Source organism: Genypterus blacodes, unplaced genomic scaffold, assembly GCF_046128005.1.
Source record: "Genypterus blacodes isolate CSIRO-AG114 ecotype Tasmania unplaced genomic scaffold, CSIRO-AGI_Gbla_v1 ptg000139l_1, whole genome shotgun sequence".
Lineage (NCBI taxonomy): Eukaryota > Metazoa > Chordata > Actinopteri > Ophidiiformes > Ophidiidae > Genypterus > Genypterus blacodes.
Genome location: NW_027466941.1, coordinates 616259 through 832846, shown reverse-complemented (window position 1 = coordinate 832846; position 216588 = coordinate 616259). Strand labels below are relative to the sequence as shown.

Sequence of the window (216588 nt, the reverse complement as noted above, 5' to 3'; positions counted from 1 at the left end):
TCGACTAGTATATTTAATCTTCCAAGCAGAAAACTGAGGGGAACTCTTGGAAGATTTCAGAGCTTCCAGGTGCCGTGGATGTAATGTTCAGTAGCTGATTCCATCTTAGCATTGTAAAATCTAGACATCAGGAACATTTGCAGTTGTCCACGAAGCAGGACTGAACAGCAGAGTGCCCGTGTCACGTGTTTTTTGCCTGTATTGTACAATTTTAACAGCGTTTCATATTCAAGAGGACATTGTGTTTCTACATGAGCGTTCACTTTTCCATACCCACGTCCATTACGTTGATATACCAAGAGATGTATTGTTGGAATAAATTACGCATTGACCTTATGATGTTGGACGTCTTAAGTGTTTTGTTTATACCCTTGTGTGTTTTGTTTATACCCTTGCGTGTTGTGTTGTGCCATCTGTGTTTCATGGATCCACTTCTCATTAGCTCCCCAAACAGTTGGCCAACTCATCAGCTCAGTTTTTACCATTCTGAGATAACCTGGGTTTTCTATACATGTGGAATTCTGCCTGTAAAGTGTTACTGGTTGTACAGTTGGACTACAATACATCACTGTAGTGCTGCTGTTGTAGTTGTGTGATTGATTTTTGAAGGAGGTATTACAGGGAATACTTGAGCAGGGCAGGGCACCTATTTAAGGCAAAGGTCGGAACTGGCAAAGGTCACAGAGAGGCCACACAGTTTCATTAACACAGGAAGTCATTACTGAGACAATCATTTTTTTCTGAATTAGTCCTGTTTTCTATTTTATTAAATGTGACAGTTGACAATTTTATCACCACAAGCACAACACACTTTGTCACCGTCAAGACTTTTAATGTTCTGTGTTTCAGCAGTTCATTGGGTTGCAGTAAATAGAAGTTATGTTGTAGTGATATAGTGACATGTGCTTCAGGGAAACTGGTTAATACAAACATGACAGCAAGGGGGGAGGGGGGGTGAGACTTCTCAAAACTCACTGAATTCAAACCATAGAAAAATCTGAACACATTTAATCAAACGGCACATTTTCATCAGTGGAAACGAGAAGAACGAAATGGGACAATTGGTCCACTTTACATGGCAGCTTGAGCTTTTTCTTCCACTGAGCATAACTTTCCCTTTCTCTATCGTCTCTCTCTCTGTGTGTCCAGCAACAGGCTCCCCTCCCCGCCCCTCTCCGTCTCTGGACTGTCATAGCCATCAAGCGCCACAGCACGGCGACTGGATCTACTCATGCTTGAAATCTGAGCCCATTATGTCAACAGATGTTAGGAGCAGGGAGGAAAGCGAGTGTGATCATACATACATATATATATATATACAGTATATGTATATTAAATCCAATTGCATTTTTTAACCAATTCATTACAAAAAACAAACAAGCTCTGGGTGCAGTTGTATATTTTACTGAAACACATCAATGGAGCCAACACACCCTGCAAATAGCACCTCTGAAAAGATAGTTAAACCATTTCAATATTTACTAGACTGTCATAGATGAATCATGCGTGAAAGGAGAAGCCAAGTGTAATAGTCATGTATGCGTGCGTGTGTATATGCTAGACAATGCCTCCAAGCTCATGTATAATGATGCACACCTACATGTACGCGTATATGGCTTAAATCTGAATACATGGAAATCAATCAGAGACAAATGTAATGTCAAACAACAATGCACATTCCTTTGAAAATGTCAGAGAAAGTGGCCAAAAGCACACAAGTCTGTCAAAGCCTGTTTAAACAGTTTTACATACAACACCTTCTTGGAAAAACAGACGATATTGTGTGAAAGCACCACAGCACACAGCACATACGCTAAAACAGCTTCTGCTACTAAACAGTTCATCCGGTCAAATACCTTTCGGCTTAGAACTGTGGACAGAAGTGCTTCAGTTCAGTTTGCTCCATGCATGGCCGAGAGCGAATAAGGGTGTTTTCAGTTGGACCCTGGCACAAGTTTTGTAAAGGCTAAAGAATATGTCTAGTTTCATTAGCATGACAACAGGAAATAGTCTCAATGGCAGGCGGTTACCTCATACTGACTGTTGGCCCCTGTCACAATTGCAACTTCACCACTGTCTCTCGGTTGTAGCAATACCAACGTCCCACAAACAATGCTAGATAAGTCCATCAATGTTACTTTATCCATCCACTTCTCCCTCACAAACTGGCCCTGATATTGAATCCTTTCCTTCCCCTTTAAATACATCTCTTTAGATCTCTTTTGTCAACATCCTTCCTTCCTTTCATAGAACCTTGAGCAACAGTTCATAGGTGGCGTTGATGATTCCCCAGGAGAGGAGTGACCGGTGGTAATTGAGGTGGGCTCCTCGGAAGAGCATGGCCAGGCTGCCGCCCCTCTCTCTCCACACTGTGAGCAGCACCTCGCTGCAAGGCCGGAAAGCTCCGCCAACCTGAGACTGAGCCCTGGACTTTGCCACATTCAATGGAAAGAACATGATCCCAAGGCCTGCCCCCAACACCCCTCCACACACAAAATCATTAACCAAGTGACCTGCCCGGTTAGAGGCCTCTGGGAGCTGCTCCTTGATCGGCCCGCGCAGTCCGAAGAAGAGAACATTACTGGGGCCGTTGCGGAGCAGAACAGGGACTAAGCCGCGATAACACTCTCTGATACCATACTCTGTCAAAAGTGTTCGGAAGGTGTGGGCTGTGTTGTTGAAGCGGCCGTGGTGCCGATGATCTTGCAGCAGAGTCTGCACGCGCTCAAACGGCGCCAGAATGGCCTCTGCAGTTCCCGCCAAAGCCGCAGCGAAGCTTCTCGTCACCAGTTCCGGCATGCCGCTGCCACAGGCCTGATCCAGTAAGACTCTGGAGAAATCCTCATACAGGCCAAACATGATGGCTACTGTAGTGCTCTTCTGGACCATCGGGGGCAGGAGACCCCGATAAAGGTTTCGCAGCCCATCCCTTTGGAGCTGCCGCACCGCTTCACTGGCCAAGACGCCGTGCAGCTGTTGGCGGAACAGTACCTTCTGGATCGGAAAGGTTACCAGAATATTGGTAAAGGCTGCGATGGAGCCGCATGCATAGTGTTTCCCTTGAGGCCCCAGCCAGGTGCCCACAGCCCTGAGAGCGAGGAGGGAGCTGCTCCCTTTACTCAGGGAGGACTGAGGCTGCGATGTCCGGGTTGGCTCAGGGTTCATAGTGCTAACTGCCATGGGAGGCAGCCTGTATATCCAGCATTAGAAGCGATTGCCCTGCGAGAAGAAGAGAGTAAAGAAAAGCATAAATTTCTAAATGTCTCTCACTAAATAAACAAACAACTGAATATAGGTTGATATGGTTGAGCAGCTAAACTACACTTACACGTATCAGACCCAACTGCACCCATGGACCACTGATAACAGCTACGTTATGTAACTAAAGTGATAAGTGTCGACTCAGGCATGCAGTGGTAAAGTACAACCAGAGCGGCAGAGGAAACTTGTTTATCTGTACATTTGATGTGTATTAAGTGTACAGAGCAGAATGCTGTGGGCGGTGAGCCTTTCAAGTAGGTGTGTCCATCTGAATGACTGTAGCTATGGCACAATGTATATACAAGACAGTACTCATCCACAGAATGTGTACATGATCCCAAAAACCGAGAAACTAGTTTCAAACCGGTTTTCCTAAATATAGACTAATGGGCGGTGTTGGCAAATCCTGGGGTCACTTGAGGTCGCTATGCCAACCAAAAATACTTCTTTTCCCTTCAGTTAGGCGTTACAAACCATAATACTGTGTCAGGCTGTTATGTTGTATATCAGGATTACGATTATTAAGTCATAAAATCCCTTATACAAGAACGACAAACCCCCGTACGCACACTGTACAACACGGGCGTGTAAAAATTATTTACCATTAGTGAGACCTACTACTTTGACTACATTACATAAATTTGAACACTAATTAAATCAACCGATGTATATTCAATTATTTCAAAAGGACAGGGAGAAGGTTGTCGCAAAAAACAACACAACATAAAAATACGTACCACAACCTACTATGCAGCGCATAATAATTTGATACCATGGTATTTAAACGTTTAAAGCAGACATTTTCTTCTGGTTATCGTGTTTCCACTCCTTTCATGAAGTCGGACCCAGAACCAGAACCAGAATGTACCGTGTAATGATTAGCACAGACAGGCTCTCGGGCCACCATCACGCCCTCTCTGCTCTGTTAGCTCCAGACTAATCTGTACATCCATGTTGCCGTGTCATAGCGGTGACCTGGCGCGCTGCCAGTCACTCGACCGACTCGGACACAGACGCCAGTTACCGTTTCAGGTCGAGTTGGATCAAGGACACACACCCGTGTTGTTATAGTGTGCACAGCTCGCTAACAGCTAAATCATCGCTGGTGTAGTCAAAACATGGCCAAAGCTAAGGTTGTTAGCCATCTTCACGACATTCATTTCTATACTGGTGGTCGTGTTAGAGCGTATTAGAAGGTTTAAATATAAATATGATCTATCCTTGATGGTTATGCGCTGCAGCGGACATAACAATGTCTTCAGGCGACAGCGGAACACTATGGCGAGCATGCTAAGTGGCTAGCATAGCTGAGTCAAAACGGACAAGCGCTTGTGGTTTGTCTGGAGACACACTGGCCAGTTTATACAAGACAAGAGCCACAATGGCGTCTCGAGGTTTGGAGTCTCTGCTGGTTCTCCTTTACCTGGAGTGTGTCCTCCGCCCTCACACTGGCAGGGACGCGGGTTCAGAGGCTCCTGTAGGTCGTGTCCACAGCTCCAGTAGCAGGTGAGGTGACAGCGGCAAGGAAGGTACCTCTGGCGCATGCGCAATACCGCCGATCTACAACTAAAAGGATAGGGCTAAACATCAACTAGTTAATGCCCGGCTCTGACAATTGCAGGCGGATTTGACTGCACGGCGATTCATAGTTCAGTACATATTGTAACAATGTTACATGAAAACACCTCTGTATAATGTATAATATAAAATCTGAAAAGGTGTTTTCAGAGCTGAAGCGTCAAGGAACGTCATATCAACTGCGACGAAGCGTCATCAGCGCGCGCGTGAATGTGACGGTAAATAAAGGATTGCCTTAGCCACAGCTAATCAAAACAACTTTTAATTTGTGTACTACAGTAGAACAATGTCCGGCGAGCAATAAAATCCCACCAAAGATGTTCATATTAATTTAGTCGTATGTATGAATTGATGTAGCTAAATTGCTTAGCTCTACTCGCACGAGCCTCACGTTAGCTCAGTGCTAGCTTCACAGCTTGCGCTTGACATTTGTTCCCCGGCGCTTGGAGGCAGAGCTGTTTGCTTTAACCCTGCGGCTGTAACTGTTCACGCTGGGGGACATTTTCAATTAAATTGAAATGTCAGCGCAAAAAGACTGTGAGTTTTTGGTGAAGAGAGCCCGGGAGCTGGTCTCTGAGGACCCCTGTGCGGCCAAAGCCTGGCTCATCACCGCCCGGACCCTCTACCCGGCAGACTTCAACATACAGGTGAGAAGGGCGAGTCTTCATCTTCTTTGGTTGAATTTCCGGAAGTCAACGCTTGAGTCTTTCCTGCCTTTTTTCTATTGATGATAAATCAGCTCAAATGACTCAATATGTTGCATTTTGTTTATGGGTTACTAATATGTTTACGTTTTTTACAGTATGAAATGTACATCATTGAACGAAATGCTGAGAGGACAGCGTCAGGAGGCAGGCTGCTGTATGACATGTAAGTTAGAATTTACTGTCAGTTTGGACGATACCACTTTAATATAATTGATGCATTAATTGACAATAAACTGTTTCAATAATACAATAATACAATAAAATGTAAAGTAAGTATTGGCCAAAAGTGATGATTTGCTGCTCTAACATTTCCCATCATTTATGTGAATTCCTGAATGTTTTCTTCAGATAAGTCAAAATATGCAAAGATTGTCACTTGAAGCTAGTCATAGGCATTTGCCAGGATCTTTGACAAATGAAAACACAACATATCACCGACATTACGTTTATCTCTTCTAGTATTAATGTGAATACCAGAAAATAAGATTACGGCTGTCAATGTTTTGTCTTTCAGGTTTATAAACTTTCCAGATCAGCCCATTGTGTGGAGGGAAATCAGTGTCATAACAGCTGCTTTACGAAATGATTGTCAGGACAAGCATGCACAGTTCCTACGAGGTGAGAGAAGTGTGCACGTTCATTTGTGCATCATCAGCATTATAGCATTATTACCAGGAAGAGTCTGAGTGTCATATGGTGGATGTCCACAGGAGGAACAGCATTTGTTCTTGTGAATGTCTAAACCTTGCTTCTGTGTGTATTTGTACTCTCCAGGGCTTTTTGAGACTCTGCCTGGCCGTGTGCAGTGTGAGATGTTGCTGAAGGCCACAGAGCAGTGTGCCAACACTCTGGAGAAGGCTGAGATGCTGCTGCTCCTTCTGAAGAGGTTTCCAGAATCTGTGGTCCAACATGGGGTACAAACTACGACCATATCATCCCTGTTTTAGAGCTGACAAGCACATTGCACTAGAAAAATAACTGTTGACTTTCCGTTTTAGGTCAATCTGGGAGAAACATTGTTGGAGGCAGAGGTATCAGAAAATGTGGAGACTCCAGTAAACTGTTTCAGGAAACTTTTTGGTCAGTGAAAAACTTGCTTGAGACCGCTTTTCCTTTTTTTTTGCTGCAGACAACATTTGTATATACAGTTGGCAGCCACTAACTCTCATTCTGTTTCGCTGTTACAGTGTGTGATGTCCTTCCTTTGGTGATAAACAATATGGACATGCGTCTCCCGGCCAGCCTGATGCAGAAATACATGCTCAAAGCAGCTGAATTCTACATTGGCTACGTCACCCGCGGACCCTCAGCTGATGTACAGATACAAGGTAAAGCTGCAGTCTCACGTTTCTGCTCCTGGAGCCAGGTTTCTCTGAACATGTCCCTGTATCCGCTGCTGTTTTGACATATTTCTATTCCCCACGTTTGTTGCCTCAGGTTCTCAAGACGGCGGCCCTCTGAAGTCTCCTGGTTTGTCTCGCGCGTCCCAGCGTTGTGTGATTGATGGCCTTTCAGAAAAGTCGTCTATGGTGACGGAACCGTGGGAGAGGCTGTTAGACATCCTGGCAGTGGTTGGAGCTCGGTGTGAATGGCAGGGAGACAAGGGGCAAAGGTACTTTACCTGTCTGTCTGTCAATTAGACGTCTCAGGATTTAGTAAGTCTTGCGGTGTGTACATACATATTGACATTACAAGTTAATGGAGTTCAACATGTATTATGTGCATTGACTTGTTGGTTCATACTGTAGTAGTCTCAGAGTATCTAATCAGAATATTAAGATGATCAACACACATGTATGATTAAATTAGCATTGGCCTTATTCTGGGAAGTATGAAGGTTGTAAAAACAGCAACTTCTCTTCTTCTCCTGCTTCTGTCCTCAGGGGCTATGTGGACATGCTGCAGAGGGTGAAGGAGTTGTGTCGCTATCTGCCCAGTCTGGAAGGAGACACCAGGTCTCGCTGTTGCAGCCAGGTGGTCATCTGCGCTGCGCTCGTCCTCTTCCGCAGTGCCTTCCTCTACGTCTCCAATGTGCAGCCCGCACTGTTCCAGGGTGAGCAGCCTTCTATCTGTGCATGTGTAATTGCATCTCTCCCTTGAGGGAAATGTGATGATCAAAGAATGTATTTATTTTCGGCAGGTGTGAATGCTTTGAGTTCAGGGCCGTGGATTCTTGTGGAGGATTTGAGCTCGGTGTATAATGATGTGGAGGTGGAGAGATCGGCTGTGAAACACGCACACAAGAAACGCAAACTGGCAGATGGGAGAGAGAAGACAATGGTGAGCAAAGATCAGAAATGAGTTAAACAAAACAAATTTAGTTTTTTTTGTTTGGGGGAGATTGATGTATTCAGGTGTTTGTGTTTACTATAATCCCAGCAGTCTTCGTTTACACTTTTGGATGTGCTGTGTGCATGTGTGTCATCCCAGAGCTCTGATGAGGAGGAGTTGTTAGGAAAAGGCCGCGGTCGACATATTTTTGTAAACAAGACAGAGATGCCCGGCTGGTCGGAGACTCTGGAGAGTTTCCGCACAGCGAGAGAAAGCTGGGACCTCCTTCACTCCCACGATGGCCTGGAGACTGGTAAACACCTCCTCACACACACACACACACACACACACACACACACACACACACACACACACACACACACACACACACACACACACACACACACACACACTTTCTCTCGTCTCTGCATTTATAATTTTGCTTCTCAACACCCACGCAGAGTTCAAGAAAATCTGTGCCTCCTGGAAGACGGACGGCTGGCTGTGGTTCAGGATCTTCCTCACCGACATGATCATGTATCAGGTAAGCAGCAGTGTTTATGTTTCTGTGATCAGACGCAAGCTGCAACTTTATCTGCACTCGCTGTGACTTGAATTGTGTTACCTTCAGGATCAAAGCATTGCAACCTTCTGCTGAATTAGATGAAACTTTAATGATTCCTTTGAGGGTAATTTGGTAACTGGAGCAGCACAGAACAGGTTTTAAATAAATCAAATAAATACTGCAGATATGAAAATCTATATACAACAGCTAAATGGAGCTTATGAATCACAGCTCCAAATTACTGGAACGTATAAAAAAACAGCATATATTTACACCTTAACATAGATGACACTTTCTATTGATGTGTGTGTTGCCTTTGTCTATATTCTGATGCGCGCGCGTGTGTGTGTGTGTGTGTGTGTGTGTGTGTGTGTGTGTGTGTGTGTGTGTGTGTGTGTGTGTGTGTGTGTGTGTGTGTGTGTGTGTGTGTGTGTGTGTGTGTGTGTGTGTGTGTCCGTCCCAGGGGCAGTACCGTAAGGCCCTGTCCAGTCTGCATCAGATGACTGCAGTGCAGCCTCAGTCTGGTCAGCAGAGCCCCTCAGGTCAGGCCAGCCTGGAGCACCACAGGGCCCTCATACAGCAGGCCTCCTGTCACTACGCACTGGGAGAGTACAGGGTAAATACACACACTCAGACATGGATATAAAAACAGGCCTCTCCACTCATGTAACCTGATATACTGTCTTACACTCTCAGTGTGAGTGGTAGTGTCTCTGCTGCTGTCATCGATCACACAAGTTGAGCCGTTTATTGTATATTGCGTGCATTGTGTCTACGTCCTCTGAGGCAGTTCCATCATCTGTCCTGAGGGTGGAGTAAGAGATCAATTTGAGAAGGGAACACCTGCTGCTTGCATATTTGGCAGTAAAGTGTCTGCAAGTATCGGCTATTTATATAAGTGTTTTACAGCCTGACAACAGGTACACATACAGTACACTATGGTCCAATACATAAACTACGACTGACCAATAGGGACTATATTCTATATGTTTACTATAATGGAATAAACTTATAAAACCCATCTGTGTTATGAAAACATGTTCATTATTAACATTATTCATTATTATTGGTGTTATGGTGCACAAATAACTAGAGATGTATGTCTTAATGCTGCAAAATAAACACACATCATGCTTTGGTTTTGTTGCCCTGCTTTCATGTGGCATCAGATGGCCTGTGAGAAGTTGCTGGATGTTGTGAGCGGGCTGGTTCCCCCAAACCAAGAACCAACAAAGACTTCAGAAGACCAGGGTAGAGTCAAGAACAAACCCAGGAAAGGTAAGAAGCTCTTTTGTTATGACAACTATGCCGTACAGTTGATATCTGGGCTTTTAACACAACAGCATCCTAATGAAATACCTCATGAGCACATGATTGACACGATAACTCTGTGCCTCTTTCGTTCATAACTAGGAAATGACCTGAGATTGCTTCCCTGCACCAGCAAAGCAATCTTGCCCTTCTGTCTACAGCTGATGTTGGCCTGCTTCAAGGTGCTTAGACGAGTTCAGTTAGTGTCTGCTCTGTTTAAAGTTTAAAGATTGGACATTGATCATCTAACCTTCATCTCCCTTTTGGACAATCAGCTTCGCGCCTTCACAGACAATCGTGACGACCTTTCCCTCGGCCATGTGGTGGTCCTCCTTCAACATGATTGGCCGCAGGGGGAGATGCTGTTTTTAAAGGCAGTGGACAAGATCTGTCAACAAGGGAGTTTCCAGTACGAGAACTTCTTCAACTATGTCACCAGTATCCTCTCAAACCATCAAAAAAAAAACTATCTGCATATGTGTGTGTGCACGGCTTCATAACATAGCCACAGCTGTTTGTGATTAGAGAATTATTTTATTGAGTTATAACTACATATTAAGTCTGATTACAGAGCAGTGTAATTGCTTTGTCTGTGCTTATCGGTCTTGGACTTTATTACTTTCCATAAACTCATGATTTGTCTCAGACATCGACATGTTGGAGGAGTTTGCATTTCTGCGTACTCCAGACGGAGGGAGGATCCAACTGGAGCTGTTACCCAATCAGGGAATCCTCATCAAGTAAGCCCCTCCCCTTTTAAATGCCTTCATCCTGCATCATGAGGACTCTGCACATGCCCGTTATATCGGTTATGTTTTTATAGAGGATAGTCGTATTGCTTGATGATCTTAAGTAGACATGGCCTGTGGGGAAAAAAATCACTCTGAAGTTAAAATGCTGTTTTTACGGGGGCAGACGTGACAAACGAGTGACGCAGCTTCCTTCCGATTCACTGTTGTAGAAGACACTTGAATGCACCCTCACTGACCGAGAGTTGTTGAATGTTGCTGTCCCTCAGGAACCCTAGTCCCGCCCTGGGGGTGGAGTTAAATACCCTTCTGCTACAAGGGGTGCAGACGATGGACAGGTACCCTAGGCCCCTCCTCCCTCAGCCCCTCATCCCCCCTCCCCCACACCAGTCACCTTTCCTTCATTCCTAGATTTCAAGGCTTTACCACCCCACCAGTTTTGATTTGGGCCTGTCATTTTACATCAAGACGTAGTCGTTCTTTGATTTCCTGTTGGCGTTTGTTTATTTGAGCGATTGCTCATCTTTTTGTGGTCATCACTGTTGATGTTGTCGTCGTTATTGTTGTTGTTATTTGGAGATGACGTTGGTGTTGTTGTACTGTCTTGTTTAGCTGTTCTTTTGCCTTTTCATAACACTTGTTGTCATTTCATTTGTGGACATCTTTCATGTGGTTTTTGATTATCAAAACTTGTGCTCTTGACTGCCTGACACATGTAAAGGAATGATCAAGAAATATTGCACTTTCCATGACTTTGGATCAAAGTCTTCATTGCATTTTGTAGGTCTCAGCCTCTAAAGGTCATTGACTCTAAATGCTTTTACCTTTCCCTTTGCAGACACCACACTGTGACTCGAGGAATCACCAAAGGAGTGAAGGAGGATTTCCGTCTGGCCATGGAGAGACAGGTGTCGCGCTGTGGAGAGAACCTGCTCCTTGTGCTCCACCGCTTCTGCATCAACGAGAAGATCATCATCATCCAGTCTCTGCCTTGATGCTTGGGGTTGTGACTTTTTAACCCTTACAGCTGGTGTTTTACATCCAGTTGTAATGAAAGAAGGACTAAATAGAATCACAGATCCACATAGTGCACACCAATTTTTTTTACATCTCTCGACTTTCCATCCATCATTGAACTCTTAAACAGAATATTCCGGGCCACTCTCCTTGCCTTAAAAGTGCATCTCTTCATTTGGGGAGCGCACTGGTTCTGTCAGAATAATGCAGTTTTGGGTGTAGTGTGTGTGTGTGTCTGTGTGTGTGTGTGTAGTTTTTTGTCTGTGCTGGTACAGACGTGGTGGCTTAACCACAACATTGTAGTTGGTTTCAGCACCTTGAGCTATTTTGAGGAACTGAAAATTGACGAGAACATTCTTGATATTAAATGTTTATTGTTTTTGTTACAGTTTGTATAAATGTTGCCATTAAATGTTCTCTGAATGTTTAAAGAAATCAACCTAGTTCACGATTTATGACTGACACAACCTGTCTAGTTTCTCTTAGACCCATAACACAAAATGTTTTAGCTGATGCTTTAACAGAAAAAGTATGATTATATGTGAAAATAAGCATTTTTTTTACAATCTCTTTTTTGTCTTTCTACGTTCACTCTTCATTTCTCCGTGCATGTGGTAGATCTTCCTGAAGGGCAGCTCTCAGATTAGCCCAGAACAGTCTGTGCTTGGCTCTGTCCTGAGGCCACTCCAAATAAGTGTGCCTGCTCATCATGGCCTTCAGTTGGTAGTACTTTGAAGGAATCAGATACTGGGGCAGAGGCTCCAGCAGCACCAACACCACACTATCTGAACCTCTGGCAAGACGTTGGTGGGTGGCAAAGTAAAGCTCATAATGACACCAGTCACTCTTGACGAAGTGAGCTGAGAGCACGAACAAGGAGCGCCTGCTTTTCTCCACACAGCTTATGATGTTTCCTATGATTGTCTTTCCTGCCATAAAGTTCTTCTCATGATGGCAGATACGGAGCCCTGCAGGGCCTTCAAGGTTGGGAAGGAGGGTATTCTTGATCCACTCAGCATCATGCTGACTATAGGACACAAAAGCATGAAACTCAACCCCCACCAAGTCTTCAGGACGAATTTGACTTGTTCTGGCACGATGTTTGGCCCTTGTCCACTGCCAGATCATGCCTATGTACCATGGAACATCCAAACGGTGGCACAGGGTTACCATGGCAATAATCACAAACACCGCTGGACCCAGGATTGTTGCAGCAAGAAGGCCAACGTTGCAGGAAATCTCTGGGATGCTGATGTCCTTTAAAGTAAAGTTCCTTTTGGCCTCTGGATAGGTGCATATGTAACCCTCTGGCCACCTCAGTAGATCGATTCCTGTGTGATCACTATTACTCTGTTTAGACTTGAGGCTGAGATTTATGAAGCCCCTGACTGTGCAGGTGCAGATAAAGGGGTTGTGACTGGCATCCAGAATTTGCAGGTGGGGGCAACTATCCAGGTTCTTCACAGATGGCGCATGGAGGGAATTTGCCCTGAGCAGAAGCCGATTCAGACCGGGGAAGCCATGGCATACTGGGAGGTCCCGCAGCCGGTTAGCACTGAGATCCAACTCCAAAAGGTAGTTCAATTTCAAGACAAATGATGGCACCATAGATACCTGGTTGTTCTTGAGATCCAGTATCTTTGTTCTATTGGGCAGACATTTAAAAATGGATTCTGTCAGGCCATTAAAGGACAAATTCATATGGGAGACATTGTGTGGCCAAGCACATCCTACCAGACCGTTGTAGGTCAGGGAGTTGAGGCTGAGGTCTAAATGCTGCAGAGACATCATGTATTGTATCCGTATGCTCACTAACTGGAGGTTCTTAAGATTGTTCCCCATCAGAATCAATGTCTTCACGTTAGCCAGATTCTCACATTCCAAGGTATCTTGACCCTCCACTCTGGAGAAGATGGAATCAGCTAGTGCACAATTGGAAAAATCCAGCTGTGCAGTTTGACTTTGCAACTTAGGGCATGTCATGTGTATGATAGAAGTATCCACAATTGCCAAACTCTCCACTGGCATATTGATAAAGAAGTTGTACACAGACTCCTGAGAAAAGAAGAAACTGTTCACTGAAGCCCTTCTCATTAGGAAAGTGTTCAGATTTGTTGTTTGACTCACATCAGTATCATGTCTAGGCAGTTTGGTCATGGCCAGGTCAGTGGCAGCCAGGTTGGTAATAGAAGAACTTAGAACTGCTTTTACATAGTCAGTCAAATCATCCCATTTTATTGATATGTTGCTGATATAGATATGAGAGGTGTGGATTTCCTGTCTCTCTCTCAGTTGCTTGGAAAGGTGAGTGTAGTGATCTGTCAAACCCATCAACTCCAACTCATCGAAGAATGAAAGACCATCAGCGACAATGTTGAGGTCCATTTGATTATTGGTGAAGGCAATCTGAAGCCTTTGAGCAGTAACCTCTTCCAGGCTGCCTACTTCATAACCACCGTCATCCTCCAGGTAAATGGCCAGCGTGCGGAAGTGCACAGCAGAAATGTTCTTGAAATCACCAACGCTGATATTTTTTGCTCCAAGTGATAATTCCTCCAGCTTTGATAGGGAACCGAAGTCCCTTCCCAGTGTCATAGTGGAAAATAGGTTGTAGGCCAAGTTGAGCTTCAGGAGGTTTTTTGTGTAGAACAAGTACTGCTGGTGTAAAAGGTTCTGCATTCTGTTGTGTGACAGGTCCAGATACTCCAGAAGGGGCGTGTCCCGGAACGTCTCTGGATCAATGCTCTCCAACGCATTCCACGACAGATTGAGGAAGCCCAGGTGAGGAGTGTTTTTAAAGTCCCCATGGTGAAGCTGATGTATGTGGTTACACGAGAGGTCTAAAGACTCAACCGTCTCTGGTAGGTCACGAGGGACAGAGGAGAGGTTGCGGTGGGACAGGTCTTTAATAATGATGGATGAGGTGCCGTGTTGTACCATCAACATGGCCGCTGCCCAGAAGACAGCAGATAGAAGCCTCATTGATTGTCTAGAAAAAAGGAAACGGGAGAGCAGACTAGAGTTGTATTTTTACAGAGAGTATGTGACATGTTTTCATCGTCTCCTGGGTTATAATTTATGAGGTGCAACTGTTGGGCTGTATAAGGTTTGAGTATTGAAATGATTGCATTATACAGTGAATACAACTGTGCAACAACATTCCTACTTTGAGTCTACATCCTTATATAATAGTATATAATAGTATATATTAGTTATTAAGTTAAGTATAGGACTAAATGAAACTTCACTTCCTATATTTCCTTTACCGAGACACAACATCAATCAACTTCTGAACGCAATACTCTCAACAGTCTGAGCCTCTTTGTGTTTAGAGAGCAAACTTCAGAAACTATGGGTAGTAGTTTTTTTTTCTTTTTAATTCTAAAATTCAAGACATTCGTAATACAAATCTAGAAATACACAATAGGTTTATCCATTGTGTTTGTATTATCTCTGTTTTATGCTTTTCTCCTCTTTTACCTACTTTAAAAAGATTATAGCCGCTACCAACGAGCCTCCTGGTGAAATCAACGATGTAAAATATAACTGTTATATACATGTACAGCTACAGGACAGAGGACACTTACCTTTACTGTTGCCTTGCTGTGTCTCTAGTTGGTACTAGTCTAGTAGTTGTTCTCATCTGAATCGTCTGACTGGATAGTGGAGGTGGTTGACACGCTGTAAGTCCATAAATAGAAATCCAACCAGTATTTAGATACTAGAAAAGAAGAAGAAGAAGAAAAACATGCTATATAAGGCAAAAAAAAACTTACTTTGCCATTAATAGTGAGACTATCCAAAAAAAGGATGCGACTTCAAACTGATTTGTACTTCTGCAGATGTTATTGTATGTTACAGCACTGAGAATTACAGCAGCTCCGGTATCTGATTTCTGTTCCGCACAGTGCATCCTCCTTTCACTTCCTTTTATTTTATCGTCCATACATGAAGACCTAACACTTAGAGGGCGTTTGTTTAAATAGATTATTTATCATGTACAATACAGCAAATATATGAGGAAAGAAAGAAGCTGTTTCAAAATCAGCATTATATTCCTTGTGGGTTGCGTGGAAGGAAATATTACTGATTACACACATACTACACACACACATCTAATAGGGTAGATAGACCGCCTGCCTCAACAAACCTGAGCCTGGGGTTGCATGTATGTGATGGCTGAAATCGTGAGTCAAAATCGAAAAGTGCGGCTGTGTTTTGGGGGCCACCTTTCCATAGTATCATAGCGACGGCACTGAGGTCACTCCAGGCGGTGGATGACCAACTCAATTTACTTACCCCACTAATGCCTAATGCCTCAAAGCAGTGTGTATCCTGGGCAACTACACTGTGTACTCTAGAGACGTACCCACTGCCTCCAGGAACAATGATGGGAACAGAGGTTTCTTCCCCCGGCTTTGACCTACGTTATCTTCATAGTGAGGCTTAATCAAAGACAAGCATATGTACAAACAGATGGAAGGACACGCAAACACACACTTCCCAGCAGCCTTATTTTCTGACATTGTTCCCCCCCCCCCCCCCCCCCAGGAGGAGTCAAGTGGAGCTAAATTGAATAAGGACATATGAGCTGGTGTCACTATCCTCACCTGCCATGGTTTGATCAAATCTTAGAATTGCACCGAGAGCAAGCTTAGCACAATCTGGCCATAAAAACCACAGAGTACATCTTGTTTTATCTGTATCACTGTCAGTTTATTACGTCAGCCTTGTTTTTATACAACACAAGTGTTAGAAATGTGTCAAAACATGGCAAAAATTATGACATAAAGATTAAATCCCCCAGTTTCATTTCGATATCGATTTGATCTGTACTTTTTTGACACAGGCAATAGGTAGGTGGAAGTGAACAAACATGAATCTCGGGTGTGCGTCCTATCTGCGTGTATGTGTTGGAAATTTATGGGGCCGAGATCAGAGTACAAGCTAATTATTGACAAGTGTCTTTGCAGCAATCAGCAGCCTGTGTGTTTGCGTCCTTGGGGGGAGAGATCAGAATTGGATTCGTCCATCTCTTTAGACAGGGTTTTAATTGAGAGGGAGGATGAGTGTTTTTGTACGGGCAGGTGAGAATAAAATGCTGTTATTCTCACAAGAAGAAGTGTGTGTGATATTGAGTCATGCTGCATGTGTGAACATTATGTGGTAGGGAGGGGCTGAGAGGGAGAGTAAGGACACTAAGGGAGAGATAGAGAAAGTCTAACCAGCTTAGCTTTTCAGGTGGAAAAGCACCTTCACGGAGACTCGGCAAGCTCCATTCCCTTTTTTCCTCAACTCGCTTGTTTTCACTCCATCATCTGCAACCATGGATCACTCGTCTTTCACAACAGGATTTATAGTATTGCACAGAGCATATTCTCTGACTGAGACCACCTCCCCGCCTGAAGTGGATTTCTGAGAAAAGGTAGACTCCTTCAGTATGCTGAACCATCTTTCTCTTCACACACTTCTTTGCATCTGTCTCTTCTTCCCGTTGGTTTGTGGATGGAACAAGTCAGCTGGTTCCCTTGGCGAGGGCGGGAAGCTCTGGCTGAAGTCCAAACCAGACCCCAGCATCCACAGCCAAGCTTTCCTTCAGGACACATTCCCCTCAGGATTCCTCTGGGGTACAGGGACATCTGCCTTCCAGACAGAGGGGGCCTGGGACCGTGACGGCAAGGGTGCCTCCATTTGGGACCACTTCACTCACTCCAATGTCAGTGTTTTAGCAAAGGAGACTGCAGATGTGGCCAGTGACAGCTACGCACGCTGGGAAGAAGATGTGGAGGCACTTGAGTACCTGGGTGTGAGATCATATTCATTCTCACTCTCCTGGCCCAGACTCTTTCCTGATGGGAATGCCGGTGGTCAACCTAATAGTGTCGCTGTGAGGCACTACAGCCGGCTTATAGATAGGCTTCTGGAAAAGAAAATCGAGCCCATCGTTACTCTCTATCATTGGGATCTGCCACAGGTCCTACAGGAGAACTATGGGGGCTGGAAAAATGACACACTCGTGGGACTTTTTGAGAAATATGCTGCTTTCTGTTTCCAAACGTATGGGAATCGTGTAAAGTACTGGCTCACAATGCATAATCCATACCTGGTGGCTTCACAGGGGTATGGGACAGGCATCCATGCCCCTGGAGAAACAGGGGGTCCCTCTGCCGCCCTGACTGTGGCCCACAACCTCATCAGGGTAAGTCAGACAGACTCATTGACAGAGACATGGGCATTGATTGTTATTGTTTAGGAGTCTGCAGAATAATGATCTATAGTTGACTGTGTGAAAGGCTAACTCCATGGAGACTTGCTCCGCTGAGACCTTGTGTAAACTTTGAACTTCTATTTTATCAATTTATGCTGGTCAAAGAATGTTTACATCTCGCAATGATTCTGAGGTCACAAGATAGTGAAGCAACCACAGACAACACCAATACACTGACATTCACTGCAATCAAATGAAATATGTCCATACAATAGATGTCATGTAATATAATACTGCTGCTGTAATTAAAGCCATCTGTGTAACATCAATATTCACTTTAATTACATCTACTTCCTCTCTTTAAATATTAGCAAATATTAATCCTTTTTTATTATAAGTAAATAGGGAGCTTAAAGAGACAGGGTCAAAGTCCTCCACATCACCACTGTTATGCTGGAGACAGTGTGTGACAGGAAGTCCTGACGATACGCCTCATTAGTAAACAGTTACGCTTATGCACTTGAGATTCAAACACATGTTGCATGTTAACAGTGACTCCATTAGCAACACCGCAACCTGAGAGTAACAGAAACATACATTAGTTTAATGATTGCTCCCCTTTGGAAAGGTTTTAAAGGCTTTACTGATTAGACTAAAGTACTGTATATCCTAATAATATGTCTTCTGTCATTTACAGGCACATGCTAAAACATGGCACACCTATAACACCCACTTCCGTCCAACTCAGAAGGGGAAGGTGTCGATTGTTTTGGGTTCTCATTGGATTGAGCCTCAAAAAGGCCAAGCTACAGCTGCCAATGTTGAGCTTTGCCAACAGTCCATAGAAGCTGTGCTCGGCTGGTTTGCCAACCCCATATTTGGGGATGGGGATTACCCCGTCTCTATGAAAATCAAGCACGGGGCTGCACTCCCCTCCTTCACACAGGAGGAGAAGCTCTGGGTTCAGAAAACAGCTGACTTCTTTGCGCTGTCCTTCGGGCCTAACAACCTCCGCCTGGGCCGAAACCTGGTCCATTACGGTCAGGCTGTCACCCCAGACCTGAGGCGTGTCCTGAGCTGGGTAAAGCTGGAGTACGGGGACATGAAGGTGCTGGTGGCTGAGGGAGGCTGGTTCTCTGTAACTCCTGAGGGGCGGGAGGACACGGTGGCTATTTACCTGATGAAGAGATTCATCAACCAGGTCCTACAAGGTGAGCAGCGGAGGAGAAGGAACATGTGCTTGCCAATACATTTTAAAAATGCTTTATAGATGAGGAAAATGTCTTCTATTTCATTTCAGCTGTCAGGTTTGATGGTGTGCAGGTGTTTGGATATACTGCATGGTCGTTGTTGGATGGATATGAGTGGAATTACGGCTATTCTGTTAGGCGGGGCCTCTTCTACATTGATTTCAGTCAACCGGACAGAACCAGGACACCAAAGACCTCGGCTCAGTATTACAGACGCCTTATCACTGACAACGGTTTCCCCAGTGATGAGACCTCCAGAGAGGTCAAAGGCCGCTTCCCCTGTGACTTTCATTGGGGCATCGCTGACTCCACCTTGCAGGTAAGAAGATGAGAAAAGTGATTGATACACATTTTGAGAGCTGAGTTGACTCTATTACTCTATACTATTTGTATTTGTGAAAATGAAAGATTGACGCATTTTTCATTCTTTTTTTGCAGGTCCTCTTCTATCCTTTCTCACCACAGTTCACTGACCCACAATTGTACAGCTGGAACAGGACGGGGGCTGGAACGCTGCGTCCCGTCCCAGGCGTGAAGCTGCCCACCAGAGGAGCCCAGTGCACCGACTATCTGGCTATCCGTGATCATCTCCGCCTGTTTGCTTTAACTGGGGCAACACACTACCGCTTCGCCCTGAACTGGTCTCTGATTTTACCTCGAGGAGACGTCTCTGATGTCAACACTGAAGTACTGAGGTATGACACACACAAGCAGGCACCACCTTTATAATTAGATTGATTTGAATGATTTGATATGATTTAAACGCTGGTCTATTGGCAAGAAACACAAATCTGTTTTGTCATAATAAACAACAATAAGCAAAGTCATAGCCAACAATTGTATTGTAATCAAAGTCAGATAATTCAAAGATGTCTAACCGCCCAAACTCATGTCTAACTCTGACAGATACTACCGCTGTGTCCTGACTGAGCTCAGGAGGCTGGACCTGGAAGCTGTTGTTATTCTCTATTACCCAACACACAAAACTCCAAATCTGGGTTTACCTGTGTCCCTGCAGGCCTCTGGAGGTTGGCTCAACTACAGCACAGTGGAAGCCTTTCAGGAATACGCAGCGCTTTGCTACAAAGAGCTGGGACCTTGGGTTCAATATTGGATCACCATCAATGAGCCGAACAGATTTGTAGATATTTATTCAGATGGGATAGAGCAGCGGCAGGCGGCTCATAACCTTCTTCTGGCTCATGCAAAAGCCTGGAGGCTGTATGAGAAGAAATACTCCAGTGAACAGGGAGCACTGGTATCACTGGCACTGCATGCTGACTGGGCAGAACCTGCCAACCCCTTTCTGGAGTCACATACAGCAGCAGCTCAAAGGCTTCTTCTATTTGAACTTGGCCAATTTTTAGATCCATTACTTGGGACTAGATATGACAGGAAGCGAGGGGACTACCCACAAGAGATGAAGGCATATCTGGAAACGAATGCTGCAGATTTGGGTCTCTCTGAATCCCCGCTTCCCAGCTTTACTGACACAGAGAAGGAGGAGATTAAAGGGGCTTTGGGTTTCATAGCCCTGAACCATTTTACAACCTATTTAGTCACGCCATACCCCCACACAAGTGCCACTACCCAGCAGAAACAACCTCCCTATCATGGCTGTCAAACCCTCTCTGACCCAACTTGGAACTCCTCTAGCATTGGGCAGGCTGTAGTTCCTTGGGGACTGCGGAGGATCTTAGGATGGGTGACCCAGAGATATGGAGCGACCCTGCCTATCATTCTTACAGCCAGTGGGATTGATGATCAGGCTCCTGTGGAGGACAGACTCAGGCAACAGTATCTCAAGAGTTACCTACAAGAGGCACTCAAAGGTGGGCCTTTCATTTCAGGTGTTCTAAGTAATATTCCATTGTCCTCCTGTCAGTCAGTAGGAGAGTTGTTGAGGGATAAGCACAGCTCCACAGGCACTACAGGTTTTTATTATGACTTCCTATTGTAAAATCCAGGCTTTATGAGAGACCTTTGGGATCATAAAAAGAGGGAAGGTGAGGGAGCAGAGAAAAACAGCAGAGGGAAAGGTGTTGATCTGTGTAATGCTTATTCCACATACTTGCTCTTTGCACATGCATTCATTCAATATGGAGAATGATAACATTTCATGATGTCATTTTCTCTTCTCTATACGATTTGCCTCCAGCTCACCATCTAGATGGAGTCAACCTGCAGGGTTTCTATGTGTGGAAGCTGCAAGACCGACATGGTCCCCAGTTTGGTCTTTTCACTTCAACCCACCATCAGTCCAAAGCCAAAGCCTCAGTCTCCATCTACCGTGACATCATCACTCAAGGTGGTTTCCCTGAGGACAACACCGTACAAACCTGCAGGTTCAATCAGCCCCAGGAGTTGTGCACTGTATGTGCGTGGATCTTCAAGAACAAAGCATTGCTGGTCTTTGGAGGGTGTCTCTTAATAACAGCTGTTATGTTGGCAGCACTCATCATTGTTGTCATCTTTTCCACGAGAACACGTACAAGGGACAGGGGGAGGGGGAGGGGAATGAGCAGGATGAGCAGCAGGAGGAGGAGGGAGGGGGTGCCGGTGTGTTCATGTCCACCTGTTGTTATTAAGTGCGCCACGTAGGAGAGGACAACACTGTATTATGTATGACAAGAGTCATTATCTGTGCTCATTGTGGCTGTTCCCATCTAATTGTGATGACTGTTATTTTACTTAGAGGGGTAGTCCGTCTGTGGTTACCTTATTAGTCATTACGCTCAGTTATATGACTGGGCAAATTATTCAGGTCCCAAAGTCAATGCCTATATGTTGTGCAAAAGGTGATAATTATTTAATGTCTGTGTTTTAGCATTCAAGGAGATTCATCAGATGGATTGAAATTAAATGTGATTTTGGTGATATGATGTACATAGTTATATCATAACCCCCCTGAGCTGAGATGCACTCCAAAACAAAGCACTACGAGGCTTTTTCTTTAGTTTCAATGGTATTTATTCAAACCCTCTTACAAGAACAAACCTACGCGATTGTACTTGGAACAATGGCGCCCCCTAGTGTCGCTATGATCGCTGTGATTTAAACCAAAAGTGAAAAGACTTCTTGAGATGAAACCTGTTTGATTGTGAGTGACCATTAAAATAAAATAACATTTCAGATATTATCATCGTTGTTCTCAGAGGCTCAAACTACCATGTCTCTCTCTCTGTGTATAGTTGAGCAATAAAGCATTTAGCAGGCAATTTATAGTAAGTTCTAGCGCATTCACACCACTTCTTCTATATCTTCTCTATTTTATATCTGTGAATAAAGGGTTTAACACTGCTAAACTGCCTATGACCCTATCTGTTATCACTATTGTGATGATTTACACTTTATGGAAACGTTTACTTTCTGAACTGAACTCATCAGATGAAGATCAAGAAGCTCATAATGCTGCGTTCGTGTAACCGTCGGAACTTGCAGCTTCCAACTTTTGACTCGGTAAAAAAGAAAAGAAAACGCCCCTTAATTGGGAAATTCCGGCTTTACACGTCAGGTAAGGTTCCTATGCCAGAGATGAGCGTTGACGTAATTCCATTTTGGCTACTGACGCTGTAAACAAGGAGTGAAGTTCTACCTCCCAACTTGTGAATTCAATTTCTGTAACGTTTCTTCATGGCAAATACATGAATGTTTATACACAGTGACAATAACGTTAGCTGTATTTATCACACAAATTACAAGCAAAACAAACGTTTTCCTTTAGGCTTGTATGTTGTTTCCTCACTTGTATTGCTCCAACAGCATTTCCCTACGTGACGCAATTATGAGCTCGACCCCCCACTCTCTGAGGCATGACGTTATTACCGTACCGTTTAAATTGAGCGTGTTTCTAAACAATCTGATTCTCAATTTGTCTTAAGGCGTGAAAAGGCGTAAATCTCACTCCAATCAAGAACAAAAAAAAAAAAATCACCAAAGCAACGCGAACCCTTGTTGACCCACAACCTAATTTCGGACAGAAGGTGAAGGAAAAACAAATCAATTATTATTATGAATATCTTGTTAATCACTCAGAGGTGAACCAATGGCAGGAGGCTGGCTGGACGACTATGTAGATCACATGACCCTCTCTCCTCCAGACTGCATGCAGTTTGCTATTAAAATGTTTTCAGCACCCCGCAGTCAGTGTATTGCCACAGGATTGAGACGATAAATACATGTGGAGTCATTTTAACATATTGCTTCATTACAGTGACCCCCGGGGCTGACGACGCTTTCGGTCAACGCCGCTGTCTGCTGTGTTCTTTAGCGAGGTTCAAAACAGAAAGTACAGAAACAAGCTAGGTACGCTGAAGAGGCCCCAAACCGGTCCGGAACGACAGGGGAACCATGGCCAACATCGCAGTCCAGAGGATAAAACGGGAGTTTAAAGAGGTTCTCAAAAGCGAAGAGGTAAGTTGTGATGTTTTCCCCTAGTTCTCCTTTTTTTTCTTCTTCCTCCCTTCGAACTGTGTAGCAGAATGTGAACTGACGCGTCGCAGGCTCAGCTGTCAGCCTAGGTAGCCCGTTAGCCACCGAGCTGCTGCTGCTTTAGCGACATTCGTATGTTTTTAAGTTCCTACCGTTCGTTACTCACAGGAGAGTCGTCGCTTGTACTTATGTTAATTGTGTTTAGTGACATAAGGGTGACGTAACTGGCCAACTCACCGTTTGCTTTCATGTTGACAAAGCTAGGGGAGTTAGCCGTAGCATGATAACTGTTTTGGTAGGCTGATCCTGCTTCTTATTGGAATGTCACAGTCCACCTTAAGAGTGACATGTCGCCGCTAACGGGCACTGTTGAGTAACTCCCAAACTTAGTCCACAATAGAAAACATACATAACAGCATTACTGACAATTATAACATTCAGAGGAATACATAAAATGCGTTAAAATATGGAATTAATATTTATTTCAATGTTCTTTATTTTTACATTGAAGTTTGCCAGTTGCACCCACACAAAATTGTCACTGTAGTGTCCTGCTGCCATTTGTTATTATCATCCCAACAAGCTCTTTAGTCACGTGTATTCAGTCAGTGAGCACTGTGATGCTTCTCTTTGCTGCATCCCCCGTAATTAAAAAAAGGTGCAAGAATGTGACAGTTGGATGTAATTGGCAAGGAGTAGTGTTGTGTACAAAGTGTGATTGATAGCAATTGTACTAAGGCATTTAAAAAAAACACCAAAACATTTCTTTGACATGTCGATCAAAGATGGTTTGATTGAACATTGAGTTCAAATTCTATGGCATCGTAGTAATTATTAACTTATGGCCAAACATCTAGCAGCACTATTACACTTACTGCTGTAGTCCAAACTATTATCATTATTAGTCCATGTCAATTTCAATAGGCCATATGAAATAGGTCAGATGAATTTCTTACTCTTCAGAAATTAAAGATTTAGCGGTATTATCACTTTAGACATTGTCAATAATAGTGGCAGTAGTATTGGAAGTAGGCAAAGGGAGCAAGCAATCCTCTTTCTTAGTTATTGGGAGTGTTTAAAACATAATTTTGACTTATAATATATATAATAATTACTACAAAGTTAAGTGTATCCCTTTGTATTGAAAGTGAATCAAGTGTAGTCCTTTCTGCAGGAGTCTGGTTAGAAAATCTCAGCAGTGCCCTCTGGAGGTGATGTGTCTTTTTAAGGTGGACCAGCAAATTCCAATGAAAATCTGGTAAACAAGAGGCCAGAGGTCTTGAGGATCCAGAGCAACACTGGAGATAAACACGCATGTGGTGAATTCCGTGTACATGAAAGAGCTCTGGATAGATTCCTCTGATTCATTTATATGTAGGTCCACATGTTGTGTGCCACAGGTTGAAGCCAACTTTAGCAAATGCTGAGAGGGTGTCACTTTATGCTACATAGGCAGATTTGTCTTTGACAGCAAACTGGTTTAGCACTTTGTTGTCTGCCTGTCTGCCTGCCTGCCTGCTGATGTTGAAGCTGACTCTTACTCATCTTTTCTCCATTTTAGACGAGCAAAAACCAGATAAAGGTGGATCTGGTGGATGAAAACTTCACAGAACTCAAAGGGGAGATAGCAGGACCACCTGACACGCCATATGAAGGTGAGGGGCTCAGGCATTCTGCTGTCTGCTATCTTGTACGCATGGTTGCACCAATCTGTTATATGATCAGCAAGAAAACGCTTAAGAGAAAGATACACCAATGAATTGGTTAAAGAAGCTTTTAAGTTGTAAAATCACTAAAATATTAGCAATAAGAAATATACTGCCTGACTTCCTTTTGTTTCTATGTAATTGTGATGCATCTTTATGTTCCAGGAGGTAGATATCAACTAGAAATTAAAATTCCAGAGACTTATCCATTCAATCCACCTAAGGTAAGGCATTCACAAGTGTCCGCCACAGACAACAAGCAGAAATTCACTTTTACTGCACTAATTAATCAATTCTATTGTTTCCCCTCATCTTCCCGACGCTCCTCAGGTGCGGTTTATGACGAAGATCTGGCATCCTAACATCAGCTCAGTCACAGGTGCAATATGCCTGGACATTCTCAAAGACCAGTGGTGAGTGCCAGCAGCATTCCAGACATCATCATACCTCCATCATGTCTCAGCGCCCTGGTTCTGTACTGCAGTCTTTGCTCGTAAAGTCAAAAGAAATCCTCCATTTAATAGTTTCACAACATCTCAAAACCTTTTTATTAGAGACGGTTGCTCCGCTGTTATTTGAACTGTAAAATGAAACGTTAGAGTGTAGTAAATCCACCCTGGCGAGGGTTTGGGGTTATTTCTTTATTTTGTATTTCAACAAATGTAAACCAATGAGCGAGCAGAAGTGAATCCATCCCTCGCTCTTTGTTGTGACGCGTCTCGCTTCCTCCTCAGCATAGATGTGTCACTTCTTGGCCAAACACTTTATACTGTTTAATTAGGAAAACGTGAAATTACAAGGTCAAACTTCGGGTCAAAGAAATCGTGCTGCTTCCAAACAGTGTCAGATTCTAGAGCTACTTAAAGAAACACTCGTGATCTCATCCAACTAACACACTGATGTCATCCAGTAAACAACGTTACGGCATCGATGTCATCCAAACTAACAGGTTAATTTCCTTATACATTACTAACCAGTTCATCTGTGGCTCTTCCTCTCTTAGTGATGTAGAAGAAATATTGGAATCAGTGTCATGAGTTGCGTCTCTTTCTTTGTGTGAAATAAGATGTTTATCAAGTTAAATGTTTGTTTTAAAGGTCAGGATGGTTTAATTAAAACCCCAGCCCTGACACAAAGTTGTTTACTAAAGCTTGCAAATGTCAGCCCAGGCTGGGAAAGAGGCTGATGTGTGTTAACCCATTCAGTACACATCTGCCTTAACACTGTAAGAGTCGACCAATGAAGGAAACTCACCTTTGCCTTGCTGTTGTATTGACTTGACTCCCTGTTTGTCCCCACAGGGCAGCAGCCATGACACTGAGGACGGTTCTTCTGTCGCTACAAGCCTTACTGGCAGCTGCAGAACCAGATGACCCGCAGGACGCTGTGGTAGCCAATCAGGTGGGTTGTACAACAGTGCCATAGATGTGTAGAGACACTAGATGCAGAGCGAGCAGCCGTTCATCAGTAGCTGTCACTCCACTTCAGACACATTCTCCCAAACTGCTCCCAAATCAGCCACCATACTGACTCTTGGCACTTACTCTTACAAACTAACTCCACCTCTGTTCCACGAGTCCTCAATTCAAAGTCAATCAGTCTTGTTACCTGCTCGCACATGTCTGTATTTGAATGAATGCAGACATGCAGGTACAGACGTCATATAAACAACAGGTTATGTCGGAATGTCCATACAACAGTAAACAGCGTCAGGTTGAACGCTCCTCTCCACAGTATCACAAATATGAAACCGCTGTGAAAATATGTAGCAGCAGGAAGCTTTTTTTTTTGCCCTCTGCCTGCCCGCTAGATTGAAATCTTGGTCACACGCGTCTGAAAATATAACGCCTACATGTAATTATTAGTCCCTATCAACCCACAGCCCAATGAAATTCACATTCAGAACACAACGGTGTGAATTATGAGGAGATTGTTCCTGCAGCAGAGATGCTGCACCAAAACACTGATTTACAATGTGAGCCCTTTAATCTTACATAAGGCTTTACATTGAATCTAAAGCGGGTGGAGGGTTTGGGAGGCAGTTGCACCCTGAAGGCTCGTAGCTGCGATGATGAATCAGTGAGGCGGTGCGTCGGTGCGTAACAATTGAAATCACAGATGCACAGATGGAGCATAAACACTCTGTGATTGGGCTCACAGCCACGCATTTGCAGTTGGACCAGATGATGATTGTTAATGCGGCTATCATGCACTGTTATGAAGAAATGATGGAGTCAAATAGGGAACATGATGAGCGGTCCGTCCTGCTCGCTCTCTGCCCGGTAGGTAAAGAAGAACAAAGAGCCTTTAGTGTCTGAATGAAGTGGAGAACAAACAGGTTCATGTTTTAATTCATTCTTGCTTTGTGTTTGTGGGCATGTTCTGAATGTGAGAGGAGCCGCTCAGAGCCACGCTGCTCCCTCTCGCACAAAACTTATTGTTCTTTTTCTGTGTTTGTTGTTCACAGTACAAGCAGAACCCAGAGATGTTCAAACAGACAGCGAGGCTCTGGTCTCACGTCTATGCAGGCGCTCCCGTCTCCAGTCCAGAGTACACATGCAAAATACACAAACTTTGTTCCATGGGCTTTGAAAGGGTGAGTAGCGCACACACACACACACACACACACACACACACACACACACACACACACACACACACACACACACACACACACACACACACACACACACACACACACACACACACACACACACACACACACACACACACACACACACACACACACACACCCACCCTCCCTTCCTTCTTTGTGTCGTACAGTCAAACTCCTGCAGCAGGAAAGTCTCCAATGGTTTCATGTTCTCTTCTCTCCAGAATGCAGTTATTGTGGCGTTGTCATCGAAATCCTGGGACGTGGAGACGGCGACAGAGCTACTGCTCAGTAACTGAATCGTGACATGCTCTTCATCTCCCTCTCCATCCCCTGTCTCCCCTCCTCACACACACACACACACACACTCACACTCTCTCACACACACAGACACACACACAGACACACACATACGTGCGGTCTCCTCCAGTGACTGTCTAAAGACATCCTTCCCCCTGTCACACCCGCTGTTTCCGCGTGGACCTCCACTCTTCCTCTCTCCATCCCCCCTTTACCCCCTCTGTGTAGCACCCTCTCACCCCTCACCCCTCACCTCCTCACCCCCATCTGTGCCCTCCCCCCCTGGTCTCCTCTGCTCTGTACCACACTCCCAATTAGTTGCTCTGTGAGCTCTTATGGCTGGTTTCTTTATGGTCATTCAACATTCCACTCGGCGCTACTATCAGAACTCCAAACACATTGTTCCCTCCCCCTCCCCCCTCCCCTTTTGAAGCAAATAGCAGACTTCACACTCCCTCCCCATGCCTGTCAGTCGCCCAGCTTACTGGCTGTGTCCAAGAAGGGTTAGTGGCTTATTTTTGCCTATGCAGTGCATTCATTTTCATTTTGTGAGAAACCTTTGCCGGACAGAGTGAAGCCCTTCACGGAGGCTGCGGCGGTCCTGGTCACCATGTTTAATACACACACAGCTTGTCCTAGACGGAGCATGTTTTCAATGGATACACCATTGAAGTTTCATTTATTCTAGGACGACGCTTGTCCACCGTTCTGGAGACGAGCCCTTACGTTTGGTTGAGGTCGTCTTCACATTAAGATCACTGTCAATAACGCCACATCGTCCCCCTGCCCCTCAGTTCTGTCTGTCAGGCCCAAAGCTCCTGCAGCAGTCGACCCCCTTGTTCCCACGCAGCGATTCTTAACACGGATATCTTCAAACTGTCACCCCCCTGCCCCCCCTTCCTTTTTTTTAAGTTCATTTGGTTCTGGCCTTCCAACAGGAATACATTTGTATTCTTGCTTTTAAACTGAGAGATACAAGGAAAAAAGAAAATCCTCTTCACAAACCTGAAATACTTCAAAAAAGAGTTTGAAAACGAATGCATCAACTGAACTTACGCCAACAGATAAAAATGTCAAAATGAGTCATCTGTAAATAAAGATATTAAAGTCTGTGTAAATTAATCCCGTTTCTGTCTATTCTGTTTATTATCTGGAACGATCCGGTTACAGATTATTGGAACTATTATGTCATAATGTTGCCCATAGAGGGAGGTGGTTCATTAATTTTTAGATATTAAAATATCTAATATCAGGCACGAGCTACAGAACCACCTGAAACTGAATACAGGGCAGAGGATTACATCATCAAAATACAGGAAGTTAATTTATTTAAATGCATTAAGATGAGCTGAGGACTGGATTTTTAATTTGTTTGATTTGTAATTTTTCAGGTTTCTTAGTTAAACAAATATTGAAATTTCATCATACCGAGGACAGACGAGGCTGAGATTCTGTACACTGAAAGTATTCAGCCTGTGATGAAATCAACTGCGTGTACAAACAGATGGCTGCTGAGGTTGCATGTTGTGCCAGGGTGAAGCGTTCCAAGAACTCCATATTCACAGGAAACACCCCGGCAATCATCTGAACGCCATACCTCAGCCTGCACACTGGCACCAGGCCTGTGTAGGGCTGAAGGGTGTGTGTGTGTGTGTATGTGAGCTACATGCTGATCCTGCAGGAGGACCTCAGTATGTCACTTTGCATGCTTGGCGATTGTGATGTTCATATGGATATTGTGTGATTATCCTTTGTTTGTATACCAGAACATGAAGTTGATATTTTGAAGAACCCAATAGATGCATGGGTAATTGATTGATCTCCATGCCATGTTGACTGTGTCCTGTATGAGCCCAGCAGCCTCCCACCGGTCTCCCTGCCTGTCTGTCTGCTGCAGGCATTGGATTGACAGGTGAATGGCTCCGTTTGTGGCGCAGCGATGATCCTGTTTCCCTCGGCCTGCCGCTGTCATACGATACCCGGGGTTTAATTCCGAGTGTCGGGCAGCAGACACGCTGTCTCTCCTGCCAAGCAGTAAGCGCTGGCCTGAACGCCACGACGACGGGCGGAAACGGCTCCCTGCTATCAGCAAACTGAGTTCAATTGGGGTCGAACGGGCTTCATGTAGGTCTGATGGCGGATGAAACCCGGGACCGTTAGATTGCTGAGTTCCAAGTTTTCTTCTGTGGGGTTTTTTCCCACACAGACTTGAGATGATCCCATTGTTCTATCTGGCGATGCTGCTGCCTGAAGGTGAGTCAAACACACCTGCAGGGGAGTGGAAGCGCCGCACTCTGTTGAAATTAGATGAACAGATTGTCTTGTCTGTAACATGTGGATGGATCTCTTCCCTCATGTTGTCATTTTGTCTACGCTCCATTTTGCATATGGATTTCAAAAGACTTTCAACTAATCAAGTGGTATAATTGAGTGAATATGAAGAAATTGATGCACATTTACCAATGATTAATGTTTATGTTTGACTCTACACATTCTGTAACCAACCGCACTAATTATTGTCTAGATTTTGTCTATTGAAATGTCATATGTCAAAACATTTAGCCTCAGATGCAGATCAGAGATTAGAAATACTCATACTTCCTCCTTCTTCCTTCCTTCCTTCCTTGCTCCCTGCAGTGGCCCACTCAGCCCAGGGTCACTTCGCCCAGAAGCTCCTGAAGGATCTGATGGAAAATTACTCCAGCGCTCTTCGGCCGGTCGAGGACACGGACAAGGCGCTCAATGTCACCCTGCAGATCACCCTCTCTCAGATCAAAGACATGGTGGGTCGCTCACACACACAACTGCTCTCAATCTCAATTCTAGAAGGCAGATTGTCATAGTTGCTGTGTATTATGTTACGATGTATTGCAAAATTCAGCTCTATTTCACCTCTGATCCCCAGACCCTGAGCATGAAGTCAATGAGACTTAACATCGACTTTAGACTGAATTTCTCCCAGATTTTTATTATTTTATACTGCAGCTTCTATAGTAGCTCCCAATGTACATGAATGACAGCAAGACCTGATACAGTACAGGCCAGGCGTACCGTACGTTACTGAGCCGGGTCAGGTTTCTGCTCTTAGGTTCAGCGGCGTGTCACTGTAAAGTTTAATAGCCTCTCTGTGTTGGTGCGTGTGTGTAAGCGAATGCAAATGTGTGATTGAGGAGATAAGGACACACGTCAGTCAATCCTCAGTCAATTTGAGGTCCAGACACATTCATCCCTGGTGTGTTTGAGAGGACATGAGTGAGAGCCAAGAGAGAGATTAAGTCTGTGTGTGTGTGTTGAGGGGATGTGTGGAGTGTGTGTGTGTGTGTGTGTGTGTGTGTACATGAGTGTCCCATTACTCAAAGCCGTTATGCTTTCCTTGGTTTGGTGCTCCTCTGCCAATGATACTAAGCTCCGCCCACTCACTTCTCATCCACCTGATATTGACTGACAGGTCTGGATTTCATCTGCTTACGTCGTGCGTCACAGAGAGTTAATGAGCAACAGAGGCGTGTTTTCATTCATGTATCGTTGTGTGTGTGTGTGTCGTGTCTGTGTGTAGGATGAGAGGAACCAGGTGCTGATCGCTTACCTGTGGATCAGACAGACGTGGTACGACACTTACCTGAAGTGGGACAAAGAGGACTACGACGGCTTAGAGGTCATCCGCATCCCCAGCAACCTGGTGTGGAGGCCGGATCTGGTGCTCTATAACAAGTACGCCCGTACGTCACACACTCACACACAAGAATATCTCCTCAAACCTTTATCTCAACGGCTCCAGAACACACACACAAACACATACGCACACCTAGTCAACAAAGGAAAATATAAAGTACTGAGAAGAGGAAACAATATGATCCTTTCTCAGTGTGATTCCACTTCCTCTGCTCTTCCTCTGCTCTTCCAGGGCTGATGATGACTTCTCAGGGCCGATGGACACCAACGTGGTGCTGCGTTACAATGGAGAAATAGTCTGGGACGCTCCGGCCATCACTAAGAGCTCTTGCGTGGTGGACGTGTCCTACTTCCCCTTCGACAGCCAGGAATGTAAACTCACCTTTGGTTCCTGGACCTACAACGGCAACCAGGTGTGTCTACTAATCTGCATCCTGTCAATCTTCTCCTGTATCTCCTGGAATGTGACTTGACCAGCTGGTTGTTGTTTAGCTGCAACTTCCTCGCCTCATTTCCTTCGCTGCCCTGGCAGGTGGACATCACTATGGCGGAGAACAGCGGTGACCTGTCAGACCTTGTGGAGAACGTGGAGTGGGTGTGCCTGGAGTTGCTAGCCACCAAGAACGTCATCATGTACGGCTGCTGCTCCGACCCGTACCCGGACATCACCTACACCGTGATGCTGCAGCGCCGCTCCTCCTTCTATATCTTCAACCTCCTCCTGCCTTGCTTCCTCATCTCCTTCCTGGCTCCTCTGGGCTTCTACCTGCCCGCAGACTCTGGGGAGAAGGTTTCCCTCGGAGTGACGGTCTTACTGGCTCTCACTGTGTTCCAGCTGATGGTGGCTGAGAGCATGCCACCCTCAGAGAGCGTGCCTCTTATAGGTAAGTGCTCCTTCGCCATTATTAGTATTGCATTTCTATTTGATCCTTCCTGGTTGACATTTTGTTTATCTTGTGTTACTCCTGACGACAACTTCTCCCATCTGTCACACAGGGAAGTATTATATTGCCACTATGACCATGGTCACAGCCTCCACAGCTCTCACCATCTTCATCATGAACATCCACTTCTGTGGTGCAGAGGCGAAGCCGGTCCCTCACTGGGCCAAAGTTCTCATCATCGATTACATGTCCAAGATTTTCTGTGTTTACGAGGTGGGAGAGAACTGTGCCTCTGCCTCCTCCTCCTCCTCCTCTTCTTCCACCTCTCACTATACCAAGGATGATATCCATCATCACCACCACAGCTCCCGCAACCAGGCAAACGGTAAACCAGGGAGCCACAGCGGCCCCGAAGAGCGGCAGTACCACAGACACCCAAGGCCTCAAACCCCCAAACCCCAGCACCATCCCAGAGTGAAAGCCCAGCACCACATCACCAGGGAGGAGAGGAACCATCTCTCCGGCTCAGCACCTGGGAAGTACGAAGGCTCCAATGGGAAAATCCCTATGGGGGACTGCTGCCCTGAAGACCAAAAGCCCCCACTCACAGGCCCCACTGTGACCTTTGGCCCCTGTGTCTTCTGTACCCACGGCAGCGGCTTGCCTGGCGTTGACGCCAAGCTGGTGCGCAACGTTGAATACATCGCCAACTGTTTCCGAGAGCAGAGAGCTACCTGCGCTAAAGGAGCAGAATGGAAGAAGGTTGCTAAGGTGATGGACAGGTTCTTCATGTGGATCTTCTTCGTCATGGTTTTCCTTATGAGCATCCTCATCATCGGTAAAGCACCGTGACCAAACTTGTTAATTTAAGTGAAGTAATTTGTGTATATGCAAAGAACCTATGCTGACTTATAAGATGAATAATTATTCAATCATTATGTACAACTGATTGTATTTGTTGAACTATTATTTTCAGTGTAATAAAATCCTTGTGTTGAGGAAGATTTATATGGATGTGAAGGCTCAGCACTGTGATTGTGATGTTCTTGTCCGACCCTTTGTGTCTCTGTGGATCTTAATCCCCATCAATCACAGTCATCTGACCTCTAACTACACATGAGGGGATCTTCTGTCAAGTTCAAATATGACCAATGGAGACTACACATGTCTTATTTACTCATGTGAAATCAGACGCCTGGGGCTCAGCGGCACGCCGTCCGTACACACTCCGGAGCCTCAGAATCATTTTTCTGTTCAAAATCATTGTGTGAATAGTTAATGAATAAGCTTTGTTTCTGAAGCACGACTGGGCAATGGAGTTGTAACGTAATATGGAGCATCAATTATGTAGCACAATGAGCAGCAGCAATGCCCCCATCCCCACCCCCGCAACCCTTCCATACCTTGAACTTGGAAAGTCCGGTGAAAGAGTGTGTGTGTGTGTATGTGTGTGTATGTGTGCACACTGGTAGCATTACTTCTTTTATTAGAATTAAGGATATTAATCCAGAGGCCGATTCTAATTAGTAAATGTTCCTGCTTACTGACAATTTCCTACAAAATGTCCCACTTGTAAAAAAAACAAGGTTAATTAACTACAGCATGAAGCATTTATGATATTATTATATTCTCACAGCAAATGGTAAAAGATGCATTGGAAGGAGTGGAACGTGATTCTGTTAACTGCAAAACCAGAATGAGAACAACGAAGCGTCAAAGACTAATAACTATTCCCAATTTGTGCCGCTGCAATGTTTTGATTGTACAGTAGAGGGCGCACTTCTCCGTTTAACCATCCTGGCTGATGTGTGATGCCTCAAAGCTTTCTATGTATTTGAAGCATGGGGCAAAATGGGAATATACCAGGATATAATAGAGATTCATTATTATTTCATCATTCTGGTCACAAGATTCACTACTAAGGAGACCTAGGCATTATATGATAAAGCCAACTGTGTTTCTTTCATTCTTGTCATAATTGAATCTTTAGGCCTGCATATAAAGGCCGGTTAATAAAATAATAAATTCTGTATGATATGAGAGAAGCAGGCAGTACTGCAGCTAATTCCTCTGGGTTTTAGTCTCCCCTTTAGAAATCTGTTAGAATTAGATGGAGTAGTCATGGTTTTGTTTTTGTTAATCCTCCTAGTTCCCAATAGATTGTCATGCTGAGGCACGATGAGATAATAATAGGAGATGATATTTAACATTTGCTGTTTTAGGGGGATGCGAACTGCACTGCATCCCATTATTGCTCAGTGAGCCACATGGGCCACAGCAGGCTCGGGCTCTAATCACCATGGGAGACCAGGAGAAGTGGAAACCATGTAATTTGGACAAGCGTAGCAACTCAGACACCAAGGGGAAGACTGCTGGGGAAATGACCCGGTGGAGAAACATTATCTGTCTCCACTCACACATGTCAGGGGGAAGATTACTCGGATGATACAATGAATTCACCAACGACTACAGTAAGTTTCTGCTTTAATTTCACATGATTGTAAACTTTGTGGAAAGAATGAAATGAAAATCTTTAGGTTTAGTGGATTGGGGGCTTCTGGTCTTTGTAATATTGGCGCTGCACTGGTTGCACTAACATCCTAGCTGAGGATCTATTATCTCAGGCTGCCTCGCTATCTGGTATGACAAACGATTTGTGCAGAGTAGAAAATTGAAGAAAATAATAAAGTGGTGCATGAAAGCAGGATTGTAGCTGAGTAATGCAATCAGAGTAGAGTAAGTGTGTGACTTTGTATTGATCTGTGCAGCCATAGAAGAAGAAAATAAATCCTTTCCTCCAGAAAATGAATCATATCTTCATACCCTTTATTCAACAGATGTTAAATTTGTGCATTCAAAACTTAACTAAAGACAAAGTAATCATGTTTAAAGTCAAATGTATTCAAGTATGAAAACTACTTGAAATTTACTTTGACCTTCTTCCTTGCTGTTGCAGAAGTTTATTTATTTCAGCAGTTAAATGAAATCATCTGATTCTCAATGTAACATCTCAATATGACATATCTGGAAATAAATTGAAGTAAAAAGCTTCATATGTCATCTGAAATGTAAGTTGTAAAGTAAAAGTAGAAATCTCCGAGTTTTTAGATTTTTGTTGTGTAAATCAGGCACGCGAGTATTACAAGCAGATAAGGGCGTGCGGCGTTCAGGGGATTAATTCCTGATCCGTCATGATCCAGGATCTGGAATTAACACACACAGTACAGTAACCATGGTGATGAGACACGCTGATCCATGGTGCTTCTGAGTGCTGACTGACGCTTAGAAAGTTTTGGAGAACATTTCACAATTTCCAAGATTATAAAGACTTTTATAAGAAGTAGTTTGTTTTTGTTTACTAAAAGACGACAGAGGGTGGGAGGTGACGCCAGCCGCCATAACGGAGCCAGATTTACTGCGGCGTGTCAGTAACTTTGCATCAAACGTTGCAACGCTAAACGACACACACACGGACGTGAGACGCAGACGCGACTACGATGATCCCGAGAGAGAAAACGAGACTTTCCTCCCACCAGATAACGAGAACCAGCCAAACTATTCCAAGTTCACATCTGCCAGCAAAAACTAACTAACGCTAACGTGGTAATTAGTAACTTTTAAAGATTTGTGACGGTTAATTTCGCGTATTTAGTAAGTTAAATGATTCGAACTAATGAAAAAGGTGTTTAAAAGGTCACGTTTGAGACCAAATGCATCAGCAGGTCTGTTTAATAACGCAGATGATGGGTTTCATTCCACATAGCTGTTTCATTGTGCCAGCATGCACAGTATTAGCGCTATAAAGCGAGACATAGCTAAATGGAACGCAGCTTCTTAACATCATTACTCAGGCCTGTGCTGTTACTGCTCCTGTCCTGTATATTTTATGATTTCATTTATTTTTCTTTGCATATTTGCTTAATTCAAGTAGCGTTTACAGTTTGTACTAGCCTGCAGATACAAATGATACATTGAACAGTTAAAAAAATCAGATCCTGTCTTATTTAGACTGAAAATGTGTTTGTTTCTTGTTTCAGTTGGTCAAAGTAAGGGGTTCTTTGCTCTGTTTTTAGGTGTTAATAAGAAAGCACAGCTAAGAGAATGGTAAATAAAACCATTAAAAGGCGCCCCAGTCATCCCCCCAAACACAAGGACACTAAAGCTTCCTCCCAGACTGCCTGTGGTGAAGACCTGACAACCGATGATGGCCCAGCAGATGATGACGACAGCCCAGCCCTTCTTCCTCCAGAGGTTCAGACACCAGGCCAGAGCCGCCCAGGCTTCCCAGACAGAGTCTACCTGCTGGCTTCAGTCGTATTCCAGAGCAACCAACTGGAAAAGCCTGCCGCCCACCAGTTGGTGAATTATGGCAAACGGACAGGGGTGCCTTTGCCCAAAGTCAGAGACCAGGAAATGCAGCGAGCAGCTTACGTGCTGGCCTTCAATACGCTTAAATGTAAGTGTGGCTGTGTGAGCGGTGTTCATTCGCTTCTTCCTTCCTTCCTTCCTTCCTTCCTTCCCTGAGACCTGACTTTGAAGGGAGGGCATCAGTGAAGGGTACTCAACAGTCCCTATTTTGATTCATTTCAGGTACATTAAATTGCAAGTAAACCTATTTGATTCCAGGCAAACAAATGGCAGTTTGAAATGAGAATGAATAGCCCTGGAGAAGTTTAATTGACAGCTGGAATTGGATATAGATAGATTGATGAAGGGCAAGTGGAAGGAGGGGGAAAATGCTTGAATGGCCAAGGGGGGATTCTGTGTGATGCTACAAATCAATCTGGCCCCATAATCTGTTATCTGGAACTAGGGTGCGGTCTGTGTGGCCTAACTCACAGGGGTGTGTAATCACCATGGTGATAAGGGAGGGGGGGGGGGGGGCGGGGGGGGGGGTTGTGCCGACTTGTCAGTGCAGGCAGCTGGCTGAAATCGATTTAATGCGTTCCCTGTGGATTGAGAGGTCAGGTAGCAGGAATACCCTTGTAGCCATGAATGATTTTGTTCTGTTGCACGATTCATCCTCCACACCTGGATACGCCCGCGGCCTACACGTCCCACAATTAAGGGACATCACCTCAAAATATCCATCATCACAAGCTCCGGCAGTCGACTGGAGTAACCTCTCATTAGTTTTACAGGTATAGGTCATTGTACTTACATTATATAGAATAACTGACCGGCGTAAGGACGGTCTGGGTAATAAGGGTCGTATATCAGGAACATGCCGATGCTATCTTATCACCAGGAAGCCGTTTTCATCCCTCAACCCTTTTATTTCTTTGTGTAGGAAAGGAAGCCTGTTTGCACTGACTAGGATGAATAATGTGCTGTTTATCCTGGTGAGTAAAACTTAATTTAGCCCGTGCTTGGTCATTACCAGGAGAAAAATGACTCGTGCCAAGAACAATTACAATATTTATGTTGTTCGATTTCATCCCATTTTTTGTTTAGAATCTATTTCCGAGACGGATAGTTCTCTGTGATCCACTGCTGTGTTGGGGGAGTCCATAGCCTGGTCTCCATTAACAGCGCTTGACATTTCTAGAATTAGTTCATTTGTAGAGAGCTTCAGCTGGTGGGAATCCACGACAGAGGAGAGACTGGAGCCACAGGCAGATCATCATCACTTCACTGGATAATCTAAACTAATGTTCTCACTGATCACATCGTTTCTCATTTCTCATCAATCAATATATGAGAAGAAAGAGAAGAAGAAACACTTTTGTCACTGTGTCACAGTTACAATGATTGCTCTCCGTTTTTACTATTTCCTTTTTTTAGGTTATTGTAAATGAATCATTGAGAAATCTACCCGTAGAGAAATACTAACTCTGTACTGTGATTCACTCCTGGGAAATAGTCAAGATTCCTTTTCCAAGAGTTCTTTGGAACATTTCTCTTTAAATTGAATCAAATATTTATAGTCATGATCGAAATACGGGCCATATTTTTAATATACTTACTCACTTCTTATTCCTCCTGTTTCTCTGTATGCTAACACTTCTTCATCCCTTCAAGTATTTGAAGGGATTTCCACTTGACCTCCTCCTCCACCATCCAGGTATAAATTAACAAGAAAAAGCCTGCAGAGAAAAGAACTGGGTGCTTGTTGACCTTTGACCATTATTCATATTGTAAAGACAGGATGGGCGTGTTGCCTCGGTGGTGTATGCTGGTCACAGAGCTCAATTCACTCTCACTTGCTGTGCGGTGAAATTGGGTGCAGATGAAATGACACGGTCGGGAAGCTAATGTTAATCTCTCCTCTTCCTCATACAAACAGGCAGACTTTAGGTGCAGAAATTGATTTGCCGGTGACACGCACACACCCACACACACGTGTACAGGCAGTCACGTACATGCACACACACACACAGACACACACGCCCATACACACGTAGGACACATCCTTTGCGCACTGCCTGGGAATGACTGATCCAGAATTGAGCTGAGGTCAGTTGTTAACCTGAAGAAGAAATGCTTCAGCAGCGAAAAACGTGCAGAGCAAAATGCCAATGAGCGCTGGTATTGATCTTGTGATTATAACTCTTATCTGCTTAAAACAAAAAAGGTGGCTCAGTAAGCTCCGTATCGGTGGCTGGGGACACAGAATCGTCTGTCGCTGCCGTTGTCAGTCAATACTTAAATATGGCCTGGGAGCCGGCGCCGATGTTTGCCCCCTGGTGTCGATTTGACATTTTATAAACAAAGATGAAGCTTAAGTAGTTGTCAGGTTGTTTCTCGTCTTCCCTCCTCTGCCTTTCCTCCTCACGCGCTGGAGTTGTTCTCGTTCTTCTTCTTTAAAAGTTCTTTTTCCAGATGGCGTGACCTCAGCTGTCTGTGGTGTTCGTTTGATCACTGAGCTCAGGTTGTTTATGGAGACGAGGGTTCACATCTTGCTGATTTCTCCTTCACCTGCTCACACCAGCTTCAGTTACGCAGAGTTTGAGTTAGAGAACTTCTTTGCGTAAGTGAAAATCGGTTTAAATTCCGACGGTGACCTTGTCTCCATGTGAGCCCCCTCCTCTTCCTCGCCTCCTTTCATCCTCCCACTTGCTCCTTCTCTCAGTATTACTGCCTTATTGTCTCTTGTCTGTGTCTGAAAACAACACTTGGCTGTGGGCTACATTTACAGCATGAGAGAAAGAGATTATGTCTGTTTTACCCTTGTCCATAATGATGGCAGTTAGCCCCAGCATGCCTCAGTAAATATTCATTTGTGCAGGCACATAATCTGTAGGATGCACCGTATATTGGCCATTTCATGCAGGAATCACTGCAGAACACACATTTGCCTCTTCCTCGGCTGGACCTCTGCTACATCAATGGTAAATTGTGTGCACGGATACAGAACACTGTGAGTTAAAGACCCGAGAAAGGACAAGAGGAGCCTGTATTCAGGTTTGGGCTTTTAAACACAGGATTTATTTGCCCACAGTCACCATCACTCACTGCTCATTGTGTATCACCTGGATGGAAGCCACCAAAAGTTTCTGCTTCCCGCGACGACAAGCGCTTCTTCCTGGTGCTACGAGAACGATCTTATTAGCTGATTCCAGGTTCATTTCTGCATATTAACCACCATGCAGATTCTTTACATTTTGAAAACGCTGACATATCACGAAAGTACAACTCTGAGCCGTGTCGTCCGTGTGAAAATGTCCAACCAAAGTGATTTATAGTTGAATTCTCTCCGTGTTTTATTTAACCTGCTGTGGGTGATTTATAGCATGTGGGAAGAGTGTGACCTCTACAGACCCGACCATGATAGCCCCTCTGTGGCCCTGTGCAGCGCTGTGCGGTTATCTTATAAAGCCTTATCTTTAAAGCCTTCTGCAGTAATGGCCGATATTGTAAAACCCGTTAACCCACACCTCCTATAAAGTAGACCGCTGCTGATGGGATGTTTGTGTCCTCAAATAAAGATAAACTCCTCTGTATGCAAACATTTATGTGTGTGTGTGTCCACCAGTGTGTGTGGCTGTATGTGTGCGTTTGTCCTGTCCTACATGCTCTCTCCCTGGGTGCATCTGGCAGAATCCCAGAGTACAATTTAGTGTGATTTGCAATGTTGTGATAGGTTAACAGCAGTGTGCGTTGTTGCTATGGTATCTCAGTTGATAGGCTGGGTTGTGGGCTTCACCTCCTGGTTGCAGCTTAAAAGGACTCAGGTGTGACGGTCATTTCCAGTTTTTATTCACTCCTCTGCAGTGACACTAGGAGCTACTTTGGAATCACCGCTGCATTTTTTATAGAAAAGCTCCCATTTTTCTTATTTTCAGCATGTAATGTGCAAACGCTACTCCAGGCAAGGTGTTGTTTGATCCTGACAAGCAAAGGTACACAGTGTTGCTGTCGCTTCGCCTCTGTTGAAAAGGAGAGCACATTGTTCCCGGACAGGACAGGAGGGAATGAGTCTGTGTGTGTGTGTGTGTGTGTGTTTGTGTGTCTTTATGTATATTTCAGAGAGTAAACATCACGTTGTGTAGGCAGACAGATGCTGCCTTGATGATATGACAGTCAGAACTCAGGGATAGAAAACGCAGCAAAAACCTCTGAGTCTGATTGACAGCTCTACCTGCATCCGAGTGCAGTTTCTCCTTTTCAGAGAACCGTCCAGATTGGATGAAGTCGTGTCAAGTCGAGTTAGATTTATTCGTTTGTTTGGCCGAAGCTTGTCAAGGAGCTTAACGCCCCATGACCCCATCAACACAGTTCAAAGTACAGACTCACTGTAACCGTAACAGAAAAGCAAGCGGGAGAAACCTTGGAACGATCCTGGAGCCAAAGATGTTACAGAAATAAAAGACAATTGATGCATTTGTAGATTTTTTAAAAAACAGATGAACTGATTTAAAAGGATTCCAGTGACAGTAGAGTATATATGTCTGTACATAAACGTGTCATTAATGTCATCAGTCCTTTGATTTCACACGGCCTCACTGCAGATACTATAAATGACAGAAATTAGACCAATGAAGTATGCTGATTAGGCGTTTAATCAAGGGATATTACAACCGCAATATAATTGAATTAGGTTTTCAAATGAAATCTAAATAATTGGGGTTTGCCTCTAGGAGCCCCTCTTTCTCCATCTGTCTCTCTCTCTTTTCTGGAGACATGCTCTCATCATTAGATATGGATTTGTCCTTCAAGCATGTATATCAGCACTTCATGGATGGGAGTCATTTCTCTCGCCTCGATCACATGCTCCAAATGAAAGTGCCTGGCTTGGTTTCGAGGGATAATTAGACATTAGGATGGAAGATAGCACTAATATGCATCGTTATTGCTCAGACACATAATTAGTAATGGAAATCTCCATTACTACTCCCTCTCTCTCCCCATCCCTCTGTGTAACCTTGGTGCACTTTGTCCCTGCACAGATCAAGAACTCCTGGAGGATATTATGATTGACAGCTTCTTTTGCTTCGCTCGGCCAATGGTAAGTCAGATTCGTAGCGGTAAGGCATAGCCTCTGCACGCACAGTACAGCACATGAAATATAGTTGTTGCTTTACTTTATGCTGTTTCGCCTGAATTCTTTCAATACACTCACAGTTTACACTTCCTCATGTCCTGCTGCTCATTCTGCACAAACTCTTTGTTCTATTCTTTGGTCCAGTAACACTAATATTGATGTATTACACTGATATACACTCCTTTCATCTGCCCACAAAGCACCATGTGTGTGCTATATTCCCTTCCCTAATCAATGACAATCACTCCCTTTGGAGTTCCACAGCTAAAAGCTACTATGTGGCAGAACACGGCTGCCCCTGTCATTTCCTTTAGTGCCTTTCTCAAACAAAACATCCCGTTAATTAGTAATGAAATCAAAATGCCATAACAGCTGTGTGTTTGGATATGGTGCCTGAGTATGTTCTTCACCATGCATGTGAGCTGAATATTAGCGATGCAAAGGCTGATGCCACTGCTGCAGGGTCATAAAGGAAGGAGCAGCCATGGACCTGCGGCTGTGAGATTGTAACTGAACACTGCTGCTAGTCTAAATGAAGAGGTATCCTCTGGAGGAGATTGGTGTTTATTCTGCCCCACTTTTTAACACTCTACATAAAAGAAAAAGGAGGGCGGACGCTTCTCTGACAGCCTGGACGGAGATAAAACACACAGTAGTGACTGGCAGAGGAGAAGAGTAATGAAAGCCAAAGGTGGTGGATGTGTTAAGAGAAAACCAAGTTGTCATGCTGTACTGATTGTAGACATGCAGCGTCTGCCCCAGGGAGGGACACATTAATACACATGAGGGTGTGTTTGCAAAACAACCCCCACATACACACGCAGCCACACACACACTTGCACTGTAGCCTAGTGAAATATGGCCTTGAGTGAAATGAATGGGTCTCCCTATGTGTCGGCGGCAGGTCGTTACTCTGTATCCGTCTAGCGAGACAATAAAGCCCAGACACAATGAGACAGTCTTTAGAACTCACTCTCACCTCATTTTACTCTGCTGGCATCTATAAAGTTCAACCTTGATGGAGAGAGAGAGGGAGGACAGAGAGGTGAGCTGGAAGGGGGGGGGGGGGGTTGGAGGGAGTGAGGCAGGATTGCGAGGGGGAAAGAGAGGGAGAGTGAGAAATGAAGACGTGCTGTAGATAGACACAGGTGCTGCAGGAGCCAGAGGCATGTTTGATCACAATGGGGAGAGAAAATGAAGCCTGAACCCTGCAGATGGAAGCAGCCTGAGTGACGGTGGTTTCAGGCTCCTGGTCGCCGGCACATTTCACTTAAAGGAGACCCCAGCCTCGTGTAAATCACTGCTATGGAAGCTACATCTTAAAAACGACGCGTGTCCTCATCTGAAACGTCATCTGCTCAACAGATCTCACTTGAGTCACAACAACAACACAGCGATAACGTCTGCATTCCATTTAGGTGTGCCGCTGCCCACTGGCAAAGCTAAATGGAACAGAGCCAGGCTACCAGAATTGATAGAAATATTGGATTTTCTGTTCCAGGCACCAAAGACAGATCTGATGTTATTCAGCTCAGGACAGAGGGCAAATGTTAATCTGATCTGGGATTTGAACTCGTGCCATTATGGCCCTGTGTTCTTCCTGCACTGACATTCTGTGCCAATGCTGAGTCAGGTGCCAGTGTTCCATTCAGAAGAAATGAATGTGAAGTAATCTAGATTATGTGAAAACAAGTTTATCCATGCACCTCATCATACAGTCAGACTTGGTTGGATATTAAAACTGCCCAAGGTGATCGTGCACGGATCATTTTGTAACCCACCTGATACTGACCTGAATAAACAAGTTAACTTTTATGTCACAGACCTGCGTCTAAGGTGACTCACAGCCAGCGTGTTTACTTTCAGCTAATTTCCCACCACGGGACGCTGTTGCCAAGCAACTTGATGGGAGGGAATTTCCCCACACCCAGGGGTTTAACCTTGATAGAGGACAAGTAGTGCTTGAGGTAGCGGGAGAGAGAGAGAAAGAGAGTAGAATGCCACAACCTGCCTCTGAAACCGACCTTTCCAAAAAATGAAATTAAAAGCTTCTGGAATGAATAATAAGTGCCACTTAATTCCGTAGCTGGAGCACGAGCCCTTGTAGCGTTCTAGCTTCTTGGCCCATTAGCCCAGTAGTGAGACCGTGGCAAGCTGTTGCTGCTGAGAAACACCATCTGTCACTAATGTGGATGGTGCCCTCACACCCCTCAGGGAAGGAAAGGGGAGAGAGAGAGAGGGAGAGAGGGAGAGAGGGGAGAGTGAGTGAGGGAGAGAGAGAGAGAGAGAGAGTGGTTAGGAAGTTGAAGAGAGATAATTACAGGTGAATAGAGGTGGAGATACATCTGAGGCTCGCCACTGTGACTAATTAAGAGGCAGACGTGGGGTCAGTGCGAGACATGCTGGACCTTGTGTGTGTGTGTGTGTGTGTGTGTGTATGTGTATACAACTCAATCTAGGTAAACAGTATCACAGCACTGAACTCATTAAGTAACCAATCTAGAGCTGTTACTGTAACACTGTTACTGAATGTCACGTTGCCTCGTCCACAATATGTAGCGTCTGAAACACGAGCGTTTGCTTTTATCAATAGTAATCAAAAGTTGTAATTGCATTCAAACTACAAAAGCACACAGCCTCTAACTTTACAAACGCTTCAATTGCTATTTCCTGGTCATTTTTATTCTTCCAGCCTGATGATCAGATGAGTCTTGTCGCCGTCATGCTCTATGACTTCCAGGACAGGAAGTTCCTCCCACGCGGGCGTCGGTGGGAGCAGGAGGTCGTACAGGAGGTCAGACAGGTGGAGAGCTGGCTCCTCGGGTAAGAGAGGAGGGAATGGAAAAAGGGGGGAAAAAAAGCAAGGTAGATAAAACTGGATGGAAGGGTGGTGATTAAAAGTGATAAAGAATGTGGCGATGTGCCTTTGTGTTGAAGGTTGAAGACCAAGCTGGCCGCCTCTCTGGCCCGCTGCAGGATCAAACAGGATCTCCTGACTATCGAGTGTGTTCTGCCAGAGAGTGTGAAGACCAAGCAGGAAAGAACCAGCAGCCTCCCGCTTTACACATGGGTCAACACTCTGAGGAGCAGGTGGGCTCACCGCATACACCGCATACACCCCACACACACACACACATACTCACACACAGGTCACACGCACCTGTGTAGTAATATGCTGGCACACACTGTAAGCATACATACACACATTTTTAGCTTGGGGTGTTGCCCAGTGTTTTATGGGCCAGGTGCCCGTCTGACATCCTATTATAACACCAGACCGTGTTTGTGTGTGTGCGTGTGTGTGTGTGAGAGTGTGTGTGTGTGTGTGTGTGAGTGTGTGTGTGTGTCTTCTGCACACTGTGACAGGCTGATTCAGTGAGGTGTAAATCCTGCTGCTGCAGACAGATCCAATCAGCAGCAACCCTCAGCAAGGCTTGGGACTGTAAAGGTCACCTGTTGGAACTATTAGTGTGTGTGCTGTGTGTGTGCTGGTGTGTGTGTGTGTGTGTGTCTTCATGTGTTTCGATGGATTTTACAGCGCACATTACTATTAAAGTGTTTTAAAAGGCCACATAGCCATTACTTGCACTATTATTATCTATGATGACAGTCTTCCTTTTCTGCCTCCATCATTCCCGTTTCCTTCCTCCCTCCTGCACTAATCTCCTCCTTGCTCTCCGCCTGTCCTTTGCCTCCAGTGTTGATGAGGTGCACAGTGTGCTGAGGAGTGAAGGCTTCTCACAGGTGCAATCGATCGGGCAGCTGGAGGAGCGAACCTTCTGCCAGGATCCCCACTGTAGGGATTTACTAGTTTTCCCGGCTCCGCTCAAAGCCGAGCTGTGCCGCACGGAGCTGCTCAGCGAACACAAACTCATCATTCAGGTAGAAGCTTCACACACTTGAGAGAGAGAGACCAGCCTGCCAACAAGCGATCCTCCTCTCAACACACACACACTCTCTCTCTCAAGCCGCGGAACTCTGAATCCCCTTCTCCCTAATAGAGTTGCTAAAATTGATTATAAGACCGAGACCGATTAAGCCTCAAAGAATGAGTTTCCCCACATACGGGAATATTTCACATTTCACACAAATTCCTCTCTTTTGGACCACATTTCACTTTGAGGCGTGCAGTGCAGCTGGATGGCAGCTTCCCATTTTAATTCCAACACCATTAAAATCAAGCTGCCACGCAAACTAGAAGCAGCTCAATGCGCCACAATGAATTCAGCAACCAAACTCAATTAAATATGCCATTCTCTCTCTCTCTCTCTCTCTCTCTCTCACTCACTCACCTTTCCCGTGCCGCCGTCTCACTTCCTCCTTCCTTTTGTCTCTGGTCTCATCCCTCTTGTCTGTCCTCCTAACAAACCCTGTGATTTAGACACTAACAGCAGAAACTCTGTGGGGCCGCAGGGATGCGTTCAGCTCTCTTTCCAGAGGGCGAGCTATTGATTGAAGGACATTGCTATTGTAATCTGATGGCGGTGTGACTCTAAATCTTTCCCTACTCTTCACTCCCTCCTTCTTTGTATCCACCGCTGCACCAAACTCCCTCTTCATCTCTCATTAACACCTAAAGTCTCAAGGTTTTCTCACACCTACCTTACTTCTATTCTTATACTTAACGTGTTTGTAGGATAAATCCTGCAGCCTCGGTCCGAACGCCGCCTGCGATCTGTTACCGGAGGAAGGAGACGTTCTCGTGGTTGGCCGCTTCTCCGGCCTCACGGTCGCTCACACGGCCTCTCTAATCGCCGCCGGCAACGGCAACAATCAGACCGTAGTCCACGTCTGCGTCGGCGATCGCACCCCGGGCCAGAGGGAGGAGCTACAGCAGACCGTCACCGCCATGGGCTGCAAGAGTAGGTGCAAAAGCGATAAGCTGCACGAGGGTGTTGTCAGCATTTGTTTGTATTGTGTGTATTTGCGAGGTATCTCTGTCCTCACGTTGCTCAGATATGAGGCTGATTCCTGAGGTGTTCCAGTCTTTGGACAGCGGTGATAAGCGGCTTCAGAGGGTGCGCGTCATCCTACTGACACCCAAGTGTTCCCTGTCTGCAATCAGCGACCCCGTTGAGTTCATCCTGCAAGGGAACGGAGGTACATCACCGTATGAAGCCTGACGTACCGGCTGCAGTAAGAGCATTCAGTGGATTTCACATGTAGCCACCATCATATCTCTATATTTAATCCAGTTTGAAAGTTAATCATCGTGGCTCCGCCCACACTACAGACCTCTCATAAGCTATTAGTGCTTATGAACCGATGCAAGTTTACAACCCACGAGCACGCACCCTTAAAGCGTACAGCTGGTAAATTAAAAGGAAACCTGAGGTGTGTGTGTGTGTGTGTGTGTGTATGTGTGTGTGTATGTCAGACACAGACGTGCTGAGAGACCTGTGCCATGGTTCCATAGCCCCGAGCAAACTGGAAGCTCTGGTAGCACAGCAGCAGAAGGACATTGATCACGCCTTGAAGTGTGAGTGTTGAACCGCCCGACTCTCTCTCTCTCTCTCTCTCTCTCTCTCTCTCTCTCACTCCCTCCCTCTGAGCTCAGTCTCACTTGCATCGCCTCGCTCACCTCTCTGACACAATGAAGCTTATACTTTCTAATTATCTAATCTGGTATGCCATTAGAGCGAAGCCCGCGGCGTCCCTGGGAGATCGTCTGAGTCTTAATTAGGAATGCTAATGTTGCTCTGCTGCAGCATTCCTCACATATTTGATTCCTTCTCTCTCCCCTCGCCTCTTCTATCCTATTGACCGTTTGGATTACAGATTCTGCATATGTTAACCGTTCTGTACCGCATCCTGCTTACTCTGTTGGGATTCATTCATCAACCTCCATGTGCTCCACCCACTGGCTCGGCTCCGTGTTGTATTGTCCGCCCGCTTTGCTCTGTGTGTGGTCGGGGCTTTTGTTGTTGGAGCAGGTGGAGTCTTTCTGTCAGAGGCAATGGAGCCCGGCTTCTCTAATCACATTGCCATCGATTGGCCCCTATCAACGTTTTTGCCTGGGTTGATACTTTCTAATGGGGCTCTTAATTAATGGCGTGTGCGTATCGAGCGCCTGAGTCAATGTTCAGAAATGACTCAGACACACACACACACGTGCCAACATGCTGCGGAGGAGGAGGACGCCCCAATGACAAACATCCCTGCCCCTAGTTGTCCCCGTCTCTCTCTTTTCTCGACTCATTTACCGTGAGTCTGGAGCGGCTTTGACACATCTGAGGAGGTTTTACTTATCATTCCAGTGTTAATTGTTCCTGGCTGGCTGTAATTAGCGTGCCAGCGAAAAAAATCAAAGCTCAAATGAAAGAAATCAAATAGCCAACAGCTGCACAAATACACAAACGGGCAGCAGGTGTGTGAGAGGAGAAACGCATTGTGTGGGGGAGAAAATGAACTTGAAGCACCTGTTTCTTCAAAGGAAGCTGTCGGGGCTGGCTTTGAATACTCAAATTGAATTGTCATAAAGCAAGAGATGGCAAGACTTTTCATGCGAGCGAGCCTGTCTGTCTTTCTGTCTGGCCAAATTGTGCATGAAATGAGTTTGTCTTTCATGGGTGTGAATGAATTAGTCTGAGGCATTCCACCAGCTCCATTTGCATGTTTTAACGTTTCATGTCACCGCTCGTCTCGGATGTGCGCTCGTTTAAAGTGCATTTAGCAGCACGGACGTTGAATAAAATTGAAAAATTATTGTATAAAAAGATTTGAAGGAGTCGAGCAGAGAGAACGGTGAAGTCCAAATGTCAACAGGAGAAATGTCAGGGTAGCTGTCAATGAAGACCACAACACATTTGATGAGTGATGTGTGTGTGTATGTCTGTGTCTGTCTGTCTCTGTGTGTGTGTGTAGTCCCCAAGGTTTCAGCAGTGGTGTACTCTACCTGCTCATCACACTCTGAAGAGAACGAGCAGGTGGTGAGCAGAGCCCTGGAGCGAGCCAAGACCCGGACAGAGAAGGAGTGGACCCTCAAATTGCCAAACTTTAGGTCAGCCTGAATCTCTGCACCTCCGAATCTGCTGCACCCGTGTCAGTCACTGTGTCTCTTTGTTTGTCTGTCAGTCAGAGCTGACGTGTGTATGTGTATGAGTGTGTGTGTGTGTGTGTTTGTTTATCTCCCTGCTATTCAGTCTTCTGTCAAAGTCTCAGCACCCCAGGCAGCAGGCGAAGGACGCTCAGTGAAAACAAATTCAAAGTTGCCATTTCATGTCTCTAAATGCTGTGAAAAGGGCAGAGAAAAAGAAAATACTTTCAGACAGACTCGCTTTCAATTGTGGTGTTTTACATATTTCAGTAGTTCTGCTCCTTTATGTGGTTTGGACAACCTAAGACTTGTTGAAGTTCACCATTTCTTTCGACTTGTATCATCTGTGCCTGGCTCCTCTGTGCACAACGCTGACCTGGAGTGCTGGCAACGCCTCAGGCTAGAATAAATATACCCCGTCTGATACTATTCGCATGGATGTGTGTGTGTGTGCGCCGGTGTGTGCGTGCAATTTATTCACAAACACAATTTGGCTGCATCCTTGTGTTAAGTTGTAATTTGAAGTGCCTTCTTCTCTTGCTTTCATGCGTGTCCTTCATCCAGGTTGAGCTCCTCTTCTCTCATCGGCTCGCTCCTTCATGCCGGGGGCCCGGAGGAGACGGAGCCTTTCTTCATGCTGGAGCCCTCAGAGCAGAGTAATGGCTGCTTCCTGGCCATTCTCACCAGAGAGGTGAGCATCAATAAAACATTAAAAACAACTCAACACAGACAAAGCAGGGGCTGAACATACGCGCTGAGCCGGCAGAGTGGGGAGAAGAATGTGTAATATCTGCTCATGTCTGTCTTTATTGTTAGTTTTGTGTTTTATTTCCTACAAAAAACGGTGCAAAGATGTGAAGAAACATATTGGCTGCAGAGTGTGTGTGCAGAATCAGTGATCCCTATTTACACACTTTTATTCGCCCGTGCTGTTATCGAGCAAAAATGTGAGTGAGCTTTAAGATATTCAAGCATCTGATGATCATTTCTACAGGGAGGTTCATGGTTCCTGAAAAGGTCTCAGTGCAAAAGAGCTAATAGTCTTCACACTGCTATAGACTGTCAATCAATTCCACTTAATCCTCCTCCTAAAAAAAAAAAAAAAAACCCCACACCATCATCAATCTGCTGAAGCTGCTCCAGGCGCCGCAGAGCCGCAGAGCTGCTGAGGGAGAGACGGAGTTATACAGTCGCTCATTGAGCATTCAGGCTTGAAAGCGGTTTAGTCTTCATTGACATTCAATTCATTCAATTCAAAGGGCCTCACCGACGACAGCTGAGAAACTCCCTGTGCTTCACCCATTTTACCTCCTTGATTACTGAAGAAGCATCATCTCACACACACACACACACACACACACACACACACACACACACACACACACGCACACGCATACAGCTGCAGACAATTGCTGTAGAGACCAGTTTTGCAAAGTGTGAAATTTGGAAAGTATGAGTTTGATAGGGAGCCTTGAGAGTGTGTGGGGATCAAGAAACCTACACCTGTGAAGTGGAGCATGTTTGTGTTGTGAGTGTGTGAGGCTGTGGGAGAATAGAGGCTCTGTGTGTGTTATTTTTTTGTCAGAGAAGGTGTGAGGAGTGAAAAGAGAAGGAAGGTAAGCAGAAACACCATGAAGTTAGGATCAGGTGAGAATAAGTGTCAGAGTCACGAGACGGAGAAAAGTGCGAGAGGAGAAACTTGGCGATAGCTCGGTGGAGGAAAGGAGAAGAAGCCGGGGCGAAGTCGTCCTCTAATCAGCGAGCAAAGAGAAAGTGAGAGATGTAGGAGGAGAACTTGTCAGGATGAGTGCGAACGAATGTCGAGGTGGGCGAGAGAAATTTTCTGGGTCATCTTTAGAACTGGAAATCAAGCAATTTAAGAGGAGAGGAGAGGATGAACAAAGCAAGAGGAAGAGAGAGAGAGAGAGAGAGAGAGTGGATAGAGAAGAGGAGGAGGAGATGAAGAGGGGATTGAAGGATATCAGAGGAACAAGAGCCAGAACACTCAAATTCAAACTCGAGGGGGTACGTATGTATTATTGTGTGTGTATCAACAGTGTATTCAGTACCTACACGCCTTCAGAACTGTATTTGTACTATACTGTAGTGTATCTTAAAAAATGGAAAGAGCATCTTGTGGGATATTTTGTGGGTAGAATTGAAGGTTTACTATATGCTGTCTTTGGTTATTAAAATGAATCAAATCACCACTAAGACGAACATTAGATTACATTACCACCTTCTATCTAGTGGCCATTAGATTTAGCTTCTGTAGCATTTCACTTACTTGTGTTGCTGAAAACTTTAGTATTGCTTTGGTTGTGACATTATTCAGCAGACACAACCAAAGCAAGTGGACTTTCACAGAGGAGATCAAGCATCAGCCGAGTCTATACAGGTAGGAGGAGGAGGAGGAAGTGCTTCGAAATTATAATCTCAATATAATTATTTGTATGACTTCATCGGAAGAGTGTGTCGTGGGCCGGATCAACCAGAGGTTTCCCACCCCTGCTTCAGAGCCTCCATATACATCGCACGTTGCCAATACTTGAGCAAACATCCACCCAAAGCAAATGTGTGTAAACAACCAGCACCTACAGTATACGGTACAGAGGTTGTGGATTTAGCTGCTTTTTGTTTACGCATTCCAATCAGTGCCAGCTGGAGACACTTACGGCTTCATCAGCAACACACTTGACGCACACAGCCGTTACTCGTACGCATTCCCCGGGGGAGAATTTAGAATCTGGACCCCCACAACTCTATGCCAACTTCATTACCAGGCAAAGTAATGAACCTTTGCAAGACACTACCATACATTCACACCCTCTGAGTCAACAAGTCAAGTTATTTGTTGTTAATTTACAGCATACAGGGTACAGATTCCACAAGGCAAGGGATCTGAGCCTAGGAGGCAAAGCAGGAAAGAAAGAAAATGTGCAATAAGCCCTGCCTGTGTGGAGGGAGCTGGGGTCATTCTGGTTAATGGTTTTGTCTGGTGGACACATGTGGGCAGATGTGCTGTGCTCGCCTCTGCCCCTGTGGTTGAATCAGAGGAAAGTGAATGTGACTCTCCTGCTGTGTGTTTCCAGCGTGCAGTGATGTGCACCGCAGCCAAAGTGGAGTTTGATAAATGTGAAAGAGGATGCAGAGCCGTTCTTATCCCTGACTGATCTCCCATTTTCTCTCGCATCTGTAGACTTGGTAGCAGGGCAGCAGGCTTGAACCCTCGACGAAGGAAGGGGCGACGTGAAAATGTCACTCCTGCACCAGGGGGAGAGACGAGGAGGGAGGAATCCTGTGCTGGGATATTTTGCATCGGAATAGTTCCGTTGTGTAAATATGGCTCCCTCATTGTGAGTCGGTCAGCGGTTATGAAGGTGCTTGACGAGTTGTTTTGTTTGCCCCCCTCCCCTCCCCTCCCCACTGTAGAAAGTTCACTGCTTCCCCAGATAAACTGAATCATCAGATCTCTGGTACCAACTGCGAATTGTTCACAGGAGCAACATTTCCGCAAAGGTCTGATCAGCATGAATTGAGTTGAGAAATGAGATATAGAGAAGATGTAAGCCTCATCTCTTCTCCATCTATCTATTCGCCTTATTGGATACTTTTGTGTGTCCTGTTTGTCTCCAAATGTTTACCTAATGCTACCTCAGTGTCCTCAGAGACTCTATAAGTCCATGTGAAGCATCTGTGTGTTCTATTTTACAGCCTATCTCACTATGTTTACATCTTGGTTTGTTTTTTAGCCTTAATGTGGCTGATAGCCTCCAACATAATCTGATGCTCCAAATGGGTCCCTGCGCTTGAATCTACATATACCCACAACAGCCAAGCTTTGCAATCGCTTCTTATCCTGATCTCAATATTCCCTGCATGTGATTAAGGCAAAAATGCGAGTAAGATGCATTATTAATAAGACTCTGCAGTTTGCTCAATACACTTGATGCGCTGCACAATCACAGCATGAGGAAATACAAACACTCAGACTCCTGCCAAAATAAATCCATATTTGTTTGCATAATTTTGGTCCTTTATGTGCGTTCATGCGGATTTCGTTATGATATATAAATGACATTTTGGAGAAATCGATTTACTCTCTCAATCTCCTGAGACCCAGCGTCCTCATATGTGGACATTACACTCTGAACAGAGAGAGAAGAAGAAATGTGTTATACTCTTTAATCCAGCAGCCAGACTAAGCCTGTCTCCACGTCACTTTGTGTCTCTGCCTTCGTCCCCGTTCCCTCCTGTCCCTCCTTCACATTAATTCTGTGGCTGGATATGAGATGAGACAGTGGAGCAAAGCCTCGACTCATCCTGGGAGCCTCGGTACAACGCTGGTGAGCATCTTCAAATCTGTGTGACCGGTCTTCCTCACGTCCTCCTAATCCAAATCATCGCCACATTTATGACACGCCCTCACATTATGAAATTCTCTCTTACGCTTATGATGCCAGTGTGGGGTTATTAAGCAATCGGAGCCCCTCTGGGCGTGACGGCGCTCTCCTGCACTGCAGCGTCTGTTCCTCTCTGGCCATCCATCATGTTTTATACCTCCGCAGATACGAATGAAAAGATAATCAACCTGCTGTAATGGCGCCTCAAACAGGATTTTTCTTCCTACCTCCAATAAACTCAGCTAATCAAAAGTTATTGTGGCACCCTGAAAAGTGTCATAAAAATAGCAATTATATAAGTGTTTAATGCTGTCTGGCTTACATCGACTGTCACTGTAACACCCTTTATGAGTTTTCCATACGAGAACAGCTGGGAACAATAAAGGAAAGAGGGAGATGTGTTTCAGACCTCATCACATGTGGACTCCCATCTTACGGTCCCCAAATGTGTCCGAGACTTCCTCCCGTTCTTTAGAGGCAATTTGACATATTTAGAAGTTGTTGCCGAGGCGCATTGATCCATAACGATCTCGGACCTGAATGTTTGAGTGCGTTGCCTTTAGGTCAGCTCTGGGGTGATTTGTCCGTGTTTGGCAAGATGTAGAAAGAAATGGGTTTTGTGATATAGTTTGTTATTCGAGATTGAGAAGAAGTGAAATTTACAGGGTGAAGAAGAGGAGGAGGAGAGACGAGGGAGCGGGGCTGCTGAATAATTCAGCGCCCCTTGTCTGTATGAGTTAGCATCAATGAAGTTCAGGGCATCCGCCAAAGACTGCATCACAGCAGCGCTCCTGACGCATGTGTACCTGTGCAAACACACACACACACACACGGGGGGAGAGAGAGAGAGAGAGAGACAGGCACATGCAATCCTTTGGACACGCAGACTGCATGCTCAAGTGAATATGCGGCTTCACAGGATTGCAGACAGTTTTTATAGACATTTGCATTAATGTACAAGCAAGCACATTATAACAAAATACAGACGAGCCCTCACAGGCTGTGTGTCCCTGTGCTGGTGAATAATTCAGGCTCTGAGGAGAGCAGCAGAGGCTTTCTGTGTGGGCTGATGCTGAGACAGCAGGTGACCCGGGAGCCAGCAGCAAGGACACAGGGATCCTCTCCTCTCCTCTCCTCTCCTCTCCTCTCCTCTCCTCTCCTCTCCTCTCCTCCCCTCTCCTCTCTCCAAATTGGCTAGTCTAAAACAAATAAAGCTTTTGTCTCCTTCTTCAGCTTGAGCCGTTGGTCAAAGAGACGCCGCAGGACGTGCTGGCCAAAGCAAACGCCAAAGGCCTACTGGACCGGATTGGTTCCAGCCGGCCGACCACAAAAGCGCCGCATGGGAAGACCAACAGGATGACCAAAGTAATCCATGGTCACGTCTCCCCGTCCCTCCTCTCTGTCAGTGTTCAGTCCAGAATTAATCAGTATCAACACGGCGAGACCAAGTCCAGCAGCTCGCCTCCTTCATGTGGAGATCAGGCACTGACCAACAGGCGACAAGGTGAACAAGAGGCTCAGTACATCAACAGCTCTGTGTCATAACTCCACACCTTTAGGCTACAAGTTATAGCTTTAGCTCAGATTTGCAAGGTTGTTTGCACATCAATCCCTTTTCTTACTGTTTCCATCTTCTGGTCTGAATCCTCGTCTCCCCATCCAACCTTCAGGAAAAGCCAAAGTCAAAAGCATCGTGTCCAGCTGCTCCTCCTCCTCCTGGACACCAGACCAGACCCGACCCAGCAAAGGAATCACCTGTGCGCTCAACAAGACGCCTTCCAGCGCCCAGAATCCCACCCCTTCCTCCGCTCCCCCCGCCATCCCTGTTGGTCTCCCTGTCGCCCGTCACCCAAGAGCTCTCCCGGAGGTGCCCAGGCCCGTGGCGCTGGTCCTGCCTCGCATTCGCTTCCCCAACGTCATCCCGGCCCAGCGCGGCGCTCGCATCACCAGCAGTAAGCGGAGGAGCCCGGCTCAGACTGGGAGCCTCTCCTGTTCCACCGGTGGTTGCCATAGAGATGCAAGAGCCAAACCCCGCCCTTGGTACTGACAGAACTGAACATGAAGGAAATCAGTAGGAAAACTAAAGAAATAGCAAAGTATAACAAAGTATTAAGCAGCTGCCACATCAAACAAGTCTCTCTAAATGCGTCTGACTCCATCAGTCTAATATTGATTACAGTGTCATTCTGTGCCATCATGTTTAGCGTGTGTGTATTCATAGAGCCCTGCCAGCGTTCTTTCAATGTCACTGCATGATGAATATTAGATGGAGGGAAAATGGCAGCAGGATTAAAGTTCCATATTCAAGAAGCTACGGCTTTCTCTTTTGGTAATGCATTTATTGTCACAACAGATTACATTTACATGGTGTTGAGATGAGTGGAGAACAGAATTGGAAATGATTTACAGCATCTTTTCTAGTCGGTTGAGTGTGCGTGTGTGTATGTGTGTGTGTGTTGCAGTGAGATAGGACTGCGTTCACATATTTCATAAGGAGTGCAGGTGGCGGCCCTGGGCCAGAGGAGCAGCGACAGCAGACGCTTTACTGCGGCGGTGTGTATGAGTGTGTGTGTGTGTGTGTGTGTGTGAGAGGGAGGAGCCTGGCTTGATTCACTGAGGAACAGTATGTAGTGTATTTTAACCCTTTTGGCACAGATTTCATCCAAGCAGGGCAAAAGGAAAAATCAAAATAGTGTCAAATACTTTTGTTCACACCACAAAACCTGCAACTGGATTATTATCATTATTATTAATATTTGCTACTGTGTAGATTAGAGCGGGTGTGTATGAAGATTCCTGAGGAATTTTGTGTTATGTGGGATAAAGAAGCGTTGCAACATTTTTTTTTTTTTTTTAAACCCGTTTGCAAAATCACAATGTCAACTAATGAAAGCTTTGGACGCACGATAGAAAGTGTTTCTGTCACGGAGGAGCAGAGGATGGGAACGTATAAAGTGAGGATCCAACGCTGCACCAGGCGGATTCACAGGAACCCGGATCAGAACCCAGACCAGAACCTAGATCAGGACCCGGATCAGAACCCAGATCACTCCTGTGTGTGTGTGAATCCAGCCCAGTTGACTTGTGCTGAGAGTGCTTTTTTTTTTTTCTTCCATTTTTTGTCGTCACCTCTTCTTCCTTGCAAGATCCTTATTAACTCATTGAGATAACACACACACACACCCCCACCCCTCCCCCTCCCCCCGCTGCCACACCCGAGCTAACATGCAATACCAAAAAACCCAGAACTTGCCTCGCATCAAAACCTCGTCTCTCCGCTCATATCTACAAGTCGTGTGGACCTAAATACTTTTCTTCCTACGTACAGTCATTTACACGTCGTCATAGTTACAGGTTGTGTTTTCAGGTTTGTCACACATTGAAAGGAGCAAAACTTTTCTTTTTTTAATTCTTTTTTTCACGGTCTCGGTTACTTCTCGCGTTTAAAGTGTCAGATTCAGACATTAGCTCCGCCCCTTCCTGTCCTGGCTACAGCCCAGACGCTCACAGGTGCTGATGAAGATGGGATTTGATGATCTTCTCCGCTGTTATCCTGCGTCTGGTCGAATGAGATCACGTTAAATAATCCAGGACTCCACACCAGCGAACCCTCAGGCACAGCAGCGCTGAGGGGGGTCAAAGTTCAAACCAGTGACGCCAGTTTGCAGCTTTTCCTCTTGATACAGGTAAACGTCATTAAAAAAAATCATCTTCAGGCAGATCCTTCCTTCCATCTGTTGTGGTGATTTGTTAACACACTGTACAGCGTATGTACATCATTGGTTGTCGTGGCGATAGTGTGAGTGGCGTCCAGTTGTGAGCGGGGTGTGGAGGAGGAGGAGGCGTGGTCACCGGTGGCGGTCATTGCTGGGGAAGCTCTGGCGGCTGCTTCTTGGTTTTCAGAGTGTCTATGATGGACTGGACCCCTCGCTTCACGCTGGTGGTCACCCGGCGCGTCACAGAGTCCGCAGAGGGCGTGGAAGAGGAGGAGGAGGAGGAGCCGGCGCGCTGGGCGGGCGGGCGGGCCACCAGACACTTCTGATAGCGCAGCTGAGGAAGAGGGACAGCTTTATGTGATCATTCTGGACACGGATGTGGGAGGAACAGAAGGAGAACTGTAAGTATGAACTCACGACACACGCCGCCTGCACCGCCTCCGACACGTTTCCAGCGTTGGGGTCGCACCAGAACACGTGGCACTGGAAATGCTGGTTCCCGGTGTCCATGATGAAGGCGAAGGAGTGCACATCTCGCCCCACGCCCATGAAGGACAGGAAGCGGACGCGACACTCCACCAGCACCTCCTCCTCCTCTTCCTCTTCCTGCACACACAACCACATAGAGGGATGGTTACACCTGAAACACCTGACGAGCTCTCTGATCGACGCCATGGCAACAAACCTCCTTCACCTTCTCTTTGATGACGGCCACGGTGGTGTCGGCGATGCTCAGGATGACGGGGGTCCAGTCCTCTTTGCCTGTGGACGCCACCAGGGTGTCTATGGCCCCGTTGATGATGTCCATACCTGAGGGGAGGAGACGCAGACGAGAGTGTGTGTGTGTGTGAGTGCGACGGGGTTTAGAGGGAAGGCCGGAGGAAAGATGTGTGTGCGTGCGTGTGTGTAGTACTTTACTGTGGTTTGAAGTTTTACCTATGGGGCGAGACACAGTGGTCACGCCCAGATACAACACGTGGAACTTCTGCACCAACTCAGTCTTTGGCATGGGAAACTCTACAAACACACACAGACACACACAGATTAATTACCCTCAATAAATTGTTACCTAACTCCCCTTAGAGACGTCCGGGCCTGATAATTGGCCTCAAACTAGATCCATAAACAAACCCGAGTGAATATTTACATATTTGAGAGACGGCGCTGATCTGATTAACACGCAGGAAAAAACATGCAGAATGTCTGAGTTGTGTGTTTTTCTGGATGAGGAAACTCTCCGGCTGCGACTGCTCCACGGCATCGCCATTGCCGAGATAATGAGCGGCGATCAAACACGTTTAATCGCCTGCATCTCAATCAGCAAAGACGTTAACATCTTTTACCCTCGGCGGCGGCTCGCTCGTCACGCATCAATTAGCTCCGTTAACCTGAGATAAATCCTCACGGGAGCTCTCATAAAGGCGTAAAGATGCGTATTATAGGTGGAGACGGCTCGTTAAGAAGTTTAGGGCGAGAAAAAAAAAGTCCTTTATGCCGCCATGTTTTTTTTCTGAGTGTGCAAGAAACGAGCGACGTCGTCCGCATGCTCAAACCGCAGCCGGAGCTCATTTGCACGCCGTCGCTTCCCCGCAGATTCGCAGGCGTTAAACAGTTCATCATGAACTCATCCGCCGCTCTAATGTTCCTCCATCTCCTCCTCTGTGATCGGCGCGGATTGAAGGAGGAGAAATCAATCGGGCCCGTAACGGCTTTTCACCTGGAGTGACCTCATCAGTGTGACCTCATGGAGACACTCGTTGAGCAGTGACGAAGGAGGGAAGTTTGATCCGTTTCCCCCCGCCGACGAGGATGAGGCGCAGCGGCGTCACATCCTGGCTACCTGCTGGTGTTTACAGTGAAGCTACCAAAGATGGGAGTGGATGTTTCTCTGTTAAAAGGCTTTGATGGTGTGTGTTGGCTCTGCTGATCGCCTCTGAGACGCCGCTAATTGGGTTTTAATGAGGTCGACTGAGCCCGCCGCAGTTCTTCTATATTCTGAATGCCAGAGCTCCTTTTCCTTCCACGGCGGCGGCGGCTGAAGCTACAGCAGAGGATGAACTGTGTTTGTTTCCTCCTCTGATCGCTCTGGAGCCAAAGGGAACTTCAGCAAAACGTGCAACGGTGGAGCGGAACTAGCAGGAGGAAGGCGAAGCTCAGCCTGATCTGTGCTACTGAACGCTACAATCATTCCACCATTGCTTCTGAGGCGATACGCTCATTTATATATACGTTAATATACAATAAATATGGTTTCAAAGGTGTAATGTGAAACAACAGGGAAGGGAAGGTAATGTGCAGCAATTCCCAAAAGAGAGAGAGAGAGAAGGAACTACAGAAGAATGAGGCTCAAAGGATGGAAGGATGTGTATGCATGTCTCTCTCTCTGCATGTGTGTGTGTGTGTGTGTGTACCTTGTAGGGGTACATCAGAGCCTGTCTGGGAGGAGCTGCCAGCTGCAGCCTTGGCGCTTTTCCTTTCAGCCATAATCTAGACAAGAAGAGAGGATAAAGCATGAAGAGAGAGAGGGGGGGAGAGAGAGAGAGACAGAGAGAGAGAGGACAAGGTGGGGAGGGAAGAAGAAGAAAGGAAGGAGTGCATGTGGAGGAGGAGGAGAAGAAGAAGAAGAAGAGTACATCACGCACAGAGGATTATTGCGCTGCAGTGCTAATCACGCACACGGGATCGGCCTGGTGTGCAAACAGCCTGGATCCAAAAAGCAAATACAAGCGTTTATATTCGTCTGTTTGAGAAGCGTGGCATTCTTCCTCATCTCTCTCTCTCTCCCTCTCTCTCTTCTTCTTCTGCAGTATCGGTTGTTTAAAGGCAGTAGAGCAGCTTGCCTGGCCTCTGCACCGGGCTGCTGCACTCGCTCGCTCGCTCGCTGGCTTCCTGCTACAGATAGTTGATTAATTGTCTGCGTCATTAATCAAAGTCTGTGGTGAGTCTGCAACTCTGCTGCTGCTCGCGAGGGGGGAACATGCAAGAAGCCCCACACACACACACACACACACACACACACACACACACACACACACACACACACACACACACACACACACACACACACACACACACACACACACACACACACACACACACACACACACACACACACACACACACACACACACACACACACACACACACACAGTCACAGAGAGTGCACTGCACAGCTGCCAGGACTCCAGGTCACCAAGTTTCTCCACTGCAGCAAAGAGAGACACAGTAGGTTCACAATAGGCAGTGTGAAGTGTCTTGTCCCTCTCTCTTGTCACACACACACACACACACACACACACACACACACACACACACACACACACACACACACACACACACACACACACACACACACACACACACACACACACACACACACACACACACACACACACACACACACACACACACACAAGCTTGCGCACACACACTACGTTTAATGTGGAGTAAGAGATGAGAAGACAATAAAGGAAATAGCAGTTCAACTCTAAATGGGTCAGCGTGCCTCAGAGGCCGCTGATCAGTGGCTGCAGGTAATTTCAACCTTTTGCAAAGTCGCTGCCGGCCTCAACACAGCAGATAGCCTGTGTGTGTGTGTGTGTGTGTGTGTGTGTGAGACTTGACTTTACAGCTGAAGCTTGATGGCAGCACCCACCTTGGAGCAGATTTCGTGGAGACTCGTGGCGATGGCTGCTGCGGGCGTATCACAGCGGAACACGTGACATTTCAGCACCCGTGTGTTTTTGTCTCTGGCCACGTAGGCAAAGTCCCTGGAGCGTGAACACAGAACACAAACAACGCATACGTGAATTAATTTCTAATGCAGCCATAAAACACACGTGGCGCTCGCCGCCGTGCACCTTCAAGGTACATCAAGCAGCAAACGTATTTATATGTTAAAAGGGCCGAGAAGTCTGATGGAGCGCCGTGCCGTGCGTGGAAACGTGCCAATGTCGACGTGGAAGTTCAATCGCCAAACTCGTCAATGACAAAACGAATTACAGCGTTAATCACTCTGTAAATCAAAATATGACAACGTGCGGGGTGTTTGGCAGGCGGGCGGGCGAATCATAGAACCTGGTCGGAGGACAGAGAACACACACACACACACACACACACACACACACACACACACACTCTGGACATTTACATACATGTGACAACCTCTTCTGGAATAAGATTCTAGCCACAGGAGTGATTTCAAGATTAAAGTTGTAATATTAACGGAGATATGAAGTCAAACTGTTAGCAAATTAGATATTTTAATGTCCTAATCCTTCCTAATCTGGAGTTAGAGGAGCAGAGTCTCTCTCCTGTTTGCTTGAGGTGAAGCATCATCGTCATCCTCATCCTCATCATCACCCAGTTAGTAGCTGGTTGATCGTTTGTCTTCATGTATGAGTCTGAACCCAACATGGCGGTGACGTTAAGCTCCGCCCCTGTGCTTCAGAGGAGCCTTCACCCACACTGAGGCTCTGCCGCTGCGTTCAGGACTCAGACCTCACTGAGTGATTAGTGCTCAAATTTGTTTTTCTGCTCACTCAGCAGGTTTTTTCCCTCCTTTAATGAACCGAGCACCTGCAGGAGACTGACAGACTGTCCATTAATAAATGCGGCTTTATGTGATTTTCCTCGCCAGGTGCGGAATGTTTAATGCCTCTCAGCCCCCCCATCACACACACACACACACACACACACACTCTGCTCCCGCCATGCTGCAGTACAGCCCCCACACACACACACACACACACACACAGGCTCTCACGCTGTAAGAGACGCAATACGGAACAATCAACGACGTGAACGCCCGCCTGCCTTACAAACTTTCAAAATAAGAAAACGCTGGAGGTTGATCTTCTAAATCCAAAACAAAGGAAGTAGGACGAAGGAAGGAAGGATTTTCTACTTATTCAACAAATTGCAGTTGCTGTGTTGCTCAAACAGAGCGGGGACGTCCCGCCTGAGGCCGCGTCCTTCAGCTTTCCCATCGCTGCAAACGCCGTTAATTGCTTCACCTGCTGCGTCCCCATAGCAACTTCAAAAACACCAGGTGAACACACGTAATTGCGTAGCTGTGTGTGTGTGGGGGAAACCTGCAGGCGAGCCGGAATCAGCTCGTGTGGAGATCTGCTGTTTGATACTCCGACACGTTTGTTGGAAGTTTTGACGTTTTTAGCGGAATGGATTGCGGTCGGTACTCCTGTAAAAAATCGAGACAGGGGAACGACAAGAGAGCCTTGAAAGTGAAGCATGCTGGGCCGGCACTTTGCAGCCACCATCGCTCATCTATTGTTAAAATGTTTTATGATGTGTGTGTGTGTGTGCGTGTGTGTGTGTGTGTGGGTGGGTGTGGACTCCAGGCTGCCGCTCAGACAATCCTGTGCCCATCGACTCAAACGGCCCTTTGACATATAAAAACCTGCCGCTGTTCCATAAATGACAGTTTCCCCCCGAGCAGCTCTTACCTGGAAAAAGGGTTTGTACCACTTTAGTCTACGGTGACGAGCACACACACACACACAGGGACACACACAGGGACACGCACACACATGCATAATGAGAGGCAGACGGGTGTCACAGAGTTTCACTATGTTGCCGACAACAAAGGGAATGAAGAGGAGAGGAGAGAGTGTGCGTGTGTGTGTGTGTGTGAGTGTGAGAGAGAGAGAGAAGTTCAACAGAGCAGGAAACTCGAAGCAGAGAGTGGGCGGGAGATGAAACCCAGCTCCGAGAATAAGCTCCGACGGAAATGGCAGCACACACACACGAACGCACACAAACACACACACACTAGGAATTGTAAACACATTTCATCTTTGTTAACAGCGGAGAGCAAATGTTACGCAGTCGAGTCTCCAGCCGGGAACTGAAACGAACGAGTAAACAGACGGAGGTCGAGAGCGAGGAGCGGGGCGGGATCATGCAGGGAAGCCACCTGGACGCCACTGTCGCCAGATGCGGTTGAACGGCCTCACACACACACATGCACACACACACACACGCTCACACCCCCCCCCCCCCCCAGCAACATAAGGTACACACACTCGAATAACCATACACACAAACACAAATATGGCAAACCCAGGCTGCATTTATCACAGCTGGCTCTCTGTGTTTATGAGTCCATTACCCGCCCTGTCTCCTCTGCTTAATTGTGCGCTCGTACACTTTGGGTCGATAATGCTTCTCGCCTGTGGCCAGGGAGGAGAGCACGATGGGATTTATATGTGTGTGTGTGTGTGTGTGTGTGTGTGTGTGTGTGTGTGTGTGTGTGTGTGTGTGTGTGTGTGTGTGTGTGTGTGTGTGTGCGTGGCAGTAGGTGTGCTTTGTTCTGGGATGTTTGGAGCTGTGTGTCACCGGAGCAGCACGAGTGGCCTTGCCTCACCGCTACAAATGGCTCTTTTATGACGTCTGCTCGCTCTCTATGGGATCAAAACGCTATAAAACGGCGCGCAACTGATAGCTGACAGGAAATAGCCTGTGGCCGCTCCGGCTCGCTGATGATTTAAGAGCAGCGATTGTTTTGCCGCCACCTTTAAAAAGAGCAACAGAGACTCCAGGGGCGAGGCAAAGTGAGCGCTTTGACGCCTGAAGTGAGTGAAGTGAGTGTGTGAGGGGGGGAGGAGAGGGAGGAGAGGGAGTCAGCACAAGCGTCGCACCAGCAGTTACCTTTCTCTGGGTCCCCGAGAGCAGAGGAGGAGGAGGAGAAGGGGGAGGAAGGTTAGAGGGGCAGGGAGGAGGAGCAAAGAGGGGGTGAAGAAGTTAAGGGAGGAATGAAGGAATGGAGGAGAGAAAGAGCAGAAAAGAAGAACGTTAATGCATAAAACTGAGTCAGCCATAAGCCTAGAGAGAGAGCGTGTGTGTGTGTGTGTGTGTGTGTGTGTGTGTGTGTGTGTGTGTGTGCACTGAAGCTTAGTTTTGTGTGCTTTTCATTCCAGCGACACAGCACACCTTCTTGTGAGACATTCAACATGCTCACACACTCACTCACACACACATTGCTCTCTTCTTCACACTCCACCACCTCTATCTCCATCCTCTCCGTCTCTCTTTCATCCCTCTCTTTCTCTCTCTTGCTCTTTAATCTCTGCGTGCACCTCGGCCCTCTAACAATCACTCACACACACCCACTCGCTCACTTCTTGCTCACCTGCTCACACACACACACACACACACACACACACACACAGAAGAAAACAAGCTGCAGCACAGAGCGGCTCGTGCCATCACAGCCTCGCTCGTTTAGTCTGAGGGAGAGTTTTAACAGCAGTGCTACAAAGTGAGCTCAGGCTGCCTTTGATTCTCTCATTACTCACTTAGCAGAGAGCAGCCTGTGTGTGTGTGTGTGTGTGTGTGCGTGCGTGCGTGTGTGTGTGGTAGCAACAGTTCAAACAGGGTCTTCACACTCAGTGCTGTTGCCTCTACTCTCCAGACAGCAGGTGGTCGCCCACACACACACACACACACACACACACACACACACACACACACACACACACACACACACACACACACACACACACACACACACACACACACACACACACACACACACACACACACACACACACACAGTATCAAGATCTCTGTCGCACACTTCACAGCCTATTTATGTTTACTATTCTCCTTCTTCACTCGCATTCACTTTTGGATTCGAGCTTCAAAATTCCAAACAACCCCATTTCCCTAGAAACCCCATCGCCAGAGAGAAGATGAAGAAGAAGAAGAAGAAAAAGAAGAAGAAGGAGAAGAAGAGGGAGAGGGAGAGGAGGGAAAGAGAGTCGGTCTATCTTCAGCAAATGCAGGTGATGAAACTTTACACAGAGCGACAGAGCGAATCAAACACTGACAGACTCGATACACGGAGGAGAAAACCCAACAGGGAGAGAGAAAGAGAGAGAGAAAGAGAGAGAGAGAGAGAGAGAGGAGGCCAGATAGCATTGGAGGAATGGGATGGAGGTGTGTAGGGGCCCGCTGGAGGCAGAGGTAGAGAGAGGAAGAGGGGGTAAAAAGATGAAAGCAATGAAAACACCAAAGAAGAGTGGAGTTCACGCCAAACTCCCACCTCTTCACATCTGTTTTGTTTTTTTTCCTATCCTCCTCTGCTCTACATTCCTACGGAGCCTGAGAAGGAACGACTGAATTACTACGACCCGACCAAGCTTTGATCCGGCACGCCTGTGAGGCGGCGAAGCCCGAAAGGGAAGAATACAACTCGCCAGATTAAATGAGGTCACCGCCACTACAGGATGGATGGATGATGGAGTCGCAGGGAAGAGAATCAGACGGAATTGTAAAACATCCTGGACGGCCCCTTTCAGCGGGAACGGAGCACAGCAGCAGGACTCACATCACTGCCTGCTATGTTAGTGTGGCTGAGACTCAAGGAGGATTCCACCCTTGGTTAGATAGCATCAGTCTGTGATCCTCAGCTGGCTTGGGCTGATAGATTTAGGTTCAGGATTTCTATACTTTGTCAGATTTTAACACATTTTCAAACAATACAAAGCTTCTGCAGATGGTAAGACTTTGTGTCACAGGTGTTGATTTATTTTATTTTATTAGTGTATTTCTTTACATGTTTCATTATTTTATATTATTTTATTTTTTACCTTATTTTTTTAACTTTATTGATTGATTCTTGATTTTATTTATTATTTTTTATTCATTATTTATTTATTTAACCATTTCTTGGCTGTTACTGCCTCTTCCATTTTTCAAATTTATCGATGTAATATCATTTTTTTACTCCAGCCATTTAATTCCATTGTGTTTCAGTTGGTAATAAAAATTTAAAAAACTACCTAAGATATCAGGTTTAATTAAAAATAAATAAATTAGTTCCCCTTCATTTTCAATTCCAGCATCAGCAAGAACTTCAACCAAACCAACATTGTGCTGATATAATTCTGTCTTATTTAAGCTGAACTGAGCGTGTGTGTGTCTCCATAGAGGCTCGTTCCTCTGTGTGTGTGTGTTCAGGTGCAGAGCGATAAAACAACTGTTGCCATAAAGGAGCTTTTTAAGAGGCCATGAAAACAAAAGCAGCCTAACTGCTCTCAGTCTGCTTCCTCCTCATGCAGAGCTTACAGCATCGCTCAGCAGAGACTCGTGTCCTCTACCAACCATCTGTCTCACACGCACACACACACACACACACACACTTCACACAGACTACAATTATCCAAGAGCTTTACAGAGCGCCTCAGTAGCGTAGCCCGCTATGCTAATGTGCTTCTATGTGCTGATGCTAAATGCTAAATGCTGATTAGCGGCCTCTGAGGACGAACTTAGTGTGACTCCGCTGTCAGCAGAAAGTAAAGAGGGAGGCAGGTGTGTGTGTGTGTGTGTGTGTGTGTGTGTGTGTGTGTGTGTGTGTGTGTTTGACCAAAGCAGAGCGACAGGTAACTCCGTCCCAGCTGACTGCGGTGTGTGTGAACCCTTTCATGGCTGGGTAAGGAGAACAACAGAGCACCTGGCAGGTGTGTTTAGCAGATTCAAACCTTAAACAAGTCAACCAGGCACTTATCTCACTGAGCAAACTGACTCATAGAGGCTTTGCTGCAAATTGGTAACAAACGATTTTGGCTGCAGCAGCTCGACACACACACACACACACACACACACACACACACACACACACACACACACACACACACACACACACACACACACACACACAGGACTGTCGCAGAAAGATGAAGAAAGTGTGTGTTTTCTGTTGGACGGCTCCTTATTTTCATTAGTCTAGGCGGGAATAAATGTTGCAATAAACTGCTGCAATTAAGCTGCTGGAGCTTTGGAAGCCCGACTGTCTGCAGCGTCTACTGAATGTAATGTGTGATGTATAGCAGAGTGATTTCAAAACACAAAACAAGAGACGCATAACACAAATACTCACACCCAGAGGACTCGTAAAGTAAAGCAAACAAACGCGCGTGTGTGTGTGTGTTCAATGTTTAGCTTCTGTTTCCACATTACATCGATCCAGTCCTGCTCTGTAAATGAGACGGTGTTGCCATGTTCCTGTCCCCCGCGCTGTGATTAACCCCACGTCTCATCACATCATCAGTGAGGAAACGCAGGCCGAGGAAGCGTCGACGAAGATGATGTGGAGCTTCCGTCCGCGAGCTTTGGCGCCGGATCGCTACAGATGCTGCTCAGGAACCCTGCGTGACAGCCGGGCCGGGTGAAGCCATGTGCTGCTCCCTGAATTAGTCATGTCCAACAGCCATTAGGCCTAATGCTGGATGTCTGCCGTAATTACCTCTCTGCACTGCGAGCGCGTTTACGGCGGCGAGATAAGCGGCGAAAACGAGCGTCCAGAGCCGGAGGGCGAGGTCGAGAGGAGGTAAGGTACAAAAAAACACATCAGAACGCTGAAAGGCAAACCAACACACACACACACACACACACACACACACACACACACACACACACACACACACACACACACACACACACACACACACACACACACAAAGGCAGGCAAGCAGGCAGAGACACATAATCACCGATATTGCCTCAGGCAGCGCAGAAGACAAACTAGGACAAAATAAGAGTGATAATAAAATAAAACTGTTGTTGACGTCGGTGTGGTTTGATGTTTACAGCTGCGGTTTACGCCTCAGCTGGAGTTAGTTTTCAGAAAAATATGCAGGTTTACAAAGCTGACAGTTAGAACGGTACTTTACTAAGAGGGGGAAACCAGCGCGACCCAAGTGTGTGTGTGTGTGTGTGTGTGTGTGTGTGTGTGTGTGTGTGTGTGTGTGTGTGTGTGTGTGTATGTGTGCGGCTTCGTGACCCAATTCCAAGCACCCAGTATGGAGAGAAAAGGGAAGGAGGGGGGGCACACACAGTACCCATGTGTCAACACTTACAGTATTTCATTACATATTTAAGAGCAAAGATAGGTGGGTTAGAAGAGAGAGAGGGGGGGGGGGGGGGGGGGGCGAGGGAGAGGAGAGAGAGCAGGAGAGCAAGAAAGTAGGGATGAGAGAGAGGGGGGAGAGAGAGAGGGAGTGAGGGAGACAGAAGGAGAGAGAGAGCGAGTGAGCAGGAAAGCAAGAAAGTAGGGATGAGAGGGAGAGAGGGAGAATGAGGGAAAGAGAGGGTGTTGAGAGAGCAAGGGAGAGAGAGTGAGGGAGAGAGCGAGAGAGCAAGAAAGTAGGGATGAGAGGGAGAGAGAGAGAGAAAGGGGGACAGTGGGTGGGCGAGAGAGTGAATGTCCTGCTGTTCTCTCGTCTCTTGATCATTTATAAATCACACTGCTCGACACATCACACTGTGTACGCCTGTGTGTGTGTGTGTGTGTGTGTGTGTGTGTGTGTGTGAATGGCAACATTCACATGACTGAGGCTGAGCTTCAGTGAGATGTCATCATTCTAGAGAGAGGGGGGGAGAGGGGGAGATATAAAGGGAGTGTGTGTGTGTGTGTGTGTGTGTGTGTGTGTGTGGGGTGGGGGAGCTGGGGGACTTGGTGTCTCTAGTTATTCCAGATGTACTCACGGTGCAGTTTGCATCGTCCTGTATGACCCTAATTAGCTACACGCACCATAAATCATGTATATGTTTCACACACACTCACACAGTAATGGTGCCGCTTCTCTGACATTCCACTTATATGAGAAACAGCAGAGAGCAAGAGAGAGGAAACACACTCATGGAGACGGTGTGTTATGGGAACTTTCCTCCTCTGTATGAAAGACACTTAATACACACATTAATAACTGTTTGACTTATAGCAGAAACTACCTGAATTTAGCTGATTCTATTCGCCTATCACCATGACGACCGTGACTTTTATACTGACTGTAAAATTTCTTAATGATGTGGACGCTTCAAGAACGCTCTCAAAGTTAATTTGATGAAGTCATAACGTGTGCACCTGATGGGGCTGTGTAAGGTGAGGCTCAGTTTAGGGGCGGGGCTAGTTTACGAGACGTTTTTGTGGCCTGGCGTGGGGCGAAGGCAACAACAACCATGTTTCACTGAGCCGCGTCCAATATTCAAACTGTGTCTCATCCCCGTCCCTGGAATAACAGGACGGGCGATCGACTGAGCCGCTCGTCACGCCGTTGTTCGACTCTGTAGGATCAGCAAACATCAGACTCGCCTCGCTGCGCCGCCACGGCTGAGACCGGCTCGGGTTTATCGGGGAGAGATTTATAGGCTGGCGAGGGGTGAGGAGGGGAGGGGAGGAGGGGAGGGGAGGGGGATCTATAGGAGGAAGAGGGGGAGTAATCCTTCAGGAGGACAGGGATTACAGCAGGTGTGCCAGAGAGGAGAGAGAGACGTAGGATGAGGACTTGCGGGGAAGAAGGGGAATTGCGGGTAAGGAATGTTGTGTAAAGGAATTTTGCGTCCTTGGGTATTTAGATTTCTGTGTGTGTGTGTGTGTGGAGTGGGAGTGATGGATTGTGGAGGAAAGAGAGGGAGAGAGAGAGCGAGAGAGAAGCTGGGAGGGTTCAAATCACAGCAGGAGTGGGAAGGAGAGGCCATCAATCAGCCTGGGCGTCTTATCGAGTGGGTCTCCGTGTCCCCAGCGTCGTCCCAGAGGAACGTTAGAGGGACCGCGCATGATAATTAACGCCGCAGGGGTCGTGACATCAGAAAACGTGCCGGCGCTCTGCTGGGGGCGCCGTGACCGGACTGGTGGAGTGACACAGCCTGCCACGGGAACACACACACACACACACACACACACACACACACACACACACACACACACACACAGCTGTCCACAGAAGGTCAACACTGAGGGAATAAGCAAGCAGATCCCACTAATGAATATGAATGCAATGTTGTACTCAATAACTGTGTGTGTGTTTGCTTTGCTCTGAGGAGAGGCAATCACAGTTCACGTAAAGCACACACACACACACACACACACACACACACACACACACACACACACACACACACACACACACACCCGATCTGGAGCGTTTCAACAATGCCGTCTGGATCCCAGTAAGCGTCAGACGCCAAGGACACAAGGAAACAAGTGGGAGTCGCCCACCTGATGTCGTAAATCATCTCAGGCTTTTTGTTCCTCGTTCAGTGATTTCTTCCTCATTTCTCTTCCTCCTCCTCCTCCTCCTCTGCTCTCTTATAGTAGAGAAAGAGAGAGTGGGGACCGCTGTATACACATCTAAATTTATCATGTGCGCGCCCCACACACACACACACACACACACACACACACACACACACACACACACACACACACACACACACACACACACACACACACACACACACTCAGGTGTGCATCCTCACAAAAAAGCAGCGCATGAAAAATTGTGATTTTGTGGCTCTGCCAACGACACAAACGCACCAAATGCAACATCAAACAGCTCCATAAAACACCATGACACACACACACACACTTTGAAATCCCCGCAACACATCCCATCCCAGACTCCCTCATCCTGCTTTCCTCAATCCCTCTTTTCCTCAGTTACATCTCTCTCTTTCTTTCACTTTCTCACTCTTTCTAATCTCTCTCTCTCTCTCAACTGCTGCCTAGAGCCTGCATCGCTACAACTGATGGGAGAGGAGAGAGAGCGAGGGAGAGAAAGAGGGAGAGAGAGGGCGCACAGCGGAGGAGTCGCACAACAGGAGGAGACGGGAAACGACAAAAGGAAACGCGGCGGATCAAAGTAGGACCGGGAGACGAGAGAGTTTCTGCCTCTCTGCAAACAGAAATTACAAATCCAAACACGCAGAGGAGAGAGATATGGAGGGATGGAGGGATGAAAGAATGAATGGAGGAGGAGAGCTCGAGGAATAAAAGAGCCAGAGACACTGGTACTCACACACGCAGACATCCTGGTCCCGTTACCAACGACTCCGTCCCCCGTCTCCTTAGCTCCGGGGGTTGAATCACTTTCCCGTCTACTCTCTCTCCCTCTTTCTTCTTCTTCTTTTTAATCCTCTGGTGCTCCTTTCACACTTCTCTCTCTTCTTCCTTCCTTCCCCTCCCCCTGATTCTCCTTCTTCTCCTCGTCCTCCCCTCGGTTTGCACCTTCTCTGTGTGTCTCAGTCCACAGTGTGCCTGCTGTGTGTCCGGCGTGGAGGAGAGAGTCCTCCGCTCGCTCCTGCCTCCTGCCTGCTCTGCCTCTTCTCCTCCCTCACTGCCTCTCCCTCTCTCTCTCTCCCTCTCTCCCTCTCTCTCTCTCTCCCTCTCTCTCTCTCTCTCTCTCTCAAAAAAAAGAAGCACCGCCGCCACTCTTTCTGTCTGAAACTCTGTCCCTAGTCTAGAGCATCCCGTCCCCCTTCCTCAGCTGCTATCTTTGTCTGTCCCCTCCCTGGTGTCTGTCTCACAGCCCTCTGAAGTACAAGTGCAACTGCAGGACAAACAAAGAGGAAGAAGAGGCAAAGCTCTGCAGCCAGTGACGCCAGAGAGGGAGGCAGAAAGACAAAGAGCACAAATAGCACAAGAGCATTACAGAGAGAGAGAGGGGCCGCCGATGTGTGCGTGTGCGCGTGTGTGTGATGGCAGGGGAGGGGAGCGCACGCACACACACCCATTCATTCACTTCATACACACACGCACAACACATCGCCGTTACAGATAGAGACCCAACGACTTAATCAATTCAAGCCGATGTGCAGACGCACACGCACGCAAACATGTGAACGCACGCACATACAGACACACACACACACATACACGCGCACAAACGGGCGTGCACACAAGTCAGACTTGCTGAGTGCTCCAGATATAGCTTCATGACTTCATGCATCTAACACGCCGACTCCCCCCTCCCTCCCCCGTCCCGCCCCCACACAAGGGGACTCATTCATATTGAATCAAAAAGGAAGAGGGAGAGAAAGAGAGAAAGATAGAAGAGAGAGAGAGGGAGGGAGAGGGAGAAGAGAGAGGGAAGGAGGGAGGGAGCGAGAGAGAGCAAGAGAGAGAGGTAGAGAGAGAGAAAGGGAAGGAGGGAGGGAGCGAGAGAGAGCAAGAGAGAAAGAGAGAGAGAGAGCGAATAGTTTTACATGTAACATTCTATCTATCCTTTTCTTTTCCACTATTTACCAAATGTGTTTGTCCAACTATTGTGCTTCTCTTCTTTCTCCTTTCTTTCTTTTTACTAAATCCAATCTTCCTCACCCTCCTCACATCGTTACAAAAGGCCAAAAGTCATCCGAGCCTTCCAGGTGTTTCTCAGGTGCATCATATCCACCCTGTGCACGGGCAGACTTTGCTTACAGCGCACTCTAGTGGAGGAACGGAACACTGCACGGCTTCACCTTAAACCACAGAGGGAACTGAGCCATGAGATGAGTGATGAAGATAGAGGAAGATGTCCTGCTGTGATGAGGAAGAGGTGAAGAGCAAATGGAGGAGTGAGAGGAGAGAGAGTGAGGGATGGAGGGAGAGAGAGAGAGAGACTGAGAGCTATCCTTACCTGACCCTCCCCTCTTCCATGCACTACACACTTTATCCATTATCGCTGTGAGGAGGAGGAGGAGGAGGAGGAGGACACTGAAAGTTTTACAATCCTCTGAGACCAAAAAGAGAGGGAGTGGATCTCTCTCTCTCTCTCTCCCTCTCTCTCACTCACAATCTCTCTCTCACTCTCTCTGCCTCACTCTCTCTCTCTCTCATAAGTGGTGGTGGCTTAATACAGGAGGGAGGGAGTGTGTGGGGAAGGCTGTCGTTGTGTGACAGCACTTAGACGATGAAGAGAAACAGACTAAATAGATAGTTTAGAGAAAGAGGCAGACGGGCCAAGAGGGAGGGAAAGAAAACAAGGGAACAAGGCCACACGTTTGGACAGAGTGAGGTAAGAGCAAACCTCCATCTCCTCCCAGTCCCTTCACACCTGATTCCACACATCAGGACCAGATGCTTGTTGGACCGCAGACATCAACACACTTTTACTGCATTTGTAAGACAATTCCAGTGCAGATTCTTTAGATTCTAAGTCTCTCACACACACACACAAACACACACACACACACACACACACACACACACACACACACACACACACACACACACACACACACACACACACACACACACACACACACACACACACACACACACAGGTGTCAGGATGCATCTCTATCTCTCTATCTCTGTATATGTATAGTTAATGCATACGTGGGTGTTCATGCATTCTCAGGGCTCATACATATGTAATCTATGCATATATGTTTATCACATTACCAGTATTTACATGTGGTCATGCGGAGGCTCTGTGGGTGTGTAAGTAGTCGGGGCCTTGTGGGTTTCATGGTAGCCCAGTGGGGCTCAGCATCAATGAGGGCTTAGCGTGTCCCCCTCATTAACACATGTGCTAGCCTCAGCATACTGTCAGATCAATAGTGAAAGGTTAAAACCATGGGACACGGCCAGATGACTGAGGGGCCCTTAGGTGCTCGTGGGCAGAAGGTAACACGGAGAAAAATGAGCGTAATTATCAGGATTTGAATGCAGTTTGCGCACAAATGCACTGAATAATAATGAGGTGGGGTTCAGTCTGCGCTGATTAGATTAAAGTCCTGAATCAGCTTCTTTATAACAGCGACAACATCTGCATTTCACAGTTTAATAAGCGGTGAATGTGCAGGCTTACATGTATGTTTGCAGCATGATTTATGTGTGTGTGTGTGTGTGTGTGTGTGTGTGTGTGTGTGTGTGCATCATTAGTTAAAGAAGCAGCAACACATTCATCATAACTAGAACAGGTAAGATCAGAGCAGCGCTGAAAGCAGCAACAACAAAAAAGGATTGATAGAAGGAGAAAGGTGCTTGTGCAAGTCCAAATACCTGTCGTGGTCCCGGCCTACGCCCCACACCCGGATGCTGCTGATTGGCTGAGAGTGGAGCAGGCTGCGATCGTCGGGGTCGACCAGGGTCAGCATGCGATCCTGCAGCACCAGCAGCATGTCTTTACCCTGTAGGAGCAAAGACAGGGATGCACGTCTGTACAGCTTACGGGCCCATGTGTGTATCCGTCTGTGGGTCTACCTGCACACACCTCTCCCCAGACCCCTGCAGAGTCTTGTATGTCCCTCCTGCAGTAGGACAGCTGTCTGATACAGTGGTGAACGGACACACTGCTCCTCCCCTCACACAGGTCCCTCTCTGCCATCTCCAACCAGCCCAGAGAGCGCACTGGGAATGACTGGGGAGGGGACACACACACACACACACACAGGCACAGGCACAGGCGCACGCACGCACGCACGCACGCACGCACGCACGCGCACACACACACACACACACACACACACACACACACACACACACACACACACACACACACAGCAACATTACATGCAGTTGTTTGTTTGAATCAAAACTAAAATTCTCTCAAACCCAAATTCTTATATTTTGTCATGAAATGTTTCCCTGCTGTTATCTTAACTGTTTCCTGTGCTTCTTCTCTCTCTCTCTCCTTCATGAGCCCGCTGGGTGTCTCTTTCTAACATGTCTTTACGTGTTTGTTCCATAGGGGGGCAGTGAAAGCAAAAAGCAGGCCTGGCTGTAGAGACTTAAAGGCAGATTCATAAACTAACCACTGAGCGGCGCTGCTGCACAGTCAGAAAAAGGGGCAGGGTGTCAGCTGGCAAGATAATTACGTCATTGTCAGCAAAACACGTCTGGGTGTTTTGATATAAACTCAGATCGTTGACTCGCGAATAGAAGATAAAGACAAATAGAGAAATATTGACTGAGCAAACATGAGTATGGAGTGGTGATGGGGATGAGTAACTTGAGACGATCCACAGTGTGAAATAACACACCAACTGAGTGGGTGAGCTTGGCAATAAAACTATTTTTAATATCCAAATATTTCCACTGAAAGAGAAAAAGCAGAAACTCAACAAACCAACCAGCAAAACTCACACTAATAACAAACCTGAACCTGCTTTAATGTGACGCCTCTGATAACTAGTTTAGTCTCTGATCAGCTGATGGAGCACATTGATGATGATTACAAACAAAACATCACTCACACACACACAAGAATCACACACAAATGACACGCAACCCAAAATCAAATACTGAGAGTATAAGAGGGAAAGATCAAATAATACTGTTGAGTTTCACACCTGCTGCTAATCAGCTAATCACCAGCTAATCAGCTAATCAGCTACAAGACTCTGGTCTCTGTGCCACCACAGCTCAAAACAGGAAACAGAATTGTTCCAAGAAATCATACAAATACATGAAATGTTTCTGCAAATATATAAAGCGTACTGTTGCATTTGAAGACCATTTCCATGTGATCTTTCCACAGTGTTTCTTACCATCGCCTCAGGGTCAGAAAACGTATTATTGAGGTCAACTGTCTCAAGCTGGGCTGGAGGACTGCAGGGAAACACGAGACATGACCAGAGACATCACAGTCAAGTCACATTTCACAAACTAATACAAAAACAAATAGTAATGATTGTGTCTTACTTAAGTTTGAGTGATGCGTAGCGGAGGGTGGCCCCTTCGAAGGCCTTCAGACTGGGATCTGGATAGACAGGGTAGTCCTTCAGCTCCTTGAGACACAGACAGACAGACAGACAGACAGACGGACAAAGGGAGACATTGACAACAGACAGGAATAAAGGAGATGAGGAAGAATATCTGGCAGATTCTATCATTCATTCTTCAGTTTTCCTCTCATTTCCTCTCCTTAATATAAGAGATATTCATCTTTTCATCTGTTCTGAAGGTGTCCGTCCTTCACATGCAGGAGATCACACTGAGCTCATTTCACTGTAATAAGTAAACACTGTGAAATGTGCACCACCTCTAATACACACATCTATAACAGAACATATCACAACACACTGTTTCATGTCATCTCTTAGACTGGAGCTTCCATTCTGCAGTTAATATTCAGATTTCACCTAAAATCTAATGTCCTTATAAATATTGATTTGCCATGTATTTGATTTCCCATGTCTGAGGGGATTCGACTATAAATCATGTTTATGTTGATCGTGTTATGATTGCATTGATTTTCCCTGCAACATCTCATCAGGAATGTTTTCTTTCCCCTTGGAGGTGAGAGATCACGGTCATCGACAGCTCCATAGGGCGGCGAAATGGGTTTTGCTCAAGGGCAAGGTCAGCAGAATGGCTCTCTCTCTCTATCTCTCGGACCACTTAGTCTGAACCAGATTAACTTTAAACACACGCAGAGGGCCAAGTCAATGTGGCTTTGTGGCTTAAATGTCTTACATGAGCTATGCAGGGGGTGGAGGTGGTGGTGTTCTTATCCTGTCCAGAGGAGGTGACATCATTGGAGGGGGTGGAAGAGGAGGAGGATGAAGGGGAGGAGGCAGAGGGAGAGGGCACAGGCTCCACAGAGCTGTCAGATAGCAGGCTGCTAGGACGCTGTGGAGAGAGAGAGAGAGAGAGAGAGAGAAAGAGAGAGGGAGGGGAAGGGGGAGGGGGAGAGAGAGAGAGAGAGAGAGAGGGAGAGGGAGAGGGAGAGAGAGAGAGAGAGAGAGAGGGAGAGGGAGAGGGAGAGAGAGAGAGAGAGAGGATGATCAATCACTGGTTGCATCTCTGAGTGTGATGTCACCCAGCCCCTATAAGATGGACGATGCTTCCTGATCACAGACATAAATAAACCTGTAAACGTCTCTGATGTCGTCTGCATTCATCACAGCTTTCATCTTTTCTGCAAGTGCAATAGAATCCTTTCCCCCATGCGTTGGTGCTGTGATGTTGCTGTTCATGGGTTTGATCAAACCCCGTTGAGCTTTCAGTGCTGCTCAGTGTGTCGGATCAACTGTCCAATCCCAAACTGGTTTCCAGTAAAGGGTGTGTGTTCCTGTCTGATGAGTGGTTTTGTGTTTCCTCCTCGCTCACTGCATCCGTTCTTAAAGGTTCTATAACTCTGCTGTTAATGTAAGCGTAATGTGATGAGGATGTGGGCCAAACATCATCTTCATCTTCAGTACAGCCAGTGACAGCAGCCTTCACACACCTGTGCTGCTCCCTGTGTGTGTGCACATCTACAGACTGATTGGTAAACATAAGGACATCTGTTAGTACATCTCACCTCATTGGCTGGCTTGAGGCTGTCCTCTGTTTCCGTTTGTGGGTCACATTCAGTGTCTGGTTCTTGTTGGTTGCCGGTGGCAACAGGTCGATGGTACTGTGTAGTGCCGGTAGGAATGTGCCAGAAATAAATCTCTGATGAATCGGAGATCTCACGCCAGCCTGGAGGCAGATCGCCCTCAGACCACACATCTGCTGAGGGACAGAGGTACGGAGTTATGCACCTGTGCTGAGGGAGGACACGTGTGCCACACCCAAGTATATGTCACACACACACTGTACACACGCAGCATACACACACAGTGGTGACACACAAGCAAGTCATGAAAGCACATGTATGTCATGAAACACACGATCATGTCACATGTGTCTATAAGCCACATAAACACGGAGAAAAAGGGTGGATGGGGAACATTTTCAGTGATGGTCACTCTATCCCTACTTAGTTTCTGTTGTCATAGCAACCCCAGGGCTCATTCCCTGTACTAGGACCAAATAGGCAACAGCCTCACTCCCCTTCCGCTCTCTCCCCCTCTCCCCTGGTGTCTCTTTCCTCTGTCCTCCATGCTCACATTTCTCTCCATGCCCTCATATTCTCTCATTCTTGCTTTGTCATACATTTTTGGCTATCCAGCTCCACTTTTCCCTTTCTCTCCTTTTCCTTTCACACCCTCCTATCTGCTGCATCCTATCCTTCTGTGCATCCTCTTGCCCTGATCAGACTCTGCACCATAAGGTGGCTCACAGGGGCCTTAAAGCTTCCAGCACTATTGCTGCAGTCACTGCTGCTTGCTTAAAGACGGGGGTTTTGGTAAATGTCCAGACCAGACTGTCTGGAGGAGGAGGAGGAGGAGAGAGAAGAGACAGAATGAGAGAATAGAGTCATGGTTAAATGCTGACACAGATATGCTAATGTGCTGGAGAGTGGTCACATGAAGAGATTAGAGTATTTTAATCTAACCTGTCTCCTGTGGCGTCTGAGGAGAGGGGGACTCCTGGGACAGGGTAGTCCAGCTGGAGTCTTCATCTTCTGACGGAGTATCAGGACTCAGATCCATTCTTATGCCCACCTTAGGGAGCCCTGTCTCTGATTCAGGCTCTGGCAGGGCAGGAGGTGCCCGGCTCCTGGTCGGAGTGTTCCTCTCTGCAGCCCGAGTCTGCTTAGGGGAGGATGGAGGGTACTGTTGCAGGAACTGGTTCTCATTGTTGGGGTGCAGCTCCACCTTGATCACCCTGGGCTGTGAGCTCCGCGGGGGCTTTCCCGGACTTCCAAGGCCACGTGGGCTAACCTGAACCTGGACACACAGCTCCTCCCTGCTCTGGGCTGCGGTCTCGCTCTGTAGGTGGTTGTCTGGGTCCCATTCTGGGCTGTCGGCGGAGGAGGAGGAGGAGATGGGGGAGAGGGGGGCCTCCACCACCACCGGCAGCAGGGGCTGTCTTGGGGGTGGTGTTGGTTCCTCTTCCTCTTCCTCCGCTTCTACGAATGCCTCCTCCTTGTCTTCCTGGCAGGCCTGCTTGCTGCTGGGCTTCTCCTCCTTCTGGGTCTCCCTCTCTTTGGCAGGACTGGCCTGCTCCTTCTCCAGGGAGGCCTGCTGCTTCTTTTCTCCCCGCTCCTCCTTGTTGCCCCAGTCTAGATCCCAGCCTTTCCCATGGTACTCCAGGAAGCTCTTGGTCCTTCTACGGAACGGTTGTGAGTTGTCTTTGCCAACTTCCACCCAGTCAGAACCAGGGTTATTGATGAGATCATTATGAACTTTGACCTCTGTGTTGGCTCTGCTCAGTTCCAGCTGCTGGCTCTCGGCCCGTCTCTGCATGTTGGCCCCGTTCTTGGCCAGTTTGGGGTTGGTTGAATTAAAGGGGGAAGAGGAGGAAGAGGAGTAGAGGGCAGAGCTGGAGGAGGATTTAGTGGGGAGACCCCTTCCTCTGTTCAAAGGTTGGTTTTTGAAAATTGAGGCACAGTTGTCACTCAGCCCCATGGCGCTTCTCACGCTGGTCATGGCGTATCTCTGCCGGCTCTTAGGCAAGGTGGCTGAACTCCCGGTGTCCATGCTGATGGACTCTTTAATGACGTCGCGTCCGAGCAGCTGATTGTACGAGGAACGAAGGCTGAGGGAGGTGGGGGGGCCGCTGGAGGGGCCGCTGCGACTGGCCAGACCCACGTTGGAAGGGGAGGAGCCAGAACGGGAGAGGGGAGGGGTTTGAACGGACATAATGGCTGACTGGAGAGAACGAGCTGAGGACAGAAGACACAATGTTCACGTAAGACACAGTCACAAATCTGGCTATTTTGATTCACAATTCAGCTTTATCAGCATTATGTGTGTGTGTGTGTGTGTGTGTGTGTGTGTGTGTGTGTGTACTACAGTATATAATACATTTAGGCCTGTGAATGGATGACACCTCCAGCAGAGTGTCACTCACTTTCACTCCTCTGATCTGTCATCACTGCACATAAAACATCTTTCTACACCGCCTGCAGCCCAACCAGCTACAGGCTTTCAACCACACACACACACACACACACTATGGAGCATGTACACATTCTTTTCAGTAATATGTCCCTTTTGCATCATAAAGGTGCCACAAGTGTTAAAACACACTTTGCGGGTGAGTCAGACTTTCGACGTATTCATCCTGGATTGACATTCAGAGCAGAGAGCCGGTCTGCAGGGAGGAGTGGCACACACACACACACACACACACACACACACACACACACACACACACACACCTGCTACTAACTAGCTGCCTTTTATCTCTGTAGGTGCAGCAGCTCTGTGCCGCTGGGTGCACAAAGGTGGAAAGGAACAGAGACAGAATCACTGTGACGTTAAGACAAGACTGCAGCTCTGTGAAAACTCAAATAAATACTGTAACACACACACACAGGCAGAGATGGAGGTAGAAGAACTTGCTGGGGCATGCAAGCATCGGCATAAACACCCAATCACCCAATCATACGCACTCCAACACACACACACACACACACACACACACACACACACACACACACACACACACACACACACACGTAAAACAATACTGCAGTCATCATCAGTGGCCTTTCTCTGAAACGTGGAAAACACCACAACAGCAGATTTTGAAGTGAGACAAGATCTTGGGAAAAGGGAGTGAAGGGATTTTGGCGTGAACGGAAGCCCTGGGCGCTGCACTTTACTCATGCGGGGCCCCTATGCTCTCTGCTGTCCCTGGGAGGAGGCCATGTTGTCCCTCTGTGACCGAGCCACACAACAACAACAACAACAACAACCTGTTAGTGCTGAATCGCCTCTCAGCCTATACAGCTTTACATAAAGAGTCAGAAATATTGTCAACAGGTCCATCCCCTCATCATCCATCTATCCATGTCACTGTTGCACTTTAATGCGTTCACGTAAGGATAAAACCAACCTCTCTTCAGTCTCTGCTAACCTCTCAAGACACAGTTAGGCCAAATGGCAACATAACTGTGCTGAGGGCCATTGACGCTCAGTATCACAGCAAACATGTCACGTGACTCAGAGGATGAGTTACACGTCCTCAGCAGCAGAGTGGAGCATGTCCGTGCTACTTCTCTGTCTTTTGGAGCTGCAGACAATCTAAACCCCGGAGGTAAAGCGTCCGTCTCTCTCTCCCTGACGTTAATGCACGTTCTCCAATCACTCAAACAACGACAAAGTGGGGCAAGGAGATAAACAAAGGGAGTGGAGGAAGAGAGAGAGAGAGAAAGGGAGAGAGAGAGGTTGTTATTGGAAGGAGAAAGCGAGGAGAATGACACAGCAGTTTCAGCCACAGGACAGTGGGCATACAACAACACACTGTTTCCCCTCAATAAATCTGTTGTACTCTGAACACCAGAGGTCAATCGCCACATACGTGAGATTCTACCAGGGCGGCAGCAAACTATACCCTCCAATAATACTGTCTCATTCAAATCCCTGCTGTTCCTGCTTATTTGCTCATGCATTTCGTTTTAGTTCCACTGTAATTGAGCAAAGAATGAGAAAAAACAAATACTATAAACGAACAGGCAGTCAAATCTCCTTCACAAATCAATCCAAAACTCGACGAGACAGACTGAACCCTCTGGATTTGAGCTGTAAAGTGTTAAACTGGAGCCTGATCTGCTCCGGTTGTTTATGTGATCTGCAGGGTGAGGCTGGTGGCAGAACGTCATTATTTTCCCTGAATTTGGGGCAACAGCCATTTTATTACATTTAGATCTCCATAATATGCTTCAGAATAGCTAAGGGGTCTCCTGTGTTGATTTGAAACCGTGTATATGACAGATACAGGCCGGGATCTGCTTCAGGCCCCCCACCCTGAACTCTGAACCACCGCTGTGTCAAAGCAAAGCAACAGATGAAAGCAGGAGCACACGCTTGGGGGGGGGGGAGAGAAAATCAACTTGAGAAAGTCAATGATGTCATGGGTGGAGTATCGGAGCCGCTCGTTTCTTCCTGCTTCCTGACTAAAAGAACTCCCTCGGTGATCTAACAACAACAACAGCGTTAAATCAGCGCCGAATCCACCTCAAACGCCAAGGACGCAAAGGTGGAGTTGACACTGTTACGGAAGCGAAGCTGTCGATATGTAGGAGAGACGCAGTAAATCTCCCGGCTGTCCCCCATCCATCCATCCCTCCATCCACCCATCCCTCCGTCCCCGCCCGCCGCACAGGGAGGGGAGCGCATCCCACCAAGAGAGAGAGAGAGAGAGAGAGCGTCTATTTACATCCACTCACCGCTTGTCAGCCTCCGGTCTTTGCGCCTCCGCTCCCACGACGTCACCACACTGAGCGCGGCCGAGGTGTCAGCCGCTTTTTAACGGACAATCCGCCCGTAGCTGCTGCAGCCGGCCACCCGTATTGGATCACATCACATCATCCGCCCTCCCAGCCCGGCTCGGTGCGCTGGGTGGCCGAGCTCCGCTTCTCTCTCTCTCTCTCTCGCTTACACACGCGCACACACACACTCTCTCTCTCTGCGCAACCCGATCCCGAAGCGGCGCGGCGCTGTGGAGCTCGCGCCTCCGCCGACCAATCAGAGAGGCGGACGCAGGACGCTGAGCGCGCGGAGGAGACGCAGCCACAGTGAAGCCGCCTGGGTGATTCTGTTACTCAGGTAATGAAATCACACATCATCGAGGCTGACGTCATGCTTTAGTCTCCGCGCACGGGCCTGAGCAGCGGCGGACCTGTTGTCTTCACCAGCTTACATCCGGTCAAACATTCACCTGCTGGTATGATTAACGTTATTTGGTGAGCAGATAGAACACGTGAATGCATCATAACACTGTTTATCCTTATTAATTGCCACTTCTTGCACATTAGTGATGATGGATAATAAGTATAAAATAACAATGGCTTCCACACTCAAGACTTTATTTCTTCCTTACATACTGTAATTCACTTTGCTGTGTGTAAAGCAAACACATTATTGATATATTAACACAATGTTGACACAGACATAATAGAGAATCGGATCATTTGTAATAACTGGCAGCACTGAACCTTCAGAAAAGTTGTGATTAAAGATATTCTTTGAACATGACAGATATCCGGTGCTTTACCAGCCTCGTTATGTCGCGCTTTCATCCACAGACCTCACACTCACCCATTCATACACTGACAGCAGGGGCAGACCATATAAGGAGCCGACCTGCTCATCAGGAGCACTTAGTTCCTCCCGGGTAAACAGGCAAGAAGATACTGCCATCATGTCGTAGAAAAAATAGTAAAAGATTCCATGGCCCATTGTATATAAAATATTGTGCGCTTTGTTGCGACTTTGTAATGAACAGCTTCCACACTTATATAAAGCTTAATAACATTTACACACTGAAACATTTGACCTATTATAAAACCCATGCAGGCAAATCCAGTGAAAGTCCATTCTTCAGTTTGTCCCGAGCTGACTCAGGCTCTATCCTAACCCCACGCTCCACTGGCAGCGCCCTCCCTCGGCGCTGTGGGCTTGGGGGTGGAGGTGCAGAGGCAGTGAGGACAGCGATGGGAAGGTGCACAGGCTGCCCGTGCTCCAGGAGTGAGGCAGGAGGGGGAGGGGGACGTGTGGACTGGTGGAGGGAGGGATGTGACCCGCCAAGGAGGAGAGGGATCGGATGGAACGCAGCAGTGAGTGTTCTGTCAGGAAAGAGAGAGGGAAATATCAACATTACAAAATTTATAAGAAATGACATAAAAACTATATGTGCCATCTCTCCTATGTAGCCTGTGTCCTTGCTCTTACCCTCTGTGCCACTAGGGGGCATCAGTAACGTCTTGGCCTGGGTGTTGCCTGCTTGAGCGGCTCTGTTGTAGAATTCGATTGCCGTCCTGAAATTCTGCTTCACGCCAAAGCCGCTCTCGTAGCACTGAGCCAAGAACAGCAGGGCGGTGCCGTCCTGTGCACACACACACACAACGCAGTCACACACACATTCAGGTCAAAGTAGAGGATGCCTGCTCTATAAGAATGCTTCACTACGAGAGGAGAGTCACTGATGGAAGTATCTAGAAGGGCACTCACTCCTCTCTCTGCTGCCATCTTCAGGTAGTGGACAGACTTCTCCCCATCCATCAACGGATCCTGGGAGCAGACTGAGGCGAGATAGACCTGAGCCTGAACACACCAGAGGATAGAGAGATGAAGCATTCAGGAGCTCAGTATTCCTCTAACACAGCCAGTGTGGCAGCAAGATGAATGTTGATTAAACACAATCCTGCTTTAATTTCACTGCTCACATAATCCATACATTATAAAAGGGATGTGTTTTTTATTCATGATTAAAGATATTTAAAGCCAAACCCTCTTAGGTTCATTCATCTAATTGCATGTTAGACAGTTCAGGGACGTTACAGACACCCAGCAGAGCCTAAACATGACAGGAGGGGGCGTCTTACTTTCACTCTCTGCTTCAGGCCTTACCCAGAAGTTGAAATTACACACACACACACACCTCCTTCAGTGATATCATAGTGTCTCTTCAGTTTACCTCAGTGAGTCCGGCGTCTGCAGCCTGCTGGAGGAGACTGATGGCTGCGTTTAGCTCCTCTGCACTCTGATGCCCCCTGCTGGTCAGAAGCTTCTTGGCGTAGCGGTACTGAGCTTGCCTGTGACCGCCCACAGCTGCCTGCCAGTAGTAATACAGAGCCTGGGAGAGAACACACACACACACACACACACACACACACACACACACACACACACACACACACACACACACACACACACACACACACACACACACACACACACACACACACACACACACACACACACACACACACACACACACACACACACACACACACACACACACACACACACACACACACACACACACACAACAAATGTATGCAGTCAAGATGAAAGGACAATCAACATAAAGCATCTGATTCTGAATGTTTATAGAATAAATGTGTCTAAATGTGTCCGTCTACATTTGACACACTGTCAGGACCTATCAGGTGACAGACAGCTCATTGATTCCGTCTCCTAATCGCCACATTAATACTGGCAGAGAGGGAAGCAGAGTGTGTGTCAGTCGAGCTCTCACCTTCTCCTTGTCCTTGCCGACTCCCCTGCCGGTCTCGTAACACACGGCCGTGTTAAACTGGCCTTTGCTGTAACCGTGCTGGGCTGCAGACAGGAAGCAGGCGAAAGCTGCCTCATAGTTCTCACTCTTGGCATTCTCAAGACCTGTCAAGAGAGGGGAAGGCAGATATTAGATATGTACAGAGAAACAAACAAATGTATACATTAACAAAACAACATCCACATCATCATCCAGTGCAGAACAGAGCAGTGTGCAGGTCGATGGTCGGTAAGTTCTCCATTGTCAGCGACATCAGAATAACTAAAAAAACAATCCTTACCGATGATGTTGAGGACCACAGGCACACTGGCCCCGCCCACATGTATGAGGTTCAGGGCCGCTTCTGCCAGCCGCTCTTCATCAGACAAGATGTCCTGCAGAACACAGAAGAACACTAAATGGATCACATAATAATGATGAGCAGTGTCGTCTGCATGAATGGAGGGAGGGAGATTTCCTTCAATAAAACCAGATGCAATCTAATGGAAAAGGAAGTCACCTTGTAATCTTCTTCTTTTCTCTCTGTCTTGTCACACGTGGCATTGTTCTCTAAAGGACAGGATGCATACAGAGAGGATTCTTCTGTGGGTCAGACAAACACACAGACATTTAGATCATTTCCTCCTCATAATTTTCATAATAAAACTATTAAGATGCTATATTTCAACTACAACTACTAGAGGAGTAAAATAACAAACCAGGAAACTCCTGTCTCAGTTCTGCCGTCTGGTGGTCAGTGACGGAGCCAGCAGCAATCAGGTGGTCCTGCTCACTGCTGCTGTCAGGACCAGCATCACCTCGGCTGCTGCTGCTGCTGCTGCTTTGGCCTGAGGACTGAGCCTGGTTTGGTTCCTGCAGACACAAAACTGTCCTTCCTCTGGGTAGGACATCACGCCGAGACACTAGAGGATCCAGACAGAAGCAGCAAAACAATGTCAGGTTTGGTTCCTTCGGTTGCAAGTTGGAATTCGTCCCTGACTGTTTTTGGACTCACAGATCTTCAGCAGGATGCGATAGCCGCACTTGTGCAGGGTGGAGGGCGTGGCGAGGGCGCCGGGGTTAGGCTCAGTGCTGGAGGAGAACTGGGAGTGGATCTTCCTGCAGATCTGCATGAAGAGAATGGCTGCTGTGCCCTGTGAAGAAACATCAGCTCATCTGTCATCTCTGTTATTGCAGTAATAACAACAGAGCAGCAGCAGGAGCAGCAGAAAGCTATACATGAATGAATGTATAACATGAATGTAAACGCAGGACGTACCCATCCCACTGCATCCAGGGCTGTGTAACGTGGAAGCTCAGCATAGCCAAACTGAGACGTCCTCTGTTTCCTCCTCCTCTCTCCATCCTCCCCTTTCTGAGAGCTGCCATGAGACACAATCTGTCATTATTCACAGTTAAATACATCACAGCAAGAATCTTCAATTTGATACAACAGACGTTGCTCTCATTCCCACTACTGGCACAAAGCAGTTGCCGCTACATGATGCAACCAGATGAAAGGACTGCAGGGTCTAAAGGTTAACTGGTGCTACAATCAAAGTTCAACTCTTCCTTTCTTGGTTCAGTAGTCTGGGTGGTGAGACAGACAGGGCATGAGGATGGAGGATACCTGTTTTCGGAGGAGTGTCGAGAGGTGGAGAGGACTGAGCCGTTGATAAACTCATCTTCCACACGGTGGTTCTGGGACAGTCTGAGTTGGGTGTTGCCATAGCACCGGTTTAATACTGGGAAGCAGTGGAAACACAGCAGAAAATTACAAACAGATGCTGGAGGTTAGGACATTTTTGAATTAATATCTGAAGAATCTGATCCAGAGATAAATCAGAATACGAAATGACAAATTACATTTTACAGGAGAACCTGTCGTGATGAGATCCTGCAGGTTTTCATGTGTGTACTGATTTACTTACGTCTCCATTAGTCTTATGAAATGAGTTGATAAGATGAGGGAATAATCACCACTTCATCTGAATGTTTTACAAATGTGCTGGTTCTCCAGATGTAAAATCTGTTCGATATCAGTGAAATAGTACAACTATGGAATTTGTAACAATAACACAACAACCAACACACACATACATGTAGTTAAGTAAAACAATATGCAACACGCAGAGCCTCGGTTTACGAACTACAGCACTTGAAGTAACTTAAGTCGTGTACTATTTACGGATCAATACACGAACAGGTGCTGCTGACAGACTGACAGACAGTAACTCCAGCTACTGTATGTAAACTACACTATCAGTCACCAAAATAACGCGACTGTCGGTGTTGCAAAGAACATTACAACTTTAAAACAGCTAAATGCACGGCAGTTAAACACGTTGGAGCCGCAGCTAACGTGTAGCTATAAAGTGCTGAACAACTGACGGTGTACATTTATTCAATAAAATGGAGACTCGGGTGGCACAAACAACATGGCACTGACAAACAGAGTCAATGACATGTCCCTCACCTCTTCCAAACAGAGCCTGGACTCTCCACATGGTCCTCGGTTCGTCTCACGGCGGGTACAAGCGCTGGTTTTATGGGGTAAAGTCCATGTTTGGTCCGGTCTGTGGGCCCGTCCGGCCCCGTGAACGTCTCACAGGAGCCCGGTCGCCTTGTATGTGTAACGTTTACGGTCACGGCTCAGCTTAGGTTGTAAATAACTGCGGTCGTCACATGAGCCGCGTCGGAAAACCAAACCGGAAGTGGTTTGTGTGACGCAACAAAAGAGCAACAAGGCCCCTCACAGAGTTGCAGTGCCACCCTGTGGTATAATAAGACATGGCAGCCTCTCAAGACGGCCACGCTGTGTTCAAGGGTTGATTTGTAACATAATTCAAATTAAAGATAATTATTCTTGAAAATTATAAATATTTTTTATATGATAGGTAGATAATAGATAATTATTTAAATAATATATATATATATTTTTTTTTTTATAGGTTACAGGTTATCACATTCCACTTAAACTATCTATCTATCTATCTATCTATCTATCTATCTATCTATCTATCTATCTATCTATCTATCTATCTATCTATCTATCTATCTATGTCTTAAGAAAAGGTGCTTATTCCTTGTTGTCAGGCCTTGATTCATTAAGCCATTCCAGTAATATGTCCACAGCTCATTGTTCCCTTGGTCTTGTCTTTTCTTTGTGCTGCCCTCGGGGTCATACGGTGACGCAGGCCCTGACACTTACTGGAAACACACTCACACACACTCTTTCAGTCAGACGGGGGCAAACAGGAGGGGGGGAGAAGTTGTGAAGTCAGGTTGGATTTGTAATAGTTCACCCCTTGACCAGTAACCATAGTGATGCTCTTCCTCTGAAGTCATCATGCCTGGCACTTAACGTCCTCACCTCCTCTGGCTAAAAGTCTAGTCTGCAGCAGTTTGCAATCTTAGTACCACTGGTAAACATTATTTTGCTGATTTCCCCAAATGGGCCAAATTAGTCTGAGGAAAACAGGAAACAGAATTCAGCCCAGTCGCAGAAAAGTGTCATTTGTTGTTAACCATTTCTTTTCAGTGTGTGCTTGAGATGTCAAATAACAGAAATGTAGGGAAGGGAATATTTTAATTGTATATGTTTATGCAACTTTGTAAAATCAATTTTTTTGAATTGCAACACACACGTCTAAAACTTCAGAGGAAGGATAGCAAGCGCAGAAAATGGGCCGACGTGGAGTGGAACCCTACTGGATCAGCTGTTTATTTGGTTAGCTGCAGTGTTCAGATTGTGTAAGGGGTCTTGAAGGTGGGGGGCTTGGACTGCTTGGTGGTCTGACCATGAGATGAAAGTGGAACAGATCTCATCCTCCCCTGTACTCTACTTTAAGTATTTAAATGATCTTTTATTACTGCTTATGTTTGTTTGGATAGGCGTGTTTTATCCTTCAGAACACTTCAAATTACTCAGTGACTCCGGTTAGACTGTCAGGGTCATGATAACAAACTGAAACGCTGGTGTTTGCCCTTGACTTACTAACTTAGCAGGTGAAATCCAGTCTGCTGCTTTCAGAGTTGACCCTTGCCTTCGTGGGGCCCTAGGAAGGATCTGGAAAATGGGCCCCAGCAACATAATAACCCCTACCAACCCAAACCTTAACCCCAAATAATCACAACCCCGACCCCAACACATGCAAAAACACATTTACATGATATTCAACTGGCTTCACATCTAAGGAATGTGGCGTACAAGAAACTCGCTGACTCTAATTGTGCTAATTTCAAATGTATGTTTGTGTCTTGGAGTGAGTATCTTGTCTCGTCATAAGCCTGGTTGATCTTCCCTCATGACACTCAAATGTTGAACTGAGGCTTGCGGAGGATTTGCGAGAAGCACAGCGAGTCCCAGCCGTATTTACAGATTTTGTGTTTGTGGATCAACTTCACACAGCAAAGACATGGTGGCTGGAGACGCAGCAGAGAAGCCACTATGCTGCTCAAAATGCAAGACTGTGAAGGCATCATCTGTCAGAGACAAAATGGAGGCAGACAGACAGAGAGGTAGATTTGTGTACCAAATTAAGTGAAAGGGGCGGGGGATGTAAAGAAAAGACGTAGGGGGTGTTTCCTCGCCCCTCTATCCCCTTTTCACTCTCTCCCCCTGGTCTCCTTGGTCACACATAGACACACACACATCCACACACACACACACACTGACGAGGGGCTCAGTCCTGCTATGGCCAGCACCAGCGAGCAGAGCTCTCCGGTCCCGGCCAAGACAGCAGTCCAGGAGCCCGACTTGGAACCTAGTTTAGAACCCGGCTCAGCGTCGGAACCTGAGCCCAGCGAGGCCCAAACCGTGTCCAGGCGGCACCACAGAGGGGAGAAAGAAGATGACGAGGAGGAAGAAGAGGAAGCAGAAGAAGGAGGAGGAGGAGGAGAGAGCTCAGGACCCGGGAAGGAGAACGCCAAAGGGCAAAGTTCGGACCCGGAGTGGGTGGAGGAGAGGTTCCGGATTGACAGGAAGAAGCTGGAAAACATGCTGTACGGTGAGTGAATGTTCAACGCACCTGATGTTGATGAGTTATGAATTAGAAACACACATTCTCCACATTCTGCACTATGAGCCGCGTCTCTCTGATCATTAATCTGATGTTTGTCGCTGCCTGTCGCCTCCCTGTGGGCCCTCGGTTATCTCCCTGACCTCCTGAGCGTCCTGTCAGAGCCTGCAGGTGCTGCATCGCGTCGTCACGATCAATATAATAATATAATACAACGGCTGATATACGAGCTGAGACGACTCCTGCATTCACAAACCTATTTGCTCTCTGTGTGCCATTATCATCCTGTCTGCTTGTTAGATATCACTGCTTGCCGGCTTTACGTGTTACTCTCTCTCTCTCTCTCTCTCTCTCTCTCTCTCTCTCTCCCTCTCTCCCTCTCTCTCTCTCGGTGTGGCACTGACTGCAGCTGGTGTTTGTCCTCACACGGCCCTCCATGTGAAGGCGCCTGAGTGGATCCAGCTCTGCTACATGTGGATTGTTTTAATGTGTGTGTGCAGCTGCGACCGTCGGCTCTTTGCTCAGCGTAAATCAGACAGTCAATACTTTATCTCCTGTCCCCCCTTTTTTTTCGGTGATAATCTCCTATCAGGCCCTGATAGAGACGAAGATGTGAGGATGAAGATGTAGGCGAACAATCTTGGGTGTTTTTCTGTTTTCTTTTGTTCTTAATTGTTGTTTTTGCAGTTGTTATTTTATTATTTCGGTCAAGGAGGAGGTATTGACGTCAGCAGATGCCATTGGTGTGATTCTCCGTCTCCAGGCTAATTTGTAGTCGCCCCCCCCGCCAGCCACCACCTTCCCTCTCCACCCCGCACTGTTCTCTTCCCATTCCTCAGCTCTGGCCAGCGTAACCCGTAGCGATCAGGAGGAGGGAGAGGTAGGGAGGGAGGGAGGGAGGGAGGGAGGGAGGGGGGTGTTGAAGGCGTTTCTGCCCCCCCCTCCCTCAGACCCTGTAAATGTCACTGTGGAGCAATGGCCTTTTAAAAATGTTTATGTTCCCGGCAACCTTTTGTTCCACTCACTCTGCAAATTTCAGCCAACGTTCCAGGTCCACACGTTTAAATGTTGACGTAAGCGCAGATGATTGTCGCAACCCAACAAAACACCAACGCCGCCCATAAATCACACTGCTGCAAAAGTGACACGTAAAAAAGGAGTTTTGTGAGTGTGTGTGTGTGTGTGTGTGTGTGTGTGTGAGTGCTCCATAAACGTCTTGTGTGTCTTCCAGCTCCAAATCACGGCGACGGCGTTACAGGCGAAGAGTTTTTTGAGAGAGTAAGTAAGAACACAGATGACACATAAAGACAGAAGATAGAATAATGACATGGAGCTTCTCTCTTCTTCTCTCTCTTCTTCTCTCTCTTCTCTCTCTCTTCTCTTTCTCTTCATCGCTTCTCTGATCCTCTTTGCTCAGTTTAAATCAGTGAGCTCGTGTTACTATCTTCACATTTGTTCCAGGCTCTGAACTCTGTGATTGACTGATTTTATGGAGGTGATAATTGCCGGCCTTGAAATGCAAATGAGCCTTTGTATTCTCATATTGTGGAGATCTTCAGCGTGTCTGAATGTGTGTGTGTGTGTGTGTGTGCCTTTCCGCCCTGACGGCTCTCACAATAAAACACATCTCCTCTCACTGAACCTCTTTGTTTCTCGCTGGCTTATTGTTCTCGCTGCCACAGGTGATGAGAGAAACTGACACTCAGGTGAAATGGCCGTCCAAGCTGAAGATTGGAGCCAAGTCGAAGAAAGGTGAGAGTCACACACACACACACACACCGTATCAAAGCCCAAACTCTTCCTGTCACTCTCCCTGCAGACTGATTGTACCACAGACATGCATTTGCTGAACACTTTTGGGATTTCCCTGTAAAATAGAACTTTCATTTCCTACTAGATCCACACGTGAAGGTGGAAGGGAAGCGAGCAAATGTTCTGGAAGCCAAAAAGAAGATATTAGAAGTGCTGGAAACCAAGGTGAGGGGCCTGAAGGTTACAAACAGAGTATTAGGAAGTTGGTTGAACTGTTTAAAGTGTCTGGAAGTGCATATAGTAACACTGTTTGCTCAAACCAGGTGAACAAAGTGACTCTAAAGATGGACGTGGCGTATACCGAGCACTCTCACGTGATTGGGAAAGGTGGTGGAAACATCAAACGGGTGATGGAGGTCACATCCTGTCACATCCATTTCCCAGACTCCAACCGGCACAGCGCCACAGGAGAGAAAAGCAACCAGGTAACATCCAAACATTCAGCCGGACAGAGTGTGTGTTGATCTGATAATGACCTGAACTCATCACCGCCCTCCGTCTTACGTCAGGTGTCCATTGCTGGCCCGGTTGAAGGAGTCGAAGCGGCCAGGAGGAGAATAAGAGTGAGTGGTTGATGTGTGAGATGACATCGTACTGTACTGCACTCCTATCAAGACACAGAAATCAATAGAATAATAAAAAGAATGTTCCCCTAATAGACATCTCTGCCTTTGCCTCTCATCTCTTCTTTCTCTTTCCTTCCTTCTAATCTCATCACTCATCTCAGGACCTCCAGCCGCTGGCTTTGACCTTCGACCTCCCCGTCAGCCTGGTGCCCCAGCCTCTGCCCGAGGCCGGCTCCCCTCTCATCCAGCAGGTGGTGCAGGCTCTGGGGGTGACGGTGAGCTTCAGGGCTGTGCCTCCTCAGCCTCAGACTCAGCCTCACTTCTATGGAAGCTGCTGCACCGTCTGGGGCCTTCAGGGCAACGCAGCCGCCGTCAAGGTGAAGCAGAGATCATTAATCCACTTTACAGTTTACTGTCAAATCAAACCAGGTGTGGAGGAAAAGCTTCTTATCCCTGCCAGCTGTCACACCGGGCAATTTGATTGTTATTGGGCAATTTTATGCATGTGGAAATTATTATTCTGAGGTAGTTTAGCATTTGTTTACCACTCGATAAGTCAGTCACACACTGTAAATGGCAACACAGTAAAGTCAGACACAGCTGATTTCTATGTTTGTCTGCTGCAATACTAACAAAACATATAACTCACAATCACTCATAAAGCCTACATGCCGTCATGATGAGCTTGAGCACCGTTGATCACGGGGCACAGGGGAGCATTTCAAAAGTTGAATGGAGTTTGTGTTCCATACGGTGGCAGAGTTATAAATGTCTGCGTCATTATACAATAACTTAAAAAGAACAAAATGTGTGATGTGTTGTTTGACAAAGATGATCTCCTTATCGTCCCCTTCAATGTTTCCTCCCCCGTCTCACAGAAGGCCACGTGCATCCTGATGGACCTGCTGCTGGGGTCGGAGGTCGGGGGTCAGGCGTCGTCGGGGGGTCTGGTGAGCAGCCAGCTGGACGTCACCTCCCAGCAGCACCTCTTCCTGCTGGGGCAGAACGGAGCCCACTTCCTGAGCGTCATGCACCAGACCCAGACCCAGATCATCTTGCCGGACCTCAGCGCCCTGCAGAGCCCCCCCTCCCTGCTCATCCAGGGCAGCCCAGACGGAGTGTGTCTGGCCCGGCAGCAGCTCATGGTACAGTGGGGTTACTGGAGGACACTGGAGGAGGGATCTGTGTTTCTGTTGTCTTTAAACCTTGAGAAGCAGCAGAGACGGGGGGACACCACAGCTTGCAAATGTCTTGCGTAACAATTTATTATTGTTTCTCTGCAGTTTGCTGTGTTGTGGCTGTCAATATATTGCGATAACACAATTCCCAGCACAGACCGTTACAGAGTTATGTTTCTATTCGTCTGATTTGATCTTCACCATTCTGTGTGGTGTGTGTGTGTGTACGTGTGTGTCTCCAGGACTGCCTGCCTGTGTGTTTGATGTTTGACATGCGTGAAGACGGGGAGGCGGATCCTTGTAAGCTCGCTCAGATGATGCAAAACCTTGGAGTCTTCATTAGCGTCAAACCCAAAGTGAAACAGACAAGCAAGGTAGGAAACAAAACAAGGCTGCTGCTTGTTGTTGTTGTTGTCTCATTATTTCATTTGACCGTTGCTTTGTTCTGTCACACAAACACACACACAGCTGCGCTAACAGTCTGATTTGGAATTGAAATTGGCAGGTAGATAGACGCCACGGTCGATCCTCAGCCATTCATATAGGCCACGCCCCTTTATGTGTCGGCTATCACGTCCTGAATCGACTCAAGAAATATCATGTGGTTTTGTTTATATTTTCAGATCAGATATGTCAGATCATTTATGTGTGTGTGTGTGTGTGTGTGTGTGTATTCCTTCATACTGATCTTCCTCTGTGTCGGTGTGTGTGTATCAGTCCGTGGTGGTGAAAGGCCTGGAGAGGAACATTTCCTCTCTTTATGAGGCCCGTCGCCTGCTCCTGGGCCTGGATGCCTGTGAGACTGCCAAGGTAACCGAGGTGACCTCTGACCCCGTGCTAACAGGCAGCGGGCTGACCAGCTATTGGCTCAACATGTTACTGCAGCAACTGCGTCTCTCCGAACAGAGTGAGTGTGGACGTGTGTGTTCCTGTGTGTCTGTGTTCACTCAAAAGTCTAAAACCTAAAACTGAAATTTATGTATTGTTTTAAATGTCCTTTTTCTACAAATATGATTTTGTAATTGTTGTGTCATTGGTGTTGACCAGGCCCTGCTCACACTCCAGAGGGGCTGAATGGCTCTCAGATTAAGCCCCGCCCCTTACCTCCACCAGGCCTAGCCCCGCCCACTGATGAAGGGAGGGTGGGACTGAAGGGAACAGAGAGCCGGCCCCTGGAGAAGGTTCATTCAAAACACCAACAACATAAAAACACATTTCACTGAAGAGAACACAAACAGAACCAGTACCTGCATTCTCTGTGTTCCGCTCTTCAGATCCCTGAGAATGAAGACCAGTCCAGCCAATCAGAGGACGAGAGCTCTGGCCTCATGACGTCATCAGAGGCGCGGAACTTATTGAGTGGCATCAGCAGCAGCAGGGCGGGGTTAATGGGTCGGCGGGGGAGTCTGCAGGGTCCTGAGGTCCACAAGGTTTTCACTCAGGGCAGACGACATTCAACAGGGCAGGCCCTCACACACAGGTGAGCACACACACACACACACACACACACGGAATCTGCTTGTATCTACTTATAAAAGGCCTAAAATCTCTCTCAATCTGTTTCAAGCATGTACACACACACCTACATACACACACCCAGCCACCCCCCACACACACCCACACACTCCCACACCCACACACAGCTGCATGTGCTAGATCTGTCTGCACTATAGTAATGTTACAAACAGGAAGTGGAGCTGGAGAAAGCAAAGCTGGTTGTTTCATAATTTGGACTCGGGGCTTTTCTGCTGCTGAGCCTGTTTCTGTGCTTTAATCCTCCAGACACTGCAGGGAAACTTTGCAGAGCTTTGCACCTTTAATGGAGCAGCTCCACCTTAATGTAGTTCATTATGATGTATCATCACCACGCCGTCTCTGACATCCTCCCTCTGCAGACACCACAGCCCAATGTAACCACGTCATCTGCCTGTGTGTGTGTGTGTGTGTGTGTGTGTCCTCAATGTGGCAGATTACTGAATGGAGAGTTTGAGGCGGGGAGGAGTGAGAGGAGGATGGTGCTGAGGAGAGAGAAGATTCTGGATGTGTGCGCTGACTCATCCCAGGCTGAGGTGAGGCTGCAGCTGTGCCCGTCAACCAACAATCAGCATCCAATCAGAGAGCCAGAGACAAATGACGCGACGGAACACTTTCTTGTTCGTCTTTGTTTATTTTGTGTCGAGTCCCTAAAAGCAGCAGCAGCAGAAACAACATTTGTTTCTGTGTTTTGTAACCACGTTGGATTTATACATCCGCTGACCTTGTGAGATTCAATTTGAAGTATCGATTTTGTGTTTGTTTCCTCTCCTCCTGTTATTCCTCACGTCTGCACTCGTAGCTTTACTGCCTGCTGATTAACAAATCCACCGCCATAACCGCAGGAAGTGTTGGTTTGGTGCGAGTGTGTTTGTTCTTGCTGTAAATTAGCTTCCCCTTCCTGTCATCAGGAACCAGATGGGGGGGGGGAGAAGAAAAAAATAGATTCAATTTCATGCATTATTTACCTTCTCCATTTCCTGTTTGTGTTGTGCAGGATTATGACTATGAGAAGAAGAAACTGCAGGCAAACAGAGGTTAGTGTTCCTAAATATGTCGTCTGTCTTCCTGTCTCACCGCAGCCTCAGGAGCTGTACACACACACACACACACACACACCTGTACTAACAATTAGGCCACTGTCTTGCAAGTCCTTTCCTTTGATTGATCTATAGCCACTGTACACCTTATACACACACACACACACGTGAACACACACACTCCGCAGAGGACTTTGGTACAGACTTGTGTTCTTGTTCTCTACTTATTCTCTGATTGAGCTTCTTGTGAAACGCCAGGCTGGCTCATATTCTGGTGAAGAATGTCCCCGCGTCTCGTGATGAGGCAGGGATGAAGTAGCTATTTTAGTTTAGTCAAATAGGCGACGGAGGCGGCGCATTAATATCCAGAGCAGATCCGCCGATTTGATAGAAGGGGCCCATTTTAGTGCCGCACGCTGCCAAGGCAACTGATGAAGGGGACCTGTTTATGGGCCGCACTGTGCCAGAGTTATAATAGAGTAGCACTGGCACTCCCACTTAATACACACGGGGCAGGACAACACACCAAACGCACGCACACACACACACACACAAACACACACACACACACACACACACACACACACACACACACACACGCTACGGACACAACTGTACACACCAACGCCGCCTCATCTATCATCCAGAAGGAGAGATGCAGGGAAGATCTGCAGCCAAATGGCGCTAAATTCCCTCAGTGTTGCTTTATGGGATTATGAATTAGCAGTCTGAATGGGCCATCTGCCTCACAGTCATTAAGAAGCCCATATGTCAGTATATGAGTGGGACATTTATACACACAAACACACACACATACACACACAACATGACAGCCCACCAGCCACAGTCCTGTTGATTTCACACTCTTTGTCGAGTGTTGTTACAGTTTTTATCACACATGGATCTTGTTTGAGTGCCAACAGGGGCGTCAGGTTCACTTGTTTGTCATGTGGGTGTGTGTGTGTGTGTGTCCGCGTGTGTGTGTGTGTTTCTCAGCCTCTACTAAATTAAGTGTTATTAAGTACGCCTCATATCGCCGGCACTGTTTGCAATTCATTATTTAACTCAAGAAAACCAGTTTGTTCTTTTCTGAATAGCAGAGGAGAAGAGGAACATCTGCAATGTAGCTACATGTGTGTGTGTGTGTATTTCAAACCTCTCTCTCTGTGTGTTTATCTTGTTTCAGCCATGCAGAGGAAGCCCGTGGTCACAGAGGTGCAGACGCCCACAGACACCTGGAGCGGCCTGGGCTTCTCCAAGTCCATGCCAGCCGAGGCCGTCAAAGAGCTCCGCAACGTGAGCCGCCGCAGCTACAAGCCGTACCTGAGCTCCAGCAGCAGCCAGCAGCAGGTACCCATGTGACCGAGGAAGCAATACAGAAGTTAGTTTCGGATGTAAACATGTGTCAAACAGGTCAAATTTAACGGCGTCACCATTTTCCTACATCTCCGTCTAGGCGTGGGCTATGCAGGCGGGAAAGGATAGGATGTACAACGGGAGCGACTCGGGGAACTGGAGGGACAGACGTGGATCCACATCCTCGTCCCCGCCCGTCTCCTCCTCCTCTTCCTCCTCCTCCCCCTCCTCGCCGCCCTCCAATTTCTCCTCCTCCTTCTCCTCGTCCACCTCCTCCTTCCCTGCCTTCGTGTCCTCGACACTCCGAGGCCGGAATGACAAAGCCTGTAAGTTTGTCTGTGTCGTGTGTCTTCCGAGCACTATCGTTTACTTTCTTTCGCTTTCTGAACTTGTTTTGATCTTTTCTTCTGACCTTTGATGCCCAGTGGAGAACTTCTCGAGCAGCGGCGGCTACTTTGAGGGCGTGTGTGCGTCCAGGAGGGCGTCGACTTGCAGTCAGCGAAGCCCATCCCCCCAAATCATAGATGATCTACCTGAGCTCCTCAGCCAGCTGGGCTTGGGGAAATATATTGACGTGTTTGAAGAACAAGAGGTAAACACACACACACACACACACACACACACACACACACACACACACACACACACACACAGAGTCACGGGGGAATCATACTCGCTTCCTGTGAGCGCCTGTAAACTTTGAAAGATGCTGCCAGTGTGTCAAATTCCATTTTCACATCATCACAGACACTGAGTTTGTGTTTTGTCGGCTCGCTTGAAGGTCTCTATATTACGTCTGCGGCTGCTGTGCTTTCTCCTCCAGATTGACTATCAGACATTCCTCACTCTGTCTGATGAAGATCTGAAAGAAGTGGGGGTCTCCACCTTCGGGGCCCGCCGCAAGATGTTATTGGCAATCTCAGGTGAGAATCTGACGTTAGGTGGAGATTCAGGAAAGCGTTTCTATCCATCTGGGAGGTGGGAGGTGTTAGGATGGAGCTCTCCTCCCTCTCCCCCCTATTAATAACGTGTCGTCCAACTACTTTATCTTTCCAGACCTGAACAAGAGCAAGAGGAGGCTCTCTGACACACCCATAGTGAAGCCTGGCTACCTGGAGGGCGGGGCTAGTGGGAGGCTTCCACGAATCATGGATCTAGAAGTGGCGGCTCAGAGTAATCGCTGGTGAGAGGTGGCGAGTTTGAGCCTGGAGGAGGAGGAGGAGGAGCAGGAGGAGGAATCCAAACCCTCTGAATGATGGAGGTTATGATGAACAAGCATGAAACTGCAATCTGAGCAACACACAGAATATAAACATGTTTATAGACAGCGACTTCCACCTGCAGCCATGAACCCAAAGCGATCGAGACAAGGAGGTCTTCATTCCTGAACCTCTGATTCTGCAAAGACCACACAGACGTTTATCCTCAGAGTGCCTTTCTTATGCAAATCCTCAATTTTTGAAGCGTTAAAGTCAATTGAAACAATTACACGTATGCAATTGTAAATACATTTTAAATGCTCTTGTGATGTCATAGCGAGGATGAATAAAATCATTTCGAAACAAGACTGCTTCTCCTTCCAAACCTTCTAATGCGAGTTTGCAGGGTTATACCGGCTCACCACTAGAGGGCACTGGTGTCACACAACTGCCTTTAGAACATTCCAGTCACATTTGCTTGACTTTAAAAGTAATGGATTTGTTTCAGAAGGGGAAATACACTGACAATGACATTAGAGCTGCTGGTGGACAAGATGGAATTGGCTCAGGAAATACAGGGCGGCTCAGATAAGGAAATGAATTAGAAAACTTGAATAGGTAAATACATTTACGGGTGTGAAGGCAACATGACACTGCTTTTAATACGGTTTGGTCTCGCCTGACTGCTCTCCTGAAAGTTCCAATTTAATTTATCAACATTGCCAGCTGTGATGCCACTGGAGCTGCTTATAGGGGTTTCTTCTTCTTCTTCTCCTCCTGGTTTAATTTATTGAAAGCAGAGGAGTACTCTGGGTAATTTAGTGGCATCTGAGGGACCTTACACACAAGGTGGTAATGAGAACGCGAGATGCAATTTTCAAATATAAAGAAAAGGGCTGGTGGTTACCACGCCGAAGCGGATGAGCCAGGGGTGTTCAACTGGGGGGGCAGGAAAGGGGGGGGGGGAGTGGGTGGGCCGGCAATGCAGGGGTGGCCAAGCATGAAAGAGAGAGAGAGAGCGAGAGAGGGTGAGTGGAAGAGGTGGACTGTGACAGATTAGGTAGAGATGATCCCTACTTATTACAATGTCTCTGCCAATTACACAGACAGGCTCTTGGCCCGGCGTTCTTCAAATCTGCTCCTTGGACTCTGAGGCTCTGCTGGATTTCCTCTCCGCTCGCTGGTTAATTGCGCTCCCCTGTTGTCCCGGGTCTAAATCGGGGGGGGGGCATTGATCACACGGAATGAAAATTACCTGAGAGCTGGCAGAGAGCAAATCAAGTCCACGGCTCTGGACTCCTTGCCCAGGCAGGTCAGCGTGACTCGTGGCTCGTGGCCCGGTAATTGGCTCGGTGTGCAAAGCGGGGCTGTGAGCTGAATCTCTTCTCCTGCAGGTTTCGTATCCAATCGGACTAAATCAAAGGTCTCCCCCAGTGGCTCCCAGTAATAAATTGATTAGAGATCATGCTGCTCCCTGTCCCTAAATTAACACCAATAACACCCCCCGCTTTCAGCCAATCACTAGTATCCATGGAGACCTTTTGCCCGGTGGGACGCTGCGCCTGACAGGGAGCGGTCCATCTGTAAATAATGAAAGAGCAAATTAGAAAAATGAAACAGGAAAAGAGCGCACGGGGGGATAAACACAATCATGTCTGCCCCTCGCAGAGATGAAGATGGAATTCTCCGCAGGACGCTGAGAGGGAGAAATGATGGAAACGATTCAGACGGAGGAACAGACGTATCTCAAATTAAACAGAAATGCAAATAGGAATCTCTCGCCCTCTTGCATTATGAATGTTCTTTGCCACTCTTTGTCCCCTTGGCTTAAGGATTAGAAAAGATTCCGCTCTAGTTAAGGATCCGGAATTTGGGCCGATAATAAATCCTCTGCGGCTCCTGCTGTAATTTGTTGCACATAGTTAAGTCTATTGTCTATTGAGTCTGACAGAGGGGTTTTCTGATGTGCTGAATCGGCGTTTTCAGGCCAGAAGACTCAGCCTGTCCTTTTAGCCTTCTGCTTGTTGGCACAATGCGTTTTCAACTGCTGAGTGTGCGGTTTCAGGCTAAGGGGAGAGGGGGAAGGGAGGGAGGGTCAGCTGTCCCATTAGGCAGTGATATTACAAAAACACTCATTAAGCTTTTTATGTTCTGTGCACTCGGACACTGTTTGCTTTGTTGATTCCTTATTCCTGGAGCGATATGAGATTTCTCTGCGTGGCCATTCAGTTCTGCGTCTCTAACAGGAGAAGCCGCTCTGTCTGGGAGGTTTGTAAAGGTCACGTCTGATGGAGGGCTTTGTTCTTCTGCAAAGAGACACACACTTCAGAAAAATGAAAACAAAAGAATGAGGAAGTCGTCTAAATAAATGTGTTTCTGTGTGAAATACAATCATCAATCTCTCAGATGAGCTTTGGCTTCAGGAGACGGAACACGGAGAGCAGGACAGACTTATGGACACACGTGTTTGGAAGGTTCAAAAGACACCCAAAGTGCCACTTTACTTAAATTTTCAAAGTTACAAATAAAAGTTCACTTGTTGACATGGTGAAGGTTTCAATTTTAAAATGACTGAACACATCCAATGTTGGGAGGCAGAACAGAGCGTCTTCTCTGCTCCCCGGACGTCATGTGTCCTCCCAGCTCAGGAGCAGCGTCTTCCTCTAGTGTCCATGCACGGTCAAACACCCTCAGCGGCCCTATTGACCCATTAGCAAAGGAATAGCCGGCTGAGACGCTGTAGTTGTGGGGGGCTGGGCTGTAAGGCCTTGTAAGTTCTCTTATCTACACTGCTATTCCTCTGCGATGCAAACTTCTACCTCCTGAGTTTGGGAGAAGAACCGAAAAAAGACACTAGGACAGCATCAACATAGCGACAAAGTATTGTAGCAGCCAAATAGGCATCACGTTCTGTTTTGAGATGCATAGAGCTAGACCTGACCAAGAAGATCTCTCATTTACAGAAACACGATGAGAAACATGCAACAACAACGACAATACATCATAATCTCATTGCTTCCTGGGCGTTCTGGGGGACATTCAAGATCGACAATTAAATAATTTACAATCCTCCCGCGAAATAATAAGAAAGGGAGCGACTCAGAGCCGGGGGCGTGTGGCGGGGAACTGTAGGAACATTGGAGAACATTGATAGGAGCCCGGCGGTGGAAACACAGAGTATGAGAATGAACCTCAGATGGAAGGACAGGGACATAAACCACAATCTGTCCTTTCACAGGAGGAAACATATTTACATCCAATATATCAGCTAATATCTCCGGGCCCCTCGCACATCGACTAGAAGCTCTGACAGGGACAAAGAGAGAGAGAGACGGAGTGACAGAAGGTGTGATAGAGAAAAGAGAGAAGGGAGGGAAGTCCATGGGAAGGAGGGAAAGCAGGGAGTGGAATTCTACCAGGGGGCTGGACAGTTATTGGAGTTGAATTTGAACAGGCTCTGATTTGTGTCCGAGGAAAGAGAGGCGCTTGATAAAGAAGAAGGTTTGGATGAGGGTCGCTCAAGAGAGATCTGGATACGGGACAGGAATCGCAAGAGCAAGTTCAGGAGCCAGAACATAGACTGCTGCCAAGGAGGCTGGAGGAGACACTGGAATGGCTTCAGATCTGTGCTGAGTTTAAACGGAGTTTCCCCGGGTCGGGTCGGGGGGCCGGCGGGCAGAGCGTGAGGGGCGGAGCTACCAAACGTAGCCGATCTCGTCGTCTTTGTCGTCGTCCTCGTCCTCCTCGTCGTCCTCGATGGCGCCCCGGGGGTGGATCCGGCCCCGCCTCTTCTTCTGCCTGCTGCGGCCGCTCTGCGACGGCTCCTCCTCCTGGTCGTCCAGGAGGATGACAGCGCCACCGCTGCCAAAGTCTCCCGATGTCTCCTGGTCCTCATCTGTGCGTGAAAACACACGACATTGATACGAAATGTAAATGTAAACACTATTTTCTGACTCAAACCAGCAAAAACTACTTAAGTATGAGCTTCTACCAGCTCCAGTGGCCTTTAGTGAAGCTATTATAGAGTTATAAAAGGGACCTGCTGCTGCTGTGTGTGTGTGTGTGTGTGTGTTTTGGTGGTACATAGACACCTCATCAATATTAGAAACTGCAATTACTTGCTTTAGCCCCAACTGGCATGGTAGTGAGGCCTACCGTGTGACTGTGAGCCTGTAGATTGATCAGGACGTCTGTCTGGATTCTTCCTTTACTAATTATTGATCTTTTGTTTCTTTCTGGCCACAGTGAAGCTCCACCTACATTGATTTACTGCTGGGAAGTTTTCCCATTACTTTTGTTTTTTGGACATTCTCCCCCCCGGCCTGAGTTTGATGACTCTGAAACAAACTATTCAATCGACTTTGGTTCTATATTCCTCCCCGTAAACACCTTTCTCTCCCCTGTGGCTCTTATTGATAAAGAAGCAAAATATGACACAGAGGCAGAATTAACACACCTCACACACACTTGTTGGATAAAGTTCATAAACACTCCCACATAGATACACACACACAAACACACACACACAAACAGACACAGACAGAGCAAAGTTCTGCCGTTTAAGCAGTTTAAGCAAAAACTCCTCAGGCAATAACACATCACACAGCACTACCATGCATCTGAGGGACAATCTGGCAACAAGGCCAAACTATGTTTGTAAGTAAACGTCTGTGTGTGTGTGTGTGTGTGTGTGTGTGTGTGTGTGTGGTCAGGTTACCACAGTTGGGGTTGCCCTGTTTCCTGGAGCCGGCGATCTCGTTGCCGTATTTGTCCACACACCAACACTGGCCGGTGCTGCCGTGACACTGGGTGGGCTTGAAGTAGCCTTCATCAGTGCAGCGAGGGATGTAAGAGCCTGGAGGAGAGAGGAGGAGGAGGAGGGGAACAGGAAGAAGAGGAGGAAGGTAGGGAGGGAGGAAGGAAGGACAGAGAATAGTAATGAAATGACACAGCAGGGATTTGAATTACAGTGTTGTCTGGTTAATTCGTTAATAAGGAGGTTTTTGAATCCCTGTGTGAAGGTCAAAGGTCATTTAGCTGTGACCAGATTTCTGCTGTACTCACACACTCACAGACCCACAATCAATTTCCTGTGTGGAGGTTGCACAACATCAGCCATACATCCTGCTTAAAGGGGACCAGTCACTTCCAATAACACACACACGTAACCCCCCCCCCCACACACACACACACACACCTATTCCTTCATTTGACCTCGGTCTAAGCCCATTTTTCAAGCAGTGTTCTGTGGTGCCTGGGAGGACTGAAGGATCTGGCCGGTGGGGACACAGCACATGTGTAGAAAATGTCAGTGTGTGTGTGTGTGTGTGTATGTGTGTGTATACGGCTTATGCCACTCATTCGTTTTGCCACCATTCAACTGTATTTAAGATGTTAATCCGGGATAGAAAATGCCATTGCAGTGTGTGTGTGTATGTGTGTGTGTGTATGGTGCCAAACTGACCAATGAGGCTCTTCCTTCGAGTCTGAGTCTGCAGCTTGCTCTTCTCATTCTGACACGGCAGACCTGCGAACCACAGAGAAGACCAAAGAAACAAAATGATGGGAAACGTTTCTTCCTCCAAGTTGGCATCCAAACTTTCCTTTCTTTCCCTTTTCCTTTCCTCTCTCTTCTTCTTCTCCTCCACCCTCACACTCCGTCTTTCCCGACTCGACGCTTCAGCGTAACAATAACCACTTTACGAGGCGACCACAGTTGTGTTTCTGCATGTTGGCACTCATTAACTACAAATCATTTATATTTCATTGCCGCCCAACTCCCAAATTACATCACAACCTTTTAAACTGATTGATTTGCTCGCGGGGTTCCTGCCGTTTGGATTCATTTCACTATGAAATGGAAAAACATGCTTGAAATAATCCATCAGCAAACATTATGTTGCCTTTTACTTTCCTGTCTGGCTGCTGAAGTGAAGTTCATTTACAGGTGCGAGGTGTAAACAAGGAATTAAACACGGACGCGGTGAAGAAGCCGGATCGGACTCCTTGGCAATCACGCTAAAGAACGGTCAATCCTCTCTGGTGGAGTTAATAAAGCCGTTGAAGAAGTGAATCGTGATGGATGATGTCATATTTTCACGCTGTGTCATCGTGAACACAAAGCGGCGCCTGAGTGAGAGCCAATCCATCGACGAATCGATGGAATTGTTTGGAAAGCGTGGAATAAAAGCAGCGTAATTCAGAGAACGTGTGAAAGTGCTTTATGATTTATTTAGCTTCTCTGTCCCTCCGTCCCTCTGTCCCTCCGTCCCTCTGTCTCTCTGTCTCTCTATCCTCACCCTCGGGCTTCTGGAAGCAGTAGCACCACTCGTTGTTGGACAGCTTGCCGTCCTTGAAGGAGTCGCAGGAGTTGAAGAGCGGCTTCATGCACAGCTCGTACTTGTCCAGGTAGATGGCGCTCAGCTCTGATTGGTCCAGCAGGAGGTCGAAGTTGATGTCCAGCTTGTTGAACATCCAGCCCAGCGAATCCTTACATATGGGCAGGATGCTGGTGTCAAAGTCTGGAGGACAGGCAGGCAGAAGAGGAGACGTAATGGACACGTGTATTTGTGTGTGTGTGTGTGTGTGGCAGAGCAGAGCTGTGTTGACAAATGTTGACATTACAGGAAACAGAGCAGGGTCACTGTCAACATCGCCGCCAGCTCTCAAGAGGGCTGAAAAGCATATTGCTGTTCAGCAGAGGAGGGCTGCACAAACACACATACAGACATACACACAGAGACAAACACACACACACACACACACATACACACACGAGCTGAAATGGTGGGGAGTGTACTCACGATCAGTGGTGGAGTCAAAGCTGTCAGAGGATTTGAGATCTCTGTTGGCATCGAGGTGAAGAACTCCAAACCAATCTTTCAGCCTCGCAGCCAGACTGTGGAGCTCTGTGTCAGTGCAGGCTACACACACACACACACACACACACACACACAGAAAGAAGGAGAGAAACACATCAACTTCTCTTCCTCATCTAACTCTTCCTCAGTAAACAACAAGAAAAGTGTGATAACCACTCACACCAAATTGTGAACATCTCTTGGCAGTTACCATAGGAACACCATCGGGCATTTGCAAACGCACACGCACGCACGCACACACACACACACACCTCAACTGTTGTCATATCTGCTTATTAACTCTTTTGGAAGACACACACACACTGGGCAAAGTGTTATTTGAAATCCCAAATGTCTTCTCAATCTCAACTGAATGAAATCCTGCAGCGAGAGCACAAATCAGCCTGTGTGTGTGTGTGTGTGTGTGCGTGTGCGCGTGTGAAGTTTGATCACACACCTACACACTTACCTTTGTGGTTCCAATCATTGCATAGAACAAACAGAATCAATCTGATCTCTAAATTAAACTTCTAATTTGAAGGCGCCTTTCTCACTGCCTGCCTGTCAATCAAACAGACCCCCCCCCCCTCTCTCTGTATATGATTGGCATATTTTCCATACGCTTCGCCTGAGAGCTGGATAATAACCCCGGCAGCGTTTCCGGGGCCTCACGCTGAGCCCGCCGACCCAAACGTCTCAGAAACGTGTCACTTCCTGTCAATCCAGGAAGGGAGGTCGTTAACGCTCTTGCATGGCGTCGCCGCTTCAGATACGGTCCGGTTAGATGTCTCGCGGCTTCACACGTGTCGTGGTGGTGAAATGGAACTAATAAGGCGACACACACACACACACACACACTCACAGTACAGTGTGATAATAGTAATAATAAAGCTACATGCTAAGAGCTAACATGGATGTGACTGGTTTCTCTGGTATCTTCTATATAAATCATACAGTGACATCATGTGTAATGCATGAGGAGGAACAGTATGCTTTGATGTACTAATAACATATGGTAAAGCAGTGATACCGTGGTGGATTCTATTCAGTGTTCCCGTACCTCCTCACACACTCCTCACACACTTAGAAACACACTCAGGTATTTACTGACACCCAGAGAACAGAGCAGATTGGTCCCTGGACCACACTCTGCTGTCAGTGGATAAAGACATCTGCAGCATGACATCAAAGGAGCTGTGGGCCCGCGCTCACACATACATGGGTGGAGAGAATGCATACACACACACACACAGACACACAGACACACACACACGAGTGCACCAGCACCACCAGTGGGAGTATTGAATCGGCTCTTGTGTCGCCCCTCGCTGCAGCTCGTTTCTCTTCCAGGTTTCGTCACTGCATATTTAAAATCCTGCTTGTTGAACCGCGTCCTTAATCCCAAATACACAAAACACACACACACACACACAACACACACACACTTACATCGTTTCAGACTGCCGCTGTTGTAGCTGCAGTAAAACACTGGAGGGCTCACAGTAACAGACTGGCCGGCTATTCAAGTTAACCTTGCTTCTGGGAATGACTAGTTTTATGTGAGTGTGTGTGCATGTGTGTGTGTGTGTGAGGGTGTGTGTTTATGTGAATACCCCTTTTGGCAAGATCAGACGAATAACATCTTTTAAAGTTCTTCCTCCTTTCCTCAGGCAGGAGTGGATTCTGTAGTGTGTTGCTCTTTTCTGAACACAAACCCTGGAGAACAGACGCCTCTTCCTCCCCTCCTGCTCCTCCTCCTCCTTCATCATGTCTGTCCCTCTCACTCGTCTCCTCTGAGGACGTCTCGCTCATTTCTGTCTGTCGCCTCTTCGTTGTCGTCCGTCTCATTTCTGTTTGTGTCAGCTTGAACACAAACCACTTATTCACGCCGCCCTCTCTTCTCTTGGACCAATGTGTGTGTGTGTGTAAGAGTGTGTGTTTCCTTGGCCATGACACGCCCCTCTCTCTAACCTTGATTGACTTGAGTCTCTCATCTCCCCCCTCTCTCAACTCACACACTCCCTAAACACATCCCTGCCGTCCCCTCTCACCTCGTCCACACACACACACACACACACACACACACACACACACGCCTCAGACTGCTGTCTCACTGTCTCGTCCTCGCAAAGTCTCTTGGACAATTAGTCTCTAAGGAACCCTCTTATCGCTTTCAGTGTGTGTGTGACGCAGATTGTTCTGGACAGGTCCGACACCCCCCTTTCTCCCCTGCTCCCCCCCCTAAGTGAGTCCTTCGGTGGAGTGAGTCAGAGAGCATCAACATGCTGAGGGACGCAACACACACAGAGACAAAACAGCCTATTACCCGTGTCTTTCTCATCGCCTCGGCAGGGTCAGGCCGGCTTAGAGGTGTCACACACACACACACACACACACACACACACACAGAGCCGACATCAAAGCTTGTCCAAGGGCAGCAGGGAGGATATTTGGATTACACGGTTGTGGCAGAAACCTATTTTATGTGAAACCCAACAAGTGATGTTGCCGCTGTCAGGAGGAAACCAGGATGGATCAGAATCACCTTAGAGGCGTCAAACTTCAACTTTGAGCCGCGGCGCTAAATGGAACTTTGACTCCAGATGCAGAAATGGTTTAGAAGCTCTAAACGTACTGATTTTCAGATTCAACGCCGCAAAAAGTCATAATCAAGTTAATTCATTGAGTGGAATTAGAAATGGAATTTGGTTAATGTGTGTGTGCTTGATGGACGGAAATATGTGGACAGTCCAGAGCACCAATCAGGGACCCATTAAGACATTAAGTCAATAATTGAAAAATGTGTTTTTATGATTTATAATAAAATCCTGGACAAAATGTTTCATTATGGACGCTTCATTCATTTTGTACCTTTCTATTCATTACTTTGGTTCATCAAATTCACAAAAATGAGCCTGTCAGAGGCAAAACGGATTTTTTGGTGGTGAACTTAACCTAGAAGGAAGTGTTGGTGTGCAGACAGACAGAGAGCGAGACAGAGAGAGAGACAGACAGAGAGAGAGAGACAGACAGGTGGGCGTGTGGCTGTGTGTTTCACAGAGGATCCGAGCTGCAGGTCAGACCTAGAACACTGAGGTATGAGTGGGAATTAACTTCACTTTCTCCCATCTCACATGTGTGTGAACTCTGATCGATCGTCTGGCAGCGGGAAAGCTCAGCGGCGGCCGTCGCGGACAAAAAACGCTTTGAGGGGAAAATGAAACTTTATCAGATGACGGCATCAATGACGGCATCAAATACGACAGCGGGGAGAGTTTGACGCCGATCCTCTTCCCACACAGAGTGACAGCCGCTGAATTATAAATGCTGGACAGGATGATCGGCGGGACAGAAAAGAAATGGAGGACAAAATGCAATCTAGCCGAGAGGAAAAGCTTGCGTAACCCTCTAAGGCTCGGTGTCGGAAAACTAGAGATGTTACGAGACCACCCAGATAAAAAAACGGCTGCAGTGTTTGTGTTCAATCAGGGTTTAGTATCGTCTAGACTTTCCAATATATCAGCAGCAGCCGGGCTTTGAATCTCTCCTTCCTCCTTCTCTTCCTTCCTTTTTCCTTCTTCTCTTTTCATTTACAGTACAAACGATCGACTCGGAAAGGAGCGGCAGGGGGAGGGGGGAGAGACGGGGGGGGGGGGGGCGGCGGGTGGGTGGCGATCACCTTGAGACATGGGTGTGAGTGTGATCTGATCAAGTGGAGATGAAAGGCAGATGGAAGGAGCGAGCGAGGGGGGAGACGGAGGGGGCGGAGCCAGGTGACACATCTTAATGAGGTAACGGAGTGAGGAAGAAATGGGCCCAGACAGCTGGAGAGAGAGAGAGCGCGGGAGAGAGAGAGAGAGTTGTGAGGGAGATAGAGGGTCATATCCCAGAAAGACATACAAAGGGTTTGTTTGATTTGCTTCGCCCCTCAGATTCTCTCGTCTCTCCGGAACAATTTCACCCTGCGGCCGTTTGCAGTCTGGATAACCATCAGAGTGCGGCCGAGCAGAGGAGCAGTATGCGGACCAGGTTTTGAGGGCTCATTCCGCCATTGCTATTGTGAATGAACGGCTGTTTGTGACGCTAGAAGAAGAAGAAGAAGAAGCAGCGACGGGACAAATTTAAAGCCATACAAAACAAACATGCGTCAGACGATAATTGCGTGTTAGCCGTCCGCCACCGGGGCTCGTGTGTGGGCAGTCGAGGGGTTAATCTTACAAATTGAATTACATTATAAAAAGCTTAAGTGTGCGCCAATGAAGGAAGGAGCGGCGATTTACATTAGCAGGATTATAAAGGTTGGTTCACACGGGGCCATTCATTAAGCTAACGTCCTATACACACTCGCCGCTAAACTCCCTAATGGCCGCGCGGGCGTGTGTTCTGAGAGGATAGGAAGTGTGTGTTTGAGTGTGTGTGTGTGTGGGGAGAGGAAGGGAGGAAAACAAGAGAACACCTGTCCTCCTGTGAGCTCTTTGAAAGGCTGAGACGCTGCAGCCAGAAGTGTCTCATTTATCTGGGGAGGATTAAGTCCATTCATCGCATCCACAATCACCTTTGCTTTTGTCAGAGTCTCCATTCAGTCCTGGCTGTGAGGAAAGGAAGCAGGAGGAGGAGGAAGATCCAGCCCCCAATTTGGAAGCTTTCAAAGCCATTTGATGCATTAACTTGGATCACAGTGACATTTTCCCTCAGTCCCAGTCTGCTAATTCCTCTGATTTAACGTTTTTATATGTTGTTTTTTGCCATAATTGACAATTCAGGTCTACATTGTTGTCATCCACATCTGCAAGGGGGAATTTGGAATTCTTCTTTGACACAGCTGTCTGTGTTTGCAGGCTTTGTCTCACCCAGCCGCACCATATTGCCTCACTGATTGGTGCTTAATTGATCTCCCTAACAAACGATGTCATAAGTGCTCCTAATCATACACGGAGGAGCATCTGAGTTATGTGTATTCAATCTGGAAATGTATCATAGCGGCTTGGATGAAGCCCAGATCTCGTCGGGTTGAGTGATTAACGCCGAAATCAGTTGAGGTTTCGTCCGGTTTCTGCCTCCAGCTGTGTTACAGAGCGAAGGAAGCGAGGGATAAAAAGTGTGAAAAAGACAAAAGCAGTTGTTCCGTAGTCTAACCTGAGACGTAACTAAATGATGGATTGCGGGCACCAGGCGGAAATAAAAGAACGGGAAAAGATTGGGAGTGTTGGAGGAAATCTGCCTGACAAAACCTGGAGTGACACCTTGGCTACACGCTCGCAAACACCCGGGGGAGGAGTCAAGGTTAGGGATAAGTCGGGAGGCGAAGACGCTGGAAATGAGAGCCGTCCGCTCGGCTTCGTCAAATGTTCAAATAATGATGGAGCGCCATCCGTCACAATCCAGGGAGTGACAGAGGAGGAGGAGGAGGAGGAAGAGATGGAACGTCGCAGTTTTCATCACTGGTTGATTCACACGAGAACCAAATGTCTGTAGTTTACTAATAACTGGGCGGCAGAGTTTCAGCTGACTTGTTTGTTTGTTGTCATCCTCCAAAATCAAGCGGAGCATGAGAGCCTAAAGGTTAAATGATCTGTGTGTGTGTGTGTGTGTGTGTGTGTGTGTGTGTGTGTGTGTGTGAGATTGTGCCCAAACCATCACTAACGAGTTAAATATTCAAACTTTTCCTGCTGCCAGTTGTACACAAGCTTTCCTGTCCCCATGACAACACTGTGTAGCCTGGCCCTCCGCTCTTCCTGGGGGTGCTGGGATTCAAACCCTGCATGCTGTGTGTGAAGCCGCGGGTGCCAAAGCGGACGACTCAGCATTTTCCCCGTGACCGGACCCTGGTTTAATCTGTCATACACACGGCCTCTGTGTGAAAAGCCAATCTGTAAACACACTCACACACACAAACAGAACTGTTGTCGTCTTTTGACTGTTACCATAGGAACACAATCTGACACACACACACACAGCGTTCTCCTCACCTACTGCCATCTCCATCTGTTTACCATTTAGTGTTGCTTATCTAATGGGAGCTTCGATCAGTTAGGGGGAGATGACACACACACACACACACACACACACACGCGCAACGCTGTTATCTACATCGATGGCTGATGCGAAGATATTTCATCAACTTGAGGCAAACATTTGATATGAACAGAAATCAAAGAGAATCAAAGCAGGAGAACAAACACACACACACACACAGCCGTCCAAAAACGAGACACGCTGTCTCATTCCTCTCCACACACACACACACACACACACAAGTTGCCTCCACTCACTCACTCACTCGCTCGCTCGCCGAAGCCAAGCTCTCTGAAACCCAAACACATAATTAAAGTTTCCAGAGAACAAAGATGGAGAGGAATTAATGAGTGTGTGGTGAAGACGGTAACAGACTTCTCCATTATCTCATCGCCGTTCCCCGCTCCCTCCATCATTCAGCCTTCAACTAATGAGATAAAGAGAGTGCCGTTATTAATTACATCACTCTCTTTCCTTTGTATTAAATGCGGCCGCTGAACTTCGGGGTCCGTATTAAAGGTTCATAATCGGAGAGTGATTAGAAAATGCCATGGGGCGGAGGGGGGGGGGGACGGGGGGGGACGGGACGGGACGCTGAGCTGCGATGGCGTGTGTGTGTGTGTGTGTAAGGCTCATATCCGATATTACACTTCTGTTGCCAGGATAAAACAAAATCAAACGAGATAGATGGACGGATAGATGGAGGCTCAGCTTACAATAACTGCTTATTAATTATTCAATCCATCTTTTCTTTCCCAACACACACACACACACACAGCCGCGCACACACACACACACACACACACACACACACAGTCAAATGCATCCCGATACTGCAGTTGTGAGAGGGGAAGCTGGTAACGATAACAATCCATCCATTCCGTGCAGCCTTCCTTTAGATTGCATTTTTCTTCCAGCAATCTCTCCATCCATCTGCCCAAATCCTATTTTCATGACACACAATAAGACACACACGCTCACTCCATCACTGCTCGCTGTAGCCGCCCGGGGGAGGGCGAGAGAACAACACGGCGGAGGGGGGGGAGAGAGAGGAATGGAGAAGAGAGAGATTATACCTGTGAGAGGTGGAGACGGGCAGAAACGCAAAGAAACTGACCTGTCCAGTATCAAACACACACACACACACACACAAAGCGAGGATTGAGTGAGCGACACAGCGTTCCCAGATGTACTCACCGGGTGTCTTCTCGGCCTTGTGCGGCGGTTTGGGTTTGCTGAGCTCCATGCCGAGCAAACAGGGACAGGGACCCTCACATTTGGCTGAGATGGCCTTCCCGGACAGACAGCCCTGGAACTCCAACTTACACTGGAAAACAAGCAAGGCACCACCGTGTTTACATCAGACTCTGTGAGAATAAAGCTGCAGGTAAACATCTTTGGAGTATTTGAAGGGAGGCCTTTGCTGAGACAGGATGAGACAAACAGACAACATTAGACACAGAGGTGAGAGAAGACCTCCCGGCCCTCCTCCTCTTCCTCCTCCTCCTCGTTTGTCTTTCCTTCTCCTCCGCCACTTGATGGTCTAAGCACGGGCCGCATTCCTGACCTCCTACAAACCACACGCAGGGCCGACCACTCCTGCCCTCAGGCTGCTCCACGGTGCAGGTGTGTGTAGGCTTAAACCTGTGTCCAAACTGCAAACGATGTCGATAATAGCAGCCGGGCGGACGGAGACGCTCGGCTGCTACGTGAACGGGGCAACAGGCGCAGAGCAGCAGCCGCAGCTGAGCTCCTTCTTCCTTCCTCAAACCTTTGCTTTTACTGAGTTTTACCTATTCGGGGTCTTTCATTTCCTCTGTGCGGGCCCCAGATGCGAGACGGTGCGATTCATAAATAACAGGGAGCACGTGTCATCACTGCAGCTGTCTCCAAACAGCCAGCTTGCACTATTTTGTCCCGGACTTTTATTCAGCTGTGCAGGAGACTCAAGAGACATTTTAGCGTCCATTTCTTTGTAGTTTCTCTTTATCAGACTGTGCTTCAAACAAGGAGGAGACCAAGACGATGCACCTATAGGGTTAATAAAAGGACTAAAGGCTTCAATTCTCCTTATTAGCACCTCCTCCTGGTGGGCGGGGCCACCTGCACAGAGCTCACGGTGACGCTTCTCTAGTCTCTGATCCCGACGGCGGCGTTTGAAAGCCGAGTGGAAATTCTAGCAGTCTAGTCTAGCAGAGGGAGATTAAGAGCAAGGCTAAGTGGCTGGAGCTGAGACTGTGTGTCAGAAGAAATGAAAGAGCTTTTCTAAATGAACTGGAGATGATGTGAGCGGCTGGTGGAGACCTCTGGCTGCTCTGCTGAGAGGAGGGAGGGAGGGAGGGAACAGCTCTACAGCCCCGAGCTCCGAGTGCAGCAGACACGGAGGGGAAGAGAGGGAGCGAAAAAGGTGAGGATGCAGGAAAGGAGCAGGAGGAAGAACAGCACACCTCAGCACAAACATTGACAGGTCACAAGCAGCATTGGGAGTTTTTGAAGAACTCTGCGTTTTATGGTTGAAAACAAACGGAATAATTCACGAGTGGAGGAGAGATTTGACGTGAGGGGAGAGATGAGGGACAGAGAGACAAACTCAGAGGGAGAGAGAAGGAGGTAGGGACGGCTCACCTTGGACGAGTAGGTGTGGCCGTCTGATCCGCAAACGGGGCCGGACTGCGGCGCCGAGCAGAGCCTGCATTTCCCAGGAGCCCCGGCCTCGGTCCTGCTGTGCTTGTGACCCAAACTGCCTTTCCTGGGCTTCACACTGATGGGGAGAGAGAGAGAGGGTCACAAAGTCAGAGCTACTTCAGAGAGCTGGAACTTTGGAATGTGATATTTTCTCTCACACACATCCTCTGTTTCTATCTCACCCACCTTCCCACACACACACGAGCGCACACACACAATATCCACAGTGCCAGCAACCCCCACAGGTGCAGCTGACATTTAAATATTCAGCCAGATTCTTCGCAGCGTACATATTGCATTTCAACAGAACGCTACCTTCATCACTGTGTGTGTGTGTGTGGGTGTGTGGGCGTGTGTGTGTGTGAGATAGAGATGTGCATAATAACTTTCTAGGTATAAATATTATCCACAGCGGTGCGATCAGATTTGCACAGGGAGTAAAGTTTTAGAAGTGTTGCTCTTTGCGAGGGTCAGCTGGAGCAGAGAGAGAGTCCTGATTGGTCCGCTGAGGCCTTCTGGGTAATGAGCGTAATTGCATTTACATCCAAATCTCACAGCAATCTCCCCTCTAAGTGCTCTCCCAGAAACACTCCTACCTACTGATCCATCAGCCGCCGCCGGTGTAAGAGCCAGATAACACCGAGTCTTTAGAGGGAGATTAATTTGACAATAGCAAACGGGTGGAAATGAACACAGTGGCTGTCACACACACATCCTCTCTCTCTCTCTCTCTCTCTGTCTCTCTCTCATCCGCGCTCGGTAAAACGGCAGCGCTTAAATCCCACGCAGCATGTCAGCCACCTCCTCGCCTCTTTAGGAATTATCACATACGCCGACGGAGACATTACCATCGCCACGGCAGATTACACATCAAAAAGCGGCGAGTGAGTTGATGTGCGGCGGCGGGGCGAGGCCAAGCGTGAACGAAGCGTCGTGTTTCCTGAAGCGTTCGCCCCCAGACATCCTGACACGTCTCTCTCCTTTCCTCCCGGGAGCGTTTTAAACACATTTGCAAGGGAATTCAAAGCGGGATTTGCAAGTTGGCGCTCATGTAACAAACATCAGATTTGAGAGGGCGAGCAAAGGAGCGAGGAGACGGAAGAGCAGAGACACAAGAGAAAAAGATAAATGGACGGACGGATGATCGATAGACACCTTTTCTTCAAACGGGAAGGAGAAAGCCTCCCCTCCCCTCCCTCCTGCCCCCCCTGCTGGGAGACTCCATGTCACTCTAATCTAAGAGGTCTCTGATGTGTCCGCCGCTACAGTTGCCTCACAGCAGGACGCAAAGTACAGAGGGATTCAATCCTAAAAGGCTCGGTAATAGCGCTTAAATTACAGCTTGATATCCGAGCCTGCAGCCAAACATTATCACAGCAAACTGCAGCAACGTCAACACAAGAGGAAGAAGAGGAGGAAGAAGATGCACTACCCAGGTTTGTTGTGTTGGAGGCTTTTTAGCAATATGAGACAAACAGATTCACATCTCACATCTTCACTTAGAGAGTTTATCTAAACACCTTCCCATTGATTTGCTTCTCCTCTCCGTTTGTTCCATATAATTGATTATTGGACAGTATTTGATTGCTAATGTGTTGAGATTGTCCCTGTGAAAGTCTCCGCGTCTGTGTGATGGAAATGATTACGACTCATTTCACTCCGTCCTGCTACCAAGCTCTCCTGACTGACGCTGTTATAAAATTTCAGGCGAATAATTTGATGTACAAAGCAGCAAATTGGACTTCAGACGGCAACAATAGGGAAAAAGGGGGGGCGAGGGCTTTAAAACTAAATATCATGGGAGCTAATGAGTTGAGAAAATCAATTACACCCCAGACGGCGACGGAGAGGATGTGTTCTGATGTGTTCTGATGTGTTCTGATGTGTTTTAGGCAGAAATGCTTGTTGAACTGAGAAATTAAAAAGGCTGAAAGCTGAGAACAACTGGCAACATGATGAGGCGGAAAAAACACAAATAATTTTGGCTCTGACACGGATCCAATGTTGTCAAAGTGTAAAGTGCACAAATAAGCAGAGTTTGATTCAAATTAATTCACGATGACATCACACAATTTCCCCCCCCTTTTCTCCTCTCTCTCTGTGGTCGCCTCACCTGTGCGTCGGCTGCTTGTGGGCGGTGCAGATGGCCGTCTGGGAGTCGTGGCTCACACACACCTTGTGGGGAGGGCAGCGCACCCGCAGGCAGGGATCCATGGCGGCACCTGTACCTATACGGGGGAGAGACCAAGGACAATCCTCACATCTCTCATAGGTGGAAACAAAAGCAAAAGCAAACGTGGCAAACATCATCAAACATCACGTCGTCTCCGCCTTCCTGCACCCGGAGCCAGCTGCTCTTTTCATTGTCCAGCTGGTGGAGTCTTTTGTTTTACTGCTAAATCAGGCAGCAGACTTAACAGGTTTGACATAAAAGGAATAGAAACGCAGGAAATTAAAAGTTTTCTGCGTTTTCTGCTGCGTAAGGACCGCTGTTCTTTCCCTGGCATCCACCTCATCCCCTTCCGAATCAATGAGCGGCGGTGACATTGCCGTGGCGACGAGGCACAGCTGGCTGGCGTCCCAAGGTGACGGAGATCAAAACAGCTCATTGACTCCGTGCATTGTGTGTCATCTCACACTAGGGCGACGGCATAAGAGCCCCCGCACACAGGTGACAGGAGAAGAAGAAGAAGAAGACGCAGAGGCGACGGAGGAGAGCTTTCAGTCCGGATTAAGCCAGGATGAAAGGGAGGCAGATGTGCTTACGGGGGGGAATCAGTGTGTGGGAGACACAGACGGGAACAAACCACGACCGCAAGCCACGTGTAAGGTATGACATGCAGGGATCAAAGTGCGAAGTATGACCGCAAGGCTGCTCACATCACACGACAGAAGCCATTAGGGGCCTAATGGGTCGTGTTTGAGCCACAGCTGGCGTCTGGTGTGAACATCAGCCGGTTTCTGACCTGATCAGGAGACGCGCCGCTGTTTACACGGTGGAATATTGGTCAGAGACTCAACATGACAGCTCCCTCATTCTTTTGTAAGTGCAGGGATGAATAGGGACGTTCAGTCTGCAGCACAGGAGGGATGTCTTTATGTTTCTGTTATGTGATGGCTATACTTGTAAACACAGACAATAAAGGTACTAAAGCGTTGAATAGTCTGAAGGGACTCGTACCATGCGGGCAAAAAACACACATTTTCTCTCCTTCTCCCACTAAAATGCATATGAGGACGCAAACAAACGCGTCAAACACGCCGGTGACAGTTGATGAAGACGACCCTTTTCTCAGAGTTTGTGTCCATTTGTGCTGCGTTTATGTGGGCTGGTCCTCAACTCAATCTGTCAGCCGGGCAGGGAAGTCATCTAGTTTCCCTTTGCTCGGAAATGAATTTATCACCGTGAGGAAATGAAGGATCGGCTGAGGAGGAGAGAGGGTGACAACGACGTAAAGAGGAGGAGGAGGAGGAGGAGGAGGAAGGCCTGTGGCGTATGGCAAAGGAGGGAGAGCGATTTGGGATGAGTGTTTGTCACCTCGTCTCTCCGGGAGAAGATGGCTACGTGAGAGACAGTTTCACACACACACACACACACACACACACACACACGTCATCACATCACATGGGGACAATTACGCAGATGAAAACGACAGAATGGAGTTCACTTGCAAGCGGGGCGATGATGTTCCGCCTGTGAAATGTGAGGAGGAGGAGGAGGAGGAGAGGACGGGGAAAGAAGTGAAGCACAGAGGCGAGTATAGGCAAGAAGAGCATTTCATCCATCTATTTAAAGCCTGAGAGAGCAGCATTGGCGGTTAAAGCGGCCAATCAATCGTAATGCGGGAGCACTGCAGCACATTCTTGGCACCTCTTTGTCACTTTCCCCAATTCTGCTTCCTCGTGTCTCCCCTCTCTCCCCGTCTGAGTGCGATTCTACATACTTAGCGTTGTGTGAATGAGATGATATCACGACACGCCTCCTCCTCCTCGCCTGTATGGATTCATTCCAAAGCGTTGAAGTGCTTTCATCGCTCCGAATCAATACTTCCCCAAAGTTATGAACGCGTGTGAAAGAATGAGGTCGCCAGGAGAGGATTTGCGAGTGTTAATTGGGAAACGCTGAACCCGGTAAAAGGGGAGAAAATGAAGGATTCAGGGAGGATTAGTGCACCTGTGATAACATTTCCCGAACACCAGGGACGATTATAACACGACCCATTTGTCTAGCCGTTGTCTTTTGCCATATGTAAGCTTGATTGACCACCCACGGCTGCTGTGATCGCAGCCCGTAGAGGGGAGACAGATGGACAAGTTGGCAGAGCCGTGACCGAGGGGAGCGGAGGCGCGACACAATGGGGGTTCACTCACGCAGACGAGACACCGGTGTCCCTGTCAGCGTTCAGTCTGGAGGCAGATTTTTAGTCTCTATGAAGACGTCAAACAGAGGAGAGAGTGGGCGGAAGCGTATAGGATCCATACCCGACAACTCTCAAAAGCTAAATTTGAGTAATGGATCAAATCGAAAGCTACTTTAAACGAGGTTATACGAGTTCTTGCATGTCGGTATTTGTCTTTCTTAGCCCTCAGCTACTGCAGCAGCGTATTCAGTCTTTGTCGTTGACTAAATTTAGAGTTGCGATACATATTCATTAAGTCTACTGTTAAGGCGGTTTCCCCCCAGTGGGATCGTTTAATTTAATAATGTCGTTTGCGATACACGAGGTCGTGATTTTGATCCACACCTTCGCTGGCAAAATGTAAGACCAGGATCTCGGCGCTGGAATCCCTGTTAATTGTATTAGTGTGACAGTGACACAGCGTCTTTGCAGCGTTATTCCTTTAGGCAACCTGCAAATATGACAGTTTGTTGTGTGCAGTGTGCAAATAGAAACCCTTATAAAAAAAAGCCGGTATCATCCAAGCTGGAGCACATCGGCATTAACATTTAATTGCTGCGACGGTTTAAAATGGGTTCCGGGGCAGAGGAGCACTTTGGAGCTTTAAAGTTTTATTTGCAGCCGACGGTAAATCGCTCGAAAAAACCTCAAACTGGACACGTTTCCTTCCTTTCTTCTTCTTCTTCTACCCCAAATGTGTCATCGGAGAGCGAAAAAGGGGTCGAGCAAAATCGAGCGTCTCGTCTGAGCTCTAATGCTGAACGGAAAAGCAGAAGAGGAGCAGTGATTGGATAATAAAGGCGGTCAGAGAAAATGGCAGAAAAAAGGCCAACAAGTAAGTGGGGTGTGTGTGTGTGTGTTTCTATAACAAGCCCCGTGCTCCTTGGCGTGTTGCTCTCCATTGTTTGCTCCTCTCTTGCAATTGTTCCAAACGGCGAATAAATAAGCTTCAAATTAAATAACGCAGCGCTTCAACAAGCTCTCCCGAAGGAAACATCCTGACCGGGGTGAGGCAAAATAAACGTCACTTTCCGGCTTTGATGCACTAATTAAAAAGAAGGTGTTTCCTCTTCATTTCACCTGAGGGGAAGAAGAGAGCGAGAAATGAGACGGGGAAAGAGAGAGAGGGAGAGAGAGAGCGAGAGCGAGAGCTGAAAGACAAAACCGATCAGGAGATAAATCCTCTCTCTCTCTCTCCCCCTCCCTCCCCCCCCCCCCCCCCCCTCTCTCCCCTGGGGTCCAACTGTTTGGCCTGCGAGAGGCACTGGAGCGAGGGATGACGGCGGAGGAGTGATGGAGGGATGAAAAGCGCGGAGAAGGCCTCTGGGATGTTGGGATGATGGAACGGATTCGCCAACCAGAAAATTAATTATTGAAAACACGGGCCAATGATATGATTGTGGATGTAACGGAGGAGAGAGAGAGAGGGGGAAGATAAATAGGCTGTTTCAGTCTGAATGCCAGAGGAGGAGGAGGAGGAGGAGGAGGAGGAGGAGGAACCACAGTGGCTTATAGGGGTGAAATATCTGGACGGAGAGCCGGTTGCATACAAACACACACACACACACACACACACACCGCGGAAGCCCCTGAAGAAACGAAGCCGCCATGTGTTTTTAATTGAAAAAATACTATGAAAGCAAAATCAAAGGAGGCTTCAAAGCAAAAACAGGAGGAGTCGCACTTAAGAGACAACAAATGGATTCAAAGGGAACGCGTTTGTTTGTCTTGTTTGCTTTCATTTCATCTCTTCGACGTTTACGCTTTAAAACTTCAGGTGCAGACTTTTGCAATTGGAGGAAGACAGAAGATGAAAGAAAAGAAGAATTAGACGTATTTGCCATGATGCCCGTCAGCGCCTCAGCAGGGGAACATCAACAGGTTCCACCATTGGTGTTGAACGGGTTTGTACGTTTGGTCGTTAGGAGCTCTTCTGCTCTGCCTTCGTCTGCATCAAACTTTGCCTCTTACTGTTCCCTGTTTTCATATATCCAGTGATGACCCGGCGATGAAATATGCACCATTCTCTCACGCCGGCTGCTTTTCTCTCGACTGCTGTGACATCGTATTGACCCGTTCGCTCACCCGCTGCGTCTCAGCTTTTGTTCGCCGGGCGCTTGGATCCGGGGTTATTGTGGAGGAAGATTTCCATTTTTTTCCCCCTTTGTAAGCTGTCAAGTGGTCTCTGTCCTTCAACTCCCCCGAAGCTCTTAACTGTCTCGCTCTCTCTTTCTCTGTGTGTGTGTGTGTGAAAGTGTGGGTGTGTGTGTGTGTGTGTCTGACAGACAAGGAGTTCATGTCTGCTTGATCTCCAGTTCAGCCTGGAAGGGGTCACACTGAGAGACTGCACACTTGACTTACAAGCTGGTTCCCTGGGCCATTGACAGACTCTCTTCTTTTGTCTATGTCCACACACACATACAGTACACACACACACAGATGCACTATAAATAATGTAATATTCCTGCACTGTCCTACTACTCGGAGGCGTTCAATAATCCGAAGCTCCATTCTCTCTTCCTCCTCCTCCTCCAAACAAGCGTTGGCACACAATGAGACAGAAAAAACGTCTCGGACAAACGGGACCGCTCGGAATCTCGAAATGCTACCCTGGAAGTCTAGACTGTCAGAGCTGAGAGGAGGGAAGAGGTGGAAGTGGGATGATTTCCTAAAGCAGAGGTAGTTACTGGCCTTTTCATTTTGTTTGCTGGCAAATCCGCTCCCATAGAACGACTTAGCAAAGTGGTTTTATATAATCTCATGTAGCCGCGAGTGGCTTTGTCCTCTCTCTCTGTGTGTGTGATTGTCAAGTGCACATTTGCACATTATCGCTACCCTGCTGTGTTCATTTGCCTAATGTGGACTTATTTGGTAAATCCGCCATTCAAAGCCATCAAACAGAAATGAAGGGCTCTTATTCCACTACTCATTTCTCTCCATGTATATAAATACAGAAGCCAGACACACACACACACACACACACACACACACACACACACACACACACACACACACACACACTGGTGTTGAATAAAAAGCTTCATATTCTGCCCTGACCTGATTATTTAGTGATATTGAGGAAGAAGTAGTGAACGTGGCACAATGTTGTTTCAGCAACTTAGTGTATCCGTTTTATCTCCCAGCTTGTGATGGCGACTCGCTTGCATGATGGAAACACGTGTAATGAGTTTTGTAATCACCACGACGCGTCAATTAGCGTTTTCGTTTACAAAGCGCTTCCAGATTCTTCTCCGGCTCTCCGGGGCTCGTCGTGGCAAAACTAATCTACGGCGCGATCTTGGGGAATAACAACACAACACATTGCTGTTGTTGTTGTTGAGCTCCAAGGACACAAAGGTGACAGGATGAGGATGAGGATCAGTTTTTACTAATTAAAAATCAAATATTTGCTATTATAGAGAAATCCAAATATATATAATTTAATATCGTCCAAATTTGTGCCATTCATCATTTGTTCTCCGCTCTTGATGATTCATCTTCCTCAAGTTCTTCAATCTACTTGACTTTATTGTGAATGTGGCATATTAAAGAGGTGGCGCTGGGTCTCAGCAGGCTTTCTACTATAAAGTTGATGAACACAATGTAGCTCTCTCTCCCTCTCTGTGTGTGTGTGTGTGTGTGTGTGTGTGTGTGTGTGTGTGTGTATCCTCTTTATCCTCTTGGGAAGAACCAAGGACAAACCGGAGTGGTGGAGAGCCGGTGAATGAGAAACAGCGCCGGACTGCTGCCTCGTATTTCTCAGCCGGCGTGGACGTTTCTGGAGTGGACGCTGAGGATGAGTGTGAAATATGCAGTGCAAACAGATTACTCGTGCGTCGCATGAAAGGACACCGGGGCGATGAGGATTTATGACACAACTCTTAGATTTAAACCCTTTAAACCTGCATTAATCAATATTTTTGATCCCGTCGTGTGTCAAATTACTCTGTGAAAGCGACTCAGCGGAGTATCCGACCCTTTTCAGCTCCGGCTCCTCGGTTCTAAAGATGCCTTTTTTGGTTGATAATTAAGTCTTGTTTGCTCTCATCAAGCACATTCCCAGCAGTAAAAAAACAGCTTTGCCCAATAATGCAAAAAGCCAAATGTGAACTACTACTTGCGAATGCTCCAGCTCATCTTGTTTTGGGAGTTAATCTGCCGCCAAGTGATGCAGAATCAATTCATTAAGCAGCGACGAATCAAATCAATTAAATAAACACTCTCTTGATTGCTGCAGTAACAGTAAGACGATGCTGTGTAATGGCAGTGAACCGTGATGGTCGCCATGGTTAGGACTCCTCCTCTCCGTGTGCTTATTAGAGCTGCGGTGTTCTATGAAACACACTGAAAGCAGAACATATGGAAAACCATAAAGGGACTTTTTAACAACCCCTAAAATGTCAAACAAGGACCGGACCGAGAGGAAATTAACTGCATCGCTTTCCCTGCTCGGCAAAATTCAATTAAAAGTATCATCTGTTCCTACATTATAGACCCAGAAACAGCTAATTAAGTTAATTCAATATCTCACACACACACACACACACACACACACACACACACACACACACACACACACACACAGTTTGCAGAGGATTTTAGCTCGCTGCTCCTACATAGAAAGTTCCTGCTGAGCTACAAGCGCAAACGGCAAAATAGAGAAGCTAGTGCCCACATGGTAGCTGCTCTGTCAAATCCACACACACACACACACACACACTGATGTTCAGGACTGAAGTGATCCCTGGCTGAGGCTCCGTGTTGGGGAAGAGTCGAGCTTTGATCCTCCTGTGTGAATCAGAGTTGCTTTATCTGGTTCAGATAATGGACACCGGGCTTCATTATCACCTCGACATCTCACCGCACGCCTCTGACGCGGGGCCGGCAGTTCTAAACCCGTCATTATCTCCACCTATCATGGTGCTGGAGACGCTACTGAGACAGTGGAGCGGAGCAGACTCTTAATCTTGGTGTTAAAGGACACGGAGAGGAGAGGTGCTGCATGTTGTGGAGCCAGAGTGCAGGAGGCAAGGAGAGGGAGCCGGGGCAGTTATTAGGAAGGGTTTCCGGTCGGTGGCTGAACAGTTCTCATCCTTCACTGACTTGAGAAATACCTTTCCACCCTGATGAGTTTAATTTTAGCGGCCATACTCACCATCCGGCACTGTCTTCCTGGCAGAGCCGGAGCCAGCTTTGGTTCCCGGGTCTTCGTATCTGACCGGCTGGGCCTCTCGCTCTGAAAAACAAGAGCCAGCAAAAGCAAAAATAATTAGGGAATGTGTGCCAACGGCTGCGTTTGGCTCCAAGTTGGACCCCTCAATGGTTGAAAACCTTCGATCTAGGAGCAGAGTGTATGCTGATGCTTGATGTCTTCAGATATTTTGCAGAGCTGAAGCCAGACTCAGCGGCGCTTCGTGCATGAAAGACATAATTTCTCCTCATCTGAAAGGAATAATCACGACAGCGTCATTACCAAATGACCCAGCGCAAACAAGCAGACACAGCTGAGGGAAAGCATCTCTGTCCAAACACAAAAACACACATCCATCTCCCTCTCTCTCTCTCTCTGTCTGCTGGCTGAGCCTCAGGGTGCAGCACGACAACAACAACAACGATGCAAAGAGCCGCGTTGCCGTGTATGCGTTGTTACAGCTGTACAGGTAAGGAGATGAAGTACAAGCTGGGGAGTCCAACGTGAAGGCTTATTAAACATGGTGCTGCACTGCTTTACGCTCTCTCTCTCTCTCTCTCTCTCTCAGGCACGACTGCACAACAGTCAGAAAGGCACCGTGGCAGCCGAATCCACGTTTGTCAGATAGACGGGAAGTCGCCTCATTACAAACACGCCACACACTGCATTTGCATGTGTGTGATTGCCCGACACATCAGCACCTTTTTTCATTTGATTTATTTATATTTTCCCTGATGGAGTCCTCCATGACAGCACCATCTGCCACGCCGCCACAGTGGTTTTTTGCCGCAGTGCCCGCCGTCGCCGCCGTGAATTAAAGGGCCCTCGGGAGAAGAAGAGGCGGCACGCAGCGGGGCCGACACTTAGGGAGGTGAAAGGAGTTTTTCTGCTCTGTGTGTAAGGCTGTGACATTCACAAGCCCAGATGATGAACGTCCTAATTCGTCCGGCGTTTTTATTTATGAACCCGGCGACCGTCAGACCTCCTTTCTGCTCTTTCCCCCGGAGAATCAGGCGGAAGCACAGGTGATTTATAAGAGGCTGGGTTAGTGACGGGGAAATGGAAGGAGGCCTGTTGAGGCGGGTGAAGAGGTGGAGGGAGGGGTGTGTGTGTGTGTGTGTGAGTCCTACTTTGCCTGTCAGTATTGCCTCTATTGACTATTCTTCCCCTGTCTCTCTCTTTCATCATCATCATAATCATCTCTACAGGTAAATCCACTCCCCTGGACCTGGTTTCTCCCTGGAGAGCCTCCCACACCTCCGGCACGTCACACACACACACATGGCACTTCGCCTGATCCATCGCCCCCTGACTCTCAATCCTCTGTGGTTTACTTATCCAAATTTATGTTGATCATCACTTCCCCTCACTGGCTGGAGTGCAGAGAGGGCGTGATCTAACACGGACGCCGTGTGTCTCCGGGGCGATCTAATGCGTGTGTACCTCTGCTAAAACAGCCTGTTCAGCACGCCTCACAAACTGCAGTCCATTGATTCACTGCTTCATTTTGTTCCCAGCGTGTGTGTGAGTGTGTGTATGTGTGTGAGTGTTTGTTTTTGGCTTTGGCTCTGCAAACTGGAGGTGCAGGACAGAGCCTCAATTCTCCCCGCCGCTCTATCTGCCAACGTTTACCCTCTTTTAATCACTGCTGGTCACCTTCCTGCGGGCCTCCTCTATGTTTCCTCCATAGGATTCATTATTTTCCTTCCTTGTTAAAAAGGAATCAGATGGCTTTTGCTGACTTGATTGGCTTCAGCTGTTTGCTAAATTAACATTAAGCCCCTTTGTGTGACCGCCTATGTGTGTGTGTGTATGTGTGTGTGTGTGTCTCCTTTCTCCATGTGGCAGCAGCACTGTAGGTATTGATTACCATCCATGTGTGTGTGTGTGTGACTAGATAATTCGCCACATGCGCTTGAATCACTGAGGCGGAGTGTTTGTGTGTTTGTGTGTGTGTGTGTGTGTGTGTGTGTGTGTGTGTGTGTGAGGTGATAGCTCCTCGCCCCTCTGAAGGGCGGAGATAAGAGCAGAGCTGAGGATCGTGGGTACTGATGAGTTTTTATAACGCAGCCAACGAGCCATTAAAGTGGGGGCAATAAACAATCTTCAGAGAACGCCTGAAGAGAGAGAGAGAGAGAGAGAGGGAGAGGGTGTGTGTGAGAGCTGTCAGCAAGTGGCCCCCGGATGAAATATTTGTTGTTGTTCTCGCTCGCTCTCTCTGTTTTCTACCTGATGCAGAGCGAAGGTGCTCACTGTTTTTGGTGTTTAATTGTCTCTTTTGTTCTCGGTCTCTAATTCTCTCAGAGATCCTGAAGGCAAAAATCGAATATCGTTAAATGAGACTGGATTGAGAGAGAGAGGGAGAGGAAGAGAGAAGAGTGGACTGATGAGGAATATCTTCACAGCCACTGGTGCTGGGGGGGGGGGGCATCTGAATAGATACAGTAAATAAAGACGGCAAACACGCGATGTCGCCTCTCATCAGCCTGATTGTTGGCAAATTGGAAGCTCCAGATTTTTGTGGGTTTTGTTTGTGGCTGCTGCTTCGGATCCCAACAGAGCGTCCAAAATGATTCCGCTCCTCCTGCCAAACTGGTTACTATAGAAACCGCTGATTTCCGATGTTATCTTACAAGCGGAGCGAGCGCTAAGTTTGCAAATGAACTTATTAATAAACTGTTTTGTTTTGTAACCCTGATAATCTGTATTGTTTTAGCGTCTGTGCCGTCGCCTCCCCTTGGCTCCTCCCACTCCTGGACTGATTGTGATAATGGGGCGCTGGCTGCCATTTGTAATCCTCTCTTTGACTCCCTTCCACTCACACGTTGCAATTACAATCCTGCAAATCGACTGGTCATGCCCATAAACATAAATCCAGAATTAGCCAAACACTGATTTTTAGCATCGGCCTTGCTGAGAGAGAGAGAGAGAGAGAGAGAGAGAGAGAGAAAAGCTATCGTCTGCCGCCTTCCTTTCTCCTCCTTTTTTGCGTTTCTCTATCGCTATAAAAGCTTTTGCTGATGAGCTTTTGACAGATGAGGAAGAACAGAGGAAGAAGCAGAAAACTAGTGGGTAATGACGTAATTCGTCAGTTTGTCTCCGGGAGAAGCTGTGACGGGAGCGGCAGAGGCAACAGCAGGACAAGCCCAGGAGAAGTTTAGAAGGTCACAGCCGGGTTTCAAAAGTAAAACTCTTTTATGTAAATGACAGAATGTGAGATCCAATCATCAGCTTGGCTGGAGTCCACGGCGAGCGAGCGAGCAAGAGAGCGAGCCAGCGAGCGTCGGTTTGTTTGAGTGAGTGTATGAGATTGTAGGAGAGGGAGAGTTTTTGTAAATGGGAAAAGGGAAAGTAAATGTCAGGACACGTCTGATATTTTAATGACTACAAGGCTGCACTCTCGCTTTAGATTGCTGCAGTCAGTCACAGGTGAGGGCGCTCAGAGTGTGTGTGTGTGTGTGTGTGTGTATGTGTGTGTGTTCCTGTATGTTCATGAATGTGTATATCGTACGAAAAAAAAATGGATATTACATGCCTCGGTCCAAATTCTTCTTGATTGGCACTTAGTCTTGAATGCGGTTTGTTCAAGCTTAGACATCACAAGTTTGGGATGAAAATTGAAACCGCAAGCCCAATTTCTGTGAGATTCAAAGCAACGTTCATGTGGCAATGCTGAGGAATATTTAGTTTACCATGTGTTGAGACTGGGATGTAGTTAATATCACACATCAGTGCGATAGAGAAGACGAGAGCTTCAACACTTATTGAACAGTGCTGCTTCACATTCATCTATATTATTAATTCATCTATGTTCCATGTTGGAGTCATTTGAATAATCTGAGAAGCAGAAAAAACCCAGAAATGCATTCAAAGATATCATCACATTATTATTTAAATCCAGCCCCATGCAAATTTGAAAGTTAATTAAATATAATGAATTTACTCCCTATCTCAGCCATGCAGAAATTAAAAGTGTAAAGAAAAGATGACAAGCTATCAAAGACGCTAGTATCCCTCCAAAAAATGGGAGAAATGTGGAAACAGAGCGGCGAGGAAAGAGAAGTTGCTGAGCTCTTTTGTTAGAGATTTCCTGCAGGGCGAAAAAGAAGCAGATGAAAGAAGAGGGAGGAGGGCCGAGAGTACAATTAGTCTAAAAGAATGTGGAAATGACAAGGAGGCCTCTTAAAATATGAATGAAGTGTGTGTGAAAACCAAAACAGATCGTTCTCTGAAGCGTTCTTTGCCCGGCGCTTACGTCACCGCTGGATATCGGTTCGCGTTATTATTATGCATGTTTTCTTGGGTTGGACTCAATGTGTCAGAAATCATTAGAAAAAAGGAGAAAACTTCAAGAAAAAGAAGAATCGAGGGAAAGTCGGATACACGAAGGGGAGAGAGAGTGAGAGCGAGAAAGAGAGTGAAAAAGGGAGTGAGAAAGAGAGACAGGAAGAAAAAGAGAGAGAGCAAGAAAGAGTGAAGCGAGAAAGAGAGAGAGTGAGGGCGAGAAAGAGAGTGAGAAAGAGAGAGAGCAAGAAAGAGTGAAATGAGAAAGAGAGAGTGAGAGCGAGAAAGAGAGAGCGAATGAGAGTGAGAAAGAGAGACGGAGAAAAAGAGAGACAGCAAGAAATAGTCAAACAAGAAACATAGAGACTGAGAGCAAAAAAAAGAGAGAGTAAGAAAGACAGAGAGAGTGGGAGAGCGAGAGAGAAACGCAGAGCAAGAGCAAGACACAGAGAGATGAGTGCAGGTTAAAGGAGCGGAAGGAGGGAGAGATGGAGCAGTGATACAGATTGTGCTACGACGTGTGTGTGTGTGTGTGTGTGTGTGTGCGTGTGCGTGTGCGTGTGCGTGCGTGCGTGCGTGCGTGTGTGCCTCCAATCTTTCTCACGTTGATCTGAAAACTTCCCACGTTTAGTTTGGGCGCATATGGCAGAAAGCTGAAAAACAAAAATTAGAATCTCCATCTCCCACAACAATTATGAAATATTAAATGCTGCATTTTCAGAAGAAGAACCATCGCAAACGCTGTCTAACGTGGCTCAGTGTCAACAAATCGCCCCGCCAAATGCAAAACATTCAGTCATTTCCTAAAAATAATGAGGAAAACAGCGAGCTTGGCCCAGATGATGTCGCACAGACCTAAATACAGCAGAAACACGACCACACAGAGAGCGAGACCACATGGAAATCTTTGGGTACGCAGCAGAAGCCAGATAAGTGTTGAAGGGGTCACAGCTCTGCCATGAGACGGAGCATATGTTCGTTCCCTGCCAGCCAGAACAGAAAAAAGCTTCAACGTGTCCAAAATTAGATTTAAATACAAATCTCAATCAACAAAAAGCTACAAATCAGCCTGCTGGACCGCGGGCAAACACTGATGGATTGGTTAGGCTTTGATGTTCGGTATCAGCGGCTGGGTCACGTGATCTAACATCCTGCCAATTTCCATTGATTAAAACGGTGGAGAGGGAACCGGAATGTTCAGGTCATTAATCAGCGGACTGGAATTTCCCCCCCATCAACCTTCCAGCCGCTGATTAGTCTTCAAGGACGTTAGCTGATTCATTAGTCAAACTGGAGATCGTCGGGCTTGTGATCGATGCTGTAATCCTCTCAGCTGATTTGAGCTTCACACACACATGATGTGCTCACGTGTGAACACAGATGTCACGAGCTCACGCCATCACACAATATTTATTCCTGGGTTTATGTTTCAATCTACACTCTCAGCAAATTCCTCTCCAGGCTCCGGGCACTTGCAGTATCTTTGTGTGTGTTTGAGGTCGCGACGCAAAGGTGAGAAGAAAGATAACGTCTGGAGTCAAAACGTGATCGATGTCGGACCATTTGAATGCAAATGGAGCCGAAGAGAAGCAATTTCAGACAAAAATAACCATCGGGCCTCCCCCCCCCCCCCCCCGCCCCCCCGCCCGTAAACTGACCAGCTTGGCCCGCAGATTCCAGCTGCATTTGTTCCCCCCTTTTGATTTTACGGCACAAAAAACGCAGCGTTTTATGTTTACAGTCTAATTGTTTTGCTGCCGTTCCTCCCAGGTGTGCTGTTCAGTGTGTGAGTGAACGCCACGCACGGTGAGTTCTGCGTTCTCTGCAGTGCGGGGAGCAGAGTCGGCGTGCAGCTGAGGAACATTACTGCGGCAGAATAAGCGCGGCAAAACAGACCAGACGTGGCGCGGGGGGGCGGAGGGGCTCGCCGACTATTCTAGTAGAAGTTTGGAAACCTGAAACTCTCTCGTGGCGGCGGGGAGCAAATGTTTTCCAAATGAACGTAACATCATCCTGGAACACAATCTCCAGCTGCCCTTTACTCTTTACTACCTCAGGATAACTGACGGCTGTTTTAATATCCTGTTTAAGCTCACACACACACACACTCCTGACTCAGCATGTCACAAAGCTGAGTAACGAAGCGGTCGAGGCTGAAATCACGTTTTCCCCAAATATCCCACATTTACTTAACGTTTCACTTTGCAGACTCTTTAACTCGTCTGCTGCTGAGATCGTTTAGCAGAAATGAGCACAAACAAACAAGAATGCTTGTGAGGAATTGTAACTTTCCATTTGCGTTTGTTAAAGGCAAACCGGGCTGCTGATTGTGTTCCTGCCAGCTCAGTAAATGTCTTCCCGCTTCTCTTACGCTCCCCAATCCATTATTTATGGAATCCCTGCTCAGATTGAAGCTCTGTTTACATTTCATCTCCATTCTCCTTAGAGAAACCTGGGAGTGAGACTAGAATGTGATGTGCTGATGTGCCAATTGTTCTTATTCGGCCCTGTGTCCTCCAGGAGCTGGCCCACATAAACCACTACAGCGAGTCTTTCCCTCCAGACTTACAGTTACGGCGCTACAGATGCAGAAACACACCCGGCAAAGAAACTAATAAATGTAAATGTGAAGATTTAAGTTGACGGCGCTCTTCACTGAGCTGCTGCATACTGTCCTGCCTTTCATTTACACAGTGTGCGTGTGTGTGTAGGGGGGGGAGTGTACCACAGAGAGGCTGAGTGAAAGTGAGTGTGAGTGTGAGTGTTTGCAATAATTAAGTTTGGTCAGGAGTTACTGGGGTTCTCAGAGCATTACACAAATGATTGTGATTGATAAAGTGCAATTGGCACGGCTGCCACAGTCGCTCCATACGGCCGGATGATTGAGATTTGGGCATCGGCTCGCTGAACAGGGCAATTAGTCCGAGCTGGACCTAATTTACATGCTGCAAACTGCACCAGGAGCAGAGACGGCCTGCATGCATGAAGCCAGGAGAGAAAACCAGTCGATAAACCTCTCACAAGTTTTTTGCCGAGTCCTTAACTTTCTTTGATCTGCTTCGTTTTCTGCATGTGAAGCAGGTATGAGGACTGGACGGATGGATGGACGGATGGATGGATGGATGCTTTCTGTCTTTCTTGCCAGTTTGAATCACCTGGTCATCCCTCTTACTTCTAAGATGCCGCCCTCATATTGAACCACACACACTCAGAGCGAAGACAGCTGCCATTTAAACACACCACTGTGTAAAGGTTACATTTAAGATAAGCCTCGCGTTGAGGATCAGACTGTCGGCTCTACATCTCCAGAGCGTCTGCTGGTGTCAGCGGGTTGTGACTGACTGGTGAAGATGAGGGCAGAGCAATGATGTAAGCGCAGAGGAGGACGTGTGTTAAGTTTCAAATGGGAAAAAACGCGAAACAGCGGAGAAGCAGAAAGAGAAAGTAAGTAGAGTCTTATTAATGAGCAGCACAGCGTGTGATTGGCAGCATTAGTTCACAGTGACAGATCGGAGCTAAAGCATGAAAGAGAAGTCTCTGCAGGTAATGAAATATTTTGAATTGTATCGGCGTGAATAAAACGGAAGGTGAAAAGTAATTAAATACGTGTGCGTTTGTGGCTCAAGCTGTTTCTTAACGGTCACAATTAACACGTCGGGGAGGAGAAAGCCAAAAGTAAATGTGAGCGAAGCGGCGGAATTCAAATCATTCCTGTTCAGTCATTTAAAGTGCCGTGCTGAGAACTCCTGCTTACATGAGTCCCTGCGGTTTGCTGCGGCTTAAAGGAAATAACTCACTTCTCTTAATGGTGGGCGTGTGGGTTAGAATAAGGCTTAAAAAGCCACTGGGGACTCGTTGATAAGCCCAATGGACGCACTTAATACTCTCATGCAGCATGCAGCGTGCATGAATATAAGCGTACTTAAAAGTCACACACTTACCTTGGTCCAAGGGCTTGGCAGGAGCCCAGGTTTTGAAGTAGTCATCCTGAAGAGAAACACAGAAGAAGAAGAAGAAGAAGAAGAAGAAGAAGAAGAAGAAGAAGGAGAAGGAGAAGAAACTGGGTTATGAAATAATAAATCCACACAGTCGACATCAGTGAATCAATTTGTCGACTACAGAGAGAGAAGGAGGAATAACAGATCTAACAACCCAGAAATGCTGCTTCACTTTTCTGTTATCCTTTTCCTCATCTTCCCAGCTTCATGGTTTTGATTTTAAAAAGGGGGCGTCGGGAAGGAGGATGGATGATATTGATCAGTGCAAGCTCGTTTGGTAAGTTTGGATATAGGACGGAGCAGCGTTAGGCACAGAGCGGCGCCAGGCACAGAGCGGTGCGAGGCTTAGAGTGGAGCTGAACTTGGACAGACGAATTTGAATGTCAAGGTCAGAACGTCTGGGAAAAAGTTTGGGAAAGTGCACAGATTGAATTCGAAGAACCAGATGAAGCAGACTGAAGGGTCGATATGAAAAAAAACTGCTTGGCAGGAGGTCAGCAAGGAGGCAGATGGTGAGCAGGATGCTTCAGCTGGAGGGATTTGACCCAAACACCATCTCTGGTGCGGCCTGTACACCCGTTTAGACGAGCTGACATGATGCTGCATTTATTGTGTTCAGTCATGTTACATGGATGGGTGACACATGGTAACACTGGTCACACTGGTAGCGTGACCGGCTTTGTGATGCTGGCCGAGCACACAGTGTGAACTCCCTATGTATGTGTGTGTGTGTGTGTGTGTGTGTGTGAGAGAGGGAGATAGCTAGAGATGAGCTTCTATGTGTAGTTTTTGATTGCCCCTGGAAGAAGACCAATTGTTTCCGCTACTACATGTGCCACATACACATACACACACACATACACACACACATCAGTAATGGGGTCTACTACTGAAGCGGCACCAACAGAGAGCCATATGTGTGTCAGCGGAAAGCGAGGCCGTGTCACTAACATTATCTGAACTGGGCTGAGGGAACCTGCTGGGCTTCAAAGTCGGATCCCCACCTCTATCATTAGCATCAGTGTGTGTGTGTGTGTGTGTGTGGCAGAGGAAGAGAGAGGCAGAGAGAGAGAGATACAGAGAAAAGGGGGGGGGGGGGAGAGAGAGAGAGAGGGGGAGGCTAAATTAGGCTGTGTTAAATCCGGAGAAAGCGGAGGGTCGACCCGCTCATCCAGTCCGTGTTCTATAAATGACAGCTGCCAACGCCGATGTTATAAATGAGGAGATGGACACTGATGAGTTCCTCCCTCAGGTCTGTTCTCTTCCCTCCTGTTCCCTCGTCTCTCCACCGTCTCCCCTGATGTCTCTCTTATTGAAATTATGGAAATTTGCTCTATAAAAAACAAATCAGTTTGAAACCCAGTGTGAGGCTTTTACAATATGCTGCTACTTCTTCATTTGACTCCAAACATTGGATTGGATTCCTCTCCTGGTGCCAAATGTCCTATTGGAGTGTGTGTAGGTGTAGATGATAAACAACTACTATAACTGCCTACTCCAGATTGGAACAGTCCCTCAGATACTTCCATATATGGTCGGACCTAACCATCTTGATTTAGGCCCCATTGACATCTTGCATTAAAGGATTTATTCAATTTAGCTTGACTGGGAGCTTCAGAACCCAAACCAATTTGCTTGAAAATGCGTTGTTCGGATTGCGATCTTATTACAGCACCTTGATACTCATACTGATACTGCATTCTGATCCACTACAGCACATACTCTACATTTGTGCGATGCCTCATTCATTAAGTTAATTGAATGGGAGTCATGTCTTGATTCACACGTGCATCTCCACCTGGAATGCAGCAGACAACAACACAAAGGTATTTTTAAGACTCATCCAGAGGAATATTGTGCTTTAATTGCGTGACAACATGCATCCAGAGATCTGAATCACACTGCAGGCAGCCTCCAGATAATGAGAAGGCATGTTGATGTTCAATTTTGTAATCAAATGTTTTTTCTTATTTACTTAATGTAGTAAACAGAGCCTCGTTGTGCCAAATCAGCTTCCAAACGTCTGTGCGTCTGTTTAATCAGCAGCACCAACACTCCCACTGTCACAGGCAGTCTGGGGCTTTTCAGGGAAGGTAGCAGCAGCAGTAAGTTTCAAAATATGATCAAAGTTAACACACACACACACACACACACACACACAGTGCATTCACTTACCTCTACTTCCTTTAAATGATTTGCAGAGGAGAGCGAGAGGGAGAGAGAGAGAGAGAGAGAGAGAGAAGAATGGAGGAAGAAGAAGAGAGGAGAGAAAGAAAGGTCAGTGATAATGATATATGTGGTGTTTGTCAGATTTGCTACAATCCTGCGCTTCTCATTCTGAATGCTGAAGACACACACACACACGGCCACAAACACACATACAAACGCTTATAAGATAGGCTTATTTGATGTGGCATGTAATTTGAAACACACCGAGGGCAGATTGAGTGGCCTCAAGACGAGCAGCAACGCAGATAGGGAAGAGAGAGAAGAAAGGAAGATGAGAGGGGGCAAGCTGACGGAATTTTGTGCAGAGATAGGAGAGAGGAGAGAGGAGAGAGGAGAGGACCTTTTTCCTTATAGCATCAGACTATATGTGTCTGTGTGTCAGGGGTCAGGGGTCTTAATGTGGGCTCTTTCCTTCTATGTTATTCAAATACCACGACTCAGCTCCTGCTTATTGAGCCTCCAGACCGCTGATGACATTTCGCCAGGACCCCCCATTAATATTTTACAGCGCTCATCTGGGAGGCATTAAACGGCTGTTGAGCCCACCCGGACTTCCACCCAATGTCATTCAAACTCTTCACAGTGATGATGAGGAACTAAAAAACCCAGACTTTATCATCACATTGTCTTTCCAGTTTGAGTCCGCGGCTGGAATCCTAACGAGCGAGTCGGTTCACGGTTGAAGTTGAAGGTGACGTTTTTGCATCCGGACCGGGTTTGACTTTTAAAACATTCAGCTGGAGGTTTTTTTGCCGGAGAGTGAAAGCGCGGACTGTTTACTTATGCCTGTTTGGGCTTTAATTAAGAATCTGTTTAAAATGTGGTACAACAGCTGCCACCCAAATTGGAATCTGTTTTTTTTTCTTCTTCCTTCTAAACTAGCATTTAATTCAATCACAAATTAGACCCAGTTTATTTAGCCATGCCTCCATCTGACACACTGGAATTAGAATATTTAAGCTCAACTTCATTATATTAGCGATTCATTAGGCAGCGGAAAAGTACAACTAAAGCATGTTTTTCCAAATCTATACAGTTGTGTTTTTACATTTAGTTCTTGAACTGACGAAAAACTGATTGGTCTCGGCTTCTAGATCAATCAGATCAATAAATTGGATGAAGAGCCTCTGCTGTACTCATATTTGGGCTCTAATACGCAGTACATCACAGAGAAGTCCAAACCAGCCAGGGAACGCTGCAGCAGCCAGTCTGACCAGAAATCCGATTGCACAGCCGCTATTGTGTAACATTAACTGGAAGCTTTTTCATTTATGTGGCTAACTTCATCTCTTCTGAGCATTCTGGAGGGTCTCTGCCAGGTCAGCGTATGTATTTATTTATTTATTTTTCCTCGGCAGGCTTTTACATGGATGGGACTTCCGAGATCCGATCGGATAGCAGATCCCCAAGGAATTCGGTGGTGGAAGGGAAATGCAGAGAGGGATTAAAAGAAGTCAGAGTGGAACCAAAGTGGGAATGGCTTAAGCCTTGATTGCCTTGGCTCAGCAGAAATCTGAAGTAATGTGCCCGGCGTGGGTATTTGTGCACAAATATTCACATTAACATAAAATGAGCTGAAGCCCTGCCTGCAGTCCTGAGTGAGGGCGTCATAATGTGGGGACCAGGGTGTAAATCTGCCCTCTCTCTTCAAACTAAACAGCATTAAAAATTCACTGTGTACTTGATTCATTTTATGCATGGATTTGGAACCTTACCAAATTCCTCTCCTCCTTCTCCTCTCCCTCCCTCCCGTCTCTCTCTATCTCCTCCCTAAGGCTACAGGCCGTCACAGAGTCGGGCGCTGGCCTGGAATCAGATGGGCGCCCTACGTGGATGATGTACGAGCTGTGTGTGCGGGTTAGCAGAACAGAGCTGTGGGGGGATTTTTCCGAGAGGCGCTTGCATATTTTACTGAAGAGGGAGCGGAGAATGCTGAGTAAAAGCAATACGCAATTAAAACAAAGCTCTTCAACCACAATATCGCAGTGGGAATACACACACACGCACACGCACACACACGGGCACACACACACAAGCATATTCTTGAGAGACAATCAATACAGAGAAGTTGTTTGTATGGGAATGAGCGTCATATTTGTGATAAAGGCGACATTCATCAAATCTCTGTCTCTGTCTAGCTGAGTATTGTATCGATCACACGTAACAAGCTGTGTAAAGACGGCCCCTCCATCATCTTAAGCCGCAAAGGGAGTGTCTCATCAAACTAATTAAGTGTCGCTTGAGAAATTATTTGGAGGAGTAGGTTTCCGAAGAGACTTTGAGGGCATTAAACATTATGACAAGTAGTTAAAATCCACAACAATACGAGGTCACGGTGGGCACTTTGATAGGGAAGATGTAGAATGGAGATATAGGGTGAGAGAGGAACAGGAAGAGTCCAACCTATGAAAACGTTTGACCTTAAGTTCCACTTCTGAAAAACCCAATACCAACTGGACTGAAGTATTAGAATGTTGGGGGTGATTAATCTATGTGCGAGAACATGAAGGGAGAGGATGAAAGGAAGAAGGGCGGACTGATGGGAAGATGAGAGAAGGAGCAGGGGAGCCGAGAAGAAGAGGGAGGAAGGAGCAGAGGAGGAAGTTTGATTTCTTATAACGAAGCACCGCTGACTTCTGTTCAACTTTCAAACATGCTGTCGACATTGACAAGCGGCCTATCGTGCATAACAGCAGACAGGTACACTGAATATTAAATGTGCTGCATAGTAAATTTGAACACACACACACACACACACACACCGGCTCCTTGCTCCTGCTTTTGAGAATACCCACACAAAGTAGAATTAATAGTTCATTAGACTCTGACGAAACTCTCTCTCTTGATCTCTCCCTTCTTGTCTCTTGCTTGCACACACACACACACACACACACACACACACACAATTAGGAGAAAATCATAAGTGGCACTTTCACCATCCAAACACTCAATTCCATGCAGACACTGGAGTCACGTAAGGATCCGGCCGAAACCAATGGCAACATTTGCATTCACAGCCAATCCGGCATCTCTAAACGGAGACAAATGACTTTTCCTCCGCGTCCGCCTCCCCCCTCCTCCCCCCATGGCCTTCTATTTTTATAGACACCCTCATTCATCAACTCTGTCGCTCTCTCCTTTTTCATTGCGGAATACATCCCTCAACAGATCCAGCGAGTGACAACTGTGGCCGGGTGCCAAACCTCCAGAATATGCTTCCTCTTCATTCTGTCCTGTAACGTTACAGCAACGAAGGGGGAAAACCCTCCATCCCCAAAAAGTGGAACAGTCCCTTCTTTTGCTCTCTCTTCAAATCTGCTCTCTCGTCTTTTATTCCCTCCCATTTCCTCCCACATGCAGCATATAGATGACCAGAGCAGAAGTTTGATAGAAGTCAAGAAAAAGGCCACGGAGATCGGGAACACTGTGTTAGAAGCGGGGAGAAAAAAGGCCAAACAGAAAATGGGAGAGTGGGCGATCTTTGCACTTGTCTCGGTGTGAGCGAATCGAATCGAAAGGAGAAGAGAAAACAAGAGGAGGTCCAGATTGACAGGCAGGGATGGAACATAAATGACAGAAACAATTAGGGCAGAGAGAGGGAGAGTTGACACGCTGGACTTATCAAAATGATTGGCTGTCAGGGCCGTGCAGGGTTATGTTCCCATTCCAGGTGTCAAGGGATTCTTTTCTGAAAACCACAGAAATGCCCCAAAGAATAAATAGTGAGTCAGGTGTGTTTCTATCAGCTGGGGGAGGAGGAAACGTCTGCCTGGGGTGCAGAAATGTAGATTCTATTCAATGTTATGTAGCAGAGAGAAAGCAGCTAATGAAGGAGTGGATCAAGAAGAACATATACAGTGTGAAGACAATCATAGACGCATATATATGTACAGCACAGAAGAACTAACAAAGTAATAGAGAAGAATGAGGAGGATGAGTGCAACATCATTCATTCGCGCTCACTGAGTTAGAAATCCAAGTCTTCTTTATTCAGCAGCACAGACGGATATGAATAACGATATTCGCCGTTGCTTGGAAGAATCAGATATCAGCGCGGAGGAATGTGGGCGCCGGTGCGTGCCCGCCATTGTGTTTGCAAATGAGCGAACAGCTGAGCGACTGTCTGAGGCCGCCATTGAGTCGATAAGTGAGTGGAATGAGAGAAAATGAAAAATGCAAGGCTCTCGAGTTTAAAACGCGGCGGCGGGTGGAAACGCAAAACCTAATGAGGAAGTGCGGAATGTGCAGCGCTGTGCCAATTGATCGGTGTCATTGTCCTGTTGCTTTACAATAGAAAGACGTCAATAATCGATATCGCTGCGTCTCTGTGGATTGCGCGAAAATTGCGATTGATTGATTTGATTGAAGGGATTTAGAAATCATGGGAAGATGACATGAAAGGCTGGAAGTGTATGTTTGTGTTTTCCCTCCGCTCACCTGTAAGATGAGAGTGTGAGAGTGTGTGTGTGTGTGTGTGTGTGTGTGTGTGTGTGTGTGTGTGTGTGTGTGTGTGTGTGTGTGTGTGTGTGTGTGTGTGTAGCCATAAAGAAGATGATGATGAATGGAGTCTGCGGCCTCAGTTCTTGGCTGGGCTGGGCTCTCACACCGTGTTTCCCTCTGGCAGCCGTAATCCCTCCATAACATCTACTCCTTGAGGCAAATCAAAGCTTTCGTCTTTTTTTGCTGTTGTCCTACGCGTCTCTTCCTTCAATTCCTCGGAAGGAGTCGACATTACTGCGCGTCAGGAACGTTACAAGATGGTTTTTGACTCGCAGATGTGGCTCTCCCTCGTCACGGCTCAGCCAGATATAGACTTTCTAAGAGAGGAAGTGTTAACAGCCCGTATGCTTATGTCCAAATTACACTTTCGCTGAAGCATGAAGAGATTTTAGGAGGGAACTCGGGCTACTAAAAAAAGACGAAGTAATTGAATCCATATATTTGCATTGATGAGTCGCGCGGAGGGTTCGGTGGAGAGAAAAGTGCAAAATGAGGGCAAAGGTTCAGTGCAAATGTAATATATTCACGAGTCAGCTGAGTTTCTTCTCCTGGCCGTGTTTCTCTCTGCAGGGTGTTTGTTTCCTATGCAGCGACCCGGTGCGTCTCCGTGTGCAAATGTGTAAAGACGAGGAATATAAGTATTATGAAAGGAATTATGCTAAACAGCGTGAAATGGCCAAACGATAGCAAACACACACACATACACACACGCAGACGCAGAGCCATGATTCTTCACTTTTCTCGAGGTGCAGCGTTCCAACCCGGTGATTTCAGCTGTACAAAGAAACCCTATCTTCAAACAGAGAAACCCGCGGCTCCCCTTCGCATTCTGTGGCGATAATGCAGCCGTGGCAACCGGCCAAGTCTTAAGCCAATCATACGCCGGCTCTGTTATCTGTTTGCTCCTCCAGGGAAACAAGGGGAAGAGGCCCGGGAGGACGGAGAGATGGACGACCTCTGTCTCTACCCTGTTTCAGACGCTCTGCCTCCTTCCCTCAAGTGTACTGCAGTAACCTTCAGAAACTACCCCTATCCAGGACTCATTTTGGAACAGAACTATTGTTCACTGACCAATTTTCAAATCACTCGGGCGCTCAGATGGAAGCTGTCCTCAAGACAACTCAGCCGCCATCTTAAAGTTTGTAGCATTTTAGTGGCATGTTCTGATACCAAAGCGTTGGGTTTGATCTCCTGCATAGACAATAATCTCTACTATGTACTGTAGTTGCATTTACTAAACTTTTAGTATTTACGAAACTTTAGCTGCATTAGTGTCTTAATTTCAAAGACTTTAAACCCTCGATTAGCATAATTAAAGCTGCCTCGGGTGACTGTAAGTGCTTAAGCTTGTCGGATCGCTCTCTTCCTCCAGACTTCCTTCGTTCTGCTTGGAAACTTTCTGTATTTGTTCTTGTTTGTCTGTTTGGGTCACAGAGAAAATGCGACTAGCGAGTTGAAAGAATGCCTGTAGGAAGGCACTCGCTCACCTCACTGTGTGTCTGTGTGTGTGTGTGTGTGTGTGTGTGTGTGTGTGGGGGTTCTTTCAGGGTTTGTCTACTAAATGCAGGTCTTTGCAGAACTCTGAATAAACTTTTCACAAGGTCTTATGTTTATGTATGTCGCATGTGGCCGGAGAAAAGCATTTTTCTAAATGGAAAAAACATTTTTTAAACGTGTGTGTGGGGGTTTTCTGGAGGCATTTCAAACTACATTAATAGTAAAAGCTGAAATCAGCCAAAGTCCACACCAGCATAATAAATAATCCCCCTTAGTGCCGCACGTATAAAGGCAGTGATGTATTTCAGGGGTGAATCTGCCTCATTACCAGCAAATCCTCACTGCAGAGATGAACGCATGAACAAACACGTTGACTCTAAAAATAGAGACAGACAGAGTCAAAGACACACACACACACACACGCCTCAATCATCTGGCTGTGTCTCTTTCTCTTTCTCTGCCTGGTTTCTATAGTTTGGGTCACCTGCCCAAACCCCAATCCTGCCTAGACCCTGGAGTCCCTAGAGTCCCTGGAGTCTCTGGAACCGCTGGAGTCTCTGGAGCTCCTGAAGCCCCGGCCATCTGCCTGATCTGCCCCAGACGCTTGCACCCAGGATGCTCTTATTCCTGGATTTCTCTAGCAGGTCTATTTGCTCTTTTTTGCATTTTTGCCTGATTTTGCATTCAGGCTGACTGGCTGCTCATTATCGCCGTTCTCATCCGTTGGCTGCATTTGAATCCACACTCGATAAACAGAAAACCCTGGCATCCTCAGTGACAGCCGAGCTGGTATGATATGTATACGTAAAAAAGCTTTATTTTCCAAGGCTTCATCAGGCGTGCAGGAACATTGCACATAAAATACAGAAAAGGCATCGGGATCATTATCAACTCAATACCCGAACCGTTTGTGGTTTGATTCTCTACTGAAACTGTTTTCTGATCAACTCATTAAACTGTTACTTTGTGCAAATGTTTGCCCGCATAAATCAAACACTAACTAATGCTTACCGCCTCTCTGCTCCTGCAAATGCCTTCTTGTGTGCTCGGCATGCCGATGCTCACATTTGTTCTGTTTGAAGTTTCTCAGCATACAAATGTCCTCCAATGAAACCAATGGGAGTAAAGTTTGACATGTTGGAATATTAGGAGCATTTGGAGGACACAACCTGAATGTTTAAGTTAGAATAAGCAAGCAGGAACGTTACGGATGCATCGTACGCAAGAGAGCAGTCAAAAGTGCCTGCGGAGGGGACAAGTGGAGATATGATCCTCTGTGAGAAGACTCCATCCCACACACAGGGATGTAAATATGAACATATGGAAAATCATTACACAAAAACAACACTGGCAGGGAATGAAAGAGGATTTGTGGTCGTTATCACTGATCAAAGAAGTAGTGCTGTACTGTAGATAACCATGACGACTCACACCTCTCATCCACCAACCCGCACACACAAACACAAACATCTAAAGACAGAGAGAGAGAGAGAGAGGGGGGGGGGGAGACCAAGAGAGAGAGAGAGAGAGAGAGAGAGAGAGAGAGGTAGCTCTGCCACCCACAGCAGCAGGGAGCTCATTTCACACAATCTTTTAGTTTAAAAGGCTTACTCAGGAACAGACTGGCTGAGGAAAACAAAGAGAGAGAGAGAGGGAGAGAGAGAGAGAAGGAGGGGAAAGGTGCTGAGGCAGGGAAAAAAAGAGGAGGATGAATTGAAAGGGAGAGAGAGGTAAGGGAAGAGATGTAGGAAACAAGGTGGGGGATTTAAGATGGAGCAGACCTTGAGCGCTGTTGCGTACCGTTAGCTACAGCGGAGGGACGGACGTCTTTATCTCCGTAAGCTCACTACAACACAAGTAAAGCCCGGCACATCCACAAACACTGCAGCCTTTATACTTCAGCACATATAGAAGTATATACACACACAATGTAATGCACCCTCTTCCATAGGCTGTGCACTTGCCTCAGCATTATCTCGACAACTCTTGTAACGTTAGGATGACTTTAAAGTGCGTTATCTTCTAAAAAAAAATATGTGACGATGATAACAACACTGCTCCGTCAGAGTTCGCTGCAGAAAACTGAATCAGGGCAGCAAGAGGCGATTGATCTAATCCTCCTGATCCTACCTGCATGTTCACCACAAAAAAGAACGTCCCACACACCCCGTTCATTGATGTGAGACAGGCAGAGAGACAGAAAAGACCAACTTTAATGTCCCAAATCCAAGGTGTTTCTGGCTGAAGTATACCACCAGCTCTGCCTGTTCTTTCTAAATCTAAATCCTAACCACTCAACTTTTCTTCAAAAGGTGTTAACGTCGCCTTCGGAAGCATCAAAAGAAAACGAAACGAGCCGCAGCTATTCTCTCTCTGTGAGCATGAAAGGGTATTTGTCAGAAACTGTGGGGTTTAAGATGTAAATGAAAGTGTTTACTGCAATGATTCCATATACAACACAACAACACACAGCGACGTGAATCACCAACAGCTACAACAGAGAGAGAGTGAGAGTGAGAGAGACACTTGTAGCAACCCTGTCTCCATGTCTCTTCTGCTCATAACAAACAAACAACACTGGGTCCCTAACAAGCCCACATGGGGCCCGTTGGCCCTTCCAACTGGGTGATCCCTGCCCTGATTGGCCGAAGGGTTCCTTTGTGCCCTGCAGGTGTGATTCAACGACACGGCACAGTTATCTCTCTCTGTGGTAAAAATAAACACCTCTCAGTGTTTGCACTCGTACACGTTGCCATGTGTGGAACGATACAGGGAAAAGGCCCCGACTTCTTCATTCGGAGATAACAAACACAAAATCAAATTTAATGAGACCTCCTGGGTATAACACACTCCCTCTGCTCTGATTGACTGAGAGAAGCCTGAGACAACAATCTGCTGCTGCTTCCTGTTTTTATGTTAACCACATTCACTCTATATGCCTGTGTAATGAAGTAATCTATGATGTCACCGGTCACAGAAACACCACTTGCACACTAAGCAACTGAGTTAGAACTTGGTGATGTTTTTCTAGAGGCCTGTCTGGGTGCAGAAACAGGTTGCGGTTGAAGGTCTCGTAGTTAAACAAGGGTTGTGTGGGATGCGGGCTGTCTCAGACGGAAGTTAACCATTTTGAAATCTTTGTCGTTCCATTAACGAAGATCCCAGACAATGATACCAGATGGCGCTGCTGTAATGGGATCTATATTTAGATAATATCATTTTATTTATTGCTGTTTGCAGGAAGCATTAGAAATAGAGTTCAACCTGCTCAACCTGCTGTGTGGCCATATGCAGACTGCTTATCGTATCACTCTATGCAGATGACGACGCCATCTTTAGCCCTTTCACTGAGCGATCACAGCTACAGAACATTCCTGTATACACCATGTGATCCAGTCATTGGAAAATCTGCATATTATCCTATCCAAAAGACACATTTCCTTCTTGCTTTTCTCCGGATTAATAAACTCATAAGTCATATTGGATGAGCTCAACCAGCATTGCGGCTCTCGGTCGCCACAATTCCGTTTCAATTTGCCATTTATTCTTTCTTTTCTGAAGCCACAGCTGATGATTAGGAGAAAAAAAAAGAATCCGTCTATTCATTTAGTTGTCTTTTCTCTCTTTCACATCCTCCCTCGTTCTCTCTCTCCGTCTCCTCCTAACAGTGTTAAATGAGATTTGAGCTCCTGCATGCAGAGGCGGCATTAACAAGCTGATGGATTTTTCTCCCCTTTTGTTTTCCTTCATGCTCTTTTGTGCCTCCGTGAATTAGCGTTACGATTGTAGGTCTTAACCCTGCCTGTATGTTTTTGCATGTGGGCGTGTGCGTGTGCGTGTGTGTGTGTGTGTGTGTGTGTGTGTGTTTCCCCCCCAGATCCCTTCACTTTATCGTTCTCTATTTATGATTCACTTATGAGTAATACCCAGGATAATAAAATATGTACGCCTTTAAGATTAGAACCTGCAGGGGGTGTACGGTAATATAACTCTGCATCTGTTCGGGGCTTGGCAAATACTCCAGTAGAGGAAGAAAAATAAAAAATGAGGAGGTTTCATTGCACCTTAATGACTCCACACACATTTTCTAAGCAACAAAAGAAATCTACATTCCCTTAATTGTAGCTGTTCTCTTTGACTCAACAGGGACCGCCGGCTCCTCTGGTGTTTTTACTTTGATCAGTGATGAATAAACAAGACTTCTTCTTGTCACATCTGTTCTGATTAGAGCGATGCTGTGATGCCTCTGCAGCGCGCCCATTCTGATATTCAATACCATAATATCCATTTACAGAGACATTTTTCTGCCCTATGCCTTATGATGATAGCTCCGTATACTGTAGCTCCTCCCACTCTGGAACATATGGAATGTGGAAGGTGCTGGGGGAATAATTATCACCGTTAATTGCTGTAAATTAATACAAACAAAGACTTTTTACGTTCAATTACATGAACAGAACGGTGTTAGAAATGAAAGTGAGAACAGAAAGTAAATGAAAGCAGCATATAGGAAGAAACATTGGAATAATAATGGAAAATATAAAGCCAGTATTGGATTACTTATTCATGAATACATGAAATCATGGTCCACTATTATAAACAGTGGAATAATGCTGAGGTTTTTTAATCATATGTATTTATTAACTCTTTTTTTTCCATTCTGGGATTTTTAATGAATAGAATAAACCGCTGAAAAAAGTCTGTAATTACTGCGTTGGCTCAGCGTGGACTGATGTGTGTTGGTGTGTGAGCTGCGTTCAGAGTCAGCTGGGATGAAAGATTGCCTCGGTGACACGGCCACAGTCAATAAGCAGCATAATCACAAACACAATCACCATCACCATCATCACAACAGTTATGATCACCGTAATCTGCATCATAATCGTAAAGCTGACAGGAAAGCTAATCACGACGCTGATAGCAGATTAGAGAAATAATTGAAATGGATGCGAGGGTGTTTATCTCCGTTTAAAGCTGTAGGCATTTTGACTTCAAGGCGTTAAAAGGCGACGGAGTCTGAATTACACTTTGTTTGCCTGTGAGAGACGGCGCGGCGGCTCTGCGTTTGAACTTGTGCGTTTAAGCATGTCGATACTGAGAGCTGATATGGTTCTAAATAAAGGAGGTGGTGTGTTTGGAAACGTGCCAGTGATCACGTCCCAGAACGCCAGGAGAAGTACAGTCTACGCTGATGGAAACCATGGAAGAGGAGACGGCATTGTCCTCCTAAAACAGAGCAGGAAATGGAGAAAGATGTTCTTACAATGGAGGAAGTGTTGATTAACCAACGCAGGGCCTGAATCATCTTCTCCTCTGTAACGTTGTCACTTGTTATGAAGCGTACTGAGCCTTTAAAAGTTCCACTGCAGAGAAAGTAAGATAAGCAAATGGAAGAGGCATAATATTCAGTATTTGACTTGAGCTAGGAGAAAGGGCAGGTGGAGAGCTCCAAATAGAGAATGAGTAGGGTGGGGGTGAGGGGGGTGTTGCTATAGTGACAGGGTGCATGATAATTATAGTGTTTTTATGGTTACTAGAAATAAAGGAGCATTGTGAGAATAGAACTCTGTTGTCAAGCAATGACAACAAGAATGCAGGGATTTGATCTAAAGTTCCTAACAACTTTATACAAATCAGAGGGAAATCATTCACGCAGCAAAGGTTTTGGAGAGACTTGTGGGCGAGATTCCATTTTCGGTCTCCTTTGATTCCGCTGATGACACTCCTGACACTGGAGGTGAAATGTCTGCGTGGCTGTGTGACATTTGGAGCTGAGCTGGATGGCTTCCCGTTACCCACAGCTCAGCCTCTACTGCCAAAACAGAGCTGTTCCTTTCCCCCCGGTGGATCGTATCTTCTTCAAGACCTTTCAGTCAACACTGACAACAAGCCATTGAGTCCTGACCAGACTGCCAAGTGCCTATGTGTGATGTTATATAACCAACAGCTGACGGCTGAGATCTTATCATTTCCTGTCTAGAGCACTGAAACCCTGCTCCGGCTGAGGTGCCACAAAACCTCAAATGGACAATAACTGAATGTTATTATAGTCACTCAACTCTGAGTCACACACACACACACACGTCACACACACACACACACACAGGCCAAAAACAAGAGCAGCCTGCAACAGAACAGGGACACAAAACTGGACAAGATAAAAGAACAACTAGACAACGCTTGATGAAGTGAAGGCACGCAAATGATGAAATTATGTAAGAACACAGACGTGAGAGTGAGGAAGAATGTGACAAACTCCAGAATGCAATTGTGTAAGTCTGAGAGAAAGCATTGTTAAAAAGTGAAAAAGACAATCAGAATTTCTCTCTTACTGACTAACACATTCAGCTCCATATGGCAGGTACCTGAAGGCAACATGGCAGCCTTCCCCCTTTGAGGCCTTGGTTTGAAACCCAATCAGACGCCCCTGCTACCCCACAATTAAACCTCCGTCCAAAATACACCAAACCAAACCAAATCAGATCCAAATCCAGCGGGAAATGTGTGTAAAATCTCCAAATGTCAGCAGCTACCAGGACTTGGGAATGTACATAGAGTCTAAGCTCATAACCATGACGTTACTGTAGCGGAGTGTGTCTTTGGTGTGTATACAGAAAGGAGACCAACACACAAAACACTTATGTAAAGCCTGAAACATCTAGAAACATCCTGAAACATCCCTGTCCCCTTCCTGTGATGTCATTTGCATTTGCAAGCGTTAATTACCTGCAATATTAGCTCAGTGACACATATAGTGCTCATCATACAATGTAGATATTTGTGCTTCGTATTATGGCAACTGAGGAGAATGAAGAGAGAGAGAGAAGGTGCAGAAGAGACAAGCACCTCATAATAAAGAGGAATAGCTTGAGAGGTCTGCAATTTCATCATTTCTGTAGAGATGAATGTTTTGAGAGTGTTTATTTCTTCCATTCCTTCCATTTGTCCATTCAAGGTCTGTTTCAATTGAAAAGAGCAAATGCCATCTATGTGCACACTCATTTCTTCATCAACAGCCGTTTGTTGCTCAGTAACATCCACAGGGTCAAATGTTTGAAATTCAGTCTGCTATTTGATAATATAAACCTTCTGTTCAACCAGAATGTAAGATCCACCTCACATTAACACATAATTATCTGTAAAAACAACAGTCAACAGATTCACTCCTGGCTTATTTGCTGATGTGATTGACTGTTCCTCCACCTGCTGGATCAATATTGCTCTTAATGCATTGATTTTGCTCCAGTCTGCCCCTCACATTGCAATAAAGTGCAGATTTATGCTTCTGCCTTTGGTCACCAGAATTCAGAAAAATATTTTCCCTGCCCGTTGGGGAAACCTGCCTGACAGTCCAACATACGCTCCATTAATGCAGCTTTAGTCAAAATGACAGCAAAGGGAAGCACGTGATGGAAGCCAGCCCGCGTCCCGCTGGCTCACACACCAGAACCGTGGACGTGGTTTCTGACCAGAGACAGAAAATCACCAGTGACATTCAGGCTGCAGGCCAAACAGCTAATAGGCTCTGCCCTGCTTATCAGTATACTGCACTGTCTGCCAGCCCAGAGGACACACACGCACGCACGCACGCACGCACGCACGCACGCACGCACGCACGCACGCACGCACGCACGCACGCACGCACGCACGCACGCACGCACGCACGCACACACACACACACACACACACACTCACAGCAGCTCATCCATCTTCTGCTTTCAGCTGAGAGCTTTACAACCTAAGCCAGTTAAGTATCGAGTTGTTGTTTAACAGATGAGAGGGAAGATGAAGGTCTGCGTGGGGAGATGTGTGTTGCCCATTACAGAAGCCTATTTACAGCTACTATGACAGGCAAGATGACATGGATACGATTCTTCTATGTAACATGACATTATAATAATAAGGCGAGATCCACCTGTCACTCATTAATCAGCGGTATATTCCTTTACATGTGCTCATATAACTCTGTTTCTGTATCTTAATGCTGGGCTAAATTGAGTCTTCAAGTCTGGAAGTTTAGTAAAATAAGTTCCCCGCAATGCAAAACTGACAAATGTCTCTCCGGCTCTTTAAGGGTGTGTGTGTGTGTGTGTGTGTGTGTGACACAACAGGCTGGCTTTAGCGTAAAAAAACAAATACAGACTCTGTGCCACAAAGCAGAACGGAAGAGAACAACGCTGCAATTCTGTGCATGAGCAAGTATGAGTGTGTGTGTGTGTGTGTGTGTGTGTTCTTTGCGTTTGTGTTTCTCTGTTGTATTGACAAAAACAAAACCAATCCATTTTCCAGATGGTATTAGAACACCTTCAGTAAAGCAGCGAGGGCATCGACCCCAGAGTCGCTCCATAATAAGACTAATTCCTTCCCTCACTAACGGCTGTGAATCTGTTGTGCTTCTGCATCATGATGAGCTCAACACAACACACACAACACACAAACGCAGCAGAGTAAGACCCAACAGCCCACAAGTTCAGTGGACTTGTGGAAATTGTCAGCTATTAAGCACATAAATGTTGTAATTTGTTCTTTACTATTCATTACGTCTGCCACAAATGGTTTCTGCATGATTAAGGAAGTTAATCTGTTAATTTAAGACTTATAAAGTAAACGTGGAGTAAATTTCACTGTTCTAATTCCCTAATGACGATCATCATCCTCACTTTCAGCATAAACATACACAGCTTCAAACTGACTCAACACTACAGGAACGTTTACCATTTAGATTGGCAACACACACTCACACACACACACACACACACACACACACGCGCACACACCTATTTTCTAAAGATAACCTCCTCCTCCTCCTCTCCCTCTGCTCTTCCTCCTTCTCCCCTTCATTACTGTTTGGTTCCCTTCTTCCAGATCAATTTCCAATCATCACATCCACCTCCATGTTCTCTCACTCTCCTCCCTGCGTTTCCATGTGACTGGCGGAGTCGCTCCCTCTCCTCGCCCCCTTCCCTTCCCCCACCTGACTTTCTCCTTCATCCTGACCTCTGGGTGCTCATCTCCCATTCATCTGCTCCGTGTTGGGGCTGTTAACACGCTGCTTGAGAGCGCAGATTAGCATTGTGTTTGTTTGTCCCCCAGGTTTCATTTCACCCAAACTAATGACCGCGCCTGTTTATTAATGGATGATTGCAGTAATGGAGCTGTCACTTCCCAAAACCCTACGCACTGTTTTGATCCATTCCATCCTTCCCTCTCTTTCCTTTCCTTTCCTTCCCTCTCTCTAACATTGTATTGATCCCAGTCCCTCCTAAACCCTGGCAGCAGCGGGGCCTCACAGCGGAGCAGGCAGGGGTCAGATTCAGCTCCAGCTCCACGGCTCAGGGCGGAGGGAAAGCTACTATATGTGCTTTTGATATCTTATATAATGATCAGGGTTTATGGAGTTGCTCTGCTGAGATGACACAAGTGATGTATTGTTGCTATGGCTACCTAGAGTTATAAATACCTTACGTACTGATGAACTATTGAACTACAGTGTGTTGGAGCGGGACTTATCTAATGCCAGTGAAAACAGTAAGCTAGTATTTACCATGGCTTTGGTAAGAAAATGACATATTGTAAATCCATCCACACACACGCGCACACGCACACGCACACACACACACACACACACACACACTGCTGTTAACGTCAAGCTACGGCCTCACAACAACAACCATGCACACTATGTCTCTTTTAGATTTAATACGGACCATCATATCTTTGAAAGTGTACATTAGCTTTTACGGGGAAGTATGAAAAGCCATAGATTTTTATTATCAGTAGTGAAATCACACTTAGTGCGCTGTGAGCAGAGCAGCAGGCCCACAAATCTCTGCTGCTGCTGCTGCCACGGTACAGCCTGGAGGCCCGGGGCAACCGGGGCTCCACATGCTACGCCACATACAAACCCAGGTGACAAAACAACTGATTAACAAGCCAGTGTGTGTGTGAGTGTGTGTGTGTGTGTTCGCGTGTGTCTCCAATGCCGTTCTGTGTGTTTATGTGAAATGAGGGTGACGGGGCAAATCCCTGCGACTGCACAGGCTCATTCTAATGCAAAGCTTATGTTTTGTTCAGTCACACCTGTTCTATTTTCCTATTTGACAGCTACCACAGATAATATGCTTCACATAATTACATAGCAGCATATATAAAAACCCTCTTTGTTACCTCACAATACAAGAAATAAATGTTATATATGGTAAGAATGTAGACTTACCTGGAGGGCCGCGAGGAGAAGAGACAGGTCGCGAAAACACATGAAAGGGAAAGAAAATGATATGTTAGTTTATGGATACACACAAGCACGGTTAACGCGCACACACACACACACACAATCAGGCTTGCGACTGCACCAAAAATCAATATGTAGCCGTGCAGACGTACTAATATTACAATTTTTCCCCCGTGAAAGAATGAGTAAAGGTATAAAGACAGGAATTTTCATGTCCACATCAATCAAACGGATGAAAACACAACGCAATCACATGCCACTCATCCGCCCCGAGTCTGATTGAGTCGGGTTTGTGTAGAAAAGAGGCGAAGAAGACAATCAATCACACGATGCTGTTGTGTTTCCCCAGAGTATGTTCCAAGTGTAATCTCTCTACATTAAAGCAAAAAAGTGTGAACTTTTACTTTGACTTTCCCTGCAAAAGCACACAAGTGGGTCAACCTGCAAACCCACATCAGGATTATTATTCAGTTTCTTCTCCGTAAGGTGGAATTTCATCATATGTAGTGTGTAGCAGGTGACTGTCATGTCTGATTTCCACCCATACTGCAGTTAATGAACTACAGGACAGCTAACCGGCCGCTCAACATGCAGCCTGTCACTGTACAGAGCCGAGCGGATCAGGGACTGAAAGGAGGGATTTAACTCGAGTCAACAAGTACAAGTGTGATGTAACGCCAGGAGGAGAAGTGCTGCAGTGATGCCGGAGTCAAACTCTATCTCAATCTCTTCTCTTCTTCAGACTCTACATTTGCATTGAAAACCTGAGGGGAGAAAAAGCAGGCGCAGCGAATTCCCTCCCGCCGCCACGGACGCAAGCTGCTTCAACTCCACACGAACTCCATCACACAGGAAAATTGGCCGAGTCCAAATATTGAACTCGGCGGACCTCAAATAGATCCAATCGGTCCGGCCGTGCAGGTAAACAGCTTTGTCAGTGTGGCAGGACTTAAGAAAGCAATCGCTCTTCAATCGTTTTCAATCAAGCGATCCTCATTTTGTTAGATAGACGGCGGGACCTGTGGGATAAATCACTTTCAGGGCCGAAAAGTCTCCATAAAGCCGTCGCTCTCTGGGGATCCTGCAGTCATCACGGAGAAACAAGGGGGCTTTATGTTGTCACGGGAACTAAAACAATGAAAGCTCAGCTGACAGAATTATAGGTTTGGCAAACAACACGCTGAGCACCATATGGACACATACACACACATACACACACACACTCACACACCCTAACAACCCCACATAATGACAAAAAGTACATAAACTGGAAGAAAGCCGCAGAGACTCTCACCTACTCTTTCCCTCTCTCTCTCTCTCCCCCTCTCTCTCCCTCACTCACTCGCTCTCTCTCTCTCCCTCTCTCTCTGTCAGCACACAGATGAAGTCACACGGGTTGGATTAGTCATTTTCATCTAAATGTCAGCGCCTTCCCCATGTCACACTGCAGCAATAAAAGCACAAACAAATAAAAGTGACATTGAGAACTTTTTCATTTCAGTGTATTCCCGTGTGTCTGAGTGTGTGTGAATGAGCACACGTGTGTATCTGGATGAGTGCAGAGTGGATTATTTTTTTATTGCAAATGTAAGTGGTTTACACTGTTGACAATTACTTAAAATGCAATCAAGCGAAGGTCTTTAGAGCGACCGCTAAAGTATGTGGAGGCTTGAATATAGAAAGTGAAGAAGAAGAAGTCAGTGCATGAAATCAAAGCTCCCTAGTATTGATCAGCTTAGCACCCGACTCAAAATTACTGGGAACATGCCAGAGGACGGTGTTCAGGAGATTAAATACACACACACACATACACACACACTATAGAGCAGATATAGGGAGGAGATGGGATGTGTAAGGAGATAGAGCGAACCTTATTCCATGCGGGCTGGAAGCTGTGTGGCTCATTAAAATTGGACTGAAGCTAAGGCGCGAGGGCTGACTCAGCCAGAGTTTAATTAAAGCTGTCAAACAACTTCCATGTCACCCTTTAACATGCAGATGCAGTCACGTACTCACACACCGTCACCCCCCCCCTTATCTCTCTCTCTCTCTCTCTCTCTCTTTCCTTCTCAATTGATGTACGACATTCACATAATCAGCCTTCCTTCCATCTTCCTGAAGACACGGCAGCTCTGCTTTCTGTTCTATCACTGGAACTACGCCGCTGTGCACACACACACACGACGACGTGCCCGCACGAGCGAGGCGAGGGAGTGAGGGAGAGAGGGATAAGGGTGGGGTGGAAGAGGAGGGGATCCAGTCAGGAGAAAACGCGATCGACACGGCTGGAGCTATCCTTTGACACACACCTGAGCAAGGAGTCGGCGAACACAAATAATGGAGGGACAATTACTGCGACACTCTGGAGCTTTGGTGGCATTTCACCCCTGAGTGGAGGCTTAGGAAGACATTTAAGCAGCTGATTAGTTATAGAGGGGCTGGCTCAGTTGTGTCATGTCATTCACTCCATCTCTCCAAACAGGATTAAGCAGTTTCATTGGAAACAGCGAGCATGGAGCGTTTGTCATCACACACAGGGACACACAGGGGGGAGGAGTCAGCATTTGTGCGAACTCCGAGCCAGAAAATGTCCCGATCCAAATGAATTTCTATAATTTGGCCAAATTGGATGGAAATGTGAAATGAAACTGTTCCTATTCGTCGCTTCTCTAAGTTTCGACTTCATTTGGGTCAAGAAGCTCTGAGTAAACAAAGAAGCCTATGTGCCTTTGCTCGCTGAAGTGTTTCATTAAAAACAATCTTGGCTCCATCTCATCTTGTGCGCTCATATTTCTTTCAGTTTGATGATTTTTTCCATTGAAGCGTTATAAATACCGATGATTCCGTTTCAATCTGGCGCGTAGAGAGTGAATTAGCAGCAGAACTCCAGAGTCGGGGTCATTAATTGGGTGAAAACAAAACATTACAAGTGCGACATTCAGCGATCTTGCCGGTGGGAGGGGGGGGTTGAATACTTAAAGACTGGGTGGTAACTGCTTATTACTGAAACTGCTGCTGCACCGTTTAAAGCGCTGGAATTTTTCTATCCCCATATCCTCACCAGGCATCATTTAAAGTCAGCACTTTTAAATGGCTTCTCTGCTCCCAAGATGCACCCCGGTAGCACGGCGTCCCACGATGAGCCATTAAAAACTCAAACACACAGCAACATGGGCGGAAAGCATCTTTTTTGTCTGTGTGTGTGTGTGTACATGTGGCATCGTCACGTCGCTTCACACAGTTCTAATTATTCACAGACCAATCAGCAGCACAGCGCAGAGTAATTACTTTCCTTTAAGTCCTTGTGACTTAATGACCATATCTTTGCTGTTTATTAGTATGTAAATCTGTTGTTTTACATCAGTAGATTGACACAGACACTGACTATAATTGTGAGGCCTTTTTTTTATTTTGTAAACAATTCCAGCAGCTGTTTTTGGGCGTAGCAGCAAACTTATCCTCCGCTTTATAAGAATGAACATGAGCGTCATTCAAGCAAAACACCAAACATGTAACAGACGAGCGATGGCTGAATGGAGAAACAAAGGGTTAAGTGTGCAAAGGGGGGGGGGAGTCGCGGTGAGGCAGCGGTGTCCCAAACGCATTGCTTATTCCCCAGGAAAACGCTATTACAATTTAAAAAATCACCAGAGATGACCTTTCAAATGCAGCAATGTCTCCTTTACGCCCGTATATGGGCACGTCATCAAAAACTTTAAATAGGAAACTGGGATGAAAAACGACCTGAAAAACGACCATCTGGCTCACATCAGGTAAGTCGTGTTACTCGGGGTTTGAAAGTCGCCCCGATACAGGAACGTCCGGCCGGCTGTTCGCCCGATAACGCCGCCGCGTCTGACTGAGGGGGGGAGAGAGGGGGAGGGGGAGGGGTCGCGTGTCACGCTGTTGTAAATGAGCGTAAAGTTGGCAGGAGCCGTCTCACCCTCCGCCACCGACCGGAGCCCAGATCAGCAGCAGTCTGCGGAAAAGTTACAGCACCTCGCTGCGTCTAACAGAGTTTTTATCCACTTTTTTATTGCCGACCCTCAGCATATTGCAGAACTTACTCACTCATCACATTCTGACGGCACAAACACAGAAACAAATTAAACAATAAACTGGATTCTCCTCCGCAGAGCTGACCGCGCCGCTGCAATCTAATATCTGGATTACTGCGGGAAATCTTTTTCATAAGGCCAATTTATATAAAGGGGAAACTAAACGCACAATAATGGATAAAGTGCAAAGCAGTATTTCCTACACCAGGTGAGGATTTAGAAATACAGGTGTAATATAAGACAGAGAGGATGCAGAGATCCCCCTGACAGCTTCCCTTTGGTACTCCAGTAAATAATGGCGTCTGACTGAATTACCCAGAGGGCTCCTGGTTGTACTGTCCGCACCTGTGCAGGATACATTAAACCCCCCAAGGGCTCCAGTATTCTCAGCCATTACCTACAATTCCCAGCAGCTCTCCTGTCATAAACACGTCTGCAGTGGTTTCTTCTGCTCACACATCTGCAACGCTCCGCAAAATGATCCAGCGAATAAAAGAGGAAAACACTCAAAAGATACCATCACTTTGTGTGGCAGTCCACACACACACACACACACACACACACACACACACAGAGTTTCACTCCCTCTCCCCATACACCCGGAGCAAACACAGCAGCCGCAGTAGCAGCAACCTTCTGAATTATTGAAGCAGACAAGATATCTCTCACACACACACACATACACACCGACACACACACATACATACGCATACACTGTAACTGTATCTGTGCTCACAAGGGAAAGATGAGATAATGACCAATTCGATCTGACATGGTTTTAGAGACCATAAACATCTCACACACACACACACACACACACACACATACAGACAGAGTGTGTGAGAGCGAGAGAGAGGGAGAGATGCTGACGTTGATGGAAAGGAGAGCTGGGGGAATGTGAGGAAGATAAACAGACAGGCTGCGATGTATTTTACACTTCAACACTCGAGGTTGAGGCGGTGACTTTAAGCTAGATGACCTGCTTGTCAACGCTGCTGCGTTACATAAATCCTGCAACTGATTATTTTCGCTTTCAGAAACACAACACACAGCCAAGAGGTTAGAATGATCATCTTCATCATCCTCGCTGTGTGAGACCTCGTAAATTAAAAGGTACGGCTACAACAACGCAGGGGAATGAATCACAATGCTGACGGAACATTACCATATATTTGTTTGTGGTCTTGTGGTTTTCAGCTTCAAACTGAAAAATGAGCAGGTTTAGTCCCAGTCAAAGAGAGACGAAGCCAGAGGACGGAGAAGGACGAGCCAGAGAAAAACATAGCCTTGTAAGTGGATGGAGTGATCAGAGAGAAGATTGGCTGCCCCACTTTGCTGGATATTAAAGTCAAAACAAAATGAATATAAAAGGAAATCTCTCCCTCTGCTTGGTTAGAAATCACGTCCAAGTCAATATTATGGACACGCATCCAGTCCCCTTCTGCCCTGAATGCTCTGGGGGGCTATTATGGGGGTTGAGCCAGCAGAGGGACACAAGCGGGACATAATGTTAACAAGCTATGGTGTGATGGCTTGATGAGTGTAACAGGATTTAATTGCTTTATTTGTCCTCAGAATCCAAATGGTCCCAATTGGGAATAAGTTTCCTCCACTCTGATTGGTGTTGTTTTGAAGAAATACCCCAAACTATCATCCATCCAGATCCGCACTGGAATTAAACGTGTTTTATATTTTCTTCCAGACATGGGGTATATCATTTGTTAACTGAATTTGTGTTAAAAATAAGCTCTGGATGAATTCTTCTGTCGTCGTGTGTTGGGTCACATTCATGAGACGTCATGCAGGAAAACAAAGGGACTCAAGACCTCACAAGGCTCCCACAGAGAAGCTGTCACCGCGCCGACGGGGGGATTTCCTATTTGACAGAGCAACTGGCGGGCAAATAAGACGCCGTGGCTCATCTGCACTCTGGAACTCAACTTATAAAGCAGATTACATGACAAATCAAACGCCGGCATATGGAGTTCTGCGGCGGGAGCGAAAACCCCCAGAGGGAGGAACATCTGATCACGCACTAGAACTGAAGCAGCCTACTGCGGGGTGACAGCTTCATTATAGGGCGCTCGATATGCACAAGCACACACACACATACACGCAGTTGGGGACATGCATGCGAGTGTGTGTGTGTGTGTGTGTGTGTGTGTGTGTGTGTGTGTGTGTGTGTGTGTGTGTGTGTGTGTGTGTGTGTGTGTGTGTGTGTGTGTGTGTGTGTGTGTGTGTGTGTGTGTGTGTGTGTGTGTGTGTGTGTGTGTGTGTGTGTGTGTGTATATATTTTTAGTCTCACATACAGACATGATCAAAACAGGTCCACACTGTTTGCTTCCTCTATCAGAACCGAGCTGCCTATAGATGTGAGTGAAATTCATCATTACTCTTCAATCTTTCGCACTAATTGTGATGTAATTCAAAGCTTTCAGACGGAATTTATAGTCAACAAATATTAGAAGAGCTTGAAAGTTTCTTTAGTGTTGTGTATAAAGGATCTGAACAAACACAGATGCGGAGGCTAGGAGTGTTAAAGCGTAGACGAGGACGCTTTCTGCTGGTTTCTCCATCCTTCTAAATCGTTTGTCGGAAGCAGAAAATCATACCGCGCCTCTTCAGAAGAATCAACAGCTTTGTGGGGGGAAACTTCAATATCAGCTCCAAACACACAAACAGAAATCCAATCCCCACAGAGAGAGAGAGAGAGAGAGAGAGAGAGAGAGATGGAAAAAAGACAGAGAGAGAGAGGGAGAGAGAGAGACAGAGAGAGAGAGAGAGAGAAAGAGAGAGGAGAGGGAGAGAGAGGGACGTTAAACGACTGCCGTGACAAAGCTGATTGAAACACACACACACACACACACGTCCATGTTGCATTGATGGCGTTTTCCTCTATTTCCTCTTTTCCCTCCATCCTTCACTCATCCGCCTGCCCAACATATACACACATACACACACACAGTGGGGAGGGCTTCACTCGCCCTTTTCATCTCCTCTCTCTCTTCCTCTTCATTCCTTCCATCTCTCTTCTCTTCTCATCTCGTATTTCTCCTCGTTCTTTTAGTAATCAGGCGCCAAAAACGACAGCAGCGTTCCTTTCTGTTGCTCTCCTGATTTGCCTATTTCTATTTCAACCGGCACACACACACACACACACACACACACACACACACACACACACACACACACACACACACACACACACACACACACACACACACAGGGTCATTTGGACGGTCATTGGGACGGTGACCTTTGTCTGGCCTGGGATTAACATGCGTGTGTGTATACATGTAAGTGTCCGGGTGTGTGTGTGTGTGTGTGTGTGTGTTTGCCTCCTATTGATTATATCCAGGCTCCAATCAGGGTTACCAAGCCCTGTAAATTTACTGATCGATCACTGGGAGAGCCTCAGGGTGGATGGGAGGCTGCCCCACCCCTCCCCCCTCTGTGTGTGTGTGTGTGTGTGTACGTGTGAATCTTTCAATGTACAACCATATGAAATGCAAAGTGTAACCATCCAATACTCGTCCCTCTTCACTCGCAACCACAGTCCTCTGGTCCAAGATTAGAATCAGCGTTTCCTCCAATCGAAATCAATAGCGCAGAGGGAGGAGAGGACAGGGGCTTTATATGGAAGGGCAACGTTTTATCAGCAATTAGCGGATCATAAAAACGAGCGAAGGACAGACAAGGAGAAAGAGTAGAGGCGAGAGAAAGAAGGTCTAGAAACCTACTTACTACCTGACGAAAGAGGAGGAGAGGGAGACAGCAGGGGGCGAATAAGAGGGAATGACAGGTGTTCAACCAAATCCTTTCCTCCATTGATGGAAATATTCTCCAGTGGGGGAATATCAGTGTGTGTGTGTGTGTGTGTGTGTGTAAGAGAGAGAGAGAGAGAGACAGAGAGAAGCTGAAGGTGACTCCAGGGTTCGATTTGTCTGAGCTGTTTCTCTTCCAGCCCATCCTCCTCCTTCTCCCCAGCCTAACACACACAAACAAACACACCCACACACACACACACACACACACACACACACATATATATACTGGAAAGCTCCCAGTGTGAATATGTGCAGGCATAGAGGTGCTGAGAAAGATCGCGCCTGCTCAGCAAATCCTGCTCCATCACAAATACAAAGAGGGAGGAGAGAATTTGGAATGGGGCCAACCAGCCTTCAACTTTACACTCCTGCTGCACATAGCAGTGTCACTGCGTATGCTTCATTCCTGGAAAAACACACATAGACTCACACACACACAGATATACACGCACACCGGCGCACAAACATCTCCTGTTTTGATAAAAAGAGACAGCGGGGTCTTTGACTGACAGCCCCAGGGAGGCCATCATCGCTGAAAAGACAATAGAGCTGATAAAAGACGACAATATGTAATAATTCTCTCCATGGGAATAAGCTGAGACACACACACACACACACACACACAGATGCAGAACAACACACTCACACAGGAGCCTTCACTACAACTGGGTGTAAACACAGAGAGAGGAGAGGAGAGGAGAGGAGAGGAGAGGATGCAACCTTCACACACACACACTATCGAGTAACATTCCGTGACGATTGTGGCTTTAAGTGAACTTTGAAGTGTTCAAAATAGCTCCGTTTGAAATTAATCCTGCCTTATTAATTGCGCGGACGCAAGATTGAGGCTGCATGGAGGTGAACTAATTAGGCCTGGAAATTAGAGCTAGTCAGCGGCCGTAATTATCAGTTATAATTATATCTATCATCCTGGCTGTCATAGTAATCGATGTAGGTCCGCGTTCCTGGTGCCAACATGGAAATCTGCTATGATGACTGCAGTGGTTAGGATTGGAATCCTGGAGGAAGAAGTTTACACCGAATTAAAGCCAAACGCAGCGCGGCATACACGTTGCAAGCTGTGTTTCCCTTTTAGCGTAAAGGTTGAGGGGAAATTAAAGTGCATCCTAGGAAGCTTGAAACAACATTAACAACAAAAGCTGCGGCCAAACACAAACAATAACAACCGAGCGACTTTGAGGTTTAACAAACTGTAGGTGGATTGCAAATCTGAAGGAATCCTCTAAGGAGCCGAGCGAGCCGAGCCACGGGATCTCTCCATTCCCTGCATCGCCCTCTCCTCAACAAACCCACTGAACTGCAGCTAATCAAGTCTCCTCCACTTACGCTCACCGAGATATGTTCGCATTATGTGGGATATGATTAAGCAAACAAATCCAATCTGCTTTTTTCCGTATGTGTTCCAAGATAAGGCACCCAAAGCACGACAAGTTCAAACATTATGGAAAGGAGCAGAGGAGCAACTGGTTCATCGACGCGGGGAGGAGGAGTGAAACGTGGCAGGTGAGGGGAGATGGAGGGGGCTGAGGAAAAAGGAGAGAGGAAGGATGGAGGAAAAAGGGTGAAGGAGGAGGCTACGGTCGAGGAAGCACGGGGTCATTCCACCACACTGGAGACACGGCAGGGAAATGAGAGAGAGGATGAGGAGCTGAGGAAGACGTGTGGAGATCTAGGATGGGAGGGAAGGCTGAGAGACTGAGAGGCAAGGAGGCGTCTTGTGTACAGCTAAGGTGGACGTGAAGGACAGAGACAGAGGAGGACATCTGGACATCTGCCTGCTGTGGAATCATGCTGCAACACCCACGACTACTTCACATAAACAAGGAGAGAGAGAGAGAGAGAGAGAGAGAGAGAGAGAGAGAGAGAGAGAGAGAGAGAGAGAGAGAGAGAGAGAGAGAGAGAGAGAGAGAGAGAGAGAGAGAGAGAGAGAGAGAGAGAGCCCTCAAATGTGTGCTAGTGTTTGACAACTACTGCTCTGCTGGGAGGCTTTAACACTCCCAAAATTAGTGACTGAAAGCGTGGAGGAAAAGAGGGAGGGGTGGAGAGAAATGACTCGGGGATAATAGAGAGGGTGGAATTATGACCAGCGGGTTTCTCAGACAAGAACACACCACAGCCGCCTCTGCATCTGGTAAAGAGCACTGCATGAAATATTAAACATGGATGTCACAGCCTCACCCCCACCTCACCCCCTGCTCCCTGACTATCCATTGCTCCCTCGCTCCCCTTCTCTCCTCACTCCCCCCTCCAACCCTTCCTCCTCAGCTCTCCTGTCCTTCCTCCTCCCCTTCCACTGACAGCTTCCTGATAATGAGTTTCATTTGCACAGGAGACCTCCGAGAGAAATAAAGACACACACACACACACATACTGTACATAAGCTTGCACACACACACATTCACACACTGCAGGCAGTAGAGCTCTGGCTGGCATCAGGGTGAAAACAGACATGAATAATAGGAGCTCTTGCATCACAGTTCCAGTAGTGTGTGAGGGGAGATCTTCCTCTAATAAGACCAACCTCAACCTAAAGTCTATTGATTTCTCTGCAGAGAACGTTTGCGGTTTCAAAGGTCGAACATAAGATGAGAAGGATGAGGACCGGCACAGTATTTAGTCGCCTCCCGAGTGTGTGTGTGTATCTGGGTTATAGTTGGAACACACAAGCGCTGCTGTACTGTGACCCGACCCTACAATTCATCAGCCGTCTAAGAACTTCCGTTAAAAACCCTTTAAGAAGGCGAGAGACAACAGTATGTGACAGAAGAAGAAGAAGTACTACAACACACACCCAGAGACAAAATGGAACCTGCTTGTGGCTGTATTGATAAGCCACAGACCTCCGATCACCAATAATCTTAACGATGGCTCTGTTCCATTTAGGTGAGGACACTGCACTGAGCAAGGACACATTGCACTGCCAACTGAATGGAGACGTTGCCATGTTTGCTGATATGAAGGATTCCTCACAGATGCCACCCACACATTCACATACATGTAATCATAAACAATGGAGGACACGGCCGCCTTGTGTGCAATACATATGTTCCATGACTCAGCTGCTAAACCTGCTGAGTGCCTCCAAAGGAGGATAAGACCTACTGGCAAGCACTCAAGTACTCACTCAGAGGGTGCACCACCAAGGGCGTAGTACACACACACACACACACCACATACACACACATGCCATAAAGTTAATTACAATGCCCCCGCACTTTTCTTTTTTTGGGGGGTCTCTAGCTGAAACTCACGTCTCTGAATCTGTTCCAGGATCTGTCCTTGTCGTACTGAGCCACCGTGCTCAGCCATTTGTCGTTGCTGTTACCGGATGCCGCCGTTTCTCTGCTCAGCAAGAGAGCCGCGACAGGCAGCAGAAGGAGGAGGAACATCTCCTGTGGAAGCAAAGAGACAGCAGAAGAAGAAGGAGGATGAGGAGAAGAAGAAACCATTCAGGGTGGGGTGAAGGGGGTAGTGGGGACGATGTTTAAGTGTGAGGGCACGCTGCACTCTACGTAGACCACGAAGAAGAAGGAGAAGTAGACGCTGTGACGCACGACGGGTCCGAGTGTTTCAGCAGCGTGCGCCACTGTTTATGTTCCGCTCCGGCCGGTGAGTGTTCGCTTTAATCACGGCGCTCATTCTGCTGCTAAGCGGATTATAAACATTACTGAGAGTTGTACACCGTGAAGTGGAGCAGTTATACCTTACGACAGTTTCACAAAAACAAGCAGTGAACAACGTCGACACAAAGCTGAGCTCCTTTCCTTCTCCTTCTTCTTCGTGGCTTTTATCTGCTTTCTCATCATCTATCACACCGGCCACGAAAGTCAAGAGAAGAAGGCGACTATTGACTCTTAATTCCCCAATAAATCTACTTCTTTAACGGACAACTTGGGCGCTGTAGCTACCTACCCTGGGGTAAAGTCGGTGGTGTCCCTGTGTCCAAATCCCAGCGTAAAATAAGTCCACGGCCCCCGGGCACTCCGGTAGATACCCGACTGTCTCAAAGGTCTGACGGCAAAAGCGGAGCAGCGAGCGAGGACGAGCGGACCGCGAGCTCTCTCTCTCTCTCCTCCCCTGTCTCTCTCCTCCTCTCGCTCTCTCTCCCCTCCTCTCTCTCTCTCTCCCCTCCTCTCTCTCTCTCTCCCTCTCCTCCTCAGTGGTCACCAGACACCCGCCTTCTCTCTCTCTCTCACTCTCTCACTCACTTACTCACTCACACCCCCCCTCTCCCTCACTCCCTCCCCTCTCTCTCACACTCTCTCTCCCTCTCCCCCTCTCACTAGCTCTCTTTCTCTCTCTGCCTCCACTCTCTCACATTCTCTCTCCCTCTCTCTCGCTCGCGCTATCCCCTGATGCAGTTAGCGCGGGGTTTTTTCTGTTTTGCATTCACGCGCGGCAATGTTGTTGTTGCTCACGCGCTCCTCTCTCTCTCGTGGGATTAAATGTGAATGGCTGCGCTAATAAATCGTCACAATTAAGTTACATAAAGCGTAAAATCGATGCGTCGGTGGCTGCTCTCTGAATTCCCACGGAACGACGGGTTCACGCCAACGTTTTTCAGAACCATGGACAGAGGCAGAGCATCTCTCTCTCTCTCTCTCTCTCTCTCTCTCGCTCTCTCTCTTTCGCTCTCTCTCCCCTCTCTCCGCCCCTCCTCTCTCTCTCTCCCCCTGCGCTCTCTCACACACACACACACACATGCACAACCCCACCCAACTTTGCCTACCTGACACTGATGAAATGTAACAGGTTATTGATCACATTTGATAACCTACAGACACCATTAAAACATTAAAACGTTAAGAATATTTTTGGACGTTATTCCTATGACTTTAGGTGTTTATATCTTTCATATTTTCCAAGATATTCAGCATTTTTCAGGGGAAAAATTCACATTGGAACCCATTCCAATCTTCTTTCGGCCCTTCTAACTTCTTCATATTTTCAGGCAGAGAAACCATTCAAGCATTTTTCAGGTCTTTCAGCTTTCTATTCAGTGTTTGTCCCACCTGGGTCACGTCCAACCTCCCCACCAAGTCTCACTGAGATCAGTTGGCAACTTTTGCTGTAATCCGGTGATTAACAGGAAGAAAGACAGAAAGACACACACACACACACACACACACACCCCGCGGAGGTAAAAAAAAAAAAAAAAATGGGCCACAAAACTGGGCCATACATTTTTAGAGGCTGTGACGACTATGAGTTTAAAACTTTAATGTGTGACTCTCTCTGGGTTTATTGTCAGCTTTGAGGACACTTTTCCTTTTTCTCTCTCTGTCTCTTGCATGGATGTGAGGACGTCTGTGACCGCTGTCAAACCCGAGCTCGGGCTGTGTTTTGGTTCTCTGCGTTGTTGTCCCTTCTGGCCCAGAGGAACCTTCTGAGTTTGGCACAGATGAGAGAGTTTCCTGCTCCATTCTGACAGATGTAACAATTCTCTGCTGAATTGTTTGTTCGTGCTCCTAGGATCGTCAATGTCGCAAATACAATTGATCTAAGAAGCAATTTTATGCTTCTGTGGACCACATATCGGTCGATTCTGCACAACTCTATTTTACTGAGCTTAGTAAGTAAATTTTACCGGTCGCCTCCCATCTCAAGTAGTTCACTTGTTTCTTTCTTTCTTTCTTTCTTCTTCTCTTTTGGAATTGGAATTGTTTTGTTCACACATCATCTATTGGATACAGGACATAATAATGGCTGACACAGTTAAACGTTACCACTATTTTAAGCCGAGTTTTAAGGTTTCATTACAAGAGCTGACAGAAACATTTCTTTTTAAGCACTTTTGTGTTGTGAAGTTCTGTGTGTGTGTGGTGTGTGGTGATGTGACGTCGGCATGTTGAGTTAATGAGTTAATGGGATTTAATGCGAGACTTGATTTTGACATTTATGAGCTTTTTTTAAGACACACACATTAATATGCAGTACATGTTAATTGAGTCGTGTAGTCAATGTTAAGATACCCTGGTGTTTATTCTGGGTAAAGTTTTGCTGTTCAGGCACTCGTCATAATAAAGCAACACAAGGTTTGTCCTTCAGCTAGAGCCAGAAAGCTTTCTCCAATTGGAATTTGGCTTTTTTTTCTCTTTTAGCTCTTTAGAAAATACTGCAGAAATGACACAACCATCACATGTACAAGCAAGCAGGGCAAAGGTCACAGAGGCTAATGACATCACTGGGAAATAAGAAATCAGAGCCATGGAGCATAAGAGGAACATTATCAGCACTTTTTTTTGTCTTGTTTTCAAACTAATTAGAGCAAATAACCCTGTTTCTAAACGGAAGAATGTTAATGATGTTTGATGTTTTGCTAAGTTAGGCTCCAATAAAGGAACACTTACCTTAAATCGCCCCGAGGACCGGGTGAGGGAGATTAAACAGAGATGTAAAAAAGATAACCTTCAGTGGCTTTAACGGTAAATACCTGAAGATTTCTGTTGAAGTGCTGTTAGATGAATCTGATTGAATCTTCAACTGGAACATTTTTCAAAATGTAGAAATTACAGCGGGAATGCATCTTTTGCAAAAGTGCATGTTTCCCTTTAACACATTGATGTGACAGATCCATAATGATATGTTTACAGACATCACGGGCACATGGTGATTCTGGACACTGTAACATATATTTGATGCACTTAACAGCTGCAGCTTGTGTTAAGGGCTGTGATAGTTTCCAGTAAAGCCAAGGAGGGAACATTTGTTGTGATACGCTTTTAGATTTGAGAAAATGCCCCTAAAATCAGATGCCATCCTCGGAAAAAACATGCTTCTGAATAAAAAGTGTGTTTTTATTGTGGAGGCAATGATGCCGCTGCTGCTTATTCAGAGGCTCACTGTGCTCTGAGTTCAAAGGTTCCACAGGCTCAGATATCCCTCTGGTTTCTCTTCGCCTCTTTCTTCAAACTTCAGCATTCATGAGGCGTCTCTGGGAGATCAGCGATAACCGCGGCTGGAGCAGACCCAATTTAAAGATCAAAATGAGTGAAAGAAAGCAAAAGGGGCAAGTGTCCCAGCGGGACGTTTACAGTCATCCTCAACAATGCCAGGGCAAATGCTGTGAGGGAAGAGAGAGAAGAAGAAGAAGGACAGAATGTGTGTATGTGTGTGTGTGTGCAGGTGTGTGATGAATACCAGAGAACGACAGGAAGTGGAAGTGCAGCGGGGTGTGATCGACTGTTTCTTAATGAGCTTTGTGTCTGTAACTTAACTTGCGCGTGTGAGGACTTCAGTTCCACTCCAGCGACTCCGGAGAGATGAACGCTCAAACTGCCAGAGAGCGGACCACAATCATAAAGCATATCAGCCTCCGAGATGATATCTGCCTCATCCGTCCCACGGTGCCAACATGCAAAACGTAGCGTTTCCATCACCCATGTCTTCCTATTTTCACTCAGTGCTCTTGAGGCTGTTGCGCAAATCCAATCATACATCTGACGTTCCTCAGCGGATGAGAAGAGAAAAAAAGTCATACACCATGAAACTCCAGCAAAGCGGAGAAAGTCTATGAACGTCTCAGAGTCTCCACAGATGTGTTTACACGCCGGATGTCTTAATCAGTCATGTTAAGACAAGATCAAGACATGCGTGACTGTAATATTTTGTCAACATAAGCTAGTTTAAAAATGGAATACTTAAACATTCAAATAATGCTAAGATGATGTTCAGCATGTAAACACATAAAATCACTGAAGACATCTGACGCTTTTAGAAATACTACCCCCCCGCCCCCCCCTGCCCCCCCAGGTTGGCTCTTTGATGTTTGGCTCTGATGTTTTGGGCTCCACCGCTGTTACACGTCTTCTTTTTCAAAGCAAAGGAGCATAGTTGGAATTACAAAAATCTGGTTTATGTGCGATTTCACTCAAAAAAGAGGTTTCAACAGCAGAAGAATGAGCGAGCACGTTTGTGCCTCATGGATAAGTCACAGGGAAGTAGACAACAACAATATAAATATGGAATTATTAACTTTTTTTTACTTGATACTGCCATTTCTATTCCAAGAAACGGAACAACTGCTCGCTTTGTTTGGCCTCCCACATTAGCAGCGTCACCTTGTGCTGTGAGTCGGCCTCCGCTTCACCATCTACAGCTGTGAAAGGTCTGAGTTAGACGCAGCAGAGTTATTTACTTTGAATCGCCTTTGCCTGCTTTTTTTTTTCTAAAGTAAATAATGAGCAGAAAGCATGAACCATTATTAGAAAATAAGGACATTTGGTTTTCCAATGCCAAAGAGAACCAAAGGACGGACTAAAGTGGACGTGGCTGGATGGTAAATGGAGGTTTGCTACACATGCAGGAGCCATTTGTCTCAGCTGGTTTGTTATTCAGTTGTTGCAGCCGCTAGAAACAACAGCGGATGTGAATATGTTTCGCTTCAGGTTTGCTCACGGACCTCAGATAACCCTCACAGGAAAGCCACTTCAAAATAATGAATAATAATAAGTCATAATAAGTAGAAATAGTGATGGAGACACTCTGTGAGGATCACAGACAGAGCTCCTCCGTCCCATTTTGACTTCTATTATTGTTATCAGGACAAGAAAAGCAAGTGTTATTCCCATCACAACAACATATCAATGCAAGGAACAGCAATTTGCTTTTGAACTTTGTAAACTTTTTAAAGAATTTGCCAACGTTAAGTGCAAAGCTGTGGAACAATGAGTAATAGCCAAACCTTACTGTCATCATGCATCCAGGCAGGCGAGACACAGATGTTAGGACAGATGTTTATCTCATGGGATTGATACAAACAGGCGGTTGCAATAATAAGGTTAAAAAATAGTACAGATCTGGCGCTGCTGAGAGGAGCACTTTACTCTGCTCTTCAGGATCCCATTTGTATCGCAAATTGCAAGTGTTTGTGCAGATATTCCAGAGGAGTTTAGTGTTTAGGCAGCAATGTCACACATAGGTTATCTTCCTCCAGCAGCCCGCTGTTAGGGCAGAGAAGAGGGATGCCCACTGCAATGCAGCACAGCACCTAAAACCGCCAGGCGTCCCTCCAGGACAACAGGGAGGAGGCACATCCAATGTCACCCAGGCTTCATGAGGTGGTGAGGAGGCAGGCTCAGAGAAAACAGCAGCACCCTAGGGAGACATGTTTGATACGTGGGTGACATTAGCCGCGGCGGAGCGCAGCCGCCTTTTCCTCACCTATACAAAAAACCTAAAGCTGTTCTCCCCTCTCAGGAAGTTTGGCTTTTTAACACACGCTGATACTTTATTTTATTAGGCATTATATGTTCACACTGCTGGGTTTTATATCATAACTCATTACTTTTCAAAATGGGAGCTGCACAGACAATAAAACATAAAAGGCGAAGACAAATGTGACGGAAAGGACGGAATCTGAAGCCATTCTGGCTCAGGGATCGCCTCATTGTGTTCTTTCACACATCATATTTCAGGTTCTTTTCCTTGTGCCCCCTATTTGTTATCAAGGCTATTATTGCTGTTGACCGTTGCAGGCTTGACAAAGGCTCAAATTGGGGTGTTTTGTTAGCTCTGTGCAGCTCAGAGCATCTGAGTAAATAAAGGCTCTGAGTGTAGTTAAAGTGCCATTTTTTAAGTAGTTGAGAGAATGCAGAGCAGATATACATGCATGCCGCTGTGAGGAAAAATGCTACCCAGAGAAAATTGATTTTGCGAGGCTTTATCGTCATTCATGCATGGCAGAGTTCTATTCCAGGGAATCCAGAGGATACATTCAGCTTTTATAGTGGTGTTCATAACCTCCTTCTTTGGGCCTGTTGAAGAAATGGAACAGGAGTCCTTAAGGGTTGATTCAAGGGCCTATAGACCTGGGGACTGAAGGGGAAATCAACCTCATTCAGACGTAAATAACCTGATAATCATGAGTTTGTTTTGAAAAAGCGCAGCATGTTTTGTTCTCAGACATAAGATTAAACTTCACCAATGGGTCCGTGCAGCATTTAGTCAGTTATGCTTGCGATGGTGATTATACGCACCCAGAACCTTTCGTAGAGACAGAGAGTGACCACAGGCTGCACCGTGAGCTCCAAGCAGCAGGAAACAGATTACCCTTATCAAGGTTCTCTCAAAGGGGAAATGCTGTATTGAGAGCTAATTAAACTCTGTATCTCCAGAGAACAGCGATAAAACCCACTGATGCCTCACATTTTATTATCTACAAACTTTGCTGGCAACTATTTGTACAAAAAGAAAAAAAAAGAAATCTTGCAGTTCTTCTTCTGTCTTTTTTTTTTTTTGGCATGTATTTTTAGCGGGCGCTTTGTGAAGAAGTGTAAACAGGTTTTCGGATGCTGCCAAGAATGTCAGGTACGAGAAGAGACAATGAGGATGTTAAAGAGGTAAAATATGAAAATTAAGAGCTGTTAAATGACTTCCAGGGTAAAATCGTATCCCCTCGCTTAATTAGAAGGTTTTGAGGTGAGAGGCGGTGAAGAATGATGTAAACAAATCAGTCACTCGTCGCTTCTAATGAGACTTTGTGAGAATCTGCCAATTATCGAGTTCAGTCTCCCTCCTCTTCCTCCTCGGTCCATCAACCACTCCGGGTGCGCCTGTCCCTCACCTTCCCTTTTTGGCGGGTCCGAGTAATCCCTGGAGAGAGAGAGAGAGAGGGAGAGAGAGAGAGAGAGAGAGAGAGAGAGAGAGAGAGAGAGAGAGAGAGAGAGAGAGAGAGTGAGTCAATCCAAAAGATGAATTCTTGGCATATCAGATTGAAATGGTGTTAATAATCCAGGAGGAGGTTCTTAACGTTCCACTGGCAGCCTGACAGCCTGATCACTTAGGCAGACAACGGATGGATGAGATCATGCATTTATTATGTATATGTTCATAAATTCTGTATATTATTACCTAAAATGAAACGGTTGGCTGTGGAACAAAGCAACCTTCCTCCCGCGTGATTCATTTATATGTAGATTTTGTCATCTTTTGTGTCTTTGATTAATGTATAGATGAGAGATAGGAGTTCTCTAACAGATTAAATGATGGAGTCAGGCACCTGTATCTTCCTGCGATTAACATAAATTCATTTGTCAGATAAATGTGTGTGTACGCTTGGACAGGGGTCACATTGATGGTGTCGCTATGCATTCAGAATTCAAATTGTGCTTGAAACGCTTGATTGTTCCTTTAAATGTTGCAATGTGTGTTTGATATCTCTTCCTGATTCTTTCTCCCAGTATTTCTTCTCCCCCCTGACTGTTCTCACCCACATCCCCCCCCTCCCTCCCCCCTTCTCTCCCCCACCTCACCACCTATTTCACACGCCGTTTCTCCCCGCTGAACTGCTGAGTCATCACTTTCAAACGCACGATCATTCCCGCAAGATATCCTTCCCGCCCTCGCCGTATTCATCTCTGGCTCTTTCTCCGTCTTTTTTTTTTTTCATGCTTGGCCAGCCCGACATTTGTCTAACTGAAAGCTCACTCGCTCATCTCTCCCTTGGATCCCCCTCCTACGGCTTTACGGCGCACAACTACACACTGCTGGTTCATTCCCTTCCTGCCTCCACTGTTTTGTCCTCTGACTCACTATTACTCTTGCTGCGCCCTCTCTCCACTCTCTGTGGATTTTGCAGCGTTGCCCAGGATGAGTCTCGGCCGCTCCTCTTATCTCTTTCTCTCGGTGTGACCCAAATTGTTTTGGACGGCAGCGACACGGCTGCCGGTATCAGAGGTCTTTTGCTGGGCAATGACTCAGAAAGCTGTCGTTGTAGACAATCACGCACTGAGAGGCACTCGGATAGAAGGAAACAACGCAGAGAGACAATACAGCCTCTTAACTGTCTCTCTCTGTCTTTCAGCGGGTCAGGGAAGCTTATAGACATCCAACATCAAAGCCTCTCTAAGGGAAGGGGGGGGGGGGGGGTGGGGGTTACATAGGGTTGCACAGTTTTAGTGGAACTGGATGTGATGTGGGACCAAACAAGTGCTGCTGCTGTCAGAATGACACTGGAGTGGTTTCACTCATTTTCTGATTTCTCTTTCTTCCTTTGCTGTTTCTGAATATGTTCCGCTGATGCTTGAAATATGAAACATCATTAAGAAGGTGTCAAACCCTCTGAGTCAACCGGATTGAGAAACACACAAGTAAGAAGAGGAGTCAGCCAAGATCTGTTATGCATCAGAGTCTCCAGCTTTAGAGGTCTCAGATAAACGACCTATATGGCTCTGACTCACACCTTCTATTATCTCCTATCATGTCGAAATAAAGAACTGTCTGCAAACACAGCAGCAATGGGAAATCTGATCCCCACCTGTTCCCACGGCAGCCACCTGTGACGACGCCTCTACCCTTTTCCAGCCATCTCTTTTTGCAGAAAACAAACGAATCACTGCCAGGGGCGTCACGCTGGCTCCTTATAGATGACTAACTACTTCAAAACAAAACATGACGCTGGAGAAAAGGAACACAGTATAGGGAAATACACTAAAGCATCTGCTGAAGCATCGCTGACAACATGGTGATAAGATACACAGATGACAGAAGAGCAGTTATACTATTACAAAATTATGTAAATGTACTAAATGTATGACAGGTTTAACTTAAATAAACCCACTGGAGCTGGAGCTTGCACTGAACACAGCTCAAGTAAAAGATGGGTGTATTACTCCAGAAGCCACTGATGTAGGATACAATGGTGGCAACACTGATCAAACTGCAATAAAAGAGCCAATAACTAGAGATGACTGCAGTACAGTTCAAATAAAGAGCCATATTACCACAGGGCTGGAGGTTTGAGAAACGATTTACCCGTTAAATATCATCACCCAATGATGAAGCAATTGCAAAGTACAGTGGAGATGGAAGCTGAACTGATATAATACCACAGTCTGTGAAGGCACCGTCCGGACCAGAGGAGCAGGACAAAGGAATCATCAGGCTGCTGCTTTAAAAGTGCCAAAGGACCAATAATATTACATCAGCTGAGAAAGTAATGTTATACAATATGCATGAATTTGATTTGGCTAATAATGTGCCACAAAAAATTCAGAAGAATTTGATTCTTATGCCGAATGATTGTATCTTATTTCCTAACAAATTACAACTGAGATTGAGCAATGTGGTTTATTTGTTATATAAGCCTTAGTTTCACCCCAGAAAGAGAGAGGGAGAGAGAGAGAGAGAGAGAGAGAGAGAGAGAGAGAGAGAGAGAGAGAGAGAGAGAGAGAGAGAGAGAGAGAGAGAGAGAGAGCGCAACCCCAGACCCACCGCTGAGTGCCACTCTGTATGAAGTCACACTTGCACCTCTACAAGGAGCTCCTTATCAAGGACAAGGGTCTAAGTATACAGGTTAACAGTGGGACGCCCTCATCTCTCTCCACCACAAGCGGGAAACGCCAGTCTCCATGGATACTGAGAGAAACCCCGCTTAGTGTCATGCCTTGTTTTCCTGCAAATACTGTAAAGAAAATATGGAAGGAATATGGTGCAAAGAGGCCAGATGGATCTTGAGCCAGGCAGTTAGATCAGTTTAAAACCCCACAACAGAACAGAACACATGCTTGCTGGTGATGCATTCAAGGTCATGATTGTGGTGAGCCATAGAAACAGGATCTACTGGCTGACATTGAACTATTCACCCCATAGTAGAAGCACACAACTGTAACTTCAAATACTTTTTTTGTGTGTGTGTGTGTGTGTGTGTGTGTGTGTGTGTCCGAGTCAAACAATCAATATGGCCCCCACAGGTCAAGCATCAAACAGTGTATGGTGTCTCACTCAGATCGATAGAGACTAGCAGAGTAGAGAAGCAGAAACCAAACAGGTACGTAAACATAAACACAGACATGGCAGAGGTGACGTGGTTGTAATGACTCACGTGTGTGTGTGATTCAGGCCCGTCATACTGTGTGTGTGTCATACTGTTCTGAAACATTCAAACCAAAGCCAGCAGAGAATCATAGTAGGAAAATAACAGTGACACTCACTCTCTCTCTCCCTCTCTCTCTCTCTCTCTCTCTCTCTCTCTCTCTCTCTCTCTCTCTCTCTCTCACAAAGCCCACACAGTCTCCAACCAACTCTTCTCTTATTTAATTCATAATTAATCAGCCTGAGTCATTTGCCTTTTATGTTGGCATTCACAGACTTGACAGATGGTTTGTTTTTACAACCATTATCACGCGTTTAACATTTTGGACTGAGATTGTGCAACATGAGGGTGGTTTAGGGTTCATTTCTTTCTATATTCATACTTTTCTTTTGTATATTTCTTATATTTGATTTTTGGAGATTTTTGGAGAACTTCACTTCAAAATTGCACCATTTTGTTTTAGAGTTTTGGATTAAACTTTTGTTGCTTGGTGACTGTGCAGATTTATACCAAGAGGCCCGGAAACATCAAAGTCTTTACTGTTTGTTGCATTTTGTTGCATTTGTGTTGTAAAGATTTACTGTGGGTAAATCTGCAATAACACTGAGTACCTGTTGATCTGACCTTGGTGCTCTGTAGGTCCACTGTACTTTGCGTTTATTATTCCCATTAGACACACACACACGCACACACACACACACACACACACACACACACACACACACACCTCTGCTCTGTCCTTAATCATCAAATCCTTTTCCTCTCCATTCTATTCCCCTCGGCCTCTGATTCTCTCCTTCCCTTGCAGCCATATCCCCTTGCAACGTGCGTATCTGTGCCAGACAAACAGATTAAAAAAAGACATATTTCATCACACAGTTTTGCGGGATGAAGGTTAAAAGAATGAAGATGACTCAATAGAGGTTCAATAGCTTGAAAAGGTTGGATTTGATCACTAATAGCAGGAGAAAATGTGAACAAAAAAGCTATTAATGGGGGTTTGCACGGTCATGGAAATCCTTAGAAAGCGATGGAAAACAAACAAGACAGATAGAAGATAGATGTGTTAATTTTTCTTATTCTGATTAATGTGAACTATTTATAATTCCTTCATTAGGTATAATTGGATGACAATCAAGAGGACAGGGACAATCGCTGGTGTTGGATGTGCGTCACCATGGTAACGTCATCAGTAGGCAGATAGAAAGAGTGAGGCGTTAATGGTTTAAGTTTAGCTTGGGTAGTTTATCCGCCGCTGCACTTTCACAGCCCAGCGCAAACCAAATGATTATAGTTTGCGCCGAACAAGGAATTAATTAGGTGGCAGTAACGCCGGTGAAAGTCTTCCGAGGTACAGAGCAGCAGCTCGCAGCCGTTCAGCCTTAAACTCACGCAGGACGGCGTAAAGATCAAGCTGCCATGTTAATTAGCAAACACTTTCCTGTTGTGTTATTAAACGCGATGCTGAAGTTCAGGATCCGTGTTACTGTAATCACTGCTAATCAGAGTGTGATTAGGACGCAGGACGTGCCAGTGTGTGTGTGTGTGTGTGTGTGTGTGTGTGTGTGTGTGTGTGTTGGATTTTTAATTTCCTAGTCATGATATTAATTTAACACAGTGAAATTACGTAATGCTGATGTGTGTGTGTGTGTGTGTGTGTGTGTGTGTGTGTGTGTGGGTGGGTGGGTGGGTGTGTTGTGTGAGAGGTGAGCAAGTTTGAATTTTTGTCTTTTCCTGGAAATGCAGAGGAAACACATCAGTATTCATGGAGCCATTGTATATAAAATAAGGAAAAATGAAATAATATGAATATAGATAAAATAACATAAATTGTTCATGATCCTCAGGGGGAAACTGGGCTCACTGTTTCTGCATGACTGAACCCCTCAGCCAGAGGAGGAGGAGGAGGAAGAGGAGGAGGAGGAGAGCAGCATTCAGATGAGGGGATAGACTCTTTCCCTCCCTCCCTCTTTGTATCACACACATACACACACACACACACACACTCTTACACGGTATCTTCCTGCTTATGATACACAAACAATCAGTTATGTACCTACCAAACAAGATAATCCCTCTGCAGCGATGTGTAGCTTGCGGTGAGGAAGAGGCGTGTGCGTTTTATTACAAATGGCAGATTAGAGGGATTTCTGGTGACTTTCCATTCTCTCCTGCCGCACAAGTCAAACGTCAAGCGTCCGCGCCTGAATTCAAATGATGTTGTGACACGTGGCTTCACACACACACACACACCCATGCACACACACATGCACATAGGAACAATCTTGTCTCATGTTCTGAGGGAAAATCAGAGAAAGATGAAAGTTTAACCCCAACGATCCATCCCCCCCCCCCCCCCCCCTCTCTCTCTCTCTTCTCTCTCTCTCTCTCTCTCTCCCCCTCTGTTTCTTGCTTTAGATTGCATTTCCCTTATAGAATCTATCCATCTATCCGCTGAAATCCTATTTTCATGACAAACAAGAAGTGCACACACACTCCATCACCACTGGATAGCTGCCGGAGAGACGATTCGATTCAGAGGGAAGTTTGAGGGATCGTGTGTGTGTGTGTGTGTGTGCGGGTCCCAGTGTATACAGTCTGTTCTACATTGCCCATTTATATTCAGCAGTGACATTCAGTTAGTTGTAATTTAATAGAGTGAAAATGAAGTGTGTGGAGTGTATCTGTGCATGCATGTGCAACTGTCACTGCACATGCCAGAGCTGCTGGAGCTGCTGGAGCTGCCGGAGCTACTAGAGCTGCTGGAGCTGCCGGAGCTGCTAGAGCTGCTGGAGCTGCTGGAGCTGCCGGAGCTTTAGCCGCGTGGAAAGTGACGGAACACTCAGCTGGAAGGTGTAATCCAGGTGGCTCTCCAGGTGCAAAATGTGTGGGAGTGCAGGGGACAGCTGGGGCACCATGCTGAATGTGCGTCGTGTTTTGAGTGTTGAGAGTTGGAAATTGATGGAATGAGTCAACATTAGATTGTGACGAGATTTCCTGAGTATCTGCTAATAAGTTAATTTGTTTCGCATTTGTTTTGTCCTAACCATTAGATCAGAGAATTAGCTTATCTGCGAGTCCCAACCTGGCAACCCAATTCAGCCACGTCCCGCCTGAGTTCAGCTTGTCTGCACTTTTTGGTGGCTGTAATGATGCAGGTTTAAGTCCTCAGTCTTGGCAGGGGGGCGGTGTGTTCCTCCTGAAGCAGACAGCCATGCTTGATCTGACTGTAAGCGCCGACTCTCGCCTGTAATTTGTTCAGTGGGAGTTCCTTCCACTCTGCCAGTAGACCTCCTCCGAATCCAGACAGCCTTTGTAGATCCTGGCTCCTTTTTTCCGTTCAAGCTCTCTCAGAAGATTCCGCCGCTCCGTTTTTATTGTCAAGACAGAGAATTGGCCTCATTCTTCTGGGTTTCGCCCCTCTCCTTTTCACTATAATTCACCATCGCCTTCCATTTTCCACCTCCAGCCTTCACTAGAAAAACCTGCAAAGTCCAAAGCCATCAGTTTAGGCCTGGAACTACCCCCAAAATATTAATTCACACTATCAAGGCTGAAAATTAGCAAATGACACCCAGCTTTATCTGTCAAAGGGGAATTTAATAACACTTCTCTCTTCTTTCAAGAGAAATAATGAACATTTAAATGGGTTATGTAAATTTTGCCTGTTAAATCACCAGGGACAACAGTGACAAGTATGAGACACACACACACACACACACACACACACACACACACACACACACACACACCCTACTTATTTTACTTGTTCATTTCCTATAGGTCTAATCTGAATCCATCATTTCCTCTCTACTTTGATAGTGCCACTAATGACGCTTGATAAAATCTGTTGACAAAGGAACAACTCTCCGTCCTGTTCGCCACAAATTAAATTATCTGTCAGAGAGAGAAAGAGGGGGGAGACGGAGAGAGAGAGGGAGAGAGAGAGGGTGAGAGGGAGGAGGCCCAAGAGATAGATGGCCACCCTCAGTAAGTGTCAGCATGTTGAGAGCCCCATAGAATCCCCTCAGGTATGTGTGTGTGTGGCTCTCTGCGGGTTGATATGGTTTCTATACACTACTCACAGACTTAATGCAGCATGAAAATAGAAGAGTGAGGAGGAGCGAGCTATAGAGAAAGAGAGAGAGTGTGAAAGGAGGCAGGGAAGAGAGAAGCCAGGAGATAAACAGCCAATGGGCCCCGAGAAGAGGATGAGGAAAGGGAGTAAGGAGGGTTGGGGGGGGGGGGGGGTTAAAAGAAAAGGTGGAGAGAGACAAGTGGACAAGAGAGATAGAGGACCTAATGAGAGGCTGAGTCAGAATGAAATATGAGTGCAGCCAGTGAGAGATAAGAGCAGGAGACAGAGGAGAATGAGAATGAGGCGTAAACTTGGAGAGGAAGATTGGGAGGAAATGGTTTGGAAAAACAGCCATGACGCGACGAGGGGGAAAAAATGGGAATTGTTCGGGAAAGAGGAGAAGAAATGATAGGAAAAGGGAGGGAGAATTGGATTTACCCCAGTGGCTCGCAAACTCCGCCGAGACGGGAGCCCTGTCACACTAATAGGAATCCTGAGTGTGAAAGGTCAAGGTCAGGCACGCCTCTGTGTGTGTGTGTGTGTGTGTGTGTGCATAATGGAAGATGATGAAATACAGATGTTCCTATAGAACAGATAGTCAGTGAAGTTGTAATGGAGCAGAGGGACTCATCAGAGGGAAGAGATGAGGGGGAATCTAAAGAGAGCCTCTCTGACCCTGTGCACCGGCTTCTATCTTGTGCTGCGCCTCCTTCCTCCTGGGAATCGCCCGACTCCCCACTCATCCGGTTCCCTTTAAAACCGACCTCAATCCACCTTTCTCCTTTTCTTAATGAATTGGGCATTCAGATGGTGTGTTTGGGCGTGTGTGTGCGTGAGCGTGTGTGTGTGTGCTCGTGTGTGTGTGTGTGCGCGCGGGTGTGAGGTTTGAAGAGGCATTTCTTCCTGCCGCCTGGGATTCTTTTGTCATTTTGTCACAGAGGGAGTGAAAGAAAGGGAGGGAATAGGAAAGGAATACACAATGCCAGAGCAAAGAGTGAGAGAGAGAGAGAGAGAGAGAGAGAGAGAGAGAGAGAGAGACGGCAAGAAGGCGGGGAAGACACTTAGCTAAGACGATGGGCGGAGGAGAGGTTAAGTGAGGTAAAAACAGACGGGGTAGCTGTGGTTCAGGATAGATAACGAGAATAAAGTAGTTGCACCAATATGAACCTTTTTAGCATAAAATGTGATAAATTATACTGCAATATAGTAGAGGAGAACTGATGGTTTAAAAACATCATGAGAGGAGCGAGAGAGAGAGAGAGACACACAGAGAGACAGAGAGACAGAGTCTGGCCCTCTGCTTCACATTGACACCTGTGTTGGTGCTCAAATTCTAATCGCGTCCTTTTGACCCACCGAGGCAAAAACGAGCAAAATATCCAAACCGCACATTATGGGATGTTACACCAGGTGTGTCTGACGCTGTATTGAATCTGGGAAGCTTGGGAAACAAACCTCACCTGTGTGTCTTTCCTCACCTAATGTGTCACAGTTTTGACGATTAACACAGAAGCTGACAAAGAGCAACAATGATTCATTACACAATGCTTTCCTTTAATGCTTTGTTGTCTCTTCATTCTTTTATTAATTAGAGTTCAGAGACGGAGGATAATTGATGCTATATGACTTCGCCATTGGCAACAAATGAGAGCATTGCAATCATTTCATTGGACTGTAAATCTCTTAGCACCTCTCAGCAACATTATTATCTTTCCAATAACAACATTCCAATAAGGAGTTAGTTCGTTAGTTTCAGAGGAATGAATGGACGTAATCAAGATGGAGCCGAGTTCACCGAGTTTAATTTTGCCACGTTGATGTTGTCATTGTCGGGGAATAATGGATTAGATATGTGTTAGAATGTGCAAATGGACTGTAATTGTAGCGGCTGAGAGCATCAATCACACGTTTCCACACATCCACGAGGAATGGTTTGACGTATTTCAACATTTTCTGTGGATAAACTGAACTTTAAATGTAAACAGCACTGATGTGAATTCATCCCTGCAATGTGTTTGTTAGGAAAATCCACTTGTAAATGCTTTAAGCCATATATGAGAACAAACACTAAGATTTAAATGTTTCATTTTGGTAAAAAGGAAGAAGCTGCACAATTAAATGTTGTGTTTTGTTGCCGGGGGGTTTTGCTCTTCATTGAATTTATAGCCTTTAATTTGAGATGAAGGTATAACTTTTCTATTTCCCCGGCTGAATTTGGTTCTTTCTAATTATAAAATGGAAATAAATAGACGGGGTGGGGAAACACTGTCAGGAAAAGAAAAGGAGCAGCTTAAAAAGGAAGTGGAGAAAAAGACTAACAAAAGATTTCAAGTCAATGTGAAGTTTTGGAAGCCGGAGAACTTAATGAGGACTGTTCTTCCACTGGTACTGTTCGCTGGTGTCCAAGGCAACAGAGTTCAGAGCAGCTCATTGAGTGTGAGAATTGTGTCATTTTCCACCAGGCAAACAGCACAAACACACACACGCAGGTGACAGACGGAGAGGAAACGGAGGGTGGAAGTGGCGGCGGGAAAAGCGAGAGCGCGGCGGTAAAATGAAGAGAGATTAGCGCTTTAGAGGAAGCCACACGTCAGACGGCGGATGCGGGCCAGCGGTCGTGATGAAATTGGCAATCACAGAGGCCTCATTAAACAACTGAAGCACTGAGAAAGATGCAGAGTAACATCAAAGACACAGATGTGACGGGGGAGTGTATCGTCATTTCGAATATGGATCTAAACTTAAACCCATGTTAATCACGTCTTTCATGTCCACCAAAGCCCTGAGCGGAGCCAATAAAGTGACCCTGCCTCCATTATCTACCTAACTGTGTGGAATTGAATCACAGCTGGTGTTGTTTGACCAGGATTTACAACATTAACGCCTCGACTACAGATGTTGACAGAGCTTTTTTGCGTAGTTATGTGTTTTTGCTGGGAGGAGCATCGCAGCCTTTCTCTCTTGCTCTCCTCTTCTCCTCTGGGTCACCGTCTCGTCTAACACGCCAGAATATTACATGAAACCACAAACAGAACAAAGAAATCTTGATTCTTGATTCCCTCCACTCCTTCTGTGAAGTTTCCACACTTTCTCTAATTTCCATAGTCTAGTGTTTGAAGAACACTGGGTAGATGTTCTCTGTTGTTGCTGGCCTGACCTCATTAAGGTGGAATGGTTTGGTCCTTGCGAGAGTAGATAAGGTTTGGGACAAAGACTGATGTTATCGCCCGGAAACCCTTTTAGTTTTGCTGAGAGCACTCACTGTTAATGAACTTACAAACTGATTTGTAGGTTGTTGGCTCCATGTAGTTGTAAAGCAAAGAAACAATGATGCGGATGGGTGTTTTGCTTCATTCTGTCTGATTTCTCCGGCTACAAAAGACTAATCTGCACTATCAAACAACATTTGAAAAGTCTGGAGTGGAGTTATTACTGTGGTCATAGACTGCTGTCATGGAAAAGAGCAAGAGGGATACAAGTGCTGCGTCCCAATTGGGAACAAACCCACGAGTTCCCTCTTCAGTATCTACTCAAGAGGAAATGCTTCCTCTCCAAAGATTGGAGGAACGGGAGGAGAGAGATAAGGAGACAAATGTTGAAGGAGAGGAGAGGAGGATATGATGCTATCTGATTACCAAAGGGTTGGGATGGATATGAACTCCATCATCAGGGATAGTTGGGACGCGGCACATAGAGAGATCCAGGCAGATAACGGCAGGAAATACAAACACAGTAAGGATGAACTGAGTCTTACAGTAAGGCGGCGTTGACTGTTTAACCAGCCAATCAATTATAAAGAGCGTGTGTGTGTGTGGAGCAACACTCCAGCTAGTTCATCCATCATTTAGAATAGTCAATCACATCACAGGCTGCAATGAGGTCAAGCAACCGACCATCAAAGAGCAACTGCACATCATTAGTATCCATGAGAGGATGCTGGAGCTATAAGAGCGTGCTGGAGCCATAAGCGTGTTCTGTATCCATAAGAACATGTGTAACCATTCCCAAGTGAATTATAGTGGGAAAGAGTAAGATGTAGCACAATAGTCGATTAATGGAGAGAGAGAGAGGTACTTGTGTTGTAGAACACGTCCTTGTATTAGATAACTGCCATGGAAACCAGATGTTGTCAGTAGCAGCACCTGTAATCTTAAAGGCTTTCTATTCTATTCTATTCTTTTCTATTCTGTGATGATTCTGCATGCACGTCAGATTAGGAAGAAATTGGGAAGTCATATTTCTGCTGCTCTGTCTAACAATAAGGCCTCTGCTGAACCAGCCGCCTTCTCTTGCCAATACTTGAGGCTTCTCTCATAATAACGTCCAGAGCGAGAGAGGTTCATTATCACCGCGCCCGCCGCCGACTCTCACTTCTGTAATAATCGAGTCGGACGGACGCTCAGAGATGTTTGCGGCTACAGTCTCTCCCCGCAAAATACAAGATAACGCACAAGTCGTGGCCCATATCTGTACATCCGGGGTCACGTGCTGCAGCTCAGGCTGTTGTAGACGGACTCGCACATCTCCGGAGGCGCTGGTGATTAATCTCACCGCTCACTGGGCTCCGCCGGCAGTCATCTTCTCTTGTCAACCCTAAAGCTGAAGAAATTTGCCTTTTGCGTTTCTTCTTGTCAAAGCACTAAGGCGGGGTCAAACTGAGTCCAGACACGGCGACAGGCAGCACCACAAATCATCTTCACACGGCGGAATATACACTTTACAACTTTGCACTTTCCTCCGAGATCAAATTAAATATCCCACTTTATGACAACTCTGTTTCTATTCTATTCTCCTTCACACGACTCTTTATTCTGTGTTATTCCTTTGACCAAATGCGGTTTGCGGGGAGGATACTCTTTGATAATGGTTAATAAAAATGGGTAAAGCCGTGGAAAACCTCGTAAAAAGCGACAACCAATCGGTACGAGGGGAAAAGCAATTTTAATTCAAGGTAGGGCTGAGTAATCCGCACCAGTTTAGCACAAACGGCGACGCTCTGCTCTTCATTTCCCCCTCGTGTGAGCATCCGCATATAAGCTATATGAATCACATGCTCTCTCTCTCTGCTCTGTTGCTACACTAAAATGATGAAGTACATTATCATTATTTCGCAGCAGTTTCACAGCTTCCTCTGTTCTCTTGCCGCCGTTGCCTTGACTACACTATCAGGGGATTTAAATGAAGTAAGGTCTTGCGTTGTTGATAAATGAGAGAGGAGGACGCCAAATAAACAGTGGAGTGGGTGGGTGTGTGTGTGTGTGTGTGTGTGTGTGCGTGTAATGGATATGACGATTCCTCATCAGGAGCTATGAAAAGACGGCGCTCACAAAGGCTCAGCTGATAAGAAAGGGAGAGAGAGGAAAAGTCAATTATGTGGGCAGAAAGTGTGTGTGTGTCTGGCCAATCACGCCATAAGAGACCAATTTCTGCAGCTACTTTCCTCCACCAGGTTGATTGGGTGGTTCAAAGCCGCGGGGGGGCTGTGATGTGGCCTGGCAGAGGAACGTGAGAGCAGCTGTGCGAGGACGAGTACGTCAAAGGCGTATAGGAGTAAAAGCAGAGACATCTCGTTAAAAATAAGTGAGTTTAAAGGCGGCGAGCATCTGGTGTTAATTGTAAAAACAGAAAAACACAACCAGGGTTCCTGATTGATGCTCAGATGTTGTGACGTTTACGCTCAACGTTGCATTTAGCAGCTTTACAGATGGGTCAGAGTTATTATTGTGGCTTTTTCTCTGAATCACACTGCAGATCTAATTAAATGGAACATAACATCTGCATTTAGCATTAGAAGATGCCTTTTTTAATCTATTCTAAAACCTGTCTCTCTCTCTCTCTCTCTCTCTCTCTCTCTCTCTCTCTCTCTCTCTCTCTCTCTCTCTCTCTCTCTCTCTCTGTGTTTTATACCTCCACTGCTCAGACACACCGGGGAGCTTTGCTTGTATTGATTCACAACTTCATTTTGATCTGAACTGGAGTTTGTTGTTGACTTTGAATCAGCCTTGTAAAGTGGTAGTGCGGTAAAAATCAATTCTGGTGTCGGAGTAATGTGACCTGTTCTAGCGTTTGCTCCACACAAACACACACACACACACACACACACACACACACACACACACACACACACACACATACACACACACACACACACCCCTCGCCAATTAGAACGCATCTCAGATCCACAGCCTTTACCAACTTGACATCATTTGATTTGTCTGTCATTGAAAGTAAATAGTAATCGAATAAACAATGTTGCTCTGTGTGTTCTAATACATTTGCAGCACCTTCTTGCTTTGTGTGTACATGTTTGTTTCCATGCGGTGTGTGTGTGTGGGGGTGTGTGCTCTGGTTTAGGACCGCTCATTCATTGCTACCACCTCTGCGATGGGAATTGACTATTCCACAAACCCGGGGAGAGAAAGCATTGCTGGTGCTCGATGCTGTTCATTGATTCCCTTCCATAATGTCGCCTGCAATCCATTAACGTCGAAGCAGGAAACAATGTGTGGAGACAGGTTACAAGCCCGTGGGATATTACAACCGAATTGGATTAGTCCTGGCTTAAAATACCTGAATACAGACCAAGATGTGTTCACTTCCTCTCACATTCTCTCTTCCTTTACTTGGCAAAGTGCACATCAAAGACTGTGACATTAGAAACCATGGGAGTGGTGTGAGATGTTAAGATAGCAGACGTGTGTGGAGGGAAGGAAAAGTGAATTATTTAGTTTTTCGCCAACCGCATTTCTCCCATGTAACGTTCAGAAAGGAGGATACAGTGTTTTTGCTTCCTTGTTACCGGTGACTTGTGACCTTTCTGCGCCCCCGACCAGGCGGGGAAGCAGCACCATAATAACAACACCTTGTTTTGTTTGAGGTCTTCTGAATCACACTACGAGTGCCAAGATCGAAAGATGCTTGAATGTCCTCTGGGATGCAATGTTTTGCTCCAGTAGAGAACAACAGGAAGCGTCTCTGTCCCACATACAGTATAGAGCTGGATGCCACGCCGAGTGCGTCGCCTGCCAGGATTACAGCAGGAAACGGCGGCGGCAGCACACCCAGGGGACACGGAACGCAAATACAACACGGATTATTAGAAACAAGCGGGATGAAACTAAATGCTCCTCGCTGTCTTTCAATGCTCGAACACTGATACTTTGAAATACTGCACCTCTGCTCACAATGACTATATTTCCTATATCAACAAACTCTGGCCCCTCCCACCACGCACAGCTCATCTCACAGAGTGTAATAAGCTTTAGGAAAACGCCGGCCCACTGATGCGGCGAGCGGTTGTGTTGTCTCGACAGTAATCAGTTCGGCTTATTGGGTCCAACGGTTCAACGAGGAATTTACAGACAGGCTGCGGTGATGTCGGGCTGATTGTCTCCCCCCGTCCCACAGCCCTGATCCGTCCCACTGAGATGAGACAAATCACAGAGAATTAGCCCCCAATTACACTCTGTAAGCAGGCGAGTCCCCGTTAATACACTACCTATCTATTCACCACGTGTCATCCTCAATTAACTGTGCAAGCAAATGTTAAGTTAAATACTTATTAGATGGCTGTGCTGTGAATACACACTCACACACACACACACACACACACACACACACACACGCTCTGGTTCGGTAGTTTGTATTTGATAATTGGCTTCAACTGTTGTAGAATATAGGGACGTGTAGTCTGGCATACTGTCATAATATAAAGGAAGAAGAAGAGATTAAGAGAAGCAACAGCAGCGGTGACTTTCAGGTTCGGCCAAATTTTCCAGACTGTAAATGGTTATTGTGTATTTGTTCTCTCCCACCTGAATCTGTACAAAATTTGGACCAGCTGCACAAGTATCCATGGCAACGCTGTATATCTGTGAAACACTTTTTTGCGATGGATGACCTCTACGGCGCAGGTAAAAAGCAACGCGGCGGTAAACGTGTAAGGACTGAGAGCGGGGACGGCATCCTGGATGGAAATTGAAGACACTAATCAATGACGTCTGTCCCGGTCATGTGTCCTTGTTTGTGTGTTTAAGGGGATGCACAACTTAGTCTGGGAGAGGAACCTCAACTTTCTTGCTGATGGGTAAAGAAATTTACAGAATTTTACTCAAAACTGACAAAGAAGGGGAAGATGTTTGTGATTCTGTCCGCTCAGTGCAGCAGACTTGTTTTTTATTTTACCTCTGAGCCGCCTGTCTTCACCAATCTGACTCCTGAATTTGAATTTGGCCGGCAAAAAACAAGTCTGCATAGGAAAGAGCTTTCACAATTTTTGGAAAAGTGGAGCTATTAACTTGCAGTCAAACTGATGTGGAGTAGAAAAGCTGAGTCCTTACTCATGAGTGCGTCTCATGTGGTCAAAATGAGTCAGAGCCTGCTGAGCTTGAGAGTTGTATCGCTCACCAATGATCAATAACAGAGCCGGGAAAGAGAGACAGCAGTAATTTAGTCAAGGAGAAGAAGGGGTGAGTGTTTGGAGCAGAGAGGAGAGAGAGAGAGAGAGAGAGAGAGAGAGAGAGAGAGAGAGAGAGAGAGAGAGAGAGAGAGAGAGAGAGAGAGAGAGAAATGTACCGCGACACAAAAGTGCTGGTCTATGATTTTCTGCTGAGTATGTTCTACGCCTGAAAACCACTTTCAGATCTCCTGGATCGACCTGGTGTGAAGGACGATTCATTTTACGAGCGCTTGTGGAAAAAAAGGCCCTCGATTGTTTTAACAAAGCATCAGAGGCACTACTGTCTATTTCTAGACGTTTACAAACCAACGAGTGCAATCTTTATTTACAAGCAGCACTTTTATTTCCACACGAGTCGATGTACAGTACTTTGCAGAGCAGTCGGATCGTTACCAAGCTTGTGCTCATGTGATCAATGAATTGGCTGCAAAAGTCTCCAGTGGAAAGAAGTTCTGATGAGATAGACGCTGAGCTGGCAACGCACTGGAGCCTTTTTCTTGCATCAAAGCTATAAACACAAATTCTTCAGATGTAGAGTAGTGATGGGATAGCCGACGCATCGCAGCAGCAGTGCACTTCCTCTTCCTCTTCTTCCTGACGGGGCTGTCAACCGCGGCGGTGATCATAGTGGACAGCACTCTGATCTGCTCCGGCTCTGAAGTTGCATGTCTGACCTCACAGGCTCTCACTCGCCGGAGCTGAGATGCACCATCGGGGTTTGCTCTCATATCTGCAGATTGTCAATCACCCGTCTCCATTTATAGGTTTGTAACTTTGTGAAAACTTTGTATCTTTCCTGGCAGTACCATTCTGTGCCTATCTGGGTTTGGCTCACACAGGCAACACACACAGGGGGATCCCAGGAAATCCCTAGTGCAGTTGGGAATTCTACAGCTGCCCCAGTTGGTCTCTTGAACCCATTATACCTCGGCTGGCTACTTTACGATTCTACCCTGAACTCCTCATCCAAGCCGCTGCACAGAAAATGTAAAAAGATTTCTAAGAGGTTTTGATTCTTTGCTTGACAGCCAGAGATTTGATCTCAGACTCCCATTTGGCTTTTATGAAGGCAGTTCTATTGATGACATCAGCTGCTGGAGGAGATTATTTTCATGATCCCAAATGTAAACTAAGATCATAAAATAAATGTAATGGTTGGTGCTGAAGGATTTACTGTTAATCAGTGTCAGGAGCGGATTGATTCTCACTGCAACAAAAGTAGGAATACATTTAGTTTGAGTGACTATTCTCTGAGGAAAGAGTGATGCGATCCTATTTCACAATTCAGGGAACCGTCTGTGTGTTTGTCTGTGTGTGTGTGTGTATGGAAAGTGTGATGCAGCACAACAAATATCAGCATTAATATTAAATATCGGCAAAGCGATATGAGGAGATGGGCCAGGCTCCAGGCGCAGGAATAAAGCAGACAGTAAATGTTTAATGCTGTTTAGCCTCAGCATGGGACTTTGGCTGCGACATCATCAGTTAACACTTCAAACATGACTTTGCCAATTTTAATACGGCTGCAAATATATGTTTTGTTATTTGTGCCCCCCCACACACACACACATAGGTGAAAGAGGCAGTGGGGTTATTTAAGTTCTTTAATTTAGGTCTCACTTGGAAGTAACTCACTGTAAACTGGACGACCTTGGTTGATATTATGGCCATGCTGCTGCAGTCGACTGCTGATTACTGTCTAATGGTGCAGTGAGGGCAGGTCCTTATCCAACACTGGGATAAAATCAATCGCTGAGAAATTATCTTACCTTTCTGCTATCCGCTGATATCATAGTTGGTGAAAATGTGTCCCATATTCAATCTGTACATGGCCATTAAAGTGAATATTAGAGCAATCACAGAGCTTTATTGGTGGAAGTTTGAACGGAAGCCGAACCTTGACCTCATTCCGATCCGGCCCATTTCATAACATAACATTGTCATTCCGAAACCCTGGACTTTGTGTTTGTTTGAGCTTTCAATCCAAATTCCAACAACCCTGCTGAATTCTGTTGTAATGATCCAGGGCCAAACAGTAGCAGAGGAACACTCAACATTCTTACAATAAATACTACCTGGAATCAATATTCACTTCTAATCTAATCTGTCATTTTGAACCCGGCGCGACGTCGCCTTAAATGTCAAACTCTACGACCTGCTGAGATCCAATCACAGAGCGTCGTCGGCGCTCGTTATCCGCTTCACGCTGAGGAGCTCTGGTAGTGAGTTAGTATGAGCGGCTGCATCCACTGTGGCTGGAATCGATACAGACAGAAGCTGGAAGGTCGTCAACCAGGAAAAAACACCCAACTCACACCGCAGGACAGAGAAGTGAGAGAGTTTGATTGGCAGGTGATCTGGGGGAAAATGCATCCTGTACATCTCAAATGTTTTCTCAACCTCTGGACTCTTACATTTTGAATGTTTCCTCCAATTGATCCAGCAGCCACATGCCACCACTCATCTCATTTCCTCTCCCTGTCTCCTTTCCTCGGCTCCTCCGTCTTCAAAGCAATTAGTGGGAAAACCACCGAGTCGACCGCAAAATTAATGCTGCCAGTCTGTCAGAGTGACGCCTCCCTCCTGTTGGCGGCTGTCAAAATATCACGTCCGTCTTTCTGTCTTCTCTCTCTCTCTCCTCTTAAATTCAAATGCGGCAGGACGAAGAAACGGATCAGCATCTGTGCAAAGCCTGCCAGGAACACACACACACACACACACACAGGCACACAGGCACACACACACACACAGGCAGAGGCACAAAAAGCGATTTGCAAAAAGAATTGTAGTGTGTGGATGATGAGGCAGCAAAAACAAGAAGTGGCAAATGAGAAAGGTGTTGGAATGTAATTATTATGTCCGGTCGGTGTGCAGTGTCGCTGGGAATATCTGCAGTTGCCCCTGAGCTGTGCTGGCAAACAACAAACAGAAGGAATAAATAAGCATTTATGAAAAAGATGCAGTAATTAAAAGTCTCTCATACATTAACAATGACCCAGGCGTTGATTTAATCATTGCGAGGTCGTCACAGCTGTTGTTCCACATTTGATTCCACTGTTTTGATACTTTTTATTCATAATTAATAAAGGTTTCTTTCCATCTGCATGGGTGAAGGATCCAGAGATCCACGGGGCGTTAAGTGCCTGGTGCAAGACAGAGCCACACGGGGGAGGAGAGGTAAGAAATCTCGGGATTATAAATAGAATAAGAGACGGAAACGAGTTTAAGTGGAAGAAGTAATGAGAGGAAATGGGCAGTAAAAGCCGAATGAGTGAGGTTGGATTTTTAGACTTTTAAATTCCGTTCCATGTGTTTGGGAATCTGTTAAAAATATGTCAAATTAAAGAAAAACAAAGGGGGTCTCCAGGCCCGAGTTGAGCTTTCCTGCATTATACAGTCGTGTCAGGTTAAGCCGACCTGTGTGTGGGACGGCGTGGGCTGCTGGCGACACTTATGAATAATACATGCGCCGAGTTAGTTCCTCGATTAGCCAGGCAGAGCGGTTTAAATCCATTTCTGCTGTTTTTAATGATCTGGCTCGTCTTGAAAGGCACCAGGAGAGAGACGGTTGAAAGAACAGGGGGTGAAGTGAGGGTGGAGGTAAAAAAGAAGAAAAGGATGGTGAGAAGAAAGACGAAGAAGTGTTTTGTTGTCGCCGTCTTGGCACATTTGCTGTGATGTTTGCGCAGCCTTTTGTTCGTGAGAAGAAGAGAAACCTCTCTCCGCCTCTCAACTTTGCCTTCCCAATTCGAGCACAAAAATGTTTACTGACGAACTGTGCGTGTGTGTGTGTGTGTGTGTGTGTAGCTGGTTATCAATAACGTAGAGGGCTGAATAAATGAAAAGCTCATAGGGAATAATGCCACACATCACCTGTAACCTCTCTTCTCTTCTCTGCATTCTCTATTGAGCAGCGGTGGGTTATTCTGTTTGTGGCGATGCTCGGGGGAAGCAGGGGGCTAATAAATACGGCCAAACGCTGCCATAGATGAGAATGCAGAGTGGAGAGCTGATCCGCTCTACTCCTTTGTTTGAGTTGGCCTCGTCCCTCCCGGCAAGGGCCACACTCAGTCAATTTGATTGACTGCGATATGTGTGTGTGTGTGTGTGTGTGTGTGTGTGTGTGTGTGTGTGTGTGTGTGTGTGTGTGTGTGTGTACAAAAGGTGACGGGGGCTATTCACAAGAAAACAAATCTTTGGAAAACACAGAGTGACGGATGGACAGATGGAGAGAGAGATGGATTGACACGGATGGATGAAAATCGCTCATTCTGTCTTATATCATCGCCTTTTCTTTCATGCTCTTCCCCTGCCAGCTCATTAAATCTGCTCTACAATGCACCACTTATTCTTGGCCCTGACTTTTTGGCCACGGAGAACAAATGTCAGATGGAAACGTGTGTGTGTGTGAGCGCTGAGTCATGTCTCTCAGCCTTTTCTCAACTAATTGCGACTGATTCACAGATAAATACACATCTGCCGCCTTTTATATCACGCCTTCAATGAAAGCCTTCAATTAATATTGATAACGGTTTATACAGATGATTTGCAAATTGCGTACTCACCCCCCCCCCGGGCACCGCAGTTAAAACAGAAAATACAATTCACCCATTTTGCTACTTCTAGCCCTATTAGATACAATTACATTGATGGGTCCTATTAAAGTTTAAAACCCTCATTTGAAGTGATGGTGATTCTTATTTCTTCTTATTCTTTCTGCCTTCCTGATTGGTCCAGGAGGTTCTTTTATTTAACTATTAATTTTAGTTTAGTTTTGTTTTTGACAAGGGAGTAAAAAACATCTTATCATTATGGAAAAACTCATTTTAAGTTCACCTTGTGGGCTTTTTGAGAACGGCGTGAAAACGGATATTCAGCAATTATCCAAACATCTCCCACCTATAGGGAGCTCCAAAGAGTTGCACATGTGCGTTTATTGCTGTAGCCTCTGTGAAGCTCGTCGTAAACACTGATTGCTTCTAGTTTTCCAACATCTTTACCAAATTGTTCCAGTGTGAGAGAGCTCATTCTGTTTGACCCCCGATCACTTTAGGATATAATTGATCGTGCTCCTCCAACATGTGCTTGTGGTTTGAGTAGCGGTGACTCATACATCTATTTGTATGCTGTTACAATCAGTCAGTCTGTGCCCTTTTTACCTGCAAACTCTCTCCCTGGAAGCGTAGTTCAGCTTGGAAGAGTAGATGAGAAAGGCTGCTAGGCACTTCCACCAAGTCTACTCGAGTTGGATACTTATGTGAAGTGGTGACTGGGCAAGATTTTGTTTTTTGATCCGAAAAAGCCAAAACCCCATGATTACGTCGTTAAATATCAGCAAATCCAAATCAGAGTGGGATTAGTAGGACATTCTCAAGCCTGCAGTTGTTGTGACGGCTTGTGGAATTGCACATTTCCCACGCAGAGAGAGTGCGAGAGGTGAGAGAAGCCCCGAGGCCGTCTGTCCTGGCTGCGTTGACTTGTCTAATCTAACACGCAAACACACACACACACACACTCATACGCATAATTGTTACCCTTGGTGAGAAAGAGAGCGCGGTCATTAAAGCCGAGGAAGATTCGATTTCTGTTCGGCTCTGCAAATTGCACAACAGAAAATCAATCCCGGCACAAACACAAGCTAATATACATTTCCCCCATGAAACACAGTCTTGTTTGTGCGTCGGTCTGTGTGTGTGTGTTTGCGTGTGTGTAGAGGTCACCGTAGGTTAATATGAACATAATAACTTAAAGAAAATGAGGGTGAAGCCTTGAGGAATAGAGGAGAGTAAACACACAGCAGACGCCCTCCCTCAACCGCTCAACCAAAGAGATGTATGGAGCGATCAATTAATTAATCTGTGGTGACTGACAGACTTGATTGGAGGCTTGATGCAATCAATAAAAGCCTGAGTAGGTGGAGGGAAACATGCATACTAATGCTCGCCGATACACGCATGCACGTATGTTTGAGGACACGTAAAGGTCGGCAAACCCTGTGACTACTACTGGTTTAGCTTAATCTGAGATGTGTGTGTGTCGTGTTCTAGTGACAACACAGATACACACAAGTCCCAGAACATATTCCCGAGAGATCCAGCAGGTAAAGAATCTCATTACTGAGGAAACTCTGGACACAAGCAAATAAGATCAGATTTCTTTTCCAACAACTTCAACAATATTAACTTCAGCCCTGCAGCTCTCCACTCCTCTGTTGTTCTAATGTTGTGTCATCTGAGACAGTAGGTCTCTGTTTGGAGGATCACTCTGAACAGAAAGTGCCTGCAGTGTCAGAGGGGATAAGAGGAAGAACTGGGGCGCCCGTTGTCCTTAGCGGCTTGTTTCTTTATCCCTTTATAACGCTGAGCCTCTGAAAAATTCCAGACATGCTGGTATTTGTAACAAACCACTTTGTTGTCATGCCGGCACGGAAACCCTGTAAACCCTCTCTGTCCCCCCCCTCGGCTCCTGCTCCGCTTGCAAACAGTCTGATACATTAGCGATGAGTCAGCTAAAGGGTAGAGAGGAGGTGGCGGCCTCAGATAGGTGAAAGAGCTGACTGGCTCACACCGGCAGGCTGGAGATAGACCCATAAAACCGCAAACTGTTAAGTCTCTCACTGGAGAACTGCCCTGGGAACGGTAAATGAATGCACACACACACACACAGGCGCGCGTACGTACGGCACAGAACTACACAATGGTTAATACACTGTATATTGATCTGAGGTCACAGCCATTTACTTGAGGCGTCCCCATAAAATGTAGTGGAGAGATGGGCGGCTGTGATAAAAGGTGAAACAAAGATGCTGCAGTCCTCTGAGTGACCTACACACTCTGTATACACACACACACACAGGACACAGACAGGGCTGTGTTGAACATCCACCCCTGTATTTTACAAAATAGATGAAAATTACATTCACTCTCTGGTGTTTACTTTAAAGTCCTATGTCATTTTCAGAACAGTTTGAGTTTCAAAATAAAAGTGTGAGTAATTCAAGTAAATGTCTGAAAATATAACGTATAAGAATATTATGATACGGAGATGTTGCATCACCGGATTGCATCACATATTAGAACTTTCCCTCCATGTTGTTCATCGTCGATCAACAACACATCGGCGCACACACTCACATCAGGGCTCTGAAAAGTAGAGTTTGGTGACTTGACGCCTCTTATCCTGAATTGGATTCTCCTTGAATCCCTGCCATCATAAACGCAGCCCAGAGGTGATATGAGGGTCTGCTTTATTGTTACTATGTTTGCTCCCGTCCCTGCGAAGGCCACGCGGGTCATTCTGATTTATTGCCTTTCAGGCGGTGTAACGCGACCTCAGCAGCAGCGTAGCCAAACAAAATGCCTCCCTTCCCTTTGTCAAATCACGGACTATATAAACTCTGCAGATACATACAAAGAGAGGCAGAACTCCAGCCAGGAAAGCTCTGCATCGTCGTCACGCTCCCTCAGTGTGAACGACAAAAGCTAAGTCGGTCTTGTATCCTTCAAAAAACTTCCTTTTGACTTTTTTATTTACCTTCACCGTGCAGTCACAGTGAATATGCTCCGTGCCCTTTGGACGCTTCACCCTGAAGTCCTTACAGTCGGTTGATTCTGTGGCTCCTGGTAATCATCGCAAATCAGTGTTTTTCACAGAATCTCTCCTGATTCGAAACCGCGGGAGTTTGATTTTGAGAAATGACCAAACCCCGCCAGCTGTAATTGCAGATTTGCTTTGGTTGAAGCGCTTTCACTAACAAGCCACTGTGAGTTTTGGCAGATTTGGAGACCGGCTGCTGTATGTAATCACTCATATTAGCAGCATCCAGTTTAGACAAGCAGCCAATCAGCGACGGTGCTGCTGCATTACCGGATCATTCACCGACTCCATCACCACTTTGCTGCTCCTTAAATGTGAATAATGCATCTTAAACGACCATTTTATCAGGATGTGATGGTGAAATAGCATCAGACCTGTTTCTTCCAGCTTAATGACTTTTTCTTGTCCTGCTGGAAGCTTCAAAAAATCTTTTTCCCTTTGTTCCTTTCATAACAGCCATTCTGTCAATGTGACAACCATCACAGGCAACACTGTAATGAGACGTGAGAGGAGACTGGGAATCTGCCGCAAAGTGTTTTTTGACACAAACAATATCAATCACACTCAGCTTGTCACTTCTTTGCCTCTTTTTCTGTGGGACTTTGTGTGTGTGTCTGTTATATGGACACAGCAGGGGGGGAGGGAATATCTCCAGGAAAAAATCCCAATCGGACTCTTCAGTAGCAGCACTGGACAGAGGAGAGGAGTGACACAGTGGAGCAGAGCAGGGAAGAGCGTGAGTTAGCTATGCTTCACCGCTCCGACAGGTTCTGTGTCCAAACTGCTCTTCGGTAATGTCCTCAGCTAGACAAGCGAGGCACGTTACAGGAATTGGATGTTGTGTTGTGGTTCAGAATAACAGTAACTATGTTAGGTAGTTTGAGTGGGATTGTGATGTTTCGTCATTCTCACAGGTTTGTTGGAGAATTACGTTCATTGCTGCTTGGTGCTTATCCAAGTTAATGTCAAACATAATAAGATGTTATAGAAAATGTTTGTATTCATTAATATTAAGAGCTACTGTTGTTTTATTTTGATAGGGTTTCTATGAGTTTGGTTGTAAAGTAAATAAAAAAGTATGTTTGACAAATCTACAACCTCCCCTGGACTACACACACTAACATTGACAACCTTTTCTTTACTGTTGTCTGTGTGTGATTGAGCAAATCACGTGTCATAGTGAAGTCAGAGGGGCGGGGCCTCGGGGAGTCACGCGTCAATGCATTGTAATCAGTGAACACCTGTGGAGATTCAGAGTGGGAGCTACTGAGCTAAACACAGAGTTACACACGTTTTGTGGACTTCATGGACCCTTTTGTTGTATTTGTGTAAGGAAGTATACTCTCCCTGCTCAGGTGAGTCGTGGGCCGGACTTGTTGGCACCTGTTTCGGACGTTGCCCGGACACAACATACAGTAGTTCCTCAGTGTTGCAGCCTCCAGCCTTTGTTCTGGTCATCCTCTCTTCAATCTCCATCTCCCCTTTGCTCAGACTTCATTCAACCGGTGAGTAAGAACCACATGTTTGTGTATTTGTATTTATTTTAGTTATTTTTGGCTCCAATGATACCAAGCCTGGCCTGCAGCTGGGAGCTTATTGGGGCCTTGTGTCCCATGAACAATCCAATACAACACCTTTGATATAAATCCCACCTTTTGTGAGGCTTTGTCGACATTGTGTGAGATGTGTTGTTTCAACTCAGTGGTGATTGTTGCGGCCGTAGTTAGTTGGTGATGTTAGGGTTGAACAATAAAGTGTCTTCTGAGTGTGTAGCCCTGTAATGGGCTCACACACTGGCACAGGCTGCACACTGTTCCAACTGAAGTGAAGGATGGAAATGAATGCTAACATACTGAGGATTCATTTCCTTTCCTCACAGAGAGGGAAAAGACAAAGGCACGTACTCGGTCCGACCGGTCCACCCTCTGTCATTCTCTCAGCACTCAGTTATTTAAGCTACAGGCTGGCGTTTGAATGGCAGTGGAGGCCCCGGTGACCCTGAACACGTCCTGCCGTGATTGATTTGAAGTGTCGGAGGATCTGAAAATGCATTGGCGAGTGTTGGCAGGTCAGTGGATCCTGGAGGAGAGAATTACTCCTTCTGACTGGACCGATTGAACACGTACACTAAAACAGAACCGAAGACATTGAAAACATCAAGACAAAATAGGTTGCTGAGAGAAGTGAGACGCTGTAAATTTGGTTCAATGCCATTATGCCAGACAGAACACACACACACACACACACACACACACACACACACACACACACACACACACACACACACACACACACACACACACACACACACACACACACACACACACACACACACACACACACACACAGGGCTGTGAAGTAGCAGGGACTTAAGAAGGCTTAATTCCAAGTTATTTAACTGAGAGCTGTATTATCTGCATTTTTGGACCATAAGCATTCCCTCCTTTGTTAGAGAAGACGACTTTGATAACTCATTGTATGTGTCTTTCTCGGGCGATACTCTTACCCAGACTGCTCTCTTGCTGGAAGCTTGTCACTGTTGCGTGGATTTCTTCTTCTTTCTTCGATGTATGCATGTCGTTGCATACATCTGCATGTCAATCCGTGCGCAACCACAGTTTTGTTCAATAAAGGCCATTGACCAAATCGGCCCTCGTAGCGGCAGTCAAGATGGAACCTTTCAAAGTAATCAATGTCGACAAGCGTCTGGCTGTGACGACCTGCTGGGAAACTGAAAAATGAAAGATCGCCCGTCAGTTTAAGTTTTTCAAGGTGCCCCTGAGTATTGATCAGCAGTAATCCAGCTGAAATGCAAGTCAAAAGGCTATGAAGCTCTGATCCAATCCAGTACCCTCACAGATGAAGGCAACCACATACCACAGGCCAGATGCATTTAACTGTTAGAATTAGTAAACCCATGTAGATAGAAACTTGTCTTTGCTGCTTCTGTGAACATGTATTGTTTTGTTTGTGGCAGCATGTAAGCGGCACCACGCTGTGTTGGTATTTTCCTGACCTTGAAATGTGTTTTTCTTGTCTGTTTGTCATGATGGGACGTGAGCAGAACTGCAAAAGAAAAGAGGAGATTAATACAAAGGAGGCAGTGCGAGATGCAGCGTTGGTACTTTGATGAAAGTTGTTTGATAGAAAATAGGAGTGAAGACGTCTGAGTTGATGTTTTCAATGCAACGTCGCCTGGTTGACAATATGCTGATCTCACCTAAGACTGAAGTAAACACGCACTTTCAGAAATAAATCCACATCAAATTGTACGCCAGTAAGATAGTCAAGTATTGATTTATGGGTCATTTCTACCTGCGTCTGTCATTCGTAACTGCTCTCAGACTGTTGTGATTAAATTCCTTCAGCCATCGCAATGCAGGCAAAGTGTGCGTTCCATCTGCACAGCCATTCACACACAATGATCACTTATGGGAACCTTTAATCAATACACAAATAACCAGGCTGCAGCAAAACAAACACGTTAAACTTTCGAGTACAAAGTTTGGAATTTGGACATGGATTACAGTGAAAAATGGAAGATAGAGTCCAACCTGCTTTACCCTTTACTATTATGTATTCAAGCCAATATAATGATGCTATTGCCAGGTCAAATTGTTACATAGTTTCACTTTAAATGAATCAAATACTTGGCAACCATGAGTGTGCTTTTGTACTTTTACTGTAGCCAACTAAATTGACTGCAGCCTGAATTAGAGCCAATAACAGGTGTTGTATAGATTGTTACTTATGCACTATAAACACTTTGTGGCCCCACAGATACGTTTTGAACTCGTCTGCAGATTTGCATTGGTTCCTATTTGCCACTTTTACCCTCTCGGAGAACAATATTGTTTCCCACCTTGTAGAAAGCAATCTGGACTCCATTTGGTGAGACGATTATGTCACGGCCCTCTGTGATTAGCGCAACTGTTTAAAATGTATGAGATGCACTATGTGACAGCTTGAGAGGATAATAATTTGCCGCCACACCCTTTGATTTATACTTCACTTCATCCACAGCGTCTACATGCAGAGTGCTGTGCTGCAGTTTGTTACCCAGACTGTCTTTGCACTGGTGGTGGTGTTTGTATCGTTCGAGGGCAGAGGGACCGGTCCGTCACTCTTTGTTCCTACATCTGCAGCGTTCAGGGCATCGTGACCTCCATACATGAGCTCCAAAATGGGTCTTAGGCTTAAAATAGTAACGAGCTTAAGAGTATGAGTTTTAGCAACTCCATTATTCAAGTTTCGCTGTCGTTGAACGCCTGTGAGCTTACTGACAAAGGGCGGCCGAGGTCTGGGGGTTCAGGTCCCATCAGCCAAGCAACCATTAAATAAAACATGGGCTGTAATGTGCCTTGCATGAAGAACAAAGCGTCGGGCTGCTTTGAGGTAAACCTGTGAGCTTTGAGCTCAACCCCCTAACCCACCGGACAGCCAGAGGGAGTGTTATCTGAAAGATTATCGGAACAAAATGAAACTTGAAGCACATCTATAGCCACTCGTTTTGTAAGATTTAATGATGAAAAAGTTTTGAGGCTACAATCTCATCAGCAGCTCTCATATCAGCAGCACATGTGCTCTGGCTTTCAATCCAATATATGTTAGCTCCTTGTACAACTTGGAATCTTGCATAATTCACTAATTGATACAAAATCGGTAACACTGAAGGAAGCAAGCCGGCCTCCTGTTGTCAACAAGCTGGAAAATTAATTGGACTCAATCAATGTTGAAATTTCGATCCAAATAAAACAAGTTTATGTGACTTGTTTTCATTTTTTTAAATTCCTTTTACAATATCTTCCCCTATTTTGTGGACCAGTAGCCAGACTTTATGTGTTATGAGGACACAAACACGGTTATTTATAGTATCAAAGACATACAGTAAGCAGTTGAGTGAGTGATGAAGAGGAGGACAGTCTTCTCCCTCATGTATTCTATTCATTTTCAGCTACCACAACTAAACTACTTTGACAAAATAAATGTGTCAGACAAGTGCACCGAGGGGACGGTGATGACTTGACGGCTGTGAGTTCCCAGTGGACACACGGGGAAGGAGCTGCGCTTTCTGACTCCCAATCTCTGAAGCTGTGAGGAAACGTGTTGTGCAGAGACTTATTTATGATATGAGATTTATTTAGCGAGGAGTCGCCGTCAGTTCATTACGTTGTCTTCGGGAAGCCTGGAGGTGTTTTAGCTTTTCAGCCTCGAGAAGTGGAGATGTTGTCTGCCTCTAACCTCATTGTGTGTGTGTGTGTGTGTGTGTGTGTGTGTGTGTGTGTGTGTGTGTGTGTGTGTGTGTGTGTGTGTGTGTGTGTGTGTGTGTGTGTGTGTGTGTGTGTGTGTGTGTGTGTGTGTGTGTGTGTGTGTGTGTGTGTGTGTGTGTGTGTGTGTGTGTTCTCTCCCCCCTCACATCCTCCTTTTTTTATGAAGTCCTGAAAAAGACTTCTCATATTTTCCCTCATGGCCTAAATGATGTCGAGGAAAGCCGGCGCGAGGAACATTTCTGCATTATTTATTCTCTACCTGTGTGAGTGTGTGTGTGTTTATAGCATTGTACTCTTTCTAAGAACCCTGTGCTTGGTCTCAGCTCCACGGTTGCGTCTCCTCTGCTTATACGCCTGAAACGAGACAGAAAGCCCGTCTCAAGATGAGTCCCTCAGTGGGGATTAGATGTTGTCATCATTTATCAGCAGTCATTTCTTTGAGCTGTCTTAAGCCCTGACACGCTCTCACGGGCTGCCATTTGCTGCAATCTCTCTCCCTCCCTCCCTCTCTCTCTCTCTTACATTCGTGTGTGTGTGTATTTTGTATATTGTGACATTCAGCCCTGAGTGATTTCACATTTAAAAAGCTTCAAGACTGTGCTAGGACAACAATAGTATTAGTAGTAGGTGAGGCTAGTTTTAAAAATGATCTGCGCTCCCCTTTGTGTGTGTGTGTGTGTGTGTGTGTGTGTGTGTGTGTGTGTGTGTCGTCTTTGAGTCTTGGGGGGATGTAAAGCCATCAAATATTGCACTGATTGTGAGAGTTTCATGGTCTGAGTGAAGAGCCCGGTCAGGTGAGCAGTCGGAGAGCTGGAGCAACAAGGAGCAGCCAGCGCTCGTAAGGCTCAGTGCCATCAATTAGACTGACTGCAGACACACTATAAATGAAGTAGCATCTGTCATCCCCTCTTATCACTTATTTCCTCCCTTCCTCTCGTCTCCTGTCTTTCCTTTTCATTGCCGCCTCTCATCTTCTCTTCTTCCTCCCTCCCCCTGTTTCTCTCTCAATCTCCGGGGTCTTCCCTCTCCAGTTTAGTGCTTCATTAAATGCTGATGAGTTGCTGCTGCAGAGTCATATATGCCTGTTCTCTCTCTCTCTCTCTCTCTCTCCCCTATTTCTCTCTCCCCCCATCTCTCTCTCTGTACATGTATTTCTTGAGTGTGTCTCTTTGGAGGGGAGACAAAGTAGGAGCACACACACGTACACACACCCAGGGCTTTTGGCGTGATGGAGGAGCAGATTTAGTACGCCTGACAAACCTGATTGGAAACTTAACGTCATCAATAAAAATTTGAAAAGGCACCGCCCCCCCCTCTCTCTCACACACAAACACACACGCACGCACGCACGCACGCACGCACGCACGCACGCACGCACGCACGCACACACACACACACACACACACACACACACAGGACAAATAGGTCACCATCCAGATGAAGGTCGGTGTCTGTAGCTCCAGTGTATCGTGCTGCAGAGGCTCAGGACAGAAGGTCGGTCACCTTCTCTTCCCTCTACTACAGACTAAGTAAACAAGATGTCACTATAGTTTAAAATGTGTTTTATCAGCAAATATGATATCACACAGCAGGTAGAAAGGCGTGTTATATGATGAATGCTCTGAGCTCCATGTTGTCTCCAGGCTGTCCTCGCTCACCTTCTCTGCCCAGTTATCTGCAGTCTGCCACCTTCTCTGCTGCACCACCGCCTCATCTCTCTTCTCCCCGCAAAGTTTTCCAATTTGTTTTGTAATGAATTCGATCGGCCCGGCTCATCATTGTGTATTAACCCACGAGATGCTGAGCTACACCCCCATCATTTTGGGCACAGTGCTATCTTCCATCATATGCAGCGTGCGGCAGGTTGCCTCGACACCCACGGCGGTCGTGGTCAGTCAGAACCTACCGCACGGTTCTCAAGCTCGAGTCTCACTTCAGTATTTGCAGCAGCGCCTTCCAATTGAGTGATTCTGCCTGCACTCGTCTGTTCCCAGAGCTTAACTAAAAGGCGATTTAGCCAGAGAGAGAGAAGCACATCAGCTATGTTTTAGCAGATATGAATTCTTGATCAATTATCTGCCTCGCCGCAGCTAATCAATAACCCATAAATCATTAACATCACTCTTTCCCGGCTAATTTTATCCAGAACTCTGCGGCCGACGAGAGCTCGGCTAACTCCTTCACAACGCCAATTTATCACATTCTCCATTCAATTCCGTGCTATTACTGTGATGAATATTAAAACCGCATGATGAAACATGCTATTAGAGCTCAAGTCCGCCGAGTCATTTATCATCATTACCCAGCATGCAGTACTGATGTTGGATGGCTTTTGAGCTGACCGGACCATATTTCTTTTTAAAATTTCATCTCGGCGGCGAGTAATGAGTGATTACAGGGAGAGCTCCATTGTGCTAATGACAGGGAAGCAGGAGTGTCACATGTGGCTGCAGCAGCACACTGGAGCCCTGCTGACTCCCCTGATTGGCCGGCTAATGCAATCAGGCTGTACACTCGCTCTCCTGCAGCATGGACAAGAACGTCACACTGCACGGGAGTTATATGCTTACTGCTGTGAGTTAGTGTGTGTGTTTCCCCTGTAGACTTCTCTTCAGTGTTGGCTCTGTCTTGTTCTAATCTATATTTTCGACTGCGGGCCCTTGTGATTGGAGATCACTGCATTCATTATTCACGCTGACACACTGTTACACACTGTTACACACTAACACACTGTACTTACCTGCTCACCTTTCTGCCATTCATCACTAGATATTTGATTCAAAAAAGGGGCTGTTGCTTCTCCGTTGCTTCTGTTTATGTGTTGCAGCACTGTTTCTGATATCTTGGAGATCCACAGACACACTGCAGCTTACCCATGGTGCTTTTGTCCCGTTTAGAACACTGCTTTACTTTCCTCATCTTACACTTTTTCTTTTTCTTAGACTTAAAAAGATAAAAACTCCTCCGTTCCGTTTCAGACCCTTCAGTCAATATAAGCATGTCTCCGTCTGTCCTTTCCTCCTCTGAAACCCCCCCCCCCCGGCGCGTGTCCGTCCTTCCCCTTTGTTCTCCTTCTTTTCGTGTGTGTGTGTGTGTATGTGTGTGTAACTGCTTTTTCCTGCTTAAAGTGTTTTTGGTGTGTATTGGTGTGTTTTGTGAGTTCTGTGGATCTCTGTGGGTTCCTGATTGACAGGGGAGGAAGATTTGAGTGAGGTCATTTTAGCCTTTCCTCTGCTTCTTCACTCTGGAATGGTCTCCTGGGCCTCCCATGAGTCTCTGATTCCCTCAAAGCTCTCAGATGATAAATGGAAGAAGGAGGACACGTGGATCCAGTTTAGCTCCTCGGCTCTCACCAATGTGCTTAAACTGCAGGAAGTAGCAACGCTCTGCTGGAAGCCGCATGTTTAGGAGAATGGTGGATGAACACGGTGGTGATCCAGATGGACAATGGCGCTGACTCGGCCTGTTTCCACTGCCCACAGAGAGGCCATAGACTTGAACCAGGAGGCTTAATTAGATGAATGCTAATTTATACAATTTACACTTTATGATACTGAAAGAAGTCACAGCAACATCAGCTGCTAATTCCTGCCGGTTCCAGATTCATTGTGAACATTAACTGCTAATTATTCAGACATGTAGCAGGAAATGTGATTCACAGAGGTTGAATGTGCCTGACTTTGTCCTGAGTGTCATCAGTCTCATTATAATGTTTGCACAGCTGTTTAATTCCCCATCACTTTGCATTCACACAGCAAAACTTGTACAACACACTGTATACACAGCCTGGATTTGATATCAGTCGGTATATTTACATGCAATCAATAGTCAATGACGTCTGTATTTGTCTCCACTGAATGACTGAAGAGGTTTGCTTGGTCTGAACCTTAGCTTCTTGTCGTTGTGAAGGTTGATGGGTAAATGTCACATCGCTCCTTTCAGCTTTTTCAAGGCTTCACTGCCGGAGTATTATTCCGTTGAATCCCATCGCTCCTGTGAAACGTATTAGTCACCAGGTTATTCAGCCTGAGAGAGGGGAGACTGTGACTACTGAAGTGGCTCTTGATGCCATATGTATAAAGGTTTACAATGCTCAGATAAGGCCGGTCATCTCCTCTCATCAGCTCTGCCACGCCGCCACAAGGCGACAGGGCGACACTTCAGAGAGCGCCGCAGTCTCTTTTCTCACAGTAACTTTAGTAGTATTGGGATCTTCCTGCGTATTATGGTCCCTGTCTCTCACTCACTCACTCACTCACTCACTCACTCACTCACTCACTCACTCACTCACTCTCACACACACACAAACCATCTGAAAATAACTGCTCACGTTGGATCCACTGTACATTCAGAGCTTGAACTTGTGACACGATGGTCCAGCTCTTGCATAATGTAACACTGTTCCACTTGCAGACTCTTCAAAGATCACAAAGTCACCACTTTACAGCACAATGGATCATTCCCGCCGTCGTTAAACTGCTCATTTGCACACTCGGATTGTCTTTGCGTACGATCACATCACTCTTAAGTCTCACTAAATCCCCACTGCTCACAGAAACGAGCCGAGCTAATCTGTGTGTGGACAGCTGCACTTACATCCAGATGAAGAGCTCACACTGTATTTTGAGGGATCAGAACGGAGAGAAGCGACCAAGTGCAGGCAGCTCTGTATAAATGTATTTTTTTTGTCTGTTTTTCCGCCTCGACCTCTTTGACATTGGCGGGGGATAAAACAGTAATGTGCAGATTTTGGAGGCGTCTTCACAGCGACTCGTCTGTAATTGCTGGTGTTGACAGCAGGCGAATCGCAGGGCTTTGTCACGCGCGTGCAAACTACGTCCCGTCAACGACGAGGATGAAGAGGAACCGAGACAGGATGCTGAAAGGAGACAACCGCGACGCTGAGACAAAGAGAAGAGGCGAGGAGAGGCTGCGAACAAAGCAGACCAGAGTGATGATGGAACAGGAACGCTTCTTCTCTTTCCCATCTTTTGTTTCATAGTTTTTTGTTAAAGCATATTTTATGTTCTCTCTCTCTCTCTCTCTCTGTCCTTCAGTCTTTCACCATCTGATTTTGATCTTTTGATTCTTTGCAACACTGGAATTTGTTCATTTTTCACTTTTATATTCAAAAGTGTTGGAAAACTTCCATTTCAGTTTTATTCAATGTCTTTTTATTGTTTTTAACTTCTACGGTTTGAAGATCTCCGACGTGTGAATACTGCAGTCGGCGTTCGCTTCCTCCCTCTTTTCCTCTCACCACGTTGTTTACTCTGAGCTGTACTGACTTCCAGGTGACCTTCTTTACTGTAAGGCACCGTGGAAAAGTCTCTCCGTCTCAGAGCGGCGACGGCAGCGTGAGGCGCAGCGCTGTGAGAATGAAGGAGGAAATGGCTCTAAACTGATTTGTTCCTCAAAAAACATCTGTATATTTTTGCAAGCTGAAAAGACACACAAACACAAACACACACACAGCACATGCATACAGCCTTTCCCTTATTTTCTCTCTCTCTCTCTCTCTCTCTCTCTCTCTCTCTCTCGCTCTTTTCTCACATACACGCGAACAGATCAAATTAGAAATTCAATTTTGTCACTTCATTCTTTCATGAGTGCCTGCCTGCCTGCCTGCCTGCCTGCCCGTGTGTGTGTGTGTCCTCTGGGCTGGCAGACAGTGCAGTATACTGATAAGCAGGGCAGAGCCTATTAGCTGTTTGGCCTGCAGCTTGAATGTCACTGGTGATTTCCCGTCTCTGGTCATCCACAGTTATCGTCTGTGAGCCAGCGGGACGTGCGATGGCGTCCATCACGTGGCCCCAACGCTTTGTGTACCTACATCCTCTGTGACCTGTGTGTGTGTGTGAGTGTGTCCTGCATGCTACCATCTGGAGCAAGGTATAGCACACATTGATTAATATTCATTGCAGCTCTCTTCTTCTCTCCTGTCCTTCGTGTGTGTATGCATGCAGACACCGGACCAATCCCTCTATATTTCCTATAGCCTATACTTCTCTTTGATGTGAGTGAACACCAGTGGAAAGTTTGAAACCCCTGTAAATCCCTGCTGTCATTAGTATAGCAGGTGGCGCCGATAGGAGCAGCTGGACGTTTGGACCCTGGAGTGTCCGCTTTAGAAATCCTCTCATTTCCTACTTTGTCATTCATCGTCCATAAACTCCTCGCCAATATCTCAATGAACAGAATTGTTATTGCTGATAAACACAACTAATGGAGATAAAAGAGGAGAAACATTCCCGTCCTGTTCAATTACTCTGCGGTAACTCTTTTGATTAGCACTCGCGTCGGCTTCCACAATTACCAGGCCAATTACGGCGAGCTTGACTTCTGCCGCCGCCGCGATGATGGTTGTGTTGCTGATTGCGCCGCGCGTCGACGACAGAATTGTTTCACAATTTTCAGTCTATCAGCCGCCCTCCCTCTCTCTCCCCCCCACTGCTGCACCCGACTCATTCTGACTGCTGTATCGCATCAACAATGTTAATCAGTCCACACCTGCTCCTGATATGTGAGAGTAAAATCAATCACTTAAAACTTCCTCCACTAATCCGGGACATTTGGTGTCATTTTAGACACATTTACACTCATTTACTCTGGCAATATGCAGTGTTTCTTCAAATCATAGCACCTTAAATTCATAATGCATTTACCTAACCAGCACTTCTTAATGGCCCCTTATGTTATAAACGGACAGACGTTATTTGATTCAATCCTGAGCACAAATATAATAAGTCTATAGGCTCCTGAGTTTATATGACGCACGATAATTTGCAAATGAGCCGGAGGACGTTGGGCTGTAGAGAGTACTGCTCAGAGTGGTGCGGTGATTCATCATTAGCCTCCAGCTGAGCCAATCACAGTGAGCGACATATATAACCGCAATCGGCAGCAACGTGCTGATGGATCCTGCAAAGGGAAGAATAATAATATTGCTTGAACAAAATCCATGTTGAGGTTCAGCTGTTCTTTAAGGTAGAGTGTGATGTATCTGCTGATGCCTTCACTGACCTTTAGCAGACCTCTGGCATCAAAATCAATGCGTGCAGAATTATGTACACATATTCAATGACTTGCACCTAATGCTCTATTCTTTACATTCGTCCCGGGCGCCAAGAGGAGGAAAACACATTAGTGAGGTCAGTCCGGTCACATGTGACAGAGCTAAAGACGTGATGTACATCATCTGCATGGGGCTTCACGCGGGGCTAAATTGGCCGTTTGGAGTCGATACGTCTCATTAAAAGAGCTCTGTGGTCACTTTGAGACACGGAACGGGCAGCGCCTCGGAGTTAAACGCTTTACTTAATGGCGAAAGGAAGGCCACCCGTGGATTTACAGTTTCTGTATCCACACAGCAGCCTGGAGTTTGATATGCATGTGAACGCCCCGATTTACATGAGCATCAGTCTAAACGAAGATGAAATGCTTTTACACGGCAGAAGGAGGAGACGAGGGTGTGTTTGTTTCTCCAGCAGCGAGCCACACACCAAACACACACACCTCTCACTTATCTGAAGAATAGAAATGACTGGCCTGGTTTATTTATTATTGATCAGCGTAAAGCAGCAGAGGTGCTCCGGCTACATGTTAGGCAGGATAGACACGACTAAAGGGGGACATTGATTTCTCCTCTTATTCTCTCCTCGGAAAGGTTCTTGGATTCATTAAATTGCAACGAGACCTCAATTTGTTTCGGTGTCATTAATTTAGTAAGTGGTGTGTATGTGTGTGTGGTTGTATGTGTGTTTGCGTCGTCTTCTCCCCTCCTCTCGCTCTGTTTACTCTCTTCTTCTGTATTGGATGGTTTTCCAATTCTCAGTAATCTGTGCAGATGTCACAGTGTGCAAATAAGAATCCGTGATTTGCACATATGCATGCAAACACACACACACACACACACACACACACACACACACACACACACACACACACACACTCTGCAGGCTACATGAGTGTGGCGTCGATGAGTGCGTCTCCCGTCTTTGTTGGTACATTTAGTTAAATCTACACGTGTTACTGCACCCTGCAGAGAAGAGAGGAGGAAGAGGGCAGAGTGAGAGTTGAAGCGTCTCTACACTCCTTCAGCTTACGCGAGTGAAGAAAACACTAGGACATTTTAATTTGCTGTTTACAGGTAATGACATTTCCACACAAAACACAGCCGGTGTTATTGCGCTCTGTCTTTCTTTCCCTTTTTTGTTGTTGTTAAATGTGAGGAGTGACTCAACATCTAATCAAAGCTTCAAAGCTGTTGTAAACACTTGGCGGTGGGCGAGGCCTTTCAGGGGGGAAAACGCTGCGGCACAAAAGCAGAAGCAGTGATTTGTTTGCATTAAAAAGAGAGAGCGAAGGCAAACAAAGACACGCGATGCCTGAAAAGACAGCCCGGCGTTGGAAAAACACACAGCGCTCAGAGTAACAGTTACATCTTCAGCTGCTTTGTGCGCCTGTCAAACGGAAGCAGATTGTAAACGTAGTGAGGGTTTGTGCGTCTGCGACTCTGCAACCCTGAAGCGGCTGGAGGTTTTTAATTATTATTCACAGCCGCCTCTCGAAAGACGAGGAGAGCTACAGCCAAGAGATAAAGCCGGAGTTTACAACAGGGATTCCTTAAACCATATTTAGCACCCGGGTAACCTCGGGAGGATCAACGTAGCTACAGTAAGAGAGGAGGAAGAGTGTGTGTGCGTGTGTGTGTGAGCGAGAGGAGTGCAAGCCCTTCAAACATTTGCATCCAGGGGAAGATGCTCCAGCTTATTTGTCAAGATCCATTGAGTGCTGCTGAAGTGAGTCACAGGGGGAGGAGAATGGATTGCTTCAACCTTTAGAATCCAATATAACCAAGTGGAACATGGAAAGTACGAAGCAACTAAAGAGAGGCAGAAACTCTAACACGCTTCACTGACCAGCAGGTTCAACCGACCTCCACTTCTGCTGCAACCTTCTCCAGTCGCTGTTGTTGCTGTGTGTGTGTGTGTGTGTGTCCGTCACGTTCTGCCTCATAACTTATCTGCTGATATGAGCCGCCCGCTGTGTTGAGACGCTCGTCACACTTTGGACGCCGTTCAACTTTTGCTCCGCTGTTAATTAATATTTATGATCAATGTATTTAAAACATAATGCCCCAGAGAGATTTCCATTTCCTCCTTCAGGGGTGAAACAAGCCGTGTGTGTGTGTGTGTGTGTGTGTGTGTGTGTGTGTGTGTGTGTGTGTGTGTGTGTGTGTGTGTGTGTGTGTGTGTGTGTGTGTGTGTGTGTGTGTGTGTGTGTGTGTGTGTGTGTGTGTGTGTGTGTGTGTGTGTGTGTGTGTGGCTCAGACATCAGGAGGCTTATTGGTCAGCCGTGCGTAAACATTGAGTTAAAAACCTCTCAGCTCATCCCGTTAAGATGAGTTTGTGTGTGATTATCTGCTTCCTGGTGGGAAATGTTTACCAGATCTTTTGAAATCTTTTGCCCTCTTTGATCCGGATGCTACATTCAGCTGTGTAGATGTTCGTCGACATGTTACACAACAAATTTCACTGATTTTTACCCAAAGGCGGTTGAAGTAAAGCATCATTAATGGAGCCGGTGCTGCCAACACACGGCTGCTGATGGAGTCTGGCAGCCAAGGTTGGATTGCTGCAATATATCCCAAATTTTTTTTTTAAGGACATTTTCAAAAGTGCTGCAAAAGTTGCGTGTGTGTGTGTTTGCCAGCCTGCTCTTCTCGTCTCTTGTGTTCTGAATAACTCGGGGGGGGCTTTTGTGCGTTTTGACACGTTTGTCAAGTCCCTGCTTGGTTATCAGTCGGTGTATAATACAGTGTGTGTCGCCTGTGTCGTCTCCTAAGCAATAACATCAAAAGGAGTGAAGCACTGTGGGTAAAGATGCGTTGGCCACTTCACGTATCTGACTGATCTGTTTTTGGTTAAACTTGCGTTGCTGATGTGATGGAATGTGTGTTAGTGTTTGGCCTCATGCTGGAGTTACAAGTCCACCTTGAGCCACCTTGGATGAGGAACGTCATAATGCATCTGGCGTGCTGGGGTTTGGCTCAGGACGTTTGCGTGAGTCATGGCTCACTTATTTGTTGTTGTTGGTGTTCATGGCTTCTTCTGTGTTCTGCAGTGTGACTGCGTCTTCTCCCTTTGGGTTTATACTGGACCAGAGTGAAGGGAGAGCTGAATGCTTGATTTGTTTGCAGGAGTCCCCGGCTGAAACACACACACACACACACACACACACACACACACACACATACACACACACACACACACACACACACACACACACACACACACACACACACACACACACACACACACACACACACACACACACACACACGTCTGAGGGAGTAGCTGTGAGGGACTATGAGTCAGACACGAACCTGAACGAGGCTCTCTAGAGAGAATGGCTCTGGTAAGGGATCTCAGCGATGTCTCACAAGGTGACGTGGGCAGCAGAGGGCGAGGGTGAAGGCGTGATGGAGTGGAGTGGTGCACTCGAAGTGAAGGACATTTATCTCTCCGTCCTCCTCTGCTCCGCCCCTTGTTTCCCTGGAGGAACGAGCAGATAAAAGTCACAGTGTCTGATTGGTTTAACACTTGGCCCGTCACCTCCGCCGGTCAGGACGGGACGGGATGGATTTGAGAGCCGCGTTACGGAGCGAGATTGGAGGATCTCATCCCACACACTGGCTTCTGTCTCTCTTGTGCTTTCACTCATCTCCCTTTCTTAAGCTTTCATCAGCGTCTTCTCTCAGCTTATCATTGCAAAAACACAAATTCAATTACTGCCAAAGTAGTGTTTTTATCAGCCTAAGTTTCTGCCTAATAACTCAAACTGATGCAGCGAGGCAGTGATTTAAAAAAGCCTCCAGACAGAAGGAGAGAACCAGAGAGAAGCTGTGCTGCCTTCTTTCTCACCAAGCTTCTATTGTATGGGCGGGGCTGAGCATCGCAAGGTTTCTGTGTGTGTGTGTGTGTGTGTGTGTGTGTGTGTGTGTGTGTGTGTGTGTGTGTGTGTGTGTGTGTGTGTGTGTGTGTGTGTGTGTGTGTGTGTGTGTGTGTGTGTGTGTGTGTGTGTGTGTGTGTGTGTGTGTGTGTGTGTGTGTGTGTGTGTGTGTGTGTGTGTGTGTGTGTGTGTGTGTGTGTGTGTGTCGAGGTTAGAATTCTAATGTGAGTGCAGAAGAGATCTCTGCTTTTCCTGCCTTGGCCTGTCTACTAATGATCTATTGATTAGAGTGTATGAGTCCATGAGGGTTGATTCATTTGTGCTTTTTGAGTCTCTTATTAATGAACTACCGATTAGTATTAGTCTCTCACCCTCTCTCCCTGTGTGTGTGTGTGTGTGTGTGTACGTGTGTGTGCTGCTTCATCTCCTCAGCATTTCCAGTGTTACCTTGTCTGTTCATACTGTATGAATCAGATTCTGCCTGCCAGTCCCAGCGCTGCTTGCATGAATAGTGGATAGAATACGGACGAGTTCCTCTACAGGAAAGTAAACTCCATGTCTTATTAACTTCCCTCTCCTCCTCCTCCTCCCCCTCCTCCTCTCACCTCTCCCTTTTCCTCACCTCTCCCTCTGCACCTCGACTCCTCTCCTCTGTCAATCTAGCACCACACTTCCCATCCCGCTCTCTTCTCTTGCTTCTTGATCATTTTATCGTTTTCCCTCTATTAACCTCCTTCCTATCTTGCACTCGTTCTCATGTTTTCACTCTCTGTCTCTCTCTCTGTCGTCTTCACCGGCATCGATGGCACTGTGGGTAGAGCTCACGGGACCCAACCTGGGAGGGCAGGAAGTGGGGCTAGAGGGCTAGAGCAGACAGAGTTATAGATGCACTGGTGGCATAGAGAGGAAGCAGGGGACGGAGAGATCAATACAATATTCTGCTTACAATCCTATGATGAGTAAGTAATAAGTAACATTATATGCCCATTATATGCTGCCAGTGTTTAGCCCTCTATGCTCTACCTACAAGAAACACCTTATCAGCATATAAACTGGTAAAAACACACATAAGCTGACAGCAGAGTGACGGAGTGTGCAGGGAAAAAACTACTAAACTAAAGACGTGTTGATGTGCTGCATTAGTCTCTAAGTCCATGCAGTACCTGTCAACGGAGCTGCTCTGCCTCGCTCTGCTCTGCTCTGCTCTGCTCTGCTCTGGCTCGCTCTGCTCTTCCTGGTGATGTTTCACATGTGAGTCTGTGGCCTGAAGCTTTAAGGCTCAGATCACGATGGACTTCATGGAGCTGACAGGCCGTATTTGGCATAACGTGCTCACTGCTGGACTAATGGGTTGTTACTGGAAGCTGGCCTAGTATATAATATGCAGCCCCACACACACACAGACACACACACACAGACACACACACTGCTTTACACAGGGGCATCGCCTGCAGGATACAATCGCCTTATTCCTACCAGAACCTGTGCAGTATTGAGATTCTGACCCTCAGCCGCCCGGCAGCTCTCACTCTCCCCGTCCCATCACACTGCTGCTCACATTAACCTGCCCGAGCTCATTAAGACGCTGAAGCTCAGCCTCAGCCGCTCATCAAACGAGCAGGTAGGAACGATTCCGCTAAGAAATAAATAATTTCGCACAGCGCGTTAATTGTGAACGAATTTATTTATAAATGTGAGTTTCCAGTGAGAAAAACACTTCCTTAGCTGTTTACTCTGCGTTAGCCTAATGGCTGCTGGAGCGCTGAAGTGCACATTTACATTAGCCGTGTTATTGGGACACGTAGTGAATGGAGGCGTGTTCTGGGAGGCTGTAGACGTGTCCATGCTTTACAGTTTGAACACACACGTCACACGCCTGCTTGTCTGGTTAAGACATGACAGAGTGGCAATTAGGAGTGTTTTTGTCTTCATTTGGCTGAATATTAAAAGTAGCGACATTCTTTCTTGTTTGTCTGTAGCACTTCAGGGCACCAGTGTGAGATTCATCACAACCTAACACACTCTATACACACTTATATTCAACCCATATGTTATAGTTTAAACAATGAAGGAGCACATCAGAACTTCACACACACACACTCACTCAATCACTCACACGTACACACCACATTGATGGAGCGTGTGTGTGTGTGTGTGTGTGTGTGTGTGTGTGTGTGTGTGTGTGTGTGTGTGTGTGTGTGTGTGTGTGTGTGTGTGTGTGTGTGTGTGTGTGTGTGTGTGTGTGTGTGTGTGTGTGTGTGTGTGTGTGTGTGTGTGTGTGTTTCTCACAGCAGTAAATCCCAGAATTAGGCGCCAATTTGCCTGTGTTTCCAGGTTCAGTATTCCGGATTAGCAGCACGGCTCTTCAATCAGCCTTGAGCACACACACATGTACATCGCATCTCTCCACTACGGGTGACCTTTCTCTCCACGCCTCCCTTCACTCCTCTCTCTATCTCTCCCTCGCTGTCCTCAGCAATTATTCAAATTGCAGTTGGGTTAATAATTCACATCATACTTTGTTAAAGGACTTGACATTCACAGCAGGAGCCTGCTAAAGACAATGTTCCTCTACTGGGGGAGAAGTTGAAGCTCTTGTAAAGACCTCACTGTGTTTTCAAGCAGAATTAGATTAGTAGACTATAAATATACAAATTAAGAATGTCCGCTGGTTTACTGCAGTGGGCTCAACAATACACACATACATTCATCTGGATTATGTGTACATGATCTATATTTAGTCTAAATCTCACCATGCATCTTTATAAATACCCCTGATTCTTCTTTTCTCCGTTTTTAACAATAAGACATACTGTTGGTTAAAGGCTCACTAATCTGACTAATTAATGCCTCCTGCAAACGGCAATAACCCCTAATCTTATGAATGAATTGCACGCCGCCTTGTGTGAGATGGCCCCAGTAAACAGTAGATTGTTATCCACGCCTGAGTGTGTGTGTGTGTGAAGTCTGGTACGTGTCAGAGTGTGAAATTACTGCTCGGCGAATCGTTGTAGGAAGATGCAGAAATGAGTTGTGGTCCATCTGCTGGGCTTTATAGGTGTGTGTTGTAGTGTAATTGCCTTACAACAGCCCGAAATTGTATTGCACTTATTCCAATTTCCAATCGGAACACCCATGAAGCCAGACTGTAATTGTTCTTGATCATGCTGCACTTCCCACTTTTATGTACGGCGCTGAAAGGTTAATTAAAGCTGATGAGAGGTAGAGACAAAAAAAAAAAAAAGAGTGTGAGTGAGTTATGAAGACACAGTGAGCGAGGAGCCGAGCGGAATGAGAACCTGGGGGGATAATTTGTCCGACCAAATTGGTTTCTGGACTGTGAGAGCTTACAAAGGGTGTGTGTGCGTGTGTGTGTGTGTGTGTGTGTGTGGTGAGAAGGGAGTCCATGTCAATGTGTCCCGCCTCCAAATCTGTGTCTGTGACGTCATCATAGCCTTTGTTTGTTTTGTTTTTGTGCTCGTTCTTGTTTAAAGCAAAGGCAAAGTTATAATATTCAACCTTTTAATGCCGGCTGCTACTTTCCCCCAAAGTGAAAGCGTTCATATCAAGGCGACGTCAGCCTTTCCCGCGACGACTCCAAGATAAATATTGTGCCGGAGTGTATGTTTGTTGTCCCGTTCCCTCTCAGCAAACGTTCGACTGCAGCAACTGTTGCCGTGTAATTTTTGCCACAGCGACATGGCCTTCGTGTCGCCTGGGAGCTTCGGAGGCGAAAACCGTGTTTGTCTGGTAAACGCATCTCCCGGCGCTGCTGTGATTGGAAGGCTTACAATAGAGGGACAGAGAATGTTGATGGACAGAAACAGCTTCTCATCCTTTACAATTTGGCGGCGGTTTGGAGGGGAAGCAGCAGACGAGGCAGCGAGGGTCTGAGCTCCTGTAGGTGAAATGTTGAATTGTTACTGGCTGGTAAATTCTGGCCTCCTCTTGTTATTTTCTCTTTCTTCTGTGGGTTTTTCCCCGCAACGCTTTTGAGCTGACAGGTGAGAGATATGGAGGATTTTGTGCAGGAAGAGAGGAATCTGCTCAGGAGGGGCCGTTTGGAGCGAAGTTAAGCCCCTGAGAAGAGTCCTGGGCGGGAGAGAGTAAGACTTACCCCGCAGGAGGCTTGATTCCAGGCCACAAAGCCATTCCCGGGGCTCTGGAGGAGAGCTTTCCAAAGCTTGTAGAGCAGAAAGTGGGGAAAACTTCACAGCCGGGGGGGAGAGGGTTAAGAATAAGGGCCCCTGAGAAGTTTGGTGTGTAGGAGAGAGGAGACTTCTAATGCACAAGGCTTGAGACATGCACACCTGAGATGAGACCAGTAGATTGCTGCCACGTTCCAGTCCTGATTGTGGACCTGGAGCGAGTGTACAGGAAGAGAAAACACCCTGAAAACCTGCGAAAAAAGCTTTATAAACCTCCCGCACTCCTATTATAGTTCAAAATCTCTACGGCAACAGCGTAAAGCTCTTCCACGTCAGAGATTAGTGAGTGACATTTGCTCCCGCTTCTATAGATCTCTCGCAGTGAAGCATACTTTTAAACGGAGACAACCAGAGTAACTATTGTTCATAATGGACCATAATGTACCTTTTTAGAAGTAGCCCATTCTGCTGCACCATGACGACTTGACGACTTAATGAGGTGGGCAGGTTCAGTTGTTATGTTGCTTCACATGCAGCCTTCACTCGAGTCCAGATTTAATCCCCCGTGCCGTTCTGTCCCGCTTTTATTCCGATTATTATGTGACGAATGTGTTGTTGACGTTTGGCTCTTTTGTGTCGGTGCTATAGGAGCGGCTCTAGCAGAGGGGCAGCAGAGCGTCCCTGCTCGCGCGGGGACTTATTTGACACCGCCCGTTTGTTTGTTTGTTTGTTTGTTTGTTTGGCCAAATCATCCATCTCTGTCGCGTTTGCGTCGCAGCTTTAATTACTTCTCTCCTCCGCCGCTGTTGTGCTAATGTGAAGCGCATTGTTGGCATTGTACAGTGTGTGTTTTTGAGCTACTACGGGTAATTTACAACACTGCCAGTGGCTCGGTTACAATGGCTCCTCTGTTTAGTTTGCTTTGTTGTTGGGCGAGGACACTGCATTAAGCCTGTGGCCTGACTCATCCATTTCTCCCTTATTAAACTCTCTCACTCTCTTTGTTCTCTTGTTCTCTCTGTGTCCACATTTGATTTACACTTTCCCCTCCTCTGCCAAGCTTCCAGCTCACTTGCTCCCTCTCCTTCACCCCATCACTTTGCCGCCTTTCCTCCCTTCTTAACTCAACCCAGGCTGTTTTTCCACTGTCGGCTCTTTGATGGGGTCGCACAGTCTGATTGAACAAAACAATGACAATTACATTTGGTTGCATTTTTAATGGCTTTTTCTGACTCTGTGTGTGGCTGTGCGCCCGCCTCTCTGCGTGTGTGTGTGTGTGTGAGTGTATCTATCGATTAATGACATGTCAAATTGAATAAATGTAATGTCGCCCTCTGTAAGTTGGCTGAATATATATCGGCTCAGTCTCAGCTGGACGGAATAGCTACAAAGGTTGGGGGAAGGAATGGAGGCGGACAGAGAACAAGGGGAGAAAAGGAGATTTGGAGGAGTTTCTGGAAAGGAAAGCGAGTATGAAACAGTCGATCCCTCTGAGCGCTCATCCCAAGCTCTACTTCCTCCCCGGCCTGACTTAAGCATCCTCCTAGCTGCACTCTAGAAACCTTCTCCACAGCTCCTACATCTCATTGGTAATCCCACCGCTCCCGCTGCGTTTACTCCCTGCTCGAGTGTCTGCCTATGGTAATCGAAAAGGCGCTGCATGCAACACTTCCTGGCTTTGGTCCAGACCCGTACACATTGTTCTTTGTGCCGACCAGCAATTTATTTCCAAACCCACTCGCGGCTCCTCTCGGGTCCCCAAAGATGGAGCGTCCTTTGGCTTTCCAGCTAATAAAGCCGCGAGTCGTTGTGCACGAATCGCATCACTACAAGAACCATTAATCATCCTCTCAATGAGATCCTCTAGCTTTCATGCACTTTATTTGCTTTATTGCCTCTCCTCTCTTACGTAATGCTCATAATGCTATTGTGACTGATTTGTTTACTGGCCCGGTGAAGCTCATAATGCTATTGTGACTGATTTGTTTACTGGCCCGGTGAAGCATATTGTTTGGTTAGATCGGCTAAATGGCGAGTGTTTAAAATACAGCTGAAAAGTGTGTGTGTGTGTGTGTGTGTGTGTGTGTGTGTGTGTGTGTGTGTGTGTGTGTGTGTGTGTGTGATAAGGTGACAGGCAGCGCTGGGGTCAGGCTGCTCTTATCTCGCAGACAGGCCGGTTTGCCCTCTGGGTGTTTTCTTTTTTTTTTTCCAACCAGACATTTGCTTGAATTCCCATCAGCTCCTGAGGGGGCTTTGGTTTCCCCACAGCTGACCCCCGGACGAGCGAGCGAGTGAGCGAGGGAGGACGTACATAATGTATGACGGGATAAGACTTGTAGCCTTTGTGCCGCGGGCTGATATGGGGTCGCGCGGGGTTTTAGAGATACGGCGGTCGCGGTCACCAGGAGTGTGTCCTTTGAAAGACGGAGAGGAGATCAGAGCTCGGGGACGTGACGCCGATTTACATTTCATTCAGAAGGATTACAGGCGCTGGCGGTTGTTGCTTGTGGGTGAATACTTTCATATTCCACTCATTGATCAAGTAGTTCCCGTCCAATCTTCTTATTAACACTTTTCTTGCAAACATATCACCTATTCCACTTTAATATGTAATCTATGGTAATAAGATAGAATGCCCTTAAGATGGCATTTAAATGGCATCAAACATCATGTAAGAACGTCATTTTGGTTGATGGACAGAACCTCAGATATCTCAACAACACTCAACACAATGTGGCCTTTTGAAAATGTATCGTAGTAATTATTTGTGAACTTGTGAGTGCATCCAAACAGAACGAGACTCGGGTTTGGATTTATCCACATGACGTCTTTATGACTTGTGTTTACCGTATATTGCAGAAGTTTTCGCGTGAACTTCAAATGTCTCGCCGCGTTCGCTCCAACTGCTTCTGGGCTCTTGTATGTGAGTTTGTAATGCGTTGTCAAAGGGAGGATTACAAAGAGCAGGCACTACCTCATTATCACATCCAGTCCAGAGGAGCACAGCAGAGTTAAACTGGCAAGACACCAAACCAGAGGACACAACACCCGCAAATGCTCAGTGTGCACGGAGGGAAGGATGAAAGACGGGTTGTGCTGCTGTGAGAGGCCTTCCAGTCTGCCAGCGTGCAGCAGCAGCTTCTGTTTACGGCACCAGATGAAGCTGTGCCTTTGTAAACACTCGGGCTTAGTCAACATAACGATGCGCCAACGATCAAAATACATGTTGAAGGATCGCAACGCATTGTCATCGCTGTAAATGCAACACGGGGAATGAGAAAATGCAAATCTGGTGTAATTGCGATCCGTACAACTGGGACACATACGTGAGGTAACGTCAAAGAGCTGAAAGTGTGTCTTCACCTCGTCTTCCCCTCTCTGCTCTGAATAATACATGTGTTCCCAGGCACCTGCATCCGGAATGTGGACTGCAAATACCAACATTTTAAAGGCTAAGTGTAGATGTAAGCCCCTGTAATGGTTGTCATTATCCCAATAATCTACTCGGATGCAAAGATCGCATTAATTTAAGGAGTAAATGGGAGCAAACGTATCCGTTGTGATTGGTCTCGCTACAGGGGTTTTAGATTCTGCACTAATGTGACAGGATGTTCCCAGGTATGAAACGACACCTTCATGTGTTAATTCCCTGCCACTTTTTGAGATATTTATGAGGCTTTTAGTTTGCATATATTAACACGGCAAATTGTAGAACAACGTTGGCATTGGCAACCAGAATATGAACTGTATTCTTCACATGTCATTGAAAAGAAAAAGCTATAATCTTCCTGTGAAAAGGTTTGTTTTTTTATCAGGTTCAAGCGTAATAAAGGTTGCAATGTGGTGTTGGCTGGAACAGAACACATATTTGTTCAGGTCTTATTTTTCCCAGCCTGCCAAGATTTAAGAACATAACTGTGGAATATTTTAAGAAATGTCAAGTTCCCAAACCTGGAAGTGCTTTGAGAGAAAAAAAGGGAGAGTTAAAAATATAACACGAC

At 46.4% G+C, this 216588-nt stretch overlaps 11 protein-coding genes across 13 annotated transcripts; 6 read left to right on the top strand and 5 right to left on the bottom strand.

Moving 5' to 3' along the window:
- Nucleotides 1-811: 811 nt before the first annotated feature.
- Nucleotides 812-4786, bottom strand: slc25a51b (solute carrier family 25 member 51b). Its single transcript, XM_076164780.1, has 2 exons — nt 4685-4786; nt 812-3219 (listed from the first exon to the last, which is right to left on the bottom strand). Exon 2 carries the CDS (start codon nt 3178-3180, stop codon nt 2245-2247), a length of 936 nt encoding a protein of 311 aa, XP_076020895.1. The 5' UTR covers nt 3181-3219; nt 4685-4786; the 3' UTR covers nt 812-2244.
- A 238-nt stretch (nt 4787-5024) lies between these two features.
- On the top strand, nt 5025-11894 carry ints10 (integrator complex subunit 10). The gene is made up of 17 exons (XM_076164779.1): nt 5025-5486; nt 5642-5709; nt 6061-6164; nt 6321-6460; nt 6545-6626; nt 6734-6874; nt 6984-7158; nt 7430-7599; nt 7687-7826; nt 7977-8130; nt 8279-8361; nt 8846-8998; nt 9552-9660; nt 9796-9875; nt 9969-10131; nt 10340-10433; nt 11281-11894. The coding sequence occupies exons 1-17, from the start codon at nt 5358-5360 to the stop codon at nt 11435-11437; spliced, it is 2142 nt and encodes a 713-aa protein (XP_076020894.1). The 5' UTR covers nt 5025-5357; the 3' UTR covers nt 11438-11894.
- Nucleotides 11895-11993: 99 nt separating this feature from the next.
- tlr1 (toll-like receptor 1) lies at nt 11994-15347 on the bottom strand. The gene is made up of 3 exons (XM_076164778.1): nt 15236-15347; nt 15047-15140; nt 11994-14448 (listed from the first exon to the last, which is right to left on the bottom strand). The coding sequence occupies exon 3, from the start codon at nt 14439-14441 to the stop codon at nt 12048-12050; it is 2394 nt and encodes a 797-aa protein (XP_076020893.1). The 5' UTR covers nt 14442-14448; nt 15047-15140; nt 15236-15347; the 3' UTR covers nt 11994-12047.
- A 1552-nt stretch (nt 15348-16899) lies between these two features.
- klb (klotho beta) lies at nt 16900-21518 on the top strand. Its single transcript, XM_076164884.1, has 6 exons — nt 16900-17658; nt 18365-18878; nt 18968-19236; nt 19356-19612; nt 19824-20749; nt 21076-21518. The coding sequence occupies exons 1-6, from the start codon at nt 16900-16902 to the stop codon at nt 21516-21518; spliced, it is 3168 nt and encodes a 1055-aa protein (XP_076020999.1).
- Nucleotides 21519-22982: 1464 nt separating this feature from the next.
- ube2ka (ubiquitin-conjugating enzyme E2Ka (UBC1 homolog, yeast)) lies at nt 22983-29090 on the top strand. Its single transcript, XM_076164988.1, has 7 exons — nt 22983-23330; nt 24910-25003; nt 25220-25278; nt 25385-25467; nt 26356-26455; nt 27522-27650; nt 27893-29090. Exons 1-7 carry the CDS (start codon nt 23268-23270, stop codon nt 27965-27967), a joined length of 603 nt encoding a protein of 200 aa, XP_076021103.1. The 5' UTR covers nt 22983-23267; the 3' UTR covers nt 27968-29090.
- A 1091-nt stretch (nt 29091-30181) lies between these two features.
- LOC143011958 (neuronal acetylcholine receptor subunit alpha-9-II) lies at nt 30182-33376 on the top strand. The gene is made up of 6 exons (XM_076164981.1): nt 30182-30221; nt 30606-30751; nt 31525-31679; nt 31873-32053; nt 32173-32524; nt 32637-33376. The coding sequence occupies exons 1-6, from the start codon at nt 30182-30184 to the stop codon at nt 33374-33376; spliced, it is 1614 nt and encodes a 537-aa protein (XP_076021096.1).
- Nucleotides 33377-36625: 3249 nt separating this feature from the next.
- LOC143011880 (putative methyltransferase NSUN7) lies at nt 36626-55494 on the top strand. The gene is made up of 12 exons (XM_076164883.1): nt 36626-36980; nt 41914-41972; nt 44701-44831; nt 44946-45098; nt 45707-45890; nt 46645-46870; nt 46965-47108; nt 47386-47487; nt 48873-49008; nt 49609-49735; nt 54681-54951; nt 55118-55494. The coding sequence occupies exons 1-12, from the start codon at nt 36626-36628 to the stop codon at nt 55492-55494; spliced, it is 2265 nt and encodes a 754-aa protein (XP_076020998.1).
- Nucleotides 55495-55765: 271 nt separating this feature from the next.
- apbb2a (amyloid beta (A4) precursor protein-binding, family B, member 2a) lies at nt 55766-82155 on the bottom strand. 3 transcript variants are annotated; one of them, XM_076165014.1, is made up of 14 exons: nt 81940-82155; nt 78157-79428; nt 77197-77390; nt 76368-76523; nt 75594-75679; nt 75440-75500; nt 74164-74310; nt 73953-74080; nt 60819-60933; nt 59575-59650; nt 58082-58180; nt 57858-57973; nt 57581-57769; nt 55766-57497 (listed from the first exon to the last, which is right to left on the bottom strand). In XM_076165014.1, the coding sequence occupies exons 2-14, from the start codon at nt 79403-79405 to the stop codon at nt 57309-57311; spliced, it is 2805 nt and encodes a 934-aa protein (XP_076021129.1). In that variant the 5' UTR covers nt 79406-79428; nt 81940-82155; the 3' UTR covers nt 55766-57308. The 3 variants fall into 3 exon arrangements, with proteins under 3 accessions (XP_076021129.1, XP_076021132.1, XP_076021130.1); XM_076165017.1 differs by having other exon boundaries at nt 58100-58180; XM_076165015.1 differs by having other exon boundaries at nt 77197-77387.
- A 406-nt stretch (nt 82156-82561) lies between these two features.
- dele1 (DAP3 binding cell death enhancer 1) lies at nt 82562-87475 on the bottom strand. The gene is made up of 12 exons (XM_076165003.1): nt 87247-87475; nt 86401-86515; nt 86050-86152; nt 85786-85924; nt 85490-85693; nt 85291-85373; nt 85072-85165; nt 84753-84895; nt 84189-84347; nt 83723-83815; nt 83444-83597; nt 82562-83337 (listed from the first exon to the last, which is right to left on the bottom strand). The coding sequence occupies exons 1-12, from the start codon at nt 87275-87277 to the stop codon at nt 83120-83122; spliced, it is 1536 nt and encodes a 511-aa protein (XP_076021118.1). The 5' UTR covers nt 87278-87475; the 3' UTR covers nt 82562-83119.
- A 1991-nt stretch (nt 87476-89466) lies between these two features.
- bicc2 (bicaudal C homolog 2) lies at nt 89467-98799 on the top strand. The gene is made up of 19 exons (XM_076164882.1): nt 89467-89779; nt 91023-91069; nt 91474-91543; nt 91689-91768; nt 91867-92028; nt 92113-92166; nt 92331-92546; nt 93048-93314; nt 93590-93721; nt 94065-94260; nt 94395-94528; nt 94622-94827; nt 95317-95416; nt 95878-95917; nt 97107-97270; nt 97377-97602; nt 97702-97868; nt 98100-98199; nt 98333-98799. Exons 1-19 carry the CDS (start codon nt 89467-89469, stop codon nt 98461-98463), a joined length of 2805 nt encoding a protein of 934 aa, XP_076020997.1. The 3' UTR covers nt 98464-98799.
- Nucleotides 98800-100976: 2177 nt separating this feature from the next.
- Nucleotides 100977-162301, bottom strand: spock1 (SPARC (osteonectin), cwcv and kazal like domains proteoglycan 1). Its single transcript, XM_076164963.1, has 12 exons — nt 162184-162301; nt 161523-161663; nt 131852-131897; nt 123591-123671; nt 116149-116263; nt 113976-114111; nt 112548-112677; nt 105279-105398; nt 104775-104996; nt 103940-104002; nt 103193-103330; nt 100977-102370 (listed from the first exon to the last, which is right to left on the bottom strand). Exons 2-12 carry the CDS (start codon nt 161658-161660, stop codon nt 102171-102173), a joined length of 1389 nt encoding a protein of 462 aa, XP_076021078.1. The 5' UTR covers nt 161661-161663; nt 162184-162301; the 3' UTR covers nt 100977-102170.
- Between the last annotated feature and the right edge of the window lie 54287 nt (nt 162302-216588).

Excerpts from the sequence above, each read along its gene's own strand:
- LOC143011958 (XM_076164981.1), top strand. The coding sequence starts at position 30,182 with ATGATCCCATTGTTCTATCTGGCGATGCTGCTGCCTGAAG. Across the intron at positions 30,222-30,605 it reads GGCGATGCTGCTGCCTGAAG|TGGCCCACTCAGCCCAGGGT; the intron begins GTGAGTCAAACA and ends TGCTCCCTGCAG. Across the intron at positions 32,525-32,636 it reads AGAGAGCGTGCCTCTTATAG|GGAAGTATTATATTGCCACT; the intron begins GTAAGTGCTCCT and ends TCTGTCACACAG.
- ube2ka (XM_076164988.1), top strand. The coding sequence starts at position 23,268 with ATGGCCAACATCGCAGTCCAGAGGATAAAACGGGAGTTTAAAGAGGTT. Across the intron at positions 23,331-24,909 it reads AGGTTCTCAAAAGCGAAGAG|ACGAGCAAAAACCAGATAAA; the intron begins GTAAGTTGTGAT and ends TCTCCATTTTAG. Across the intron at positions 26,456-27,521 it reads ACGCTGTGGTAGCCAATCAG|TACAAGCAGAACCCAGAGAT; the intron begins GTGGGTTGTACA and ends TGTTGTTCACAG.
- dele1 (XM_076165003.1), bottom strand. The coding sequence starts at position 87,277 with ATGTGGAGAGTCCAGGCTCTGTTTGGAAGAG. Across the intron at positions 85,374-85,489 it reads ACTGAGACAGGAGTTTCCTG|AAGAATCCTCTCTGTATGCA; the intron begins GTTTGTTATTTT and ends TCTGACCCACAG. Across the intron at positions 83,598-83,722 it reads AGATGGCAGCAGAGAGAGGA|GACGGCACCGCCCTGCTGTT; the intron begins GTGAGTGCCCTT and ends GTGTGTGCACAG.
- LOC143011880 (XM_076164883.1), top strand. The coding sequence starts at position 36,626 with ATGGTAAATAAAACCATTAAAAGGCGCCCCAGTCATCCCCCCAAACAC. Across the intron at positions 45,099-45,706 it reads GTCAACACTCTGAGGAGCAG|TGTTGATGAGGTGCACAGTG; the intron begins GTGGGCTCACCG and ends CTTTGCCTCCAG. Across the intron at positions 54,952-55,117 it reads ACTGACCAACAGGCGACAAG|GAAAAGCCAAAGTCAAAAGC; the intron begins GTGAACAAGAGG and ends TCCAACCTTCAG.
- ints10 (XM_076164779.1), top strand. The coding sequence starts at position 5,358 with ATGTCAGCGCAAAAAGACTGTGAGTTTTTGGTGAAGAGAGCCCGGGAG. Across the intron at positions 5,487-5,641 it reads CGGCAGACTTCAACATACAG|TATGAAATGTACATCATTGA; the intron begins GTGAGAAGGGCG and ends CGTTTTTTACAG. Across the intron at positions 8,362-8,845 it reads CCGACATGATCATGTATCAG|GGGCAGTACCGTAAGGCCCT; the intron begins GTAAGCAGCAGT and ends TGTCCGTCCCAG.
- klb (XM_076164884.1), top strand. The coding sequence starts at position 16,900 with ATGCTGAACCATCTTTCTCTTCACACACTTCTTTGCATCTGTCTCTTC. Across the intron at positions 19,237-19,355 it reads TCGCTGACTCCACCTTGCAG|GTCCTCTTCTATCCTTTCTC; the intron begins GTAAGAAGATGA and ends CTTTTTTTGCAG. Across the intron at positions 19,613-19,823 it reads GTCAACACTGAAGTACTGAG|ATACTACCGCTGTGTCCTGA; the intron begins GTATGACACACA and ends TAACTCTGACAG.
- slc25a51b (XM_076164780.1), bottom strand. The coding sequence starts at position 3,180 with ATGGCAGTTAGCACTATGAACCCTGAGCCAACCCGGACATCGCAGCCT.
- apbb2a (XM_076165014.1), bottom strand. The coding sequence starts at position 79,405 with ATGTCCGTTCAAACCCCTCCCCTCTCCCGTTCTGGCTCCTCCCCTTCC. Across the intron at positions 77,391-78,156 it reads TCAGACGCCACAGGAGACAG|CAGATGTGTGGTCTGAGGGC; the intron begins GTTAGATTAAAA and ends TCTGTCCCTCAG. Across the intron at positions 75,680-76,367 it reads CCACCCCCTGCATAGCTCAT|GAGCTGAAGGACTACCCTGT; the intron begins GTAAGACATTTA and ends CTGTGTCTCAAG.
- bicc2 (XM_076164882.1), top strand. The coding sequence starts at position 89,467 with ATGGCCAGCACCAGCGAGCAGAGCTCTCCGGTCCCGGCCAAGACAGCA. Across the intron at positions 91,769-91,866 it reads TAGAAGTGCTGGAAACCAAG|GTGAACAAAGTGACTCTAAA; the intron begins GTGAGGGGCCTG and ends TGCTCAAACCAG. Across the intron at positions 92,167-92,330 it reads CGGCCAGGAGGAGAATAAGA|GACCTCCAGCCGCTGGCTTT; the intron begins GTGAGTGGTTGA and ends CACTCATCTCAG.
- tlr1 (XM_076164778.1), bottom strand. The coding sequence starts at position 14,441 with ATGAGGCTTCTATCTGCTGTCTTCTGGGCAGCGGCCATGTTGATGGTA.
- spock1 (XM_076164963.1), bottom strand. The coding sequence starts at position 161,660 with ATGTTCCTCCTCCTTCTGCTGCCTGTCGCGGCTCTCTTGCTGAGCAGA. Across the intron at positions 105,399-112,547 it reads CAAGGCCGAGAAGACACCCG|CCTGCACTGACACAGAGCTC; the intron begins GTGAGTACATCT and ends GTGTGTGTGTAG. Across the intron at positions 104,997-105,278 it reads CTTTGACTCCACCACTGATC|ACTTTGACACCAGCATCCTG; the intron begins GTGAGTACACTC and ends CCTGTCCTCCAG.